The following is a 288358-nucleotide window of genomic DNA, read 5'->3' as shown; positions in this document are numbered from 1 at the left end:
ATCAAAGGGATGTAGAAGGAGATGATGGAGGAGGTGATTCCATATTGTATGTTTGTGTGAAACTGGCAGCAGTCTGTTTTATTAAGACATTTCTCAGCTTCCGATGTATTGGATCTCCACACGTTCATATGAATGGGCGGGTAGGATGTCAAAGCAGCAATCACCCATATAAAGATGACCACAATTCGAGCTCTGCACTTTGTCAATAGTGACTGGTAGCGGAAGGGTGCAGTAATGGCCACGTAACGGTCAATAGCGATGACACAAAGGGTCCCGATGCTTGCAGTCACGCAGAGGACATCTGTGGCAGTCCAGAAGTCGCACCAGAATTTACCAAAGTGCCATTTAACGAAGATGATGTTTAAAGCACCAAAGGGAACCACAATGAGACCCATGACCAGGTCTGCACACGCCAGAGATGTGACGAAGCAGTTGGTGACAGTTTGGAGACGCTGAAAGCGAGCGATTGCTGTTATGACCAGGATGTTTCCAAAGACAATGCACAGCACCAGAAAAGACATTCCGATGCCCATCAGGATCATAGCCGTCTCACTGTGGCCTGTCTCGTTGAGGCCCATCTCGTTGTGGCCCGTCTCGTTGTTGGACAATGACGTAGTGCTCACATTCGAGTAGACTGGAGAGACTGTAACTCCCATCTGAAGAAATCACATGCAGAAAATCATCAGACACAGTAAAAAGAGGGGAAGTGCACAATTCAAACATGTATCTAACTTATGGGAACTAAATAAATGCAGCAATAATAAAGTTTAAAACATGAATGTTTGTATCTGAAACAAAAAAACAAGCAAAGCAACAAAAGATTAAAAAAAACACAGCAGAGGCACCAGCCATAACGACCTTTTTGGCTCCATGCTTTAAAAACAAGTTGAGTCAAGAAAGAGCAAAAATACCAACCTCGACAGGTCGTTGTTTTGCTCCCAGCCTCCCATAAAAATGTCAGAATGTCAGTGTTGAAATACTTCCTGTAAGACTGGCAAGGCTCACATGCCCCTGTACTTTTTGTTCGGGTTGAGCTCCAGTTGTCTCTCTACCAAGTCGTTCCGTTGAGCAGTGTTTCCTCTGATGTGTCTCAGAGTCCTTATAGCATGCAATGGTGACATCACAGTCAGAGCTCAGCCAATCAGCGCACTAGCCTGTGGAGGGTGCTGAGCGCTCACAGGAGTTTGAACACACTGTCCCAACAGCTGCTGCTGCAGGGCTGCATGAGACATACGGCAGCCAACACAGGCAAACATTTACATATTTAAAAAACCTGCAAATTTGTACTGAAATCTACGAGCTGTATTTCAGCTCGAGTCATAAAGTCTACTTCCTGTTATGCTATGTTCCTGTATGAGTTTACAGCTTCATGCTTGTGAATCTGTATCCAATTAAAACTAGTTAAAGCATTTTTTGAGCATTTGTAAGATCAGGCTGGATTCACAAGTGATCCAACTGGCAAGTGTAGCTCAGTGAATTTTGTCAAGATCTATTGAGTGGTTGGATTGGAGCTTTAACACACTTCTTGTCCTGACAAAACCTTTGAGTTTTGTAGGCTGCTCTTTTATATAAAAATCAGGACCTTCGCCAATACAAGAACATATGCTTACATTTTAACATCCAAAGGTCAAACTGTAAAAATGACCTCAGTGTTTTGGTACGTAAAAGGCGCAGTGATCTTCACAGCAAGAGCTAAAAGAAAGCCTTTGAGGATCAAGAACAAATTTGCACTTTTATGACCACATTTATTCCATACATGTGATCTATGCAAACTAAACCTCATTTATTCAAATTTCAACAATGCAATGATAGTTCTGCTTGGTTTGTGAATGCGTAAAAACACTTCACGGAAAGTCTTCAATGCTTATTGAATTCTTTTAAGTTAATATATCTCTTTTTAAAAATGATTCTGTAATAAAATGATCCAATACCCTCAATCCTAACCCTTTAACCTAATCTTTTGTGACACTTTTGTACTTCAGCCTTTTTTTAAAGTATTTTTTCTCGAAGGTGTATTAAATGTGCAAGTATCAATAAACGTGCACATTTTATTTATCCTTTTAGGTTACAGGTCTTAAAAGGTTTACAAACTACAGAAAAAGAAAACAACAAAGATTTTTGCAAATGTTTGAGACTGTTGTAATGTGTTTTTTACCGCTGATTTTTTGCTTAAAGATCACAAAGATTTTTGCTCAATTGCGCAAAATCTTGAATTGCATAATTTTCTTCTACGCACATTAGATAGATTAGAGCGTACGTGGTTTGGAAAAAATCCAAAGACAGTTCCACTCCTGAGATTAAATAGAGGATGCTTGACGTTTTTTGGATTATATACCTGCATTAACACCAACCATAGAAACCAAAACCTGGTGTTTCGTGGTGGATTTTCAAGGCATGACAAGATTAAAGATAAGAGATGCCATATGTCTGAGCCCTCATTTAGAAGAAATCCTTCATGGGAATACACTTTGACATTTATCAAGGTGTTTCATCTTTTTACAGTCACAAGGTGAACAATGAGATGACGTAAATGTGTGACCTAAATTACCATTGGCAAAGTGACCATTCTTATGGCATGGTCATCTTGCCTGTTTGTTAGTATATAGAAGAAATAAAGGAGCACTGTTATTTATTGGGTCAGGCTGAAATTCAGGCCATGTTCAGGATGCAAAACAAATCCACATTTGCACATCTCTTTCAACAAAATAAAAAAAATGTAGATCATTTGGTATTTTCAAAACTGCTTTTCTTTAAAGATTTGGTAAAAAAGGGCAACCTGCAGTTTTTTTGTTGATGTCATCATGAAATGAGTTATAACCATTGACTGTAAAAGAAAACTGCACCGGGCCAGTGTGACGTCATTCCTAGTAAATGGCTTACTTCGGCTCCAACCAAATGAAGTCACCATTTTTTTGCAAAACGAGACAACGTCAATAAGCAGCAATGGGTCCAAGTATGTCTGAATCATTGTTTCTATGGCAACCACTCTCATCAATCAGGACTAAACTTGCTGGAAGTCCAAAAGTAAACTTTGGGAGAATCTGTCAAACATTTTTAAATGTTCAATGTGGGGGCCAGAAGGCACTGCATACATTAATTGAAGCATCTGATTGGACAGTTTTTAACATGTACAACTTGCAATAAAGAAAAGGTTTCATGAAAAAAAAAACGGATTTGCAAAAATGTGTAAAAAAAAAGTTTTCAAAGAAAAATGATTATTTTGTCATATATAATAACTGTATGAAATCTGTTCATTTTGCAATAAAAGTCTGGAATTCTGGCTTCTTGAAACCAGTGGGTAATTCCTGTTTGGAAACTGAGGAGGGAGGAGTCTGATTTGAGCAGAGACCAGCTAGGGCAACATAAAGCAGAGGGATGAGAGCTGACTTGCTGTTCTCCATGTTGGCCACATGTTCAAAGGACTAAATAACTAAGCAGGTTTTCTTCCAATTGGACAATAGTTAGCAGCCTTATTTACATGGACTAAGTAAAGTGAGAGCTACTCTCCATCCACTGGAACAAAGGATAACCATTTAAAACTAATACAGCAATAGTATAGCTGCTCAAAAGTAGACGCTGCCTCAATGTAGTTGCCCTCAGATCTAACAAATATAAAATTCTTGCTAGCTGTGCAAACATTTTTAATTGATTAACTATAGCAACATTAATCTTTTATTGGCAAAGGCACCTTTTTTAATTTCCTAAAATTGCAGTCTTGCTTTAAACTAAGAGTTTAGATCATATGGGGAGGAGGATTATGGAGGAAGTAAGCATCTGAAAAGATCATAGATGACGCATGGTAAGGCCCCCTGGTCTTGCCTGCATGTTTTGAGTGTGTATGTGTCCATGGGCTTGAGTTTTATCTCCTGCAGGGGTCCAGCCAGCTTCTGCACAGCTGCTGACTCCACCCTCCTGCAGAGCTTATTGAGGCTGCCATTCTTCACCAATCGCCTGGCTGGGAGGGAAGCTTTAAAAGCTCCCAATAACCCCCTGCTCCAGTGGCAGCTGAAATCATGAGAGGATTTTTTTCTTCAGCCTGCCCCTGTTGTCTGCTTGGCCTTAGCCAGTGAAAGCCTCTGATTACCCTCTTAGTTTTATTCTGGCTTTGTCCTTTTGTCAAATTTAACCTAGTGGTCTTTGATTGCATTTTGAGTTTTGGAGACTGCATTTCTGTAAACGTTTACTTGCTTTACAGCCTAAAAGTTTAAGTCATTTCATCGCTTATTACGTCTTTGGTGTTTTGTTTGTTAGTTTCTTTGGTTTTTATGATGTGTCACCCGAATAAACGGCTGTGTGGCCAACTTTAACCTTGCACGTTTATTATTTTTTTCTTTATGGTACCTATTTTCTCCCTCCTTCCTGAAGAGGGACGTAACAAGCATGAAAAAAAGACTAACAAGTTTAAAAGTTTAGTCACCAACACTAGGCACCAACTACATTCATTCAAGACTCAAACGTTAACAGACAAACATACCGTTTTTTTTTGGGAGTCTCCTGTTAGGAAACGAGTCTAGCAGCATTTTTTTTTTAAGTAGTGTAATGACTAGTCTAGACTTTTCCACAGTAAGAAGAAAGCTTGATGTAGCTATTTCTCTGAAATCAAAGTAGTAGGTTTAGGGGCTGTCATCTGGACTTAGCCAAGTCCAGATGACAGCCCCTAAACCTACTACTATGATGGAATCAACCTGGATGAATGAGAGTCTTCATAGACAGTTCTCTGACGTGTCATCATAATAGAGCAAAAGCATTTTTTTTATTTCTTTATTTGCAACTGAGCTTGCAGACAAGCTTAGTTTCTGAAGGGAGATCGTTGCTGATCTCAAATGGCAAATAGATGGTGGTTTTCAGAGTGCCTTCAGTGCATGCAGAGACACCAGAAGCCGAGGGCCTCATCCATGTGCTCAACAATAAGCCCTCACAGAGCTCCTTATGACTGATGACGCATGAGAAATTGCTGTCGCTATATTTGAGTGCTCAAATCTCAATGCCGACCATTCACAAGAAAGTTACAAATGTTATTTAATGATTTAATTTGAAATAAAATCGCTCAAATTGCGATACACCGCCTCATGTTATCCTTTCTAATTCTGTTGCTTGCAGCCTTGCAGGTTTCCGCTCCCGACTAAGAAAATTCAGCGTTTGTGCGCATGTTGTTCTGCTGCACACCTCATTAGCAGCACAGGCGCACCATAGAAGAATCTTTTCCATTTAAACCCCACATGAGATGAAAATTCAGATACTGTCCTGACAGAACGCCGAGCATTTTGGTTTTCTAGGCCGATTCTGCTCACTTGAATTTTAGTGACCCACATAGCTTTTATCTACACCACGACACACATGTCAAACCCATCATGTGGAGCTTCACCACAGATAAGACTTGTGTTATCTGTGCTTTTAGACAACTTTCAGAGCTTGGTTTTCCATCCTGCAGTAGTATTGTGAAGATAGTAGAAAAATGCACTTTTTAAACACAGGAAACTGTATTTATAATATTTGTACAGGAGTCAAAAATGTCTGAAGATCTCAGCTTCAGAGAATAAAGCTTTATTGCACTAAATTTGATTATATTTGGTTTATAAATGCAATAAGCAAATGTAATTATCAACGAAAAGTAACATCTGTTCATCGTTTTGCTTTGGAAAGTGTGAATCTGCATGTTTTAAAAATCGCAACTGACTTCCTCAGAATGTGACATCTGTTTTCCTGTATCCTGTCACTCCCAAGCAGGGGCAGTTCACATGTGGTTAACCTTTTAACTGCCCCAGATGCAGGCTGCACACCTCCACATTGCTGAAATAAGTTCATCCCACTTTTCCCCGGGTCCTCTTGTGCCTGAAATGCTGCAATGTTGATCTAGTGAGGTAACACACTCCAACACTTCCTATCATTTCTGTCTTCAGGGTGACGGGCCTCCTGTGGGAAATAGAAAAATTTCAGGATGACACTGAGACAAGAAACGTCATGAAGAAAAAAATTAAACCAAAGGAGGTCATACCAGAATGATTTAGAGACCCACTACAATGAAAATGGTGTTTTTAACATGTTCTTGCGGCATTTTTCTGATGATGGAGGACGTGCATTAAGAAAATTCACTCAAAATTCAGTTTCTGAGTATTTCTTTATTCAAATTAATATGAATCAGCAGCAGATGGAAAAACAAGTTGAAAAAGATCCAATGTAGAAAAAGTGCTGGGCGGGCCACGAGCTCCCTGCTGCGCTACGTTCTAATGCATCCACTTGTAGACGACCAGATTCATGTACGTCTTTGTCTTCCTCATCTGAACAGGCAAAAAAATTTGTGGCTGGATAGCTCCAATATTGCCTGACAATTTTGTTGCACCCGCATGTTAGGCAGGGGTTTTGAGGGGCTGCAAGCTAGTGGGAGAAAGTGTAAACAAAGGGATGATGGGAATTACTCTGTGCCAAAAATCCTGGCAACAGCTCAGAGATGAATTTCTGAATAACTCCTTCTACTCTTCAGTCATTTAATAGAAAAATATATATATATTTTTCATTTTGGATAAAACTCTGAAATCCTGTTAAATAGACCACTGGGAAGGCTTTGAAATTAGATGATTGGAGTGGAACTTTAACGCTTAAAAATCTGACACTGGCGTCATCTGGGCATTAAAATACTTTCCTCTTTCGCATCTGTGCCAAGACATACTCAGAAACCAGGCTTAATAAGTTGTTGCTTTCTTTTTCTTTTTTAAAACGTTTTAAAGGCAGATAAAAATAAAATATATAAGATGTTAGTAATACAATTGTGACTATAAGTCAAAATTTAACAGGAAAAAAGAAAGTTGGTTGAACTTTTAACATTTTAATTTTATTTAAAAACCAAATAAAAATAATACTGTCTTAAATGTGTGATTGATTAGTTTCCAATACCTTTTATCATGCTCCCACGTCAGGAATTATTTACCTTGTAAATCATGCCCTTATCTAATTCAATAGAACAATGAAAATGAATTGATCTAGAGCGCAGACATTTAATTGGTTTCATGGTAGACACCCTTGGGGAAATGTGGGTGAATTCCCAGCAACAACAAACAAGTCTTTGGCCATCATAAAAAAAAAAGAAAGAAAAAAATCAAAGCTGTTTTCGATTGAGCGCAGAAATAGTGGGAAAGTATACCCTTGTTGCTTGTGGAAAGTATCCAGGCTGCTGCTTCGCACAGTTCACAAAAAAAAAAAAAAAAAAAAAAAAAAACTACAGCAGTAGGACAAAATCTGTTTAGCCCATTTTAAATGGAACAGACCATATATAGGTTAAGACGCTGCTGAATTAGTGCGAGGCACTCAGTTTTGTCTAAAGAGTTCAGACAGAGGAAAGGGTTGTAAAAACACTTTACTGCTCCATTCAACAACTTCTGGCCTGTGGCGAGCAGATAGAGCTCCAAAGATAAATAACAACATTCCCAAAGGGGTCAGACCTGTGCGACGCAAACATTATAGAATACTGACATGTTCTGCACATATAAACACATGCCTCTGTGTTACAGCTAGTAAATGTGAGTGCGCCGCACTTTGTTTTCTTCTCATACACGACAGTAGAGTTTCTGTGAATATCATTAAAGTTCTTGCCCAACGGGTGGGTAGAAAACACTGCTCATCCTGTTTTTGTTTTGTTTTGGTTGGCAGAGCAAAGAATCTAAGCAAAGAAGCAGAGCCAGTTAACTGGAAATTGCTCAATATTCCATTGGGATCTCCTTCTTTGCTGAAAGCAGAAGCTAGAGGATAGTTGTTCGTAGTGTAGGTGCAGCAGGTTCTCCTAACTGCTAAGTTATTTAAAACTTCAAATGTCCTTTTTTTTGAGTAGAAATTCAGAACTATCGTCCCTCCTAAAAGGCTTTGTCTCAAGAGACTTCGCAGAGAAGATAACTCTTTATGTCTAAACCTGCGTGTGCAGGCAGGTTCTTTTTGTTATACCACGGACCGTTTCAGAGATCAACGCATGTCAGGTCAGGAAAATTTACCCTCGGTCATGGATGTGGAATTGACTGATACAATCAGGGCAACTCAGGCAGTGCGAGACATGTAGTCAGGAACCATGTCAGACACTTTTTCAGATGAAATTGCTGTGATGATTTCTACCTGCTGAGCCAGGTGAAACTAACATCAAGCTACTGTCAAGGAAGCAGTGTCAAAAGCTGAAGCTGAAGGACTGCCAGTTACTTTTCCAGCCTATATCTAAATATACACTCTGAACTATGAATATAATTGTGTGCTAAAGCTGACAAAAATTTAGAAGGAATTTAAAAAATGGAACAGCTGTGAAAGAAGCTGTTGAAATGTATTCCCAACTGAGGAAAACAGACTCTTGCAGGAGTCAAACTCTTATCTGATTTATTGGTCTGAATGCACAGTGAAAAAGCAAAGCAAGACACTTGTTTGTCAGAGTTAGAAGCTGTATGTCAGGGAAGACCTTGTGACCAATTTATTTAAGCCACTTTCAGCATTTGAAGTCAGTTCTGTTTGCTGGTAGAACCGCAGAGTTAATAGATTGGAGTGGGTAGTTGGAAAATTATGAATGGCTGTCTTAAAAGGTGGAAGCAAAAAGCTGCTGCGCTGTCTTTGTATGGATTTAATTAGTGTGCAGCAGTCAGAAAACATGAGAGAAACAAATTCTAAACCACTCATTTTAGAAAAGAAAAAGGAAATTGAAAACCTAAATCCTCTGTTCTTGCCTAATTCTAAAATTGCTTTTAAATAAACATATGAATAAATGAACAGGCAGCATTTCCTCCCATAAAAGACTGAAAGGCAATGATTGGGGATGAGCTCTTGAGCTGCTCAGACTACCATAGTTGTTATTGCATTTTGGTATTCTTTAAATAAATAATTACTTTATCATCCCTTGCCTTAATTAATTTCTTTCTTCCAGATTTTTTTCGTTAAATATTTGATTCTGAGATACCTCCCATTAAAAATAGTCAATTTACAACTGTCGTGATTTAAGCAGATCCATTGTTTTGCTTAACAAATGTGTCACACAGCGCCTTTTTCTGCAAGAATTCACAGATCTGCATAGCTGAATAACTAGAAATTGTTTGGATCCAGAAAATTCCAGCCCTTTGGTCCCTTCATATCTGCAGATTATTGTTCAAATAAACAGACTGCAGGCAGAAATCTTTTTTTTTCCACTTAAGAAAGCAGCCTCATCCTTCAAACAGCTCCCTGGGTGTTCTGAGCCACATTCAAAGCAGTGTAGGAGTGATGAATTTCTTTTCAAAGTACCATTTGACCTTTTTCCTGTCAGCGGTGAGTGATCAGAACTACTGGTTTGTTTCTTAAAGTCACAATGTGGCAGAAATATGTGAAAAAACATTGGATGAAACATCTGTTTCTGTCCTTCAAAGCCATGCCTTACATGGACACATTGACAGTCTCATGCCAAAATAAGAAAATGACCCAAAAACTAACATTTTTAAATTTTAGCCAACATAGTATTGTTTTACTTTGTTTTTTGTCTGTGAGCATTTATTACAACTAGTTGGAGTATGGAATTATACAAAAATAAAATCAAGGAGCAGAAAAGAACTAAAAAAAATTCTCAAAATCAAACTGAAAAGGTTTTTTTTATTTTTTTATGTTTTTGGTTTAATATTGAGAAGAGATTTTCTGAAAACGAGTTTAATAATAAAAAAGAGAAAATGTCAATAATATAAAAGTTTTTTTCCATCAGCCATTTTCTTAACAGCTAAATTTCATGTTAATTATTTTTTTGATCACCTCACACACATCTCTAAATAAGAATGAGATACAAAAACAAGCCACAAAAAAACAGATTTTTCTTTTCTGACTAGTTATATTTACTCAATTACATCTACCTAAACTAAACTTTTCGAAACATTTATAAAAAAAATGGACTTCTTAAGAGTAACTTCAGAGCACTGAGGATAACTGGTCGCTTCTCTTTCTCAGTTTCAATAGACTGTGGTTAGTTTTTCTTCCATTTATTCTAAAGATGCATCAGTATCAGCAGATCTTTACACACAAGGGTCATTTTTTTTAAAATCATAAATATATATGTTTTTTCAATAAGGTTCAGCTTTCACTGAACTTTGATTAAATGCATCAGAACGCCTGCAACATTTTTTGAAACATCAGAGACTTGTCCTTTGCAGTTTGTGAGAAAGTAATTATGTGGGGTTGGTTAGATTCAAATTAATCTATGCCAAAAAAAGAAATGTTTTAATTATTAAATAAGAAATTTGGTTTATTTGAAACAGGAAAACAAAGTTAGAAATTTCGACAAACTGAATTTCAGCAAAACAAGTCAGCAATTTCAAATAAGATGTTATTCTAAGGCAGGAAAGAGACAGAAATATATACATTTATTATTTTGCTGAATCAAACCCTAACAGCACAGCATCATGATTAAACAATTTATTGCAGCAATAAAAACACAAGTTGTATTTTTTTTCCTCTCTTGACCAATTTCCCTTTTATCAGAGGTTAATCTGTACCAGACTGTTGTCCAAAATCAACCCGTGTACAATTCTCTGCTTTTCTGCATAGCAATGGCTATGATTTTTTTTAATTATTCATCATATAGGTTTTTATTAAAAAAATAATTTTGACAAAGCCTTCAAAATTGCTATTGCTGTGAGGAGTTTAGTAGCTAGCAAAGTAAGTTGTAGGTATTTCTAAAATGTGAAGAGTTGTGAGGAAAAGGCCAACAAACATAAGAAACAGTTCTTATAGCCATAAGAAAGCAATTGTTTTGTAAGGGTTTCACAGTTTGCATTTATCAAAGATTTCTCTACCTTCGGGAGTGCAGATTTATATTTATTTCCAATTTGGATCACAACCGTTAGTTGTATGTCACATTCAGCTCACATAATATCTTCTCTTAAATATCCGTGAATTAAAAAAAGCTAAAGCTTTTCAGCTCAATATGTTTAAAAAATGCAGTATTTTCTGAATTCTGTATATAAGTATGTATACAATGAAAAGTGTTTTGTTAATTTAATATTGTGGGATTATTTGACTGACATACAACATTGTGCTGACAAGCTGCAGTTTTAGCTTGACCACAGATACATGGGCTTTTTTTCTTTTTTAACACTATATGGAATTTGAAACCAGCATATCAGCAAGGCAGCAGTGTGATGCTTATCTTTCTGCAACATTCGTGATGACCTTACCAACAGGCTAAAACCTGCGGTGCTGAAAACACCGGAGTCTTCCTTAAACTGAGACGACCAGAAACTGGAGGCAAAATGTCACATTCTCATATTTATGTCCTGATTGTGTTTGATCTTATGACTTTCGATTGCGTTTGGTGAAATGAACAATGATCTCTCTGTGTTCATCAGAAAAATCAGTGTATTTGTTTTTTTAAATTTGTAGATTTAAAATAAATTTTGACTACAAGAAGTGTCTTTGGTTGCTTTATTCCTAGAACCATACAATGCCTTTTTAAAAATAATTAAAAAATAGTAATGTGTTTTTGTTCATTGATATGGGGCATAAAAATGGGATGCAATGCTATTCAAATATGGCAATAATTTTTTCTGCTTGTACATTTCTTAACACATTTTTTTAGAGGTTAGTACTTATAAATACTAAATTTAAGTTTAACCTCTGAAACTCAAATCCCCAATCTTTAGTCAACAATGAACGTTTAGAGCTGCTGGGTTCTGGATTCCTAAGACACTGAATCATAAAAGTTCACATTCAGACCCCCAGGCAAGGCAATAAACCCAACCTGCATGCCTTTGAACCCTGTGAGGAATCTGGAACTGCCAGAGAAAACTATGGAACTTAGAGCCTCCTGTCCGAACTTAAGCACAGTTTCACTCAAATCAATCGGTTAGAGAAAGTAAATGCTGATCCCATTAAATAAATAACTAAATAATGAAGTACATGTGAGAGCTAAATCCCACCTTCAACAATCTTTAGTGGCCATTTTTGAGCAACTATCGGTCTACAAGTGTGGAGTAAGGCAGATTATTCACAAGTAATTGTTATTTACACTTCAAGACACTTGCCAATTACGAGACCAGCTGTCAAAAGTGTGGCTAAGATTAAAACACCATGCAGGAAAATGATCCTGATCCCAATCATACAAACAAATCAGGACTATTCAATTATGAACAATTCACAATTCATTTTCTGTGTTTTAGATACAATCCAGACTGACATGACTTTCAGTTTTGGTTATTGGGGTCATGACGTTTTGCATAAATTAGTGCACAAAATGTTTTAGACACTAAAAAAAAGCATGGTTATACCAGAACTGACAAGCAATTGATTGCATTTATCAAAGTAAATTCATCTTTTTCATAGCTGAAAGCTCTCCGTTTACACTCTCTCCTGCTAGCTTACTTCCCCTCACTCCCCCAACATAACATTAGCGGTAAAACGATGATGGAGAGCAACATCGGAATCATCCAGCTGTACAGCTTTGAGCCAGATGCCAGCTCAGATGAGGAAAAAATAGACGCTCATGGATATATTGATCTGCAAGTGGATGCATCAGAATGGAGCGGAACAAGAAGCTTGTGGTCCACCTGGTGTATTTTCTACGTCACAAAAACGCTCCTTTTCAAATGCCATTTTTTTCCTCTGCTTTAGATTTCCAAAGATTTTAGTAAAGAAATACCCAGAAATGCAATTTTTAGCTTTTCTTTATGTGCCTCCATCATCAGAAGCAATTACACAAGAATACGTTAAAACCACAAAAACTTTTTGTCTTCCAACCCTTGTGCTATCCTAGGCACTTTAACATTGGGAGTTGGGTCATCTAGACCCACTAGACAGTGCTCTGAACCTTTTTTCTTCAATGATTTCTGATCTTCACTGGTGTCCATGATTACATGAAATCTTTCCACCTTTATCCACCTTTGTCATGGTAGGGAGTACACGTCAATGCAAGGATGGGGTCATACAATAAAAGCACAAGGGTTAAAGCTGTCACAGCTCTTTGGTAGCACTGATATATCCACACACAATTAACTTTTTGGAATGCTTAAATTGACATTTCTTTACTACCCATTATTATATATATTTTTCAAATGGTTTAATTTTTCAAACGTATATTCTTCATGTCAAAGGTTTTAAGAGCCCCAATTTTCTTCAAGTTTCATTAAGAAATATTTTTGTTTTGGTCTAAAAATAAGTTTCAGTCGGTAGAAATGTGCAGTCCTTAACAAATAAAGAAGCTACAAAATAATACAATTTTCAGTTTCATAAAACAGGAGAACGTGAAAGTGTTCCACAGTGGAGAAGCATCCAAAACAAAGAATGTACCACCACACATTTTTGATGCCACACGATACCCACTGGTATGTGCCTCATTAGTCAGGGGGTGCATCTACCAGAAAGATAGTGGCTCCAAACACAAGTTCATGTCTGAAATACCTTCAGAAAAACAAAAACAAGATGGTGTGATATGGTTTAACAAATTGACTGTTTGAAATTTAGTCTGCTCTGTTAGAGCCTTGTAAAAAGGATGTTCTATATTATTATTGTTCTATTATATTTTGTAAATGTTTACTAAAGTTCAGATGAAGGAGAATCATGAAATTGTTCATCTTAAAGTGGTAATAAATGACTGTCTTAGTTTTTTTTGCTTTTGTATTTTGCTTGACTGTCAGTTACACTTTTATCCTTATAGTACATCAGGCCACAGACTGGGAAACCAGCTTGCATGAGCAGGATCCTTGACCCCAGCTCTGCAGGTCAAAAACGTCTCACTACCTTTGAGGATATTATTTAGCCGCCAATAAAAGGCTATCTTTGCTCTGTAATGGGGAAAAATGGACCTCATCTGCTCTACCAATGATGACCCTGTGTGTTATCTTGACCCTGAGAAAGATGGGTCTAGCTTGCAGGATGAGGGTCATTAAAGGTCATTATGACACTAATGACTTTAATGCACAGTGACACAGCCTTGAAAAAAAATCACAGATTAATCTGGACCACACATGTACTGTTATGTCACAAGCACAACCATTTTTAAAAATAAATTTTTAAATAGTGTTCCACAAAAACATATTTATGCCACATTGTGAATAACTGAACACACCTGATGCAGGTAATCAGCTGCAAGCAGAGCAGGGAGTGCTGAAAAACAGGCAGAGTGGTAGATCTTAAGGACAAGGGTTGAGAATCCCAGATTTTGGGGTTTGATGCCATGTTTCAGTCATAGTTTTTCATTTTTTGCACACAGTTTGAGCTTGATTCATGTTGATTTTAAATGTGGCAAAATAAATTATCCAGTCTAAATTATTTTTTTGTATGGGATTAATTATTGATTTTAGTAAAAACCTGTTGACTGCACAGGAAAAAAGACAAAAAAACATAAAACAAATGCAATCACCTGGCCTTATCATATTTGATGGACAAACATTTTATTTTATTTTTAATCCTGTCAGACTAATCCATATGAAATGATCTCAACAAGACTTAAAAAAATCTTGACAGTTAGGTGCTGACGGCCAAACACTGTTAGATTTTATTTGATGTTATTGATGGAAATGATGAAATCTTGATTTTTCTGTTAGGATGCCAATCCATTGACAAGGGCAGTAAATCTTCTGACTCTAGTCAATAACAACAAGTACCTGCAATCAATGTTGTAGGCATGGCCTTTACATGAAGCTGTAGAAAAAGCCATGATCATTTTGTAGCACATGTAAACTCATTGCTTTGGCATGGACGTTCCTTTAAACAAAAAAAAGGTTATAAAACAAATTTGTAATATTTTAAATTATCAGAAATGTACCAAATTAGCAAAGTGACAAAAAAAAAGGAAAAAAAAGGGGGGGGGGCAATCACAAAAATGCATGTTGGCGATTAATTAATTACATTAAACTGCACAACAGTGACTTTGCCTGGAATACGCTGCAGAAAGACTGGAAACTGACTTAACTGGTATCTTTAAATGTTTTTAAGAACAAGCTCAAAGCATCAGTGACTGAAACAATAATGTGCAACTGCTTTTTATGATGTATGTGGTTTTAATAATGTTTGTTTTAATGTATTTTTTATATAGAAATGTGCTGCGTCTTGGCCATAACTCCCTTGGAAAAGAGGTTTTTAATTTCAATGGGACTTTCCTGGTTAAATAAAGGTTAAATAAAAAAAATGCTATTTATAGCACATTGAAACTAACGTGTAGCACTTTTTAGGAGCTTTCTTTGTAGCCTGTTACAGAAGTCTGATTAAAGATTATAACAATTACTGTGTTCAACCCGATTTCCAACACCTTGAGACGAAAGGAATATTCATACCTACTGGTGATTAAATAAGCCAAAGAAGATGAGACAAAGATTCCAGAAATTTGAACTTGAAAGTCACACAAAGACTAACACTTAAGAGTTAACCAAGAAAAATGAATTAAAACATGGTGTTATGTACTCGCTACTATGAATCTCTGATGCCGTTCATAGGATTCTGAGTGGCAAGAATGCAGCAGGATGGCGTGTTGCCCTTAAACTTTACTCCAACTATCTAAACAATCCTCAGAAAAGGGCTGCTTGATGATGAAAAATATTTTTTTGAGCCCATCAAAGAAAATTTCCCAAATAACGGGCAAATTGGAGTTTAAAGATTAAAACAGCCGATTTAAAAAAATTTAAAAAAAAAAATAAATTACTGGCACGACTAAACATCGTAATGATTTGAAACCAGACTTTTTAACATGAAATGTAATAAAAATGTGTATATTTTTTGCAATTTACCTCCAGTTGACATTTAAAGAACTGCAACATTTGGTACTTCCTGGTGTGCTACAAATTCAGGAATGGAAGGTTGGGGCTTGTGTGAAACAAAAAATAGCTGCAGGGACTACCAAAGAAAACTGGGTATGAGCACAGGGAAGGGTTGACACCATTGAATCACAAACTTTAATAAAAACTAACCAAAAAAAAAAACACACACACACACACACACAATCCTCAAACTGAACTAGAAAGGTTTACAATTTATTGTTTGGCATGTGAGGACTTGTATGATTGCTAATTACCGGTAAGTTAGATCACATCAAAGAAAAACTACATACCAGTGCAGGATATTTTTGATTGATTATATTAAAGCAGTATTCTTCAGTATTTGCCTGTACTTACAAGTCCTAAGAACTGGTAGATTAACAATAAAATAATCAATATAACCATTGACAGATGATCTGCGTGGCAAACGTGAAAAAAAGTGACAGTAACTTTGGGCTGCAGAACAACACCAGTAAGGCGTGCTTTTGAACTTTGCATTCACTTCCTCTTCTCTCTCAGTGAACATGTTGTACTATTTTAGACCACAAATGAGTTTTGTGATATCCTGCATGGACTTCTGTTTAGTGAAACCATGTAAATAATGTTGTGCCTGCCTACAGAAAGCTAAAAGCTATTTGGAGGAACAGTAGGAAGACTTCAAGCTGATTTTGTACATTTTTCATTGTTGAGATCAACAGGCATTTGCTGTTAGGAAAAATAAAAGGTTCACTAAGAAGACATTTAAGTGCAAACCTGAGCACTTTAAACATCTCCAAATCGAAATGAGAAAGTGAGTTCACCAAGAAGTTTAAAGGAAAGACAACATTTATTTTAAAAGACATTCAATTCTACGCAAAAAGCGAAGGAAAAAAAATTAGGACACTTTATCCCCAAAAATTTTGACTTGTACTGCCTCCCTCACACCTGTAAATTTAAAAAGTAATGTCTTAAATTAAAAAAATTAAGAAATAAAATAAATAAATAAATGACAATTTTTTTGTCATTGAAAACGTGCATTGAACTACTTCCTGGTCCTGCAAAGCATGCTCATTAACATCGTTCGATACAATGAATTTGCCCATGACGTGCAAACAGTTCCTTAGAATTTTACTAAATGAGTTAGCATTACAGAGATTCCATTTGTCAATTACTATTGACCTTCTTTTAACACTGATTTATACCATGGTTCGGATGAATTCTGGATTCTGAATGGCTGCTGGGTGTGGATTAAAAAGTTATAATCCACACCGATAATGCACGCCTAAAAAAGAAGGATCGGTCACATAGCTTAAATGTTCTGCGCTGCGCTGGCTACTAAAAAACTGAACTGATGCTTTATTAACCTCTCGTGACAATTAGCTTTCCTTAACCACTGTAGTCCAAGACAGTATGATTGACAAACAGTCTAGCAGACTAATTACATACTATCAGTGCTATCAGTTATTCGGCCGAAAAAGGCTACCAAGGTGAGTCATTTAAAGTAAGTGCAGATTTAGAAATGAATTTAAAGTTTATTTATTCTGCACTTTAATGCCAATGGAAAATGTTAAATTAGGCTACACAAGTTGAAAATTCAAAATAGAATTTGGGTTGTGACCTCTTTTAGTTCCTCTTTCATTAATGCACACAGTGTCCTCTGCAATGTAGCTGCAAATGAGTCAGCCTGCTGGAGGTTTCCTGATGTTAATCAACCCATGTTTGGTTGAACCATTTAAATTAATGTCGCCAAGGCAAAAAAAAAAAAAAGTATTTGTAGGAATAACAGGAAGGATGCAAGCATGACTGGTTAGAGTTCTGTTTTTTTGAGAATCGGGAAGTCTGCGTCTGTATCAGAAAAGATAATCATTCTGCCTAAATTGAGGAATTGAAGCATCACCCTGAGCAGCCTCTGTATACGGATCGTTATAGTTGAAAAAAATGATTTGCAAATCACAATACAATATTGTCTCACTCCATTCATATAAATAAATTTTTTTTTTTTAACTTAAATCTGTCAAAAACTGTTAATTCACAAGGGAATGGAGGAATGCATATCAGACAAGGCATCAAAACTGTTGCAATACTTGCTCATTTCTTTTCTGGAGGTAGAGAATGAACACCTCTTGCTTAAACTGTGATTATTAATTTACACTGGCAGCACTTCAACCCTTATTTTACATTCCTGTTGGTTTTCTCTGCTACATACACAAACTAATATCATATTAAAAGGAGCAGGATCTAAACAGTGTGATTACATATAGGTTTACTAAAACAATTTTTAAATACCTTTAGCAATAATTATCGTCTTCTTTGAGACATGATGAAAGTCATTTAGCAAAGTTCAGATATACAGGTCCCTCAAGATGTCACAGTGGCTGATTCATTTTGGATTTATGCAGCAATTATCTGGTTTGAAAATCAAGCCATCAGGTCTACTCGTTTCCAATGGACAATGTGTTGCATTAACCTTGTTCAGTTGACTTATAGTCATTCACCCTTTAAATTGCAGGTGCTGACACAGGCTACGATATGATGTGTGTCTCCCTTATGATTTGAGATAACAAAAATCTATTTTGTGCAAAGAGATACCCTTCTGCAAGTACAGTGGACAAGGCCAAACAAACTGAGCTCCAACTGATTACGCCACAGAATTCTATACACCGTTTTTCAGTACCTCTGACCCTGTTCCTGCATATGTTGAAACCATGGGGGCACAAGGAAGAGAGCAGCTTTTTGGTTTTGTCATGCTGTCAATACATCTGTGTGAGCCACGACTTCCATACAGGCCAAACCATGAATCACATGCCTTGGCCTTTAGTCGGTTACACAACTCATCTCTTCTCATTACCGACTCTACTTCATGAGTTGCACCTGTCAGGGACTAGCTGAAGGATTGATCTTAATCCAGACTGACAACCTTACAAATGAGTTGCTTTTGGTTAATGAGCAGAAGTGATCAAATAGAAAATCCCTACTCTGGACATTAGACAACCCATTAGAACGTGGAGCTTTTTTAAGGCTGTGTGTACACTGGTGCTCTAACGTCTAAAAAGGCTACAGCAATCACTTAAAATGTAACATAAATGCTGGCCATGAACACAGTTTTTATTTTAAAAATAAACGTGAAAAATGAATGAAACAACATTGCTGCTAAAACAGGTAGCAGCACAAGTTCTGATGTCGTTTTACAAAACAGTTCACAAACTTTAACAAAAAAAGCCAAGGTTACTGAAGAGTAAGGATTCACTGACAGAATTTTTTCAGATAAAAAGTTTCAAACCTGAGTCATGTTCTTATGTTTTGTACAACATAATAGAACAGCAGTTATGAACCGGGACAATGCCCTTTTTATCAGGTCATCTAACCCTAAAATAAGAAAAGCACACCCGACTTTGAACAATTGCAAATCTAAAATTAGAATTTTTTGTGTATTTATGAACGTAAATCTAAAACAGTATTCCAAAACAAGTCTGGCGTGCTTTACTACAGTAATGTAATTTTCTCCTTTCTTCTTAAAAAGATAAAAATAGAAATAACTCAAATAGTTTTGAGATGATAGTTTTTTTTTTACTGTATACAACTGTAAAAAAAGACAACTCAATCATGCAACAACAACAAAAAAAGTTTCTATTACATTTTTGAAGTCAGATCTTGAAAATATTGTTGCTGCTGAACTCTGACATTTTGGGCTGCATAGTTCACCTCTATGTCACGCAAGTTTGAATTACCAATCTCTGTAGCAAACAGCTATCAGCCATCAAAAGGTCATCCTTGTGTGGACCCAATGTTTTTATAGACTCGAGTTGTGTTCGCCTCGATATTAACCTGGCCATTCCATCAGATTATTTTTCATGAACCTATTTCCTTGAGGACAGGGGGTCAGTTCTGGATGTTTGTTTTTATATAGCCCACACCATAGTCTAAACAGAAACGTGACATACAAATTCGGTGACCTCAGACAAGTCATGCAAATGGAAGCTAGAGGTTTTCCAACAACAAATGAAGCACTCAGCTGACATTTCAAGAGGGATTATTCCCTTAGATTTCCAATTTAAAAACGAATCTAGTTCATCGGAACCCGTTTCAGGACACTTAAACAAGGTTCTAGTTTAATATGATAAACAATCTGCTATAGGTTGTAAAGGAGTGTCTTCTGAACCATCCAAAACAAAAAAAAGGCATTATGCTATGTTCACACCGGCCATGTGGCACTGGGCAAGAACCCGCTTTTAGAGGGTTCTTGTACATGTGCTTACCCCATGATGTTCACATTTGATGAGCAGGTAGGACATTCCTTTTCTTTTTCTACCATTTACTAGCGCATGTCTGCTACCTACAGTTGGAGGAGGCTTGGTGTGAAATGTCAAAGTGGGGCAAACCTCGCAAATCCTGCTCCAGGCTTTTTCATTCACAGGTCCATTCCGATACATGAAAGACTTGGTGTCATAAATCCGTCTGGTCACAAAACAGTTATTATTATTATTATTTTCCATGATCGTTTTCAAGCGGCTAGCACTTCTGCCAGAAATGCGTCACTACCAAAACCAAATCTCTGATTGTTCAAAGTTCAACATTGTTTAACTTTAACACACCTTCAACAGCCACATGTTTTGTACACAACCTGAAAACTGTTTAAGAAACTTGCGTTTTGATGCATGAACGCAAGATTTTTGAACACCGAAGCCTGAAAGGCGTGTGGACTTTTTATGAAAAGTAGTTGCTTGAACAGACATTGCAGAAGGCGGTGTAAATGTAGCTATACACTTCAAACACTATAGCTGATAGACTCACGATGTGATGAAAATAGCTTTTGCATTTTTTATTTACTTTTTGTCCATTGAGAGAGGATGAACTATCTAGCATGTCAGAACCTTCTGAGTCATGTCATCACAGGATTCTGTTCTTTAGAACGACAGGCCTATTAAAGGATGAACTATGGTTATTTACCTGAGTGGCTTTCTTAGCTCCAATTGCTGAAGGGGAATTCTGGTTATTTATGTGCAGACTCTTTCAGAGGTGTGGCAAAAAGTGGAGTAACAAGATTTCGTGTGAGTAGTTCCAAATGTCGATGAGTTAACTCAGTTGACTAATGTGGAATGGAATCAAGGTAGGGAGGATTGTAGACACTCCTGGAGACAAAGGTTTATTTTGAATATAAAGGAAAGGTGGTTTGAAAGAGAAAAAAGGTTTATTAAAAAAATAATAATAATAATAACATTTCTTGGAAGACACTTCCTGTCTCATACATACGATCCTGTTTTAAAATTTTAGCCCAAGAAACTAAAATGTCCAGCAAGTCCTTCTCATACCCCTACATATTAACAATTTACTGACAAGTGTACCCGTCTTTGATCCACACCAAAATTTCCATCGAGTAACAAGAGACTATTCTGATAATCACTGGATTGTCTACATTTGGACAGACAATTTTAGCATTAATTAAACTTGATCATTTGAAAAGGAGAGCATTTCCTGAAAATCTCTACCCTGCTTAGTTTGTCTGATCTTTGAACTTTATTTATCATTGTCAATTGGTAAAACAACATTTAAAAAGTGCTCATTCATTCATTAATAGCAAGAATTTACCAGGAAATAAAATAATAAAATAATAAATAATTAAATAGTGCATCATTTAGACTTACAAAACAAGAATTTAGAAATAATTAATTTGTTGCTAAATAAAAGTGCACCAGTCGGTAAACATACCAGTATACAATATATGTTAAAATAATAAAAACGAAAACAATAAAAATAAATATACCCGGAAAAAAACAAAAAAAGGTTTAAAAAATAAATAAATACTACTGACCGAAAAGATCTGATTTCAAAATTTAAAAACTTTGATTTTATCACCAAAATCACAGGGTTGGTCTAGAATTTCGTTTGAAACAAAATGGCAATAAATAAATAAATAAACAAACAAACACACATATATATATCTATATATGTCATTTAGCGTTCATACTAAAGACATTATAATATATTTAATATTCTAGAAAAACAAGAATAACAGTGTATGGCTTGGCTCTGATCTGCCTCAATAAACCAGGAATGGGCATTTTTGTCTGTTTTCCAAACCTTTATTTATGCAGTTTCATAACTGAATCTTTTTGTCTCCAGCTTTTGTGAACTTTGGTATTTCCAAGAGCATGCACCAGGGTAATTCAACACTCAGAGGACATTATGAGTACTGGCCTTAACCTAAAGACACCCCAGCTACGACCAAGCAAGCCTCTTTGTTGCTGTTCAGGCCAATTAAGCAGGAGACTTAAAAAGTGTGGATATAAATTGTGTTTTGTTACATCACTGGAGCAGCAATAAAGAACCAGGTTTAGTGATTTATTAAAGCGAAAGATAAATCAGCATCTGGGTTTGCTGTTGTAATAAAAGATGCCCTCTGGGTTATCTGCAGGATGGTGGTGCAGTGGTCATGAGTGGACACATTTATGGAATTCAGACTCTGATTAAAGAGCTGTACCACTGAATTTCACTCTGCAGCAGGTGTGCTCGGAAATAATACGAGAGTGGAAAGTGTTCATTTGTTATGCATCTGCATTTCTGTCCAGCACACCTTAATGAATAAATTGTTTGCCAACAGAAACGTCTGAATCTATAACCAAGACCAAATGGGGATTTTTCTTTAGTTTTTTTTTTAAAGCAGAAAAGAGAAGAAATTGTTAAGGGAAGCATGTAGTTTTAATACAGTCAGCAAAAAAAGGCATTTCTGCTTCCTGATGCATCAGAGACTATAAACACTGAGGTTAACAAACGGAGATTCAGTCTGTTCGTGTTCTCCTCAGGGTGTTCGCATAGAGGGGCATTATGTTCACTTGTGTTTTTTTCATTGAAGTGATTCTTTTGTGTTAGCTCTGAACAATCCGTTTAGTACAGAAACACAGTTTCTGCTGTTTAAGACAAGAGATGTCATGGTTTTTAAGTAATATACTACAAAAACACACACACAGAGACAGAGACACATATATATATATACACATGTATATATATATATATATATATATATATACAAATGTATATATATATATATACACATGCATATATATATATATATATATATATATATATATATATATATATATATATATATATATATATATATATACATACATACACACATGTATATATATATATACACACATGTTTATATATATATATGTGTGTGTGTATATATATATATATATATATATATATATATATATATATATATATATATATATATATATATATATATATATATATATATATACGTGTATATATATGTGCTTCAGCTGTTTATATACATATATATATATACATATATGTATATATATATATATATTTTTTTTACCCACAATATATTTGCATTTTGATCCTTCATTCAAAAATATTTCCATACAAACAATTAATTGTATCAATGCATCTAAATTGTCTTTTTTTTCCGTGAGATTATTCCCAGCATCAAAACATTCACCCTCAACAAAATTCAGAATGCTGACTAATTAAAAAAGAATAGATTTTATAAGGGTAATGACTTTACATCTATAATCTTCAGTTAAAAAAATATAATCCTATCATTTTTGTCTGTTTTGCAGTTGGTCCTAGGAGTATCAAGGTACAAATAGAGCATCCACAATTTAAAGTTAACATGATTTAACCTGGAATCCAAGATGTCGTCCCCTTTCAACAAAAATAAAATGCAAAACAAGAAAAAGAATGTTCAGGCAAACTATTTAAGCAAAACAAAAAAATAAAAAAGTCTGAGAAATCAAAACAATACCAGAACAATCAGGAGGAGACTAGTCTTATCTTGTGGTGTTGCTGTATATCTCCTAATTTGTCATTGCCGCTCAGACAAATATCACGGCATGTGCATCCCACCATCGTGATACCGGCACCATTACGTGGCTTTTGTGTCTGAAAGAATTTGAGACAACTTCAGGTTAGTTATTGACAACCAGACCAGTGTAAACTGGGTTCTGCCGGTCGATTCATCAAACCAGAACTTTAAAACCGAAATTGGAAAATAAAAACGAATAAATAAGCAATAAGCAATGTTGACAACCATAGTCTGTTTTTAGGACTTAAAATAAGTAGTAGGTAGACAGAAAATGTCACATATTGTGCCATTTTTCCCTAAATTTTCACTATGGTGAGGATTCGTTACAGGAGGAATTAGTCTCTGTTGATGTCTCTGTTCCAAGGATTGGGGCTAGACACCTGGTACGAGTTTATCAGAAACTTTCAGTTGTTAAATTAACCCAAAAGAGTCACCTAAACCATAAACAAAACTTAACAAAATAAAAGTACTAAATGGGGGCAAAAAAGTGATTTGACAAATGCTGAATAATACCCAAGGAGGCTCACCAAGTGAGGAATTTTGAAACGCACAGCTGACACAGCTGTGGTAATGATCACTGAGCAGCAGCAGCAAGATCTGCAACCATCTGGGCGGCAGACATCGAACTGAACTAACTGCATGGCACAAACAGCTACCATTTCAATAATTAGCTTTAAACCGACTAAGGGTAATTATAAGTTTAAAATAACTAAACCCTTAAAGTTTCCAATAATTCTACATTTTTCGACAGGCAAAAAGAGGTCAACTCAAAAGTTGAAACAATTTGCTTGGATCTGAATAAGTAAATAAATAAATAAACAATATAAAAAAAGAACTTGTAAAACTGTTGTCTTTTCAACAAAATGTCACAAATGTTGGGTGATTCTGCCAAAGGAGAGGGAGAATCCGCCCCAGTATTGTAAATGTCTAAACTCAAGTAATAATAATACAAAGTATATTTTATTGTAATATAAAACAATCTACACATAAATGATCTACACATAAATGTATTTTTAAGCATTTTCAATGGTCATCTAAAACGCTAATGCAGAGCATCTCTTATGAGTCCCCACAGCCATATGCTACACTTTACCACAATGGATCATGACCGAATCCTTAAAAAATAAAATCTATTTTAAAAAGTGCTGACTCAAAATTCTAATTACATTTGTAAAGAAAGGTTTCACAAAAATGTCAATATGTTTAGGTCAAAAAATATTTAGGTGGTGTCCCCAGGTTTTTACTGTTGTCCAAACAAATGACCCCATCTGAAAAGTTTAGAACAATTTACCAGTAATGTATTTTTCAGAAAATGGCATGACTGTAAAGCGCTTTGGGCCTTCGAGGAAGGTAGAATAGTCATGGAAAGTCCAAAAGTAAGTTCTCTTTTTTTCTCTAAATTTAATAAAATATCAGATGTGTCTGACACGGTGAATCTGAACATTCATTCCTGTTACCTAAATTGTCTTCAAGACAACTTACAGTATGTTGATATCGAAAATAAAATATGCTGTTAAAACTTCAGATTGTGCTCCATATAGTCAAGCCACTAGAATTGATGGCACAATGTTTTCACACAGCTCCAAATTGTATGATAAAAACTCATTGCTGTTACCCAAAAAAAGCGTAACAGCAATGAGCGTAGAAATAGATATGAGTAAACAAGTGCCCTCTAACGCCCTTTCTTATTAGTAAAAGGAAATTATTGAAGGAAGGAATTTAAATAATATGACAAATGGAAAAATATCAGTTAACATGATTACATAGATATAAAGAAAAACAAGTTTTTCTGGTTCTATTGTGTCATGAAACCCCCTAAACCAGTCACATCACCTCATATGGAGATTGACAACAACCCGGGGAAAGCTACAGAAAGTCTTAGAAGAGGTCAATTACTTTTTTTTTCATCTGATTAAAGTCACGGTTGATGTAAAACTGGAGATGATTAGTCTATTTTGCAAAAGGTGTAGAATATTTTCCAAAATATTGAAAACAATAGTCAGTGCACCAGTCCAAGAATGTAACATCTTGACTTTGTTTCCCCATGTCAAAAACCAACACTGTGCATCTGGAACATAAGAGCAAAACTAACCAATAAACCACAACAGTACATTTGCTCATGTTCCTCTTTAACTGTGTCATACACAAATGCACAAAACCACTCTGTTTATCTACACACACACACAGAATTCTCTCATTTAAATCTGATGCCTCAAATAGTTTGCAATAAATAGTTTTTTACTTTTTTTTTAAATCCTGCTGTACTAAATTAAATATTTAATAAAATGTTTATGTATTTTAATAATTTTGTAGGCCATGTCCATGATCTGTTTTTTAATCTCAACAATATTCAACAAGAATATATTTTAAAATGATGTTTTTCATGGTCTTGACAGTGTAAACGAACCACACAACCTCACATAACCCACTCACATACTCATTTTTGTTATCTAATGTTTTTTTGTTTTTGGGTTGTTTCTTCAAATATAAAGGGGAAAAAAGCATTTTTACATCAATATTAATTCAATTGCCTGAAATACTTAATTAACTAGATGACCAATATTTGGATTACATGGTTTTTTTTTATGTTCTATGAAAGATTACGTTTGGTTTGCATTCTTAGAGAAATACAACTTTGGATAATATGTAGTCATTTATTTCCCATGAATATTATTATTTTCATGATGCAACCAGCCATTTCTTCTGCATTCACTCTGTTTCTGAAAGGTAAAACAGTATTTGAAACATGGTTTTAAAATGAGTTTTAGTAACAGCAGAGAAAAAGAAAATGCAAAGATGATAAACTTTTGAAAGCTGCAGTTACAAAAGCTGACCAGTACTCATTTTGAATAAGTGAATGCATTTTGTAGATTTTCTATCTGCAAATATTCATTCTCTTGGTAGAATCACCCAGCTATGTATACGCTGCTGCAACTGGCTTGTTTCACACACTCCGCAGGCCATGTTGCAGCTTACTTTCATGCCCTTCAATGTGGTTAAGTCTGCATTTCCCATCTGTCAAAGCCACAGGTTTTGACAGAGTTTTGCAGCAGTGCAGGGCATAAGCAAACTCTTCTTAAAACCAACCCTTCTTAAAGTGGGAGACTACACACTGACTAAACAGCTCTAAGACGAGCCTCAAACAAGTTTTTGCATAAATGGAGAGTTTTGCATCTTCTATTAGCTGGGAAATTATTCATTTAGGAGGCCAACAGAACAGGTCTCAAACTGAATCAAATTAACTTAAATAAACTTCTCAGTGGGAAAACTTACTGAAGTAATCATTTATAAGAGAAGTTAATGGTTTTGGAATGGAAATTTAATTTAGAAAGAGGGATTTTGGAGCCACTGCAAAGTGATTAATTAGAGCAAATAAAAAGAAATTGCAGTTGAGTGTTAAGTGTGCGTTTTCCTCTAATCAGAGGCTCAGAGCTTCAAGGCAACCAAGATAAGCACAAGTGGAATTTAAATTTCTGTCTGAAATAAATTTGTCATGTTATAGAAGCTAACCAGAGTAAGTACATTTCAAATTCTACTTCTGTGTATTCAACAGGTTCTGAGCCGTTTATGAATAAAAGTTACTGCAACAGAAGCAACTATCAGCAGTTTCCTATTAGGCTAGTGAATTCTAATTCTGAAAATGCCATAATTGACATTGCATGCTTAGTTATGAAAGTTAATTTGTGTTTTGCTTAAATTATAGCCAATTTCCCCTCATTACAGTCAAATAGACTTCATATGCTGCAGTGTATTCAGCAATCCCTTACTTCATCTAGTTCTGTAAATGTTTATCGATGCATTTTTAGCTCTGTCAGTGAAAAATAAACATTACCAAGTATATGCTATGCGCATGAGCTGCAAACGGCTGGAACCTTAACCCCAGTTGGATGGACTGTGCTGCAAATGTGATGTCCATATTCTCTAGTCCATTGTCCAAAGGCAAGAATAAAACCATTTCTTCACAATTCTCATCCCTAGTTTATGTTCTGATATTCCTTTGATGTTTGTTTCTAACTAGTACAGAAGGCCAAAAAAAAAATAAAAAAATAAACTGATTTTACAACATGATTAACTTCAAGTGCAACCATGGGAACATGGAGACACAAAGACTACATCACAGCTCTAAATGCAGTTAATGTATATAGACTGCTTCACGCTTGAAAAGAAGCAAGCACAGACAACTGTGCTCAAAAAAAAATAATAAAATATCAACAAACATAACATACCGTACTCAAGTTTGAGATAAAATGTGTAATCCAGATAAATTACACCCATATGATAAGATTCTGAAGAATCTCCTTTACTCTTTATGTTTTCTTTAAAATACTGCACTCAGTCTGTAGTCCTTGGTCCCTGATTTTCCAGCAGTTTTAGTAGTCAGAATGTTGTGATTGTTTCAGAGGATCAGAGACAACAGATCATGCTCATCTCATTAAACTCAGCACAATTTGTTTTATATATCATTAACCTTTTCCCTACTTTCACAGCAAATGTCATGGCATTGGGGATCACGATGATGGAGGAAACACATTGTCAATATTATGTGAAAAGGAGAAGGGTCTGAACTTTGACAAAAACTACCATAGGTTGAGATGACTTGGGTTTTTTTTCCGCAATAGTTTCAGAGATGACTTACAATTAAACAAACAAACTACTTTGAGGCAGAGCTGTATCTATTATTGCACATGCCCAAATAAACAATGACTACATGAAAGAAAATCTTTAGCTGTTGCAGAACAGTTCTAGTTTTCCACCCACTCTCCTCTGTTAAAGATACAGTAATTATTCTGCCTGTCTGGTTCGGATAATGTTTCTGCTGGAGGGGCTGTTGGTCCTTTAACCCACACATTTCAAATGATTTCCTCCAGGATCCTAATGTATTCCAGATCTGAATCCCAATGAGATTCAGAGCCGACTTAAAAACCCTGAGATACTAGCAGAAGAGGGATAGTCCCCAGATCCCAATGGAAACATCCTGAAACAATGTTAGCTGCTGAAAGAACATTTGGTTTATTTGTGTTTCATTGATAAAGGAGAAAGTGTGTGGTTATTTGAAGGACATGCGCATGTTTTGTAAAAAATGTTCGCGTTTCTGCTTTTTAACAGAGTATCTTTATCTCTGATCAGTGTCTTTTTCTCTCCTGATTCATTCAAAATGGAGTTGGATCAATAGGCGCAGATGAGTAATGAACCCTTGCTGTTGTGGTTATAATTCATTCACACCATGCAGAGTGGGTTATCAAATTTAAGTGACTCCACTGTAATTGTCAAGATAGCCGTTTGTCATGGGCAGGCAGGTTTCAACACCAATCATGTAGAAAAGGGTCCATGTTGGTAAAATGAAGTCAATGTCCTAATTACGTGTTAGAATAACAGCAAAGCTACACATCATCACCATCTTTTTTTTTTCTAATCAATACATCACTATGTCGCTTTGTGTATATATATATATATATATATATATATATATATATATATATACATATATATACACACATACATACACATATATGAAATCATTGAAATGAATCAAATTTGCTGTAGGAGTCTCCACTTATAGGATCTATCTTGAAGAGTGTTCACTTTTTCTTCTCATGCCAGTCAAGAGGAATCCCATCCATAAGGCTTTCAACAGATAGAAATACCCTTTTCAGACACCCCCAGTGAAGATAAAATTATCACAGCAGGCCTTGCTTTTAGTGCAACCCTCTACTGACCTCTGCTAACATTAAAAGTTCTCTTTTCCATCATCAGATGTTCAAAAAACTCCTTACAGAGAAGAAAAGATATACAGCTTCCACTCATATTTGGACACTATGGGCTGCAAATGCCATATTGCATGACAATAAAGTGTGTTCTCTGTGGTCTGTTTTCTCATCTGTAACCCCAACCTAACAGGTTTATTACACTTGGAGGCAAGATGTTAGCATAATAATATATATTTTTTTAAAGTATTAAAAGATGTGGGATGCACTTTTACCCTGAATTTGAAGATTTGAGGACAACCCTGTATAGGATGGCAAACACACACTCACACACAAGAAAAAAAAACACACACACAAACAGATAATATTTTCCATCCTGGTCACAGGGTTTTAACAGGAGTTCTATTAAAGGAATTTTTGGATAGTGAGCTTGGTAAGGGGACAGGAAAACAGAGAAGCTGTTACAGTAATACTGGAAAGGAGTGGTGGGAGGAAAAAAAATGCAGTACGTTTATTTCCTGAGGGCAAAGTGTAAAAGGATGTGTCATCTGAGAGCTGAGAAGGAAGGGGAACTGGTTGTGTTGAGGAACTAGACTCAGTTTTTGTATTTCAAAAGAAAAACAATAACATTTTGTCCTTTGTTTAAGTTTTTTTTTGTTTTTTTTTGTCATTTGGAGCTCAATGTTTTAGTAGTAAAACCAATTTGCTCTAAGGATTTTGGCTAATGCGTTCATAAAAATGCTCAATACAAAGGCTCAAATTCTCAGACATAAATTAAGCAGAGCTAAAAAGTGAGTTTTATTTTTTATTTTATTAGTTTGGGACTTGTCAAAGCCCACTTCTTGGAAACCGCCTGAAAGAAGTCCCTTATTCTTCTGACAGCTTTCTCCCAGAAAGCTTTTATGTAACCACAGCATATGATGCCGTATGATTTGATACTGGATGCTCCCGAGTGCTGAATCAAAAAGGAAAGTGGGTATTTATTGTCACATGGGATTGCGCCTCGTGTGAAATCAGAGACACAGCTGAAGGCAAGCTTGTGAAGCACTGGCAGCAGCATGTGAGAGTTTCACTTGAAAGTTGCTGCCATACAGGTGTGCACTTGTAGATGAGCATGTGTGGGTGTGGTTGCTAATTCTTCAAATGTGCCCTACTCCTGGTTAGACGCTCCTGGTGTTGGTATGTTTCTGCATGCCTACGTTTGAGTGGTGAGCGGCCCCTTATCTTCCTGTTCCTGAGCACACGATAGCAGGAACTTCCAAGCAGACGACATGCATTTCAGTTGAATGAAACCTTGTCCTGCTCAGTGACCCTGTGAGCTGGCAGATAAGTCTGGGACAGCATGGGGCCAAAATTACTGTGAGACTATTTATACCAAAGGCTACTCTTTATCAAATGACACTTAAGAATTTACAATTACCGTACATTGATTTAAATCGTCTGCCGATAAGAAGCTTTCTAATTGGCATTTTTCTCGACAATTTTCTTTTAGCTTGTTTGGTTTGGAAAGGTTTTCTTAATTTAGACAAAGATAAAAGCAGAAACCACAAAACTGAGCTTCTGGTATTACATTGAAATATCAACTCTATGTCATGCAACTAAAAATAAACATTCTCTTTTCAAATGCCTTTCATTTCATAAGATTTTCATCCATTCAGAGTCCTCATTCATCGACTCACAATGATGGCAAATTTGAAAAAGATGGTGCAAATGTATTTCAACAAATATGGGCAAATAGAAAAAAATATATAAAAAATGCAATGGAGATGTCGAAGGCCCAGTTTTTGTTCTCGACCATTTGCGTCACATTCCTGCTCCTCCACCTTCTGAAAGAAGCTACAAACAGGAAAGGAAAAATAAACCTCACCAGCCTTTCATGAGAAATCCAGTTAAGTTCATGACTCCTCAATCTGTTTCACTGACATAAAAAAAGTCAGTTAGTCACTGCCCCCTCTGAAATTTGCAAAAAAGAACACTTTGTTTTCAACCAGCAGGCATAAATAGAAGGTTGTGAACAGGTTGGACTTGTCTGCTAAGTTGCTGCAGTCTGACACTCTTCTGTAAAGGGTTGCAACAAAACATTCAGGTAGCTTACTATGAAAAACCCCGCTGTGAGAAAACAAGTCACATGCACGCTGATGCTGCATGAGAATGTTGAACTTTTGAAAAATGTAGTTCTAAAAATATTTTTTTTTAAAGGAAACATTTGCAACAGGTGCAGCTGTCATTTAAAGCAAAGCTAAGAACTGAAAAGCAGGATTTAATGAAGGCGTCTATGAACATGTGCCTGCACAAAGCACTTAAATAGGAGAGCGCTCTGGTAATTGCATTAGAGAGATGTTCTTTTACCACGTTATCCTACCTCCTGCTGCAGAACTTAAGCAAAATTGCCCACAAGTCAACAACTTTCCTTTACTATTAAACCAGAGTCAAGAAAACAGCAACAGCCGTTCAAACGGTGCAAGACAGTTATCCTTATGGAGGTTTTTAGTCATATTAGTCATAAAGTCACAGTTCTGAAGTTGATGCTTAAGTTTTTGTGCGACGTCTTCTCTCCACTGGACAGACAGCCTTGTTTTGTTCTTTATTTGGGTTTTTTTTAATGGAAAACATTTCTTCTGTTCAAGACCTGTGGTTGTTTTCACAGGAAGACTTCAAGTTATATCTTGAAGTGATTTTGGAAGACAGCAAGATGAGGTACTCTTACTGACTAAAAGAAAACATTCACAAGCTTCTTTGTTTTTTCTTCTTTAAATTGATTTGCACATTTAGCTGAGGATGACTCACCCTTTTTCTTTTTTCACCCACCTTTAAAGCTGCTCTGTCTGGTTGCCATGACCACGTAAATGCACTCTAAGAGCAAAAGGTTTGGAAGAGACGAGCAATGCTCTTTTTTTTCTTAAGGGCAGGCTAAAAAGCCAATGATGGAGAAGCATCAATTAAAGCAGAATTAAAGTCAAGCAGACATTCACTGTCGAGCTAGAAAGAAGGAAATTAATCAAAAAGAAAAAGATATATATTGTTTTGTCAGCATTTTATACCGTTCCATTAAACTGGACAGGAGAAAATTATCCAGCTCTAACTGCCCCTTAACTGTGTTGATGTGTGGAATTGCATTTTAAAAGAGTCACAGTACAAAACATCAAAAACAATTGGGAACACAGTTTGATTTAATTTGCATCCAAACAATAATCAAAGCTGAGGCTGGTTTACGTTTTCAAGTCATATCCCAGGATAGTAGCAGTTAAGTGATGCCCTATTCTGGGAGTGGACAGAACATTGGCTGCTTTGTAAGTACATGTGCTGCTGGCCCTCCACTCACCATAATCAGGAACATGGAAAGCCGTAGGCTCTGAATTTTGCAGGGCTTCAAAATGAGGGTTAAGAATTTTATTTAAACTTTAAAATCTAACAAAGATGTAAATTAGGCATGTTACATCCTTCCTTAAAACAAGCATTTTAGTTGGATAGCCTATTTTTTCTTAGTATTTTTTAGGTTTGACTTATCTCATGTGGTAAGGGCTTGATTCATGGTACAGGGTGGCAAATATGCAAGTGCAAACAAATGAAGGTCTTATCAAGTTATCCATATATATATTTTTTATTTTAGCAAAGTTTAGAATGGTCAAAGTCAGTCTGATAACAAACCATAGCATTACAGTTTAAAAAAATGTATTTCTATATATAAAGATCTATGTTTAGCATAAAGAATTAGATTTGCCCCTGAGATTTACCATATAACAATTAGGATTATCATTTACACATAGTATGCAAATTTTACATTTAGATTACATATTTTAATGTACATTCAGCCCCCATCTGAACTGCCACCTTAACATCCTGATGTTAAAGTTTGAGAGAGGTGATCCAAACCAATCCACAGTTTGGAATAAATTAAAATAGTTTTTTTGGCTAGTGTTTAACAGTCCTCTGCACCCTGCATTTGCAAGTCTGAAACCAAAACATAGCAGTCAATAAATTTCCATCTCCAAACACAAACTACAAACAAGCAAAAAACAAACAAAAAAACTCCTGTATCTTTTTATGCTGTGGAAACCTCTGTCAGAGATAATGGTACAGATAAAGAAGTAGAAGAAAAAGGAAGCTGGAGCAATGATGTCAGACAGGGAGGTACCCAATGCCACCAAAGTGCTTTGAATTTAGGGGGAGGGAAGAGAGCTGAAAGACATCCAGAGTCAGGAATCCATCAAAGTTCAAAAACAATGACTGCTGCAGTCCTTGGGCTGCATGGTGGCACAGTGGGTAGCGCTCTTGCCTCACAGCAAGAAGGCCCCCGGGTCTGGGGGACCTGAAACAGAACATCAACGGGGGACCTTTCTGTGTGGAGTTTGCATGTTCTCCCCGTACATGCATGGGTTCTCTCCGGGGTCTCCGGCTTCCTCCTACCGTCCAGAAACATGCTTCATAGGTTAATTGGTTAAACTAAAAATTGTCCATAGGTGTGAGTGTGAATGGGTTTGTGTTTGTGGCCCTGCGACAGAGCAAGAGATGATCCATAACGGTAAAAGACTGTCATCACCATAAAAATGTAGATTAGCATCAGAGACATTTTCACCCAAGTCATTAATATAAAAAATAAATAAAAGGGGGCCCAGAACTGAGACCTGTGGCACCCCCCTGTGGACAGTAACAAATTTAGAGAAGACCTTCTAGTTTAATGCATTGGGTCTTATTATCAGGGAATTTGAGAATCACGCCACTATATGCTCTGACAATCCAAGAATGAGTAATCTGCTTTGTAACCCTTGTGCTATCCTAGGCACTTTAACATTGGGAGTTGGGTCATCTAGACCCACTAGACAGTGCGCTGAACCTTTTTTCTTCAATGATTTGTGAACCTCACTGGTGTCCATGGATTACATGAAATCTTTCCACCTTTATCCACCTTTGTCATGGTATGAATAACACGTCAATGCAAAGGTGGGGTCATCTAAGATGGCACAAGGGTTAAAACAGCATGGTCAACTGTGTCAAACGCTTTTGACAAATATATGAAAAGGGATGCACAGTACAGTTTTTTTTATCAAGTGCCACAATAATGTCATTTATCACCTTAATAGTAGCGGGTTTGGTAATGTGCTTTTTTCTAAAACCCGATTGAAATATAGAAAAATTATTAGAGTAAAGGAACTCTTTCAACTGGTCACAGACTAAAGATTCCAGAATTTTGGATAAAACACATAAATTTGATTTTGGCCTATAGTTAGTCAGCACGGATGGATCACCTCCTTTTGATGAAGGCAAAACAAAAGCTGATTTTCAAACTGATGGAATTTTTTTAGTTTTCATTGAAAGATTAAAAAGAATTGTAAGTGGTTGTGCAATAAAATCTGCAGCCAGTTTAAAAAACGTAAGGCTCCATTGAGTCTGGCCCAGGAAGTTTTCTGTGATTCAATGCCTTTAAAGCTTTATGCCCTTCATGCACAGTAAAAGGTACAAAGTTAAATGGATCCCCAGAAAACATAGGGGATTCTGTGCAAGAGTTTGTTGTGGACTTTCCTGCAGAATCAAACAAGGAACCTGATAAAAAATGCTCATTGAAGCAATTCAGGATAATGTAACCCACACAGAGAGGGACAGACCGAACTTTAACCAGGGACAGAAAATAAAACAGTGGACCATGCTCTCCACTTCTTTGTAGTTGTAAGTTCTCTGGCAAGTCTGTCCTTGGAGTGGACACCCGAAGTAAGAGATGTTGTAAAGCAGAAGAAAGACTCCTAAGGCATCAGCAGTCCAAGAGAGCTGTGACCTAGGTAGGAGGTCAGAGTGCCAGTCTCGTGCCCTTCTCAAACTTGTCACTCTGAGGCCACAGGTCCCATGCATGTTATTTTTCATAGTAGAAATGTACTAATTAGTTTAACAAAACTTTAAAAAAAGTTATCGTTGCATGATCTTGATCTGCATGAAGAAGTTTGTTTTCTTAAGTTTGTGTTGTAAGCCCACAAGGAACTGATATTAAATATCAGTATTTCATACTGTTATCTTTACAATTAAATTTTTAAATTATATTTTTTATCAATTTTCCATTGACAATGTTATTTAGTGACAGTAGTTAACTTATATTGATTGGACTTTTTTTTTTCCATTTGTTCTACAATTTATATTACTTTTAGACTATAATGAACATCTAGACCTAATATTTGGCTGTTACAGTGGGGCAAAAAAGTTCTTAGTCAGCCTTCAATAGTACAAGTTCTCCTACTTAAAAGAAGAAAGAGGCCCGAAATTTTTATCATAGGTATACCTTAAATATGAAACACATAATGAGAAAAAAAATCCACAAAATCACATTTTCTTATTTTTAAACAATTTATTTGCAAATTATGGTGGAAAATAAGTGTTTGGTAACCTACAAACAAGCAAGATTTCTGGCCGTCTCAGACCTGTAACTCTCCAAACTTCACTATGGCCAAGACCAAAGAGCTGTCAAGGACACCAGAAACAAAACTGTTGACCTGCACCAGGCTGGGAAGACTGAATCTGCTAAAGGTAAGCAGATTGGTGTAAAGAAATTAACTGTGGGAGCAAATATTAGGAATGGAAGACATAAGAACACTGACAATCTCGCTTCATCGGAGGCAAGATCTCACCCCGTGGGGTCAAAATGATCTCAAGAATGGTGAGCAAAAATCTGATAACCACACGGGGGACCTAGTGAATGATTTGCAGAGAGCTAGGACCAAAGTAACAACGGCTACCATCAGTAACATACTACGCTGCCAGGGAGTCAAATCCTGCAGTGCCAGACATACTGTATCCCCCTGCTAAAGCCAGTCCATATGCAGGCCCGTCTAAAGTTTCCTAAAGAGCATTTGGATGATCCAGAAGGGGATTGGGAGAATGTCCTATGGTCAGATGAAACCATAATGGAACTTTTACGCAAGAACTCTACTTGTCATGTTTGGAGGAGAAAGAATGAATGTTGAGTAGCATCCAAAGAACGTCATACCTACTGTAAAACATGGGGGTGGAAACATCATGCTTTGGGGCGGTTTTTCAGCAAGAGAGACCAAGGCCACTTATCCTTCCAAAGGAAATACTTAAGTATCCAGGTATGAATTTTTCTCACTCATGCTAAAATCCAAATGTTCCACCAGTTATCTCAATCTCCTCCCAACACCCTTATTTATTTCCTGTCTCCCATCTCTCCTTCCGCTTATTACCGCCATTTTTCACTCCTCACTATCATCTGGTATTGTCCCAGCTGTTGTACCGATGCAAAAAAATCCTGGCTCGGATCCCAATCTCTTCAGTAATCTCCGCCCCAATTTCAACTCTTCCCTTCATTTTAGAAATCCTAGAGAAAATAGTTGCCTCTCAACTTTTTGATGACCTAAAACAAAATAATCTCAGGGTGATTGCTTCCTTGAAGACTGAAAGAGGATCTCAGTCACCCGGAGGGATCTCAGAGTAGAGTTGCTGCTCCTCCACATTGAGATGTGCCAGTTAAGATGGCTGGGATGTATTCTAGATGCCTCTCACTAAGCGGAAGCCCTGGAAAAGACCCCAGACATGTTGGACCGACCATGTCTCTTGGCTGGCCTTGCAACACCTTTATATTTACCCGGAGGAGCTGGAGGAAAAGCCAGGGGTAATAAAGTATTTATCATTGCTTAGAATGCTGCCACCACGACCCTGGACAGGATCAGTTGAAGAAAATAGATGGATGGATACACAATCAGGCTTAACTTTTACATTAAGCGTACATTTACATTAACTTTGTATTTAACTTATTTTGTACATATCAGGTTTTACAGGTATGTATGGGTATTTTTATTTGACATTTAAAATCAGCATGCTTTTAATGTCTCATAACGCTTATTTTCAAAAAACTTTATTTTAATTTAAGTGTTCTAGAAATGTTGCAAATAAAAGACAATTCAGATAAAACTGAGTTAATTTTAAATGGTTCAACTCTTACATAAAAAAGAATTCTTGTGAAGCTTTTTAAAGCATAAATTACAGAAATAAAAGGAACAAAACAAAACAGAAAACTAATTTACAGAGCTTTAGAAATATCAAGAACCATTTGTTTTCAGTGCACTGCAGCCCAAGCATATATATTTATGTAATCAATTTTTTAAAACATGTCCTCTGATAATGGTCAATTTATAAACTAAAGACTAAAATGCAACACACTTGCATCCAGTCAACATGCAGCTTCAGAAAAGCGACACTGCAAACTGCACAAATTTGCCAACAGAATTTGGAGTTGTGCCATCAACTTGGTCAGACAGGACACAAATCCATCTGGTCTCTGAATTTAAAATAGCCGTTGTTTTATTTATTTATTTTAGTTTTTTCACATTTTCTGTTCTGAAAGGTTATTGTAAACTGCAACCTCAAAGATTGTGGCACATGTGTGGGGTGTGGGGTACCTGCAGAAAACACTCCAGAAGTCCTGTGCTGCTCTGACATTATTTTGGTATTCTCAGGGGATGTAATGTGTTGACAAGTGGGGGGGTGGAAGGCAGGAAAATTTTATGTCACAAGACTCACAGGGTCACAGTGTATCTGCTCAGGTCATGATAAATCATTTTCACTCAGGTCACGAGAATGGCAGCATTCAAAAATACACTCATCTTTTGCATAAAAGTGCAACAAAGGCCAGCTTGTGAGGACGGGGATAACATAGGTGTGTCGCAGAATCAGTCTCCATTTATTTCCCTTGCTCTATCATGGAGGTGAAAAATAAACCCAGAAGAGCCTGACTCATACACATTTTTTTTTCATCAAGTTTTATCTTTGTTGCACAGAACATGATGTTATACATACAACAAGCAAGCAGCCACAAAGATATAAAAATTAATATAGAATCAAAAAAGAATAAAACGTAGCCCTTAGGCTATTGTTTATTTGTTCATAGAGTTATTTAGAACCTGCATGGTCCATGCTCATAAATAACTGAAAGTGCTGTTATTTTTACCTGGTTCTCATGTAAATGGGAAAAAAAGACTGTTGATACTGGCTGTTTTAAAAACAGGAACAGTTAAAAGTTGGAGAGGGCTGGATCCGGCTTGGTTACATTTTGGGTATGCAGCGTGACGAAAAGCAATCGCAATATATTGTATTATTCTCATTGTCAACAGAAAATGACCTATTTGAAAAAAGATTATTAAAAAGACACCTCTGTGACCCCGATAATTGGTCTATCCTCAATTACAATGTTATTGTTCATGTGAAATGTCCTCACTCGGCTATCTTTCCTCTCATGCATTTCTGCTCAGACTTATTAATAGCACTTTTTGGGGTCTTTCGGCAGCGTTTTAAGTATTTTCTATTACAAACTAGTGCAGGCCAATGACCATTTTTTCAAATCTCATTTTGTTGGATTCATTCAAAAAGTAGCAGGTCTCTATTACCCTGTGCAGGAGAATACATTAAAAATAAATATTTTAAGGGATATTATTTTTTATTCAAACTAATATTAGAAACAAATAATCCAAATATGAATTACAAAACTAAAATATTTGAAAATATAAGAAGTCAGAACTGCTCAAGATTTACATGCCTAACTTTAAAGCAAATTAAAATCTAGGATTGCCTCAATAAAAATACTGTACTCTGTTTATTGCAGCTACAAAATACCAAATGCTCCAGTGATGAGGGAGGCAACTTTTTAATATTTTTTGCATTAACAGCAGTGAAAGCAAAAACAATATTGCATCTTAATATTTCACATCAAGCTACAATTCAATAAACTCTTATTTTATCTAGTCTTCCTTGAATCTCAAGACCATTTCCAGAATTTTACTAAAATGTAGCCCCACTCCAGGAAAGACTAAGGGGAGGTATGTATGACAAGAGAAAGAAGTCTTGTTTTATGGCTAATCAAAGTCAAACATTTTGTCAAATTATGTAAAAATAAATAAAATAAAAATCATTGACCATGCAGCATGGCTCGCACATATGCTACATAATGTGCAGATGTGCACAGCTTTAATGACCATGCACTTGCAGGGTAAACCTTTTTCTATCTCCAAGGTTATTTTAAAGCTCAGTTGAGAGCAAACTTAAATGCACCAGAAACAAAAAACAAAAGAACAGTAGTGTTTCTCAAAATGACATTCAAAGCATTCAAGCATGCAGATCTTACTTTAAAGAAAAACAAAACACTAGTTTGTTTTCCTTTAAAACTTCAAATACATATTTGTTTTTGAGACAGAAAAAACCTTTACAGATTGTGAAAGACATTCATCAAGGGTCTTTCACTAAAATAGTGCGATTTACTCGCATTACATTTAAGGAAGGTGACAAGCCACTTAAATCAGGCTGTTGAGTTTAGCCCGTCAGCATTGGTGGTTGTATAAGACCCAAACATAGTAAGTACAGTTGGTAACTCTGACTTAATTTAGCATAAAACTGAGGGAAAAACTGAACTGAACCATGACATGACAAAAGAGGTGAGCCCAAGATGATCTGTCCCCGGCCAAAGGAAAACCATGAACTTAAATAGACTCGGAACTAATTGACATAAACTGAAACAGCTGGCTGATTGGTAACGTGAACCTGGTGTGCTCAGGGCAAATGAGGAAGACCAGAGATGTATGAAAACATAACCTAAATAACTTGAAGGACAAAACCTAAAAAACTACACAAAAGAGACACCTATTCTGATTTGATCAAATGTAAATTATTCTAAAACCTTCACTAAGTAGCTAGTAGCTTGTTTTTAAAATAATTTGAATTTTTCAGCAGCTCCCGCACATTTTTTATGAGTGGAAATAAAAAAAGAAAAGAATAATTAAACATAGTAGCATTGATATCTGTTGATTTTGGATTTTAGATAAGATGTTATCTTAGGGGGCACCATTTATGTCAAGGGGGCTGATTTTTAGGGGGCACCATTTGGAAAGAATACATTTTCATTCTTTACAGATCAACATAACAAGCCCACCCTGAATAATTGAGTTGCTACATTTTCTGGGAGTGAACACAACCTAAAGATGAAAGCTTGAATTTGGAGAGAAAAGACCTGGCTGCAAAAAAAGATGATGCACCAGAGGGATTACTGTTCAAAGGTGCTCCCTAAGGCTCCACAGTAAACGACATCCTGTCTTTTAGGTTGATTTGTCTGTGTGTGGTCTTCATGGCAGAAAACACCAAGAAAAAAAAAAAAGCTGCACCATTTGGGGCTAAGAAGTGTAAGGTTTAAAAACCATGAATTACACTGATAAACTGGCCGTTTGGTGGTAATATTTAACAAATATGCATAACCTTCATGTTGCATTTTTTTTTTAGTTGCATACAAAAATATTATACCCTGAGTATCATTTCAATATGCTCAAGATGTTTTATTTGGTTTAAGTTAAAACTGTATGTAACAAATAAAACTTTAAAATTTTTTTACAACAAGCTATTTTCTTTTTCTATATATTTTCTATATTTCTATATATTTTATTTATGTGCCAACACAAAATGACCAAATTAGTGACTGTATAAAGTTTGCATGTTCTCCACGTGCGTGTTTGGGTTTTCCGGTTTTCTCCCACAATCAAAAACCAGGCTTCGTGGGTTAATTGGTTACCCCTAGGAGTGCATCTGAGTGTAAGTTGTGGCCCAACAACAGACTGGAAACCTGTTCAGGCTGCACCCCAGCTTCGCCCAACAGTAGCTGGGTTGGCTCCAGCAGCCCAGTAACCTCAAATGGGATTCTGGGGGTTCTAAAACGGATGCATGGATAAATTTAAAGCTCTGGTCATGACCAAACTCCCAAGTTACTGTTCACCTTTGAAATGTGCCAAAGCCAAGACTCCAGTCTCTTTTATAATATTGGTCATTTTTACGTGCCTGTAGGCATTGTGTGTGGTGTCAAGGGATGTTTGTGTGAATAGAGGTGGGGGGGGGGGGTATTTTTTTCTCTTTTTTGTGTTTTGTTGTTTTTAATATAAAGCGCTTTCAGCTGTGAGACCTGAAAAGGGCTTTTTTAAATAAATAAAGCTTGATTGATGGACAGACGGACGGACGGATTGATTGATTAGAGTGAAATGATTATTCGACTCAATCAGTGAATCGATTTTTATTCCTTGGATAAAACTGATCTGTTTGATCTGCAAGTAGTTAATCAAATCAAACCGACTTATACCATTACAAAGAAATACAAGGAATCTGGGAAACTGTTCAGTTACCCAGGTATTTATCTCTGAGTCACACCGGTTGAATTTTTGGCTAAAGATGTCTTGGATCCATTTTAGGTCAGTGAATCGGATCAAATCAGGATTGTACAAAATGAAGCAATATCGACTATGAATCACATCGCCAACCACAAATTATGATTGGAATCAAATGGTTAAAATTAATCGTTACAACCCTACAAGATTCTGTCAAATTACACAGACGGAAAGATTTTCTGTTTTGCTCATCTCTTACTTTTACTACTGTACTTTTTAAATCTGCTTTCTAACTGAATAAAGCCACACTCAGTTGTACCCATGCACATCACGCTGTACCCGCCTGTAATTATTGGGAGTTTGGAAAAGCCGCACATTTAATTTGCACCATGCTTGATTTATTGAAATATTGTAGGGTCTGCCTGTGCTTTTGTGCTTTTTAGTCATTTTCCTTCATACTTAATCTTAAAAGGCCCATCTGTGACTGGGGTGCCATAGCAACTGCCTCCAGGAAGAGGTTTGTTTGGAGTGTAATTTGGGCTTTAAACACAACACCGACCTAAACAAAAAATGAATGAAACGAGACCAATAGGAATTTACTATAATCTCTGCAACAACCCCAACCAACATGGATAAGATCTTACATTTGTTATAAAGACATGAAATGATACAGAAAACATCAGTGCTTTCATATTTACAAATGGGTTACTTTATTTAGCTGGTATTTAAACAAAATGTTGGCTCATTACTCATAAGGTTGGGAGAGTCGTCAGCACTATCCAGTTGCTATAAATATTTTTTTATTTATAAGAAAAAAAAATCGAAACAAAGAGACTAGAAAAGAGAAAAGCTTGGTTTTCTCCCTCTTTGTTCTCCTCAGGGCTTTTTGAGGATACAGCTTTATTTCCTTCTTTAGGTAAATATTCCTATTTATATGCAGGTGAGTAAGCAACTGGATGTCAGTCTATTATTCCTTTGATTCTGATTTTGTAAGTAAGACGTCAGAGATGATGGTGGAGATGGAGAGCAATCAGATTTTATAATTAAATCCCCCTCTCTTCCAGAACATGCTTATATCAAAGATTCTGCTAACGCATCTTTCAGTTAAATTCTGAATTAAAAAGCTCTATTATTTATCACTAAATGTCTTGGCTGAAAACCTGGACGGAAAAATTGAAGGCCATCATGCAGTTTTAACAGAATTCATTTGACCATAGTAAAACACGCTTAATGTTCTCTACTGAATTTCAATGGAAGTCCTTTGACCAGAGTACAACACGCTTAATGTTCACTTCTGAATAATCAAAATGTTACATATTGTTTTTTAAGTATATTAAGAACCTTGGGTCTTGTCTGGTGTGGTAGATCTGAGCCTCTATGGCTCTGGTGTTCAGGGCTTGTTCCTGAGCTGCCAGGATGAGTGCTTCAGTGCTGTCCTGTAGGCCAGCCCTTTCTTGCCATTGGTAGGACTTCTTGATATCAGCCACATTAGTTATGGTCTAGTGGTACATCCCATGCAGGGGTTTGTCCTCCCATGAGGATCTGTCCTCCAGCACTGTATCCTCTGCTCTCCATTGCCTGAGACATTCCCTGAGCACATTGTTAGTTGGGGCCTTGAGCTTGATGTAATCATGCATCTTAGATGTTTCATCCTGGATAGTGGCTTCCACGCTCACTAGTCCTCGGCCTTCTTCTTTGCGAAACCTGCGAAAGTGTCCGCTCAGTGGGAGGGTCAAAACAGCCAAGCAGACCCACCAAGGCTAGAAACTGAACAGTACTGGAAAAGTAAATGGGAGAAAGAGACAGCACATAACAGCTATGCCCAGTGGCTGGTATCTCTCAGAAAAGAACATGACAACCTCCCTGAACAGAATCCAGTAACCATCACAGTGGCAGACATCCAAGAAAGAGTCTCAGGGATGAAGAACCAGAACAGTCGCTATAGTCGCTGTACAAGACTGCAGGTCACGACACACCAACCTGTGCACAGCCTGGATTGATTACAAGAAACCCTATAACTCAATGCCACACACATGGATCACTGAATGCTTGGAGCTGTACAACATCAACAGGACTCTAAGAGCCTTCATAGGAAACTCAATGAAGCTGTGGAAAACCACCCTTGAAGCCAATGGGAAGCCACTTGCACAAGTGTCCATCAAATTTGGGACATACCAAGTTGATGCTCTGTCGCACTACTGTTCTGCATAGGCCTGAACCCCCTCAGCCATATAATCAACAAGACTGGCTATGGATACCAAGTCAGAAATAGAGCCAACATTAGTCACCTCCTCTACATGGATGACATTTAGCTATATGCTAACAGCGAGCGTGACATTGACTCCCTGATGCACACCACCAGGATTTACAGTACTGACATTGGGATGTCATTCAGGCTCGAGAAATGCAGCCGGATGGTGACAAAGAGAGGCAAGGTAGTCCACATAGGAGGGGTCTCACTCCCAGAAAGAACAATAGCAGACATTGAGGACAGTTACAAGTACCTTGGAATTCTGCTGCAGGCAAATGGCAACCTGGGGCAGATAACAAGGAAAGCTGCAACAGCTAAATAACTCTAACGAGTAAGGCAAGTCCTGAGAAGCCAAGAAACTAGTAGCTCAAGGGACAGTTTTAATCATTGGGTTAACTATCTAGGTTACTCTTTTTTTGTTCATTATTACATTTGATTTCCAAGCTGGTTCTAAATCTATTTCTTCCTATTGCATAGCTATACAATTGAGATGGTTAGTTCAAAATAGAGGTAAGATCGGGGCTGAAAAATCCAGCCCGACCCGACCCAGGCTGCGGGCATTAAAGCCCAACCCAGCCCGAGTCCAACCAATGAACTTGATTTGCAGGCCCGAGCTCGAAGCAAACCCCAAATTTCAATTTATCCCATAGTATCTTTAGCAGAAAAAAAACGCAAGGTTAAAATAATCTTCATATTTTTATGATCATGATAAATGTATTTGCACAACGAAATAACGCTGGAACACAGAATAAGAGGCCAGACAAAGAGAGTGAAAGAGAGATCTTGATGCGCACTCGCTTAATTATGCGGAGAAATACTGCAGCCCAGCGTCTGCGCTTCCTGTTTAGTAGTAGTTATATAGCAATTACCTAACAGCGCCTTCTCTCTTTTAACCAAATTATTTATTTATAACAAGTATTCCTTTGTTTAGTATCTACACATCGTTTTAGTATACATTTTTATAAACATATATTTATTAAAACAGTCAGCGAGAGAGAAGCCCGACCCGACCCGAACGTAATGATTGTAAGAGGTTTGTTTTTCCAGGAAATTATTTTAATTGCATTGCTTAAAGGGAGGCTACACCAAATGATTAATACTTTACCCAGATTTAGCACCAGTTCATAGATTACAAATGCTATAATATGAAGCACCTCACTTTTATTATTTCAGAGGACAAGCAAACTAAAATCTCTGGACTTCTTGAATTTAACAGGGGTGCTGCCATATTTGATAACTTGTGCCGCCAGCTATGGGATAAAGCAAAACCTATGCAAGAGAGGAATTTTGCACTTAATGCATTTTAAATGTCAAGCATCATCAATACATTACAACGGACTTGGGACTTTTTTGCACATAAACAGATAGCTTTTCCTTTGAAGACCATAGAACATATAATATCTCTATTTTGAAAAATTGTGGCATTGGGCCCCTTTTGAACTAACCGATTCAATTGCATGTTAGAAAAAGAAAATACACGTAACTATGCTGTTCAATATTAGAAAAACATTTGGTGAATGGATGAAAAATAATAGATATACTACAAACTATAAAAAAGACATTGAAGTAAAGCTACAACCTATCTTCTATTTACCAAAAAGGCCATAAACTGACGACCAACCTGTGGAAACAAGACGCCTAACTTAGGAACCGCGATGAACAACAAGACAAGTGACCCAAATGACTGGGTTAGAAAAAAAGGTCAAAATGACAAATAAATAAAATACATATGTGTTGAAATACCTAAATCAGCAAACAGTTACGTAACACAACAAAATAAGTTCAGAGGAATTTCCGTGAGTTATGATCATGGGAAAACATTTTTATTTGCTGTCTTGTGACTTGACCTCTTAATTATGGGAAATACTTTTTTTTTCTGTGATCCTTATTTGAAACACGTTGTTTCTCACACTCAGCAGTATTGCTGGTATAGCGTTTCCAGGAATTTGCATGTGTGGGCATCTGGAAGGGTTGGTTGGCTGTTTATGGTTAAAATGTTCAGACATTTACTAACATATAAATTAGCTAAAGAGAAAGAGTAAATAGACATTGTATGATGTTGTAAAGGAGCAGCTCTGTAGGAACAACTAACTGGATCCTCGACATACCTATGGCACAGGATCACAGGTCCACTTGTCCACATATCAGTTGGTTCAGCTAAGATTATACTTTGACTGGACATAAATAACCCACTACATTAATTGCTGTTGCCCCACACCAGCATTAATTACACTTCTGGAGTCAGAACTACTCAAAAAAGCAGTAGAAAATTGTTTTGCAATATTGGCACAGGGAATATACCTTTTGTTTTGTTTTTGTTTTGGGGTGTGGGTTTCTTTGTCTGGATTTCTGTCATAAATGGCAAACTAGTTTCTCTATAAAAGTTCCTGCATTGCATCACTCAGCAGGTTTGACTTAGTAGAACAAATATCATTTTGCGCAAGATTTTGTCAGCCAATGCCTACTTATGTATTAAAAGTTATGTAATAATTATCTCAGTGTAAGTGAAAGTATCTTATATTCTAAACATTTTAAACGTTTATATAAGTATATGTGTCAGGATTGCACCTTTTTTTCACTTTTTTTTTGTTCTAGCAATGCTCTGTTTACAGGCATGTTTTCCACATGAAACAGTCTCACCTGCTTTCATTTGCTAATCACCCACAGCTGCCCTAATTTAAGTCATCAGCATGAGTGTGTAAATGAGTGTCTGGGGTTTGGCTTGTTCAGGTCAGGTTGTCTGTCTTGTTACATGTTTTAGTTCCTCCTTTGTGTTATGTTTGTTTAATAAAGTGTTTTACTTTGTGCTAAGCTTCTGCAACTGTATTATTCTGTCATCCATCGATTGCTGAAAGAACAGTACAGTTTGAGGATACAATTTTAAGGCTTTTAAATCATTGTGTGCTAAAAAAAATATTTGTTTGGATTTTTTTTAAATATCACACAATTTATCCCATCATGTTGAATTTTAGATGTAAACAAACTTGATCAGTTTTTTTTTGTTTTTTTTTAATCTACAATTATAATTCTTAAAAAGAAAATGGTGATGCAATGTTGTCTAAATCACCAATCGACTTAAATTTTTCACATGGAAATGATCATTTCCATGTAAAACTGTAAATATGCTACAGTTGTGGTGTGCTTTGAATAAGCGGGACTTTTAATCTTGCCTTTTTATTTTTATTTTTTAATCTAAAGTCATTACAGAAGACCATCAGGCACAGTGCCAGGTTCCCCAATGGGAGACTAGATTTGTATTCAGTGAATCTTTGAACACCCATGCATTTATCATAGAACATTAAAGGCTGTTCAGAGCACGAAAGCTGATATTCTTGTAGGTATTGGCGCAATGCCTAACACTCTGAGATAACCACCAGGCCAAAGGTTGAGTTGTTCAAAGCAGATCCAACATGTTCGTTTAGATGGCTGGAGTCCCTGTTGAAATGAAGCGCTGAAAATAACGCTTCTTAGGGAAGTGGTTAGTGAGTCACTTGGCTCATTTGTCCTCATTGGCCTTAAATGTAGGCACTTTATGCACACACACACAAACACCGACAGCAGTCGGTGACCTCATGAGACAGTCTGATAAAGTTGTCAGACAAAAACAACAACACTTTGTTTATGAAGCAGCTTCTTTTTTTCAAACTTCCCCACCACCCACAGATTATAATAAAAAAGGCTGAAGCTCCTTGGGTTCATAGAAACGGAGAGCAGCACAAGAATATTTAAGGGCGCTTACAGTTCAAATAAACAACCCTTCTGAGGGATGCACTGAATCTGACAAAGTTTATTAAAATGTACTCGGGTGACAAAAACAGTAGGGATGTTTGTGTCGATGTTCAGTGTAAACTGTTTTTGACAAACTTTAGGGGTCTCAATATTATTTGATGTTTCACAAATTCAATTTGGATTAAGTATTTAGTGGTATCTATATTTTTATGGTACCTTCCTTTTTATAAATTATTTAAAAAAATAATATGTTGTCATTCTCTGGAAAGACTACACCCATTCACAATGTTCTTGCTATGAATGTGGCTTCTCTGAGAAAAGTTTCTTTTTATAAAAGTCTTAAATGTTGCATATGTGCAAGAGCCTTTTTTAGAGCCAAGCACTTGGGGGTAGTTAAACCCCCTCCCTCCCAATCAGGATTTTCAGACAGAATGGTGCCAAATTTAAACTTTAGCCTCTTGTTTGTAAGCAGTATGTCAAAAGGTGATAAGGTGAAAAAAAATAAAGCCCTCCACCTTTCAGACCACTCCCTCATTAGCCCTATTCTCCTGGGAGAGGATGATAAACCATGTGGCGCCAATCCATATTCTGACTGTAGAAGTATGATAGTGATGCAAGCCCTACAGAGCGTAATTTTCATGAATAAACCACTCGTGTCAAGAGAGAAACTTATAACGAAACTTTTCAAACTGTCTGAACTTTCAAATTAACTGAGAAGTTTCAAACATTTTCAAGTCAGGGATCAGTTTCGAGATCTGGAATCAAGTGCTCTAAATGCAAGTCTGATGCTTGTTCATGTTGCCGCTTTGAGCCAGATAGCACGTCAAAACATACAAGGTCAACTCTGCTGCATGCTATTTTGAAGAGTTTTCAGATCCTGATAAGATTTGCAGTAACAATACCCTGAGCCACCTCTAAAGACTTTTTCAGATGCCACTGATGTGCTACTGCATGATGCAAATGATCCGGGTATTCATCACAGATGACTTGACCTCAATCAAAAAGATTCTTGTCCAACTCGTCACCAACGTTGCCAGATCTGACTGACATGTATGCCAGTCCGAACACATCCCAAATCCAAAACATTTCTATTTCTGAGAACTTGTACAGTCCAGATCTCACAGGTAAAAAAAAAAAAAAAAAGAAAAGTGCTTTTTTCAAAATACTACTACAATTTTGTATTTTGTGCATAATACGCACTAGTCTGTAGTTATGGGTTGAATTTCTAAACCCGGTTGACAGACCAACAACAATTTACTCTTTGTAAAGCTACATTTAGCAATGGCAGTCAAATATGATAATATAAATTAAGCAGTTCCTCTCTTTTTTTTCCCCCAAATGAATCTGCCTAGGTGTAAAAAATATAAGGGAATTGGAAAATTAAAAATATACATGGTTGTACTGCATAAATATTTCATGCAGAATACATGAAAGAAAAACCTGCTCACAGTTTTATCCTTTTGCCGAACCTACGTAAACTTTTTTTTCTTGGTGCAAAATATTTTAAAAGAAGTCCCACTGAGCGGAAACGGCTCTGTCCACACTGCTCCCCCCACCAGCACCTAGTTAAAGTCTTTGTGCGTTGCCTTTTAGAAGAGAGAAAGCTGCTCCATGGCCACATGCTACCTTTTCTAATGTGCACAGCTGAACCAATAAAATAAAAAGGTGACAGGAAGCATCATTCTATAGAGATGATATCAGGTAGGGGCTTATTCATCCATTCATTCAATCTTTGCTTTCTTTGATCTTCAACTTCTCTGTTATGCCCAAACAGATTTTTTTTTTTACGCAAAAACCATACTAGTTGCAAAAAAAACATGGTTATGCAACATACAATGGCTATGTTTACGTGCACACCATAGTCTGAATAAAGATCATACGCAGGATAAAAGGATCTTTTGAATAACATGTTTACATGTGTGGCAGCAACAAGAATATTCCTGTTTATGAGCGTATTCTGGACAATACACCATCAGTGGAGGGTGACGTCATGGAGCAATTCTTTTTTTTTCCAGGAACAAATCCCATCTCGTTTGGGGAAATGACCGCCATCCTGTTCGTGTTGTGTGGCATCACAATTTTAGATAATCTGCATTGCAATTTACTAACAGCCGCTTACGGGGGAAAAAAGGATTTCGGATGAGCCACGAGGCTCATTACCGTGCTGTCCAGATCACCCAAAGAGTTAAAAAAGAAATTAAATGAACGAAAAAGAGAATTTTGGCGTGACTTTCAGTCAGCTAACTGTGCCAGCTGATGAAAAGAACATCAGAAGGTACAATGCAAACTCCTGCATCCCCTCCCGTGGTTGCTGTTATTGTAAATAAGGTGTTTACATCCCGGAAAAATTTGAATATAATCAGTATACCTATATCTTATCCTGAATACGGCTTTCTCCCGGATAAGGTAATTGGGAAAGTGTGTTTACTTGGTAGTGTCTTGGGACGTTGGCTTTCTGGGGCTGAAATCAGGGCCTGCAAATGAATTCAGTCAGTGGTTTGAGTATCAATTGAGAATTTTTTTTTTATAAAAATAAGGAGTCGATAAAGTCTTTTGAAATTCTTATGTGCTACAATGACTACAATCTGAAACTAACCATGATGGCTTTAAAGCTCTCAAGTAAGCTCTCAAATTTGATACTTGACAATCAACACTTACAATCCAAATATAGTGCCGTAAAACTGAGGCTGGATTGTTTAAAGTTTTATTGTTCGGATGCAAAACTTCGAAGCACAAATAAAAAATGAGTGTTTAAGTTTTATTGCTGCACAAAACATGAAACATGAATATTTTTCTTGACATGCATGTGTGATTGTTAGGTCTGTTTTTTTATTTTTATTTGATTCGTTAGTTTATGTCAAGCCTTAAAATAATGAAATATTTCAAAATAGAAATACAAAATACAGATACTTGAAACCCATTTCAGATATCAAGTAATGCATTTATTAGAAAGAAATACTGTAGATAAAAGATACCCTCTTCGCAGTTTAAGAAATTATAGTTATAAATAAACATATACAGTTAGGCAGACAGTGCACGCATGTCACATTAGATTCACTAAATAGAAATATTCATTGAAGTTTGCTTTGTTTCTTAAAGGAGTAGAAAACAAGCAGATATATTTACATAGTTGCCGAAAGTGCAGAATATTTATCAATAGTAATCTGCACTTAATTATTATCAAGTGTAGGTATTATTAAAATTCCTACATTAAATGCATTTTAATGTAGGCAGTTTTACCTTTAAAGTATTTTCATTTTTAAGTTTGCAAATACACAACCAGGTTTTAAGGTGCTACACAAAGAGAGTCCCAGATAACAAATCAAACCAAGGAAAACTAGAACTACTCATAATTGTTTTTTTTTTATTTAAATCACCCAGTTCATTTAAAATAATTTAATAGAATTTATATTACAGATCCAAACGTCAAAAACGATAAACAAAAATAAGTTATGCAGCAGAAAATAAGAAAAACATGAATCATAAACTTTAAAGTTAAAAAGCTTAAGGGCTCAAAAAGACGTCCATACCAGTATCTCAAAATGGGGACTGGCAACGAAGGGTGTTGTGCCTGATTGTTGGTGAGGGTTAGAATGATTTAATTCTCCAAAGCATTAAGACGTTCAAGAAAACCACATAAGATTTCCTAAAAGAGCTTGGATAATGTTGACTTCTACACAAACACCACTGCACTGTGGTCTTTGACAAAATCCTGAGGGCATCATTAAATGCCCCCTGCAGCCTCTGGATGCTAAATTCCATGTAATTGGTCTTTAGGTGTGCAATAATAGAGTTTAGCAGTAAGACTTAAATGCATTTATCTTGATTGTAACTGAACATAAATGAAACCTTCGTCCCAGAGTGTTCGTCATGTAGTATAAGTTGTCTGTATATTATACATACAAAATTGTATTTTGTTACTTGCCTAAAAATGGACCAACTACACTTTTTCAGTGTAGAGTATACGGATAAGCTGACACCTTTTGCAGAACTAGATTCAATAATGGCGGCCATCTGTTGCAGTTAAAACACACTACACACTAAAACATCTGTTCCAAGACAAGACAGGCATGTTAGCTACTGCAACAACATTCAGGGATGGAAAAAGACAACAGACATAGGAAAGATCTAAAGAAAAGATGAAACCCAATTAAAGACATGGCTGGGGTCACCCAAGCCAACCTGACCCATAATCTTATTTGCACATTAAAATTTGAAGTATAACTCAAAGGGTACAGATGGTGTCGCCCTCCTGAACTGAAGTAGAGAGCTGGTATTTAAAGTAGAGAACGCTGATAGCTGAAGGCTCTTCCTTTAGTTTCAGGTTTAGAAATTCTGATAACTACCAGCAATTCTGCAAACTAGTAAGATTGAAATGTTCTGCACTTTCCAAAACACAGGTTTTCGATTACAGAACTGTGCCAAATGACTGTAAATCAGAATTAAAAACAATACATTGAGAGGTATTATGTAAATCTACAAAAGCCTAGATATAGCACTCAAATGTTGTTTGACTCTTAAGTCCCTGATGTTTGTAATTCATCACACAATGACTTCTTCAGCGTATACACTATAAATCCAGTCTGTCTTTATGAGAGACTCTTTATTTAGAGGAGTGTGTAGGAACGACAAGACAGTAAGAGATATTATTTCCACACACTGAATTATCTTTTAATCCCAGGAGGTGCACTGCCATTTATCCTTCCCAGAGAAAATACTATAACAAAACTCTGCTACAAGAAAGCTTACCCAAACAAATTGAATCTGACCTCACTGGAAAGCAGATCTGATATAACGTAAAGGCAGGAAAAAAATAAAATAACAAAAAAACAGCAGCCAATGTTAAAAGCCCCGCCTCTTTTACACTTGTGACACAGCCTTTCTCTGTTCCCCACACTTGCCCCATCTGCCTGTCCTACACATGCACACAAATATGACATCATCACCGTTTTCCCTTTTTCTTTGTTTGCCCCAACTTTCCTCTCTTGAAACTGAGATCATTTTTGGTGACTTCATTCCAGCTGTTACGGTCTTCGGGCATCTGGAAAACATTCCAGTGCACAGTTACGAATCAAAACCCATACAGAGCCTACTGCCTATCCTTGTAATTCTCAACAGCTGCAGAGTTATGACACTTGATCAACAACTGCAGACGCCTTCAATTACACTCCAATCTCGGCTTGTAAAAAGAGTCAAAGGAATTTAAATAGTCCTACGTTTTTGCTGCAAATTTCTACCTGTACAAAATAGTTACCTAAAAAAGAAGAGACAAATGTTGCTGGAATCTGGTGAAAAACCATAACTGCAGAAAATGCATTATGTTCTGGGTCCATCTAGTGTTGGCATATCAGCGCTACATAATGACGATCCGTTTAGCATTTCATTAGGTTATCTACTCATACAAAATTACATGGTAAATGAGGATGGTAGTCTTCCTGTTAAACAAACCTGGTTCCTATCAGTTACATAAATCTTTATTTTGACCCTGATCATCATTAACATTTACATAATTTTTTTGCTATACTGAATGGCAACATTTGTGTAAGATGTCTCCCCCTGCAGGCAGGAGATGTCACTGTTAGTTAGAAACTTCAAGGATCTTTGTCATTTTACCACAGGCCGAAAAGAAATGATAACTCTTGTCCCAGGCCAGCCAACATCGTAAATAAAATATCAATATAGTCAAAATTGAGCTAAATACAATTTCAATTGAACATTGCTAATAAAGAAAACTGGGGTCGTCCTGAGTTGAGCAGTTTTGGAGCTTTTTGGAAAAAGCCTCTCAGTCTGGTGGTCCTGCTCTTTTTATGCTCAGAAGCTTCCTGCCTGAAGGGAGCAGGGAAAACGGATCATGTAAGGGGTGACTGGGGTCCTTCAGGAGGCAGGAGGCCCGCTTCCTGAGGTCATTAGACTAGGTCCTAAAAACCTAAGAGAGGCTTTGTCTGATCAGATAGTCTCCCTGGATGGCATAAGTACAGCCTCCAATTACAAATGGAAACCTAGGGTTTTTATTTGACCAGCATGTATAATTTAAGACTAACATATCACAGGATTGTAAAGCTGCATTTCTTTTTTCACCTACGCACCACCATATAAGAAATATGTTATCCAAAAGTGATGCTGAAAAACTCATGCATTTGTTATGTCTAGGCTTTATTGCTCTAACTCTTTGCTAGCAGCGTGCCCTAAAGGTTCCTCAAAGTCTTCCCATTCATTTGAATGAGAAAGTGTGTCCAAACTTTTGGTTTGTATTGTAGCTGAAGAGAATATAGATTTCGAAATAAAAAAAGAGAGAAAAATGTGCAACACACAATAATTTATACAAGTGTAAAAGGTTAGTAGAAAACATGGATGGTAACTCTATGTAATAATGCATGAGTATTAATAGTTTTAAAGAAAACCTTGGTCTGGATTGATTTGTAAAAAAAACTTACTTCAAGAAAGTTAATTTGTTGAAGGTCTATTGTGTGTTTAACTGATATGGAGGACACACACATGCGCACACACACCCTCACTAACACACACGCACACAGTCATGTCACAAAGAAGGTGGGACCTTGGACCATCTGTCCCCTACCCCATCCCTGGTGGGGCGTGCGGGACCCTTGGCAACGGCGGCCGTGTCCCCTGGGTGCCGGTTTCCTGGGCCTGGCGGTGCTCTCCCCACGCAGGGAGGGGGATCCCTGAGCTTTCTGGCAAGCCCAGAAACCAGGGATCATATCACACCTGAGCCGGGGGTGTCTGTGTCCCTGCGGGGTGGGTTCTGGTCCTTGCCGCCGGGTGCTGGGCCTCGCCAATTTCCATCTGTGGCCGAACTTGGTCGGGCCATGTCTACAACAACCCTTGTGGGGCCCCCTTCTCTCTGGGGTGCCCCCCCTCCTCGGCGGGGGCGGTTGACCCCTGTCTTGCACCTTTCTGGATCATCTGTGGCCCTGGTGGGTGGCTGCCTGGAGCGCGGAGCGGGTCTCCCTTGGGGGGTCCTGGCTCGTACCTGGGGTTGGGGCGGGGGGGTGTCTGGGACACCTGGGTGGTGATGGGGTGCTCGTCTGGGGCTGTGGGCACCCCTCTCGGGTGGGGCCCGGCGTTGGGCCCTCCTGGCGCTGCGGGGGGGCTGCTCTCCTGGTTGGGCTAGGGCGGCGCTCTCTTTCCCCCCATGCCTCCCTGCTCTCTGGCTCTGGGGGCCTCGTGGCGGCCCTGCTAGCCCTGGCCTAGGTGGCGGGCGTGGGCGCCCGGGGGGCAGTTGTTCTCTGCCTGCTGCCGCGTGGCGTTGGGGGCTTCTGGCTGCCGCAGCTGCTGCGGCGGGGGTCTGGGTGTGGGGGTGACTGGTTGCTCCCCCTCCTTCTTCCCACATTCCATCACCCATTTTAGAAGAACATAAACACTCAACGGAGCACAGGTGTTAGCTCACCTTTGCACTAACAAATTGCGTGAATGAATGAAATATCTCGCACTAGTTGGCTAGTAGGCATATGTGTGCGTGTGTGAACACTATCTGTATTGTGTACATGTTGACATGTGGTCATCTTTGCAGCTAACAGGTGTGTTTATAACATTTGAGTGTGTGTGTGGACAGGCCCCGCCCCTTTGAAATTTGCATTCTATCTGTACCTTACCGTAATGATAAACATCCAGTAGCTTGTTGCTTTATGCTGCTTCATGGTTTTACCCCCCTCCCCCCTCCTATGATCCCCCTCTTTCTAACATCCCTTTCTCTTCTACCCTTCTTTCCTTTTCCGTCCGGTCCAACACAAAAGGATTATTTCAAAACTAATTAAAATGAATAAAGTCTGGCCTCGATTACAAAAGGGGTTTATTCAGACATACCTCTGGTTTGTCAGAAGATTCATAACCCCTGTTGTAAAAGTAAAACATGTCCAACACAAGAGGCCTTCAGCTCTCATCTGTCTGCCCAGCTGTTGGACAGGACAAGTTAGAAAAAATAAATAAATAAATAAATAAATAAATAAATAAATAAATAAATAAATAAATAAATAAATAAATAAATAAATAAATAAATAAATAAATAACTGATATGGAGGAATGATTGTTAAGAATATTGATTAAGTCTTCAAATTGGGTGAGAGAATGAAGCCAGATACCGAAAATGCCATCTAAATAATGGAGGAAAAGGGTGGGTTTTAGGGAGCATTTGGCCAGGGTCTCTCGCTCCCACTCACTCATGTACAGATTTGCGTAGGAGGGGGCAAATCTCTGGCCCATGGCTGTCCCATGGATCTGGAGGAAATAATGGTTGTTAAAGAAAAAATCATTATTATTGAGGCAGAGTTCTATGAGTTGTAATAATTCCTTGTCTGGTGTCTTGGGTTAGGGTTCAAACTGGATAGTTTTGAAAAATGTTTTGAAGGGTTTGTAGGCCTGAATGAGTGTTTATGTTGGTAAATAGGCTGTCTACATCTAAAGTAAAGAGGTAAGCGATTTTGGGGACCGCTATAGGCCGGATTATTTCAAGGAAGAGGTAGGTGTCTTTAAGATAGCTGGGATTCTTTGTGGAGGGGGGGCCCTGAAAATATTTTCTATTGTGAGATGTGATAAGGGGTACTGTTCCAATCAGATACTTTTGGTCATCCAGGAGGAACTTCAGAGGGAATGGTCCAGGTCTGTGGTTCTTTGTGAATTTTGGCAAGTAAAAATAAAATATTAATAATAAATTGTATTTATATGGTGCCTTTCTTAACACTCAAGGTCGCCTTACAGTACAAAGATAAATAAAAGCATAAAAACACAACAATAACACAAATAAGTCAACAGTTAAAACAGCAGTTTAAATATCATGTTCTGAATGCATGATGAAAAAGGTAAGTTTTAAGATGTTTGGAGAAGGGAGGAAGTGTCTCCATATTTTGTAAATCAGAGGGGAGGGAGTTCTAGAGCTGATGAATGCTCTGCCTCCATGGAAATGAGACATGACGTGTTATGTCAATTGTAATCTGAAAGTAGTTCGTCCGGAGTGGAAAGACTGTTAGTGGGGGGAGGCTGTTGATAAGTTAGCAAAAATGGTCCAGGTTGATGTCCCTAATTTTACTGAAGGGGATAGTACGGGGAATGTTGGATTGGGAGAGAGAGAGATTGACTTTAAAAAATAACAGCATGTGATTGGAAAAAGGGAAACTATCCAGTTTACAGTCCGTGGTCATTCTGGTCAGGTTTAATGGATAAATACAACTACGTATCTTCCGCATAGCAGTGAAAATTAATGCTGTGTTTCCTGATTATGTTTTCTAAGGGTAGCATGTAAAGCATAAAAGGGATGGGACACTGAGCCCTGTGGGACTCAATGGCTAACTCGAGTGCAATGGGAGGAGTGTCCCTTTACAATAACAAACTGCTATCTAGATAAAAAGATGGCCAGTTTATTGTCATAAACGCAGCTTTTACACTTGCATACCGACAAGATGACATTCCAGTACAACCTATCGAATAAAAACGATTTAAACCACCAGAGGGCAGATCCTTTGATCCCTATGTCATGCTGTAATCTTTGGAGTAAAATACTATGGTAGACGGTGTCAAAGGCTGCACTGATGTTTAACAGGACCAGAATAGAGAGTAGTCCACAAGGAGCAGATAAAGATAAAATTCATTTTTCTGCAGGTCCTTGCCCAGTCTCTCAAAGCCTTTCATACCTATTGGGGTCAGGGCTACCAGACGATAGTCATAACCGGCTGTTTTTTTGGGGGGGGTGTATTGGTGAAGGACCTAACTGCAGAGACAGGAGGAAGTAGGTTCCAAGAACAAGGGATTTATTAAGATAACAGAAGGCGCTGCAGAGCAGGGAAACTAAAGGGTAAACAGCCAGACAGCGAAGCACAATATGGACCAGCACCAGAGGAAGGCACTGACAAGACATATATATATAGATATATATCTATATATATATAGATATATATATTGGAACATGGCTGTTCAAAGTCAAACTAGGACAGGCAAGGAGAGCCTTCACAATAACCGCATTTAGAGTTGATCAGTTTCATTCTTCATTAGATCACTTCTACGGTCTGAATTAAGTTCTTAAGATGGCACAATTCAGTAGAACCCTTAGAAGATAATAACCAAAGATTTTCACCTTTCCTAATGTCTTGTTCCCCAAATCCCGCATGTGTGCGAGAATTCAGAGGACACATCCCAAAACCTGCAACAGCCCATGGATGGCACCTCTAATCTTCTGGGTTCACGCCGCATCACTTTGTCAACGAGACCTAACATGTGGGAAAGAAGAGACCTCAAAAACATTTTTTTTAAATAAATTGTAGAATACATAGCAGAACTTTAACAAACACTGAAAACAAACACAACTGAGTGTAATTTAAAAATGCACATTCATAATCACTGGTTTCAACAGATCGTTTCTTATATAACATTAAAGTCTACTTATATTTGTCATCTTCTTTCTATACTCATTTAAAAATTGGTTCAACTTCAGTGTTAGTTCATTAAATGATCATACATCATTCTTTGTTTTAGTCATGATCATATTAGCTATGATATATTATTTCCCATTCTACCTAAGGGGTCATTGTCCTACCACTGAAAAAAATCCTAAAAAGTTTCCTGAATGTAGTTTCCTCTTTACAAGACGGCAGTTATTGATTCCTTTAACATTTTCATTATGTTGGGCTCAGTGTGCTTTCCATCATATTTTTCCTGGTTAACCTGTGTTGTTTTACTTTTGGTATAGATTCTCAGGAACTACATTAGCATGTAGTTGTTTGTTGCTCATTGAATTGTGTGTGAACTGGTTTGTTTCAGGTTTTTTGGAAAGAATTACTCATGACCACAAACAAGTTGTGTCCATCCCATCTCATACTTCTGTATGGTGGTGTGTAGACGAGTTTGTCTTCATTGATATCACTGAGATCCTGCGCAAAACCAAGAAATACTGAAATAAATGTGATACAATGTGAAATCCAAGTAGAATTTCTATAAGTGACTGTCATTTTGCAAAGATGTATCTTCGGGTAACCAGGGTGATAATATGAATAAACCTTTTTGGTCTTTTTATTTTTTTATTTTTTTACATTTTATGTTTTAATTATTCTATTTTTGGGCTGCACGGTGGCGCAGTGGTTAGCGCTCTTGCCTCACAGCAAGAAGGCCCCTGGTTCAAGTCCTGGCTGGGGGACATGAAAAATACATCAATTGGGGACCTTTCTGTGTGGAGTTTGCATGTTCTCGTGTGCGTGGGTTCTCTCCGGGATCTCCGGCTTCCTCCCACTGTTCAAAAACATGCTTCATAGGTTAATTGGCAACTCTAAATTGTCCATAGGTGTGAGTGTGAGAGTGCATGGGTGTGTGATTGTGGATGTTCTACCCTGCGACAGACTGGCGACCTGTCCAGGGCATCCCCTGCCTACGCCCAAGTAGCCGGGATAGGCTCCGGCAGCCCCGTGACCCCGAAAGGGACAAAGCGGTACAGAAAATGAATGAATGAATGAATTATTCTATTTTGGTCTCATCTGACCACATGGTGTTCTCCCAATCCTCCTTTGGCAGGGGGACCGTTGAAGTCCGATATTTTCATCTACCTCTCTCGTTGACATTTACAGCTTAGGTTACGTCAACCACCTGCAGTAACTTATTTCCCATTTCTTCTTTTTTTGTTTTTCTTACAACTGAAAATTTTCCCCTTTTGGGCTCTGCATCTCTCCAAAAAAGGTTTTTGTTGCCTTTTCAAAAAAGAAATACACAATTACACAATTTGCTTTTACGTTTTTTTTTTAGCTCCTAAATTATTTAAAATGTTTGAAATAGTACTGTACTATTGACAGGATTTACAACAGAACTCATTTTTTTCCAGTGAGCCTTCTGTTCAAAGTTTATGAATATGGATGGGGATGCAACAAGAAAAACTGTGAAACATTTGGCTGCCCAAAACATTTGTTCTTATTTGAAAAAAAAAAAAAAAAAAATGGGGGGGGGGGGGGGCGTTTTCCCACCAAGCCGTTTCCAGGATCACGGTATATCTGGTTATCTTAGTGTCAGAATCTCCCTTTTGGATGTAACAGTTGTCTTTAAAGCAAGTCAAAATAAAATGATAAAGCACACAGAAAGCCCGCAACCTTCCCGAACCCTCACACCCAACAGAAAGAAACATAGAAGCAGTATGGACCAATTCCTTATGAGTAAACAAATTAATTATATATTACATATTGTACGATATAATTTTCTGGATTCTCCTTCACAGTCTGTGTCTTAGTTCCTTATCAATACCAATGATGAATATTACAGTATTTTTTTCTTTCTGTTTTAGAGGGACAACCTTAAAAATAGGTGACTGCATAGACATCTTTTTTTGCCCAAATGTGTGTAGTATGAGTTACAATTCTATCCACGAGTAAAAAGAAATGAGCCCTTCATTTAGATTTGCTACAAACCCTATTGGTGTAGCTTATTGTCATAAACCGCTTTACCTCTTGATCACTCAGTTTCATTATTACTTTGCATAACGAGTGAAATGTGTGTATTTAAACAAGGTACAAGGTCTACGGCAATAAAGTAGTATGGAATTTCTGTTGTCATGACGAAAAAAACCCAGGTATAACTGAGGAAATTCAAAGAGCCACAACACTTTCAGGTGGCTTTGCATGAACAACAAGGCCATCAGGTCGCAACTAACATTCTGAGTCATGTGGTCAGTGTGTTCAGATGAAAGGGAACATAAACTTCAGGATGGTATCCATTGCCTTTCTGAAAGAAAACAATGAAAGCGGAATGAACGTGAACAGCCATCAAACCACAACAAACCCCAGAGATGCTAGCACATGAATGCCATGGTGACAATTTTGAGGGAGATACAAAGGCGTCAGTGACACAAATAAGTGGAAGTGAGTAAGAAAAGAAAAAAAAAAGTTCGAAAGAAAAAAAAGCATGGACGTTAAGTTCCTCTGGACTTTTTTTTCTTGATAAATAGAAGTTTGTCTCTGAAGCTTATAAAGCTCAGCATAAAGCAGGAGTGAGAATAAACCTGGGAGTGTGTAGTTAGGTAAGATGACCTATTCAACATTATTCAGCATTAATTGATTAGAAATTACAAACCAGACTCAAAACTTTTATTTTTCCTATTATTCATTAGAAAACGTTTTTGTTTTTAAGAGGGTTTATAAGACTCTTGAATATTGGAGATCTTTGATCATGTACGTAAATATCTATTGTCTTACATTTTGTTACTTTTTTCAGATTTTTTTTTTTTTTTTTGGATTTTTAAATTATTGTTCCTACCCCCACTGTACATGTTTTTTAGGCACGCAGGATAGCTTGTGGTGCTCTGTGCATTAAACAAGATGAATTCCTTCTGAATTATCTCTTCTTTTGCTTTCTTTTTAAGAGTTTCCACTCCTCTTCAACCATCTCTGTTGTGCTGATGAAGCTGCTCATTTTTTCCCTCCTCTCTGCATTTCTGCTCGTCCGTTGTCAGAACCCAAGGAAGCACTGGACTCTGCTGCCCAACAGTACGTTTAATGTTTCTGAAGCTACTCTGCTCCAAGCTTCCGTAGTTTTCCTGACCCACTTTTAACCCCTGTTATCTGCCAGTTCTGGTTGTGGAGGTGGACGGCACTTTGGGCCAGCAGCCTCTGAGCTGTTTGGAGCTGTCAGAAGAACGTTTGGGGGAACACAATCGAAGTCTTGGAATCTTCTGGAAAAAGAACGGAGCCCTGGAGCCACAAACAGGAAATCTGTACATGGTGCAGTTGGTGGAAAGTTTGGGTGGGGGCAACTACACCTGTCACAGCGAGGATGGTTCACTCCTCAATTATACTGAGCTCCTGATTCATCAGGAGGACCAAGACAGCAGAAGGATTCTTGTAAAAGGGGGAAAAGGTACAATCTTGGAGGAAAAAGAGGCCATTTTAATATTAAAATAACGTAAAATTTATGGTGCTTAAATTTTTTGTGTGTGTGTATTTTCTTGTCAGAGGATTACTTGAATTGCTCTGCTCAGAGTTACAGTGGGGAGTTCCACTGCTCTTGGACGTGGCACAGCAGTCGTGTGGGCAAAGTGGCATTCGTCATTGCTGAGCGGTAAATCCACAGGCTGCTGACGTGCACACTCTCTTTTAATGACCAGTACACAGTGACTTAGCTTCTGCAAAAGGAAACAAGCTGATTAAAGTTTATGATATTCTTCTTTTCATAAAACAAAATATATTTGTTTGTTCAGCTGTAATGGCTTTTTTTGGCCTTTTTCCATCTTCTGAGTAAAATGTCTCCTCCCTGCAGCTTTTCTAGCAGCAATAGCACCCAGTGTTCTCTGGATGCCAATGACCAGCACTGGGTTTGCTTATCAGCTAATGGTAAAGTCAGCTGCTCTGTGGACGACAACGAACGAGGGGTCTCTTGTTTGGACGAGCAGCACTGCCCCTATGCCGAAGAGCACCACCCGATCCACGTCACCATCTTTGTGAGGACCGAGCACTATCTACTGGAGAGCTACTCAAAACTCTTTTTCATGTCAGAAATAGGTGAGACGACCGCCGGGATTACTTCTCACCACCAGCTGACTTCCCCTCCTGTGTCCTCCTCTCACTGTGAGCCTTTCTGTCACCCACTACAGTGAAACCCGACAAGGTGAGAATTGACAGAGTCAACACAACAGTGATTGAGTGGAGTTACCCAAGCTCTTGGAGCAAACCCCATTCCTACTTCCCCCTAACCTTCCAGATTGCACAACTCAAGGGTCGATGCAGAAGGTGTGAGAACTTGTGCACTGCTGTAAAACCATCAAAGGTAAGAACTTTCGAAACATACTGACAAGACAAACACATTTTAAAGCGTTGGATCGCTTTGGTGATGTTGGGTTGTGTTCACCTTTCCAGCTCCTGACAGTCCAGTCTACAGACGGCTGTCAGTTTAAAGTGAAGCACAGGACTAAAGCTGTGTGCGTCCGAGCAAAGGATGCTTTCTGCAACTCTCAGTGGAGCGACTGGAGCCACATAACGTTAGTAAAACACATGTCACATGTTGCATGCCACACACCTCTATAGCAGCTGTGGCTTCCTGCCACTGTTGTGGTTTGCTGATGTGCTACTTTTGCTTTCTGTACCTGCCTGTATCCATCTTGGAAGTTTTCTTTTTTTTAGTTTGTTTGCTTGTTTGTATGTCTTTGCCCAGTTTCTAGTGAAACTCTGTGGCTTGTTTTGGCAGATAACATATAGAAGCAATTAAGAAAAAAATCATGTATGTTTTTGTTTGTCTCAGACTGAAGAAGATCAGGAGGAACAAAGTGAAGCACAACAAAAAAGGATGACAGAAGACTGCAGCGATGGACACACCACTTTACATGTATGCTTCTTCGCTGATATAATCATTTTTATTTAACGTATAGATAAATAAATACATTAAATACACCAAACACTGTTTCTGTTTCTGCCTGGGCAGTCTTCGTCTACTATTTTTAGTGAAGAACGTTTTCAGATATAAGTCAAAATCACTGAAAGTGAAATATTAACTAAATTGCTGAATTAACCATATTTTTCCTACAGTTATATTTTACTTTTGCCACTTTATAAGTCCATTTTATATTGGAAGGAACACAGTAGTCCTTGACGGGTAACAAAGCATATTTTTTTGTTAGTGCTGAAACCCCATCTGTAAATGCTGAACTATATTTCTATTTTCCCTCACGGCATATGTGGAATTTTTAGTGTTCAGTAACAAAAGGCTGTACATTTTCAATGACATTTTTATTTTTACTCATCTGTTTCATTTCTCTGCATTGAATTTCAAAGGGAATTATAGATACAATGACATGTGATAAACATTCACATGGTCAGTTGCGTAACGGAAGAGATTGCACAATCCCCAACACGTATAAAGTGAAAACTAACCTTAGACGTAGTTCCTCAAACACTCCAGTCAGAGGAAGCTCTCGCCCATACAGTCAGACGCTTCAATAAGTCTTTAAATAGGTAGCAATTAATGAGTCCTTGCTGACATCTACATTATATTCTTATCTCACTATAACTGTCGAAAAGAAGTCTGACTTTATCCTGTTTAGTCATGTTTTGCCATGAGCACAACTGGGTCACTGCACTGCATTGGTTAGTGCTTAGTTTAGTTGTTTTTATAAGATTTTAGCTATTTTTGTTCTGCCTGAATTTGTAGCACTTACCTCATTTGATCATATAGATTAAGGTTCACAACAATTTTTTCGTTTTGAAGGAATAACGCAAATCGATTGCTTCATTAGGATCAAATGTCAAACAAAGTCTTATGCGGGATTAGAATGATTATATTCTACTTTATCATTTCTACTTTTAGTAAATAAACATGTTTTTTTTTTTTATTTAAACTTATAAAAACAATAGATTTGCCCTGGTTTTTGTCTTTTGTCTCCCACATACTCGTTTCTTGGAGAGAGTAACCTTATGTATCTTAAAAGATGCGATTTTGAGCATATACATTTTTGTAGTCAGTACATTTTTTTGTGTGTGTTTGTGTTTTGTCACCACATGTCAGACTTTTTCAGTGTTTTTGTTTGTGTCAGAAAATGGAAAAGAAGACGAATAAAAAGTTAGTTTCATAAACATTAGATAAATGTCTACGACACTCTGGTGTGGACAGATCTCAACAGTATATTTTCCTCACTTCAGCATAGAACCAGATTTCTCTCCATCCTGTCTATTTATATGTAATTTTATATTTCCCTATGGTGGGTGTGAGGGGGTCAGGAGGTGGAGGGTATTCTTTAGTGGGTGTATGTGTAATGATTTCCTTTGCTTTTGCTTTTTCAGTGAGATTTTTTAGTATTATTTTGTAAAGCACTTTGTGTTCACACAGGGCATAAAAGTGTTTTTTAAATAAAGTTTGATTTCATTTATTTTCAGACAATGTTTACCTAATACCCATCAAAAGGGGAATAAAAGTGTAGGCTTTTTTTAGTTTTTCGTGTGGCAGCAAGAAAAAATAACTTTATTTGGTCACCAAATATGCCCGACACATTTGTAGGAATTTAACTTTTAAAATGTATACACAAATGTTAAAATCTTGTGTTAAAAAGTACACAGTCACAAATGATGATCATTTTAATGAATAAATAACCTTGTTTTGTGTACTGCCAAATATTGAAAAAAGTGCTTTAAACTGCAATTGTGGAGTTTTTTTTATGGAAGTTAGGAACGCTTTTACCACTGCATCATTTAAGGAGGAAGATCTTATCAACTTGAAATTCCAGCACAACACATGACAGATGTACACACCAACCTTCTTGACCATCTTTTCATGTCACATGGACGAAAAACCCAAACGAGAACGCATCACACCTACACAATGTGGATCAGTCTTCTGAGCACTCATGAGTGGCGAGGTCTGTCAGGAGGCTGTGGTTAAAGGGATCCTCACTTCTCAGTCATGAAAAGCTGAAAAGCAGATGATGTTTGGTGATGTCACCTTTTCCAAGGGCAGCAGACCAATGAGGATAAGTGACACATTTCTCAACTTTAACTTTAACTTTCTTTACCCATAAACATTGCAGGGAAAACTAAAGTTCATCACGGAGAAATACTTTTTGTCTTCCTTTTTTTTTTAGCAACTTTCACTGAGTAGCTTCAGAAGTTTTGGTTTCAGACGTAACCTTTTGATGATATAAATACTTGATTTAAGTGTTACTCAGCGCTGTTCATGGACTCTTCTGACATTTTTTCCTAGATAGTCACAAAAATCTTTATTACAGGAATAAAGGGGTAAACAAAAAAAAAAACACTTAAGGAAATCAAATGCAAACTTGTTTCAATTCAATTCAATTGTATTTATATAGCCCAAATTCACAACACCAGTTGTCTCAATGGGCTTCGTACCAGTAATTGTAAGGTGAAAATACAATCAAAAGGATCATAAATGCATAGAATTCAATAGGACAATACTAAACTTTAACTAAACAGACTAAACTTAAATGACTTTGGTAAAATATCTGTTCTTTTCTGGACAAAGAAGCTTCTGGACAGATTTAGAATAATGTTCACTTTAAAACTCGCTTACTAAATAGAAGCTAACTTCTCAACCTTGTTTACCTCAAATATCCAGGTTCCACTGTTCCAAAAAAATTCACCCCAGATTTGTTTTTTCTTTTGCCAGTTTTTTGTCTGACAGCTGAATGTTCAAAGCATTTGCGGAACTTGTAAAATGGAAAGGCAATTTTTATTGGGGAAAAAAATCAAGTGATTTATCCACAAAAGTGTGCATCTTTTTTGTGTTGTGTGTGTAATGTAGATTTTAGTGTGATGGATAAAAGATTTGTCAAAGGTGTCAACAATGAAACATTCTGATTTGATTTCAGGCTACGATGATTCATGATGCTTTAGCCTCAATCCAAGCTGTTAAATTTCTGCCTGATGATCAGTTAAGAAAAAAGAACAACCTGACTTGTATACAATATCATTGAAGGAATGTCTCCCACTTTTATAAATCTTCTCCCTGCAGTTTTTTTTTTTTTTTTTTAATTGTCCATCTATCCATGTTCTAAGACTGCAGGTTCAGTTCCCGGCCTGCCCATGTGTCACAGTGTCATAAGGCAAGACCCTGAACCCCACATTGCTCCTGGTGGTTATAGGTTAGTGCCATTGTTCGGCAGCAGAACGGCCATTAGTGTGTGAATTGGTAAATGGGACTGTGACTGTAAAACAGTTTGGGCCTTCTAAGAAGGTGGTATAGCGCTAAACACACCATTTACCATTTTCAGGGTTCCTGGAGCCTATCCTAGCCACTTCTAGTTGAAGGCAGGGTTCAACCGGAATGGTTCACTAGCCACAAATTGCTGTTACTAGATTGATATAAGAATCCCTCCCTGTGAAGACCAGAAAAGTGTTAAACACACACAAATATTGTATTTGATGATGTTTAAAATTATTTACTGAGTCAAATTAAATTCATAGTGTTTTAAATCTTTGGTCAAACAGTTTCACCCACCTCACTTCACCCCACTGATCTATTGTACTGATTATGCTGTTGCTAAATATCATCAATATTTTTACTGTTTTAACTGTTTTTTTTAATTTTATTTTAATGTGTCTTTCTGTCCGCTAGATGGCAGCATTGTGCTTTTCAATTGTATGAGAAGCTCCAAAAGGAAAAATAAAAGGATTTGCAATTATGCAGATGGAGATCAAACATAATAACTTTTTTAAATTAAATAACACATAGAACAGTAAATGTTTAATTTAAACAATCTTCTAAATTAATAAATACATCTATTTTTAAAAGGAATGCTTTTAACTCCTCTTTATGTTCAACCCACTAATTCTCTCTTTTGAAATTAAGAAGTCTAATTATTTTATGGAATTTCTGTTTTGTCTGCCATGCAGTTTCATTTGAAAAAGAGGAACATCTGGAACGGAGGCGGTCAGTCACTTTAAAATACATGACACACCTTTAATGGAGGGAATTTGAATAGCGTGGACACTTGCACATGCCTATTATATCCTCATTGAAGCTCACCTTCACATGGTTGAAATGGAATGCGCATTCTGCGTGGGCGTAATGATCAAAGATATTTTACAAACCTTGTATCTGGGTGCCATGGAGTTAATAGATCCCAGTATTAACATGGTTGGGGCTTCAAGCGCCTTCTGACATGTCTGTTTTGGGACACACAGACACGATATTTGGGCTAACCTTGCATGTATGTGAGTGTTCCGGGAGGTATATATATATCACACCCCCAAAGGCCTCTAGTGATCACGCCAGCCAACATGCCGACCGCAGGCAGACAGATCGCGGAGATGGAGCACGGCTGCAATCAAACTAAGGTGCTGAAGGATACCTCTGGACTCATGTGCGCGCCTGCGTCCGGCCGAGAGCGCAAGTCTGGCAGCATAAAAGACGTTTTGCATCTGCACCAACCTTTTCTGATCACTTTTTTTGGTTTGCAAACGATGTAGTTCCCACTTTTATTTCCTCTTTGCACCAATTTTTAACTACGAAAATCTCAAAATAATGTGATTGTTGGAGTTTTAAAATGTGCGCCTTTTTCAAGCCCGGCACACTGACTTCTCTGTGAATATTATTAACATCCACGTTGACGCAAAAAAATGACTTTGCACAATATTTATTAATTACGCAACACATTCTTGTACAAGACTTTAAAATATCTAAGCTGACCTTTTTTCTTCAATTATTAATTTGTTCAACTTGTCAGCATTTTATGATAAACAAATCTTTTGGAAGAAGACAAAACACGATTTTGTTCCTGCTTTTTTTCATGATAATTAACCAAACAGCGCGCAGTGAACATATGAGTTGAGAAGAAAGGAACTTTAACATTCAGATGTCGCTGTAATGACTGAAGGGAGGCCAAGACTGATGGGGACAGAAGAGCTCCTACTCTGCAAGCTGCCTTTACTGCTCATGCATGCGCGCGTCCTGTGCAGTTTCACTTCTCATGAGAGCACTCATGTAAATAGGCCACTACCGTTTTTCTTTCTTTTATTTTCTACTTGATTTTGTTTTCCTTTTTGCTATTTCATTAGATTGTTTTGGATTGTAAATCTCCAAATTCAGATTTTGTGTTGGATTCAGTGTCCAATCCCCCAAGATTTATGTAATGCATCTAATTAAAGCTGATTTTCAAGCAGCGGGCTGTAGCTGACAAACATGCGCAACGGCTGCCAGGCTTCTTGGTGAGCTGAAACTTTCTTAAACTCATAATCTGCCATAGTTGATACTCTGAATGAGCGCTTGCTCCGCACACTTGATTTGGCTCTTCTTAGTAAACACACCAGATTTCTTTTAAAATGTTTGGAAGGATTGCTTTTTTTCCTGAAAAGAAAAAGTTTTCATATTTAAAACAGTTCAATTGTTATTTTTGTAGATTGTAAATTAGTTTGAAACTTCAAACATTATTAAATTTGAAATAAACTGTTTTTCTAAAAGTTTCCTCTATTCTTTTCAGAAACTAAAATCAAACGAAATTAAAACAATTCCTCTTCATTCTTGCATTTTTTAATAGTTCAATTGATGTCTAGTTACGCTCTCAATGTTTCTCTGTTGCAAATCTTTCCGAAAACATGCAGCCTCGCTGGATTCAAACGAATGTCCTCCCTTGAGTTGGTTTTTCTAGTCAATAACTGCGTTAATCGCCTTCTCTAAAGGCCGTTAACGCGCGCAAAGAAGGGCGCACACACTTCCACGTGCGCGCGCAGTCTGTGCGCGTCTTCCAGCAAAGTGGCTGGGGCGGGACAAGGCGGGGACAGCGAGCAGCGCGCTGGTCGGGGTTGGTGGGCAGCTGATTGTCCGCGTCATTAGCCGCGCTTGAGGGCGTTCCTGTTGGCCGTGAAGACCACGCCCCCTGCTCCGGTACTTTTTCTTCTGTTTGGCATCCCAGAGATGGTCCAAAGTGATTCCTCAGGGAAGAAAAGAGTGCAAAGCACACTCGCAGGAGCTGACAAGCCGCTGTTACCCAGGACCGCCTCTTAATTGCGCGTAATCTTCCGTTTCATTCATCCAAGCTGAGAGGAAGACTTTGTAAATAGAAGCAGCAGAGGACGAGAGACGCCTCATCGTGGTTTATCTTCAAGCAGTGGACTGTTTCAAGCAGAAATTGACAGTTTCCTAGTGTTTTTGTCAGCTGCACCTTGATCCGAGGGACTGTCGTCAACTCTGCCTCCCCGCGCTTCCCCTTTTATCGTTGCTCTTCTTCATATCTGCTGCCTCCCCTTCTTATTCTTGTGGAGTCGCTGACATGAGACGCTGCTGTAGCCCCGGATGCTGACAGCTCCCCTTTTTCCCCTTCTGCATGTCACATCTTTTGTTTACTTTGAGAGGCACGCGTGCGTCTAAACACCAAGTGAAATAGACCGCACCACTTTGCTCCGGTGACAGCGCGATCAAACAGTCGCAGGAGAAGGGGAGGCCGGGGGAGGGAGCGAAAGAGAGAAAAGGAGGGAACCCAGGAGAGGAGGATAGAGACACATAGAAGAGAGAGAGAGAGAAAAAAACAGAGAGAGCGCAAAGGTGCGTTTTGATGTTTGGCATCCACGAGAGCATCCAGAGGAGCGGGAGTAGTATGAAAGAAGAGCCCATGGTGGCCGGCATGAACGCGGTTCGGACATGGATGCAGGGCGCCGGAGTGCTGGACGCCAACACAGCCGCCCAAAGGTGAGCCCGAGGCGGTGTTTGCGCTGCGCTCACACTGCGATGATGGGGGGGAAAAGCGCAGGTTCGGTGTGCGGAGCGGCGGATCCATCCACATGGGGCGGCGCGCGTCCCTTGAGGACGCAGTGTTGGGATAACCCCCTGGTCCCACCGGCAGCTCCGGCTTGTGTCTAAGTTAAAAAAGGAGCATGAAAACTTCTCTGGCCAAAAGTGACTTCTCAGCTTCCAGCTGGGGCAAAGTACTCGAGGCTTTTCTGCAGGTTTTAATCATTGAGTTCCTGCGTAAAAAAAAAAAAAGTACCTGCGAGTTTGGAGTTTTTCAGCAACTTGCAGCAGTTTGGGATTAAAACTAAATGTGTCGCTTCACTTTCCAAATTTCTGAAAACCAAAAAGGAGACTTTCTTCCTTGTAATCCATTTGAAGAAGTTTAAAATTAAAACATAGTGAAACTGTCTTTGAGCGTTTGTTGGATAATGACTGCACTTCAGACGGAATAATTTAGAATTTTATGAGCTGCTGTAATGTATTATTTGTATAAATTTAATTAGATGAAATATCAGTGCTTGTGCGCCTCCTTTTTTTATTTGTAGCTAATTTCCAGAGCGGACAGAAACTAAAACCAGGGGAAAATGTGAAATCTATTTGAGCGTTCTGTGATGAATTCCTTTTAATTGCCGTCGCTGTGGCTGCTGCTGTGCTTGCATCCGCAGCGGAGTGGGTCTCGCTCGGGCACACTTTGAGAAGCAGCCGCCCTCCAACCTCCGCAAGTCCAACTTCTTCCACTTCGTCCTGGCTTTATACGACAGACAGGGTCAGCCCGTGGAAATAGAGAGGACCACCTTTGTAGACTTTGTGGAAAAAGAAAAGGTGAGTTCACAACTTTAAGTTGTTGTTGTTTTTATCTTTAATTATTTTTCGAGTACAAGCTAATGGAATAAAGCAATCCTTTTTACCAAAATGTGCGCGTGAGCGGAACATCGACCGGTGCCTGACGCGCAGCAAGGACCTGATCAGTCAAAGTGATAAATTACCCGACGTGTGTGAACAAAGCAGGCAGACGAACAGCAGGGATCAATTTATCCTGAAGGCTGGGATTTTAGGAGGTTGTCTGAAAAATGAGTTATTGTCATAAAACAGTTTTATTTAAGTTAAAACGTGTCATATTGTCTAAAAAAATAAAAACCATTTTAATTCATTTTATTTCTTATATTTTGAAAACTTTTTTTCTTCACACTGACTTTTTTTCTTCTGGCTGTTAACCTCGACGTCCAACTTGAAAGTATGCCACCAAATATTATTTTTTTAGCAAACATAAAATGCTTATAGTTGCGCTATAAGGGAATAAAAAGAAAAATCTGGACAAGCATAAAAAGGTGTGTATTTTATTTGTGTGTGTGTATATTTATATATATATATATATATATATATATATATATATATATATATATATATATATATATATATATATATATATATATATATATATATATATATTTGTTATTGATTTTTTTAAAGATTTGTTGATAAAAATGTTTGTTAAATTTAAAAATGAATAAGGGAAAAGTGCAAGTTGAGTCAAAGTGTATTTCTTGTAGCCAACTTTTGCAAATTTTCAAAATAAAATAAAACAAAAATTTAAACTAATGTTGTTGGTTTTTTTAACTATTTATTGTGTATATGGAGAAAAGTAAATGTGAATGAGATCAAAGCCTGTGAGTCATGTTAGTTCTGCACAGATTTTCTGCAGCAGTGACGGGTCCCACGAGGAGATGCTTTTCTCGTTCTGACTCCGTCCGTTTTGGTTTAATTTTCATAGGAAACGACTGGGGAAAAGACCAACAATGGGATCCATTACAGACTCCAGCTCCTCTACAGTAACGGTGAGTTTGAATTCCACATAATTTATGCAACAGTAACAATAACGTAAAGGAGAGCATTAAATAAAGGAACTACTCTGGAAATGTGCTATTTTTAGACTCTCTTTTTCAATTAAAAGCTTTGTCTTTTTGATAAAATCGTTTATGGAGCTTTGAAAAAAAAAAATTGTTATTATTTTCTTAGTGTTACTATGATTTCTAATAAATTGTATTTCCTTTCTATTTGATCCAAAAGCACTTTAAGAACTCATACATTTGACTAGTATTTGTTATTTTGAACTGTTATTTTATTTTTTTAAATGAAAGTTTTATGGAATCTGTTAAAGTATGTGCCTATTAGGTTAAAAAATAAGTCAAACCATCATTGAAGGACTAATTCTGAAAGTTCTCAATGACAGTCCGGACTGAAAGAGCTCATGAAGTGGCTCATGGGGGAAATCACTGTGAACACTTGATGTGAAAGATACCTGCTTGGGTCACGGTTTCTCCCACATGTAAGGCGAAACTTCATTTTGACAAGTTTCTCTCTCCGCAGGGATCCGGACAGAGCAGGACTTGTATGTTCGGCTCATTGACTCCATGACTAAACAGGTAGATTTCCTGCATCGAACTTGCACAATTCAAGTCCGCTTTGGTTCGGCTGTCCTGTAGATCTTGAATTTTTGACCTCACATCCAACCACCACAACTCTCCCCTTTTCTCCTCCACCCCCCCCCCCTCCATCCATTTTGGCCTCTGCTGCATGCCTGTGTCTGAGACCCTCAACTTCAGCACAGCACAGCACAGCTTGATAAACAACCTGTCTTACCTATGGAATACATTTACAGAGCCCCAGAAAAGTAGAGGACATGTGTCTTTATATGCTCCAAAGCAGGCAGGAAGTGAGGACGAGGCGTGTGTGTTTTCTAAACATGTTGTGTGTAAGTGTGTGAATATTTGGTCGAGGTGCATAAGCAGTTGTGTGTTCCAGAGAGACAGTGATGCATGCCAGCTCACTCTTTGAGGACCTTGACCCTCATTTCCTCAATGTGAAACAGAGGAGTGTGTTATGGCCAATTCAATCACACAAAGAAATACAGAGCAGCACATGTTAGCTGGCGCACACTGAGGGAATTCTTTGTGAGGATGAATTAGACAATGAGGAAAGTAGGCCCCCTCTCGACGCTGTTTTGATATCAGCCCTTTTGTTTTGCCAATTCTGCCTGAAGTGCCATTTGGCTGGAGGAGACTTAGAATGCCTCCGAAGTGGGGGGAAAAAAAAATGTAGAAGGAGGTGATGTTGATCGTGCCGCGGCGTTTGTGCTCGCATGTTTGTCAGCATGCGAGTGCAGGGTGATCAAGCCCTGGAGAGCATGTTGAGAGGGGTTGGAGGGGTAACCAGACTAGAGTTTTGGACGGCGTGCTGTGTGGACCAGATGGTGCACTATACTCCAGTCTGGCAGTCCAACTGCTCACTGTACACTGCATATAAACACGCACACATGCACAAACACATATGTACATGCAGCAGCGCTCACACAAACAGTTTTCCCTCTTACTGTCTCTGTCAGAACAGAGCGTTCCTGTTTAGGAAGACTGGATTCCCACGGCACACACGTTTGCCAGAGAGATAAACATTTCCCCCAGATGAAAAGAACATTCTTTTTTTTTTTCTTCAGCCTCATCTCTTCTTGCCAATTACTATGACATCAAATCCAAACTTTGAATGATTTTAATCTTTGTTTTTGTTATTATTTTTTTTGTCTTCTGTCTTTAGGCAATTGTTTATGAGGGCCAGGATAAAAATCCGGAGATGTGTCGGGTTCTGCTGACCCATGAGATCATGTGCAGGTAAGGCCAATCCATTTGTTGTTTGTTTTTTTTTTTAAATCTTTTCTTACACTTTGGAGATGTCTTTGCTGGTGTGAAGGGGCAAAGAGACGAGGAACGCGACTAAATTCTAAAAGAAATGTTATCATTTTCCTTCAAAGTGGGTTGGGGAGATGGGCCCTGGCCTATTTCTGTTGTGTGCTTTTGTGTATATGAGTGTGTATGGATCCCTCTCATGTTCAGCTAATTAGGACAAGGGAAAAACTCATTACTCAAACCCATCCTCCTCAGACTGTGTAATACATGCAGTTTGCTGTGTCCTGACAGTGAGCTATGTGCACGGGGGTGGCAGACTCAGATTTCACGTCAAATACAGACACACGGTCAGTCAAAAGCAGCAAGCATGAGAAACTCATGCACATTTACAAATCAATAAAAGCATCACACAGCATGCAACAGTCGCTCATGAAGCAGCCAAGTAGAAATGGATGAATGCAGAAAAATGGCTGGTGGCAGAGTGTAGCCACTTCCTGGTTATCACACAAGGCAATTTAGACCACTTGTTTTCATATGCTGCAGGAAACGGCTCAGATCAGAAATCTGATCTGGCTCTCCAAGCCACTCATCCTGAGGGACTGGAGAAAGCAGGGGGAGGGTCGGCCTCTGTTGTCTGTCTCCATCTCATCCTGCACACATACAGCTAGCGCACAGGTAGACTCTCGGAGAACAGAGAAAGTATTTTTTTGCTTTTAACGGGACACACCACATTGTTACGCCGTGCTGCAGTCAAACGATTCAAAGAGGACTCGTCACATCAGTATGCAACCCCCCATCTACCCAGCATGCACCACTCCCCAGGTCCAGTGGGACCACTCAGTGACCCACTTCTGAAAGAGAGAAAGAGCGAAAAGAGGGAGGCAGGATACAGGGAGGGGACGACTGCTGAGGAAAAATTGAGAACATAAGATGTCTGGTTGTGTGATGTCTGACAGAAATGGAGCTAACCTGAACCCCGGAGGCTGATTCAAGTATACATCTAGCCCCGTGTGAGCTCCCCTGCTCTTAAGTTTGCCTAAAATCGCCCCATTGATCCAGCTCAAGAGCCCTGGTCTTACCCCGCCAAGCTAAACAGAAATCCATTTTAGTGCTGCTCCACAAAAGTCTCACGCCCTTTTACTCCAGTTTTCCCTTTCCTGAATGCTCATCTGACTTCCTCTGTCCCTTTGAGTTGTGTCTTATCTTGCTCTGCCTTGTTGTTCACATCTTGGTGATTCCCCCTTTATCTGTGTGATTCTGTCCCCCCCCCACACCCCCTGCAGTCGGTGTTGTGATAAGAAGAGCTGCGGCAACAGGAACGAGACCCCATCAGACCCTGTCATCATCGACAGGTAGGCAAACTTCGCCCTTTGAACTCCGCTGACGTGAAATCGTGCTGTCACTGCAAACACAAACACAGCACTGTACATGTGTCAACACGGATTGCGCAACAAACACTGCCAAATGTTGCTGGAAAATGAAAGAAAAAAAGAGACACAGTTTCATTTAATCCACTCAAGAGCAACTGACAAAAGCAATTCTCAACATGTGATTTGATAAGAGAAAAAAAAGGTGTTTTTTTTTTTTTTTGCAATCATGCTCTGTATAAGCAAAACGTGTGAAATGTTGGTAAATTGTACTCCAGTGCAAAGTGAAGTGTGTGAAGTGGAGGAGCGTTTACAGAGCAGTTGAGCTCCGCTTCAAGTGTGGTCAAACAGCATTGTGGTTGTTCTGATGACTTAACTGATGAGCAGTTTGGGTTGCCGCTCCAGTCTGGAGTGTTTGTGTTTCTGTAAATAAATCCCACTCTTGGACTGGCGCTGAAGCTTGTTAGTTGCTTTCAACACGTACTTCCTCGAGTGTGCGCCTTTCTCCTACTGTCATAAACTACCTCTGAGCAGTGCAGGGACTGGTGTGATTTAAAGTCTGTTGGATGTGGGGGGAGAAGCCCTGTAGATTTACTGTTTGGCTTGGTTTGTATGAACGTGTGTGGCATACATGTGGGAGCACAGAGTAAGGCCCGCCAAGAACTGAAGGAAAGTCCTTACACAGTGGGGTGATTTATTTTTTTTTTTTTCCTAAAAGAGCAGCTCGGCTCTGGATCAGCAGTTAAAACGAAAAGCGTAGACTCTTTTACAGTATGTCTGATTTGAATTTGTCGCAATTGGGTGTATTTGTGTGTGAGTGGTAATGAGGCAGTGACCTGTGCCATCTGATAAGCGCAGCTGTCCTGTTCTCACAACTGCTCCGTCAAAAAGCTGCTTTTTACCTGTGTGTGTGAGTGTGCACGGTTTGTGTGCGCCACCCTGGTTCCGCTCCACTGAAGCAGAAGGCCTCACCTCAGCGCTCCCTGAGACAGCTGCACCCCACCACGTGGACCCAGACAACAAGCCTGCCCATCACTCCCTGCCATATTTCTGATTCGACTTCTGTGCGCATACTTGTTGAGTTTCTTATTTGGCTACTTTGTGCTCCACTCCCCCTGCTTAGGCTGCTCTCTTGGCTCCCAAACTTTCTGTTCGCACTTGGAGCTTCACTGCGGAGTGGAGTGATTCCACTGCGAGCAGCTTTTTCCACACAGAACATGTGATCTGGTCGCTCGCTGGCGGTATTCCCTCGACGCCCAATGGCTCAGGTGTGAGGCCAGCATTAACGAACAACAAATTAGAGCAGGAGGAGGGAAAACAACAGCAGTATCTCTGTTTTTCTCTCCAGCGAGCACTCTTTCTGGACAGGAAAATAGGTCAGGTGAGAGGAGAACTGCTGAGGAGGGGCTGCTAGCAGTTTCTCAAGGAGGAACTGGATGGGTATAAGGAGGAGGAGGGTTAATACGCTTGCTCATTTAGCTTCAATATATTCTTGGCAATTGTAATAATCAGGGATTCATAAACAAACAAACAACTGTGAGGCTGAAACTGACTCAATTACCCCGAGTTCCCCTCCTTCAAATTCATAAAGAAATACCATCAGCAGCCCTTCTCCACCCTTGAAGTTATTTAGTTCGTTAAATAAGGGCTCGTTAGCCCTCTGCTGTTTCGCAGAGATGATTAGATTTTACAGCCCTAATTAGCTGGGCTAGCTCTAACTCTTCTGGAAGAGTAATGGGTCTGATTGCCTAATTAGCTCGCTCTCGTTAACATGGGAAAAACAGGCCACTGCAGCAAAACTGCAGGAATGAGGGAAAATAAAGTCAGCTAATGAGAAACTTATTTGATTGTTAGGAGAACAAATCTGACACTGTGGATCGGCAGTGCTCTGACAAGAAGATTTTCTATGAGCTCCCTCTTCATCATGTTAGAATGATCATTTTGTACTCGGTTTTAGCATTAATGCAAACCCACGTGACAACACCTCTGCTAGGAGGTGAATCCGTTCAGGGTATGCTTGCACTCTGACAAAACTTGCCACAAACCACCTTGTTTTGGGAGTAGCCTCCACTTAAGAGTCCTGTCTTTGAACTTTCTCTAATCTGTAATGGATAAAACCAGCTTTATTTTATAAATCATACATAGCTGGTGATGAGTTCTTAGAAATGTAGGCTTGAGCAACACTTTCAGGAGAGAAAGAACATTTTGACTACCTTTTAAGACGCAGTAATAAATGCAAAACCTCCTGGATCTTTAAGTTTTTCTCTAGTTTTCTGGTTGTCATTGGGTTAATTTATAAGCAACATGTCTAATCATCTGCAATTTATTTAATTTCTGTGTGGGACTATACGATGTCTTTCATTTTGTTAAATTTGTCTTTGGTTTAGGCTACTCTGCATTTTTAATAACCAAAAGAGAAATGAAATCCAGATAAAAAAATAATCATATATTTTTCTAGTTTTATAGAAAAAGAGCCACTAACAAACTTTTTAAAACTTTGCTTTAATATTTTACTAAATTTTACTAAAAAATTATTCAGAAAACAATGTCTGTTGAACATAAAAAAAAAGTGATTTTATGTTCTCATAAAAAAAAGTCTTTCCAGAAATGATCAGACAGCAGCTTTGATTCTTTCAAGCAATCTTCTGTGCTTTACAGGAAGATGTGGATGGTAAGAGATTAGAAAAGCATATATAGAAAGTGGCAGTTCTTAAATAATAAATGTGCAAATGATTTTAAAACTTTTTTTTGTTTAATCTTACATCATATTGTCTGGTTTTTTTCCCAGTCTTCACATCAACACAATGCAACATAAACAAATTAGCTGTTTGAAAAATGTCTGTTCAGTGATTCTGACAATCAAAATCATCAAATTGGAGTAAAACAAACCCATTCTCTTTGGGGGTATGACTGCCCCTCCAGCACCATGTGTCCTCTCTTGCCTCCTACCACCTGTGTCCTGTGGCTCTTTCCTACTCATCCAACTCCCATAAGCTGACTTCAGGGCCTCCCCCAGGCAGGGAGAGCCTCTCTAGAGGAGCAACAGAAGAACTGTTTCTAGAGATAAGCATCCACTGCTAAGGCCTTCATAGCCAATGATCTCTTGTTTCTATCTAGGTGGGGCAGTGCTGTCTGTGCTTGACCTGCACAGACTGTTATTTCACGTTTGTTGCTGTCTTTGAGTGTATGCATTTAGCTGTTTGGATTTGCACACACTCCTGCAGCTCGCTGTTCATGTTCCCCATTTCCTTGCATGCGCGTCTTTGCTTGTGTATCCGCATCAGTGTTGGTTATTTTCCCAGGAGCGAATGTGTGTGTTGATAGAGGCCATTTCCTGACGAGTGTGTGTGTGTGTGTGAGCGTCTTGAGTGAAGAATGTCGGGCAGGAAGTGCTCCTCCCGGGGAGGGTGATGTCATGGCTGATGGCTTCCTGTTCTATTAGCCTGTGGAACAGACAGACTCTCGGCTTCACGGTGGGTAGTTTGCACATTTAGACCAGGTTTTGGTTCACCTCTCAGCTGATAGTTGAGCAGTATTACAACAGAGTATCTACAAGTTTGTCTGTTTGTCACAGTGTATGATGTGGGGGACCCTATTATTGTTCCGTTGTTGTGTTTGGATGCACTTCCCGGGGTCAGAGGTCATGTGTTGCCTTGGCTAGGCTAACGTTCACTTGTGAATAATGTATGCCATTGACTTTGTGTCAGCCATGCCAACCCCCAAGCAGAGCCCACCCATGTTTAATTCATCCAACTCATCTGTGTGAGTGTGTGTGCGCGCCTGTGCCTCCAAATATGTGTGTGTGTCATTTAAAGGGCCCAGTCGGCACCTGTCCAGCCATTAGCCTCTTCCTCATTTGCATTTGATGTTAATGTGGTTTACTGGCAGCACCTTCCGTCCCTGTAGTTTAGTTTCACTTTCGTAACTGTCACATTTGTGGGAAGGTGAACGCTTACAGTGCAGCCATCCTACATTTGCAAGGCTCTTTCTGGTGACACATGGATATTTTTGTCTCTTTCGCTTTTTGCATTTTAGTCACATTTTCCTCTATGTTTTTGACACGCCATTTTTTATTTGTTTTGTTTTTGACCCTCTATCAATGGCCTGACATTTCCCTCCAAGACAAAGAAGTATGACATTAAGTCATGATGCCCTTTGTGTGACATTACTTTTTCTTAGTGTTAGCAGTTGCTTCCACATTTTTGATTGGCGACAATATGGGAACAGTGTAGATTTTAAAACCACTGGTTTTTTTGGATTGAGTGGGGGTTTTTTTATACCTTGTTTCATTTTGGTGAGAGGGGGGCAGATGGATTAGATGTTTTGGGAGGCTTTGAAAAGGTCTGGCCCTGAGCTGTGGTGTTTGTGTGGGGTTCAGGGGCAAATAGGCAGAGTTGCTGGCTCATCGATATGCAGGCAGGACTCCTCTCCCTCAGGTGCTAGCTGCCTCACAAATCTGCCTCACACACATTTTAAAAGCACACACAAACACAGATATAGATGCTGTTCTCATTCCCAGATAAACTCCTACACGGCACGCAAATGCGTAAGCAGACATACGCATGCCAAGTTAAAAGAATCCACAGGTGTGCAAAAAATTGTTTCATATATGCGCATAGAGGCAAGCTGACCTGGAGCTTTCTGCATCTGTTTGGCTGTGTTCTTTTTTTTTTTTCCCTGCGGTGGTTCCCCCCCCCCCAGCGTAGGAGGAAAGCGTGCCCCAGGGGACGGACGGCTGTGTTGATTGACAGCAGGGGAGTTTGGAGGTCAAGGAGCCTCTAAAGCAGCTTTGCTACTTTCTTTAGCCCTCTCACCCCCAGCAACTAGCTCCATTTCATTTAAGGACACCTCCCAAAAAAATAATAGCTCCCTATTATTTCTAGTGTGTTTATACCTTGCTTTAGTTTTTATTTGTCAATAGTACTGAATTAGCGAGATTTTTCTTGTGTGTAAAAAATGCACTGGAAATGTGCGCATATGTTAGTTGTGTAACGGTTCATTTTAACAACAAAACAATTCCTATCATGTTTTGTGGTTGCCGATATTAGTTCATTTTGAATGATCCGATTCTCTGACCTTAAATCCATCCAGTAAAAATCTAGCCAAAAAATTCAACCATTGTGGCTTCGAGAAAAATTCCTGGGTACTGAACAGTGCAGGTGAAGTTTGTACCACACTGAATTTTGCAAAGACATATGACCATACAAAGCCATTGGACTGAAATGATGGCTTGATAATTTTTTTGCTGACCTCACATATGTGTTGTCCGCTGTGACGTACTTGGTCATTTTTATCTTATAGTATCTAAGCCTACCGTGTCTCAATTCAAATGGTGTTTGATTCCCGCTTTGCACATGTGTCGAAGTGTCCTTGGGCAAGACCCTGAACCCCACCTTGCCTCTGGTGAAGGTAGGTGCCAGTGTTCAGCAGTGGAGCCGCCATAGCTTGCCTTAGGTTTTGGTTGGATTGTAAGAATAAAAATCAATTCATCGATTTAGTTGATTAATTGTTATACCCCAATTTTTTTTTTAATTCTTAACTTTTGTTTCCTCCAGTAAACTGAGTAAAGCTGCTTCATTCTTTTGGTTAGGTTGATGCTCTACAGCTGAATACAGGTAACAGTGAGTTTATTAGGTTACAAAATAAAAAAGCACGATTTTACCAAAACAATTACTATGAAAGGATTTAGACTATAGGACATAAGGAGATTCCTCAATCCTTTTTTTTCTTCTTTTGACTGGAGAACCTGTAAATAGCACTGCAATAGCTGTATTTTCTCCCCAAACTGCTTTGTCATTATTGCTTGATTTCCCTGCTTGACCTGGCTGCTGTCCTCCGTTCTCTTCTCCGCCTTTTGTGTTAGTGTTTGTTCTCTCCCAGAATGAGGGGTTTAGGTTGGCCAGGGCTGACCCAAATGAGTAGCGTCCTACTTCTCTAAGAGCTATTTGAGACATTTTTGGTGTTGGAAATTACAGGCTGGGGAGATAGAGATAGAACCGGGGTTAAACAGAATTGAGATATATTTACCGAACGAAAAGCCTCGTGTGTCAGCGTGCGGGGTGCTGTGAGCAAGGGAGGAAAGAGGAACGTTTTCCAGGATTTAGTCCGTGACTTGCCCTGGAAGATGCGCTCAATTTGCTTTTCAAATGAGGCATGAAGAGCACGAGTGTGTGCCTCTTGGTGTGATGCTATACATTCAGACGTGTGTGGCTATGTGTGTGTGGCAAGGCTTTGTTGTCTCACTGCTCTGATGTGTGTGGACAGTCTAGCACACAGCCCACTAAGTGCTCTCTCACAGCCAATGTGTTACATGGCTGCCTGTTGTTGCTGCTCTTAATTGAATAGACACACCAGCCCCTGTCTGTGAAGGATACTCAGGCCTCCTCTCATAGTTGGCTGAGCCCGTGTGTCACCCAGCAGTATAGCCTCAAGCTGCCCTGATCGCTGCCATCACCCGTGATTTATTGTTTACTGATTACTGTAGTTTCCAGAGCATAAGTTGCACCGAAGCATAAGTCAAAGGAGCTAAAGATGAATTAAAAAAAGGAGAAAAAAACATATAAGTCGTACCAGAGCATGAGACACACTTTTGGCAGAAAAGTGCAACTATTCTGAACAAATCCACCAAGCCTGAATGCAAATCCCTTGTCAAATTTGTATCAGCTGGCTCTTTTGACGTGCGTCAAATTCAATGCTCAATGCTTGTCCAAAAATGTGTTCACAAACCAGACTCACCCGGCACATGTGGGAGAAGCTACATCAAGTTTTTAGCCTTTTCGCTACATGGAAGCAATGCATGGAAGACACAGATGGCGTTAAGAGATCAGGTTACAAAAGCATCAACAATCATGTTCATGCCTGGATTCATGAGATCATTCAGTTTTTGTTTTTGCTTTTCTTAATGCTGAACTTTACTTTCAACCTCAGGAGCTGCATCTGAATAAAGGTGCTTTCAGCGGTACTTTCTTGTCTCTGGAACCCAGTTTAATGACTTGCTGTCCTGCATTAGTCTGGGGAAAGAAAGCTTGCAGTTGTTGGTGAGAAACGACGGGTAAAGGGCAACCGGTTGTTAGTGGGAAAATAAGAAATATATGAGCCCATTTATCTTTAAACGATCACAAATAAGTCGCTGCTGAGTATAAGTCGCACCCTTGACCAAACTATGCAAAAAAAAAAATGCGAATTATACTCCAAAAAATACAGCACATCTGTTAAGTGAGAACACAGACAACATGCTTCATGCCAGATTTGTGTCCCCTCCCACCATCCTGGTGTCTCACTTCCTCTCATCCAGTTTTAACTCCAGCCCCCTTTTTTTTCTGTACCTCAGCACTGTAGCCCAGGATGTAGGTCCAGGTGTCCAGGATGAGTGCTCGTGACCTGCTGTGCCAGTGCAAGATGTATGGTCTGTTGATTGTTTTCCATCAATCTGTCCAGGAAGAATGGATCGCTGGCCAGGCGCTGTGAGCGCCGCTCTCGGTTTCACATGTCACAATGGAAGGAAAAGCTGGCCAGTATGGAAGGGAAGGGGGATATGCACTTTGATTATTTACAGAGATTCTGCAACCAAGTTAATGCATTTAAATTATATTCCAGTCATTCTCTACTGTAACGATATTTAATCAAAAACTTGAAATAGAAAATACCTGAAGGCAGTTTTGTAACTATCAGTCTCTCCAAGTCCTGCTGTTTCGCATCTTCTCTTATTTGTGATTTACTGCCATTGAGTTTGACTAATTTGAGATGTGCTGTTAGGGACTAAAGGAAAATCTTCAAGGGAGTTGTGAGCCATAATTAAATGAAATGCGTAGATGTCATCTTGCAGACAAAAATGGTCAACTGTGCTGTGCGATCAAAGGGATGATGTATTCTTACATTGCTAATATATTCCTTTTTATTTATTTTTTTGCATTAATCACCAGCAAATGAGACCCCAGCACATGTCACAGTTCTACATCAAAAAGCACAGCTGAATTTAAAGGCCTTTGTTTGTGTTTATGTAACTTTTGAGGGGAGACAAAGTAAGGCGTGGGCAATCGACTGAGACACTTTGTTGTTTTACACTGCCTCAGCCCCTTCATGTGTGCGCTGCTCGCGTTGTTGCTTTGTTTACCAAGTGGCCTGACCTTACTGAGAGGAATGTTCACTCGTTTCCTTTTCGGTGTCTCCTACTCTTCTTTTCTTCTTCCTCGCTCTGTTTGCCCCTGCATGTGTGCCTCTCTTTAGTCCTCCCACTCAGAACTCCAGATTTAACTCGGAAGGTGTTTCTGGTTAATCACACTTGGAATCTTCCTCTCTGTTTGAGTGCTGCTCCTTGAGCTGCACGCGGCACAGGAGAAAGTCACGCTCATTACCACCGTTATTGGTTTCTCCGGCGCAAAAGCTGTAATTTACACGAGGTGACATTCTGTTCGCATGAATAGACCTCTGCAACCTTTTTCTGGAAAACAATTAATGGCACAGTTTTCTCCTCCTCCCTTTCTGCCGATACCTTTCCCCATTCCTCCCTCCCTGTTCCTCTGGCTATTGTCTTCGCACAAACTTGTGAGATTCACTGACAAAATAATGATGTGTGAATGGGAAAAGTTGTTTTGGAACATGTAGCTGCTTTTAGTCTGAGGAGGCATTCTCATGAACCTAAAAGTGTTTAAAGAGCCATTCCAATCCTCTTTTGGTCTTTTAATAATGATTATGCCATTTTTAGCTTTGTTTTCTAGTTGGTTAGTTAGTTAGTTGTTTTCTATGACATAGTTTCAACAGCGCGTCTCAGTATGTCATTAGAAATTCACCTCTGAGCCTCTAAGTCCACCTCCACTTCCTGTCATCCATCTGTTTGCGCATTATCTCACGAGCTTACCACCCCTCACACTCCAAGCAATATTGGAGTTATCCAGTTTTCAGCCAGATGCCAGCTCGGACAAGGAAAAACAAAGACGTCCATGGACCCATATGTTTGCAGTGGATACATCGGAATAGGGCGGAGCAGGGAGCTTGTGGCCCGCAGATTTAATCACCTACCGGTAATTCACAACTACAAGCTTTTTCCAACAGTATTTTTTTCTGCTCCGGATTCACTACGATTTGAATAAAGAAATGCTCAAAAACACAATTTTAAGCTTAACTTTCTTTATAGAAGTCCTCCATAATCAGAGAAATGTCACAAGAGCGTGGTAAAAACACCTTTTTCATTTAAGTGGGTTTTTAAACGTTAAATTTTAACCAAAAACATCAATATCTTTGTTGCGTTGACCTCAGTAAAGTCCAGCAGCCAACGGAGGCACGGCCAAATACAAAAACAAACTTACAAGCGTGCTGTTAATGAAGCTCACATCTCTTCTGTCATGGCGCCCATGTAAGGATGACAAGATGTTTACACACACAATCACCGCAGTGCCTCTGATGCGGGCCGGGATAAAAGGAAGATGAAAGAAGAGGAAAAAGAGGAGACAGAGACGTGTGAGTGAGCGTTAAGCATGGGCTGCTTTTCTCTGTTTGACAGTTGTAACAGTACCCCACTGAGAGACAAGGAGAGACAGGCAACTCAGAAGATGTACCTGGAGAAATACATCCTGAAAAGGACTTTTTTTTTCTTTTGTAGAGGACTTCTCTGAGCTATTCGAAGGGAAACAATTAGATCCACCCGTTTTCCCTTGTCCCGCAGTGTAGATTGCAAATGAGCAAACCTGGCATTTATCACATTACAACAAACATTTATTAAAGCCGGTTCCCCTCTAAAGCTGCAGTGATAACAGTGGGTAATTGCAGAGACTGGCTCTATTAGTTAAGTATGCCTAATGTCACTGCCTCAGAGCATTAATGGACGCTGTAGTATTATGTTCCTGCGCTCATTACCACCCCACTCCCCTCCAAAACAGATAGGCACACACAAAAACCTCACACACGCCCATCCATGCACCCTCTCTCCCCTCCATTGACCCTGCAGCGGGAGACTGTCCCAGTCTAATGAGAAATGGAAAACACAACTCAGCGAGCTCCAAGAAGCGCACACACACTCACGAGCACACACACTCGCACGGGCACTCTACAGGAAACATTACAAGAGGGGTACAACACCATAATCACACACGCCCAGGGAAACAATTGCGCCGTTATCAGAGTGATCACATTATAAAAGTTTAATAAACACCAAACGGCCTAATGCTGAATTAGCCTGCATCTGCCCTGTGTTGTGCCAGGCTATAATTAGTGATTTAAAAGAGACAAACAAATGCTTTTTAGTCACAATCGACAGCTGCTCTTTTTTTTCTGTTGCTTGGACGTTAATGATCTTGTTTGCACAGAACCAAAGGAAGACGAAGGATTTATTTTTTTAATTAACTGATCTAGACCCAGAGATGGTAGACGTCCCGCACAGAGGCCATCGAACAAATGCGAGAACTCTTCATAGAAGAGTTTGGCTTAAGCTGCAGTCTGTTTTTTTGGAGTGGCACTTGAGATCTGTATGAAGAGAGATGGATGGGTGCTTGAGATTGTTGAGGAGGAAGAGAGATAATATGAAGGAGAGGAAGGGGGTGTGATGGTGGCTGAAAGAAAAAGAAGCAGGAAAAAACGTTGCTGAGTGAGTGATGTGGAGGAGGACAGGAGGGTTGTGTGTCTTCTGAGAGTAAGCGCGTTCGTATGCGCACATTGAAATCAATGACAGTTTTTAATTTGCCATCACAAGAGCCTATCACTTTGTATTGGGCTCCCATCTTCATTTATCAATATTACATCAGGACTCTTCTCAGTGTGAGGTGGCAGGAGGGTGAGAAAAAGGCTGTGGACAGAGAATATGGCTTCGGTCCAGGTTCTGTGTGTGCGTTGGTGGGATAGTCAGCCGAGGGGGAGGAAGGGGGCATCTGCTGCTGAGGTTGGAAAAAAACATTGCTTCCAGCATACACAAATGTGCAAATGCACACCCCAACCTTGCATGTATGTGTGTCTTCATCTGCTAGACTACTTTTGTGTGTCTTTGCAAGTGTGTGTATGTTGCCAGCTGAGTGACAGCTTAGTATTGATCTGTGGGAGGCCCCGGTGTCATTAGACCCAGTATGGACCAGCAGGCACACGTGGAGGTCAGGGCACAGAGTTTGTATGTGTGTGTGTGTGTGTGTGTCATTGAGTGTGGTGTGTGTGTGTGTGTGGGCAGGACGCTGGGACCAAGTGTTCAGCAGTGACAGGCTCAAACCTCTGAAAGAAAATCAATGGTGTCATAAGAGGAAGGTTTCCTCCAAGCCTTCTTCTCCCTCTTTCTTCCCTCCTCCTCTTCCTATTCTTCTCATCTTTACTCCCTCTTTAAAAAAATTCTCCTCATCTGGGAGGTCACTCACAGAATCCCCATTTATACATTTAACACGCGCACACACACACACACACACACACACACACACATGTGTTCACCCATCCAGCTCTTGTGATGTGTGGATCAATTGAGGGGGAGGGGGGGTGTATCCTGGCAAAAACTGAGCCATTAGTGACAGAAGTGATCCTGGATCAGCCCTCATTAACTTAAAGGGCATAAGGGAATGTTTGTCCAGATGAAAGAAGTGACCCCAACCCAGGTCCAATTAACTGACAAGGGCAGAGAGACGGGCTGAAGTGCTGGCTTACATCACTTTGTTTTGAAAAAGTTATTTTCCAACTATATATATATATATATATATATATATATATATATATATATATATATATATATATATATATATATATATGTACATAGTTGTAAATATACGTTGTCCTTCAATTATTTATCATTGAAGCTGAGAACAAACAGGCTATTGCTCACACACGCACACAGAAACACACACACAGGGCAAGCATCCACCTGTTCTTCTCCCTCTTTTGCCTGAGGGGACTGCTATGCTAGATAACAGTTTGAGTGGGCCTGCTGCAAAACACTAATCAGACCTAACACTGCCTAATTAGCACAGAGTCCACTGATTGGCTTACAGCAATAATTAACACAGGTGAGAATAATTAGTTCCCCATAGACCTGTTTGTGTCGGTGTGTGTGTGTGTATGCCAGAGTGTATGTGCATGTGAAGGATGTTATTATGCAGCCTCGGTCCCCAGTGAGACTGAGGAGGCAAAGAGAAGAATCAAACTCATTACTGAAACCAGGCCAACCTGTGTTAGGTGCTCTGCTTTCCCACACCCAGAGAATTAGCCACAGAGAGATCCACCACCATTTTTTTCCATGTAAGTGCATGTGTGCATTTTTTTTTGTACTTCACTTTCACTTCATCTCATTCCCTAAAGCACCCCCCCCCCCACACACACATACACCACCACCAACACCATCATCTTTACCTGAAAACAGAAGGTGCAGTTTGTAGTTTGAGGAACTTCACCGCTAGTTGAACCTGGAAAGATGAGATGAATCACAGACTCTGTCTCTCTCTGGTGGTCCGATCCTCACTTTTATCCTGCATGCAGGCTTTTGAATCTCTGCTAAGAGTTTTATATTTGTGCAAGTTATCCCATTAAAAATATGAGAGAGGCTTGTAATTTACATCATTGGTATACCTCAACCATGAGAGACAAAAAATCCAAAAAAAATCACATTTTCTAATTGTTAAAGGATTTATTTGTAAATTATGGTGGAAAATAAGTATTTGGTCTCCTACAACGTGGCTCTCACAGACCTGTAACTTCTTCTGTAAGAGGAACCTCTGTCCTCCACTCATTACCTGAATAAATGGCGCCTGTTTGAACCCGTTATCTATATAAAAATCACCTGTCCACAACCTCAAACAGTCACAGTCACACTCCAAACTCCACAATGGCCAAGACTGATGATCTAACACCAGAAACAAAATTGTTGACCTGGAGCAGGCTGGGAGGACTGAATCTGCAATAGGCAGGCAGCTTGGTGTAAAGAAATCAACTGTGGGGCAATTATTAGGAAATGAAAGACAAATAAGACTCCCTACAAGATCTCACCCAGTGAAATGATCACAAGAATGGTGAACAAAAATCCCAGAACCACACGAGGGACCCTAGTCAATAACCTGTAGAGGACTGGGATAAAAGTAACAAAGGCTACCATCGGTAACGCATTACACCGCCAGGGACTCAAATCTTGCAGTGCCAGACATAATTTACAAATAAATTCTTTATATTAATTTTTCTGGATTTATTTTCTCATTTCGTCTTGGTTGATGAGAATTACAGGCCTCTCTCATCTTTTTAAGTGGGGGAACTTGCACAATTGGTGGCTGAACAAATGTTCTTTGCCACACTGTATACACACACACACACACCACACACACACACACACACACACACACACACACATATATATATATATATATATATATATAAATATATATAAATATATAAAAAAGGCTGCCAAGTGGCATCTTCCTCTTCATATAAAAATCTTAATCACACACAAGCTTTTCCTGCACCATAAAACCACAGACAGCCTAGCTGTGGAGAGCGTTGTTAACCTTGCTGAAAAAGTTTTTTTTTTAGAGTTACCTATTTTTTCATGATTTTAACAATGCAAGGTTTTGCTGAAAGTCTGCCTGGTCTTCATCTCTCCACAAGCACCATGATGTTTGTCCATCTTCCACTTGCTAGTTGTTTTTATAAAAGTCTTTGATCAGATTAGCATCACACACAAGAAGACAGACACGCAGACATTGAGTGGGGGGGGGGGTTATTATCGGAACACAATTGACGACTTGTCACTTTTAACGGAGGCACAACTGTGGTTAGTTAGGTGCTATAGATGGAGATAGATGGAAGCATTGTGACACACACTCCTCTAAAGCTTTTTATGTGCTAAATAAATAACAAGCAATGATGTAAATTGGTGTTTTCCTGGAGTGTGCGGCTGCTCCTGGGATGTATTTTTCATGTCACGGCATTTTAGAGTGGTTTAGGAGTGCAGGATGTACGAATAATGAATTTAACCCCGCAAACATACAGTTTTGCTGTCACACACATGGAAGGAGATTGTTTACCTGACCAAAGGTGCACTGCAGCATTAATATGAGGCACATTTGAGCTGATTCCCGCCCCCATCTCCCTCTCTGTACAATTGTTCTCCACCCACCAGGATCCAGGGAGGCGCCAGGGGCGAGATCAGCCTATAACCATAAAACAGTAGAGACACGGTGGAAGAGGGAAGCTCATTGTTGGCTGACTGATCTCCAGTCTCTCACTGACAAGCCTCAGTGTTTGCTACTTTTTTTTTTATGTTCTCTTCACTCGTGGTAAACACTTGCCTCTCATAACCGCCAGCTACTACCTCTGTCACACCGCTGCTGTCAACACAACACCGACTCACACTGTAACTCCCCACTGCAGCCGCGCAACTCACAGAAACACACACTGGGGAGATGTATGCATGAGCAAAATGGATGTACTCAAAGGAACTTAAATGCTTATAAGAGTTGTTAAAACTGTGTTTATGGAAAGCATTTGCATAGTTTTCCCATCACTTTCTGGTTCCTACCTCATTTTCCTTTCCTCACACACATAGATTGAATATACCTCACCACCACAAAAACCCTCAATGTGCCTCCTTGACAAAAAAATAAAAGGAGGTTGATTGAAGCAAAACAAGGAAGGCAGCTTTTTTCATATTTTCTGTTTCAATAATTAATATGCATGAGTTTTATGGCCGCTTAAGATGCGATCAATTATTCATTAACAGCATGTTAATTGCATCCACATTCGTGAATATTTAACCAAACACTAAATCAATGAGGTCGAATGAGAAGCAATATGGACATTTTATAAGCTTTGCTTAAAAAAAAAAAGGGCTTTAATGAAAACAGCAGATTGAAATGCAAACATACAGAGAAAGAAATAACTTAATAATAGAGAGTTTTATAAGAAGCGGACAAAGTGAATAAATGCTAAAGTTGTTGACTTGTAATCGTAGTAGGAAAGACTCGGCCTTTTCTTCTGCTTTTGTGTGTGTGTTTTTTCTAGAGTCGTCTCCATTTTTAAATGAAAAGGGTGTAATCTCTCCATCTCTGCCCACTATAGCCAGCCTTTTTCCCTCTCAAAGACTCCAGACGCTTTTGTCCTGGATCTTTGTGTTTCCTCTGTGCATGTGTGTGTCTGTACAATCTTTGTTGTGGTGCACGTCTTTGTGTGTGTGTGTGTGTATGTCACAGCAGCGTCTGGACAGTGACATTTCTCTGCTTGGATAACCATCACGCCCTCTGTCCCTCTGTCCCTCCAGCCATGACGCAGGGTAATGTCACCTGTCAGTCTCAGACTCCTACTTACAACTGCTGTCCCCCTCAATTCCCCCGCCCGATCCCAAATGGAGCGCCACCCTCTCGCTTTGACCCCAGCCGGTCTTCCCCTGGACCTCACCTGGGAGGCAAAGCTTTCAGCGCCATCCCATTCCTTCAGCTTTTGTACTTCTCTCCTTTACCTCATATGATGCTGGGTCCTCTGCTGTTTTCACCGCCTCATATCTAAATGGCAACCACACCCTTTTCCCCTTTTCATATATGCCCCCAGGACTCCAGAATACAGCTTGAGAAGACTTAACGTATAGTGAAAGGGTGGGAAACTGACTTTTTGCCTGGACCCTGTCGTGCTCCATGCCTGTTTTCAATTACTCCCTGTGCACTGGCAGGGTGGAGGTTTTTGCATTATATGGGAATGTAATTGACTATAACTGCCCTCTTAACATTAACCAGGTGTACTAGCTGAGTGTGTGAGATTAAGGCCGGCATCCTCGCTGTTATGATGTGTGTGAACTGTCTCTGCGGTCGTGTTGTTGATGTATTTATACCCTTCTCCTGTGAGGCCCTGCCCATAACCAGTGCATTTTCTAATGTGCTATAGTTTGTGTGCCGAAGCTGCTCTGAGTGTGTGTGCATCAAGAAAGTTTCTCCACGCATTTGTTAGCAAGTCAATGCAAGAAGGACAGAAAAAGGCAGGATGCAGTTACGACCTGCTTCTAGGGGGGCCCAGACTTTACAAGGGCAAAGTCAAAATGGGTTCATTCACAAGGCTGACACTCTGATTTATAAGCACAGGGGTGTGCAGCCTACAGAGCAGTAGCCCACGGGCGATCGCAGACCTGCACAGCGGCGGCGAGAAATGGTGGAAAACCAATGTGGAGAGTTTGTGTAAGAGAAGCATCAACAAGCTGTCAATCAAGCCCTTGTCACAGATTGTCACTCTTCCATAGAAGAAGTCCAAGGGAGAACGTGAGTCCCTGGGACCCTGAGGAAGAGACAGGAGGAGGAGGTGCTGGGGGCAACAGGGACTAGGTGATTGTCTGTCTGTCTCAGTGACTCCAGCTTGATTTGATATTTGATACCAAGCATGTGGCATTTGAATGCAAATCTATTTTGATTGTCTCAGCATCTGATAGGGTTAAGAGGAGTCTATAGGGGATTTGCATGTATGCACATGTATCAGAAAGGCTGGTAGGAGACAGACGCCCAGAAAATAAGAGAGAATTATTCAGATGGATTATATTAGTATCCAATTCACTTGCATTTGAATGTTTTTATACTCATAGTATTATAAAGATGTTTAATGTGGAAATTTATGGATCGGGTGTGAAGGGAGATGCCTCTGGCTCCTTAATGAAAGAAACTTGTGTGCATCAGAAAAAATTGAGATGGGATAATTATTTTACCTGCATGTACATAAATTGCCTTTTTAAAAGGAGCATTAAAGCAGGGAGATGGGATGGATGGATGGATGGATGGATGGATGGATGGATGGATGGATGGATGGATGGATGGATGGATGGATGGATGGATGGATGGATGGATGGATGGATGGATGGATGGATGGATGGATAAAGTCTGAATTACTGCAGTCTGGAAATCCGAGGCTCAGCCCCCCCCCCCCCCCCCCCCCCTCCCCAATTAGAGCGCTGATTTCTGAAATGCCATAATACCCATTAATTAGCAGGCTGCTATTTTCTCAGTGATTTGGTTAATTAGTCTGCGAGGCTCCACACTATCTGTTCCATTATTGTTGGGTCGAAGCCATACAGACACACATGTGTAACACGAGAGATCGCCTGCAAAGCATATTCCCCATAAACACACTTTACAACTAAGGGAAACGCATTCACAGTGTACTCTGCAACAATTTCATAGAGTTGAGTGACCCTAATTTAGTTGACACCGTCATAAGCTCCAGTATCAGCAACATGAAGCTGAGGGGAGAGGGTGTGGATAAAGCGACAGACACAACTGCTCCCTCCTGCAACACACTGAAATACCAACAACCAACTTCAATGCTCCATCCTCCTGTGGGAAACAACGGCTTTTCGGCCCCCATGTAATGACTTGGCATGTGCAGCCCCCCTCTCCGATGCGACAGTCCATCAGTATCTCCAGCCAGACAGACAGGCCACTGACACAGCACCACAAGGCTGGAGACCTCTTCAATCACTGCCTCACTTTTCCTTGTCCATCAGGTAACAGAAAGCAATGATTGATCTGTTGTTTCTCCCCGCGAGTGAAGCAAAGAAGTTGTCTTGAACTAAAATAAGGAGGCTCGGTTGGTGTAACAGGCACTTTCATGAGTTTATTAATCATCGTCATTAATAATGCAGCCCTGTTGTGGGTCTTCTTATATCTTGTGTGTGTTTACACACAAGTGTGAGAGGGGTGTGCTCACGCTCCTCGCAGCTCGACGAACTTCACAAGTGTCCCATCACCACTTTAATCAAATTACTTATGAACCAAAATTGACAGTTTTCATTAATTATAAAGGATTATTCTAATTGCGATTCAAATTTATTCATTTAGAACAGAAGGCATTCAGTAATGTTTCAGGAAATTTGCATATTAAATGGAGAGGGGAGTCCATTAACTATGCTAATGTATGCATGATTCCTTATTTTGTGATTGGTGGGCCATATGTAGCAGGCTGGGGGTTTGCAGGTGAGGAATCTAGAAGGAGCTGTAATATGTTTGATAAGCACAAAAAGGATGCAAGGCCAAAGCACGCCAATGCTCATGTATGTGTGTACGCACACAGACACACATATATGGACCCTAGGAAGCAATGCATCTCTGTTTCAAACCAGTCTCTCTCTGTCCCACTGCCACATTTGTCTCCACTCTCTGCTTCCACATTCCTCCCTTAAGAGCCATTGGAAGGAGTAACTTTTCACCCAAGAACCAGTCCAGCACATTAATTAAGTTTCTGATTTCTGATCCTGCTGCATTTAGAAACATAACCTTGAGCCTGTGTACTGTCACAGTCATAGTCATGATTTAATATGGTGCTTAAATGGAACAAAAAGAAGGAACTTTGCAAGCTGCACATTCATCCCCACAATGTATGATCCTGGTCCCGGGTTGACACAGTGCTCTTTATCAAGCTATAAATAGCCGATGCATTATGCATTAAGTTTAACATGTGCTTAAATCAACACTGTTCAATGTAAATGGATCAGTCTTCAGCAAAGGCAGAAAGGAGAGCAGTTAGGGCAAATGAGTGTGCTGCGGGGTACACTGCCAGACACACCAAAGAGCGCGGTCATACACACCCTCAGGCCTTGTGGCGGTGTCCACCCCGGCTGATGACAGGGCCATTATTCACTGGTCAGTCCCATGAGGACGGGGCTTGGGGCTGGACAGGGTAGCACAGCGTCCCGGCATGGCAGGACAGCGCTGAGGTGAGCAGGACCAGGACCCTTCATTGCTCCTGTGGTCTTGGGGCCTGGAGCCTCTCTGCTTCTCTCTTTGTCTCTCTCTCCATCAGATTAATGGGCCGGGCCTGACAGAGGAAGTGTTTCAATCAGCACCGCCTGCCAAGACTGTCCATCATCCAGACAGCCTCTTATTCATCATGGCTTTGATACAGAGGCACACATACACACGCATGCACAGATGTTTATTTGCTTGCATATATTTGGTTGCATTTGTTGCTGTGGAGAAAAAGTGAGTCCACAGGTTGTTTTATTATCAGACTGCGAGTCGTTGGACCCTTCGCACTGCTTTCTCCATTACTCTTCAGAAATCGCAGTGACTGCTTCACCCGTCTCGCCATGCTTCCAGGATGATTTCTCAGTTGAATTTTGAATGATCCTTTTTGGATGAAATGGATGAAACACAATTGGTTAAGTGTCCCTGGGACTTCTGTCCCCAAGCTGGCACCGGAGTTCTGGCTCAGAGAGAAGCGAGAAGCAATCTCTCCCAAGCGGGGCCTTTCGTCCTGAGCGGCAAAGCCTCAGCATAGACTCCCCCCACCGCCACCCCACCGCCCCAACTAACCATCTCCCTCCTCCAGGGTCCATTTGTTCTGAGAAATATTTAAAGACGGGGCAAATTCAACTGACGCAACCTACACACACAGCAAGGAGGTAAAGAGGAGGATGGAACGATGTGAAGAGTGAGCTGAAAATGAATTTTTTAGCGCAGTGAGATGTTGCATTTGAATAAATCATGACACTTAAGATAGACATGAGAGCAATATGGAAGTGCCCACTACTTTATGGGAGCAACATTCCACAGGAACACCTAACATCTGTGTTCTTTTGTTCCTCTTGTCCAGGTGCATAGCTTTATGTTCAGTTTTTGCTCTCAAATATTGAACTTTTTTCTGTTTTTATAGCATCCTTTGAGTTCTTTTCAATCCACATAGACCACAGAACTGGATTTTTCTTTTCCAGTATATCTAAACTGGGCCACTGCAGCCTGTTACAGCCTGGTGTCTGAGGCTGATGGCCAGACCAAGAGACAGACCTGGTTCTGGATTATTAATGTTCCCCCCTATGGAGCCAGGCCTCCTCCCCCACACAGTGCCCCCCTACACCCCTGGGGTCAGCCTGTATGGCTCCTGGTGCAAGGCCCCCCTCATAAATCTCCCTAAATTAGTGTGTGTGTGTGTGTATATATGTGCATGTGTGAGTGTGTGCTTCCATTGCTTAAACATACTCCAGGCAGAGAGACAGGTCACCACAAAAACAAGGCTCCTGGTTGAAGTGTCAGTGATGCATGGCGGAAAAAGTGCGAGAAGGAGTTGCAGAGAGAAAAAAAGAGAAATGAAACATAAGTGGAGGAAAAGAAAATATATAAAGAGTTGAGGGCGACGTTTGATTTAGCATGAGAAACAGACCTCACTTTACGTTTTCGATCTGTTACTCCTGTGTTGGGGCTGTAACTTTATATATGCTGACAAATCTTTGCACTTATTCTGAACATGTATCTGACTTCATTAGGATCGATTTCCTGAACAGTTCTAAATGCTTAATTGCTAAAGTGCAGGATTTCCATCCTTCTACCTGCCTACCGTGCCTGGATTAGTTCAACATGTCCCCCGGTGTTAACAGCCATGGGGAAGTGCTGTTGTGTCACTTAGTTAACCCTGGAGACAAATGGCTCCCCTCCAGAGCACAGTGAATTACACAGCTCATGAAGCATATTAAGAGGCTGACACAGAGCGTTTCTTGTAGAGATGATCCATGTAGCAGATATGGATGAAAGGGAAAAAAGGCTAAGTTGCAGCATCAATTCCTGGATTGTTCTTTTAGCACGCAATTAGAAAAAAATTAAAAAAAACACAGGGAGAAAGAAAAATAAAGAAATGAGGCACAAAGCATGTAAAGTTTGGATAAACTTCCAAAAAGGCTGAAGATAACGCCTGTTCCAAAGTTATTCCTGTTAAAATTTGACAAGGAAAACAACTCTTTACCTCATTTGCTGCTAATGCAGGAAAATTATTAGAAAATATAACAGAATTGTGCCTTGGAGGCTTTGCTGCTGTTTGCCAATCGCATAGACAATCTTTATCACCACAGTAATAATATTAAGATGCTACAGGGATTACTTAAAAGTTGTGTTATAATTGCTTTCCTTGTTTTGTGTTTTTATAGGTAGGAGGTTATTTTGTGTTTAATTGCTCCAATGTGACAAATAATCCCCGTTATGATATGATGAAAGAGTGAAATCATTGAATTACCTCGGCGACCGGCTGCATGTGTTTATTTGTTCATTTTCACTTTAACAAATTTATGCCACAAGACTTCGAGAGGCCAAGCAGTTATTTACACAAATTCACTTCCACAGCCATTTCTCGGATCCGGGGTAATTACGTGCGAACAAAATGGTTTTATTTCATTTAATCCAGCCGGTGCAGCAATTTGCACGGGTAATATTTGTAGCTGTGGAACTTGCATGGTTTTAACAGCTCAAACACTGCATACACTTCCAAGTTCAAATCTTGAAGAGGAGGTACAGATCCTGGAACAAGTGTCTACAAATTGGCAGAAAAATCATGTCTTTAGCTAAAAAAAAACACATTAGTATTTCATCTGAAGCTATAATTTGCTGTCAAATCCAAAGATGTAACATATTAAAAAATACAGAAAGATCTCTCTTGCTACTGACACATGTTTAAAGGCATTACAGAAAAACATTTTAAGGATAAAAAATAATGTAATAGGTCTTTTCGTGTGACGGTAAAGTGTAAATAGTAAGGTTTAGTACTGCAATCATATCATTATAAAAAGGCGTTGAGAAATAAGATATGTAAATGACAGTATTGTGCAAACTTCAAGACAGCTTTTGATGTGATGTGGGGGTTTAAGAGCGCGACTGAGCGTCCTGTTAGATGTTTCATTGAATTGATCTCTCCAAAAATGTCTCAGTCTTGGTATTCAAAGTAAGTACGGTCGCCCGCAAGTGCAAATCACATCAACAAATTACTATACACAAAGGCATATTCAAGATCACAACGTCAATTAAAAAAGCAAATAATTTGTTTTTAATTGTATTTTAGAAATCAAAACAAAATGTCAGAAGCTTCAGTTTAATGTATTTAGGGGTGTATATTATCAAAAAACAATTTAATCTTTAGAATTTCAAAATTGAGTTTAGTGCTGCGTAAAAATCTCATTCCTCTGCTCCTGTGTCACCCAACGACATTTAAGAGGATAGAAACCTAGATCACTAAACTGATAGTTTTCTTCTTTTTAATTAAAGGAGGAGGACAGCAAACAACATAATAGAGAATTACATGCTATTGTTACTTGGCCATGTTTACTGGTCATCTGTCAGATTATCCAAAAACCTGTGTGGTAATCTCTTAACACGCATGTCTAGCTGTAATACCTGCACTGTTGAGCCAACTTAAGTTCTGGAACATGAAAGAACATAGAAATGTTCTTGCTGTAGTTTTATTATGCTATTTATCCACACCAGACACATTGCATCGTGTAGATAATTGTCCACATATGCAAGAACTCAAGAAAATGTGTTGGCACATTGGCATGTATGGACCTTAGTGAGACATGCAGCATTGTTGTTACTGTCTTTCTTTCCTTCTTTCCTTCTTTCTTTCTACAGTTTGAGACAATTGTGGGTTCCTCCCCTCCAAAATCTAATATTTAACCCATTAGTTTTGTTACCTCTGACTCAGATGACCCAAACTTCTCCTGCTTCTTCACCTTATCCATCATCCATACATTGCAAATGCCTCAGCAAAAGACGAGGACTGCTGAGGTGAAAAGATGAATTAAACAGGAGGTGAAGGGAGGGAAATGGAATGTGTTGGACAAGTGGATGTAGTCCACAGCTGTCTGTGAGTCTGCTCCTTGACCTGGAGGACAGAGGAAGGTTGGGAGACCCTCAGTCTACGGGGTCTAACAGCCGCTGGGAAGAGAAAAAAAAGCCTGCATCTCTTTGCTTCATGAATTATTGAGTTATTGGCCTACAGCTTCTGAAATATACAGGAGCTCTCTTTCAGATTTCATATACCGTCTACCTTGTCCTTCTTTCTATTTTTCTTCGATTTTTTTTTTTTTATTATCAGTTTCTGTTTTCCATCTCTATACCCCCCCCCATTCAGATTTGGCCTTTTGCTCCACAGAAACATTGTAAATCAGAGCCCAAAGAGAGAAACCCAGAGAAAGATGACTTGTTACTGAGATCATAAGAAGCTTTTTCTTCTTTACTTGGAGAAGAGCATCCACCACCAACCAGATGTCACGCATTTAAAAGTTGTCAGAGATAAATCTACGAGTTCTTTTGTTACATCAGATGCTTGTAATTCATACAGCAGTAGGCCGGCCCTTGAAATGAGACAGAACTATGCTCCATTCATTCATCTTCTGCCCCCCACTCCCTGTTTTCCTCGTTTCTTCTTTATTATTTCTTTTCTTTTCTCTTTGTCTGGATAAAGCAGTGTTACAAGGCGTCCGCCGTGTTCCTCTTAACGTGTCTTGTGTGTGTGATGCTCACGCGTGGTTACAGCAAAGACCATTGGCTCCAAACGTGCTGCCCAGTGCAGAATCCCAGCAATAACGAATGAACGGTGGGAAGAAAATAAGACATATGAAAGAAAAGCTGACCAAAGGAGTGAGTCTCTCTCTGGCTGGTGGAGATCTGTATTGTAAGCAGTTTTAGCTGTCAGCACTTCTTTGAGCTACCTCAAAGGGAGGAGGGTGGGGTGTGAAATGTGGTTTAATTCCCCCCCCCCCCTATTTTGGTGGGGTTCCTGTTTATTTGAGTACTGTGCTGTTTATTTTCAGGCTTCATTTGATTTTGTTAGCAGACGGTATGAAGAGATGCACAATACTGCAGTTTCACTTACAGAGGAAGTTGTCAGGCCTCAACCTTTTGGGGTGGGGCAAGCAAATAAATTGTGAGCTGTCCCCCTTCTGTTTTTTTTTTTTTTTTTCTCAATCCCAGCCCCCCACGCATTGCATACAACCCCAACTCTCCCCTTTACTCCTCCTCCCTCCCTCATTAAGTATTGATGCGGGTAGCCATACTTGCCATCTCAGCCTATTAATAATGCATGGCAGGTGCTGTTGATGTGGTCTCTCACACTGAGATTGAGAGCAGCAAGAATGGCAACACTATGCTGCAGAGCAGAGTACAGCACCAGCCTCTGTCACACAGCAGCTTTTTTTTCGGGGCGTCTTACATCTGCAATGGTGAGTTTATGGCAGGCCGTGACAGCAGCTTTGAGATGGATTTACAAGGCAGCCTCTTTTTCACTGTCTTGAAGTTGTTTTTACATAGAAAACAGTATTTGTCACAATCGGATGATGGATGAGGGTTGGGATGGTCCATGCGTCCCGTCTGGTGTTTTGTGTTCTCACCGAAAGACTCGCACTGCACTTTTAATGACTCACAGATGTTCAGTCAACAGCTGTACTGACTCTTCCTCTCGCTGTCTGTCTTTCTTCAAATGTAGGTTCTTCCTCAAGTTCTTCCTGAAGTGCAACCAGAACTGCCTGAAGAATGCAGGGAACCCCCGAGACATGAGGCGTTTTCAGGTGATGAAGCCTGAGTATATAAAGTGGACAGAAGTTACCATTTCAGCAGTGTTACAGCACTTTGTAGGAAAAGTGCTGTATAAATAAAGTTTGCTTTGATTTGATTGCCTGTTTTTTTGTTGTTTTTTTTGCATTACAAACCACAGACTGCCGATATAAAAACGTTTAAACAGACAGAGACAATTGCAAAAAAGAAGAGACTTGGCAGCATATTCGGCAGGAAGGTACATTTGTCTACATTCAAAAATAGTAAAAAAAAACTAAAAAAAAACGATAGCAAAAAAGAGACAACAAATATTAATAGTGTGCCAGATTATATATTTTTTTTAAACTAACAGATGACGTCATTGTTAACTTCGCTCTAACGTCATATTTTTTATAGTTCACTTTGAATATGTTATGACAAATGTTAGCTAAATTTTCAAATGGCTTCATTGTTTGTTTTTTAATTAACTTAAAAAAGAAAAATAAAGTCCACTTATAAGTAGGTCTACCTAAGCCAAGACAGGTCTTCACTTGACCTTAATGAAAAGTGTTTTGGTGTAATTTTTTATTCTACAGCCAGCAGCTTTTTACTACAATAAAGCTCAGGTTGCCAGCAACATTTAGCTGACAATTTGTTGGACTATTCACTGACCCTAACATCCTTCTCATAAATTTGGACCCCATCTAACTGTAATGATTATAGGATGTGATGAACTGTAAAAAGCTTGCAGTTTCCTTATGTAAACAACATGGTTTCAGCCTGTTTTTCCAAATTAGCAAACCACAAAGACTTGCATAATTTGCATCTGAGCATATGGACTGGCAGATCTACAAAAAAAAAAACTAAATGTGTCCTTTTGTTGTCCTTTACTCAGGTGGTAGTGTCAACTACGGTGAGCGTGGAGGGTCATGTCCTGGCTGTCTCTGACAACATGTTTGTGCACAACAATTCAAAACATGGGCGCCGAGCTCGAAGACTGGACCCTTCAGAAGGAACACCGTCTTACCTGGAACATGGTATTTAAAACAACAACCTACTTTGATCTTATTTGTTTCTTCCTTTTTCTATGACTTTTTTTGTTCCATTTGTTCCCGTCTGGCTCCACTCTAAGACCCTCTTTCTGTCTCCATTCTGCCCCCTCAACTTTGATTTTTTTTCCTATCTTTTGTCATGTCTCCTTCCTGAATTTTACTTTTCTCTCTTTTTGGATTCCTAACTTGAGTTGAGTGCTAGCCAGAGGGTTCCTTCTCCATCCCCTGTGGCACGCTCCCCTCAGGTCCTCGCCTCTAGGCCTTCTACTCTGCCTAGCATAAGCATGATGTGTCTTATGAGGTCTGTTCTGCTTAAAGCCAACACCGACTTTATTTCCTCTGAGACTTGCTTTTATCCTCTGGCCCTCTATCATTCCCCACATCCCCTAGGTTTTCAAACACACCCATATATGAACTAAAATGCCCATACGCATGAACACACACACCCCTGCATTCACAGTCAAACCCAAACCTTTAATACTTCATAATGACATGTGCACATGATTTAGGAGCCTGCACTGATTCCCAACTCCCTAATCCAGTTATTTTCTCATTTCGATTTCCCCCACATTGAATAAGAGAAACATTTTTTTTTTTCCCGTTTGAGGAAAGTCAACCTCAGGGATGATAATGACAAAAAAACTAAGAAGGGATTTACATGGCCGACTATAGCAGATTGCATTAAGATTGAATGTTAGGGTTAAGTCTTCATAATGACTATTCTCCAGAGACAAGGTGGACCACTTGTCCCTGCAACTGGTTTCACAGATGATTAGAAAAGTTCTCAAAGACAAGACATATTGGAGACATCAGCTAGACTTGGATCATACACAGAAAGAGGAATACGCACTGTGCAACAACAGCTGTTTCTGTGTCAGAGAGATTTGTTTGGGAATTTCGTCATTTCTGATTCCCTCCTCTCCTGGTGACGGCAGATAAGGAAAGGAGAAAAGTAGCCTAAAATAGGGGGTGGGACAAGAAGAGATGTTGGGGTGACAAAAGGAAGTTGTGATCAATTACCAGTAAATAAAGAAGAAAAAAGTATAAGAGTGCTCCCTTCTCATTTTACCTTTACCTCAACTTATTCTACTCATTATACTGCTTTTGTGTGCCGGATGCATAACTTTGGGACCCGTTTCAAGCAGAGCATAGAGTTGAACAGATGGCACCGAGGAACACCCCAAAGTATAATCCTATCACATGGATTCACGTTCCACCATCTGGTTAATCCACACACACACACATCAAAACACACACATGCACTTATAGCGCACATAATATCAGCGGCTGTGAAAGGGAAGCATCTTAGGGCCATGATTACAGCCACAGATTGCTGCTCGGTGAACACTGATCTCTGCAGGCGTACCGAGGGGCTAAATATCATTCCAGCTTGTTGGGGAGGATCAACAGAACAGGGAGTCAGGCAAAGAGCAAAGGCAAGGCTGCAGGGAAAAAGCCAGCCCAGTCTAAAGTGGATTATGCCGCTTTGCAGAATTGCAGCATGTCTGACAAGCTGCATATCTGTTAAGGAGAGGAGATTTAACTTGTATAAACATGTATTTTCACAGCGATGTTCTTTTTCTTCAATCACATCTAGTAATCTCAAAGCCCATAACATCAACAGATAATGTCTAAGAACACATTGTGGACCACTTATTAAAAAATGCTGTTTGTTGTTGCTGCATTTTCTAATATTCAAAGAATATGCTTCAAGGAAAAACCCAGACGGCAATGAAAACAAGACAGTAATGTATGATCCGAGCCTTCTTGATCCTGTTTGTATATGGCTCCATGGTCAGGATCTGAGGAGAGCTGCCATGCAGATACTGGAAACAGACAAGTGAGCAGTAGCTAAGTGTTTGGTTAATGAAGGCTGCCTATTCAGAGGGCAGAGCTACTGTTGGCTCTGCTCTGTTCCCCGGTCGTGTGCCCTTTGATCAGACACTGAGCACACCTGACATTTACACGCCCGCACGCTTTGCCATGTGTCATAAAACAAGCGCACCGCCGCTGCTCTCGCACACAGGGCAGGGGTTATGTTTAATAACGGGATACGTATAATCACTCTGATTAGTATTCTACGTTCACCCCGACCCCTGGGAGACAGGCAAGAGGTGATCTCTGTGTGTCTGCGTGTGTGCAACAGACACAGTAAAGGATAGAAGAAGGGACACTACATGGTGCCAGTGGCATGGACCTTTCTAGACAGTCATTAGGCTAGTTAGCATCTAATCTGTTATGTGTGATTTTCATTTTGCTTTTTTTTCAGCAACCCCAAGCATCAAAGCCATCAGCCCCAGCGAAGGCTGGACCACAGGGGGCGCAACAGTCATCATCATTGGAGACAACTTCTTTGATGGCCTTCAAGTAATATTTGGAACCATGCTAGTCTGGAGTGAGGTCAGTTAAAAGTTTCTCCATGTTTTAATGTTAATGCAAATGAGCTCATGAATGTAGCCATAACATATTATTGTCACTATTATTGATGTAAATAATTTTATTTGTTTTATTTTAACTTTTTTTCTAATTACTTTTTATCTCACCTTTAGCAAAAGAAATATAATTAATATTTATTACAAATTTATTTTTCATTCAAATTTGAAAAAAAATAACAGTTCAATAATTCCATATGTACTTGTCTAAAACATTTTATTGCCTTTTTCTTTTTTTAAAGTTTTTTTCCTTTTGTTACTACTCTACAATTTTAATTTCCGCAGTAAAAAAGCAAAAGTTGAATAGACACTTTTATTTGCTCTTTATTTTCATAATTATAATAAAATCAAATTAATTAATTCATTACAGAAAGCCATACAAATGAGCAAAATGACATTAAAAACAAGCACAAAATTAAGAGCTGTGATCCGGATGCATTGAGCATTTGTGATACCGTTCCCCTCTAATTTTTAGGAATTCCTTCTATGGAATCTAAAAGACAGAAAACTATTGCACAAATTACCACATCAAGAAAAGAAAAAAATATTTTGTTTTTTTGTTTTTGTTATTGAATGCACTTGGAAGATAAGTTGAGATATTTAATATATTTTACGTTTTTTGATTGATTGATTTTAATTGATTTTTTTTAATGTATTTCAGTTAAAAGTAGCAAGAATAATTAATTGGCACCTTGGATCGCATCAGACTTTCTCATTTCAGTCGGCTGAAGCTCTTATTTCTGTCGCTGTTCAGCACCCCTCCTGTTTTATTAGAGTGTATTAGTATCTGCTTTCTTGAAATTTGTACATCCACATACAGTATGAATCCCTTTGTAAGGAGCATCTGCTGGATGACTTAAATGTAAATGTAGAGTCCGTGTGGTGTGTGTTTGTGTGTGTAAAACTGAAGGTCAATGTGTGGCATTGCTAAACAGCTTTCTCTTTAGTAAAGGAATATTTCTATAAAAAGCTCCTATATTATCTTGCTGGAAGGTGAGTGAGGCCAAACTATGGTGAAATGAAAGCCTGGCTAAGTGAGCAATGAAAGGGACAGTTAGAACAACACACACGTCTACATACACAAAGTGCTGGCTGCAGCATTGATAGCTTTTGAGCCCTGCTAGCTTTAAGCACTAGTTCACTACACCATGCAGAAAAAACAATCGTTTGGAGGAGGTGTTGTCTGTGCTTTGTGATGTTACTGTTTTGCTTCAAAGGGCCATCACTACAGGCACACATGCATTGCTCAGAGCCTCATAAGTTACTCTGAACGAGCCTTGTTTAAAATACACCGGTGCTTTTATGCGGCTAACAGCAGTTAGACAGCCTCGGCTGACAAACACAAAAGACAGGGGCATCCAAGACAAGCTTATTATACACTTGCTTATACTGTTTAATAGATGTATGCAGAGGAAATCTTCTTTTATTCATAAACGCATAACTGTTTTGAAGCCCTCTTACAGAGTCCATGTCAGCTCTGATAACCATCGTAAGCCTCACAGTGACATTGCCTTGGGCTACGATGCCACCTGAGGGCTTTGGCGCCACCACATCATTTTCAGGCTTACCATCCAAAGAAAGCGAAAAGTCAAAGCTGCAAAGAAATGGCTATGAGGAGCTGACATCATTGCCTCTGTGCAACCAGAGAAATATGAAATTTGGTTGCAATAGTTTTCTCTGTTTCTCTCCAGTTGATCACTCCTCACGCCATCCGTGTGCAGACCCCGCCCAGGCACATCCCAGGGGTGGTGGAAGTCACGCTGTCCTACAAATCCAAACAGTTCTGCAAAGGAACACCTGGGCGCTTCATTTACACAGGTAAGCACTGACGCTCAGCAACACCTATATGTAAATCAATCTCACCAAGCAATCTGCAGGCTTTGTTAATGCAGCCTTCTTGCTTATATAGCACGAAAAAAATGGTCACATTAAAACTCTTTCATACCTTAGCCTATTTTCTTTTCATTCTTTCTAATAACAATACCTCTTGAGTGCTGCCAATGTTCTGCATTACTTCTGAAGAAAAATGTGCATTGTAAACTATTTTAAAGTCAATAACATGACTCAATAATTTAGGCGAAGCGCCTGCAGATCAGAGGAGGAAACTCTCCTTTATGAAGCAACTGGAGGTCAGCGGGAGGTTTGACCTTTTGATTAGTGGGATTATTGAGAATTAACCCTGTTGAAGGCGTGATTTGGAAAGCTGATAGCGTGTGGAAACGGCGCCTTTTGACACCCAATGTGTCTGCAAGTATAGCTTGAGTGTTATATCAGAGTTAGAGCCGTGCGCTGAAAGAATAGTGGAGGGAGTACATATGAAGCGGTGATTAACAAATGCAATGTCCCAGGTCCTGTGGGAGATTGGGAATCACATAAATCTGTCTGTAATCTCAACTACTGATAGACTTAGGCAGTAAGCCCCAGCTGGAATTGCCAACATTTGACAAAATCACAATTGAGAGAGAGCGTGCGAGTCAAATCACCAGCATACTTTTTTTGCACTGTGTGTGTGTATCCCAATTACAGTATATGGACGCAATCCATGCCCATAAGTCACAGCACGTTATGTCTTTTTTGTGGATTTATGGAAGAGACTGTAATAGTGTGCTTCTGTTTATTGGGACGAATGTGTAAATGTACTCCAAGTGAACACTTGCATGCTGTCAAGTGTTCAAGGGCAGATGGATGGACAGCTTTTGCCAGGCCAGCGCTGTCCAAAACCCCCAAGTCTGCCAAACTCAGAAAGCTGTGCGCATACAAGTTTGTGCAGGTGTGTGTGCAGCCTTTTTACTGTGCCAGCCATGTGGGAACCATATGAATAAACGCCCCATCACTTCCTAGCCCTCCTCTTTTTCACCTCGTCACATTCACTTATTCAAAACCTGCTTCTTTCAAATGAATTCATCCTCCTGTCGCTTTTAGTCTCTCTGCCTTTTGACTTCTATCGAGGCACAAGGAAGAATATCATCAGGTGAGAGGTAGTGAGAGGTTATCCGCTGGAAGCTGAGCACCTTTTTGCTGCCTGCCAAGTGCTGGCATCTTTACAGTATTGCAGTCAACTGTGGTGAGGTGAGGGTCCCAGCTCTGCGTTTCTCACACTTCAGTTCCGCCACCCTTTGAAGGTATTTGTACCTCTTACACAGCTCCTTTATAGCCCCCTTTATATTCCTGACCTCCCTCCCAGAGAGCAAAAACCGGCGCGCATTTGGTATCTTGAATGAGAGGCGGAGAATGGAGGGGGAAGATGAGTTTGAAGCAAAAAAACAATCAATGTTAGTGAAAAGACAGAGAGGTGGATGCGAAAGATGAGAGAGGGATGGAGGATTACCATGGGCCACGTTGCCCTCCTGGGTCTGTTTGGCACCAGTTTGAGCCCAGTTGCCAGTGGGTACTAATCATAGAGGATTGGCAGCACGGTGTGGCAGCTGGCAGCAAACACACACATCAACACAACCCCACACTTTCAGACTTGCATATACTCATTTATTACATGTGCACGCACGATCACACACATGCACGCTCTGAATTACATTGGGGACAGCTGGCATTGCTAATCAACTTCTGCTGAGGAGAGGAAAGTGAGCAGCTCACAGACCTAATTAAGTCAACACATACCCAATACTGCTGCTGCTGCTGCTTTGCAAACATACCCAACACACATGCACGCACACCCTAATAACCCTTTCTATAGTTTACCACCCCCCACACGCAGACGCACACACCAGTCTCTGTGATTATTACTCCGGACTCAGTTGCCACAGCGTGAGCAAAAATTCAGCTGTAGCTCTGGACGGAGAAGACAAGCATGGGACTTTTGGGCCAGAGAAGATTCACTAAGAAGCTATTACTGTAATGTGTTTTCTGTCGTCTCTGAGGACTGCTCTGCCATTAGACTTCAGAAAGCTCCAATTAGACTCATCAAAGCAATTAAGCTATCCACTGATAAGAATAAAAGAATGTATTTTTTTTCTCTTCCCCAGCTCTTCATCTGTCTTTTTATCCCCTTATCCCGCCTCTGTTCCACTCTCTGCCCTCTGCCTTACCCACTTCTGGGCGGAGAGCTCTCCCTAATCTTCCACTCTTCCTCCATCCTTCTCTCATTATCAGGTCATTGCCTGCCCCCCCTCCTCTGTGCAAATGCATCGCCATGTTTTGTTGTGTATCACCTTTTAGTCGATTGCAGCCTTTGCAACATTTACCAGCAAAAAAACTCCCTTTTGCATGCAATATAATGTCATAATGTACCCTCCAGCGGGGCAAATGTGTATCTCCATGCGTGCATGCGATTGTGTGTTTGACACGGGAAAACTGGCCTTAGATTGGAGGGAGTTGATGAATCACCCAAGTCGTTCGAAAGGCAATCCTTCTCCCTCCTCTGTATGCACCCGTGTCTGCTTAGTGCTTCCGCTACAACTTCTGCTGATATTAAAAGGCTGTGCTGGCTCACATTAAGGCTGCCACTGACACGCAGCCACACACAAACATTAGGAGTAGTTTTTCAGGGAAGAGTGAAGATTAGGTCTGTAGGAAACATCTGTCAGTCGATGCCAGGAGGAGCAGAGACATTGAGGAAAAAGAGAAAAGTCAAGAACAGAATTTAAACCAGCTGATGCTGACATTTCTCCCTGTCTCTGTGTGGCTCTCGCCATGCTCAAAATTAGTTTTAGGGGCAGAGGAAGGCCTGCCATTTAATAAAAAGGAGTAATACACATATGCAGGCATCAGGTTTTGATACATGCAAGCTCTTGTCTAATTCTACATAAGGAAATTGTACAAAAAGAAAATTCTAATGTGATTTCTTGCTTTTTTTATATATTAAGCTTCATGATATTAATACCAACGTAGATATATATAGGCCAGGTTTGTAGAGCCTTGTAATGGACCCACAGCTATGCATGACTACATGTGTGTGTCTCGGATGCACAAAAGCAGCACGGAGTCATCAAGCAATAAAAATGGGTTTCAGCAGCGAGCTGGTCAATTGCTTGTCTTGCTCCTCTTTGTGAATGCTGTCTTTTATTGAGCTTTGGCAGATGCTTGCTGTTGATTAAAATGGCCGGTCTGCAGCTGGAGACGAAGGCAGCTGAGGTAGCTTCATACGTTCACATTTACAGCACCCAGTCTAAACTGCGAGGAATTTCACAACTCTGTTTGGGATTGAGATTAATTTTCTGCACCATGTGGCTCGTCTTCCCTCTTTAGCATGCTCCCGTCTTATTACGGAAACATCTGCTCCGTGATGATGATGTAAATGAATTTTGAATGTAGATTATTTAACTCTGTGCTGAAATGAGCAGCGTTCAGCTGGGGGAATGGTTTCTTCCTTGTATCTTAATTCGAGCGCACACGTTCCATCAAGATTTTTCAAATTTGTATTCTACTTGTGAGGATCCGGGCTGTCAGGTATTGTTAACTGTCGACGTGCGCTTTTTGCAACAGATAATTAGAGCTTACGCTCCACTTGCATCCTCACCTCAATTGATTTGTAGAATCTCCCATCTTTCCCTCCTGCTCCCTTTCTCTCCCTCGGGCCTTAGCTTCTCCCTTCCTTTAGGAGCAAAAAGCTCCACTCATCTGTTTTTCTCCGTATGAATTTCCAGCCGTGCATTAGTCTCCCTGACATGTTCAAGCGATGCTTTATTTAGCTTGTCGGATTCTGCAAATAAACGCAATCTCAGGGTTTATGGAAAAATGGATAAAAATTAGATTGTAAGGTATTGATCTGGATTGTGAGTAGTTGGTTTGGAGGGGGGCTGGGGGGGAGTTGGCGAGGGTGGGGTGGGGCAGCTCTCATCTGTGTGAGAAGAGAGAGAAGCGGGGTGGGGTGGGGGGGCAGAAATGAAGCCGTAATTCAGGGCTATTGAACCCCCTGCCACTGGCGGCATCGATCGCCAGGCAGCGCTTATGAGATCACACCTGAGCACTGGAGACTGCACAGGGGAGGGAAGGACAGGGAGCGAGAGGGGGAGGGAAAGAGGGATGTAGCGAGGGGAAAAAGAGGGAGTAGCAGAAGGCTGTGATATGATCAGCTCCTTACCCGCTGTCTGAGGGCCTGTTAAGGTGTTAACATCAAGCCTCAGAGCCAATTACCTAACCCTGCAACTACTCACCTGACTCCCAGCACCCACAGTGTTGTGACACGGGAGGACAACCGGACGGTGTTTTCCTTTTTCCCTTCCATTTCTTCAAGCCCCCCCTCCTTCCCTTCCTGTTTCCAGCACGACTCCACACTCTGACCTCTCAATTACCCTCCTCCCTCCTTTTCATCGCACCTCATTCATCCACCCTTTTTACTCCACCCCTGAAGCTCATACCTCCGAGGCCCATGCTCACCCTCCACCCTAACCTCCTCTCCTTCCTCTCCCACCACCTCCCAGCTTTACGCACACTCCCCCTGCGGCTCTGTGGGTTATTATAGTGAAATATGAAGCGATGTGGATTCCTGGCTTCATGAAATTTCCATGAGCATTGATCTGATCTGATGTGGGTGATTGCTAGATGAATCCCTCCAGTCCAGGGCTGTTGCTCATCTATTCATTTATTTATGGCAGTTATGTTTTACTGGCTTTGATTTGCTCTTCTGTGGAGCGACAGCTAAGGATTATAAATATACCTGTACAACAAAGTATGCTTTGAATCCTGGAGCATGCTAGGATTTCTGCCATGGAATGAACGATGCTGACCATAGGTTAGCAAGACATAAAAAGTCAAATTAATCCCAAAAGAGAAACAGTAAGGTAGCAAGTGAAGTGTGTTGTCCCTCACATACTCCCCCCTGTGATTCATGGTCCATGGCAAAAAGCAAACAAAATCGTATTTTCTCTTTCAATTTAACCAAACATTCTTTTTAGTTCCATGTCTGAAAGTTTTTACACTATTGTTCCCCACAAAGCATATTTATTGACTTGAACTGATAAAAAAAAAAAAAAATCAGACGAAACAGGGGATGTTACTGGAACAATCCCCTCCTCATTCTGTAAGCCTAATCCAAGGCAAATCCCCCTTAGGCCTCCAAAAGATCAGACGACAGAGGAGCAATGTCAAATATTTGTCCTCAGCAATACTTCACACTTTGTTTGTTGCATGTGATCATTCCATTGTTTGGGTTTACTTAGCCTCTAAATCTCTTCAAGCTGAGCCTGTCCCTGGACCCCCAACTTCTCAGTTTCCCTCCCAGTGCCGTCTTAGCTTTTAGCCATTCGCCTTTTCTTTTCATTCACTCTTACAGAAGAGCGTCCCTGTGGGGCAAGTGTCCAAACACGTTTGTTTCGGCGAAACAGAGCATTACCTGTTCTTGCTTCCTTTTTTTTTCTTTTTTGGTTTGTGTGGGCCCAAGAGGAGCCACTAGAGGTCCAGCAGGACAGCTTGGACTCATAGCCTCTAGGGGCCTCTTTTTCTGGGAGCCGTCTAGTCCGCCTGGCTGCTCAGATGTGAGGCGAGGAGGGCATCAGCCCCCAGGAAACGTCCAAGCTGGGACCCACAGGAGAAACAGACGGGCGGCACGAAACCCACACTTTTTGTTTTCTCATGCCTAATGGGTCCTTTTCATTTAACACACATGCAATTGCAAAAGCACACACTGAAGCCCCGCGTGTGACTGCAAACTGTGCAGCAGCACCACGTTAAAGGCTGGAGCTTGAAAAAGTAGCGAAAGTTCCCCTGGCGGTAGAAAAAAAGGAGGAGGGTAAAAGGCAGTGGGGACGGCGTTAGGCAGACGATACATTAGGACAGAATTATGTGGCGAGAGCACTTATCCAGCCGTCCTCCTCTGAAGTGTTTGCTGAATAAGCCTCAGATCTTCATTGTATTTATTGTAATGTTTAAATATTCATGGTAAATCTTCTCATATTCAATTACCGTAGTACGACCGCAGCATGGAGAGAGGGCTCTCTTGCCGCCGTCTGACTGATACTGTGTGTGTGTAGGTGAATGTGTGTGCACGTGTGTCTGCAAGTGTGCACGTATTTAGCTTGTTCCCCGGAGCGATCAAGCCTTTGTTATATTGGAAGCAAGCTCTATAATTGCTTATATTAGTCACTGATCAACGTAAGACCACGGGACACACATAGTCGCAAATGCACACACACACACACGTGCACATGCGTTTTCACTGCGCCTGATTCCTGACAGTCTTTTTATTAACTACCAAAGCAGGAGACAGAGAGAGATTCATTACATCACAGACAAACAAAGACACACACCAGGGCTTAACAGAGAACACCCACATCCACAGTATCTGGTTTAATGTTGAAATATTCATGTAGAGCTGTGTTTGACTGAGTCTGCTTTGCTGTGAGTCTGCTGCAGTATGCTCCTTGAAAGACTGTTTTCATCATGAAGATATTAAAGATGTTTTCTATTTACCTGTCTGTTCTGTCTTTCTGATTAGCCCTGAACGAGCCAACTATAGACTATGGCTTCCAGAGATTACAGAAGGTCATCCCAAGACACCCTGGAGACCAAGAGAGATTACCCAAGGTTTGTTACCCCTGTGCCTTTTTAATGGCTGTGCTACTTTTTGTGTTGAAAGGAATGTGTTCCTGGAAAATGTTGAGATATAGGGGGGGGGAACTAGAATTTTGGAACACACACACAAACATGGAAGTATGACATCATGCACAGTGGAAGCTGCATGGAGCACGCACAAAACCATTTAATCCTGTATTCATAGTCATTGCATGTTCAAACAAACACTTTACCTGAACTGCAGCTGCACAAGCACCTCCATTCATCCTGGTGCTGAGGATAAGGTCACTTAGACTGCCAAAGTGGGAAAGGAAAGGAGGAGATGGAGGGAGGGAAAGAGGGATGGTAAGAGGAAAGGAGGTTGAGGGGAGAAAAGAGGAGAGTAGCAGAAGCAGGTTAGGTGATCCATCATAGCTGTCCAGTCCTACCTCCTGCTGGGTCAGTGGATCGAAGTCAACCCCGGGTGGACTTTATTACTTCCAGCACACATCTATGGAGCGGCACACACTCACGTGCACACATGCACGTGCTTACACGTACGCACTCAGTGGAGGGAAGTCGCCACGAGGTAGAGATGAAAAGCCCAGGTAGATGTGGAGGGAAGATAGAGAACTCACTTGTCCTCGCTGCGTGTTTGGTGGCTATGAGACTTGTCCCTGTGAGTTCTGGTCTTTAGCCTATCAGCCCCCTGTCTTTCTCTAAATATCTTTATATCCATCCATCTCCCCCCCCCCCCTTTCTTTCTCACTCAGTGGTGTCTCTTTTTCTTCTAAATGAACAGCCGTAGCTGGTAGCCCTGGTTGTTCATTTCAGCTCTATTGATTTGTGCCTTTATTGAGGTAATAACATTTTGTTGACCACACTTCTCCCAACTGTTGGCCTCAATCATTATGGAGGGGCAGGAGACAGGGAACACGTTGGCAACTTCTCGCAATATCCATTTCCAGGTACAACGCCATTAAACTTTTAAACAAGAAACTCTGGTAGAAGCATCTGAAGAATTCCCAACAAATCTACCTATGATACCAAGGACACCCCCCATGCTTGTTCTTTCACTTTATGCATTATTAATGATCTGGTAATGAGCTAAATAACAATCCCCCTATCAGTTGGTCAGTTAGCTTTGTGGCTACCTGACCAATAATTTGAGTGACTGGGTGCCTTGACTGTAGGGTGTTTAGTAAATGCTCTGGTGTGGCAGGGGGGGTCTGTGTCCATCTAATGAGTGGCCGCTCATCCAGACGTGGCTAGGCTCTGCTCTGGATCAGGTTCCCTTTCCTGTTGTTGTCTCTGCGGGCCTGACTTTACGGGAAGAGACCCTGCGCCCAGGAAATGGGCTCCCCTTACAGCGGCAGAACGAGGGAGGCAGCGCGGCGCTAACTGCATTTATCTGTTTATCAGAATGACTCTGGAGCGCTGCCTAATCGCATTTAGTTACTGGACAGAACCCCTTCGCTAACGAGAGGCTGTTAGGTCCATGCAGGGCACAGCAGAGTGATTAATAGAGAACGGGAACGATGGTTGGAGACAGAAAAGGGGGCTGCACAAAAAGAGAAGTGCAGGGACAGCAACTGAGCTTCCACGTGTCATGGTGGAACACTCCAGCTGGAGATGTGTTTGTGTCACGATGCCTCCCACTTTCCTCATTTCCTCTTTTCCCTCTGTCCCTTCATCTCCTCCTTCCCTTTACCCATCTAGCGATCCCTGGGAGGCATGGGGCGTCAGGGAACAGCAGAGAGAAGGGAACAAGGAGCAGCGCATACATACTAAAGAACCACTTACCTTCCTAAGGCCTCTACATCTCTCAATCACCTCAAGCAGGCCTCCTCTCTGGTCTCCCCTCTCCGCTTCTCCTCCCCCACCCTCCCTCTTTGCCTCCCCCAGATAGTGCTAGTAATGGGAGGTTAACACAGAGGCAGCGCTCCCATTATTGAGTGAATTTAGCACCTCGGACAGCGCTCTACAATCTTTATTGCTTTGCTGACCCTCGCGTCATGTCTTTGGTGTGCTCGACAGCCTCCACATGTGCGTGGCTGCATGTGTGGCTGATCGTGTGTGTGTGTGTCTGCGCTATATGAGGTCTGATTGAAAGGCGGTGTGTCACGGAACAGAGAGCACACATGCTCCGGGGCTTGTTCACAGCGAGGGATACACTCAGGAGAGTATAACGCACAGCGTGTGTGCACGCCGGTGTAAGCGAAAGAGGGAGAGAAAGAAACGAGGAGAAGGTTGGAGGGGAGGCAGGAGGGGTGGGGGCTGCAATTTTCTGGTTGTCGCGCCTCCAGCATATATCCTGGCCCCGGCACATTAACTTTTAAAAAGGGTTTCGTAGGGCTGTAGGTGTCTACATCACACGCACACACATATATAACGACTGCCTGGAGTCACACACTCATACACTCGGGCAGGAAAAAGAGTCAAGACAGAGAAAGGGGAGAAAATGAGCGCAGGGAAGCAGTAGCAGTGTGTTAGGATAAATGTTTGATGTGGGAAATTTCACAGGATGGTTTTACCTGAGCAATGATGTTCCACATTTATCACACAAAGTGGATGCAGAGCCATTCACTCGGATCATTACCGGGGTTAATACAGGGCAGGAGACGGGTGTGTTCCAGCTGACGAGGGGAGTTGTATAGCCGTCAACCTGATGATATGTTGTGTTAAATGAGATCGATGCATGATCATGTGCGGTGGATTCATGATCAGTCAATGACAGGAGGAAGGGAGAAGACGCCGGAGATGGTTGACTGATAGAGAGATATAGGTTCATGTTTTATTCACAGATAACAGTATCTTCCCTGTGCTCTCCCAAACTGCCCAGCAAGTAACAAAGTGCGGGGATAGGCCCATTTCTCTTCCTCTCCTTCTCTCTGTCTGCCTATTCCCACTCTTGCACTCTCTGTTCTGCATTCACAGCATAATGTAAGGAGTGATACGTAATAAAACTGACTGAACTCTTTGAGCTGTCACACTCATGATCAATCTCCTTCCTCTGTCTGCTCTTGATTGTAGGAGGTGATTTTGAAGAGAGCAGCAGACCTGGTAGAGGCCTTGTACGGGATGCCTCATAACAACCAGGTAACCACACACACATGCACACAAAAACACTCATATTTTTATATCTGAACTAAGAGAAAATCATATTTGTAGCACAAACTATTGGCAGCTTCAAAGGCGGTGTCTCCACCAGCCCTGCAGCACCCTGCTGAGTGCATCCAAGATCTGGGAGTCACAGGCATCCGCATGGGAATATGTCAGAGCTTTTATCAGCTCATGAGGATGGAAAGAAAAAGAACAATGCAAAATAAGTGGAGAGAGGACTGAGAGAGCTGAGACAGATGGAAAAAAGAAGTCAAATTAAGGCTTGACTGTGAAGGAGGAGAAGATTGAAAGAAAAGAAAAAACAGGGAAAAAGCTAGGGATAGGTTTGATGAGTCCTCAAAATGAGCCTTTCATCCATTTTCTAAAACCAATCCCACTTCTCTCAGTGACCGCTGATAAAAAGCTCTCAGCTCTGCAAGGTTTACACACTCAATATCTTGGATGAAGATCTAGTTTTCTTCTAAGGCTGTAAAGCCTGCGTCAATGTTGTGTTATACATTCCCTAATCCCTGTTCTGTCAGTTGTCACATCTATTTTTTTTTCTACTTCTTCTCTGTCAGGAAATGATTCTAAAACGAGCAGCTGACATCGCAGAAGCCCTCTACACAACAGTGCCACGAGGGCACAACCAGCTCGCGGGTCTTGGCAGCAGCTCCGTCCACGCTGGCATGATGGCCGTAAACTCGTTCACTGGGTCAGAGGTGGCGCAAACAGCCAATCAGGGTGAGCAAATGATGGGGGGGCAGTGATTCATTTATTTTTTTTCCAGGATAGACAGTAAAAATGAATGGTGAGGTACAGATTTTATTTTTCATGTGGGAAATACAGAGGCAGTGATTTAAGAGTAAAGTGCAAATAAGAAAGTCTGGAAGAAAGGAGGGCAGGAGAAGGAAGAGGAGGAGGAGGAGGAGAGGGAAGGTGGTGGCAATAAGAAACAGGGAAAACTTGAAGAAGGACAGAAAGCCTTAGAGAGAGAGTGAAAAATGGAGAAAAAGAAAGCCATGGATGGAGTACGATGGAGAAATATGAGTGGGTCCTGAGGGTGTGTATATCAGACTGGGGTCGGCCCCTGTCTGACAGAGAGAAATGTGGGTACAGTCAGTGGTGATTCATCACCTTGTATCAGGGGAACAACAGAAGAGTGGATGGACCATCCTTTGGATGTATCTCAATAATTCCAATGAGCTTCCACTGCCCTTCATCTTCATTCGGAAACATCTGCAGATGTGAGGAAACAAAAGAGATCAGTTGCTTATCTTGTAAGCTATAGTTTGTTCCCAGTACAGATTGGGAAGCAGGTATGGAGAGAGGAGATGTGAATTATGGAGGGTCGGTGAGAATAATGAATACACCTGTAACAGAAAGCAGGCCTTGCTGCACTTGATGTTCGATTCCAGCTGTCTTTCATCAAGAGTCAGCATGTTTTGTTTTCCCCATTCCGCAGTAAGCTTGAGTTAAGTCCTGTTGGAGAATCCATTATTTCAAACTTTTAAAAAAAAAAAAAAAACAGCTGCTTTTGAGTGTACGTTGCCTCACAGCTGTATGTAAGTCTTGATGGGAGCCAGCAGGGTTAAAGGCTCCTTGTTTCAGTAGCTGTCAAATCATTCTTCTTTCACTTTATGAAGTGCTTTCCCCCTTTCCCATATGTTGTCTACTGTCTTCCTGAAGTTGCTTGGCCTTATAAAGCTGCATCTGTGAGCGTTGTGAAGAAAAACATCAATTGGCAGCTCTGCATGCAGGCTTTCTGGTTGTCTTCTGTTTGCTTTGCCTGCTAACACAAATCTTCATTCTTCCTTTCTTTTTTTTCTCCCTGTCCATAGGTTTTAATAGGAGTACGAGCAGTGTGTCCCCTCATGGTTATGTCCCCAGCTCCACTCCCCAGCAGAGTAGCTACAGCACTGTCTCCACTAGCATGAATGGCTATGCTAACTCTGGCATGGCAACTCTGGGCACTTCGCCCAACTTCCTCAATGGATCTGCAGGCAACTCGCCCTACGCTAGTGAGTAAATGCACCACATCCTTCAGCTGACAAACCAGAGAGTGGGTGAGGAAATCAAAGGACAGAGGGGTGCAGAGCTGGGATCAGATTTGAACATTACAGGGTTTCAGTGAGGGCTTGAAGTGGATTCAAGAATTCACACAAAGGTTGCTGAAGTTCAGCTGGCTCATCTGTTTCTTTAAAGCAGAGTCAAATCTCCACTTTATGGGCCAAGGGAGCCGATCACCTAACACCCCCTTCAAAACACACACCCCACCGCCACCTCTGCGCGCACACATTCACCCTCTACATTAAAGACCCTTGATTAAATCAATAAACTAATTGCTAGAGAAGCAATTCCATTTCAGCTCTTTGATTCCTTGGTGTTAACAAGTATTTTAACAGGCTCATCGGCCCCACACAGACACTTTCAATCAATGCCCCCTCAGCCTTCCTTTGTACGTCCAATTTTCATTAATTGATTAGTTAGGCCCCTTCATAAATGGATTATGACTTTATTGCAAGGATTTGTCAGGAAGAGCCATAAAAGCTAAGTGTTGGATAATAACAACAATAAAAGCAGACGCAGGTATCAGAGGGCATGTGAAATACGACTCAGCTGATTGTAAAACCACTGAGGGGGAAAATGCTCTTAGTGTATTAGAAGAAAAAAGACAAACCAGGGAGAAATGGATGGGTGAGGTGATTTTGGTAATGAAGATGACAAACTGGTTGTTTTTGCTATACAATGTCTCTGGTCATTGCAAGAGCTGTTTTGAATCTGTCTGTGAGCTGCATGTTATAGGCCAGACATGTTATATTTGTATTGTTTCTAAATGCTTCAGTGCAGACCTGCATTTCTGTTTTGACACTATTGCCAAGGCTTTAAGCTCGTACAGCTAAGATGGAAAAAAATCAATTATTCTGCTCTTTAATATTTAGTAAAATCTTAACCAATGAGAACCCATGGTGACATCAGTGTAACTGAAAAATACCAAAAATAGATTCCGTGGTACACTTGCTTTGTGGTAAAATACACATAAATTTATTTTTAAGAAAAGTGGTTCTAGGTTCTTTTTAGAAAAATTAAAATAAGAATGTTTATTGCATTCAATAAAATTGTTAATCAATGCTAAATCCACGAGAAATTCTAATAGATTGATGGGTGTAAGAATGGTTTGTGTGTAATAATGTAATTTGAGTATTTTTATTTTTAGAATACACAGAAAATGGCTTTGTGACCTGTTTGCAAAAGGGTCATCATAACCATCTTTTCCACTTGAAATAATCACAAAAAATAAAATGTGTATTCATGAAAGCCCAGCTAAGTTTTGCACCCCTGCTTTAGCCCAGCATACTCTTGTTTTTCACTTGTTAGTCTTAGAAACTCCACAACTCGAGATATTTACAGATATTGGGGTACAATCAGAAAGTACAATTTCAAGTGAAACTGCTGGCCTGTTTGTAGATTTGCAAAAAATCACGCTTACCGATACCTGAAGTTTTGTTTTGGTGTTTTTAACATTGTCTTGTGGCTTTTTCTGACGTTGAAAGACTTATTCAAAGAAAATTAAACTTAAGTTTCTGTTTTTGAGTATTGATTTCATCAAATCATTGTGAATCAAGAGCAGATGATGAAATGCAGCTGGAATCTTGTAGGTGTGATGTAGAAGCTACTACAGCAAGCCACAACAAACTCTCTGCTGTGCTCCATTATGATGCATTGATTGTAGACGACTAGATCCATGTTTGTTTTAATTTTCCTTGTCTGAGCTGGCATCTGGCTCAAAACTTTACAGCTGGATGGCTCTGATATTGCTCGCCACCTTTGTTGCACCAGTGATGTAACGGTTGGGTGGTGCGGGGGACTGGAAGGCTGCAGGAGAGTGTGTAGATGGATTTGGGGAAGGGGCCGGGTTTATAGTCCTGCCCACAATTTCTAATGAAGTCCTGCCACTCTGCAGAAACTGTGTCCTAGAAAACAAACACAGGTTTTTGATTTTGGTTTTAAAACAATATTGTCATGATTTAAAGAACAATTTTAAAACAGATCCAAAGATGGGACTTTACAAGTAAAATTTTTCACTAAATATCACAAATTTAAACCTTTTTTTTAAACAATAAACATATTGATTTAGTAGTCAAAAACATGAAAAGTTCAATTAAGCTCAGTGTTTGTAGTAAGGGGCATAAATCTATGCAGAATTATCAGTTCATGTTTAATAATGTTTATTATAAGAATGCTTTAGGTGTGGCTGAAACTGAAAAAATGAAATATTGCTGGGTAATTTAGTTTTAATCCATTGAACAGTCCCTTCTCATTGTTGGTTGTAATCATTTTGTGCCAATAATCTGGTGATAACCAAATGCAGCGAAAAAAGCACTACAGCTAGGGAAGGAGATGCTGGTGTACTCCCAGCACCCCTTGAGCACATGCTGAAGAATAAAAACCAATAAAAGATAGAGATGAAACTGTTTAGTGAGGGTTCCTTTGAAGCATTATAGCTTTAGCAGTGGAAAGTCTTATAGCTAGATTCCTGCATATCTGCACAAGAAGCTGCAAAAGCAATTTGAGTCAGTTGATTCGAGACCTAAACATTATCCTTCCTGCCATCATCCATTGACCAGTCCCTTTCTGTTCATCCCGCCTTCCCGTCCTCTGCCCTCGGCCCTCTCTCTAACCCCCTTTCTGTCTTCATCTCTCCTCCCCGCCCCTCCTCCCTGGCATACACCTTACAAACCCCCTTAAACACCCTTTCCTGCCCCCTTTTTCTTCTCTCAGTCGTCCCGTCCAGCCCCACCATGGCATCCTCGACTAGCCTGCCCTCCAACTGCAGCAGCTCCTCCGGCATCTTCTCTTTTTCTCCCGCCAACATGGTTTCTGCTGCCGTCAAGCAGAAGAGCGCCTTCGCCCCCGTTGTTCGACCCCAAAACTCCCCTCCGCCAACCTGCACCAGCACTAATGCTAACAGCCTGCAAGGTAAGCTGTTCTACTTATAGACCTCATTTATTGAAACTATTGGTGAGGTAAACTATAAATCTTTCAGTAGAAAAAAAGGAATTTTACTCAAAGTTGTTCATCCTTAAACTTTAATCCTGCTCTTCTGCATTTATTATAACAAGTTCTCACTTTTACTTTTTTTTTACTTTCTTTCTTTTCTCTTTCTCCTCACCAATTATTTTCCCTATGTTCACTTCCTTCCTCACTGAAGATCAGTCTTTTGTGGACTCTAGCAAGTACTCATCAGCCAGCTCTCTGCAGGGCCTGGCCTTCTCCTGAAGTATGTTACCCTTCAATTTCATTTACTTTGACATGTTTTCTCTGTTCTCTGTGCTGCCCCAGATCATTTTCACCGTCCTGCCCTACCCTTCCTCCTCCTCCTCTGTTTTTTATGTCACTCTTGACTTGTCAGAGAGGCCGCATAACACACCATATGTGTTCCATTTCCTGTTTTCACTTCCTGCTTCCTGCCTGCGCCCCAGCAGTTGTCTCTCTCTATGGGGAGGCAACTAGGGGATTGTCATGGCACATTGGGTCACTCTGCTCTCCCATTTCCACTGAATGCAGCACAAGGTCTGCTCATGTAGGCAGGATGTTGTATGGTGTTGGGTTTTCAACTGGGAAAGAGAGAGAAATGATGGATGGGAATCTCTATCAGTGCCTGAAGCTAAGCACTTCCTCATTTCCTCTGGCAGTGTTGATGAGCGCCGACCACAATGACCCAAAGGGCCAATGGCCACTGTTCACTGATCTCACTCACACGACACACACATCCCTCTTTTAATCCCAGCAAGGTGTGAATACTTAGGAAATAACCAAAGAATTAGTTGATTGAAAGTAGAAGTAAATCAATAAGGAGCCAATATGTTATATTAAAAATTCCTCTCTTTGATGGGGCCTGGTCGAAGGAAAGGGACGATGTAGGATACCGCTTTTGAATGGGTTAAGCCTCAAAGTCCCACTCAGATCATCTTTTGATCTATTTGTGTTCCCATTCATCTTTTACTTATGATTAAAAGTCGTTTTCTAGGACATAGTTTCTGCAGAGCGGCTGGATTTGATTAGAAATTCACCTCTGAGTTGTAGGCAGGACTACTGGCACACAGTAAGCCCACCCCCATTTCCCACCATCTCTTTGTTTACATGCTCTACCGCTCACACCCCAGACCTAACATTACCAGTGCAACAAAAGTGGCGAACAATATTGGAGCTATCCAGCCGTACAGTTTTGAGTCGGATTCCAGCTCAGACGAGGAAAACAAAGACATACGTGGAACTATTTGTTTGCAAATGGATGCATCAGTGAAGCAAAGAGCTTGTGGCCTTTCGATTGTAGCACCTACGTCACATCTATAAGTTTTTTCCAACTGCATTTTCTTGGTCTGCTCCTGATTCACAAAGGTTTGAATAAAGAAATACTCAGAAATAGAATTTTAAGATCCGTTTTCTTTACATATTGTGAGAAAAATGCAACAAGAGCATGTTTAAAAACACCAAAAAAGAGTAAAGGCAGAGTGGCACGTTGTAGAACAAAAAAATGAATACAGCTGACAGACTTTCCATTTTCCACCTTCAAGCATTAAGATTTCATCACCTCCGTTATTCCATGTCACTGTCGTGTTTGTATTACACCGTGTGCACATTTAAACACGCACCACAACTGCTAACGATTATCTGTGGCAGCTAATGTATGAAGCCGCTCAGAAGGCCCGTTAGAAGTTTAAAAACATTGTCGATGGACGCCAAGTTAGTGAAGCGGTGAAGAAGAAAAAAATGTTTTCACTCCGGAACGTCGGAATGAAGAGATAATGAGGGAGAGTCGTCTTTGTTTGCCAGATGCTAGAGCGCATTTCTCTTATGTGACTGTTGTGATGACAGATGAAACCCAGCAATCCCATCACTGACCTCTCTCTTTCTTTTTCTCCTTTTCCTTACCCTTCAATCTCCCTTTCACTCCTCCCCCTCCTTTCCCACAAAACAGCGATCCCTGGAATGATCGTTCCGCCCATGTAGAGGATCTGGGGTAGCTGGAGATTTGGGAATGCTGAGAGGAAAAGACGCAGTAGCAGGATCTGGCGAGTCTCTGTTGTGCTCTGGAGCTGAAATGACTGAAGTCAAGATAAGACTGTTAAACTCAGGCCTTTCTAACTGAATTTCATCGGAAGGGACATGGGAGAAAGAAAAAAAAAAGAGGACAATATGAACTTTTGTGATGTTGTTTCCCTTTTGGTTGATTTAGCGCAGCTTCACTGACACAGCGATGGATGGAGTACATAGACTGATAGTTCGCCCACAGTGTGACATTGACCTCATGAACAAAAAGCATTTATTTATCCTTCTGTCTCCACCTGTAATGTTTGTGTTTGATTGCTGGAGGCCCCTACACCCTTCCAGAACACATTTATGAAGTTTATCCAATGCCTCATTTTGACTCACAAAAACCAACACTGCGTGAACAGAACAACAGCACATGCCACAAAGAAACACTGAGAAGAGCAAAATCCACCCCTAACTTTTGCTGCTAATTATCACATAAATCTAAAACTAAACAGTTGCTCAAAATCACCCAGCATTGTTTCAGCGTTGCAAACTATGCCTTCCTTCTTTGTTCTTCTCATTTGGTTTGTTTGTTTGTTGGAATTTGGAAAAAAACTGTGAGGATTGAGCTGTTTGCAATATGTGTTTCTGCTTGTCACATAAGGAGAAAAGGCAAAAAATGTTGTTTTGCCTTAGTAGACCTTTTGTCTAAAAATTTTAAAGACTTGAAAAAGCCAGAAGATGCGTGTTCAGCCAGCACTGTACTGAAGGAGCCTAGCAATGATCAAATTAGAGTAAATAACGTGATATATGTGATCTATTTTTGTACATAAAAAAAGCCAATTTTTCATTTCCCATCTCTTTTTTTTGCCATAGCTACAGTTTGAAATGTATACAATTAATGTCTTAAGGCAGCTTCTCAGTACAGACGATAGATTTACAGTGTGTGGTCAATATCTCATCCACTGAACACGGAAAACATGGATTTGGATTCAAAAATGGGGATTCCTGTAAATTATCCTATAAATAGTGTATTTATCCCTTGCATTTGTACATTGACTCAACCTTGTTTAGTTGTGTTGTGTATGTTTAAAACAGTAAGTGAACTGTTTTTTTTGTTTTTTATGTACTGTTGTTTCCCACTATTTAAATGCAACTTTTTAAATCTCCCTTTTTATGTTGTTTTCATTTGTTGATTCAAAACATGCCATTGTCTATTTTTGTATTATTTGTAAGTTAATAAAAAAAAAACTTTTTTGTTCTTATAAAAATGATCATTGTATGGCAAAAAGTAGCATCTTATTCAGAGTATTTGGTTGAAGTAGATTTTTGAAGAATATAAACATACATTAATATATACTGTAAATCTATATCTTTTGGTTTAATTTTTTAAGGCTTTCTGAATGATGCTCTTCTAGAACTGATAATATGCATGGGTTCTTCTCTGTGTGTGAAAGCCAGAAGAACTTTAAAAACACTTTGATTTATCTTTTGTGTGTTTTTTCCTTTTTTTTCGCCCTCTGTTCTTTCTTTTGTCGTTTCTGCCTGCTTACTTACTGTATCTATATACTTTTTTTTTCTTTTTTTATGTCACTGTAATCTTTACCAGCAGTCTAGATGCCTTAACAATGCAAATTCATTCTTCATTCAATCACGTGTACAGTTTTCTAGCCTCACCACAATTGTCTATTGCCACAGGAATTCATGAGAACTTGGGGAGAAGCACAAACCCACTCTGTTTGGTGCTGCAGCCAGACTAGAATACAAAGAGCCATAATTCAACAATCACAAATCCCCGCGTACTATAATGCTACAGCAACAGCACCCTTTGAAAGGAAGTCAGCGCAGCCTGACTGTTTTGTTTGCCGCACATCAGTTTTCATAGATACACTTTTATTGACAATGTGTAGCCGTTTTTCTTCATTTCTTGACTCATTAAATAATTTCAACAGCATGACAGTAATGTTTTTCCTTAACCACTGGATCGCAGCTGTTTCAATTGTACCACAGAGTGGCACAAAAGTGAAGCCAAGCACCGTCACAGCACAATTCTAATCTCTCCCGTGGAGTCGCCGCTCCGACTCCAGTGTCCAACAGCCGGTTCCCTGTTCTGGCAGCTAGATAATGCAGCATCATTACAAGCTAAACAGGACAACAACATGCGAGGGTGTTTGAAAAGGAAGCTCCTTGGCCCATTAGCCATTTCTGTGGTCTTTGTGTCTGCAGTGTGTCTTCAAGCTGTTGCTGGACAGAGAATAGGGCTTTTCTCTCTGCTTTTCTTCTCTAGAGCCTGGTTTTGTTAAGTGGGCAGAAAGGATCGTTTTAACGGAGGCGCCTGCTGACAGACAAGTGTTTTTCACTCACTTGTGTGCCTGTGCTGGGGCAGGAGGGGCCGCAACATATCTGTTTCAAATGAACTACAGAGGTCTGTTGTCATACAATGGCATCTTTGTAAGCAAAGTCCCATCCATGATATGAAAATCAGTAATGAGTGACAAAGTTTTGTACTTAAGTAACAAACAACAACAACAACAAAAAAGATTTAAACCAAATAGCTGTTGTCTATTTTTTCCTCTGTCTGTCTTTGACTGCAAATACACTGAACAGCTCTATAATATAAGGGAAGAAAAAAATCTACTGTATAGATTGTTATTGTTTTTGATGAAAACTGAGCTGTAAGATAACTTTTGGATTCTCACAATGTTAATTAAAGTTACCTCTTGTCTGTGACTTTGTCAGGTGTCTTTTCATTTGTGATTTCACCTTAGATAAGGTTAAGTTTCTTCTCTTTTTTCTGAGCGACTTTCTCCAAACATACGACAGGAGAAGCTACGAGTGAATCCACAGGTCAGATCCAGGCCTGCATCCCTTTCCCAATGCAGCTCTCTCTAATGAATCTAATTCATTAAGGCATTACTGATGGCATGGTGAACATGGTTAGCCTGACAAGTTTCCTCCTAAACATATTAGTTAATGATGATTCCAAGGTTATTAATTGCAAAAGCACCAGCCCACCATAATTGAGTCATCATTTGCATACCCGGTCATCAGCAGAAAATTAATTCCTTTTTTTTTTCCTTTTTCTTTTTTTTCAATTTTGCATATCTAATTTATAAGGATGCAATTGAATTAGCTTGTAAACATAGCAGATCCCTAGATTCTGCTGAACTCAAAGTATTCTTGGGTCTACAAGGTAACAGGAGAGTTTTGGAACTCCAGCGAGGAGGTGGAGGGGCGGGGGGGGGGGGGGGGGGGGCAGGTGACCTGGAAGTACTGATGAAATAAGAACTCATAAACACTGAGCGTGCCTGTGTGTGTTTACTTCCTTAATTGCCCAAAGCTTCATAGCTGTGCTGGGGCCTTTTCTTCAATATCCAATAACCAAGTTGATAGTTTGCTGACAAACAGTAAAGTGGGAGGTAGAGAGCACAATGTAGCAGTGAGAGGGGGTATTATTGAATTATGGGGGGGTTACAGAATTATGGAGGTTGCACACTTAGTCCTGAGGAAAATGAGACCTAGAGCTTAATGTTTTTGATTAGCAAGCTGAGCACCGACGCTGGGCTGCACTCCACGGCTCCTGGGACTCGACTTTTCCCAAATGTAGAGCTGCACTAAAGTATACACATTTGAAAAAAAAAAAAAAAACGCTCATAAATCATACATACACATAGACAAAGGGTGGATTCATTTTGCTTTTTACTTCCAGCTGTTTTTTCGGCCTGGATAGACTGGTCAGTGTGGGAGGAAGACAATAGGAGTGGGAGGCCGAGGGCAGAATGCAGCCAGCCGACTTAGGCCCTCCAGAGACCCAGCATTAAGGGAGTTATTCCCAGATTACACTCGGATGCAGTGGGCATGTCACACATCAAGAGGGGTGTTGTTCGGCAGCTTGTGTGCTGCAAGAATCCCTGTAAAATATATTAATGCACACATTTTTCATTCTTCTACTCCACCTTCTTCGTTTTCTCATTCTTCTCCTAGCTTGGACACATGAGGGGAAGAGGAGCGGAGAGCCGTATTTGAAAGAAAAACAGGAGTCCCCATGGGGATTCCAGATAAAGAAATGGAAAGGAGAAGATGGGAGTGGATGTATGGGGATATTCAGAGTGGAAGCAAGCCTAGACAGTGAGCATAACTCAAGAAGTGGAGGAATGAATATTAATAGTTTTGTGCCTTGGAAAATAGTCACAATGGACATCATAGAAAGATGTAGACAGGCTGATTCCACACCTTGCCTTACTGGCTGTGTTGCATGCATGAACACATAGTAAGAGCCTGGCATTAGGAAAGCATATCTGAGTTGACACACTAAAGATGAGTGTGCACTCTCATTTGGATTTGTGCTTTCGCTGGTGTGGTCGTTTCCCACAGTAATTATCCTGGCGACTACGGGCGTCTGTCTATGATCTGTGTGGTACCTGTCAGAGGGAGCCCAGCAGGGCCCATGCTTTATATTCCCTGTAATTGCTGCTGCTAATTTACTGTACGTTGGCCTAATGAGTAAGGAGGTGAGGGGCTGGGGTACGTAATGGATGTTAGAGAGATAGAGATGGGGAGATGCATTTCAGCACTGCCTGCAGAGAGAGGGAAGAGGGGAGGAGGCCGGCGAACTGTGTGTGTTAAGCAAGCATGTAGAACACTTATCTTTATTGTTCTACTAAAATGAAAAAAAAAAAGATAAGCTATTTGCCCCCTCCTCCTCTCCTTCTTTCTCCCTTTGCATCCTCCCCTCGGCTGATGGTACAGTGTCGACTGCTGCGATTGCATTACACCAGCCTTTTGTTATGTTGATTAACGATAAAAGTGGATCCACAAATAATATATAAGTAATCTTTTCAATTTATTCAGATGCTAATTAAAGTTAGATAGCTCCGAGATTGTCTTTTCCCCTCATCTGCACTGACGTTCGCACGGAGGCAGAGACAGTCACATATTAATGTCATTCACACTTTGAAGCTCCAACGACATCTTGTGATGAGGACACGTCCACCCTTCATTTCTCTCTAATGAGGTCGCGATAGAGGCCAGTGGTTTTGCGGCGCACACACACGGCTGTTTTCTTGGGCGCACACGCCCTCTCTGCACCCTCTCGATGAGCGCTAGATTGACAGGGTCGTCTTTGATTGATGCACCGTGGTTCTTCCACATGTTCTACAGCTCAGTCATTTAATTGTGTTTCCTAAGCATCATTAAGTACCATTATATTCTATCATATTCTAATGAGAGAGGTGGCCAGTCACAGGACAAGCTAATTGGTGATTAATGTAGTGTATCAGTAATAGACAACGCAAGATTGGCCATTTAATGACACAACGCTGTATTTAAATGCTGAATATGTAAAAAACAAACACACAGGGCAGATTAGAGACTGTTTGAAATCAGAGTTGATACATTGTCACTCTAAGGTTTAATCTCATTCTCTTTCATGGACACACAGGCTCCTACCTTGCTCCTTTCCACACACATGCGCCCACTCATGTCCTGCATTATTTCCTGGGTTGTTCACCTCTTAGCTACATTACACACACTTATTCAGATAATGCTTGAACCCGTCTCTGCAGGCATAACTCACCTGCTTCTCCAGATTAAATGCTAACTCAGTATTGATGCACAGCTTCGCAGGTACACACACACACTCGCACACAGACACAAGCGTCCTCCTCTGGTATTGACGTGCCGTGCGGCTGTAGGTGTTTCCATTTAAGGTCAGTCAATTGCCTTAAGTATGTAATGTTAGGAGGGGGGTCCGTAAACATGTCAAATTAGTAGTAATGAATGACCAGGCACCGGTAGGAGGAACTGTCAGGGTGCGCGCTCGGGACAATACATTACCCTGAGTTATCCTGGCCTGCCCTCATTGTAACACACACACTGATGGAGCAGACATGGGGTGTAAAGTAGTGGGCCCCATTCAGCAGTCACACACTCTGCTTTAATGGGCTGCTGGGGTGATGGGACAAGAAAGAGCTTCAAAACAAGAGGCAGTCCAGAACTTAAGTGTTTGGAGATGGTTTGATTTTGGACGGGGTGTATGATTTTACAATTTTAAAGACTGCTGATATAAGTGGGGTTACAGAAAAAGAGATGGAAGACTGAAAAAGAGTTGGAGATATGGAGAACTAAGCTCGAGGGAGAGAAAAACAAACTGTGGTATTTATTTTTTCTGCTCAGTGTTGAAACAGGAAAAGAACCTCTAGTTTAATAAACCATGAATCCTTTCACAGAGGGTTTGTATGTTATTCTTCGGAGAAAACGATACGCGGGGAGGGAAAGGGAGATGGAGAGGAGCAGGGAGCAGCAGGGGAAGTGAAAAAAAAGGTGCTCTGCAGCCATATGAATGCTGGCTCCCCCTTTACTGACACACACACACTAATGCGTACACTCCCCACTTCCATGCTCTATGTTAGTTTTGGGTTAGAAGGGTGGGCTGGGAAGTTGGCGGTGCTGGTGGTGGTGGTGGGGGGGTGTATCCTTCCAAGTTGAGCCTGTGAGAGAAATAAGAGATATAGTTTCCATCTGTAAACAGTTAAAATTTCCTCTTTTTCCTGTTAGCATTTGACGGTTTTTTGAAAATGGCCCTCAAACAAATTCCCTCTGCAGAAAATAAAAACATCTGTTCACCACAACAATGCGTTTACATTTTTGTGTGGAATACACAAAACTAAAGTTAAGAAAAAAAAACTGTCCTCTTGAATTTCTATTGCAACCACCACACTGTGGGTATAGCGATGAACAAACATGTAGACAAACTTGAACCTCCTGTATCTGTATGTTGTCTCCTTCCATCCCCTCGTCTCCCCCTTTCAGCCTCTCCTCCTTCCTCCTGTAACAAAGGTTACATTGATAATTTTTCTAAAAGAGTCCCTGTATTTCCACATAGCCCTGCCTCTGATATGTTTTTCTTGGCTCCTCACACTTCTACTTTTGTCATTCACTCGGCACATTTTAACAAATTAGAAACATTAGAAACCGGGATCGCTGTGTGATGTTTTGGTTTGCTTTCGAGACTCTTACAGTCCCCACAATTATATTTCAAAACACGAGAGAATTGTTTGACAGCCGAGCAGAGGAAAACCCTAAAATAACTTGTTCATTGGAAACACATGCTCTCGCAATTAAAAGCCGACTTTTTGTTAATGAGCGTTTATGCTGGTTCATTTGTTGCCGTGTGAGAGGTTACAACAGGAGTGCGCGTGCATGTGCTCTTGTATGTGTTAGGAGTGTGAGTATAGTGTGTTTATGTGTGCGTTTGGGTAAGGGACAAAGGGACACAGTGCTCCACATAACAGCATTACAGATGGCTGTTGTGAGTGGTTGTGACAGTGAAAGCGAGTGAGTTCCCACTCCATTCAGATGTACTCTGAGTGACCTTACAAACACTGTGGAACTTAAACAGGCCCCCTACCTCTCGCTCTCACTCTGGCACACACTGTCAATTCTCACTCAGCCCTTGAGGGGCACTAAAAGTTGTTTCCTGCGCCAGGAATACATCAAGGGCCAAGAATATATAAGCAGGAGAGATGCATAACTACAGTCCAGGAAAACATAACTTGGACTAAGTAAATATTGGACTGAAGGATTAGTGGCTTTTGCCACCTATAAAAGCAAGACAAGGTATGCCAGACGGACTTAACGACCAGAAGCTATGACTTTGCCATGGATTGTTTTTATCTGGGAGCTGCGGCGGACAAAGAGGCACTCTCAACAAGATTGCTTTATGGATCAAGACAGAAAAATTCAACCATTCTTTTGTCCTTTCAACAAACTCGGAGTTTAACCAAAGTGGTTAGAATGAGAAGAGTGGTAATCGCTGTGTATTTAGATCAATTGATGCTGGCTTCTTCCCTCTGACATAATTCTCCTATAACTCATTTTGTTTCTGATTATCATCATTCTTTATTCATTTTAAATGAACACTCCACTGTTTTTAAAAAAAATAAAGTGAGGTAAAAAGAAAAGACTCAATCAGAGTTGGAGTCTACCGGTTTGAAACTTGCAGATGGCCGGTGATAAAAAAAAAAAAAAGCTTACCTGCTGTCCCTATGAGACAGTTTACTGCTACCAACATTATTTATAATGATTAAATTGCTGGAAAAAGCTTGGTAAATTTAAAATATCTATAAGGAGATTTTTATGAATGTTATTATTTTATTTGTTGTAATTTCCTTCACCCCATATCCAACAAAACATGACTAAAACATAATTTAATTAGTCTTTTTTGAAAATTATTAAAGCAGTTTAAATAACTTTTTTGAAGTTTTTATCATACTTCCAAATACCACATTTAAGTACTTCCAAATCAAAACATTTTCCAAAACTTTTAATTTTTTTAACTCAAAAAACCACAGCCGTCCCATTAAATTTTCTTTTTCTTTTTCCATCAGAAAAATCATCCCCTTTTCTGACTTTCATATGAGAATTTCTGCTTATCAACTTTTCTTGCCTCTCTCCTTTTAAAACAGACAAACATCTTGAAGTGTCTGTCTCAAAGCATTTTTCTTCTTGCTGTGAAGTCAAAGCTGAACTTGATAGTTTTCTTTGCTCACTCATTCTTTCGCTTCTTCATCTGAGCCAGCTCCTTTCTGCTGGTGGTTTGGGAAACAACAAGAATGCTTTATATTCTCATGTGGTCTGGACCGCAACATTTGTTTTCAATTAGACAGAATTTGGAAAATAAATTCTAGGGAGACATGATGCTTCCAAAATGAGCTCTTTGCTAAAACCCCTCACTCCCCATTGTTCAAAGGCGCTCTCCCCTTCACTTCCTCCCCGTGCACTCCTCTTTTCCTCTGCTGGTTTTCAGCCAAACAAAGTCACCTCATGTGGTACTGTGGGAGAGATTGTAAAAGTTTTCATTGACCACATGTGGAAGTGATTTGGCTGTAATCTGCAGTAATTGAGACAGCAACACAGAAACAGGCTGGAAAAGATTGGCCTTGTGTTTTTCTTTTGGGTCACAATAGGCTTATCTTAATATTTAGCATCGCGTCACATTTGTTCTTAAGAGCTGACTGATGTCAACAAATGTAACTGGAGACCACGAAACTCTGCTTTAAATAACAGTGAGGGTGGTTTATCCGTTGGGAAAGTTCCCGCATCTGTGTCAAAGTGACCTGCAGAGTTGGACATGCGTGACATTTAAAAGCAACCGTTGTGATGAGAAACAAAATTGCTGCAAAAAAAAGGTATAATAGTGTGACCCATTCTAGATATGAGGCCCCAACCCGAGTAAAACATACATACACATATTTACACACTACTGCTAACGGGCACATGGAAGTCAAAAGCACTCTGCCGAGCTGCTAGTGAGGTGCAAATGGTTTGCTCCAGTGCATGACTGACCCATCACTGCTCTTTCACCTCCTTGCTCTTCCACACACTCCTCCTTGACTCTGTCCATCATTTCTCCACCTCTCTCTTTGCACTTTTGTCTCAATGCCCTCGTCCTCCTTCGGCTCTTTGTCCTCTGCCCATCACACCGGCTGAAAATCCAACTCCCGGCTTGTTTCCTTCTCCTCGCTCAGCTTGACGGCTCTCTCTTGCACACACACAAGTCACTCATCCACATCCATGTTCCATGATTCCTCATTTGATTTTTTTTTTTTTACTTTTTTTTTTTCCATACTAATTTTCATTCCAGAGCCCAAAGCCATACAGATATCATAAAAAAGGGTGTCAGCTGTGAAGCCACAATGCCTACAAGTGATTAAAACCCTTCAACTGTGTGAGTTGCTACGTCACAATCATTAGTCTTTTCTTGTCCTACCTTCTGGCTGTTAAACCCACAGCGCTTCACTTGCCCCGCCCGTTAATAATATTCACTTTGTCTCTAATACATTAGCCGGTGAATGATAGGGCAAAGCTCTGTTCTAATTGCTTTTCTTCTTGTAAAGTCTCAATTCATTTTTGCTGAGGAGACACAGAGATGTGCACCCCTGACATACACACGCACACATGCGTGAAGGGACGCACACAGACAGACATATATGTGCACACATGCTAGAGATATAGTTTCCCAAACTTGCACTTACACACACAACCTTCCCTTTTTTTATGATGGATGGAGCTGAGGATGCTTAGGGGGGAGGAGGGAGGAGGTACTATGTGTCTGCCTATGTGTGTGTGTGTGTGTGTGTGTGTGTGGACAAATGTGTGTGTGTTAGTTAGAAAGAAAGAAAAAAGGGGAGAGAAAGAGAGTCTGAGCTGAGGAGCTCTGATTAACGACACAGAGAAGGGGTCCCAGAGGAGCTGGGGGAAGAGCGAAACTATCTAGGGCCAGCTGAGAACGAAGGGTGTGTGTGTGTGTGTGTGTGTGTGAGCGTGAAACAGAGGGCACAAAAAACAGGTAGAAAATGGAGGCGGGGGGAAAAAAGATGTTTTCCTTTCATGCCTTTCATTACACTCGTCCCCAAAACATGTCGAACTCCGCATATCCATCAACATCTGCAAACAAACTTCATATTGGCCTTGCTCATGCATTCGTTCTCTTCTACTTTGCAGATATAACACACACTTTTAAGATTAAAATCTCATCGCCTCGGATATTAATGATCCCAGAGTCTGGTGCCTCAGGCTTCTGTCTACGATGCTGTCAGAAGAGGAAACAGAGTGTGTGTTGGCAGAATGCAGACTATCACCTCTCCTTGATGGCACATGAGAGTGGAGGTAATGGGAGTGTAATGGCACCTTAAGTACTCTGCTCTCACTGACACTGGCTGTATAGCATTACCCCCGGTGTGGAAAACACTGTGTGTGCAGATGACGAAGTGCGTGCACTCACAAATATGCAAGTTTTTCTCAAGTTGTTTTGACGAGTGTAGGGGTGTGCGCGCGCATGTGTGTGTGCATCTGATAAAAGAGGTTTGATCAAGGTTTAAGTGTGCCGTGTTTTCCCAGCGGGTCGTCTGAGTTGCAGCGATCAAAGTGGGAGATGGAGGTTAACTGACCAGACCCGAGAACCTCCACATCAGGACCTGAGGGACTCCTCTCTGTTAGCCCAGACACCAGTCGTCTAACACGCTCACATAAACACACACAATCAGCCGATCGGTGAGTGTAGATGGGGGCAGTTTGAGTGATCCGGGGGGATTTAAAAGATCTGCAGCGCCCAAACTAACTTTGTCACTTCACTCTCGCTGCTGTACCCTTTCCCACAGTATCCATTACCTGAGATGCGCTCGCTGGAAAACATCAAATAGCTTTATCCAGAATCCTGCCTCAGTTCTTTCACAGAGATATGCCTTCCACTGATATGGAAGTCCTATAAAGTGAGTATAAGTTATATAGCAGGGGTCCCTGGAGAAAATCCCAGTGACTAGTCTTGTAATAAAAAGTTAGACTGTATTTTTGAGTCGCTTAAAGTGTATCGACTTGTGCTGAAGGACTGAGAGCAGTGCACTTCTGCTGGAAGTTAAACTGGAAGTTGTATTCTCATGAAAAGGAAAGTGTGTGAATGTTTACAGCTGTGCGTATGAGGAAGTGCAGGAATAAGCGTGCGCGAGGACGTGTTTGAAAATGAATGAGAGATAACCATCACAAGCAGCTGCCGAACTGAAGACAGACAAGTAACAGCAGCCAAATGCTGCTTCCTAGAGCTTAATGTAATTTAATTGTTGATTCCACAGCTGATTACATTTATGAAGTATTTTACCAGTTTAGAAGTGGGCAATCTTTTGTGCATCACTGCAATATGAAACATCCCTCATGTCTTGCATGTAACAACTTGTAGATAAGATTTAGGAGGAACAGGCAGCAATAAACCCTTACAGTTTCAGAGTTAATATTATATATACAAATTTTGCCACAGTAAGAGTTTAAATATTTAGTCATTTTCTTTTGATTTCTAAAGAGAGAAAAAAATAGATAGGGAAGAATACAGAAGCCTCGTTTTAGCCTGGATGTTCTTTTATTAACACGAACATGACCCTGAGATTTATTTTTGAGCTGATGCCACACAAACACACTCTACATTAGACCATCCAGCTGCTGTAAATTAGAACCCTGCAAAACACAGTCAACCTTTTTTTATGTTTTTTTTTGTATCCTGTTAATAGCATAAAGTGTTTTATGGACATAAATTTGTAAAAGTCTTTAAAATGTATTACAAAATATAACATTTAGACTGCTACAATTACCTACAAATTTTCAAGCACACCAACATTTATTGTGTGACACATGATGGAAGGAAGATTGAGCTGTTTTCGCTTAGAAATTACTTATTGTGGTTATAAATCCAACATGTATTACTAGGAAACATTATAGGAAGAAATAAAAAGCAGTTTTTTAAGCTCTTTAAACAATCATGGTCACCATACAGACACTCAAAAAGGCAAAAATAACATTAAAACAATGATTCAATAAATCTTGCCAACGCCTTTTATTTTCTAGATCTAGATTTTCTACATTTATTTTATAGATCAAATAATAAGACAGACATTGCAAAAACACACACCCAATACCCAACAACTAAGTCCAATCTGACAAAAACAGAGGACGGGGAGCAGGAAGGATCAAGTAAAAGAAAAAAAATTCAAAATAAAACAGTCAAGCATTTCTAAGGGGCAATCTTGACAACCATGGTGATGGAAATACACCACTGTCAATATAGAACTTAGTTACGCCATTTTAGTTCAAGACACAAATCATTCCAGTTACCTTTTTCAAGCTTAGAAATGAAAGTTTTAATAGTTTTTTCTAAAGCACATAGGATGAAAAAGGAAGGTCGAAAAGGCATGCCACAGTATTGAGACTCGTTCTTTAATGTTGCGGCACAATTAGCTTTTTCTCTCACACTATTATCTCTTGTACTGGTCTGGGTTAATGGTCGCATAAAAGATTTTTTTTCAATAAAACCAAAAAGGAGAAGAGTTTGTATTAAAAATCAAAGTTTAGTAATCTGAGTAAAAAACCTTCCCTAATAAAAAATATCAACAGTAAGCAGTAAAAGAAAAAGACTGGATGCATTTCTTATTATACAAATAATACACAAGCTGAAACCAATTTGCATTTTTGAAACAAGAACAGAAGCAAACGTTTTGTATGTCAGTCTTAGGATCGAGATGAAATCTTTTTTTTTTTTATCAGCTTTAGTATAAGTGTCACAGCCACAAGTTTAAACCTCTTAGACTTCAAGGACTTTAAGAGACACTTATCTCTTTTTATGGCTTTTTGTTGACATTAGAAAAGTGTTTTGCAATCCCACTAACATAAATCAAGATATTTTATAGTTTGAGAGGCAAACAGCCAACATATTTGTTTTGAATTCCCGCTTCTCAAAGAAGGGAATGTGTGTTGTTGTTCTGCATGCATGGTTGCACAAACAGGCATAAGATTCTGTACCAAGTGGCTTTTACTGTGGTTTAGAAAGCAGAAAAAAAAGGATTCTCTGTAGGAATGGAAACAGATTGACAACAAAACCAAATGCAACAATTGCTCCCCTCCCTCAACCACATACCTTGTCAATCTGTATGGAATAAGAACAAAAACAGAGCATCTATTTTATTTCCTTCATGCATTGCAGCTGTAATCTGTCAGAAAACACTGCCAAAGAAATGTCGTACAATTTTTGTGAGGAGAAAATAGCTACAAAAGTTAAATTGAACTTAATGATTGCATAAATGCAGATGAGAGATGTGAATAGGACCCGAACCCAGAAAGTCGGGCTGTTTGAGTCGGTGTCATGTGTTGGTTTTTTCACGTTTGTGTGGGACAAGGGGGTGGGGCGGACAACCCCACTGCTGGGTAACATCTCTGTCAGGGCGGCTTTGCTCCATCACCACCCTGCCTTCACGTACACACACACGCACACACTCCATCAACACCCGCTCAGTGCTCATCAGTCGCAGCGGCGCACATGTGGCCTGAGTATTCTAAACAAAGCTTTATAAAGAGCTCAACTCAGACTGCCCAATGTGACTATCAGGGGCACTAATGACGCCTGGAGACCACTAAATACGCCACTGACAGACCAAAAGCCTACATGACTTGCACTCACACACATTACTTTTGGACAAACTCCCACAAACACTGTTGCAAAATGGAACACATACTTGCTGTGGCAAACACACAGAAGCACACAAGCTGATGAGTACACACCAACACACCTTGTGCCCAAGGGCATCTGTCCGCAGCCTAAGAGCTCCCAACTGTTGAGAAGAAACAGCTCAATTAGCTCAGTGGAGGAACTAACGAAACACATCTATCCATGTGCACACATACCACCCACACACACGCGCTCTCTCAGAATCGCATTGATCCTTTCCCAGTCTGCGACTCTAATTGGTGTGTTGATGATGCTGCAAGCGAGTGGGATCCTTCAGGCAACCATAACATGACTTTCAGCTCTTTATTTCTCATTTAACTTAAAAAAAAATACTCCCACGGAGCCTTCAACTTACACACAGTAGACTGCATTCCATCTGATATCCCTTTTGTTGGCTTTTTCTTTAGTCCCAGAATAACAATTTGTTTTATTCTGAAATTTTTGTAATATCATCCCTGAAAAGACTTCAAAATGGCAAGAAGCACACTCAGTGGGCCTACAAACCCATTCCACTACCATAAATATCTAATGGCTTGATGACTAATTTGCTCCCAATAGATTAACAGTTGTAAAAACCCTTAACACATTATGTGCATGTCCATTAAAATTATGCACGCAAATGTTCAACGAGCACCTGCAATTCAACTATACTCGACACACCCCCCCCAAGACACATACACAATTTTGCAGCAGGTTATTGAGAGCAAATGGGGTAGAGTTATTTTCACAAAGCGTCTCAGTGGGTCTGAGGGATCTTCTACTCTTGTCGACTGGGAGCGATTTAGCAAAGCGCTCTCTGGTATATTAGTAACTGAAGACGTCTGGGGACGAATCTGCTCTGAAGAGCCCTATCCTTCCACCATGACCTTTGCAGCGTTCACAACTGGGACTGGGAAGCTCTCGCCATCTCTTTTTGCTGAGTAGCTTGTTCTCCTTTTCTTTGTGAATTTTTGGATCCAAACTTTCTCAAAAATGTTCCTTTCTTTGCTGCAGGGATGATTACCGGATTTATCGACAGATTATTATTTCCCTGTTATTTTGCTCTCTCTTCTGCCAGGATTTTCGCCTATTTTACCACATTTCTCTGTCTTAACATCCATCTGCTGTCTTTTTTCGCTCCCTGTCTTTCTCTCCATCTCTTTCCTTCCCTCGCTCCCTCCATCCTTGGCCCCAGGGACAGACTGCTGATAGACTGTGTACACCAGCTGCCCGGGGGCTATTTTTAAGGAGCATTTGTCCTTCTCCTTTCCTCCGGAGACTGACTCAACCCAACAACATCTCGTCCATGCACACTCACATGAGCGCACAAAAACACACATGGGCATTAACACATGCACTCATTAGCCCATGAGCATGCAAGCCCCACACTTTCTCCCTTTCACGCACACACATACTCTGTCCAAGGGCATTCTGTAAATGTTAGGGCAGCTTGTAGCACCGTAGCTGGCTGCTTAACTAAACAGGAGCCCAGGCGCTCCCCAGCCAGCCTCAGAGGGCTCATAAAGCTACCGTCCTCCCAAGGCCTGGCTAATACTCTCCCTTGTTCGTACCCTGCCTTACAATAGTTTGTAAAACAATACTGTAAAACCCTGTTGCAGAGTATTGCGTCAGCACGCTTTCATCACTAAACTCAAGGCGGCCAATAGGAGACTCATGAACAGCGCGAATAGGGAAGTGAGAAGATGTAAGTTCTCTGGCACCTTGTGTTAAGCTCCCTCTTTTGACCTATAACATTATCATCACATTGCACAAATGAGGAGTAAAAGAAACAAATGTTTAAAACAAGGAGAATTTTGATCAACAGGAACTTGACAACAACAAAACAATCCAAAAACATTTCAAATGTCAGGTGCAACGCTGTTAACAATTGTCAAGGATTTTGTGAACAAGCTATTAAATTATGTTTAAAGTGCCAAATCTAGGCAGTGAACCTTGCTTTTGTGTTGTCTTCAACCACAACAGCTCAAAGCAAAATGCAAAAGATAAAATGAATCCTCAAACAACTGCTGGTAAAACCTCGTTAAAACATTGTTTACTTTTATTGCGAGCCAAGGAAGAGGACCCTAAAAATCTGTCGGCAGCCTGAGTTGCCTGCTCAAGTGTCTGAGTGCAGTTTAATTGCGCTATTTATCAGCCAAAACAAATAAATATATAAAAAAAAGACCTACCCGCTCATAAATAAACACAATGCCAATGTGCAGGAATTATAAAAGTGTCACAATGCAACCCACAAGTAAGGCCAGTGCCAATGCATATTAAGCGATTTAGTCAGTGAAGGAGTGGAGCAAGAATATGATGGTTAATTTAAGAGTCATTAAAATTGCATGAATGTGCATTGCACTTGCTTAGAGTGGGATTTTCTCTGATCAGTTACGAACAGGGAAAGAGCAATGCAGGCTGCCACACATTGTGGTCTATAAACTCACAGATTGATCAGGCACGCAAACCTGAAAGAAGAGCCAGATCAATGTCTCTGAGACCGTGGAGCTACCGGTAAGAGCCGGTGTGTACTTGCACTCCAGTGTCCACAATTTTGTCTGTTTATGTTTACGACTGTATGCATTTTGTGCATATTGAGCTGCATGCTTGTTTGTGTCTGAGGGAGCGAGACTGTGTGCCTCCGTCATTTGAGGAAAGACAATGTTTTACATTCCACAAGGGAACCAAATCATTACTGAAGCAGGAACTCAAGCCTGGAGGCCACGGCTCTGCGTGTAGTGTGAATAGATCGAGCTTGTTTCTCGCTGAGACGTGCTGTGGAACACTCACTCTGCCATTACAAATGCCCTGCAGTTCAAACATCACTCCCACCTTGTTTCAGAGCACTGAAATAAGTTAAGTTGACAAACAAAAACCAGTGACTGGCTTTAGCATTTTAAGTAAAAGCCACCTCATGTGCTATAATCCCATAAATTAATTAAAAAATCAGATTAAAGTTGCTATTGTGTGCGTGTTTTAAATTTATACATAGATTTGACTGATTCTCTGCAGGTCTTAAGCAAAAAGTCTTGGTCCACATTGTTAATAATTTGCAGACTCTGAAGCCCTCTGCTGCCCTCTGTTGGTGACTCAAACTCCTCATCAGGCTCTCCCATCAGTCCAGGTATGGACACATGGCGGCCATGTATCAACACACAGCAGGTGTGGGAACGATTCATCCTCCTCTTCTTCTCCTTTTGTCAATTTTCCGCCTGGAACAGAGCTGTTCAGTTCAACCTGGGTTAATTTCCCCTGTTGCTTATACACAGAAGTCATTAGCATGGCCCACAGGAAACTATTGTTTCATCATAAAGACAGCATTCAGAGGTGAGGTCTGGCAACATTTGCTGTCACCTGATGCTCCATCTGTTAGCTTATCTCATTATCTTTTTGAGTCGCTATAGCTGTTTTGCTTCAAACTAGATGCACATCTGCATGATGATCATGTTTGTTTGTTTTTGTATTTTACATTTCCATATTCCACTTCCACTTTTTTTTTATTTTCAAAGTATGTTTTAATTATTGTCACACAATAGTTAGGACTACATTAGTTACTTTTAAAATTTGCGTTCACACTAACTGACCATTTACAGACATTTACAGTTCTGATCTCAGACAGTCTTTGTGTCTGGCAACATTTATCTTCTCTTTCTGATGCATAAATGTTTTTAAAATAAAACCTTTTTTTGGTCAAACTGTCTTTTGCAAATCCTTCTAGGGCCCACAATGGGTTTCCAGGACCTGCAATCATTAACGTTGTTCCAGACTTCTGTAGTGCTTATTGTACAGCACAGCAGTATTGCTCTTGATTGACATCATGGGTGATGTGTAAAAATATATGAATATTTACAGTATTAGTATTAGTCATGGTAAAAATTCCAGTCACATCACATGCATACGCTTAAACCATCCTTGATCTATAAACAGACTGAGAATGAGGGCCCTTGATTGGCTGTGAGAATGACTGACAGTTGAACGAGTGAAACCTTTGAATGTGAAACTCAAAGGAAAGATGGGAAGCGTGTTTGTGCAGGTCCCATGGGGGGAAATGCCTGGGTTTTACACACTTTCTTACACACACAGGCACACACACACACCCTCATGCACACAACACACACATTGTGATCTTGCTCTACTTTGGGCTGTGCTCCACATGAAAGCATCAATGCTTCTTGCTGTTTTGAGATGAGCTGTGTGTTGCACTGCAAAAGAACATACAAGTCTGTATATTTGTGCAGATGGACAGGTCTGTATTGAGACCGGAGCAAGTTAGACTGGATCTGGAATATCTTGCTTCCTTTTCCTAACCTGCTTCATTGCTCACTCTGTAATCCTCTCTTTGGATCATTCTCTTTCGTCTTTCCCTTTCTTATTTCTTGTTTCCTTCTGTTATTTCTCTGTTTGTCCCAAGAGAGCTAATGCAATGTATTTCATTCACATTTTCAGACATACTCAGGTGACAGTAAAGCTGTGCTATTCCATTTAGACAAAAGTGCTTTACATGCAAATTTAAAACAAAACACATAGAAATTTGCAAAAACCTCAAAGTTTAATTACAATCATACTTCTATGTGTCAGCAGACTACTGACTCATCATTTTCTCAAAAATAACGCCTAATGTAGAATGCAGATGTATAATGGTGTTTCTAAAATGACGCTCTGGAAATGTGCAACCACCGTACCCTTGACTATCCCCCTGCTAAAAGTAAGTCTTAGCCAATTAACAATGTCTTCCACTAGGTCTACATGCTCACACACAAACACACATGTGAATGCACAAACACACACTCAAACCTCGTAGCTCATGGGACTAAACCTCATTAACTGCTCTGAGACAGACACTCTCTCTTTAATCAATCCTTTTCTAAGACTGTGTGCACATGGAGGAACATTGACAATACAACACAAGCGCACACACATAAACACACCGTTATAGGAGAGAGAAAGACTTACTGGTACATACATACACACACTGGTCTCCCAGACAGAAAAACATGGTCATTTGCCAGGGTGATTCAACTCTAAAACACCCTAATTACATCGACAATGCTACTTTGTTTTGGTGCTGGATAAAATGTGAATGATTTAGCATATTATTATTACGCCTCTGAAATATTAACCAACCCCGAGGGACTTGATCTGCTCTTCTAAATATATGCAAATTACTTTATTTTGGTTTGGTTTGTTTCCAATGACTTTTGTGAATTCTGTTTGGATAATTAAATGAGTGCGTGCACGCAGAATCGCAGGCAGTACCTACATGATATGATGATCTGCCAGATTAGCATACAAATTAGGAATGTTGCACATCGACTGCTAATCAACTAACTTTTGTTTTCACTTTAACCTTGACCTATTTGAGAAATTACGCCATTTTTTTTTCACCAGAGCAAGATAGTAAACATTGTTTTCTGCCTTTAAAATTATATGGCTTGTTTGATGTTGTCCTTCATTTATTACTGTTCTTAGTTTGTGTCAGTCTCATAGCTCTACTTTCATTAGAACTATGTCGATTTTTTTCAACACTGGTAACATCGAGGACCAAGTTTTTTGCAGATTCCTTCAAGTTTGAGAAGTGTTTTCCAGTGATGTCAGCAGGCCTGGATGTGCAGAATGCCAACATTTCAGCTCTGTCTTACTTCACTGATTGCCTTGTGAATCCCTGATGTGTTCCGATTTGCACATAATCATTTCCCTAACATGAGATAATTTGATTCTATTACTCTAACAACAGCACAAACAAATTGCCTATGTAATTTATCGTGCCAGTAATAGCTAAAACAGATGTGGTAATGGAAGTGCAGCATTCCAATCTCATATTTATATGGACATAAACGAACTGAGAAACAATAGTTTGAAAAACACTCATGAACACCCACCCTGCATTTTTTCAGAATCCAAACATGCTTATTTGTGAGTTGGCAAAGTCTTTGGCTTTGGATTCCTAGTTCTCACAACAACTCAGAACTAGTCTTTTTCTATCAAACCAACAAGGTCATAACTTCCCTGTAGTTTGTTTCACAGCTTTCCCTTTGCCCGTAGAGGTTATTTTAAGTGAGAAGGGTTAAGACATAAACAACAAATTTCTCCTAAGCTATGAAAATTCTGTATTTGACAATGCAAATTCCTCTAAAAGCTCCACTTTTCTGTTCATCTAGGTCCTTTGTGCCCTCTAAAGCCCTCTGCTCTGTCCCATTTCTCCCATTGCCTGAGGTCCTTTTTGACACCCCTGGCATGTTAATGGGCCAATCAGAGACACTGTCCTTGAGAATCTCACTTTGGCTCATTTTCGTACCCCTCCTCTCTCAGATTTATAACCTCTGCTGCTTACAGCTCCAGATGTTTTGTTCTGGTTTTTACTCTCTGTAATTGCTAATTCAATCTGGCTGTAAAGGAGCAGATGCTCTCATGGACTTTAGCATACCTGAGTGTGTGCATGGGTGTGTGTGTTTCCGTGGGTGTGAATGGGGTTAGCGTATAAAGCAACAGGATTTACTGTAACTCACTAGCTCGTAAATATAACCCATCACTATTTACTCCAAGCTCACTCTTTTGTTAAGGGAAATAAGACAACACACATTGGCATTAAGTTCAATTACACATGCTACTTTTGTTAACATCCTTAAATCAAGGCTGCGGTTTGCTGGGTTTAGCAGTTTTGACAGCTTGCTTTGGAGGTCTGGACTGTGGTGGTAACCTCCTCATCCACCTCCTTTTAAAAAAAAATCTTTACATTTTCTTCCTACAACAGAAAGCAACAATCCACTCTGCTTTAGAGAGAAACACAAACAGACTGGTTATCCGCAGGAATGTGAATGCTACTTTAGTCCCATTAGGAACATCTGTGTGTGTGGCTTGAGATCTTAGCGAGTTGTCTGTGTGACTTTGAACGTGTCGCAAGTGGCCTCGTTTCTTTAGCATATTCAATACTCGCTGTGCCAGATCTGCTCGGGTACACTCTATCAATGTATCGCACACACGCATGGCACAAACACGCACATAAAAGCAACAACCTATCTTGCCGACCCACACACATACACACACACACATGCACTACAGTGGTCCTGTCATGTGTCATGCAGACAGGGGTCAGATACTGTGTGATGTGTGTGGGGGTTATATCGCTTGGGAAAAGGACTAAAGATCTTACTTGGGTTGAAAGAAGGCCAACAATAATAGTCTGAAATATAACAGGAGTGAAAGAACTCTTGCACTGACAGCAGGATAGCTGGGCCCCAGCAAGTGACTTCACAGAAACTCTTTCAACTGAAAATAACAAAGTTGGGTGCTATAGCTAATGCGCAACACAAAGAGAATTGTTTTGTAATGACATTGTAAACTGGCAAAAAGAATTTAAAAACCAATTAGAATTGGAAGCACATGTTTGTAGAAAGAGAACAGTGTCAAGATTTGCTCTGCACAGTTCCAAATCATTTTGTTTCTCTGACCACATTTTTTTCTCACGTAATTTTCAAGCATGTAAACACACAGTCTTGAGTTACAGCAGTTGTGTCAACTCAGACAAGCACACACAGGGGCTACATATACCACTGAGCACCCTCACCCAAGTGTGACACCCAGCCGTCACTGGTACCAGAGAAGTCAGAGTGCCCCCTAGTGCCGCTGGTCTAGCCACACAATGCTTGGCTGACTAATTTCACTTCATTTAACACATTTGTCTACCTTATGGGCTATTAAAAACTATTTCATAAACTTCTGAATTTAAAAAAAGGAGTGTAAAGCATTGCAAGTACTTCATGAGGACTATTTTATTTTGAAATGTGGTTTCTTTTAAAATGGAAACAATTAAACTGTTATCATTTGAGATCAGATTTCTATAATAAAGCTCTTTGCCATTTCTGTTTTCTTTCACATACATGAAAGAAAATGCTCACAACAAAACGCACAGACATAATCCCTAGACACACATGCATCCCATACATCAGAATACAGAATTCTGATCTTTCAGGACACTAGGGTTTTTCAATCAAAACTTTGATTGAATGCTTTGCCATCCTCAGCACTCACACCCTCGCATGAACACACTCGTTGTTGACAGAGAGTGTCTTGAGCAACATCATTTACCACTTAGGCCCCTCCCCAAGGACCGTGCCATTCCTAATGCGCAGTGAATAGGTTGATCGTTCTGGTTTCTGTCGAGAAGTGCATGTCAATCAACAGCTTACTTCAACGTCACCAAGGCAAAGTGTTCCTGAAAGATCTTTTTACTGAGTGCCTTTCTATCCATCCTTTCCCAACACACACATCCACAAACACACACACACAGACCCAAAGACACACACACAACCATTTCCATCTAGGCAATCACTTCTCCGAGAGTTCTTCTTTTTCGGACGTGTAACAGTAATTGAGGTTGCTCCCTTGGGTGCAGTGCATTCTGGTCTGTTAAGTGCTGTTTCTTGTTGTTTTTTCCTCAAATGGGTTGTATTTTGGCTATTGTGTTGTTTCTTCCTGCTTTTCGCTAGAAGTGTAAGCAGTGGGCCATATTTACATGTCTCATTAGAGAATAGAAGCCCTGTCGCATGCAGGGCATCTCAGGCTCCCTCTGGAGTATCAATCAATATAACAAAGAGTCTTAATACTTTTACAAACACAAAACCATAGGACAAAGAAAAAGGTAACTAAATATGACCACTGCCAGACATGTCATTTTTCACTTTCCAACTGTTGGCTTCGAGCACAAATTGATCCCATAAAATTGAACCGACCGTGTGTATATTTAATATGACAGTCAAGGGTGTGGAGTTGCTATGCTGAGCTACCCGCTCATCACATCAGGCCTGGCTTGAGTACACCCCGTGACCTTTCCCTGCGTTGATGACGTTGTCTGTCCAGAAGAGGGAGTGATTGATCTGGATTGACACAAACAGCCAGTGTCCTGCCTGGGCTGTCATACAACATCACTGGGTCACTGTAGCATGCCTGAATGCCAGATGAGGAGGGTACTGACCTGCTGACTATGTTGCAGGCCGTAGTTCTCTTGAAGCCAGAACCAATGTGGAAGAAAAAAAAACAGGATTTACAATAGCCTGAAATGATCGCACAGATCATGGATACAGTAGATACCAATAAGTTGTGGACCACACCCACATTTAAATAGGTTTTGGAAAGATGTAACTTTTTTTTTTTTTAAAACAGGCATAGTCAATATTGAGTCAATAACATTAAAGGCTAGACATTCGAAATTAAGATATTCAGTGCAATAGCAATAATATTAATCTTCTATTTTATTTTGCACCTTTCTTGGAACCCAATGTCGCTGTACATAATAGTGACAGTAAAACAAACGATAAAACAGCAGTAAGATGTACAACAAAATAAACACTTTTAAACATATTGTAGTTTACATAGAGTTTTCTGAGGCAGTCCAAATAGAAGGGAGCTGCAGTAATCCAGACGGGAAGTGACAAGGCTGTGCACCAGAGTGGTAGTGGAATGAGGACTGAGGGAAGAGCGAAGACAACGGATGTTGCGAAGGTGAAAATAGGCAGACCGGGGGATGCTATTGATGTGCGAAGTGAAGGAGAAGGTGCTGTCGAAGATGACACCCAGACTCTTAGCCTGAGGAGAAAGGAAAATGGAGGAGTTTTCAAAGGGTATGGAGAAGTTCTGAATGCTGTTTAGGATGGATCTAGTGCCTATCCGGAGAAGTTCAGTTTTATCATTAGAAAGACGGCAGTCAGTGAGGGAATGGGAGAAAGAGAAGAGTTAAGTTTGGTGGAGATATTGAGCTGGGTGTCATCCGAATAACAATGAAAGTAAATCTTGTGCTTACGGAGGATTCGACCAAGAGGTAGAAGATAGATGATAAAAAGCAGGGGCCCCGGGACAGAGCCTTTTGTATTGACCGGAACTGTGAGGGAAGCAAATGTTTTCCATTGACTAAAAGGGGCCTGAGAGGTATGAGTGGAACCAGCTGAGACACCTATAGTGGATGGTCAATCTAGGAGGATGGTATGAGAGATTGTGTCAACGGCTGAGCTCAGACGGAGTAGGAGGAGGATGGAAAGTAGACCAGTATCTGCAGGAAGGAGGAGATTGTTGGAGAGTTTAAGGAGAGCCGTTTCTGTGCTGTGAGGAGATGAAAGCCAGACAGGAATTGTTCATATTAGTTATTGCGAAAAAGATGCATTTAAAGTTGTGCTGCTCCAAGAATTTTGGAGATGAATGGAAGATTAGAGATGGGGTGGAAATTGTTGAGGTTGGAGGTATCCAGATTTTTTGATTATAGGTGTGACAGCAGCCTTTTTGAGAGGGGAGGGGACACCTCCAGTGGTGAGGGAGGAGTGAATAACGTTGCTGATGAGAGGAGACAGGGAGGAAAGAGTAGCTTTGACCAGAGCTGTAGGAAGTGGATCAAGTTGACTGGTAGAGGTTTTAGAATTTTAATATAGTCTATCTGTACAGTCTATAGGATTGGTGTTTGTTGGTTTGAATCATCAAATAATAATAATTAATAATGTTCAATGTGTTTACTGTTATAGCTGAGGAGCTTAAGAAGTAATAAAATTAGTCAAACTCCACCATCTCCTGAAGAGTCCGTATTCAAATGGAAAATTGTTTTTTTCAATAAGTGAGACATGCAAAAAAAAAAAAAAATGTGGAAAAAAAATAAAGAAAGAAAAAAAGATGTGGAAACTGTTTGAACTGCTCTATAAATTAAAGACAAACCAAAAATAGGCCCACAGAAAACAGAGAGAAAACAATAAACAAATAACAATTAATTAAAATTGAAAATGTTGAAGCGCTCAACAGTTTAATTCAATTCAATTCTATTTGTTTAGCCCAGAATCACAACAACAGTCGTCTCCATGGGCTTCAAGTGAAACATGAACTCAAAAGGACCATTGATACAAAGAGTTCAATAGGAAAATACTAAAATGAACTAACTAACTGACTAAGCTATACTGGCATCCCTGCCCTTAGACTCCCCCCTTTCGCGATAAGGAAAAACTCCTAAAAAAAACGGATTCCGGAAAAAACAAAGAAATCTCAGGGGTGCCCACATGAAGGAGGGATCCTCCCCCAGGACGGACAGGCGATTTACCGGAACTCTTAGAGAAGAATGAACTTATCTAACTCTACAACTACATATTTAAAGTCCAGCAGAAGAGCTTCATCCAGCCGTGGTTGGGGGGGCAGTCAGGGGCACGAGTCGAGCCGGAGACAGGAGCCACAGCCAGGTGTCAGAGCAGGAGCAACAGCTTTATTTAAAAATAATTAACTGAGCAGGCCTGGACAAAAATGGCAGTAAAACTGACGGATTAACTATTGAGACATGTTAAAATAAGGTGTGCCCTCTAAGTTGCAACAGGTGGGTCACCAAACATAAATGTTACTACTAAAAGTATGTACAACATAAGGTTGTAAATATTTACATACTAAGACTTGTGTAAAAAAAAATCTCCATTTAAGTGTACTATTTATTCTATTCCAAAAGTGAGGTAGTAAACTTGAAGTTTAGTTCTTTAAACTGTTTACAAAAAATCCTAAACTACATGTGTACCCAGTCTGTAGTATACTTGCTATACTTACTTAACTTAAGTATACTAAACAAATTAAATGTCATAATGCTTTTTTCTTGTGGTTGGTTTTCCCCACAAGCATTTAGGATTCTCCTGAAATACTTTTTTTTTTTTAAATTAAACCTGGATTGAAATGTATTTTGTTGTTACTAAAACCGAGAAAAGTTATATTAAAACATGTTTCTCCCATTAAGTTAAGTCCCCATTTGATTAATATCATTAAGGTGTCTTGATTTAAGCAGAGAACTACAACGCCAACGCTGCTCTATGCACTTTTGATGACGTCGCAAGGTTGTGTTCCGCTCTGACCTGTGATTATCTACGGAGTGGTGCGTTTGCGCCTCCTGTCTTGAAAGGGAGGTGAGGAGTAGTTTACTATCCAGAGTTCAAGGTTTGGTTTCGGTGTTCGTTTGGAGTAGAGGGTTATACCGAGGCTCAGAAGCCGCTTTTCACAGAGCCAAGATGCTGAACATGTGGAAAGTAAGGGAGTTGGTTGACAAAGCGTAAGTATCCCGGGATTTACCTGCATCTTATTGCGAGGAATTTGTGTTTGTAGTTCACCTGTTTGAAAGAGACACGTACCCAAAAGTTTGACGTCACGTCACTTTGTCAAGTTAGCTAGCTCGTAAGCTACCAGCGAGTTAGCTGACTCTTTGGTTTTTAAGATATTGTCCCTTTCAGATATCACACACATGATTAAACATTTTGTTCAATGTCATTCGGTCTGTTATTTACACATTTGACCAAATATGTCCTCCTTGTGTTTTCTGAAAAAAACTTAAAGCTAACTCCCGTGGCCAGCAGGCTAATTATGTAGCTTTTTGACTTAGTCGCTAGCTTACCAGCCTAGCCAGCTAAGCTAGTTTGACAGCTCCTTGGCTAAATAATTTACCGTGACATTTCTTAGATTTCATGTATAATTTCTTTTAAAGCTGTTTGACCCACAGTATCTCAAACGCGTTTAAATAATCAATTGGTAAAATAGTTATTAACTATTCGACGTGACTGTTTATGACAGCATAAGCTAGGTGAAGCTCAGTGTTTCTATCGAACTTCTGTGATGATTGGTTATTGTTACAAAGTTATTACACATCGTTAACACATCTAAACGCTTGCTGGACATTTTAAAATGAGCAAGTACTGTAAGATTACAGTCTCCTGTAATTGACTCGTGATTAAATACAAACTAAAATAAGTTTTAGTTTTTACCCCACTACTATACAAATGTAATTTGTCATATTTTATCATTGCTTAGGCTTGGTTTTTATTCATCTGTGATCAGCGCTCTGTTGTTTCCTCACATGTCTTTTCTGCACTCTAAATTCTAATAATTTCCCAAGTAAAAAGTTGTTTAACAAGATGCCATTTACACAAAACCTATAAAGGTTTTTCTTCTAGTAAATATTTCGACTACAGACTGCAATTTTGATCTATTCTGTTGACGTCAAGTCATTGGATTGCTTTGTTAGGCAGTTCAAAAAATGTAGTATAGGAACATTATCTCATGGCCATCATTTAGGTTGAGTACTGCCTTGTGGTTAGTTGCTCTTCTATGTTCTGTTGTGCAGTTTGGTTAACATTTAGCTGCTGATTTAGCATGGGCATGGTGTGCCCGTTGCGCAATTTCTCTCCATATTAAGAGGGTTAATTTTTCAAACTGAGACATCAAATGTTTATGTGTCTATTCATGGACTTTTGGGTGGGCTCAGCTTCTAGTAGTCTAACATTTTGTATGATAGTTATTTTTATAAGACAATTTTAGAAAGGAGAGGAAATCAGATGCTAAGTTGTTAATAGGATAAAAAAATAAATGATTTCTTTTTGGTGTGTAAAAAAAAAACTAACAAAAAAAACAACAACAGCAAATAAATAAAAAACCAATCAAAGGTATATGAATAGTTGTAAAAGAACCGTTTTTAGTCACCATTATTGTAGCGGAAAGCTGCATGATAAGTGTGTCACTGATAATATCACTACTTCCGTTTATGCTGCAGTCAAGTAGAAAAGAATCCAGTTCTGTTAACAGAAAATGCTGCTTCACAGTTTAATGTCCTCTTGTGTTTTCATTTATACAGTTAATCTTAAAGTATGGATACCATGTTTCTAGATTACACACTATGGATTATAATTTGTTGTTTTTAAAATTGTCATTCTTTGGGGCCACAAGGCTGAGTTGTCAGAGCCCTATTCACACTGCAGCCTGCTAAAGACAAATTGTTAAGGGTATTTATTATCTCTTTCTAAAGGCTGCAGCAGGACTATGTGACAGTTGTTCACGAAGAAGGTGCCTTGAGCAATACAAATCTAAAAGAACATTGTATTTTGTGCCAAAAACATAGAATCATTCAATTTTGCTTACTTCTCATAAATAAAAAAGTGACTTTCCTGAATTTGATACAAATGTATTTGATACAAATGTATCAAATTCATAAGGCAACTTAAAACGTTGGAAAACTGTCCTAGCCTTTGTCCTTTGTACATATTGCGTGCTCTGGACCAATTGAAATTAGATTCTACTCCACATCATGCAAACTCTGGCAAAACTGGTTAGGGAACTGGTTTATCCGGATGTGTGTTGACTGAAGACCAGTCAATGCTTTGATTCAATCTCTACACGACTGGCATAGTCTAATTGGGATTGAAAATCTAATTGTTTAATATGTTAGCCAAAGCATATATCTTCAAAAGAGTTTATGAACAGATGACCATACAACAAAAGCTTCTTCCTGTTTGATATTTCTGCATCTATTATTCTGTGCAAACATTTTGTTGACCAGCGGTGGTTTTAATGCATAATTTTTTTTTTTCTCTTTCTTGAATTTTCCTTAAAGTTTTGCAACTTCAGAAAACAAATTCTGTGCTCTGCAGAAAACTAATGTGGGACTTTCTCTCCTTTGGTTTCCGTTTTTATTTGTAGTTTTTTTTTTAGTTTAACCACAGTCAGCACAGCAAACTAAGTCATTTACTTAGTAAAATAATGGAACCCTTAATGTGTTAACATTGCAGATGGATTTAAATTGTGTAATTATTTCTGGTTTCAACAAGCACTCCTTGATGTAATTTTTAGCCTGTAACATAACAAACGTAGGGGTGTGGTTATCACCATAAGCAGACCTTTTATCTATTATTGTCTAATATTGTTGGTCCAAGGACTGACGGCATTCTGTACTGACATTACCTTTCAAGGTAGATTATTTTCAATGATAAAGTTTGATTTTGTTCCCTCCATAGAACCAATGTTGTGATGAACTACTCTGAGGTTGAGTCTAAAGTCAGAGAGGCGACTAATGATGATCCCTGGGGACCTTCAGGACAAATGATGACTGAAATTTCAAGGTAAACAGTGTTGAACAGTGTTTTTTGTTTTTCTTTGGAGCAAGTGAGAATCCACAGTTTTGTAGCTAACCTCTGCTTATTTAGTTTCATTTTTTGGCAGTTTTTTCTTTCCATTACTTGAGCCTAGTGTTTGTGTATTTTTGGATCCTACAAAAAAATACCTGTTTGCAAAATATAGTCTTCCTGGATTTAAAAAATCTAACATTTCCCAGTATCTGATGAGATTAATCCTCCTTTTTTGGAGAATAGATAACATAGTGTGGCATTAATAAAAGTTTCAACAATAATTACCTCAAATGGATCCATGCGCTTGTTAAAATACTCCAAGGTATTTTCTTCTGATCAATTTATTCGTAAATATATATTTTCACAATCAAAACATTTATATAAAAGATATTTCAGGTCCATGCTATTTTAAATTCTTTATTCCATAAAAAATGTCAGAAAATGAATAGTTCAACATATTTGGTGTTATAAGTATACAGTAAATATTTGAATGATTATTTTTGTCTTAATTTAACATTTAATATATTTTTAGCATGTCAAATCTGACCATGTTTGCATGTAGTAAAATCTGTGGTATGCAGCATAAAAACAACTGACTGAAGGCCGCTGTAGTGACTGAAATGTTTTAAATTCCTAGAACTCCATAACTAAGTGGAGATTTTGCCCAAACCTTCAAAAATGTTAATATTTTCTTCCTTTTTCTCCTTTGGGATGATTGATGGATGAACAGAGCCACCTTCATGTATGAGCAGTTCCCAGAGGTGATGAACATGCTGTGGGCCCGCATGCTGAGGGACAACAAGAAGAACTGGAGGAGAGTTTACAAGGTCTGCTGTTGCAAAATCCCTCAAAACTCACCTTCTTAAAAGTGACGCAGGGCTCCAAAGTGCTTAGCACAGTTTTGATGAAGGCCAAAAACAAAAGACTGAAGTTCATGCTTGCTAAAACCACAATCAACAGTCAAGCACATTTTGCTGAAGCTTTTGTTCCTTTTTTCCCCTCAGTCTCTGCTTTTATTGGCTCATCTAATCCGGAACGGGTCAGAAAGGGTGGTAACCAGTGCACGAGAACATCTCTATGACTTGAGATCTTTAGAAAGCTACCACTTTGTTGGTAAGTTATGATCACTGTTTTCATCCATGTTGTACTTTTTTAAGGCAGATTAATTCCGTTTAAATTTTGTGTTTGGAAGAATATTTATGACAAACGGTTTTATGATGTCTAATAAATAAAGGAACATTTAAACTGACTTGACCTTTAGATCAACAGAAATACCTAATGTGCCTCGTACCAGAAATCATTTTAAGATTTGTATAAATCTTTGCATCGACTGCGTTCATTTTAGACGAGAACGGGAAAGATCAAGGAATAAATGTGCGTCAGAAAGTGAAGGAGATGGTGGACTTCATTCAGGATGATGACCGGCTCAGGGAGGAGCGGAAAAAGGCTAAGAAGAACAAAGACAAATACATCGGTGTTTCCTCAGACAGTATGGGGTACCGAGGTTATTGTAAGTAAAAACACTGTGATAAATAAACTATTTCTAGCTTTTCCTCGTGAATATTGTTGAACCAGTTTGAACTCTCTTTAGCTGGTGACCGATACGACTCGAGCGACAACAGGGGGAGGTGGGATGACGACTGGGAGAAGAAAGGCCCATTTCCCTTCAGTGAAAAGTTGGGGGAAATCAGTGACAAAATTGGCAGCACCATTAATGATACCATAAACACATTCAGGAAGAAGGATCGAGATGACTCACCAGACCGATTCAGGTAGAAGAAAAATACTGTTTGGTGTAAACGTGTCTGTGAAGATTCTCACTCATTCAGGCTGATTCCTTCAATGTACTAGGTAAAAATTCAGTAAGCCATAGATTCAAGATAAAACAAGTCCAGTTTACTGCTTTCTTTGTCCTCTATTTTGCTGTTTTGTGTTTAAGTTAAAGGTTCTCACAAAATTATTGTTTTGACATCTTAGGAATTCTTGGAAGAAACAATTATTTGAAATGTTCTTGGTGTTGATGCCATAATATGTCATTCAGTTTTACACAGCTAAAAACCTGGTTTGTGGATTTGTATGCTACGATGATGTTCCGTTTTCTTTAAAAACTCCCTAAACATATATTGATACATTTATATTTATTGTATAGTTTTGTGGCCATTTAGCACATTCTTTGGTGTGGTTTAGTCTGCAGTGACATTTAAATGTTTGACCTTTCAGAAATGTTGCTATGTCAACCAGTTCAGTAACAGAAACCCATCAGTCAAACTATCAGGCTAAACAATAGTCTTCATGCAGAGAACAGCCACGCTGAAAAGTTGCTTTTCCCCTGCAGCGATAATGAAGAACAGCAAGACCGTTCCTCTCGAAACGGTCAGTCGGCGAAGGATTTTAAAGATGAAGAGGAGACCGTCACAACAAAGAGCGTGCACATCGTCCAAGCAACAGAGACGACGGCAACACGGAAAAGAGGGGGACCGTCCAAAAAAGTTGACCTTGGGGCTGCAGCTAACTATAAAGGAGACCAGAGCCCAGATACTTCAGCCAAACAGGTAACCAGGTGACAATGTAAAGTGAAATTCAAAGATAACGCATCAGGCTGGTTTATGACAGGACTTAAGTTTGTATTTCGTTTGACTTTCCTTCAGACACAGCCAGCAGCTGCCCCTCAGCCTTCCAGCACAGGCTTTGATGACTTTCTGATGGTGGACACAACACCTACCAAGCCCGCTGCCACAGGTATGATGGCACTACCCTCTAAAGGTTTTGAGAAATGTAAAGTCCTCTCATACATTATCAAATTAATGTCAGTTTACAATGTAAATATAAAAATAAATGCATTTGTCTTTTATATATGAAGGACTTTTATTATCGAGTTTCAAAGTGTCTTTACACTACAAGCCAAATTTACATGGTACAGTCAGTGTTCCCTTGCTATATCACAGTTTACCTTTCTTGGCCTCTCTGTTTCTGGGATTTATTTTTCTTTGCAATTCTATTCTCTTTTTTTTCTTACCTACAGTTCTCACTGTTCTGCGTTCTGATTGACTGTAAAGATTGTCAATCAATTCTGTCTGTGCCATGTCTCCTGCACTTAGCTTCCTTCCATAATACTAAATATTATGGAAGGAAGCTAAATGCAGGAGACATGGCACTATCTATGGTTTGAACTTTGAGAGTTTAGAGAAGACAGAAAAGTGTGAAAATGTTAGTCTGTTTGAGAAACAACGTTTTACAGCCTTAATCATTGTAAAAGAGTAAAGCTGACTACAGATTTCACCTATCGCAGGTCATTTTTAGAACGTAACTACACACCACAACAAACGAGGGAGCAGTGTACCTCATTTTTACATCGCAACAGTAAATGCAAGAGTTGGAACCAGAGAGAGTTGTAGTGTTTGCTGAAAGGAGAGATTTACCTTCAAACTCCTTTGACATCCATTTGTGCAGAAAGAACCTGAATGAGACACATAGCAGGAGCTGCAGACTCTCACTAAGCTATTTTTTTTTTTTTTTTGAAGGGATCATGCCCAGCTGCTGAAACTAGCTTTACATTTTAGTAGTGGGGGTGGAGGGTTGTTGTACAAGAACTGAGTACACAGGAGGTTTTAGTGAAGTCCCTGGTGAATGGAGATGGTGGGAGTGCTGAACAGATGTTTGTCCTCTTCTGCTGCTCACACTCTGCTCCCCCCTCCTGCACTTGTGACACTGAAGGAATGCTAACTACACAAGAATGACATCTGGAGCTTACCTGTTCAAAAATGGCTTACCTCTCTCTATTTCTCAACACAGACCTGATTGGTGGATTTGCTGATTTTGCTACACCTGCAGCCTCTGCTGGACTTTTCTCAGGATCTGGTTTGTTTGTTTGTTTATTTGTAACTTTTTTTTTTGTTTTTTTGTATGTGTGGTTGAGAATTCCGTCCTGATGCAGTTGTACTGTTGGAATATTCAGAGGGTTGTTGGGAGGGAGGCCTGGCCATATGGAGCCTGTTACCTGCTATGCATAATAAGAACAGACACACATCAACTCCTGTTATGGATGACAAGGAGACAGGGACAGATGAAGAAGTTTGGTGGGGGTGGAGGACGCTCTGGGAGAGGGAGAGACAACAAGTCAGACCAGTTCAATGAAAATTTCAAAATGCAGCAGCTGTGGTCACTGAATGTTCTGGACATAGATCAACTTCCCCTTTTGTTTTTCTGTTTTTTTTTTGGTCTTTTTTTTTAATCGTTCTGCTTATTTTAAAAGACTCACCACTATCACTGTCTAAATGGTTTATTTATGCATTTTATTTCTTTTTTGTCCATTCAAGTTGCAGCAGCAACATCACCTACAAGCCCCAATGGAGATTTTGGAGAATGGAACGCCTTCCCTGGTGGTCAAATTCCGCCATCTGCTCAGAGTGCAGACTTTGGTGGAAATGACCTTTTCGGAGCCATGGCGGCAGGTCCTGCCCCCAACCCTGTTTCAGCTCCGCCCGCTGCCCCTGCCTTTTTGGACCAGTTTGACTTGTTGGGAACATCTCAGTCCATCACTTCCTCCCAGAGCCTCAACGTCAGCATGAGCAGCACACAGAGCATGAACACCACAGTTCTGCCTCTGTCAAAGTCACAGGTATGCTTGAATTCACTCCCAAAGACGTATTATTCAACCCCTAAAGACCCACTCCAATTAGCTTTTGTTCTACTCACTTATTCACTGTAAAAGGGCAATTATTTAGCCAAAATAAAAAAAATTATATAAGTGTCATTTTCTAAAAAATAGTTTCTGCAGAGCGGCAGTATTTCATTAGAAATTCGCCTCTGAGTTGTGGGTGAGGAGCAACCTTGTGCCCCCTTTCCCTCCCTGTTGCAGGGAGCTTGTAGCTTCTACGTCACAAATATAAGCTTTTTCAATCTGTTTCGTATTCACGAAAAAATAAAGACATAATCAGAAATGCAATTTTTAGCTAATTTTTCTTTATATATGTCCCCTATCATCAGAAAAATGCCACAAAAATGTGTTAAAATCCTTATCAGAGAAGGTCTTTAATGTACATCTCTTGGCTGGGTTCAGTTTGTCTTTGGGCTAAACACCACGACAGCTTTTAAAAGCTGCTAAAACAACTAAACTGGTCATGAATGTAATGTTAGTTGATCAAAATCCAGAAATCTCTGTATCATTCACTTCAGTCTGCACCTGCTGTAGTCTGCATATTAAAGTTGCCTGATAATTGACTTTTATTTCTATACTTTTAGAGCAATTCAATTTCCAGCTTAGTAATTCATCAAATCATTTTGAATTGCTCACGATTAAAATGATTCTATAAATAAGACAAAAATAGCCAATCGCACAAACTGACCTTGTTTTAGGCTGACTGCTGCCTTTAATCAAGACTGTTTTCATCCGAAACGTCAAAACAAACTAGTTCTTGAATGTCTAAGCAGAAAAGACCCGTCTGCTAAATAAACTCATTTGAGGACCAGCTGGCTTATTAATTATTAACTCAAAAAAATAAAAGTATGTGATGTTTTAAACACTCATTTCATCCTCTCAGTTGTGTGTATAAACATTTTATGAGTTCGACCAATAAGTTACAACTTATTGTTTATGTTCCTTAACTCGGATATATTTTCTTTGTCCACTTTGTTCAAAGAAACTGGTATTTCTAGCCTGTTGAAAAAATAACAAATGGTGATGAACAGCCGAAGAAGGAAATGGATCAATGGGATTATTATTATCTTACTTTTTTGGACACATTTACTCCTTGTTTAGCACATCAGTTAAGAAACCCTAGGTGATAAAACATACCATGTGTGATTGGGGGGGAAAAAAGAATCTAATCTATGATGAAGCATTAGCATGGAGCTTCGCCAGATGCCAATCATCCCAAGAGACCCCCCCCCGCGCAACTTCCCCCTTTCCCTGAAAGTGAATAAATGATTGCGATCTGAGTTTCGGAAGCGTTTCACCAACAACAAAAGTTGCATATGGTCGAATTTTGCTGTTTAAAAGGCGGCTGACGTATTTGCAAAACAAAACATCAAACCCTGCTCAAACGACAAAACGGCAGCGGTTCCCGTTTTTCCAGTTATGTTTTGTGCTAAAAAGTGACAGTTAAGTGGGTCAGGCTAAAGTTTTAAGAGTTTTAACATTTTTCATGTAACATGTCAGTGGCAGACATTTTCTGTTAGCTTCCCAGTTTCTTTTATTACGTTTGGTCTTTTTTTCCCCCCAATAGCCGATCCAGAACATGGGAAGTGTCCTCCAGCCTCTGTCTGTGCAGCAGGGGGTGCCCGCTCAAGGTGCAGCAGCCAAAGCATCTCTCCCATCCACCTGGTCAGACCCCACTGTCAACATCAGTTTGGACTTCCTGAGCCCTGGAATGCAGCCCCCCAAACCAAGCCAGCCCAGCCTCAACACCCTGCAGCACGGTGAGGCTGCCACCATTGCAGTTAGCTTTTTAATACTCTTCTGTTTTCTGACTTTTTTTTTTTCTTTCAACTCTTTAGGCAACCAGGCACCTGCCAATATGCTCGCTCAGGGATTTTCCAGTATGAATCTTGGACCTACACCAGTCAGACCAGCTTTTAATACTATGATGCATCCAGGAATGGGAATGGGAATGGGGATGAGTATGGCTCCTAACCAGGGTATGATGGGCATGAACATGGGAATGCCCCAGGGAGGTATGCCTATGGGAATGCCTCAGGGAGGTATGGCCATGGGAATGCCTGGTACAATGGGAATGGGAATGAGCCCCGCCATGGCCCAACAGCCCAAACACGACGCCTTTGCTGACTTTGGCAACTTCGGAAAGTGACGGAGGCGGAAAGAAGAGAAAACGTCAAGAGTGCTGGCAGTCCGTCTCCCTTCCAGCGCTGAAGGATCCTCCTGAGCTGCAAACAAAGAGTACTTGAAAAATATCACAACACCCTACAATCTTTGTATTTTTAAAACGTTTATCTAGTGACACATGGATCTAAATGAATGTGTGTTGATTGAACCAATGATCAGTGCGGTCTAAAATGGACAGATGATCGTGTCTTGCTGGTTGCAAATTAGTCGGTGGGAAGAAGGTGCCACTGAAGAGAAGAGGGGGGAAAAACTGCAGGATGGACTGCTTTATAACCTCAATCAAGTTTAAATATCCAGAATAGCAATAATATCAAAGTAGCTGCAACTATAACTGAAAGATTCTCAAACCAATATCCCATTTAAATAAGACGATTGCTTATTTTAATTTAACTAAATTTTCTAATGTACATTTAGTGACTTTTTTTCCCATCCTGTCCTCTTCCTGTACATAACTATTTGCAGCCCAGACCGTAACTTATGAAGTTAATATTTGAGAGGCACCGATGGCGTGCGTCACACAGACCAAATCTGACATGAGACCTATAGCAATAACACGTTCATGCGCTCTCCTTGTACATAGTTGTCCACAGTCCAGATGTGGCTAAAAAGTGTTACAGTGAAGATGGAAGAATCGCAGTGAGAGCTTTGAATTTAATTCATTTCCTTTAATACGATTTCCTTTGTGGCCTTTTTTTTTATTGATGTCTATTTTACTCTGGAAGAATATGCCTAAATAGGATAATCAGTAAAAAAGCTCCTCGTGTGGAGGTCATTTTTCATTCTAACGGCGTGCCTGAGAAATGTTCAGCCTTTTCCATTGACCTGTGGGGGTAGCAGGGCTGCACACGGAGCTTTTGTACTGTGCACCTGTGCGGCCTCAAGCCGATGGTGCGCTCTCTGCCCAGAAGTCCAAATTAAACTGTTTTCTGTGTTCGTTGATGCCTTAAACCTTCAGCAGATCTTGCAGCTGATTACCTTCTTTATTTAATCGCGGAGAAGCAAAGCAGTCCAGGTCTGTTTGTTTGAGAGGAACCCGTTTTAAGGGCTGCGATGGACGTTATACCCATCCAGCGCATTGTTCCCTTTTGCGTGAGAACATCCTGTTAGCTCAGTGTGAACTGTGGGAAGCTCCACAGCGTGTATGTTCGATGATGGCTGTACGCAGTGACTTATCAGTGCTTCAAGTGCCTGCCAAGATTCCTCTTGACCCTTGAAATTCAGTGATTTAGAATCACGCCAACCTGATGTTGCTGGTATGTCATGGATGAGGTGATTCAATAGAAAGAGGGAGACCCATTCTGCTGAGCACGCCGACACTGCAGCCTTGGATCAATGTCGTAAGCATTCAAATGACCAAAATCTGCTATTTTTCTAATGAAAATGTTGATGCCTTTTCTACTTTCAATCATTTGAGACCTGTCTAAAGTGAGATTGTTACTGAAACACTAGTATATGCAAGTGTATATATCAAAGAAAAAAAAATCCTTTTGAGACAATTTTGCAAAATTCATCGTTCTGATATGATTTAATCAAGATTCTTGATGGACGACATTAAAAAAACAAAAGGATGATTGAAATTTGTTAATGATGTGTGTTATTTTGGGTGCTACGCCATTAGCCTCATTCAAAAGCGCTTCAAGCGGCATAAATGGGAGCAATGTGGTCCTGATTAAAAATTTGCTTTAATGCAAGATTTTTGTTGTTCTATTTGGAAAATAAATTCAAGGTAAACTTAAGGAACCGATAAGTTCAGGGGTCTGCAACCTTTATCGCTAAAAGAGCCATTTGGAACAGTTTCCTACGGACCGAAACCCAGTGAGAGCCGCAAAGTCCCACCTCACCGTTTAGGAAAACACACTCTAGGTTTCTGTGGCCATTAAGTCATTCATTCATAAATCTTTACAAAAGAATTTGTTATAAAAGTGTTATTTTTTTACATTCAACAATTTTCTTTAAGTTTTGACAGAAGCACATACCTGTGCCTTTCAAAATAAAACACACCGTGTATCAAATAAGATCCTCCTGCAGCAGATATAATTACAAATGAAAGTTAAACATGGCATTTTCTATCATTACTTTGGTGCACCTTTAACCTTTTTCTCCTTCAATAAAAACATGTAAATAAAAATATCTGCATTTAAAAAAAATGCAAAAAAAATACATTTGATAATTTAGCCTCTTAACAAGACACTGTTGTGCAGTAAAACAAAAGAATGGGGTTTAAGTTTATTCCAATAATAAACCACTTTTCCAACATTTTACGCATCCAACACTTTAAGAATCTAAACATAATTGACAAATTTAACTAAAACAAATGAACCAAAACTTATTTAATTTGTTTGCATTTTTCTTTAAACAAAGAGCCACACATGGAAGGATAAAGAGCTGCATGTGGCTCCGGGGCCTCAGGTTGCAGACCCTTGGATTAGCTAGAAGAGAAGCAAAAAATATGAATTTGTTTTACTGGGGGGCAAAAAAGTATTTGTTCAGCCACCAATTGTGCAAGTTGCTTCGCTTAACCCTTGTGCTATCCTAGGCACTTTAACATTGGGAGTTGGGTCATCTAGACCCACTAGACAGTGCTCTGAACCTTTGTTCTTCGATGATTTGTGATCATCACTGGTGTCCATGGATTACATGAAATCCTTTTCACCTTAATCCACCTGCGTCATGGTAGGGAGAACACGTCAATGTAAGGGTGGGGTCATCAAAGATAGCACAAGGGTTAAAAAGATGAGAGAGGCCTGCAAATTCATCATAGGTAAACCTCAGCTATGAGACACAAAATGAGGGGGGGGGGCAGATAATCACAAAGTCTGATTTTGTAATAATTTATTTGTAAAAAAAAAAAAAGTATTTTGTCAATAACAAAATTTCAACTCAATACTTTGTTATATAGCCTTTGTTGGCATTGACAGCAGTCAAACGTTTTCTGTAAGTTTTCACAATGTTTTCACAAACTGTTTCTGGTATTTTGGCCCAATCCTCCATGCAGATCTCCTCTAGAGCAGTGATGTTTTGGGGCTGTCGCTGGGCAAAACAGACTTTCAAATCCCTCCAAAGATTTTCTATGGGTTGAGATTTGGAGACTGGCTAGACCACTCCAGGACCTTGAAAAACTTCAAACGGAGCTATTCCTTCATTACCCAAACAGAACGAATAAATTCTTACCAACAACTAGCAGTTTAGTGTATTACTGATGGTAGCCTTTATGACTTTGGTCCCCGCTCTCTGCAGGTCATTCACTAGGTCCCCCATGTGCTTCTGGGATTTTTGCTCACCGCTCTTGTGATCATTTTGACCCCACTGGGTGAGATCTTGCAAGGAGCCCCAGATGGAGGGAGATTATCAGTGGTCTCGTATGTCTTCCATTGCCTAATAATTGCTCCCACAGTTGATTTCTTCACACCAAGCTGCTTACCTAATGCAGATTCAGTCTTCCCAGCCTGGTGCAGGTCAACAATTTTGTTTCTGGTGTCCTTAGACAGCTCTTTGGTCTTGGCGATAGTGAAGTTTGAAGTGTGACTGTTTGAGGTTGTGGACAGGTGACTTTTATATAGATGAGTTCAAAGAGGCGCCATTTATGCAGGTAATGCGTGCAGTGATGAAAGTCAGGCAAGGAAAAAATCCCTGAACTTTTCTTTGAGCGATATGGCGGGCACAGAGCGAAATTTTGGAAAAATACGTGGTCTTAGATGCATTCTGGTGCATTCTGGCAGCTAGTTATTCACTTCTTTATCAAGAAACTAAGACTAATTGGAGCATCATGATTTGTCATTCAAACCCCTAGTTTGACTCTCCATTAAGGACTTGCTGGTCCTAAAAAAGAATTTGGAAAATTGCTCAAAGTAACACAATCCTACAATCTACGCTTTTCCTTAAAGCTGCAAAACATACAATTGCTAAAATATAGTAACATCAAAGCCCCAAATGGCAAAAAGAACACCAGTAACTATGATATTCTATGAAAATACCTCAGTTATTTATACATTATTTCTGCTTTAGAAATGACTGATGTACAACATCCACTTGCACTGTTTTCTCAAACTATAATTACATCAAAATATGGGATCTGCTTTAAACTATAATTCTATAACATAATACATCAATTCTTTAACACCAATACTAAGTAATCTGGGAAATATCAAAACAAACATACAAACTAAACTAAACATTGTAAACATTATTTTTTAAGGGAGTGCGGGTCCAAACCATCAAATACTTATAATTAATGTTAACTATACTGAACTAAATCATGGTAATTAGGAAATACAAATAAATTAGATAGAGAAATGTATTCAAAATAAAAACTGAAACTCAAAACTAAAATTGAAATTATTTCAAAATGTGGTTTTGAGATTATTTTACACAAAAAAGTATTTGACCTACACTACCTTAAAAATCTTTTTTTTTTTTCCAGCCAAGACCACTTCAATTTGTTTTTTATCGTCTTCTCACAACTGAGGTCGTGACCACGCTCAATAATGACGATGCCTGCCATTATTTTAACACAAATTTGATCGCAAACTCTTCAGATGTGTTTGTGAAAGTTTAGCGTGGGTCCGCCAGTTTTGGTCTCTAGGGAAGCAAGTCACGCTGACCACGTGGTGCAGACAGAGCCAATCAGACCCGTCGACGCATCCGAAAGCAACTAAAACGTCCCGTCATTGGTCAATTAGGCCGGGAAGACGAAAGATGGCCACGACCATAGAGGAAGCGATCTGCGGAGAAATATAGAAAATAAAGCTAAAATTAGCTGATTTCAGACCATTTTCTAATCCGGAAAGCGATTTGTCCGTAGAGATCAGGTCTTTATTTCCCGGAAAGTACGTTCGGTTTGCTCAAAAACCCGGATTTCCGGGAATTCCCGGAAGACTTTCATCACTGTGCGTGGAGGACAGAGGTTCCTCTTACAGAAGAAGTTACAGGTCTGTAAGAGCCAGTTTGTAGGAGACCAAATATTTATTTTTCCACTATAATTTGTAAATAAATTCTTTAAAAGTCAGACATGATTTTTCTGATGTTTTTTTTTTTTTTATAATTGAGGTATACCTATGATGAAAATGACAGGCCTCTCGTCTTTTAGCGGGAGAACTTGCACAATTGGAGGGTGGCTAAATACTTTTTTTGCCTGTCTAAAATATCAATTTTTTTCTGTCTAAAATATCCACCACCAGGTATCAAGTATCCTTAGTTATGAATGAATAAAGCTCTAGTATTTAAAATTTCAGATAAATGATCAGGAACCCACCTCTGTCTGATCAAGCGAACCCATTTTTGTTGAAACGCACTTCGAACACTGTCGATTAAAGAGCTGACCCCATTCTCCCCTCTGTGGAGACCACTAATAAATAGGCTTTAACATTATTCTGATGCAGACTTGAGAAGTAGCTGCATACGTTTTCAGTGAATGCTGATGGGGTTTGTCCCACTTCTGGTAATAAAAAAAAATACAAAGATTAATTTCATCCTAAGTAAGTTCTTTCCAGACCTTGAAGATGCAGAAGCTGCACGCAGTCATCCAGTTCCACTCATCATAGGAAACTAACCACTGTCATTTAGAAAGAAAGGGAAAAAAAACATCTTTACAACTTCCATGAGATGCAGTAAATTGTGCTTTTATGGGTAATGTGCCCATTAAAGAGTAAAAGCAATCTGAGACGTCAAGACAAATGACAGCTTTTGAGTGCCATCTGCAATCTCCAGCTTCACAAACTCAATTATTCATAATGCATTTATGAAGTCCGCTGAGACTGCGCTGTCATTCTTGTTCAAACTACCGGGAAAAGCAACATAAAGGGACAAGCTCTCTGAAATGACAATAGCCTAACAGGAGGCTGGGATGCATTCCTGCTGCCTCCTGCTGGTAAAAAAAAAACACACACTTTTTGTTGGTTTTCCTGTCGACAAACAAGAATAAGTAAAAAGAAAAACACAGCGGTTCGAGCTGAGAAGCGTTTATTACTCTGTACCAGGGTTATTCCTCTGGTGGTCTGGGGAAAAAACTTCATATCAACATGATATAACAGTCAGTATATGATTCATTTGAATCAAATTCTTTCAAAAATTATGTTTCAGGCAGTGTTTCATCCTAAAACCTTTTTGGGGTTTTTTCACTCCAGGGTGAATTTCTGAGAGGTGATGAATAAATCAGAGAGGCTGTGGGTTAACCAGGATAACATTCTCACCACGAATAAAAAGCTGGTTGATGTGGCGTGTGTAGACTTTCCCGTACTTTTGGGATTCCCCCTTCGGATGCATGTGCGGGTCCTTCGCCTTCAGTGAGACTTGGAGTTTACCCTGTTTGCTTTTAATAGCTTCTGGCAGGTCGGACTGGGATGTCGCGCCGTCACCCTCCATCTGAGCAAAGCAGCTTTCCGGGGCAGCTCTGGGATTTGCAGGTGGATGCTGGTCGGCTTTTTCCTGGACGTCAGTCCCGCCTGGGCTTTCCTGAAGATTCAGCTTCTCAAAGAGCTGGACAAAACACAGGCAGCAATATTCCTTTTAATGTTGAGCAAACAAGAATGAATGAGTGTGGCAAATGTGGTAATAAAACCCACCACTGTGACGGACAAAACCAGAAGTATACAGACACAAATATAGTATTTCCTCTTTAAATTAACATATAAACAACCAAAAAAAAAGATACAAATTCAAAGCTAAAAACTAACATGATCTTCCTGCAAATGGTCCTAAAGTGTTAGACATTCATTTCTGAACCATTACTTTTAAAATCTATCAAAAAACTATAAATTCCATAAATAGTTTTTATGGGATGTTTTACATGATTGTGATGAACAGGGCTGAGTAGAAACAACTAAGTTTATTACGGATTTTAAAAATGTCCTTTTAAAATATGTGTTTCTCTATGGAAAACAATTTTTGCAACATAAAACTTTGATTATAAAAAAAGAAATTTGGAAAAGCTTTATTCAAATATTACAGAAAAGGTCATTTTTCCGCCTTTTAATTACTTGAAAGGAAAAAGAAAGTCAACAGATTTGACAAATTTATAATGCATGATGTCAATAGTAATATTTATATCTATCTATATATATATATTTTTTTACTATCTTTCCCTTTTGTACTGCTGCAAAATATGAGTAAAACATGCGATGTGCGATATTGATGATCAATATTGTGATGGCAATATAAATGTGATGGCTATAAATACATGAACAAATTCCAAAAGAAACAGCAAATGCATCATTTCCATTTCATTGCAACAGTTCTATTTAAATAAAAGTCAACATAATTTATATTGTACTCCAAATGACCCAAGTTTACATACGAGGTAACATAATGGCAGTCTGTTTGATTAGTCAACGATGTCATGGGCCACATCCGATTTGTCAAAGGAATAAAGGGATTTGCTTGATTTTTTTAAATACTTTTAAGGTGCCATAAGGTTGTTTTAGTATTTGTGTAAACATTAAAGTTAATCATTTATCACAGTGTATGCTGTCTTTTGCGACACGTCTGTCGCACAGGCCGATATCACAAAACAATAATTTTAAATTTTATGTTGACGAAACTCAAAAATGTAATGTTCCCAAATGTGCATCCAGAGTTTTAGGAGGTTTAAGATCCTTCTATATGCTGCAAATATTTAAAGATGAACTCCAATCATCTTTAGATCTTTTTATGAAAGCGTTCCCAGTGGTCTTTTAATTATATGATTATGTCGTTTTAAGCCAAAATAAAATAAAATTTGTCTTTGAGTTCTGGGTTGGAATGTTGGCACAGAGTAAGTCTGGCCTTACTTCCCATGATCCCCCCCCTTTTTTTTAACACTCTCTCCCGTCAGCCCCTCACAACCCCAACCTAATGTTACCGGTGCAACAAAAATGGGAGCAACATCGCCGCACAGTTTTGAGCCGAATGCCAGCTCGAATGGGGAAATCAAAGACGTACGTCAGAATGGAGCAAGGACCTTGTGGCTTGCCGTAGTGACTTGTACGTCACACGTTCAAGCTTTTTCCAATTGCCTTTTTTCGTCTGCTCCTGTTTCATAGTAATTTGAATAAAGAAATACTCAAAAATGAGTGGATCTTTAAACCTCAACCTCCAAATGTTTTATTACACTTTTTACAGTGAGTAAGTAGTAATTGGTGCCCATAATTATGAAAATATTACTATTGTTTTTCCGTGAGTACAAACCCGTGAAATGGTGAGCGCCTTCTCGTGGTACAACGCCTCCCCGAACAGCGGCTCCCTGTACGTCTCATCCACATCCACCATAGCCTGTCGGGGAGAAATGACAACATAAACACTCCTGTCACAAATCCAAGAAGGTAACAAGAATGGAGAGAATTTCCCAACCATGTTCCAGAACTTGTCAAAGGCCACAAGAAAGCCAGAGCACACGCCCCTCATTCCTTTGAAGGTCCTGATGTGAACTTTGATTCTTATCCGCTCCTGGATGCAGCGATGCAGTTCACCCAAAGGACTCCCCTTGCACACTGAGAATGCAGAAGATGGAGCAATTACATAAAAACCAAACCCTTTTAAATGATGTTTTCCTAAAAAATATATGTTATATGTTTACTCCTCAAACTTTAAAAGTCTACAAAAGCTGTGTGTTGAACTCTCTGATCAGTTATAAACTGGGATATTATTATTAATTACCAACAATACTCAGGTTATTCTTCTTTAAGCTGATTGGTTAACTTATATGTATATGATATAGTGAACTACAGGCGTGTTTCTGAACCTACGGGGCATCCTGGTCAGGACATTTTTCAGAATCTTCTGCTTCCTCCTCGGTTTCGCGGTGCTACCCTCTCCTTCCTGCGAGGAGGAAACCATCAGCTTCCTCAGTCTGTCAATGCGCTCCGGATCCGCGACTCCTTTCAGCGCTTTTCGTCGCCTTTTCTCGACATTCTCCGGTTTTGCTCGACCCCGACCGCCTTTCAGAAAGCTCTCGTACTCGGCCACATTGTTGAAGCACTTGATGTTTGGGAAAGGAAGCGGCGGCGCAGTCGAAGAGTACAGGGCCAGAAGCGGATCAAAGTTGTCTGAGCAGACGTTTATTTTGTCCGCGGGGTCGCTGCTCTCGTTGTCTCGTCCCGTTGCGCCCTCAGCAGACGTTGCTTCAGTCACATTATGGTCTGGTTCAACGGATTTTCTTTCTCTTTCCTCCATATTTGAAACAACCGCAAAAGAGCGGATTTTGCAGAAGCAATGAATGCTGGGAAAACTCAAACTTAAAAAAAAAAACGTGTTCCCTCATTTAAACTTAACTGGCGTTCATCATTTATATTATTGACTGTTTATTTTCACATTTGACTTATTGCTTGATATTGAAATAAATACAATTTAAAAATAGAATCTGAAATAATTTTTCAACTACAAGTCCCACAACCTCCGGTGCTAAAAAAAAAAAAAAAGAAAGTTAAATTACAACAATTGAACACAAGATGTCACTAAAGAACAGGGAATTAAGGCGCATTGCTCTAATCGTAGACATCATGCTGAAATTAACTTAGAAAAAGTGGATTAATCAATTTACCGTTATAAAAATGTATTGTATGTAATCATACTTTTGTCATGTTGTATTTTCTTTTGGAACAATTTACTTTTTTTTTACATTAATGTATTCCTCCCCCTCCGGAACTATGTGTCACAGCTTATGGTTTACAACTACAACATTAATCGACGGACTGCACTCAAAACAACGTGAAGGAGGACCACAGAAATACGTCAAAGGCAGACAAGTATTTAAACATTAACCATTTAAATGGATTTGACGTCGATACAAGACGTTTATTTACTATAAAATATTTATCTCTACTCTTGTAATTTTTTTCTCTCGGGAATGCTTGATGTTGATTGGAAAACTTTGGAGTTTTAGTGGACCACGGTCCTATTTTGTTCCTTTTTTTCGTCACTTTTATAATTCTCCTAATATGGCTAAGAGCAAATTTGAGTATGTCCGCAGCTTTGAAACGGACGACACATGCCTACGGAACTGTTATATTGTTGTTAGGCTGGATGGTCGCAATTTCCACAAGTAAGTTTGTAGTTTATTCTGTACTGGTGTAAATGGCTGGTGATTTGTTGATATTTTCTGAACTTTGAACATTTTATTGTTTTGTTTTTTTCACCTTGTTTTAGGTTTTCAGAGCAACATGGTTTTACAAAACCCAATGATAACAGAGCTTTAGGGCTCATGACCAGGAGTGCACAGTCTGTCATGGAAGAATTGGAGGATATCATCATTGCTTATGGTCAAAGTGACGAGTTTAGCTTTGTTTTCAAGAGGACCTCCAATTGGTTTAAACGAAGAGCCAGGTAGTTTGCTCTCTTATAAAATTTTTCTACTTTATTATGCTCATTTAAGATGAAACTTATCTTCCTTTCTTGTTTTTTTTCTGGCAGCAAACTCATGACCCACGTGGCCTCCCAGTTCTCCTCCTCCTATGTCTTCTACTGGAAGGAGTATTTTGAAGAACAGCCCCTCCTTTACCCCCCAAGCTTCGACGGACGTGTGGTTCTTTACCCCACTAACCGTAACCTTAGAGACTACCTCAGCTGGAGGCAAGCGGACTGTAAGCACTCATGTTCTACCACTACTGCATCCAAAATGACCATATAATAATACAGATCTCTGAAGATCACAGATAGATTTATTCAGTGATATTTCACTGTGATGATAGATTTTCATATGTAAAGCCCTTTATGCTTTTATTAGTTTATCAAAATAGTGCGTACAAGTGCATATCTTTTAGATTATAGTTACTGAAGAATGAAAAAATAGATATAAATATTTTAACTGTTTTTTTTTGTACCGTTTAGGTCATATAAATAACTTGTACAACACAGTGTTTTGGACATTAGTACAGAAGGGAGGACTCACCACAGCACAGGCAGAGGATCGCTTAAAGGTGAGAATTCTGGCAGCATTGTTCCACAAACGTGCAGCACTTGGCAGAGATCATAGGAAGGAGCACGGCTTATTGTCGGTTTGTGTAAAAAGGAAATATTTAAAGAAAAAAAGTGTATTAAATGCATCTCAACAAAGTTACACCCCAACACTGACAGGAAACATGTAAGAAGCAGCTTTAAATGACTAACTGCTGTTTACTTGGTCTGCATAATGTGGCATTGTTAAGATTGTCAATGAGAAACGCATTGATAAAGATAAAGTTGTCCACAATGTATTCATTTTTGCACAACTTTGGCTTTATGAAAATGATTCTTATTGGTGGATTCCTCGCCCCACAGATTGTGCTAAAAAAAGATTCTTGCGTAGATTTTACAAAAGTTTCATTCAGATTTCACAATTTAGTCAAATGTTTAATGACTTTGTTTTTGAGAAAATCTTACATTTTTTAGGAGTAAATTTCAAATTAGGACTTTAAAAAGAAAAGAAGCACAGAAATCTGTTTAGAAAATAACGTATTTTTGTTTAGGAAACCATATGTGGAAATGTTTCCTAACACATATGCCAAAGGGGTTTTTGGACTACAATAGTTTTTAAAGAAAAAATCATTACTGCAGGCTGTCACCTAATGTTAACAGAAAAGTAAAAAGGGAAAATCTTTGAAAGGAAATAAATTATGAATTGAAGCAATCAGATAGTTAAGCTACATGTTCCAACTTATTTAAATGCTAATTCTGTAAACATTGATGGTGTTCCTGTATTCCTCTGATTTCAGGGAACATTAGCTGCAGATAAAAATGAGATTCTGTTTTCGGAGTTTGACATCAACTACAACAATGAATCTGCCCTCCACCGGAAAGGCACCATCCTCCTCTGGAAAAAGGTGAGTCATGATCGGCTAACAAATGCTCTTCTTTTTCACTGTGTGAGCAAGTAAAACTAGGGATGTAATGCTTACTGACATGATTTTTTTATGTTAGTCTTTCTGGGATCTAAAGATTGATTTCATGACACTGTGAGTCTGTTTGACCTAAAAACTAGTAGATTTTCACAAACTCAATTTTCTGACTACAAGCATTGCAGCTCTGTAAAACAACAAGAAACGGTTCAAATGTCTCCATGGTTTAAACATTAAAAAAAAGATAAGTTATGAACACACTGATAAAGACAATAAAACAAAAGAAACGGTAAACCTAAGATAAACAATTACTTTTCACTGATTACATTTCACAAAAAAAATGTTTATTTTCAGTAGTTTTTATCTGTGTGGAATCAAAATTTTTAGCGTTAAGGTTTTTCTGTTTTTGTATGTCTGAGAACTTCTTTCAAGCTGAGGTTCTGATTCAGATTCAGTAAATTCAATACAAATTTCCAGGAATAAATGGCGGTCCGGAGACAAAACAACCCTGTTTTGGAATTGTTTTCTCCGTTTATTCCACTTTTTGGGTATAAGTAGCTGGTACAAGTTAGTTATTTAGTAACTTAGGATCATTGAAGAAAGTTCCGTATGGATACAAATGGTGAGTTTGTGTGTTCATGTGTGTCTTTGTGGTGCAGAGGGTTCAGAACAGAACTTGCCACAAATTTGGGTTTGAAGATTTTTAACAATTTTTATAGACTTTAAAAATAAAAGTTGAAACTTTTTACGATTGTTTTTATTTATTTAAGCAGTTGCAATTATAAAAGCAAATGACAGTTAAAACCAAGAAATAAGATCAATGTTTTAGGTCTTCGTGTAATACTCTATTTCGGCCACTAGGTGGACCTAGGCTATAACCAATGGCTACAACAAGTTTATGATTTCCTATTATGGGTATTGAAGCTGATAAACACAAAGGAAATTAAAGAAACTTTTTTTTTTGTTGGAAAATATATCTCCCAAGTGCCGGTGGTGTTAATGAAGCGTGCAGCAGACACACACAGAGCAGCTAAACCTCAATTATCCTGCTGCTGAAATAGGAGCATCAAGTAGCAGCCTATTGGATGAGGGTCGAACAGATGAGGCAGAACAGCTGCAGCCTCCAACTCTACATTGGCTCTCTAGTATGCAACACACCCTAAAAATGTCATTAATTAGAATAAGGCTAAGACAAATTTGCATGACACTATAAAGACACATGAACATTATTTATTTAAACTGTTAACTTTGTTATTCAAAGCCAAAGAGCCACAATGGAAGAATAAAAGTAACTCATGAGCCTCCGGTTCCAGATCCCTGGTTTAGTGCATGACATCATCTTCGTTTTCCTTATCCTAAACTTTGGTTTTTCAATTCATTGTTTTTTCTTTGTATAATAATAAACTCAAACATTTAAATATACTGATCTATTTTAGTATTTAACTAATTCTCAAGTCTTTCATTTAGCATGAAGAAACGGTCATCAGGCGCATGAAACAACCAAACGCAGAAGAGAAGGAGGTGCCGGTAACGCGCAGCAAGAGGAGGGTGGAGAACCTTTACTGTGACATTATAGGGGAGCAGTTCTGGGAGGAACACCCAGACATCCTGGAGGAGGATAACTGCTAGCATCTCCTCCCCTCTCAGGGCAGAACCGCTGACGTTTTCTGAACAGTGAGGCTGAAGCCAGCAGGACCTCTTGACATGGACTTTATGCAACAACGTGATATCTAAGCTTTTAGCAGACTGACATTTTTGAAGATTACCTTTGTACTTTAACTCTATCATAGCTTTCTTTTTCTTTTAATAAAATATTGTTATGACGTTCTTTCAAAATAAGAGCCTTTTATTTTATTTTTATTCATCACATCTGTCATAATTGTCATGAAACAGACAACTTCATGCATACATTAGAGAACAGACATCTCTTGCATCTTCATCTAGAACTGCAGAGGGCGCCTTTTCTAAAAATACTTGATGAATTTTATTTAGAAAATCAACACTTGATCCCTCAGGAGGTTTTTAATGTTTCCTTGAAGAAGGAACTTCCCACAATGCTCTTTTTGCTCTTGTATTACAAACTATCTGTAGGTTTTTAATTTTCATTAGATCAGCGTCATAGAAGTTGACGGTTAAAAATATTATAAACGGGGTGAGTGGCCTTGTCTTGCAGCCAAAGCGCTATGGAGATGTGAATGGATTCAATAGCCTGCACTGCCATCAGTGCTAAGAATACCTCACACACCCTGCATGCGCTCCACTCCTCTGACATGTGCTCCGCGGCATATTTGTCATCACTCCTATGAATTGCTGGCTAAATCTGAATGGCTGCTGGAGGCTGGAAGAGGCGGAAACTGGATATATTTTGTTACCATAGTAAGCTCAGTTACTGTCAAGTGTTGGTTTGTATTTTTGGTACTGTGACCTTGTTAAAAGCATGCGGCTGCTGTACTGTACTTAATGTAAGGCGTTAGATTCCTATCAGTCATTTTGTGTCTATCAGAATAAGAAAAGCTCATCTGGTTATGTAAAAGTTACACATTCATATTAAGTATAAAGGATTTTCAAACACACAAACTGGTTGTGTTGGTCCGTTATAATGACAGTCTGTGCAGACAATGACTCAACAGATGTCCTTACAGACCAGACCAGTGGAAATCCAAGATAACAGGATGTGTTGGGGCAAGTGGTGCAGTTATTTAAGGATGACATGGATTTATGTGCTGTTCCAATGTACATTTACTGATTCAATAGATGAAAGAAACAACCTAAAAGGCAGTTTTATAGTTTTGTTTCTCAGAAAATATTGTTTACATATAAACATGACACATTTGAATGGAAAATGACTCGTCAACAGACTGTTCAAAATAAAAGCACTGTGAGATATGTTGAAAGAAAAATGTGGGACATTTTCGAAATTATCTGATATGTAATTGCAATTAAAAAAATTGGAATAAATAGAGTTTCTTTAAATAACTATTTCTAAAAATGTTTGAAAAACCTAAAAAAGGATCCATGCAAATTGTCCCTGTTTTTGCTCATTTTCCTAAAAAGAATCTGTTGGATTTGCATATTGTTTAGCCTTCAGGCCAGTATGAAATGAAATATATGTTTATGGGCCATCATATGCTATTGTAAATCAGAATTTGGGGCATGAAATATGAAGAAAAATAATAAATAAACAGCTACTTAAACACTGAATTACTGAATTTATCTTTATATGATTAAAAATACTGAAGATTTGGAGGATGCTTAGGATATTTAGTCAAACAGAAGAATGTTAAGGCACTTAAATGTAAAAAAAATATATATAGTTTGCACCATATTGAGGTGTAATCGTATTTCTCAATAAAATTGTGAAAAAGCTTCAATCAAATTCAGTAGAACAGTTTAGTTTAATTTAACTGTAATGTTCTATGATGTTGCTATTAAATAGAATTTTACTTTTTGAATGACAGATTCACTTTTATCTCAAACAGCTGATATTTCAACAGCTGTAGAGTTTTTAGAATTTCATCCACAAAATTCAACACAAAAACATGAATATTATTATATTTTATAATAATTATTGATATTAGGAGCACAACTAGATGTCATACGTTGTTTTATTTCAGTTTCCAATGAACCAAAAAGTCTTCCAATTTAGCGTATATTAGCCTATTTATTAATTTTTAATCAAATGAATTATTAGTTGTCATTTCAAACTGTTGGGACGTGTATTTTTAGCCTTCCTTTGTGGTGATTTTCAGTTTTAGTTGCTCACTTCGACATCCTTTCATCATTTCCTGGTCTCTTCTTATCTCTGAGAGGAGGGGTTGATGAAAAAAAGGAGAGAGAGAGATGCGCGCGCGCGCCGCCGCCGCTCGCGCCAGCATCTCATTCAGACGGGATCCGGCGGCATGCCTCACTGCTGACGTTTTCTCATGTGAAACCCGAACCCAGGCTGCTGTCAGGAGCCTTTATGTCTCTTTTCGGTCGCGGTTGGGTTGGGAAATGCCTGCAGGAGAGCGTCCTCGTCGTGTGGACGCCGTGCGCTCGATGCTGTGCCTCATCATAGCTGGTCTCCAGTGCGTCTCTGCGTCTGAAGGTTGCGTGCACAGCGGTAAGTCTCTTGATTTTCAAATCTGCTCCAGTATTTATCCTCCCTTTCAAATGCTAACACATAAAACGTGTGCTTTTTTTCAGCATAGTTTTTATGTATTTTTATGTTTTGTTTTGTTGACAGTAGGAAATCAAGAGAGCAGGAGCATCTTTGAGCAAATTGAGAGTTATGAGATCACTTATCCCACTTGGCAGCATCCTTTCAGGCACAGGAGGTCTGCCAGCAAGGAGGTGAGCGCTCCACCCACACTGTCAGCTCTGGTGACCAACAAAACAGACATTTCATTCAAATAGATTCAGAAAAAATCCTTATTATCCAATTGCTGTGTGTTTTTTACGTTTTAATTATTATTTTTCTGACAGCACCCAGCAGAGATCCAGGTTGTGGTCACTGCAGAGAGTCAGAATCTCACCTTACATCTGAAGAAAAATGAGTGAGTCCCTTAAAGATGCATTACAAGTTTTCATTTTCACATTATAAATAATGAGCTAAAAGTTTTCAAGAAATGTTTGAAATAAATTGAAAAGGTTTTTTTTCTTCCCATAATTTCATAAAACACATTGGGAACCAATTTAATTTTAGTTCAACATGATTTTTAGAAATATCTCTTGACATGTCAAATTTCCATTTCAAAACCAAACTATTGGTCAAAACTAACCCTTTAAATAGATTAGAGATGAAACTTTTAGGTTAAAAAAATGATTTCTCATATGAAAAACTAAATTGCTTGTAAAGGAAAACAATCAATTTTGCATATTCAGATTTCTAATTGATGATTAATTAAAACACGATTAATTGATTATTTTTAAACCTAACTCCCATATAAAGAGCTCTGCCCGTTTTTCTGACCAGATGTTAGCCGTCACAGGGTCAGGGCTCATGTGGGGGAAAAGAACAAAAGTGATGCTTTAAGACAACAGAAGGTTGACACCCGATCCATGTGCCCAAGGCTAACAGGAAGTGAGATTGCACCCACACACCTAACATCCGGCTCTTAGGTGGAGCCATTCTCGTCCAGTAACAGAGGAAAGATGGCAGGAAGGGAGCAGAAGATCTGGTCGAGTTTATTGGATGTAAAGACTGTGAGATGGCTCTGGTCACAGCAATTTATCACTCTTGGATTGGAGCCAGCATGCAAGTCGCCTGGAAGCTGCTTGGAGCTTAAAGTCCTTCTTTTTTTTAAAGCAATAAATGTATTCATTCACTGACACACCATGACTCCACTGTGTCAGACTGACTGGCCCCTGAGGGATTTGCCCTCCTGTTCTGTCTGCCCAGCAGGTGGCTTTGCTGTTAGGTTTTCCTCTTGGGGCAATTTGATGTCATCACAAACCGTCCATCAGTGGGATTACAACACAGGGGAGAAGTCACAAGATGTCCATTCATGAAGTTTATGAAATATTTAAACAATCTGGGGAGGAGAATGTGCAAACTGAAACAGGAAATCATTGCAAATTGTTTTAAGAAAAAAGAGACTTTTTGTACTCCTGAGGGTAAAAACATGTTTGGAAACAATTTTGTGTAACTTCTTAGATTACTGGTGCAGAAAAGGTACTGAAATTACTCGTAAGTACCAATCACTTCCACACACATCGTAGTTTATCTTTGCAGCAACTTCAAAAATATGAATATAAAAACAAACAAAAAAGAAGCTTGATAGTAGTTATTTTGTTTTATTTTTTTGTTTTGTGTGTAGAAAAAAACTCACCTAGATTACCAGTTTTATAAACAATTGTAATTTGAATTATTTCAAATAATCATAGCAAAAAAAAACAAGAATAAATTAACATAAATTGGCAAAGATGTGTCAGACCTAGGATAATAAGTCAATAATTAAAAAAAAAAACATAGGCGTACATCTACATACACATGTATTATAATTACTCTTAATCATAAACAGCTCTCATGCATACAGTACATGACACATTGAAACAATGAGATATTCAGATTAAACTTTCAATATCTTAAAGTCTGATCCTTTTCTGATCTAGTTAAAAGCATTCCCAGTGGTCTTTTAATCACAAGCCATTTTTAGCCAAAAAAAAGGTTTTCTAGGACATAGTTTTTGCAGAGCGGCAGGAGTTCATTAGAAATTCACCTCTAAGTTGTGGGCGGGACCCCGGTTCCCCTTTCCCCTCCCAACTTCTGAAAGCTCAGAGCCTCCTGTGGCCCGCCCATTGTATTTTCTACATCACAAATACACCCTCTTTCAAACTGCATTTTTTTGTCTGCTCTGGATTCACAACAATTTGAAGAATGAAATACTCAGAAATGCATTTTGGGGACTTCATTTTCTTTATATATTTATCAGAAAAATGCCACAAGAACATGTTAAAACCACAATTTCCTTTAGAATAGGTCTTTAATTGATGATATAGAGCTGCAGACGACCCTCGTTTACTGCTTAGGTGTCTGAGTTGCAACTTTGTTTTGCAGATTTCCACCTGAATCTGTCTGGGTTTTTTTTTACTAGCAAAAGCTAAAAATGTTTGAAAGTTCATCAAATGTTTGTGAAGACTATGAACATTGTGTTCATAGTCATACAACCACAGAGTTGGACCAATGTTCCTCACTGTTGCTGCAGTTTACTGTAGTTTTACATGCTGAAGGCAGATCAGGGCCTCCCTTTAACTGTCAGCATATTTATCTACCTCACATTTGAGTGAAGCAGCTATAGACATTTCTTTACCTCCAACTTTAAGTTTTCACATACTTATCCAAACAATCTGTATTGTTTTAAAATTAGTTTTGCAGCTTTCAAGAAAAATGTCTTTGTTGCACAATATTTAGTGTGAGGTTTGTCACCCTACCATCTCTTCTTGTCACAGTCTTGTTAGTCTGACTCTTTTTGGAGGAGTCAGACCCCACACTGCCTCTCTGTGAATCACTTGGAGGCAAAGTTTCATGTCCTGTTTCCTGGCTACTCCTGCATGTCCGTCATTGCACCCTGATCTGTGTCATCTGGACGGTGAGCAGAGGAAGGGCAGAGTCGCAATGAAGATTGATCTTTACCTCTTTGTTTCTACCATCTGTTTCACTCTTTTCCATCCCAATTGACGTCACGTAATGGATCATTTTTAAGAAAGTTTGAAAAAGTACAACATAGATTTTGTGGGCATAATTTCTCCTCCTGGCTTGAGTCCAGCTGAAGTCCATTTATGCTCCCTCTAATCATATTTATCACAGTGCATGTGTGCTGTTGGGTTTGTATTTGCATAGATGTGTGTCCTCTTAAGCTTTTATCTTAATGAATGGCTGCAGCACACAGAAGATGATTTAGTTAAGAGCAAAGCCAGAGCCAGAGTGTGACCTGACTGAGAGCAGGAAGAGTGATGGAAAAATGGAGGGGCACGGAGAGGAAACAGTCCAAGAAAAAGAATGATGGGCCGGGGGAGAGAGGTTGAGGTTAGATGCCACATGGAAAGAAGAGTCAGTGGGGGTCATTTTGGGTTTGTGGATATATTCTGGTGCAGATATGACACTTTTTCTTTTTCCTTCTTGATTTGACCTTCTCTGTTCTTCAGTTTAATGCCCTTCCTGCGCATCATCATTCATTTTCTCTACAGAAATGTTTCATAAAGTATCAATTATTATTATTATTGTTACCCTCTTGCCTTCACCTCATATTTCAGGAGTTACCCATCCAATGATTGTCAGTTTTCTCCTTTTCTCACCTCTTCCAATCTTCCCCAGGGCTCTAGTAAAAATATACACCCCCGCAGGCATGCTGTGCTGTCAGAGTTTGATAGCTGGTAGCCACACACCGATAGATGACATACACCAACAGACTTTTGCTCACACGGCACCCCAAAAGAACACAAACAAGGCTTAAAGGACAGACTTGATGGACTGCAGGTCAGGACAGAAAGAACAGGGATGTCTTTTCCCATTCCTGCTCCTGCCACGTATGCTTAGAAATCGTAATCTAGCCCCATGTTTTCACACAGCACAATGCTGGCCTCACTTTGGCAATAAAAGCCACTTCATCATTCGCTGCTGAGTGGTCTTTTTTGACTTCTCCCTCTTACCCCTCAACTGTGCGCGCTGATGTCATCTGATACTATGAGAGAATGCAACCCAGTGACCCTAATGCATTACACCCCCCCGTACTATCTTCCAAGCACATTAGCATCCCCCCCCACCCCCCACCCCTGATGTTAAACTAGGCTTTTGTGTCAGCCTGGCGACCAGACAGCCCAAACTCAAACAGAACTTGCAGTTTTTCAGTCCCAGCTTTTGTCTGATCGCTGGACCAAATCCAAACATTGTTGAGCGGCTCTCTGCCATCGCATAGAGATTTCTACTGTCCCCGTCTGAAAGCTCTGGAAGTCTTTGGCAGAGTGCATTCAGGTAAAAAGGTTATTGGTGTGATTACGGTGATGCTGTAGAGTATAACGTTACTGAAATTAGGTTCATGACACAACAGGGATTGATAGCAGGGAATTATTTCCTCACATAAGAGGAAGATTTGTTAAATTTATATTCATTAGTTTTAATGATTATGATGGGGTTTTTAAAGAAAATTTGTTGATTCCACTCTATCAATTTGTTACTTGACTATTGGAAGAATTTTTCAAGATTTTACATCTGGAAGAACGGGTTACACCCTATGTCATTTCACAACCCAACCAAAAAGAGGTATTTTTTTTTTTGAGTTCACTACAGAAAATCTATAATTGTGGATTTTTTGTGATAGTACCTTTGTTCTTGTCATGTTCTGTTTTCAAGCTTTCTCTGTCAGTAACACCAGAATTAGGATGCCAACCATCCACCGCTGTCTTGATTTGTGTTAATGACCCTCAAGGGCATATCAGTTATTCAATAATGTTAGGGCAGGGTTAGGCTTTGTCAGTTCTACATGGGTTTGGGCATTGTTTTAGTTTATTGATTTTTATTCATGGAATTTTTGCATTTTTGCCACCAGGTATGGACTCCTGCAATTTGGGTCCTTCACTACCACTTCTCAAAGGTTATGTCTGTATTCTCTCCCTAATTCCTAGCTCCTAGAGAAGTCTATATAGTGCAGGACTGTCTAGTGTTCCGGATTTTAATGTATTGGTAATTCAGACACCACGCTCACTACTTTAATTTTTTTTATTTTTAATGGCAACTATGGTGTCACCTATATACTGAAGTAAAACCATAATAAATGTGTGTTTTACAATGACTATTTATGAATCCACTGTATTCTGATGATGAAAGGTTAAATTATTTATATAAAAAACACATTTTTAAATGAAAAATTCTTGTATTCGCCAATCTAGTTAGTATCAATGCAACAATATATTTTTGCTGAGACTTTTGGGAAATTTTCCAGGCCCTTGATTTTGGAGTTCTAGATTCGAAAAGCTCTACAAAAGGGCAAACGCCATAAATAGTGTTGTAATACTGAGTAGTGAGGGAATTCAGACACTACCATCACTAAAAACAGTCCACATCTTTTTGCTGTGACTCCATTGTAGACTTGTAGAGTCAATGATAGTCACATCCTGGGAAGCCTTATTCCTTAATAAAAAAGCAAATGTGAATAAATGTGTCATTTGTTTTAGAAAATATTCATTTCTCACCATCCAATAAAACTGATAGGCTATGCATTGGTATTTAATATTTAAGCTTTTATTGCAAGGTGCCAAACAAGCCCAAACCAAAACCCTTCCATGGCTGTGCTTCACTTTTAGTATGACATGTTAGTCCTCTGAGCTTTCATCCACCACACCCAAGTGAACCACCAACAGTCCCAACTGATAAACATGTTTTCTTGAAGATGGAGACCTATGTTTGCACCGCAACAGGGCATTGACTGTATGAAAACATTTTGTGATTCATGTCTTTAACAGAAGATTTACCGATATGTATTTGAGATTTAGTTAAAAGTGGATGATCTGTAATTTTATGAGATCTAAAATCTCAGAGATGCAAAGAGGAATACAGTCTGATGTGTGTTGATGAAATTTGTTCATGATTTGGACTCAAACAGAGTGACATCTCCTCCCATTTGAGTCATATATGTACTAAGATTTTAATGAAATTAAGATTCAGAATGAAACCGGACGGTTTGGAGCACGCCCAGCGGTGACACATTTTTGACTGTTTTGTTTTTTTCAGCTTTTATCTTAATACAATTACAGTTAACGGTCTTTCATAACAGTTGAGCTTATTGAGATAACACACATTATTTTTATTTTGTTAAATTATGACTATGACTAAGAGTAACTTTAACAACAAATTTTTGAAATCAGAATTTGCAACAATACTGTGCTTTGCAGGCTTTAGCTGTTGGCTCTACATCTCAATAGAGGGTTTGTTATGTCTGCATGTCTCACTCTGGCAGGTTATTTCACCAGGAACTTTACTTAAACTTTTGTCCCCAAGGAACAGGAAATCAGCATAGATTAACCCAGACACAGGATGGCCAAATGGCACATGGGAATGTAGATCAGCTCGGTGTTTGTTCTAACTCCTAGAGGAAGGAGTAGCTCTAGGAAAAAAGGCTGTAAAAATGCAGAAATGTCTGTTTTTTGCCTGTCTTGCCATCAAAGGCCTTTAAAATTTGCTGAGATAAGAAGAAAGCATGATGGGAATCTTGGAGGAATTAGTGAAGCTGAAAATCAAGAAGGCCAGGAGAGGTTGTAAGGTCAACCGGTCACATGAAGGGGGTTACCCTGTTTAGGATGACATCAGCCAGACAAATTACCACCGCAAAATCAGTCTGAAGTCTTCTTCCTCGGGTGACAATTCTTAAAAATATATAGTTTATACTTTTGCTCTTAGATTTGCGCTTTTATAGAAGGAATTAATAGTGATTTATTGCTGCACGTATTTTACTCACCTCAGGGAGCTTCAATGAGGGAGGAAATGATAACTCCTCTCAATCCGTAATCATAGTTTTTTTTTTTTTTTTTTTACTTTTTATAACATATTTAGGTTTTTAATGAAGAGTTTTTTCCCCCATTGTGATCACTGAGCAGATCTCTGTTTTTATTAGCAACATAGAGCTGCTTTTATAGAGGAACAGTTTAAACATACTTAGTGTTTAAACTTACTGTGTGCTAGTTTAGCATGAGGATTTAAAAATTTTGTCCTTCCAAGGTGTATCTTTAAATAGAAATCTCCTTCTATGGGCACCCCAAGAGTTAAATTATAAATGCAAAAAGTTTTTTTTTTTAAATTTGGTGTTTTTAGTAAAAAAAAAAAAAAAAAGCTCAAACAATATTTTGGAAAATGGCTAAATAAAAAGATGAGATGCTAGAGTGGTAGTTTGTCTTTGTTTTACTGTTTTTCATACTAAATGGTTTGCAGTTTTCTAAATCTAAAGAGATCCCATTATCAAAATAATTTGAGCATAATAATCACCCTTAGGTGCTGCCACAGTGAGTTGGAAATTGAATGAAAAGTTGCCGCAGTTAAGGATGTTGTCTGCATACTTCAAATACATGCCCTGAGTTTGTGCACACGGCTGTGTCTGTGCGAAGGATCAGATTTAAAACCTTTTGAGGAGTGATGAGAGGAGATTTAAAGACTAGAGCAAAAGAAAACCAGCTGTGAGACAGACCATGTTTATGAATGAAAACAGGAAGAATAGATTGAGACACAGTTGGATGGAGTGGGACAGGAAAATAAGCATCAGTATTGGTCCGACTCCAAATACACCCCCTCACAGACAGATCAAGAAGTATGCAATAAATCACTTTTATAAAAAAAAAAAAAAACATTTTTTTTTTCACATTTATGGTCGTTTTTGTTTTTCTTCTTAGTAAAATATTTTGAAATTGGTATATTGTGAAAGAAGCAATGGTAAATAAAAGTTCAAGCAGACAAATAGACATTCCTGTGAGATAAACTCTCAGCATGAGGTAGCTATTGTCTACTCTGTCGGTTCTGCAGCCCAGAGAGCATAAGTTATTATTTATGTACATGTGGACTTCATTGTAACCCTTACTTTATCTTTGTGTGTTGACTTATCTCTGACAATCTTTCCCTAAATCTTTAAAGTAGTTTGGGTTTTAGAGTGCTCCTGACAGAAGGAATATTTAAAAAGCTGCAGGCTGCTGAAGGGACCCTGTCCTCCTTTATCGTCTTACTATCTTGCAGCTGTTACAAATGTTCACTTACTTCCTCTTTAGGCCTTCCTATTTGTGCGTTTTCTGTAAACTAGACTTTTCAAAATTCTGTTCCTTTTACATAATAATTTCATACTCTGTGCTAATTTTCACCAGGCAGCTGTTGGCCCCTGGATATCAGGAAATATGGTACAACCCTAATGGAGCTCGACAGTCATCTTTTCTTGCAAACACTGTGAGTCTAAAATAAAATTTTTGTCTCCTTAAAAATACAGTGGGGACAGTAATAATGCTATAAATTCTGCTATAACACTCCAGTTTTTAAAAGTTTTAGTGTCAAATATTAGCCACAGTTCTTTACAGAAATGTTAAATAATATTTTTTCCTGTTTTTTCTTCAATTTTTAGAGCCATTGTTTATACCACGGTGAAGTTTTGGGCATTGAAGAGTCCAATGTTGCCGTTAGCACTTGTTCGGGACTCAGGTGAGAAAAATGTTGATGTTTTAATGAAGATTTCTTCTAAGTTTATCCTAATAATTCTTTTTTAATGAAAATATGAATTTGTGGAGACACTTTTTGAAAACAAAAACTAGAGGATGTACCATTTTAGCACCAGTAGGTGGAGTTTTTTATGCAAATATTATTTGAAAGTTTGTTAACATAGCTCCTGTTTAGCAAGAAAAAAAAAACTTATATTACTTACATTTACATTTTTTTAAATTCCCATGATCGAACACTAGCCAGGTTTTCATTTAAAAAAATATCTCTTAGTTGACATTGCCAAACTTCTGAAAAAGGATAACAATACAGAATACATTATGTTGAGAACCCTTTATCTCATGTGCTTCTCTGGCTTCACGTTTGGCTCCAGAGCCGGTTCATCGAGTACAGCTCAGAAAAAAGAACCCTGTTTCCTCCTGAAGTTGCTCCAGCACAGCTGATCTTCCTGCTGAAGACACCCAGGAGAGGGGAGGTGGATGCGCGCTGCCAGAAACCCTAACTGTATGAGGGCTCATGAGAGCTTATTGCGCTGCATCTGGAGGACGAATGAATGTATGCAACCTGGTACAAATTCCCAGGAGGAATGCAAACAAACCTCATTTTGAAGCCGACATATTGGATCGGGACTTCTCCAGATGTTTCTCCAGCTGTGTGACCTGCTGTGTCTGTGTACAGATGCTTGTGTTGTTACCAAGACTGCTGTTTTAAAAAGAGAGCAAAACACAATGCAGGACTATTTGAAGCATAAGTAACTTCAAATAACTTGAGTGGTATAAGTAGCCATCCAAATAATTATACTCAAATTGAAATAAAGTAACAGGTGATCAAAAGTACTTAAGAATTGTTTGAAAGCAAATAATGCACAAATAAAATGTAGTTAATCCTACTTTCAAACTTAAAAATGTTTAAAAAGACAAATGCAGCGGAGGTTCATGGTGACAGTCACCTATCAAAACCATCAAAAAAGTCAACTTTGAGACTGAAGATGTTAGGGACCGTCAACATGACAAAATATAGCACTTTTTTTTAATAGTCTTCATTAGTGCAAATGTTTAAAATATGTTTGAAAAAACCTCAGTCAGACATCTATATGTCCATTTGTTGAGGAAGAATAATTGACTATTCAAATGTTGATGCAATAAAGGTAGTGTTTTTCCATTGTATGATATTTTTGGTCTATCCAAAACTGCCAGATAGTCTCCAGTGCTATTTTCTGGGTATCAGTGCTCAAATAAAATGAGCTTGCATACAACTCATAGACTACCTATCCATTTATTATTTAGATTGCTGGCGACGATCCAGCCTTGTGGAGTACAACCTGGACAGATCACCAGTCCTAATTTAGAATTTAATAGAAGCACCAAAGATAGAAAAAAAGATAGCACTATAATCCATGTTCATGATTGGCGATTCCCACTGTTTCCTCAGGGGAATGATTTCGATCAACACAAGCCTCAGCTACCTCATAGAACCTCTTCATAACTCCACGAATACTCAGGCGCACGCCATCTTCCAAGCCAAGAGTTTCCGCCTCTCCAGAGGAAGCTGCCTGCACTGTCATCGCACTAACGAACATGGAGACACGCTCAATGACTTCATTTATGGAATGATGTCACCATGGAGGACGAGGAGGAGGGTGCGGACACACAACAGTTGATGTTCTTTCAAGCTTCATACAAAATAGATGACCTGCTCTGTCTTGTTGGCAGGACAAAAGGGAGTTGGGCCAGAACACCAAGTATGTGGAGCTTCTGCTTGTGGCTGACAAAGCTGAGGTTTGGAAAAAGTTTAGATTGGTTTTTCATGTAGCTGCTAACATGTAGTCACCCGTTTGGGCAGAAGGAACCATAAAAGTAAAACTACAGGATGACCGCATTACCCATTATAATGAAAACACTAAAGCAACCTATGCATACAGTATGTTTTTCTATGCATTCATCTTTTTTGTCGAACATATAACCTCAAAAATGCCTCATGACCGTCTTACTGCTGATATAGGATTTGGAAAGTTTTTTTTTTTTCTACTAATGAAGCCGACATAATTTGACATCAGAAAGTTTAAGTTTAAAAAACCTCTATAATAACTGCAGATGGCAAGTAAGCCTGCAAATATTTATAATAATAACGTTATTTGTACAAGTTACTTTTTGATGAATCAGATTGAAAATGCTCAAGACAGCTGTCTTGAAAATATACGACAGCACACGACAGCACATTTATAAATGGGCAAACTTGCTAGAACAACGTACGTTTCATTAAAAATAGTTGCTGGCAGCTTGAAGTTTATAAAGTTTTGATTTTGTGTCCATTAATTTTGATCAGATGAGAGATTTTTCTTCTTCTCATTTTCATAATACAGAGCTAAATTTCTGCTTGTAAACTTAGGACTGTTGAGTTAAAACCTTGAACCCCGATGCCCATTGATGCAAAAATGGATCTGACCTATCCTGCTCCAAACTAACCTTGAAATAGCATCTACTTAAAGCAAAAACATTAGCACATTTTTCTTTTTTTTATTGCTGGAAAAAAATTCAGACGTCTGGGGTAAAGTGGGCAGTTAAAGGAGAGAAAAAATGTTAGTTTGTTGGTGGAAGAAGCAGGTTTACAGAGATTCAGCTGCCATGTTATGGAAAACGTTGCCAGAGGCAGCTAAACATAAACTGATTAAATTCTGTGGCTTGACCTGGAGAAGGTTTTTCATACATTAATGCCTGCAAACCTCAGCTAACTCAAGCAACATAAAAACAACACATGAGACTGACAGCATATAAACAACTTCAATAGTCTGCTTAGTAATCTAAAGTTTTATGTCATGTTTTCCAGATTTTCTGTTTTAAAAGTTGTGTCTTCCTTATTTTTAGGAACAAATTGTTTAGTCAAATGTAAAATACGTAGTTATGTTTCTAAATATATTAGCTATTTTATGCACGTATTTACATCCAGTTTGTCATTTGAAGTGTGAAAAAGAGATGAATCTATTTATTTATTTTTGTTTTTTAATGTGATTTTTCTTTTAACAGTTTCAGAAACACGGTTATAATCTAGAGAAGACCAAATTGAAGTTACTGGAAGCAGCCAACTTGGTTGACAAGGTAACACTCATGAGAAAACCAAAAGCATACGCTGGGGTTGTTTATTTATTTTTGCTTCTCACAGCTTAAGTTCTGCTCCTCCTGTCTGCCAACAGTTTTACAAAGCTCTGAACATCCGGGTGGCATTAATTGGTCTGGAAATATGGACGACCCAGGATAAGATCAATGTGTCTGACAACCCTCACAGCACTTTAGCAGCATTTTTGTCCTGGAGACGAAAGCAGCGTCAAATTCTCCCCAATGACAACGCTCAGCTTATCACGTAAATACCTGAAATATCAAGATTTTTTTTTAAAAGTATAAACCTGGTTAGTGAATGCAGGAAGTGTAACCTTATTTTTTTTTTCCTGAAGTCCTCCATCCTCAGGAAAAAAACAAAAAAAACAAAGACATGTTAAAAATACCAAAAACAAAATTTTCATCAGAGTAGGTTTTCAGAAATAGCAAAGAAGAATTTTTAAAATGATTGGAGTTTTATGTGTTACATGTTAATAAGAATCTGTATATAAGCTGAAACTTCTATATTTGGACTTGTCCCTTGTAGAGGCAAGTCATTCCAGGGTACCACCATCGGCCTTTCACCTCTTAAAGTCATGTGCTCCGACTACGAGTCTGGAGGAGTAAACACGGTGAGAAGCGAGGGCCCACACAAATATCTCGTATTTGATCATAAATATCTGAGCAGAATTACATTTCATTATATAGTAATGACAGTTTAATGTGGGATACCTTTCAAACTATAGAATCTGTCAAAGTCCATCAAGGCATGATTCAAAAAGCTTTTTTTTTCATATTAATTGTCTTGAATTACAGTGGTGACGATCTGAATTGTCCCTTTCTTTCGAACAGGATCATTCAGATTTAGCAGTTGGTGTCGCTGCCACTATGGCTCACGAAATGGGCCACAACTTTGGCATGACTCATGACACGAAGGGCTGCTGCCAGGCCAAAGCTGAGGATGGAGGCTGCATCATGGCTCCCGCCACCGGGTAAAGGAGACAAACTGCAAAGATTAGAAAAAAAAAAAAAATCAATACAATAATTGACTGAAGGCAGAGAAATGACTAGGGTGTCCTTCTCCACAGGCATCCGTTTCCACGCGTTTTCAATGACTGTAACCGGAGAGAGCTGATGAGCTTTCTCAGCTCCGGGGGAGGAAAGTGTCTCTATAACTTGCCAAACACAAAAGCAATGTATGGAGGCCAACGGTGCGGCAATGGCTATCTGGAGGAGGGGGAGGAATGTGACTGCGGGGAGGAAGAAGTCAGAGACGATCCATTTGCATTAAATATCTTCAGTCGATGCGTCATAACTTAACATCCTGAAACATGCTTTGTGCAGGAATGCACCAGTCCCTGCTGTAATGCCAGCAACTGCACTCTGAAAGCAGGAGCCGAGTGCGCCCACGGAGTCTGCTGTCATAACTGTAAGGTAGGGACTTCACAGTCAGGCTAATTTTATGGTCAGTCAGAGATGAAACACAATTTCCCAACTTTACATTCTTCGCTGCTCGATTGACTCAGTGTTTATTTCAATCCACAGGAAAAAGAAACCCATGTATTTATTTATATGCAAGGGTAATGGCTCTGTGGTTTAACTGTGTGAACAACACGTTAACAAACATGTCTCCTTCATTGCTTACTTCTCAGAGGATACAGTATCTTTATTTGATTCAAAGGGAAGCAGAAATAACATGGTTTCTGTTTGTGTCTCAATAGTTGAAGAGTCCTGGCGTTCTGTGTCGACCTTCCTCTGGTCCCTGTGATCTGCCAGAGTACTGTGATGGAAAGACAGAGTCTTGTCCTGCTAACTTTTACCTGATGGACGGTACATCGTGTGCAGATGGGAAGGCATATTGTTACACAGGCATGTGCTTAACGCTCGATCTGCAGTGTCGGTCACTCTGGGGAGGAGGTACGAAAACTGGATTTTTGTTACGGTACTCTGTATATTTGGCCTGTCACATCAGCTTTCTTCTTTACATCATTGTTTTACATTTTCCACTATGTTTGATGTTTGCAACCCAAACCCTGCAAACTGTGGTTTTGAGATGAGGATTTCTGTGAAAACAACGGAGTTTATTAGTCAGTCTTTGCAGTATTTGTCAGAATGATTTAAATTCACATTCTTCTGGTTGGGTTTAAAATTAAGGTGTCATTACACCTTAATTTTATTTCTCACCAAACAACCTTGGACAGACAGCATTATTGAAAAAGATGTTTTGTTGCCAAAAAAAAACTTTTGCCCTACTTTTAATAATATTTTATCAGTTTTTGACAGACAAACTTAAACATTTATATCAAATTCGCTAAATAACTCTAAAAAACTAAATGTAAATTTAAACATATTGTAATGCCCAGCTGGTACACCACTGGTAGCGGGAAATTAGGGAGCCAAGCTGTCATCCAGTTAAGCTGTCAATCAACTGGCTGCGCCGGAGAGCTGTCTGTGTGCTATACGACGCGGGACTCCAAACAGTCTCAGTAAGGAGAAGGCCGAAAGGGAAGTTGAGAGCAAAATCTCCTTTCTGTCATAGCAAGCCCATTTATTTAAAACACACGAGACATTCAGCATTGCACAGAGGTCATCAACCTCTCCCTCTCCCACACTCATGGTGCAACAACAAGAAACAAACATAACAGGAAGAATAAACTAAGGTGGAACAACAAAACTGCCATTTGAAAAGAAACGTGGGCGAAAAGAAACGCTCATGCTGAGCACTATTTTGATCAGGGACCGCATCCCTGCTAGCAGACCCAACATGCACGTGACCGCCACTACAATATATTTTTAAAAGTTACCATATCAGTAAGAAATGCCTTTTCTCTCCTCAAACCTTAGATGGACGTTCAGCTCCAGACAAGTGTTTCACAGAAGTTAACAAAGCTGGGGACATGTATGGGAACTGTGGCAAAGATCTGCTTGGGAAATACAGGAGCTGCACCGACAGGTAACAACAAAATATCCAGCTTTAGATTCAGGAAGATCTCGTTTTGAGTGTTTGTTTCCAAATCTGCCAGGGATGCTAAATGTGGCAAAATCCAGTGCTCCACATCAGCTACCAAGCCCGTTGGGAACAACGCTGTGATCATTGAAACCTCAATCACTGATGGCAAAAAGAAAATTTACTGTAAGGGAACCCACGTGTACAAGCTCCCCCACGGAGACCCGGAACCACAGACTGATGCCCTGGACCCAGGCCTGGTCATGACGGGGACCAAGTGTGGCGATAACTCGGTTAGACCTAATATCCCTAACAAATTACAAAGATCACAATCTTTGATCATTTTTACACGTTTCTGTATCTTAACAGATTTGTTTCCACGGAGAGTGCCGCAATAATTCCTTTCTTAAAGCTGATGAGTGCAACTCAAAGTGCCACGGACACGGGGTGAGATGTGCTAGCATCAACAAAAAAATGTCCTGGTTATGTGTTACCATGACAACATTGAAGAAATGACTTCACTTTCTGCTGCAGTTGCAGAAAAGCATGGAAGCTAATCAAATATTTATCTTAAATTGACTTAAGAATGCTTCAGTTAAAACCTAAAAAGCAACTATGCTCTTGGTTGTATCTAAATGGATTTTTTCTTCCTGTTCCAGCTATGCAACAACAACCGCAACTGCCACTGCGACGCGGGCTGGGCGCCACCTCAATGTGACCAAAAGGGGTCAGGAGGGAGTGTGGACAGTGGACCTGTCATCAGCCAAAGTGAGACACATGGACTACATATGGCATCAGCAGTCAAATATGATTAATTTCTCATAGGTCATTTATGTTTTGTTTAATTGTTTTTTTTTTATTGTGTGTTTGTTTTCTAAGGTAACCTCCTGGCATACCTTCTGCCTCTTTTTCTGGCTCTTATTGTGTTCTTGGCTTCTCTTGGACTTTGGTGCCACAGAACACATAAGCTCTTCCCACTCAAAGTCCCCGCACCAACTCCTCCACTGTCGTACGTCCTTTGCTCAGTCTGTTTTTGTAAATCGTTTTGTTGTTGTTCTGCGTGCGCAGCATTCTGCTCTAATCCTCAGATGTGCAGTCACAGTTGAAGAGAAGCCTGTGCGTGCTGTCAACCCGACTTTCTTACAAAAACAGCAGGATTCGGTAAGAAAGCTAATGCATGTACACTGCAGAAAAGAGGTAGCCTAAGTAGTGGAAAAGAACACTAATCTTAAGGAGAAAATTACTAGAAAGTAGTCAAATTATCAGTCAATACATGAAGTCATTTTTACTAGAGAAATCTAAAACTGAAATATCAACATCTAACCTTTAGACAGAATTACAAAAGATTGAATTATATACATCACAATAATAAGTATTTTTTGCTAGTTCTATGGAAATGGCTGCAATTTTTGAGTTTTTATTTACCTAATTGTAGTTTATTTTGATTAAAGTGTCAAAAAACTAGTGTAATAATTAGAAATGACTCATTTTACAAAAAAATGTGAACAAAATAAGAATATGATTTTGGTACAATTTGGCCCATTTGAATAAATGTTCTTAAAATAAAAGATTTGTACTTATTCTTAGAGCATAAATCTAAATTTTTGTTCCCACAATAATGACAAAGAATTCCAGTCTGGGCTGCACGGTGGCACAGAGGTAAGCGTTTAGGTTAGCGTTTTCTGCAGGGACTCCGGCTTCCTCCCACCGTCCAAAAACATGCTTCATAGGTTGATTGGTTACTCTAAATTGTCCCTAGCTGGGAATAGGAGTGGGATTTGTGGCCCTGCGACAGACTGACGACCTGTCCAGGATGTCCTCTGCCTTCGCCCACGAGTGGCTCCAGCAGCCCCGTGACCCCGAAAGGGATAAAATGGGTTTAGAAGATGAATGGATGAATTCTAGTCTAACTTGTCAACATTTATTGAACTTTAAAATGACATCCTTAAAATTGAGCCAAAAATAACTTTCTTTTTTACTCAAGTCTTTCTATTGTCAAGAGTATGAAGCAAAAGGATTTGACTCATTTTAATAATAATTTCTTTATTTCAGTATCCTAGCTTTTAATGAGAGAAAATGTCTTTACCAAGCTGATATAAAGAAAAGTTGAGAAAGGTACAAAGCAAAGATACATTAAAACAACTTAAAAGCTGTAAAATATATGTAATGTCTATAGATAAAGTTTTAAATCTGTGCAATTATCTAATAGTTTGCAGTGTACCATGTTGATGATGAGTGTTTGTCTTGTTGGCCCTCCTTTAACATCACTTCCTCTCAGCCAAATGCGGCTGGTCCGTCCCGGCACAGAAATGCCATAGTGCGTCCAGCAGTGAAGCCTCCTCCGATACCTCCATATACCGTCAACCAGAAAGGCCAGACCTCACATCCTCACGCTGAGCCAGTTGCTTGCTCTTCTAGTCAAAGCTCTCCTCAGGGTCACACCCCATCTGCTTGTAAACCATTCCCGATAACCCCACTTCTACCAGGACCTACACGTTTACCTCCCCAGACTGCTAAAAACCGATCCCAGCCCTCCTTAGGAACAAAAGAACTCAGGCCGGACCCACCAAGAAGACCTCCACCACCTTGTCCCACAAGGAAAGGGGTATAAAGATTTATACTACTGTAAATTTATAAACATCTTACTTCAAGTTCATTGGATTCAAAGTTGTCTAATCAATCAATTTTGTTTAGGACCAACAGAATGTAAAAGGCCTGGAGGAGACTGGTGGTGCTCCTAATAGAAGAAAAGCCGCTGTGGCTCCATCTGCTGGACAGAAAAAAACTTGCAGGTAAATGACTGAAAATACTGCAGATGAATCATGCTGTGGTTAAAAGGAGCCTCAATAACTTCCATCACTTTTGCTTCCAGAACATAAGGCAAAACCTTCAGGACATACTGGGCTCAGCCTCTTACATCCAGCTATGGACTGCCTCAAGCTGCATATTAAAAAAGGCTGCAGCACTGTGCTATAAAACAAATACTTGATACTGTATTTACACTGATGTGCATTGAGAGGAAATTGATGTAATTATAAGAAGTTGATAATCTCCTTACAATCTGTTGGGTTCAATGGAAGGCTCCTTGTTTGCAAGATGATTTTTTGTTCTGCAGCTGTGAATTGAAACTCATGTTGTATTGGCGCCCCAGCTGTAAATGGAAATGTGACGCTTTCAAATATGTAGTCAAAATTCCTGAAAAAACAAAAATGTTGTTTACAAAGCAGCCTGTGTACGAAGCATGGTGCCTCTTGGAGAAGCGTCAGCTGAAAAAATGTGTCTTATATTAAGAAAATATGGAAATACTATTATTATTGTGCCTATTATGTATGAAAAAGCATAAATAGCGGCTTTGAACTGGACCAATGGAAACCAGTGAATTCCATTCATGCATGCTGCAAATCTAATATGCTTATATAAAAGAGATACATGTCTTATATGATGCATAATGTGAAAGACTTTTATATGATGTTTTTATTATGATTTGAGTTTGTGTTTTTATTAAATGTGCACTGCTTGAAGGGTGTTTTTTTTAACTTTCTTCTTCCAGATGGTACTAACTTTTACTACCTGTAACCTTTCTAGTTAAATAATGAAAGTTCTTAAAGAATGTTTAAAATCTAGATACTTTTTTTAAATTTCAGTTTTAGAGTAGTCTGTCAATAATTTCCTAACAACTTGTTCTGTATTTGCACAAAAATAAAATCTGCTTGATCGAAAATGCTGTAAAAGGTCTCTTGTAGCAGAGAAAATGCTTGAAGCCAGGCTGGTGTCACAGCACTGGGGTCTGTCTGAAAACGTTTTTTCTTATAGTCTGTAATGTGAAAATACAGTCTAAACTGCCATGTTTTAGTTTGTATGACCTATGCAAACTAAAGGGAATGTTCAGCCCTGTGTCTGGAAGCAGGAAATTAATAAAAATGTAAAAATACATTTTTTTAAAGTTGTCTTTTATCATGCATAGCAGGACCTTTAATCTGATTTTAAAATAAAAACATTTATATGGATGATGCTTCTCAATCCAGTTAAGTTTCAGTCACCTCAAAATTGACAAAACCCCTAAAGATAAAAAAGTGTTGCACCCCTTATCAGAAATGTTTCTTAGGTCCTGTTTATCATGTGTTTCCATTCAACAATTGAGATTTTGTGGAGGAACATTTCTAATGTAACCCTTGTGCTATCCTAGGCACTTTAACATTGGGAGTTGGGTCATCTAGACCCACTAGACAGTGCACTGAACCTTATTTCTTCAATGATTTGTGATCTTCACTGGTGTCCATGGATTCCATGGAATCTTTCCACCTTTGTCATGGTAGGGAGAACACGTCAGTGTAAGGGTGGGGTCACCTAAGATCGCACAAGGGTTAAAGGACATGCTTCTCAATTAAAACCTCTTAAATTAATTATAAAATCAAAATCCATGTCTTCTTTTTTTTTTCTTTTCTTTTTTTTTTAACCTGTCCTGTCCAACAGCTAGGCAGACAGATGAGAGCTGAGGGCCTCTTGTGTTGGACATATTTTACTTTAACAAGAGGGGTTATTAATCTTCAGACAAACCAAAGGTATGTCTGAATAAACCCCTTTTGTAATTGAGGCCAAACTTTATTAATTTCAATCCTGTTTGAAAATCTTTGGTGTTGGACCGGACGGAAAAGGAAAGAGGGGAAGAAGAGAGAAGGACGTTAGAGAGAGGGGGGGTAGGAGGGTGATAATAGGAGGGGAAGGGGGGTAAGACCATGAAGCAGCATACAGCAACAAGTTTACTGGTTGTTAATCATTATGGTAAGGTTCAAATGTAGTACAAAAAGGGCGGGGCCTATCCACACACACACTCAAATGTTATAAACACACCTGCTAGCTGCAAAAATGTCCACCTGTCGACATGTACACAAAATAGATAGTGTTCACACGCATACTTATGCCTTAAAACCAACTAGTGTGAAATATTTCAGTCATTCAATCATGCAAACTGTTAGTGCAAAGGTGAGCTAACACCTGTGCTCAGGTGAGTGTTTATGTTCTTCTAAAATGGATGGTGGAACGTGACAAGAAGGAGGGAGAGGGCCCAGCCATCCCCACCCCAAGACCCCCACCGCAGCAGCAGCGGCAGCCGGAATCCCCCCAACGCCACACGGGAACCGGCAGGGAACAACCGCCGCCCGGGCGACCAAGCCCGCCACCCAGACCAGGGCAGCAGGGCCGCCGCAAGGCCCCCAGAGCCAGAGAGCAGGGAGGCACGGAGGGAAAGAGAGCGCCGCCCCAGCCCAACCAGGAGAGCAGCCCCCCCGCCGCGCCGGGAGCGCCCAACGCAGGGCCCCACCGGAGAAGGACGCCCACAGCCCTAGACGAGCACCCCACCACCACCCAGGAGTTCCGGGCATCCCCCCGCCCCCACCCCAGGTACGAGCCAGGACCCCCCAAGGGAGACCCGCTCCGCACTCCAGGCAGCCATCCGCCCGGCCCACGGTTGGTCCAGGGAGGAGCATGGCAGGGGCCCGCCGCCCCCGCCCAGGAGGGGGAACCCCGGGGAAAAAAGAGGGCCCACAAGGGGTGTTGTCAATATGGCCCGACCAGGCTCGGCCACAGTTGGAAATTTGGCGGGGCCCAGCGCTCAGGGACCAGAACCCACCCCCCAGGGACACGAACACCCCCGGCTCAGATGTAATGTGAACCCCCCCACTTCGCGGAGAGAGCACCGCCGGGCCCAGGAAGCCGGCATCCCGGGGACACGGCCGCCGTTGCAAAGGGGCCCGTACCCCCCACCAGGGAAGAGGTAGGGGACAGATGGTCCTAGGTCCCACCTTCCTTGTAAAATGTGTGTGCGTGTATGTGTGTTTGAGAGGGTGTGTGTGTGCATGTGTGTGTGTTTATGTTGGGATGTATATATTGAGGGGGGAGGGGTGTGTGTACTAAGGGCGGTGCAGTTAAAATTGGCGGGTGTCCATGTCTTATTATAAAGCAATTGGCAAAAGGCTTAAAGGCGTTTGTCCTGGCTGCTGGAAAAAGTGCCAACAATGTGTTTCATTTTCCTTTCGCCCACTAGGTGGCAGTGCAACAAACACAATTTTTCAGAGTCTCATGTCTCATTAATTTTAAAACTAAATCATCTTTTGATCATGTGTTTTTTTTTTTTACTTGACTTTTAATAGCATTTAACTTGACAATTACCGCTTTTGTTGTTCTTAAAAAGATGATACATTGTTTATATATTTTTAACAACTTTTCGTTGTAATCCATGAAAATGTAGACACATTTTGCTCTAAAGACTGTGTAACTTTAGCTAAATCACATCATCTGCTGCAGGGATAACCAAAACTTTTTTTTAGAAGAAAAAAAAGTTATACCAGTATTTATGAGAATCTCTGTACAGCTGTTCATTTAAAAGTTTTAATGATGTCGCCCCCCTTTTTCACCAAGTGCTACTGCGGGGCTCAGGAACTTCCTTCTGAGCCAAAAGCTAGTCATTTGTGGAAATGCTGCTATCAGGCAAAAACGTGCAAATCGTGATAATATCTAATAAAAATTCAATTAAACTTTTAAAGGTTTATAGCACGTTTTACGTGAATACTTTTAGTGAGGTGAAAAATAAATGTCAAATGTAGATCAAACAGCAATTAGACAAACCAGAACAGAACATTTTTAGGAAAAATCTACTCAAGTTGAGAGAAAAAGTAATTTGGAGTAAGATTACTGTTAATCGTTTAACAAATTTGATGTAACTGAGTAAATGTAAATTAGACTTGACCTATGCTTGCGAGGCTTGTGAGTGCCATGAGGCTTGTGGTGGATGTGAATAATATTAGGAGATCTTTGTAAACACTAGAGTTGTATCGATTCATTTTAACAAGAATTCCATTCATATCATAATTTGTAGTTTATGATACCATTCATAGTTGATGTTGGTTCATTTTGAACGATCCGATTCACTGACCTAAAACGGATCCAGGACATCTTTAGCCAAAACTTCAACCCAGTACACATCATGACACAGTCAGGGCCAAAAAATGCTTTATTCTTTTTACATGTTGTCTCTTTATGTCTGAAAACATTTTTCACTTATTGTGACATTTTAAAAATACAAAATATTAGCTCGACTCAGAGATAAATACCTGGTACTGAACAGTGCAGGTGAGGTTTTCCACGTTCCTTGTATTTCTTGCAAGGTAAATTAAATATGTCAAAAAACAAACAAGTAAACAAAAGTAATGCCAAATACATTTTTCAGGAGCTTTCGTTATGTATGCCCTACTTCATCATGGCATTCATGCTTTTTTTCAGAGAGCCAGGTCTACCTCTCAATAAAACCATTCTTTATGTCACTGTGTTATTGATGTCAGTCTGGACCTGCCACCCAGTTGAAATGACGGCCTTTCTTAGAAGTGCAGCAAACGCTGAGAAGTGCCTGCCCTTTAAACCTCCACATCCTTTGCTGAGATGAAAGCCCTCTGATTTATTCTAATCAAAAGACGGTTAAATACCAGGTTCAGACCCCCTGAACCACCTGATCTCCAGCGCGCCCCCACTCACTCCTCACTCACAGGCCCTCACTCAACTGATGGAGGCGCCAAAGGATATTGGTTAGTGAATAGAGGGGAACTGTGAGGCATCAACAGGCAAAGGTTTTAGCATGCGGCTTAATTACATCCAGCCTCTCCCGCCGAGCATAATTAGCGTCAGGAGTCATGTCACTTCCTGTGGAGTTTCATTTATTAGAAACGATGATTGGCTGAGGGATGAAACGGAGGGCTGACAACCCCCGTTGCCCAGCACAGTGGGCGGCAGCCCCAGCCAGGAGGGCAGTGAAGGGAGGAGCTCACCTGCTGAAGCTCCCCTGCCTCGTCTAACCACCCAATTAACCCTGAGGGGCTTTTCCGCATGTAATGCTGATTATCTCACAGACCTGGAAATTCAATTTCAGCCATAGACAGTTGAGCTTTTTTGTGTCTTTCCACTGATCCCGGTAACGTGGCAATAAAATGATATGATAACTGGAATTCTTCTGAACAAAATGTATGTGTGCATATGGAGGGCTTCATTTTTATTAATTGAAATATATATGGTCAGATTTTGTTTGAATTACCCATCAAAAAACCAGTAGATCTAAAAAAAAGACATGATTCTGTAATTTTGGGTTTTTTATTCCACTGAGAGAAAGAGACAGTTGTCTTATATTTCACACTCACTCACTTTTTAGTCTTCTGCATTCAGGATGAAATGATAATGTTGTCAAAAATGACATATATATATGTGTAAAAATCAGATAAATCTTAAATGGTCCTGCTTAAATCATCAATTGAAAAATATTATACATTTAGAAATTAAATTATAATTAGATGCTTGGTGTGCACATAATTGTGCTTATTGTAACTGGATTTCTGATTTTAACTTTCCTATATTTTATTTTGGATTAGGTCACAACTGCAAAAAAAAACAAAACGTAATGGGTTTATTCTTTAATAAAAAATGCCCTTAAAAGATAATAATTAATTATTTTTATCTTTGTAGTTCTCAGAGTGATGCCATAGAAACTAATTGACATCAAAACACTGTTAGTCTTCATATAAAGGGTGCCATTGAGCACTTGTGTAATCTGTAATTTGTCTCAGACATGACCAGTTTGGTTTTTCCCAATGTTTGATGGTTAAAGCCTTAAGGCTTTGTGTAAACGGACGTTTCTGAATCTGACTAGAATCCTGCAAATTTACTGCTTCATTTACAATGAGCGCCAGAGGCTGAGGTACCAACAGGAAAAAAGTCGCCTGTCATTTTTATGGATGAGACGTGACTTTTTTTAACACTCTCGTTGTGTTTTGTGTCACTGCTGAGTCATGGTCATATCACAAGATTGATTTTTAGGAAAACGTTGCATTTCCAGTTCATTGAAATCCGCTTTCTTCCTGTTTTCGCCTTTGGTGTTAATGGCCAGGTCAGCACCCCAGGAAATGATGATGGCTTGTATAGTTAAACGATGCTCTATTGAGTAAGTTGCCTCTAGCTATGAAAGGTCAAAATGAATGATTAATGACAGGAAAATGTCATACGGGAGGGGGAAAAAAATAAGTGTTAGGTGGCGATCTGTTGTCTAAAAATGATTATATACTTCTTTTAATTTATTTTATTTGTTTCTGAGGCTTTTCATAATTAAAATTCTCGTTTTAATAAATAAAAAATTTGTTTTGCAGCAGAAAAAGACAAATTTCTCCCTTTTAACTTTTAACTTGTGACTCTTCATGCCTATTTAAATGAATAAATGAAAGTTTTTTGACAAACTCCTACAGAGGCGGGTTCCAGACCTCATTTAACATATGGAGAAACTTTTTCTGGAATAATTACTGACCAATTCACACAAAAATGACTTTAATGACCTAGAATCAGTTGGAATCCAACAAATTGAAGACTGCTGACACTTATAGCATTACAGGAAAACAAGACAGACAAGCTCAGGCTACACTTTGCCTGAATCTTTATTGACAGCAAATGTTAGATCCACATTGATCGGGAATAAATAAGGGACAATAAACAGACTTTCCAGTGTTACTTTAAAACTCCAAATACAATTTTCTTTTACAAAGAATGATAGTAAAATAGTACATATAGTTCTCAATATTATATAGTTTGCTGAAAATGTTTAATTTTGCACATTTTATAATTTTCTTACAAGCTTCACCACCACAAATAATAATCACATGGAAGTTTTCTCTAAGCTATTCTGTTTCAGACTACATAGATGAATGCTTTAAAAATGAAAACAGAAGATGCTGCTCTGATCGTGTTTTAATAAACTCAGATGAAACCACATTTACCTAATGAGAAAATATAACGCTGTTGCACTCTGCAGTCCTCTCAGCCACAGATTGCTGATGATCAGCCAGGAAATGGGGTTGCTATTTTTTCCCTTCTTCTGTCAGGTTCTCCCATGGCACAGGATCGTTTTCCACTGTCTCCAATTCCGTTTCCCGCTCGTGCCAGAACTGCTCCACGTCTGGCAAAACGAAGCCATCTTTGAGGCTCACCTTGTCTGCTTCTCTCCCTTCTTTTCCAGCTGCTTTCTTCAGCTGAGCTTGATCCTCTGGGGCTTCCTGGCTGGAGCCAAACTGAAGGCTGCTCTCCCAGCTTAGCTGCCCAGAGGTCTCCGGCCTGGGACAGGGCGACTGGAGTGAAGTGGGATTGTGAGGTCCAGGCTTTGGCTTAGGTGGAGGCTGCTTGCGTAGAGTGAGGCGTCTCCACAGCCCCCTGTAGCCCTCCCTGAACTCCTCAGAGAGAAAGAGAACAATGAGAGGATTTATCAGCGACAGAGAGAAGATAAGCAGCTGGGCAGAGAGGACCAGAAAAAGGGGGGGAGAAGCCAGCAGAGGCTGAGCCACTCCGATTTCCTTCACTGCCAAACGGCGCTCCCAAAACCACACCACCCATTGAGGAAGCCAGAGGACAGCCATGGCCACAGTGAGGCTGAAAAGAATGAGCGTGAGTCGGCTTGATCTGACCTGGGTGCGCAGATTCTGTGTCTTACTTGAGCGGCGCTGGCATCGGCTGTAAGCTTTCCAGAAGTACATCAAGGCAAAGGTGAGGGGGGCACAGTAGACCCCAAGAGGGTACGCATTGGTGTACACTGACATGAAATTCTGGGCTTCAGGAGAAACCTTCATCAAACACACCAGCCCGCTGACCTCTCTCTGCAGCCTTGCAAAGAGCCACAGGGGGATGGTGACCAAGCAGGCAGACAGCCAGATGAAGAGGAGCACCACCAGGATGGAACCCAGGTGGATGCTCACCTGCTTGGTTGGGTTTGAGACATAGCGGTAGCACGCTTTGGCCATAATGGCCACTGTGAGGCTCTTAGCCACCATGCAGGATTGTAGGAACCAGTCAGCTGTCTTGCACACCACCCAGCCCAGATTCCAGCTGGCTTTGGAGAAGGACGCGGCTCTGAACGGCACCGTAAACATCAACACGAGCCCATCGGCAAACATCAAATTGAAGATGAGGGAGTTGATCAGCGAGAGTTTGCCCCTGTGAGCGTTTGAGAAGAGGATGACCATTGCAGTGAGGTTGCAGGCCACACCCAAAACACAGATGACTCCCAGAATAGCTGGCACCAGGACCCTGAGCTCACCGGAGTCCTGGTGCTGGAAAGTCCCGACTTGGTCAAAAGAGAACTTATCAGTGGAGCTGTTGATGATGGTGGCATTGTTCCAGCTCTGCTTGTCCATCGTTTCCAGGATGATGATTTTCTGACACAGAGAGAAAAACAGTGAAAAGTCAAAAATGACCTTCTAACTGAAAAATTGAAGGAAGGAAAAATCGAAAATTGAAGAAAAAAAAAGAATAATTACCTGCAGTTTAAAAAATATGTCCTGGGATTAAAAACTAAGAAATAATCTCATCAGAGAAGTTATTGATAGGCAGACTATGATCCCAGTGGAGCTTCAGCGTGTCGCTGGCTTTATCCTGAAGTGCAAAGATGCTGCCGCTGAGTCCAGCTATAAAGATGCTGCTTGATTGACAGCTTCTGTCCCCAAGTGGTAAAATGTGCTTAGATTAGACCCACATGACGCCTGTTAGGAAACACTGCAGGTTCACAGATACACTGATCATGTATTTGATTTAAATATTTTAAATAAAAAAACATTATTTGAAGTAACAAAGGTGTATTTTAGAGGACAAACAGCATGAATGAGTGTGTTTACAACAAAATTATGTCAGTTAGAACCAAACAAGATAAAAGAATATATAAATATAATATTTAAGTAAAAACATATTTTATAATTTTTTATATTTTTAATTTTTTTAAATAATAAAAACTCTTCAGAAATTTTGAACAGCCAAACTGACTTCACCTGCTTCCCTTTTTGTCCACACGAGGGCGATGTTACACCACAGGCCACACAGTGAAATAAAGAAATGTAATGTACTGCATCTTACATGCAGGTACATCTCAAAAGTTATCTTAAAAGTTGAATATTTTTTTGTCAGGCAACTAAATTTGTAAAACCTGTATCCTATTTTGGATTTTTATATAAACATTTAAATAGTACAAGTCTATTATGGCCCACAAATAAAGCAGACTTTAGATTCTATTTCTCAGAGAATCAAAACATCGCCACAGACCACTTAAAAAGGATGTTTTCAGTGAAAATGTCAGGTTTCTGAGAATCATTTTCAATTGTATGCACTCAGGGCAATGTTGGGTCTCCTAACATGGAGGCCATCAGCCTGAGGCCCTTCAGAACTGTAAAGAAAGTCCAGTCTAATTTGATTGCTGCTGTAAGGTCATCTACATTGCTGGGTTGGATGTCTGTCAACTTCCTCTTGGAAACAGCCTGTAGATTTTCTATTGGTTTCAGACCAGGTAACTTCATCTATAACTTTATTTAATTTTGGAACATCAAAGCACCGGTTTAGGTATTTTCCTGTCATCCAGACAATTCTGATATGATTTCTGCTTCAGGCATACCACATTTGTAGCCCACCTTTACTACTCTTCTTTGTCTGCTCTGCTCAGACCACTCTTGATGATGCTCCCCTATATTCTCACATAGATTTTTCTCAACAATCTTCTCAAGGCTGTGGTTATTCCTGTTAATGGTGTATCATTTTCTACCAAAATTCTTTTTTTAGTTGACTTATCTCTTAATATGCTTGGATACAGCACTCTGTGGAAAACCAGCTGGTTCAGCAACGTATCTTTGGGGTTTTCCCTCCTGAATGGTGTTGATGACTGTCCTCTAAAGATCTGTCAGGTCAGCACTCTCTCATGTGATTTCAAGGCCTACTTACTCAGACTGGAACCCTTTAACCCTTGTGCTATCCTAGGCACTTTAACATTGGGAGTGGGGTCATCTAGACCCACTAGACAGTGCGCTGAACCTTTTTTCTTCAATGATTTGTGAACCTCACTGGTGTCCATGGATTACATGAAATCTTTCCACCTTTATCCACCTTTGTCATGGTAGGGAGAACTTTTTAAGACTTACCTGTATGTTCGAATGTGACAAATGGTTACGGATGAAGTCCAAGAAGGACAGAAAGTGAGCTTGCACATCTTTATTATTTTTTTTATTCAAAGAAAGTCCAGTAAGCATAAAGACTGCATGGTATTTCATTGCATTTCAATACATTCTGAGCTATAAAAGTTTTTTTTTTCTTCTTCAATGATAGAGTCACAAAGGAGGTTGTTTAGAAGATATTACAGTTAAAGAAATCACACTTACTTATTCCCTGATTTCAGAGAGTTCAGTTAGACCTTTGACTGCCTTGCTTTGGGAGAGTCAGCTCCTGTGACCAATCTGAGACAAGCATCTGTCTCTGAACAGTTTGAGTCGAGTGTTGTGAGACAACCCGCCGCTGCACCGTATAACCCTCTAGCTGCATAGCGCCTCAAATAACCTGTAGATGTTTGTGACCGTATGCAGACTGACAGTTTAATCGGAGCCAGATCAGCCGCATGCAGAAAGGTGCTCTTCTAACACTGTAATTGCAAGTTAGGTTGAACAGTTTGATCGGATCCGTTTTGAAATTGCAGATCGTTTTCCGCACTATACAAACAAGGTAACATGAGGCTAGGATTCTGTATTTGTTTTTAGAACAACTTTGCAATATTTTCATGTCTTTTGCAAACTGGTGACATCAGACAGACTGTATTTTAGCTTTGTACAAATCACCTGAGCTCAAAAGCATTTAATCAGGTGCTATGGTAAATCTTGACTACAGTGCTTCAGGCTGCTTTTTTTGGAGCTTTTCTGTTGACATTTTCCCTTTAAAGAGAGAATAAAGAAGAAAAGAAAAAAGGAGAAAAGTCCAAACTTTTTTTTTAAACATTCACACAGTCCCCTCCTCCCCATGCCCAGTCCTACGACATCGAACCCACACACCAAAAGAAGGCACCACAGCTTCTAAACAGACTCAATGACCGAGAGAAGGACTCAACAAAACTACAGCATTAAATTAAACAATTGACACAACCTTTAAGGGTTTCGTTCACATTACCGACCACATCAGTCTCGACAAGGAGACACAAAACTGGTACAAATGAGGCCTGCACCACTGGAGAAAAAAGCGGGTCAATGATTAAAAGCCAGCAGGTTAGGCTGTCCGACTTCACCTCCATCAGAGGCTGCAGGGTTCATCACATGCGGTGAAGCATGAGCAGACTGACAAAAAACAAGGGGGCACTGTTGCTTCATGACAAAGAGTCATCGTCATGGTAGCTCGGTTTCTGTGTCTTCTGTTCAGGTTTTCCGTTTTCTGAAGGATCTAGAGGGCTGCTTCATGACAGAATTCATGCAGCAATCCTCAGGTTGCATAAATTTCCTGCATTCCGTCCTTTTATGTATCCATCTGGCAAACTGAGCTGGAACTGAAATGATGGAATGAAGGGTTTTCTTCACGTCAGTCCTTCCCATCATCCATGCTGTCGTCTTTAGTCACTGGATAGTCGGCTCAACAGGTGCTGAGCTCAGGCTCAAGGCCTTTTTAGTTCACCTTATCCTGGAAGATGTAGAGGTTGTTGGTGGCGGCTACAGCAATGATGTTCTCGTATGGGTGCCATGTTGTGTGAAGGATCTTTTTGCTAAAGTCCAGGCTGTCCACGCTGATCTCATCCTTACGGCGTTTTCCACCCACACACACCTGGATGTAACAGATGAAGTTAGAGAAGAAAAATGTTGTTTTGTGTTTTTAGAAACTGTTCCATTTTAAATAAATTGCTGAAAATAATAATAAATGACATAAGAACAAACAGCAGTGTATTCAATCAAAATTAAAAAATACATTTTGAGTCTATCTGTACACATTTAAGGGGAAATGATTAGCTTTTATCTACGAACAAAACCACTCCACATGCTGTTGTAATGAGTGCAGAGAAGCAACTAATTAACTCCAAACTGCTCCTAATATAAAAAAAAACAAAACGTAAGGAGCATCTTCAAGTTACATAATCAACATCAAAACTTGGTTTCTACAAATGAAACTTCCTTGTTGTCATTGAAAACATATGAAAACAACTGCCTCCTAACGCCTGTCCTATTAGATTTAATCCTGAACGGATCAACTGTCAGCTAATTAAGAAGTATAAAACCATGTTCTGAAAATAGTTTTGATGACAAATCACCTGGTAGTTATTATGTGGCTACAAATTTCTCATTATTATTCTTCTCATACATTTGGTTTCATGGATCCCAAACGGAGCTTATTCTAAGGAAAGCGTTTAAGTGAAATAAAAAAAAAAATAGCCACTATTATATTAGATAGTGTTGCTTTACCAAACGTGTGAGAATTCTGTGGTTAAGTTTGTTTTTTTTTTGTTTTTTTTGGTCATGTTCTGAGCTGCTCTGTCAGTCACGCCAGTTCCAGGTTCATCATGATCCACAGCTGTCTTCATTTCAGTTAATTGTCCTCTCTGCATATTTAACGGTCTGCTTTTCAGTTCATCTGCTTTGCTTTGCCTCACTTTTGTTTCTCCGTGGGGTTTTTCTTCACCATGCTTGAGTTTATTTAATAAATGTTATAGTTCCTGCCAGCATGCCTGGTCTCTTGCATATTAGGTCCTACACCACTGGTTCCTGATCAAACACTTATAAGAGGACTTCTGATAATTTCTTTTTTACCCTTATCTAAACTAGAAATGTGGTTATTCAAACGTTAAAGTATTATTAAATCTTTGTCTCTGATAATCACCTGTAATGGTTTATGGTTATATGATGCAGTGGTTAATTGTAAACTTTATTTTTAATCATGTTTAAGGGAAATAAGTTCCTAACATTGACTTGTTAATTAAAAAAAAAAAGACATAGCATGTAATTAACCCAAATGTTGTTTCAATAGCTTTTTTTTAAATGAAAATATTGCAATTATATTTTGATAGTTGTGGCAGTTTTCAAGTCAAACTGTCTCCTGGTCAGTTGTAGATGTGTATATATCAAAGAAATTCTGATCCAGTTTAAATCAGGTTAACAGTGAATTCATTGCTGCTACCTTGCGAGGCTTCAGAATAGCTCGGGGTTTGCTGTTCTCTCTGGATGCTTCCAGTGTGACGTCTCGTTTTGTGTTACGGTCAAACATTCTGAAGAAGTTGTTGTACGAGCCAGTCATGATGACACTGGGAAAGCAAAAAGCAAGAGAGTAGAGTTACGGACAGAAGATCAGACGATCAATAGACGGATGGAAATGAGGTCTAACCTGTCTGAGCCGTTCCAGACACATTCGAACTTGTCGAAGATGCAGTCGTTCTCGTAAAGAGAACAAAGTTTGCCTCGTAAATAGTCATGAACCTGAAAAAAACGGTTTTTATAATTAGTTGCCATCAAACCTTCAAGATCCATCCTGCTGTCTTCAGGGAAAACGGTATGTCACAGAGCCATCTGCACTAGGATGTTAGGCAGCAGGTGGTGGTGAAGGCAGCATCCCCTGAGTCCAGCTGGTTGACCTGCCCTAAAATAGCTTTCCTTGATCAGACACAGTGACTCTAACCCTGATGACCACAGTGGGAGATTTCTACCCTGAAGGTTGCTTCTGCTTCCACAATATCCTTCTGATTGAATAAACCCAACTGCTGAAGATGACAAGCTTATAGATTGGCAGTGTGACTATGTTGAGTGATTAGCCTCAAATCAATAAGTTTTGATTCAATCTAAGCCCTGGATGTCATTCATCAACTTCGTTAGCCGACAAATCCCTTTGGATCACTGGCAGCCTTCAACGACAGAACAAGAAAATTGGAGAAGCACAAACCTGGTAGGTCTCAACGGGTTTGTTCTCCATTTGAAGGTCCCACACCTTGACGGTGAGGTAATCTCTTGTCATCAGGTAGCGTCCATTGTGGCTGAACTTAACGTCTGAGATAGATGAGATGATTTCAGAGAAAAAAGAGCGTGTTGCTGGATCTTCCGGTTCTTCAAAGTCTGGAAACAACAGATGACAACAAAACAATTGGAATTTCCCACTTTTGCAACAAAGGAAATCTTTATAGTCTAAGATTTTGGCACTTTCAGTCACAAAGCAAGCTTGCTTTGGGTTTGGATTACTGTGACCCATGTAGGCAGTAACAACAGTGATGGGATACTGCTATTGCAGCTGCATTTCTTCAAGGAATTAGGGAGATAATCGTCGGTCAACATGGTGGGTAAATATTGGGAATGATGCATATTGATTTTGGCAGCTGCTGATCTGTGTGCAGGCCGGTACACAGGGGAGGAGAGCCGGGCATTCCATCGTTAGCTGTCAAGTTATTGTTCCTGCTCCTCCTTCCTCCCCACCCTTCCTCCTCGCTCGCCTCTCCATCTCTCCGAAAATGCCCCCCCATAACCCTCCACCTAATCCCGCTCCTGAGCCGAGGCCTGGAGAATTGCTCTGTGATGTGTCAACGGGGAGTCTAACTAGGGATGCGGAGTGAGAGATGAAAAATGAGGGATAAGGGGGGAGGATAAGAAAAACAAATCAATGTCAAAAGGGCTGGGCCCATATGAGCCCTGCCAGATTTGTGTGTGCGCCAAGGTTTGAGAACGCACGGGATGTGCACATGTATATATGCATGGATGTGGGCCCGTGCCCGCCCGCTGCAGGGGTGTATAATAGGGTCTCCAGGGAGTTAGTAGGGGGGCTCGTTTGGTCCCTCTCACTCTGTCCTGAGGCTCAATGCTTTGGCAATGCTCTCCTAAACCATCCACCCATCCATCACTGCAACCACCAGGATTTAGAGGTGTGGAGGGAGATTTAGAGTGATGGTTGATTTGAGATGTCCATATACATGAGGTCTGTGAACTGGTGTGTGTGTGTCCCCTGAGCCATGCAGGGAGACAGCTGATATGAGCGGATGTGTTCTGAAGCTCACCCTAGAACCTGCCTGCTTTTTCTCTGTGTTGCGTTTGCATATGTGTGTGTTTTTATTACAATCTCAGGACCATTTCTTAAATCATCATCAAACTGATGGTCCCAAAATCCTGACAGTCTCACAGGTTTTTGGGACTATTGCTACCTGATCTTACGTCACTGCATGAAAGAAGAAAACATTTGCACATGCGCAGTACAGATCAGGTAGACTCAGCCGTGCGATCTGATTTTACTCATGCACAGTAAGGATCATGGAGTCCTGATGAGTCACGTTTATTGTCAACAACAACAAAAAAAATAGTCATTACTTTACACATGTTAAGAGGCTATGTTTGCTATTACAATCTCAAGACATACTTTAACCGGTAAGTGTCGTAAAATGCTTTAGTGGAGAAGATGCATTTTCACGCATGCAGGGACTGATTTGGGAACCGTTAGATCAGGTAGCGACAAAGGCATAAGGTCAGTCATGTCTGGAGGTATGCTATTTATACGAGATTTGGGTTAAAATCTATGGTTTGGGCTTCAGTGAGACAAAATAACAATTAAGTAACTGGTTAATTTGAAGTTATACAAACTTGTGTGAGGTTAAGCAAAGTGACAGTAAACAGCTATCCGATAATGGTGGGGCATTGACAAACATTTAGGCGAGATACAAGAATCGCCCCAGGTGACACTTAGATGCTAATGTGAAATTCAACAGGCCGTGTTAACGCACGGTTCACTGGAAGCATCAATATGTCTGAGGAAATGGGTGACATTATTGAACAACTAGGTGTGTTCGTGACAGACTAGTGCAATTGCTCTTAAGACATTGATTTCCCACCAAAAATGTCAATGTATTCATTATTCATCCAACCTAAGCATGTGCATGCGATGTTAAGACCATGAGGAGACTGCCTGCTACTTCTATGTGCTGCAACCTTTACTGATAAGCTATCAATGGTGGCATATTGAGCAGGGGGGGCTCAGAGCTACATGAACTCAGAACAAAAGAAGAACTATTTTTTTTTAAAGATGTTATAGTTTTTTGTGAAAATAGTCATTCTTGGTAGCAAGTTAGTTTTAATGTATCTTAATAGAGGTTTTTACTTGTGAAATGAATAAAAATAGGGAAGGGACACTGTTTATATGATTTATATATTTTTCATTTTTGTCCTTTTCCTTCATGTTTTGGTTGATGCTACTTCAGTTTATGTTATAAAATGTTGTTTATGATGTTGTTTTCGCTTATTAAATATTTCATATGAAACTGAATAGAATAATAACAAGAAGAAGAATGATAAAACAATAATGGTAAAAAGAAAAAGAATAAAGCACATGGAACTACATACCCCTGTGCATATCAAAAAAAGAGTCAGTAGCTTATTATAAATAAATAAAAAAGATTTGTTGTTTCCTTATGAATATTTTAAAGGGTTGGAATGACTTCAATCATTGACTCTACATTAGAATTAGACTGAGTGAGTGTGACATCATTTATAGAAAACGCTTTCCTTCTGGCTCCAACAAAATGATGTTGTCTCAGTGACCATTTCTTCCATCTGGCTATGCCGGACCTAGACGAAGTCAGTAAGTAGTGATTGCTCCAAAATTTAATGATTGGTCCAAAATGGTCTGAGTCATTGTTTCTATGGCAACCACACTCACCAGTCAAGAACAAGCTTGTTGGAAGTCAACACCCCTAACACTTAATAGCAGGCTTGAATGAATCTGTCAATCAAACGTTTGATGTCGGGGCCAGCGAACACCACATACTTTTATTGAGGCATCTGTTTGGTCAGATTATAATTTGAATAACTAGCAATAAAGAACAAAATACCATGAAAGTAAATTAGGATTAACGACAAATTATTTAAATAAAAAGATAGCAGAGCTAGAATGGTTATTCTGACCAAGCTAAGAATACTAATTAAAGGCCAATTCATCTTGAAACCCACATGGCACCAAGAAGGCGTTCAAACTTATTTAGAAAAGAAAAACATTTTAGACTAGATTACATTTCTTCTGAAAATGTTGTCTATAAGAGAAAAAAAGAAACCTAGAAGTTTGAAAGGCATGCAAAAATAGGAAGTTTACAAAGAAACACGTCCTGCAGAATGAACTACTTCAAGTTTCAGTGGCAACACTAATTAATGGCTGTCGTCGTGGATACTCACATTTGCAGTGCTTGTCACAGAGGGCAGCCAGTCTCATGTCACACAGGCGGATTGAGCCCTTGCTGCTACTGTAGGCAAAGGTGTGACACTGCTGGGGATGAAACTCAGCTGAGGTGATTACCTCCGTCAGCTCCTCCATGTTGGCTGGCTTGATGTCCACAATGTCTGATAAATGCACTAAGGAAAGAGTGTTTTTCAAAGGGAATGAATACGCATCCATAGTCTAATAAGACAGTAAAATAAATAAGTAGCTCTGGAAAAGAAAAAGGATTTTTTTAAAGAATTTAGACTAGATTTGTAGTTCAAATACTGGCAGAACGCTTTATTTCTACCTCAAATACGCTTAAGAATGAACAATATTATTTAAGATAATGTAGCTATTCATCGAAATGTTCTCATTGTGTTTCCAGCATTTTAAAGAATCAATTTACAAATAAATCATCTTGACATGAAGAGGATACTGAAGCTCCGGTCAGTGATCTCCAGGTTCCATAGGTTCACCCGGAGGTCATCAGTGGAGATAAAGGTCTGTAGGTCTGAGTTGACCGAGATGGAGTTGATGTGGTACGTGTGGGCGTTGCTGAATATTCGTCTGGCTGTAGCCTCAACCATCAAATCCATCGGCTGCAGCACTGGCACCTGAGGGTTAATGTGAATCATTCAGAGAGAATTGTCTAGAAAAATGAAATGTTTGAAAAAAAAGGCTCATTTTACTTGATTTATTGCAGACATTTGCAGAAATGTATTGGATTATGTTAAAGGGTATTTATTATGATTGCTTGTGTGCATGAATACTAAATCTCTGGGCATCTGTATGTGTGTTTGTGCGAACCACGCAGATGACTCCAGGGATTTCATCTGACATTTATTGCACAATTCTTATTGGAACAGCCAGAAAACAAAGGGCTCCCTGACTGTTTGATGAGCTGGTTCAGAGAGACCCTGTGTCTGTTCTTTACACCACCACTCAGGTGGACAGTCTGTACTGTCTTTCCTCCCGTAACTGCTGAATAAGCCACCCCTGGTTTCCGGTTTGTGTGTGTGTGCCACAGAAAAAAAAGAGGAAAAATAGCTGGCCCGCAGGCATCAAAAGACCCGGGTATGGAACGATGACTGAACTCCACAGAATTAAGACAGGCTCAAACACGCCCACACACAAGCACACAGTTTGTACAGTACAGCGGGGCTTCAAAGATGCTTCGCACCAGCCTGCATGCAGCCCCCCGTTGGCCAGATAAAACCCAGACAAAGAGAGAAGATAGGGGAGGGAGCCAGAAGAGCAAATTCGACTGCGTCTTCCCTTTTTTCTCTCGTTGGTTGCTGGCACTCACAGAGACACGGCAGCCCAGCAGGCTGCTGTATCTCTGTGGGTGTCACTTTTTTTCATGCCCTTCCGTAGTGTCCAGAGAGACATGGACCCTATTAACCCATAGTGGTAATGGTGACACTGCCCCTGCACCTCCTCTGTACTGACTCCAAGCACCTTTGCATCCAAAAGCATCTGAAAGCATATTCTAAATGCCTTTTAGTAGTAAACATTAGATTAAACATTATTGTTCAATGGTTTTTCTTATTAATTTGGTGTACTGTAGTGTTTCTTTGTCCCTCCTTCTCAAGAGCTTCACAGCCTCTAACCGGATTGCCACAGTCCTGGCCTGTCCTCCAGGTTGCTATGATTCCCTGGCCGGCCAGACAAAGAGCGACAGACACGCTGAACACAGCACTAATCTACAATGGCAGAATCGTGCACGCACACATGAATCTACAAGAGCTCCGTCCCATGTGTGCGACCTCCTTTCTGTGAAAATTAAAAAGACAACAAAGTGATAAGAATGAGTGAGAAGCAGAAGATGATCTCGTCATGGTTTTCACTGTCTGTTTTCACTGAACTTGCTCATCATTCACTGGCGCTTTCTGCAGCCAGTTTAACTCATGAAGTGCACAAAGAGACATGCTTGTTAGTGACAAACTGTACAGCATTCCACATTATTAGCAACATTTTTTAGGCAAGCTAATGCATTTTTAAACCAATTTTTTAGCATGAAATAGAAAAATAACTTTAGATTATCAGTTTATAGTAATATTTATTCAAAAACACGCTATATGGGATACGCTATATGGGTAAGCTATTTGGGAGCGTACCCAATTCCCAAAATAAAACCAACACTAACTGAAAGCAAACCAAAGTTTAAAATGTAGTACTATCACGTTTCAATTTGTCATAGAAAACTTAACCCTTCATGTCTTTCTGCCATGAAGAAAAATTAATTCATGTTCTTGCTGTCGTGTAGCTGCTAAATTAAGGTTGGTTTGGAGCACAAGTGGTTTGGTGCAAATTTGCATCAATAGGCGCCATGAGGATAAAGCATAAAATAAAGGTTATGTTAATATTTTAGATTTTATTTAAAATTTCTAAAATATCTTAAGACTTCGAGTATCATAAAACAAAAATATAAACCTTATATGGTATTAAAAAAGGTAAAAATGGAATTCTACTACTTGTAGAATTATGTTAAAGCACTAAAACTTTTAACTTTTGAGTTTATTGTATAATGACAGATTAACGATGGCATGGTTCGAACATCCAGTTTTCAAATAACTATTTAAACAGAATTATGGTGTGATTTCTGAATCTAAAGCTAAAAGCTAACAAAATTCTGTTATCATTTCAAAAAATTTTACAGGAAAGTGGCTTTAAAGGCAAATCAATTCATGGGTTCAATGAATCCATACTGCATTTTCTTAATGTGGAGCAGTTGTTTTTTTTCAATTCATTGATTTTTTGCAAACCCAGCCCTATTAGACACAAACCTGTGACCCTTTTCAGGTTAATGACCAGTTGCAAACAGATGGGTCTCAAAAACACTCATACCTGCATTAATGCTCCAAATCAGCAAATGTGTTTTATGAAAAACACTTGCTGTTAAGGAACAAACTTAACTAGTGAATTAGATAGTATTTTTTAGAGTCAAACAAAGATTTTTTTTTTTTTACATAATGAGATGAGAAAAAGTCAAGTATTTTACAAATTGTGTAATTAGTAAGTATCTGGACCTTTTACCTCCTTGGATGTTTAAGAAACCCAACCACATGCCTTTTGTTTCCTGGAGCTGGTTATTAAAATAATTGTGCATTTTTTGAAATAAACACATAATAGTGTTGTGTGCGAACCACCAAGTTTACAGCCTGCATTTTGTGCATGAAAAAAACATATTGTTGAAGCTGGTGCCAATAGACATCCACAATTTTGTAACAATTGAATGAGTAGCCATTTTCTTTACAAATGGCCACCATTTGGGATTTTTCTCGTGGCTCACGTGTTCTTCTAAAAGAGGTATATAGATCCCAAATTTGGTGCTTGTAGCACAAGACGCACGATTTGTCTGAAATTTCAACCTAACTGCCTCCGCTAATATTAAACACCAGAAACAAAAGCCATTAAAACATGCAGCAGGACAAACGCATTAAGCAAGGAGGGATTTTTATCGTTTCCCCCCCTCTTACCCGTAGTGAGGTGATGGTTGATGGGTCTCGGATTCTTCCATCCTCATCCTTCAGGTTGTAGCCTTCCGGACGCTTGTCCCTTTCGCTGATCTTCCACAGCTTCACAGTCTTGTCTGGGGTTGGGTAGAAAAACAGAAAAACACAAATCAAATGTGATTATCACTCACAACAGTGGGTCTTCCTAAAAGATAGATGTAGGGGGCTGGGCAGCCAATCTGGCATGTAGCTGGGCAGCGGCCAGCAAGGATGATGAATGTTGGTTCATGTGTATTTTATTCTGATGGCGCTGATATTCATGTACAAGTTGACTTCATTTTCCTGCTGCAGTGCACACTCTGTCTGAAAAAGCCATCTGGGTGCTTTCCAATTCGGCTTCACACAAACACCAGTTACATTTCATCTTCTCGGTCTACTGAAGTGGATGGCAGCAGCCGTCAGGTTTGTGCCTTTTTCTTTTCCCTTTTCCCTTTTAATTTCCGCTGCGAATATTGGTGTCAGAGCAACGAGGCCATCGCCACAGGACCCTCCACCATCTGCTCCAGCCACTCCGAGCACTTCTGTGGCAGCCATGCATGAAGCCCGCAATCTGCAAGACGTCTCTCTGCTGATATGCATGTGTCTGTCCGAGCCACTGAGCGAGCGTGTGCGTGGCAGCACATGCTTTGATCGTTTGCTTGGATACATGTCCCTGTGGGGCTGCCATGCGTGAAGCACGTAATGTGAAACTGTTCAGCTGGTGGCATCTCCACGCAGTCAAGCAAAACACTAAAGCACTCACACACTCAATCAAAAACACGTTTGGATGGGATGTTAGCAGCTTCTCATTTTTCTCTAATGAAAAATGATGATTTTTGCTTTGCCGTCTCTGTTGACTGACCGTTCGTGGAGAGCAGGAAGTATGCTGCATTCTGCTGTGGAAGCCATTTAATTTTATTGATCTTCTCTTCAATTTCCAAGCTCTTCAGGTAGTCAAATTCAGGCTCGTGACTCTGGAATGTGCTGTAAACATTGTACTCCCCTCGTCGATGGGGCTGTGTCTTACTCTGCAAAAGAGAAAAAAAGAAAGTCAAATCTTGTTCAATTATGGCCTCTTTTCAGAGCAAAAGACAAAAGAACAATACAGGTAATCTGGCATCTTCATCCCTACAATTTTTCCTTTAGAAAATAAAAAAAGACTAATTTAGTCTTTTTTTACACATTTCTAATACTCAGTGTAGAAGATGACTATGCATATGTTGAACTATCTGGCCTTGGATCAATTTTTATTGCAGCTCTATTACACAAAATCTAAAAATCCATATTTGTAATCCTCTTTTTGTGCATATTAGGTGTAATTTAATACTCTTGTACTTTGAACAGAGAGCAGAAATAGCACTTCTAAATGCTTACATTTCCAAGCTCTTTAAGCTTAGAAATCTGATCAAACATATTTTTAATTTAATGCCAGAAATAATGTAATTTGAGGCCAATTCAAAAGCAGTCAATCCAAAGTAAACGTTTTTGGTCTCAGTTAAAGAAGGAAACTGGTGGTAAACTGTTGGCATTTCATACCTCCTGCTCCCTCTGGAAGACAACCACTCTACCTCCCTTATCCCCGGTGGCCAAGAGCTCCCCTGTTGAGTTAAACTCCACAGTTGAGATAATGTCAGCTGCAACACAGGAAGCAGACAAGAGAAGGAAAAGGGGGTCATTGTGGTCACTGGCAAACCTGTCAAAGTCGCATATGCAGAGACAAAGAGCTTTGAATGAGATCTGGTGAAGACACTTCCAAAAAAAAAAAAAAATCTCAGGCAAAGAGAACAGGAGGAGGGCAATCTCAGGGCCAATCCACAGAGGACTGACTGTTCAGCACAAATACTGATGAAAATGTAGGTTAGGAGAGACCAGCGGATGAGTCACTGTGTGATAATTCATCCATTTTTCTAACTGAAAGACATGATTTGAGTCATTTAATAGCTTTTTGAAAGAGTGCTCCATCTGCAATAATAACATCATTCACCACAGAACAATTGACTGAGATCTAACGTTGCTCTACATCGTAAGAAGCTACATCACGTTTATTACAGATATTTCTATATGGACTCACGCTGTGCAGGAAATAGAGTTAATACAAGTGGAGATTAATAGTTAATTTAAAAAAAAAGAATACTACGTATGTGAATTTTTGGGGGGCATGAAATTCATGATTTTTACCAAAAATGTACTCTTCAAGCAGTTTCTCTTCTCCTCCCTAAACACAAATATCTGCTTGGATTTAGCAGAAGCCTATGGTGTATATATTTATTGCAATGACCTGGGCTCAATAGTGCCTCCAACAATCACAACAGTAGAAACTATCCCTCTGTTTAATAATTACAATAGGGTTGGACTCAAAAAAAGAAATAGAGAGAGCTTGCTGCCCCCCCCCCCCCCCCCACCCCCCAAGCCCTCTGTGGACCTGCTACTGGCAGAGCTCTGAACAGGAGAGGGAAGTGTTGCTATGGAGACTGTTTCCATCTCTAGCGGCACTGTGTGCCAAAGGCTCTTAGACTTAGTTGCTGATGTTAGCTGTAATTCAGCAGACAGAAAGCGCTGCAATAGAGTGAAAACCTGGGACTGCATGCCGGGGGCGGGGGGGTGCAGGTTAGTGCAGCAGACAATAGTCTTTGTAATCAGTTTCATCATTCTTTTAATGCTCATATCCTACAGCAAAAGTGATGAACTCTTGAAGTTATAAAAGAAAAAACAAATTAACTATCATAAACTGAACTTTTTTGCAGAGCAAATCTGTAAAAGTGATACATTTTTACATGTTTAACTCTTAACTGATGTCTTTACATTGTTCTGTGTTCTCAGGAAACATGCCTTACTGTGATGATGTAATCCATATTTTGGAGTTCTGGCCTATGATTTCTGTCCAAGAGAACAAAACAGCTTTGGAGGATTCTAAATTTTGCCCAATACGAGATTAAAATCTCCAAGTACCTTGGTGTTTTTCTAGGAAGAACAAAATTTAATCTCAGGACACAAAGGGTTTACCATATCTAGAAGACAAAAAAATACACAATGAATTTGGATAAAACAGCTGCATGGTCTTATAAAAATCTATTATCTGTGAGACAAATTGAAAAAATGAGGCTTTGTTTTGCTGCACCGCACAAACATTGAATTATGGAGCAACGGGAAAAGGTCATAGGGCTTGATAAGTCCAGATGTGCAGTGTTTCAGATGGATGGGTGCAGCAGAGTGACAGATGAAGCCACACAGCCATCAGGACTAGCACCAGCTATGCAGCCGTGAGGGCATTCTTCAAAAATGTGTTGCTTTATTTGGTCAATTCCCGGTTCAGCAATGTGAATTACCTGAAAACACTGACCAAGTGGGCCCTTCTATTATTTGTTCTATCAAAAATAAACAATGCCAGGACTTGATGTGCTGAAATTGTAAAAGACAGGTTCAGGGAGCGTCAAACCTCATTTCAAACTTTGAATTGGCTATCATACAAGCCAGATGAGGATCGGTGGCTGGAGCAGTTCTTATCGTCAGTGCAAGATCTCTGCTGAAAACGAATGGACCTCTGGCTAGAAACATGTGGAACACTGTATCGGGGAATTGAAAAAAAAATAATAATAATACTAGCATACAGTAAGGGTTCCGCAATAGGAAAGAGAAAGGAATAGAAAAGATATTGCTTTTATTTTATGACACTTATTTATACCTTTTACCTATTGTTTTAACCTCTTAGTGCTGTTTTTAATGTTTCTGAGTTTTAAATGTATGGCGCATTGTTTGACTGTGGTCATTTTAAGGCGCCCAATAAAAAAATAAAAATAATTTTGCCCCCATAACTACATGATAGTTTAAAGATTTTAGGAGTCATGTTAGTAATAATGCAAAATCCTGTTTTTGTTATCACTATTTTAACTTTTTACCAAGTGAATTCAAACATATGCATGATTTAAGTTCATAATTCTTGAAAATACAATCCAATTTTTCTTCAACATTATGCAAACCAAAGTAATTGGTATGGTTAAAAATAGGACTATAACACAAGTTAGAATTCTTGCAGCAAAACCATTTTCCTGCTTCCTGTGCTCCTTTTTTCATCCCTCTTCCTCCCTCATCTTAAATGCATTCAGTCACAGAAAAGAAATAGTAATTGATGGACGCCATTGAACAAGTTTACACTCCGGTACGTCCTGCAATGATCTCGCTGGCATGATCAGCCTTGCTGAAACTCGCAGCAACAGAACGCAATGCTCCCCTAAATTACTTTTTCACATGCAAATGAACTCAAACTAGACAGATTCATTTTTCAGCTGCAGCCTCCAATAGAATTTAAATGGCAACATTTCTACAAATAGGAAATCATTTTTGGGGAACACATTGCTGCAGACAGATTCTTAGATGGGCAAAGACTGCTGGAGTGAAATGTGTTACAAGTCACAAGAAGGCCAATGAGGAAACGTGAAGAAACAGCATGCCAGAGACCCAACTGATCAAATGTGTGCTAGCACGCTCTCTCCATCTCCCTCACACACACATACACAGACAAAGCTTCATCTGCAGACCATAACCAGATGAAGCCCATAAATCCTGTGACCGGCCAGGTCTAAAAAAGACAGGTCAGCGCTTCTTGGTGCATCTGAGGGATTCTCAAGATAACACACATCCATCATCAGTAACAACACAGACACGCCTGTTGGGCTATAATGTGTGCATGTTCAGCTGAATTAAAACAGGCATGGCAGGGATCCTCTTTTGTTTCTGTTTGCCGGTTGGATCTGCAATGACCCTATTCAACGTTCAATATTGGCACTAAAACCAGTTCGATGGAAACACGGATATGTATTGATTCTGGAATGGAACCAATGCACAAGTAGCCCTTGGCATATCGAATATATGCATAGACGCCTGAGAATGACTGGCAATGTAAAACAGAGAGAGTCACCAAGAGATATCTTACAAAAAAAAGTTGGCTGAGCAAAAACAAAAAAAAGAAGTGCTTTGGATGTGCTGCATAGAGAATAATCTTGTCTTGTTTTAAAAAGCAACAACAAGAAATAGCTACAGACCAAACAAGCATACAAGAGTATATCAATCTATTGTTGGTGCTTTATTTTCAGACAACAGGAGAGACGTGGACAACGTGCTGGTGTGCAGAAGCTCTGTTATTGTTAGTGGTGGAGGGGAAAGGATTATCGCACTTGTGCTGAGCTGCCTGCGTCAAAGGATCAAGCCGGTGGATAATTCCAGTATGTTCTTGCACTCTCTTTCACCTGCTAGTCTAGTTCTTCTGCTGACTATCATTAGTTTGCATGTATTTTCCAACATCCAGGTCTCATGAATCTCAGAGATATTCTCATAAAAATGGTGTATATACGGGTGATTACATCATTTTAAACCTGTGGAAGTAGTCTGAATTGAGAAAAAAAACCTGCAACTTGCAGGTCTGGTGCCCAGACATGCTGTATCATTATGGTTTTATTAGACTTCATTAGCTGTATAGAAAGCAAGAGCACAATGAGAAGCTTCATCTAAAAAGCATGACTCTCTTAAAAAGATCTGGAGTGAACAGGCTAATTAACCTGGTTTCTCCAGGATTGCCCCCTTGAGACGTAGACAGAGCGTGCAGATAGCACTATTCGCTTTATATCTGTACCCCTTTTGTTAGTGCATCTTTGTGCACGTACGCGTGATTCTTCTCCATCCCCGCACTCCAGGGGGGCTGACGGGAAAAACGGGCGAGACGTGTTCCTGCTTCACTTCTCGCACTTCATTAACACAGCCAGTGTGGCACACATCTGACTGCAGACAAAACACAGGACAAGCTGAAGCACAGAGAGGAGGCCGGGGGGGGTCGAGGGTGGAACCACGGCTCCGCTCACATATTCTACACCGAGCGCCGAGAGGAGTCATTTGAAATGCTTGTTATTTTAGATTCTGTTAGAAATTGAAAACAGAAATTGGGGGTTGGGGTCTATGAAAATCCTCCCAAAACAACACCCTGTCTGTCTGCTGTGGTGCATTCTCTTTCATCTAGAGCTTTTCAAGGCTGGTGTGAATTCATAATTAGATGTTTGAATATCACTTTGAAGTCCTGCATTTCTTGAGACCCTATTACTGAGACAAAAGATTGTGAGTGGTTCTTTGGCAGAACCCAGGAACGCCCTCGAAAAGCAAACACGTGTATGCCACTGCTGGGATGGGAAAGTTCAAATTCTGCTTAGCCGTCAAGCTGGCTGTGTCTAACTCATTCCCACATGCTTCGTCTGCCTCTGACCAGACTGCAGGCAGCATTGCACTGGAGAACTGGGGCATTTTTGTTGCCATCCTACAGCAGCAACACCACGGGTATTCTTTAATAAATTCTTATTAAAATTTCATGGCGCCACAGACTTATTAAGAAGCTAATCAAGGGATGAAAGCAGCTGCTGAAGAAGGAGTACGACTCGCCCCAACTTCACAGCTTGCCAATAAGCCCTTACCACCACCCCACACACACCCCCACCACCACACACACGTGTAATATCTTTCTTCCACTGTGAGGCTAGGCGGGGCCCTGCGATCGGAGTGTTTCTTGGTGAATAATGGATAGGACCTGAGGGTATGCTGGGCTAAATCTTTTTATGCAGGGGTCCTAAAGTGTGGCCCCAGGCCGTTTGCATTGGCACAGGCGACCGGGCTCGGCTCTCCTCTCATCAGAGGCGGCAATAAAAGCTGCAAGCTCCACGTTGCAGGACTGCATGAGTATTTTCTGGAGATAGAGAGGTCACAACACATGAGACAGATGTACAATGGCAAAAAGAGGAGAACGATGAAGACAAAAATGTTGGGTATAGTGATCCTTATGGTATTGTTCAGTGGCTAAATGATAAAGAACCAAAGTAGACGCTAGATTAGGCCGTGCCTCGCTGAAAATAAGCTATTCGCATTTTTAAACTGAGTGTTGAGTTATCTGACATCACATCCATTATCCAAACATTCAAAGTGGAGATTATGAAAATGAACTGAGTCCAATGTTGGGGAAGTGTAACGGTCCACCGACTCAACATAAATGCGCAGCTACAGTTAGACACAAATTATCCAACCCATCACTGTAAGCAAGGAGCGGGTCATTTGCTGGTAGATGCAGAATGCAAATCAGCATGTAGAGTAATGCTTTTTCCATAATAATGATGCTTATGGATCTTAGCTTTCACGTTAACAGGAGACTGGCCATGAATGACAAGCATACATTAGCGTGAGCACAAAGTTAAGTCATAACCACCAAATAACCTGCTGAAACACAGGATGAAGCAAAGGTCAGCATCTGTGACATCACTAAAGTGTGACATCATTATAGTGTCCTGCTGTTGTGGGACAGAATGTCCTGAGGGAAATCCCTAGCAGGTCACTACCACTCACCAAGGGTCTGTATGTGTGTGTCTGTGTGACGGAGTGTGTGTGTGGTCTTGAGGAAGATGGAGCATGCGCGCTTTGATGAAATTAGAATGATAGACGATGGATCTCAGCACCGGCAGCATCCTGACTTCATATCACTTAGGAGTTGTTTGCATGGACGCTTGTCCAGGATTTACGAAGTGGGGCAATCAGTCATAAATCGCAGCAATAAAGTATAACAAAGAAGAGGAGAGGAGCACAGATGGGCCACCGACTGTAAAGTCCATAAGGAGACACATTTTTACAATCTGTATGGCTGTCATCCACTCTCAGCAGATCTGATGAATGAATGAATCAGAAGCAAAAACTGCGAGAGACGGCGAGAGACAGGCAGAGGAAGATCCCCCCTCCCATTTTTTTTTTCATTTCAGCTCACACATCAAACAAAGATATCCATCACTCCAACCCCCCACTTTGCCGCCTCTCACTCTGAACCTGTGACTGTGTATTTAACGATGACAGGGTATCATCTATGAGCAGGAGCACAGCAAATTATTTTTCTTCCCTTCCTGTGGAAGATGATAGAAAGCAAATGAGCATAAATGCATAAAAATTAGACTTTTTAAGCACTGACTTCAATTTTCCTTTGGCCTTAAAAGCATTGGGGTTAAATGCAGATGGGAGAAGTTCCAGATCTAAATGCACATAACATCCTTGTTGCTGCTTTATAGTGAGATACTAATTTCTTAAAGTATGTTTTCCATTTTTTTTGGGGTACACGGCAGAAATAAGTGTATAAAATGTGTAATATTTAAGATTACTCTGTCCTCAAACCATCTAGAGGAGCAAGATAGCAAACAAAGCTCAACCAGATCTGTAAAAACCCAATCTGAGTGCAGAATAAATCAAAGAAGGTGCACAAAAATATTGATTGTTGGCTTAATCTGCAATGAAAATGCCACATGTGTAGCTTTTGATATGTAAATGTTGATATTTAAAGGGTACGCTGCATTTCAAGATTACACGATGATGTGAAATCAACTCTGAAAATGGGTAGTTTTCAGCCGCTGCACAAAGCTGTTAAATTCTAAACGCTTGCAGTGTTTTTTATGTCATGCACACAGCAGTTCATGCCCATAAACGTGTAATTGCCTAGACCTGATGTGATAATATGATAAATGACTGTTTTACCTCTGAATGGTCTTTTTTATGCAAGGTGTTTGGGGGATCATAAAGGTATTATAGAACAATCAAACAGATGGAAAATGGGTGGTCAGTGAGCTGCAATGAACTGCTAATGCTCATGGCTATTTTAGGCAATCTAAAGTAAAAAGAGAAGAAACAGATGGGAATCCACATTTCCTTGCATTAACTTTCAACAAGTGAATGAAGAAACAGACACTTCCATCACCTCAGAGTAAAATGACAGATTACAGAGGCACTTGCAAATCTGATTTAATCCCTTGTTTCTCATCATTGTGCTGTGATTCCACCGGTCCTCTAAAATAGAGGGTGTGATGGAAATCCGCCTATCCACTTATACTGGCAGTAAAGCAATCTTGCCAAATGTGCCTTTAATATATCCAAATTCCTAATTTTGAGGTGTGACGCCTAAACCACCCACGCTTTTTTATGTAAGTTGTGATTTTTGATTCTCATTTACAGTAGCTGTGATTGATTACATTTTTTTGCGTCTAAATGGAATCACAATGCGCGCAATGATCTGCTCTAAGTACCTTCGGTTGCATAGTTGTGGTCGCGAAGGAAGCTGTTGTTGATTTTCCGAGAGTCACTCTCCTCCTCCATTGATAAATCGGCTGGTTTGGGATCCTGAAAGCGGCAGACCTGCTCCCATCCTGCCCCGGTGCCGTCAGCAGGAGGCCAGTGGAACCAGCGGGGGGCCTGTCATGGCTCCAGACCTCCGGGGCAATGAAAGCGAGCAGGATCGAGTCAGGGAGATGATTATAATGGTGATGATGATGATGATGATGATGGGCGAAGATGTCCCCACAGTATACGCAGTCAAGGAGTCGATCCCAGTAGTGGATCTAATTCGCTTTTAAGTCGTCCAAATGTGTGGTTCTGAAATGGTCACCAAATATCCCACAAATGGTTTAGAAAGTCACTGAAATCTTCTGGAAGGATGGATCCGCAGCGGCAGCTCCGGTAAATCTTCTGAAGGATTTGAGTTTAGGCAGGCTGGTTGGATTTACCCCCCTCCCTGTGCCAGCGGGGCGGGTGCGATTATGCGTCAACAAGCTCGCGCGGATTCTTCAGCGTTTCCTCGTCAGGATCTCCAGAGTTTGACCTTTCTGTACCCGCATCTTTGAGGAGGAGGAGATGATGATGGTGTGGAGGTTCCTCAGAGTTCTTCTGTCATTCATCCCCGGGAGCGCGGCGCGGCATGGCACGTCGCGCTGGCTGAGATGCTCAGCTGACTCACAGTGCCGTTTAGCGCAACGGTCGCTTCGTCCACAGAAGTGCTCCTCTGCTGCTGCGCTTGAGCAAAGTGGAGCCCCTCCCTGCAGCAGCCACTGTGTCGCTTTCCTCATGTTCCACTAAACACGCGGGAAAGACCTCGCATTTATTTCAATCACTCCTGGCGCAGCTGTGAGCGTAACGCCGGCTTTACAACCTGGTGCCGGGTTAAGCCTGCTAGATCCATCATGCTGCAGAGGAATCTGTTCATTTCTGCAGCACACTGACTCAACTTTCCCTCTCTTTTCTACCTTGCATGTCTGCAGAAGTTTGCAACACCAAAACATGGAAACAAAGGTTTGCCTTCTGTATCATTTTATGGAAATACCTTATTTCCATTACAGACAAGCAGCCCTCTGGCTCTTTAATCTGAGCATCCCTGTCCTTATCTACTCACTTTTCTCTAAATCTCTCTGCCTCCACAAAGGGACTGGATATATTCCCCTCATGAACCTCTGCAGACATAGCAGCAGCAATCAAGAGATTGTGGAGCCCCCCTGTCCTAAATGCATTAACTGTCTAATCCATGGCAACCATTTGCACATGCAATCCGCTGTTCTACTAATGGGGATTTGGCTGGGAGGGGGGTGGATGTTAAAAAAAAAAAAAAGCTTTTCTACAAATGCTATTTTACACCCCATCACCCTCAAACCTCCACCAGAATACATTAGGAAGGCATCACCCATGCAGGAAGATAATGAACGCTGGGGAGTGAGCGAAGGCCTGCAATTCACGTGTTTCTCTATTTACACTCCTCTGCTTCTCTAATGAAATTTGCAGAGAAATTCTGTCATCCTTGACCCTCTTAGATCTAACTGAGTGGTCAGCAGTGTCTCCCATCTCTATCATTATTTAAACAGGATTAAAACAGAAAAATGAAAGAGATGCTGGCTAAGTTACAGCCCGGAGGAGAGAATGGAACTGAAAGTGGAACAATGGGTTTATCAGGATGAAGCCACGTGGATGAGAGGCTCAGTTCTGACACACTTTGTTGGGATGTGATGGAGAAAAAGTGGCCCAGATGTAAAACACAACCATGTACAGACTCAGATATTTCTTACTGTATAATAAAGATTCAAGGGGAATATGCTGTTCCTAGCTACAGGTAGGATCAGTGTTATTATATATATCAACCACTGTCTTCCAGTGTTTCATGTCAAGCTGTCCTCTCAAAGTCCATAATAATAAAGAAAACCTGTGTTTCTGCCCTCGTGACTCATTTAATGCTGCCCTTCTCCTCTGACCCTCCACCTACATGCTCTCCACCTTCTTTTTCTCCTTCATTACACCCCATCCTGCACTCCACTGGGTAAGCCACCAGTGACATGGCATCCACAGCCCAGCTGCTGAGCATCAGACTTGCAGGAAATGCTCGGGGGGCCACCGCAATTGGAGAGCGTGTCCTCAATTTCTTTCAATCGTGTGGACAAAGTGGGTTAAATTAGGCTCTAGCAGCACCAAACATAGGGACAGCATCACATGGCAATGATATTTTAGTCAAGCCCAATTGCTTTCCCTGATGTGTGGTAATTGCTTGACCTGAGATGCTGTATTGGGACTACAGGCAGCGAAGACGCGCCATGCATACCAATAAACACATGCAACTTACACATGCAGTTACACCTCTTCAGTTTCACTCACTTCATAACTTAGGGCTTCATTCATCAGTGTATTCACCAGGGAAAAATGTCGAGACTCGAAGGTACGGATATAGATTTTTTTTAATTCAGCTAATCCATCTAATAGAAGGCTACCATGAATGAATTCAATATAGCAGCCAGTGCCTACACTCTTTAACACATTTTGTCTTGTACAAGTATGCAAATATGTTTTAAACAAACAGCTCAAACGAAAACCTTTTAATGGGAAATCTGTAAAGTTATTTGATTTTAAACTGGAAATAGTCAACTGATTTGATTGGATACCAACGAAATCTTACACATCCATCATTTGTTTCTTGACTTCCAACTTGAAATAGTGCCTTACTGCTTCAACTGTCAGATGTGTTGGGGTGTCTAATTTTAGAAAGGTCATCGTTTGGTGACATGGTTACAAAGATAGGAGTGATCACCCACAACCTGGTCTGGAGAACTTTGTCTGGACTCCTCCACATTACCATCTCCTCCATGTCCCTCAATTTTAGTCACATGCACCCGTACAGGGAGGGTTGACCCGTAAGGGTGCTGCAGGATTTTTGGGTTGTCCAGGTTTGTTGGGGGTCGTAGAAAGAAATAGCTACATCTTGGTGTCTTGCAATTCCTTTGAGCATCTTATGGCCACCTTTTTTTTCTTCATTCATTCATCTTCTTCCGTTTCGCGGTCACAAGGCTGGCGGAGCCTATCCCCACTTATGGGGAGAGGCAGGGGACACCCTGGACAGGTCGCCAGTCTGTCGCAGGGTCACACATATCACACACGCATGCACACTCACATTCACACCTATGGACAATTTGGAGTGACCAATTAACCTATGAAGCATGTGTATGGATGGTGGGAGGAAGCCGGAGTCCCCGGAGAGAACCCACGCATGCACGGGGAGAACATGCAAACTCCACACAGAGAGATCCCCCATTGTTGTTCTGTTTCAGGTCCCCCAGCCGGGACCTGAACCAGGGGCCTTCTTGCTGTGAGGTAAGAGCGCTAACCAATGCGCCACCGTGCAGCCCAAATGGGGCCACCTAAAAGGACTTTATGAAAATGCAATGTACGATTGTGCTGCATGTGGTAAGTATACTGTGAAGTATTTGTGAGGATAATGTAAGTTGCATTCACTTGTGACATACTGGTCATGCTGTTGTACGATGCCCTTACACCACACAGCCGTCAGTGAGGTGCCCGTGCTGGTTTCTTACAGACCGTGCGCAAATGATGGCACTGGGTATGCAGGTAAGTGCCTGTAGGATCCTCACACAAACTGTGCTCTGATTGTCTAATTGTCTGAATCCCAACTAGGCTACATGCAAGGAGCGCACACTGATCACTTGAACACTTGAGCAGCACTAAAGGGCCCCTTGCGCAGTTTGCAGGGTTCGCCTGCATCTCAGCACTAGTAAGCATCTCACAATTACTTACCCTATTGTCTAAGTATTTGCTAAGACCTGTCACCTCCAGCATGCCTTTGGAAAAAAAATGTAAATGAACATTCTCGTTCTACGGGCTCACCGAGTGGTCTACGATCTTGATATCAGGTTTTCCCAATTCTCGCCTGCAGACAGCGTAACATAGGAGGTACTAGGAGGAACAGAGATTTCATCTCCTCAGCTCCCAAACTCTGGAGTTCACTTCCACACCACATCATGATCATCTCTGTCTTAATCGTCTGTCTAAATGCACATGTGTTTGAAGCTGACCCCTCACTATCACTGTTTTTTTCCCCCTGCTCTGTTATTTTATCTTTTTACACCTTTTAGTTTTATAGGTGAAACAAATTATCTGACTTCAAACTACCCCGATATACAGTCGATCAGGATCTTACCTTGCTATCTTACCATGCCATCAAATGAAAAGTGCTGCTATAATAAGGCTAAATCTTGACATTAAATCAACATGGACACAAGCAGGACCTCAACGTTATTAGAATCCAGACGCTAATACCACTCCTGCTGTGTCATATTCAAATGTGCGTTTAAAAAAGTCTATAATTATCAATGTTACAGAGAAAGAGCAGCAACTTTCCCAAAATTACAGCAAATTGTTAGCTAATATTCCCAAATTCATCAACATTTGTAAAATATTTCATTGTTAAAATAATTCAAACACAAATGCATCATGGATGCTTCATAACACTATTATACTATTAGGTTATCAAACATTGGATTTATCATGTATCCTATTCTTCCCTTCCTACAAAACTGAGGACTATTTTCTAGGGGAACTGAGAGGTCACACACAGCATTAATCATCAACCATTAGATGTCTTATGCTTCATTAATTAAAGGCCGATTGCATAGTCATTAGGTTGATGTTGTTGGGTTACATGAAAATGTAGTATTTTATATGTCAAATGTAAAAAACAAACACATTCATTGAGTGCAGTAACGTGGCGCAGCTTTTTTAATTGCAAACAGTGAGTTGATTTGATGTGACAACCCTCAGTGTGCCTTACCGCATCATAGCGGACCACGCCGGCCCCAGAGTCGCCGTGATTACAATTTTCACTCGGCACTCACTACTTTCAGGTCATTTCCATGTTATCAAACAAATCAGGATGATGATCACTGAGTAGCAAGGGATTCTCCCTTCCAACCCTCAATGCCTGTTATTAGCAAGGCAACCCACCCCGGCATTAAGACGAGCTAAACACATGGGTGTAATAGGATTGTCCTGGCAGTCCATCTGTCATGGGACTGAGTAGGAGTACGCCCTGAGAAAGCAGCACCCTGGCCTGCCTACACCGTCTCAGTTGACCTTTTTACAGGAGTGAAACACCACCTCAGTGCATAAAAACACAAGTATGGATAAAATGAAAGAGAAAAAGTCCATTCTGTGGGAAATAAATAACCTTCTGGCTCTTAATTTGATAAAAAGCTGCATCAGTTCCAATAATAGTGTACAGATGGAGATACATAGCAGTAGGGGAATGAATGAGGAAAGAGTGGGGGAGGGAAAAAGGGAAACCTTGGATGGGGCAGAAAAGAAAGATAAAACGATGGATGCACAGTTTTGGTAGAGGGCATTAAATCAAGCCTAGAGGCTGAGCCTAAATCAGCAAGCTTTTATCCTGGCGTCATTCCAATTAAATCAGGATGAGACTAATGCTCCGTTGCTCGAAGACTTCGGACCAGCAGGATTGGGTTTTTCTTTCTACCCCCTCTGAGTTTCTTCTCCCCTCCCCCCCCAAAAAGCCCATACTCTCTCTGCCTCCCTTCATAATAAATTAATTGAAAAAAAAATGTGTGTTCAATGATTAGCTCAGGACGGAGCCTTTTGGGTGAACTTTAATCAAGACAATTCTGTTTCCAAGAACACATCTATTCCATTTGCAAATATGCAAACAAAAGAATATCTGCATAAAAAGAAAAATGAATTGATCTAAAGGCTGGGAAACATCCACTATCTGCGAGTACAATTTGTTTTGTGAATACTCTTGCTGAGAGAAAATGATGCCACTTAGCAGAAAAAAATCATTGCATTGTACCTCTCTGGTTGCTAGGAAACTGCAATTGAACTGCTATTGCAATGCAGCACAACAGCTGTCAACAATTAAGATCTTAAAACGCCATTATTTTGCACATATTCATCTCAATGAAGCTTTGGGCATGTCCCAACACATTTTCTGCTGTTTGGGTTAATGGGACAAACATGGAGAGCTCGTGTTCAGTAAAAAGCTGGATTTAATTTGTAAATTGATTAGGGGATGAATTAAAAAGAGGCGCACGGTGAGACAAGCATCATTTGCGGGGCTTGGAAGACGTGCGCCGACACTTTAATGTGTTGTGGGGATGCTATATTTATCCTGGAGTACTTTCCTCTCTGTAGACAGATGAAAGACTGGCCAGTGGAAAGTAGGTTAAGTAGGTTAGTGACTGCAAAGCCACCTCCCCGTGCATAGCCATGGATCGGTGCGCAGCTTATGTTCAGGACCGTGGACAGCTCTTCCTAGAGCAGACGCTGAGGTAAACAAAATTATTTGACAAGGATCTCAGCTGTTGTAATTACTTTATTGCTGAAATTTATTGGTTTATTTTTTAGAAATTAAAGAAATGTCATAAAGCAGCAGCATCAATATGGTTGACATTTATGGAATTCCTCTCTAAGCATTCAACAGTAAAAAATAAATAAATAAATAAAAAAGCTTGTCTTGGAGCTATTACCTCCATAAGAGGGGGCCGAATTCAACAAGAGTCAATTTGTTGAATAACAACACAAGCAGCGTAGGAAACGCTTGACCCATCATCCAAACATGCTTCCTCCCTTTTTATTTACTACCGCTTGCCAGAGAGGTTTTCCTGCTGCCTTTCAGTCGTGTGTCTACCACCCCCATGTGACAGCAGAGCATGTCCTCTGTTCACTTCGGCTCAGAAGTCTCCAAACGCACACACACACACACACACACACACATACAGTTCCTTTTCTTTCTTTCTTTTTTTTTTTTTTTTTTTTTGCTCTGTCAACCACAAAGACAAAACACATGCAAGCGTGTCACACTCAGCAGCTGTAATCTCCAGGAAAATCCCATTTGGCAGAGCAGCTGCCAGCACGGATCACAGATAGACTGAAGTTGTGGTCCTGCCGGGTGGCAAGCTGTCCATCCACACTTTTCTATCAACAGCAGACACACAAACACACGCAGCCAACCTTAAGGTGGGATCAACCCCTCCCTGGCTGTGATGATAAATCGTTGCCACTTGCCACTTTAATAGAAACATGTCAATAATCTCAAAAGCTAGTTTCTGCAGGAGACAGGGCTTAATTTTTATTGCTTAGTTTATTGATCTGGTGTGTGAATGGTGGGGGTCTCTCTATTGCAGAGTAGCCTTAGGGGTTGGCCATTTCTGATATAGCTGAGCATGAGAATACATGCTGGCAATTGGGTTGTCCATCTGTCTATCTGTTTGTCTTCCTGGCTGTTGGCAAAAACACTTTTGCCTTGTAGTGATGCTAAAAAAAGAAAAGAAAAAACTTTCAATCTCTGTATCCCTGTCTGTCAGTGTCTGTCTGTCTGTCTGTATCTGTTTGTCTATGTCTATGTGTCTGTCTCTACGCTTGTGTAATTTTAGATAATAAAAGATAATACATAACTGTGTACAACAACACAATAATTCCCATCACAGTGATTAAAAAATAAATAGACTATATAAGTTTAGCAGCAGAGGAGGTGATCTTAGAGCTCCCCCAAGTGGTAAAAAGAGGGATTACAAAGTAAAACCTAAACATGCACACTTGCACACATACTTGCACATGCAAACACTTAGGGAGCATTTAGACTTAAAGAGGGAGCATTTGCACATATTTAAACGTGTACACCCACACAACTGCAGCCCCATTAAAATTGGATTTAAAGGGGAAAAGCAAAGATAGTTGTAGCCCAACAACTAAGCAAAAGGAATTGCAACAGAGCACCAAAATAATGTTTATTTTATTTCCAAATGTTGAGGGGAAAAATGGAAAAAGTTGTAAAATTTCAGCAAATAACTAAAAAAAATATAGTCTAAATTAGACGTTTAAAAAATGTAAATCATGAATCATTAAATTTAATTATTTCGGGTAAGTAAACCATGTTTACTACAGTATTAGAGGGCATCAGCTAGGGGCCATGTTCTGATTTAGCTTTAAGTTATTTTTTTAAGCATTTTTTACATTTTTCATTGGGAATAAGTTGTACAATGAAGACTAAAGCACAGTGTGAGTGTTTTTATTTAGATATGTTTTGTCTTTAATAAATATTAATACTCATTTCATTCTGTTAAGGGGGTTGCCAGAGGAGCTTGGCTTTTCCTCAACTGGGACCTTCTCCAATTGCTAAAAGGCTGTTTATACCCAACAGGTTCCTAGGCCTCAAATTTTTACACAGTGCATCAGTAAATCACTACTTTTCAACTGTCTAAGAGGCTACATCTTCACTATAAACTATTATAAATAATAAGATTAGATGAAACTACTCTCTTTCCCTTAAACTGAGTCAGTTCTTTGTTCTTTAATTAAAAGAGTGAAAATTTGCTTTTTTCAAATCTGTTGTAAATTCACACAAATGCAGGCAAAAATGCTAAAATTAAGTATTTAAAACAAACAAAAAAACTCGGTCTGAGTTGTGGAAAAAATAACCCCTAAAATAAGTACATTCCTACTGCCATGCAAAGCTATTTTTAAATGTTTCCAAATTAAAGCAGCGTGAGCCTCTGTACTGTGAGCTATGTGTTCGACCAAGAGATGTGCTCTGCCTGCACATAATGTGACAGCATCAATATGGAATCCATAGTTTGTCCAAACCTACTCTAAAAATCCAAGCAGAACTAATTACTGTGGCTTGCAGAGCCTGCGACCTGCCAGACAAAGGCCTGCAGGGGAACTCTGAGCTAAAAAGGCTGCCAGAGGTGGATACAATAAAGGATGCAGGCCGAAAATCTGAGCTTTTCCCACAGATGTATGAGGTCATACACGTGGGTGCACATGCGTGGAAGTAATCCCACTCACATGTGTTTCTAAGAGAATGATGCGTACGTGTGAATCCACTTTTTAATACAGATGAGTCAGAAGCAGCTGTAAGGAATGACGGCTGGGAGGTCTGCTCTGCAGACACGCTCCAGCGATCATACGAGGAGCCGGCAGACAGAGAGGATGTTTCTTAGTGCAGCCGCCATTTCCTCCTTTAAATCCCTCCTGGAATCATTTCATGCTGCTTTGTGTTGACAGGGTTTCTAAAAAGAGAACCACAGATCCTTACAGCCCTGTCACCTGGTTTTTCTTTTCATCAGTGAGACACAAACTTCCAGAATCGCACGGTCATTTATTAGCAAATAACTTAAGTTTGGGGTAAACAGAAAACAGTGCCAGGACAGCCTGGCCTTGCTGCACACCATCAATACTAATGACATCAAGACACAAAGTATCACTATGGAAACCTGGAGGCATTAGTTCTGTCCCACACCCCTCTGTACCACCGGAAGACTAAAGAATAAAACTCAAATGAGACTGAAGGTAGGAAAAGGAAAAGTAGACGGAGAGAAGAAAGGAGCAAATGAATGAAAGCTGAGATGACGGCAGGGCAAAGATGAGCCACAATGCGAGGGAGAAAGAAAACGGTGTGAGGGGGAGAGGCTTTGGTAAGTTTAAGATGGTTAGCTGCCAGAAGCAAGTGCTTGGTATGAAAACAGGCAGAGCAGTGTGTCACAGCCAAGCCTCAGATTCAACTCTACCGGAAAAGGCACACAACCCCCCCCCCAAAATAAGAAAGGAAAAAAATGTGCACTCTCATCTTCTTCTCTCCTCCTGCTCCCAACACCCCCTTCATCGCCCACTGCACTCCGCAGCATGACCGCCTCCTTAAGACTGAGCAACCCTTTCAAACAGCCCAGATGGGCACACTGAAATACGGCTCTGGCTTGAACATCACTGTAAAGCCACTGTGCCCCCCCCCCGATTCAGTTCAAGTACAGCCGTACACAAGTGAAACACCAGTTTTCAGCAAAGGTTCCTCTGAGAAAGCCAGACATGAAGCATAACCAATCGAAGAAGACAAGAAAAAAAAAAAAGAAAAAAAAAACGAGGAGCCAAAAATCCTCTCAGGATGCATCATCAAACTGCTGCGATTTGGCCTTCAGAAATATTTATTGTAACTCACTTCCGAGTATAGAACTGGCAGCTGGTGGGAAACCTAATTTGAGCGGAGTATCCTACTTTAAACACGCAGCAGGCCTACAAACACATTTCTGCTAGATGGGTCACGCAGCTGTTTAGCCAGATCAATATGAACTAACCACTAATAACTGAATTTCCAAACCTCACTAATTTAAAGTCACAGCTGGTTAGCTGTAAAACTGCTCATATTTTAGGAAGCCAAAGTTTTGTAAAAGACAATTTTACCAGCATCCCTTTGTTTGCGTTAAAACATTATCTCTCCCGCTAGCTTACATCCCCTCACAACCCTTAACCTAACATTACCAGTGAAACAAAAGTGGTGAGCAATATTGGAACTATCCAGCTGTACAGTTTTGATCCAGATGTCAGCGCAGACGAGGAAAACAAAGACGTGCATGGGATCATCTACAAGTGGATGCATAAGAATGGAGCGGGGATCTGTAGTCAAGCTTTTTCAAACAGCATGTAGTCTGCTCCTGATTCACGACGGTTTGAATAAAGAAATACTCAGCAGTGCAATTTTATCTTCATTTTCTTTATATGTGTCTCTTAAAATAAAATGTTAAAAATGCCATTTTCATCAGAGTGGATTTTTAAATTGTTATGTATGTTATAATGATGCACAAATGTCTCTATATTGACTCAACATGCAACATTTTTTTGTGACTAAAACACAAACAATAAAATGACATTTGGAATCTTGGTATCAGTCCAATGACATCTCAATATAAGTCAAAGAGGCTGCAACAAGAAGCTAATTGTTAGAAAATGACAATCTGTAATAAAGTTGGGTTTAGCCCTTGTGCTATCTTAGGTGACCCCACCCTTGCATTGACGTGTTCTCCCTACCATGACAAAGGTGGATAAAGGTGGAAAGATTTCATGTAATCCATGGACACCAGTGAAGATCACAAATCATTAAAGAAAAAAGGTTCAGCGCACTGTCTAGTGGGTCTAGATGACCCAACTCCCAATGTTAAAGTGCCTAGGATAGCACAAGGGTTCAAGAAAGATTTTACCAATGAGTTGTGTAGATTTGTTGTACGTAAATAGCAGTCAGTGAACTCTTTGTTAATAGCAAATTCTTGATAGATGGTTGAAAAAATGTATGGATCTAACATAAATAAGTGTCAAATAAGGCTGATCTCAAACTGTATGTCTAAAGGTGAACAAATAATCTGGAAAAACAAAAATAGGCCATGCAGTGACAGATCACCTGTGCCATCCTGTTACATCCCAAAGTGAACAGAAATAGGAGACAGGAGAGCAGAGTGGTACCTCATGTACAGTTAGAGACAGTAGCATTAGGCTACATTATTTATCCAGTGCCATGCCTCATGTGTAGAACAGCATTCAGGCAGAACAGTGACAGTTTTCAGTACAGTAAGTCATGGAGGAAGAAGATGCTGTCTCTGTTTCTCCCTCAATCTCTTACACACTGAAACACCACATCGTTAGAACAGAAGCCTCCTAACCTTCTTTCTTTCTTTACTCTAGATTCTGTTTTTATCCCTCCTTCACACCAACCGCATTACTCGATCACACAAATGGCAGTGTGATGACTCAGCAATAGAGGATAGTATTATCAAAGCTGGAATGAAAAGAAATTCGGCTCACACTAAATTCCAACTTAACTGTAGTCTTGTTAGCCAAAAACAATGGTAAATAGATATGTGCATGATGATGATGATGATGATGCTGATGATGAAGAGAAAAGCAGCACTGTGGAAGGTGAGCTGAGAGAATCAGGGAAAAAAATCGTGAACCTTGTCTTTCAAAAATATTGTAAAAAGTTATTTTAAGCAAATCTAAGCTTTTATCACGAGTTACACAATTTATTTAAAAAGCAAACACATTTTAAACTGTGTGGTAAATTTGGATTGTATCCCCCTTTATCTCTCTTTATGGTATATAAGTATTATTAGGTTGAATTATTACATCATTGTTGTTATTAATTTGTTATCTATCTTCTGTTTTTAATAGAACTGTGGTGACAAAGTATTTTCCCCTTTGTGGAATCCATAAAGTTCTATTCTAATCAAATAGAATTTGAATTGTTTGCAGCAACCTTCCTCCCTTTATCCTCCATGAGCTTTCAGAGAGCCTCGGAGACAGATGGTCGGAGAGGGAGACTGAGAAAAGAGGAAGCCCATCCTGATGTTCTATATATACCCCAGTCCCGATAGTAGCTGCATCTCCGCTGCAGCTTTGTCAGCCAGAGCAAAGGACAGCAGTCAAGCTTGATGAGGAGCCCTTCTGTCTGCTTCAGGAGCTCCCAAATGAAGCAAAGTCTGTATTATTTACTTAGAGTGTCTTCACAACACTGGGTCAATGTTGAGTTATAAAGTCTAAAATGAAAAAGAAATCTTCATTCTAGTTATTGCAAAACAAATATTTACCCCAAGGGGGAGAAAAGTAACTTGTACTGTTTTTGCTGCGATGACACACTTCAGTTATGGTGTGGCTTTTGCTTGTTTTTCATTGAAACCTAGCAGGAAGTGTTTATAGTAAGCTGAGACTGTGGGTGAGTGTCACGTGAGAAAGACACTGATATGTTCTGCTGCTTTCTACCAACTGTGAAAGAGAATATCCTGGTGCTTTAAATCACAATGGGGGCAAATATTTTCGCTTTAGCTCAATAGCATATTTTTGTTCAAACATAAACATTCCTTTTTTTATGTGGCTTTCCTCTCCCCTAACCCTCTTAGTAAACCTGTTCCTATTAAATTTATCCCACCTGAACAGAATCTAAAACTGAAAATGGAGTTTTACTTTTTTTTTACAACAAGCAAACTAAATTCTTTCGAATAAATTTGTAATATAGAGGTTAGGGTTACGGCTACTTTAACTACACCAAACTCTGTATTAAGTGTTATTCTTACAAAACTACCCATCATGGGTTTTTGTGTTCCTTAAATAGTGTTACATCTATAACTGTCCTCCTCTCCCCCCTCAACAAACCCAACAAACTAACTTTTTCTCATTGCCACATTCAAGATTTATCGTTTTTGTACTATTTGTTTATGAACACATGGTCTAATTTACTGCTAAAGTGGTTACATTTGTCTTTTTTTCCCTTTTTAATTCGTTTTGTGAAACAATTGCAAATAAGGTTGTTCAGGAGCAGTTTTCATTCACTAAATAAAAACCAGTGTTCTTTTTCTCTGTTAAAGGAAAATGTGTAATAAGGACAATAGAAAGACTCGTGCAATTTTACACTTGGGTGTGTCCTTTTGTTTTGTTACAACTTACCTTTACTAAGATATAAGAGGACACTCCACACAATCGTTGGTTTTAGTGTAGTAATTATTTATATAAAGGAAAACAATTTATGATGAAAGAAAGAAAAGGATTTAGTTTTTGTTGTTGAGTATCCTACATGTTTCTTTAGGGCATGTGTTATCTTCATTGTTGCAAAACCAATAAAACAATTAAAATATATGCACACCTATGGCACAGCCGTGGGATCACAATTGTAGGCAGAATTTATTATTATTATGCATCATCTAATCGGTTATTAATAGATTTTGTGGTTCTTAAATTTAGAGATCTGTTGTCTTTAACGTGGACCTGTTATTCTTCAGTTATTGTGCTTCAGCTGCCAGTGTGTAGAAAACTGTAGGTGCAATAACGTTTTGCTTAAACCTGCACCTTTCTATTCTTTCCCTCAAGAAAAGTTTCATTTGTTGCATCTTTGTCAACAGGAATTTCATGTTTACTTGTAAATGATTCATTGGCTGAGGTCTGCATTTTGGAGAAAGCCCAATTTTACAAAGTTCCGACATTATTTGTTTCTATTTTCGGTAACAGTGAATATTAGCAGTTTGCAAAAATCACATCTTGTGATGTGTGTTACATACATTATAATCATTTGTATCCCTAATAAAAAAAACATCCCGATGACAGAACATATTTGACCTGTGAACTGGGAGCCTATGGAGCTAACAACACAGCAGGCTGTAAAATACCAGAACACCCGCACACCAGCATATTTGCTGTTTCCTGGCACACTCCTTGTAATGCTTTATCAAAATGATAGCAGAAATTCCCTGTAGGTCCAAAATGTGAAGCTAACTACTCTCAAAAAACAATTCTAGATGCACAAATATGGTGCATAAAGTCACAACATCGATATAAAGCCAATTATGAGAATGTTGGTGCAGGATTGACTCGTTTCATTAATAGCAGTAATAAATATGATGAAGTGTCACTTGCATATGGATTTCTTTTTATGACAGACACAACAAAAACAGAAATAGGTTGTCAATCAAACCCTTCAAACATCTTTGAGACTAAATCCATCATAGCAAACACAGTCGACTTGCAGAAGAAAAGAAAACAACATAAAACAAATGAATGAACAAAATCTTACTAAAAGATGAAAGCTGCTGAGACATTTTATAGAAGGTTGTAAAAGGGTTTATAAAAAAAAAAAATTAAAAAAAAGATGTGCATCCCTCAGGGACTAGACCCAGGTGAAACAAAGCCATACTGGCACACTGTTTTCCACAGAGGCCAAAATAAACAAAGAGAACACACACACAGGGTCCAAAACAGGGCTTATATAATGTTTTTTTTCCACAAACATAGTAACCGCACAGTCACTTTTCCTGAGGTCAGCTTTGCTCAGCTTGGGGCAGCAGACATGAGGAAGGATTATCGTGATGCAAAGACCAGCCTCAAGACTCCCAGCATGTTCTAAACACACTTACAAATTAGCATCGGGTTTTGTCGACACGCAATGCGTTACAAATGTGCAATTATTAGTGCACAAATAGTCAATCTTCTCTGACTATGACACTAACAGATAGTGGGCAGAGAAGAGAGGCTGTGCCTTCTTTACTCATCACATTTCCAGGGTCATCTGCTGTGTCATCATCACACCCCACTGGCCGCCGGCATTGGAATTTCAGCATCCTTCACCCTTGCTCGTTGGCTGACTGTTTTATAAAGTCTCCACACAAAGAGAAGCATGGGATCGGGTTACTTTGCCGATACATTTGCTGTCCCATGTTTTGTGACCCATCACCTCCTTGGTTATCCCACTCACCTGTCAGCCAGAGGGATTGAAAATCAGAAAATGATTTGAGAGGAGGGAATGAGGATGAACAGAAACGTTGGGTTCGTTGTCCTCGACCCTTCACATCCGAGAACTTGAGCTGTTATGCTTTGATTTAGACGTCAACACTTAAGCAGCTGTAAGATGATACTTTGTTTTCGGTACGATTGTAACATCTCAGAGGGACAATTAGTCCCACATAAGACATATTAATTTTTTAATACTGAAATGTGAACATTTTTACTGTAAATGTTCTGTTATTTTATTTAATTGATACATTTTTTACTGGTATTTTCCACGTTTTTAGCTATCCCTAAACAATTTTACAATTTTAATGGAAATCCACACAAAACTTGAAAACATATGAAAGATCATTTTAAGGAGAAATTGGTTAAAAAAAAACAAATTTTTACTAAAAATGCAATAAATTGAGCAAAAGATTAGCCTTCACGTCATCTATAGTTGCACATTTTATGAGGGGAAGTGGCTTTGACCATTGCATTCTTTGCTACAACGTCTTCCTTCCTGCTCTTGAGAGCTGAGGACACAGGAAGGAAGGAGGGCAACCATGCAAAACTAAATAATGCAATGCCTCCCCACATTATGACCTAGTAAATGGCTGGTTTTGCAAATAATCTTAAACTTCTTGAGGTGTGTCTGACAGCACAATCAGAAGGATGAATTGAGCAGCTGCCATACAAAGCAATGGAAGCTTCAGTAAAACTCCTGGGAAATAACTTTGTGTGGACAGGACGTGCTTGCTTGGAAAGGTTTATTATCTGGAGATCTTAGCTTTTGAAATGGGTGATTTAAAAAGAGGGTGTACTCTCTACTGTCTAAACAAAATCACGAATAAGTCAAATAAATAAGAAAACTGGAGGTAAGGTTGAATGCACAAACTGTGTTTCTGCACAGCAATAATTCCTTAAATTTTAAAATAAAAACAAAATGTAAACTTTAACAGTTTCTACAAAGAAGGCGACATTATTGTGTGAGTTAACTGGATGACATGATACTTTTGATAACTTCACATGGAATGAAATGGGTGGTTGACACTACAGGGTTGCAGTAATTAGGCACTTCAACTTCTGCACACATTCCCTGCAGGTTTGTGTGAGCGTTAATTAGGTTTATGCCACGAAGTGAGCAACCAACTCGCAGTCCCGTGACAGCTTCAAACGTCCCACCCTACCTTCGGTGTGGCAAGTGGAGGACAGGATGGTGCTCGGAGGGCGGAAGAGGTACGGCAGATAGCGAGAAAAACATTTCATCTTCTCCGGTGCTGGAAGACGGGTGAAGAGCGATGCGTTTGGGGCTCCACATCCGCACTGCCGTCGCCACAGCCAGTCAGAGATGCTACGGGGAGGTGCGGGAGGGGAAGGAGCCTCTGTGTCCGCGGCGCGGGGGGCTATGATGACAGCATCACTTGCCCCTGACAGGAGGCAGGCAGCGCAGTCCAGGGTTCGTGCAACCCGCCCCGGGGAGCCAACGGAAACGGTCCGTTTCTCTACTTCGCCCTGTCGATGTGAGGGGCCGAGTTGTTTATGCAGGACGGGGACTCTCATCTGTCTCCACAGCTGGGAGGTCAGAGTGCGTGTGGTCCCGACGCGATAACATCCTCTCCTGCGTGTGTGTCAGCTGATTAGAGTAAACAACACAATTACGGCTGTTTACGAAGAGGCCAGATATATACGCAAAAACAGCGATAACTACAAATGTATCCTAAACAAAACTTGTTTCCTAAGCAGGTTTTTCATCAAACAAATATGGCGCCACCGTGTGGCACTTTTAAAACAATTTGTTCAGCACGAACAGCTCATAAAACTAAATTTGAGGAAAATGCGCTTTCTCTTTTGTAGTAAAAAAAAAATCCCTATTTCCAATGTACATTGTTATTGTTTTTTGCCCCCAAAAAATAAATAAATGCATGACATGTACACTTCCTCACAATAACGTCATTTAATTCAAAAATCATGTATACTTGTCAATAAAAAGAACAACAACAGTAAATTTAAGTTGTTTTTGTTTTTGGCACTGTTCTCGTTCATACATCTCGCGAGATTTTGGTGTCGACTAAGCTAAGCGGAAGTTCATACAGGGCCTCTTTTCCGCCGGCCCTTGAGGAGCGAACGGCAGGGTAAGATAGCCTGGCTAATGCTTCAAAAGGTTATCCTTGTCCATCCTCTCACTGCTGTCATAATGTAATCAAGTACAACCGTCAAATCATCTAATAAGTCGATATATATTTAAGATTTGGTCATTTTGTCCCCATATTGTAGATGCGTTGTTAAAAACCCTATCATGATACATGCTAGGACCGGCGGTGACTGCATGTGTTGCAAGCCAGATATTGAAATGATGCCCTTAGAAGTCACAATTATATCAACCTCAGACACATTTTGAAGGCTGTGTTTTTTTAAACAGTTTGTTTCTAGATTTTAAAAGTTGTGACAAAAACTGCGTCCCGGTTAATTTTTGGCTAATGCTATCCGCATAGCTTAGCTTGCCATTAACATGTAGCTACGTAACTTGTGTGCAATTTGAGTGCTATATTTTGTAACGAAATTCTTTCTTCTTGCTTATTGAGATTACGTGTCCCACGTTCCAATTACTTAAATAAACAATTGCGATAATGCAATTCCATGCCCCCAAGTTTCCACTAATGACAGTGATATGAATGTCACGTTTCCAGTCAAAGTTATTTGGAAGGGTTTAATATTTATGTTTGTCTTTGTTCACAGCATAATGAAGCTGAATCCATTTGTAACGTCCTCCCGCCGTAAGAACCGCAAAAGGCATTTCAATGCTCCATCCCACATCAGGAGAAAGATCATGTCTTCTCCTCTGTCCAAGGAGCTCCGGCAGAAGTACAATGTGAGGTCCATGCCCATCCGTAAGGATGACGAAGTCCAGGTACTGGGGTTAAGATGACTTTATATACCTTGGTGGATACTCTGCATGCACAACTTGACCAGTGCTGTTGTTGACTACAGGTTGTTCGTGGACACTACAAAGGGCAGCAGATTGGCAAAGTGGTACAGGTCTACAGGAAGAAATACGTCATTTACATTGAGCGTGTGCAGAGAGAGAAGGCCAACGGAACCACAGTCCATGTCGGCATTCACCCCAGCAAGGTAAAATAACACGTTTTTGTGTACTACTTAGCCATATGGGCAGATTTATGTGTGTCCTATTTTCTTTTCTGTGATCATTAGAAAAACTAGTGGCACAAGAACGCTAATGCTGCCTGAGGCTGTCACACAATCTGTGATAAAGACTACACCTGGATTGATGGATTGATGTTGCGGTTGAACCTGAAGTACCATTTATTGTTGTTTAATCTGTTGAGAGTACTTGTTCACAACATATGTTTGTCCTAGGCCTTATCAGAAAGGTCTCAACTTTTAAAAAAGACATTTAAATTTTAAAGTTTGCAAAGAATTGAAAGAGATAAGCATTTTAGTAGAAAATAAACATGAAGTTTACGTGAGGCCAAAAATTCACATTGCTGCATCACCCGCACATATTTTAAGGGGGTCCGAGGCTAAATGTTGTTGGTCACTCTTATCAACCAAACCCTTTCTCCCATTCCGTTGAGCAAAGAAGTCCTTAGACACCGGCCGCACATATATAGAAAATGACATATTAAATGTCACTTTCTTTTCTCCTTTGTTGGGCTTTTCTTGTTTTTGCTGAGTTCATGCTGTTAGTCCAGTATTTAAAATGTGATTGCAGCGTCTTGCTTTATTTTAAATTGGTGCATGGTTTGAGCTGAACTGTGAGCATGTAATACGTGATACGTGGCAAGGAAACGTGTGTAACATCATAACATGATTTTGTTTAACAATTTTTTTTATTGAATGTAAAAGTTTTTAAACATTTGAAGTGTTTGAAAAGCGCAACCTCTAAACCAAAACGTAGAGAAGTTGTTTTTTAAAAGCTGTTTCCTTTCATGATGTAGGTTTTGTTTTTGTGTTACTTCTTTAAAGAAACTCTTAAAGGTATTATGCTAACCACATTTACACTAAGTTTGTAGTTGGTATTTAAGATCTGTTTAGATCTTAAAGCATAAATGTATAATTTGGAGCAAATCTGTCAACATTCTACGGCTAAGTTTAATATATATAAATAATTGACTGTGCCTACTCTTCGGTTTTATTTTCTTTAGGAGCTTATTCTAAAAACTACAGATGGATGAAGAATTAAAGACTAAAGGATGGCTTCAGATCGATTTTGCCATAGAGTTCACTCGATGATCCATTAGAGGCATGGTCTATTTATTTGAAAGACATGCACGTCAATATGAAACACTGAGCCCAATTGACATGCCCAGAAGAATTGAATGACTAGGGGGTAATGAACGCATTGCCCGGATAAATCTTTTTTTTTTTTTTTTGCAACACTGGCAGCTCCCTGTGGAGATCGCCACGGTGTATCATCCACCCACATTTAACCTTATTTTCAGTATATTACTCACGCCAACCACTTTCATGTCCTCCTTAATTGGGATATGAATAGGATTCAAGTTCATGTCTGTGTTAGTTTAAGAACAAACAAAAGTCTGTTGCTTTTAAAGCGTTGGCTGATTTTTAACTGAGGACCCACAGTCACTGCATTAATGGATACTGTTGTTATCCTAATGGGCACTGGATTATGCTTTACTTAGTCATTGTAAAAGTACCATATCAGTTTGTGCTGGATATCAATACAACATTCCTTGTCAATATCTTGAGGTCTGCACCAGAAAACAATTACAAAGGTCACTATTTTGAAATGCAACTAATTCCTTCCAGACACAGGACCTAAAAGACTTCTTAAACGTGTATGTTGCTCACACTTAACTCTTAAACACAGATAGTTTTTTTTCCTTGTGTCGTTGTATTTCCTTATGTAATGAATTTTTGGTAAAAGGAGGCTGTTGTTCAAGCCACCAAGAAAGAGGCTAGAGGAAGACCAAATAAGATGTGCATGAATTTAGTGTAGAACAGTTGGCGTAAATTAGAAAACTTCAGAGGATGGGGTTAGATGGAAGCAGATGATGTTCTGTGGCAACATCCAAATAGGGCAGTTAAAAGGCAAAGATGAAATTTGACCCAAAGGGTTGTTGCATCAGTTTTAAATATTTAGCTAAGACACAAAAGACTATTTATACCCTTATACACATGCTTTTGGTTTACCGTTTTGCTGTCAGAATGTTGACTAGTCCTGCGTTTTTGTTTCTTCTCCTGCAGGTGGTTATCACCAGGCTAAAACTGGACAAAGATCGTAAGAAGATCCTGGAGCGCAAGGCCAAGTCTCGCGCTGATGGAAAGGAGAAAGGCAAATACAAGGAGGAGACCATTGAGAAGATGCAGGAGTAAAATGATCTTTGTTATCAATAAACTTTATAAATGGACATCATTTGGTATTTGTGTCATTGGGTGGGGACACAATCATCACTCATGATTTGAAAAATACCAGAGGATGTAAAAATGGGATACTAAATCAGTCATGTCTAGTGCTTAATATGGAAAAACAAAAACTTAAGGAAAAAAGGTTAATATGAGCGCTGACAGATGTGATAGTTATGAGGAATAATGGGCACCGAGGGAGATTTAGAAAGCTGGAATAATGGATAAAAGTTTGTTACCTGCTATAAAAGTCAAATACAACAAAAACTCTGAAGAGCTAAATATTGTGAAAATTTTGATAGGGTAAAGGTTTTGTTGGTGCAAGTGCTGCAAAAACCATAAATACTGAAATTCATGAATGAAATGAATTAGGTATATAACTTCTTTGTTTGTTTTTTAACTATAAGTGCAAAAAAAAGGGTACAGAACAGACGAGATCTAAATGGACCCTGGTGCAAATCCCAGCTGGCAACCTTCTGTGTGGGGTTACCATGTTCTCCCTGTGCATGCGGGGGCATTTTCAAGACCCATTCATAGACCAAAAACATGCTTCATAGGTTGATAGGTAAAGTTTCCTAGCGAGGAGGAATGTGGGAGTGATTGCGTACCCTGGAACTGGCTGGCAACCTGTGCAGGGTGTACCCTGCCATCGCCCAACAAGCCAGGAAAGGCTCTGGTGACCCTGAAAGGACTATAGCAGGTTAGGAAAATGGATGGATGGAGGTCACCATGTCAACACTATAAACAGAAACATGTCATACAGCAGAACTAAAATACAAGTAAAACACAAATAATACACTTAAAAAAATACTTTAGAAATAGTTAATTAAAATACTTCTAGATGGCAAAGTTGATAAGAGTATTGATGTTGTGCCTAAAATGAGGAGGATTTAAGAATATTGAATATAAAAACCAATTATCTGCTAACTGAGTGACCTTTCCAGCTGAGATGTTACTTAAAACCTAACTTCTAAGAGGTACTTTATTTAAAGACTCTGTAAAAACAAGGGCATGTTTGGGGAAAAAACTAAGTACACCTTGAAGAGCCTTTGTAGAACAGCGCACAAACGAGAACAAAATGTTTTGTTTTCAATTTCTGGTGACTTGACAAATTAAGTTTTACACTTCAAATTATTTAAAATCCATTTTTCACAGGGATTGACAGTTTGTTAAAATAAAAAAGTAAATGATTCCAGAGACAACGTCCTGTTTCTACTTCCTCCCTCTGTCAGAAGGAGTCATGTGATCCGTGCTGCCTTCCCTCTGACGCCGTCGGCGAGATCGTCGTTCTGTTGAACTTTTCGGAAGTTTAAAGTTCGTCCATTTGTTGTAGTTCTGCGTAAACCGCTCACCATGGCGGATCAGAGGTTTGCCATCGCCATGTCAGTCATGACCCTGTTTTGGGCCATCGTTGGAGGAGTTGTTCCGTGGTTTATTCCCAAAGGACCGAACAGAGGGTAAGCCAAGCGCGATAGCTCCAGCTGTGGAAGGCTAAAATTAGCTAGCGCTTTATATTTTGCTATCATGTGACTTATTTTTGCTTACATATCGCACAAAATACATTTTTATTGCGACTTCAGACTTGCTGTATAACTTACTTTTTGCCATTAAAAAAAGTTTACAATCCTTCTCGAACAATTCAGTAAGGTTTGGGTTAGCTAACTGCAGCGAATAAAGACGGCCCATTTTTCAGTGTGTGGATTGGTTCAAAAAGAAAAAAACTTTATTGAAATGTTAATCTTTACAACAAAAAGTTTTTCAAAGTAAATCAACAGTTTACTTCTAACTCCATAGCTTCCTCTTTTTTGCCTCCTTGACAGTCTTGTCACATGACTTACTAAAACTGTCTAAAATTCGTATTTGTTACATTACAAATATAAATGTAAAGTTAAATATAAAGTGGACTCAAATCAGCGTAGCATTACTTTAAAAATACTATTACTCAAGTAGAATATTGAAGTAGTTATCAAAAATAAAAAAAATAGAAACTAATATAAGAATAAAAGTTGAATTAAATACTTTGAACTCAAGTGAAAAGTTTGGTATTTTAGGATTATATGTTTTCAAGTTACTTGAGTAAATGTAAACCCTCACCTGTCTATAAATGTTTAGTTTGTTTTTTTCTTTTCACAGAGTGATTGTCACTATGCTGGTATTGACTGCAGTCTGCTGTTACCTTTTGTAAGTATTGTCATTCTAAATAAATTCCAGCTATATTTTAGTGAACTAAGAGGTCTGCATATTACTGTATATTAACTTAAATTGAGAAACTAAAAGCAAAGTTTGTGATAAAATAGTACTTGAGCTTTAGATATATTAGTGCAAAAATGTAATTTCTTTATGACAATTTATAAAAGCTTCTACAGCTTCTACAAGATATCTACAGACAAGTAAAGACAAAAACACATTAAAAGTCTTGCAAAAATTTGATTTTTAAAAAGTGTTTCCATATGTTAGTATTTTTTTCTATAAGACTGTTGCAGGCCTATTGTTTCACATCTGTGGACATCAGAGGGCAGTAGAGGCTCAGTTACTTTACACTGAAGAGTCAGAGTAATGGAAGTGTTGCTCCAAGTCTTTCTTAGGTTAGAATGCTCTCCTATGGTCACATGTCTAATCCACATCAAGGTGTTGTTAACATTTGTGATCTTTATTATTTATTTCCGTCAGCTGGCTGATAGCTATTCTGGCTCAGTTGAACCCATTATTTGGACCATCCCTTTCTACTGATGTCATCTGGTACCTAAACTATCATTGGCCCTGATTTATCCTACCAGGAATGTGCACTCTATAGGTACATGTTTAATCTAAACTGTTATTTCTTATTATTGTGAAAAATATTGATTGATGTGGTTAATTGATTTATCTTTTGCTTCTTCAAAATGAGCTTATTGGAGATTCTCTGGACAACGGAGGACCCTGTGCTGTGGCCTTTCTACCAGAACATTCCCTTTGAATTGCCTTACACCTTGGATCCATGTGTGATTTGTTTGAGTGATGTCCAAACTGGTGCCTTGTTAAAATCTGTTCCAAAGGACTGGAAAATCTCCCAGAGTGTGCTTTACTTTAAATTAAAGTTGTTGGTTTGTTGTACTGTGTGTATTGTGCTTGATGTGATGGAACTTTTGGCAGCGTCTAATGTATTGCTTTTGATGACAAATAAATTCAGAAACTCGTGTGTATATTTTTTGTCTTTTTTCCCCCCCCAAGAACACAGCACAACTGCAGTCTAAAAAATAGCATTTATGCCAACTCATGTAAATATATTTTCTCACAACTGATCAGTAAACAGTTGACAAATTAATTTATATAATTTTAAACTTCCCATATCTACCCTTTCTTTATATAGTTTGGCATTCTATTAAATGTATAGATTATACGAGATTTTGATCGGCTCTTATGAAGGGGGGAAAAAAAAGCGAATCGCTTTACTGGCCTTCCTACTTTCCGTAGTTTATACGTTGGCAACATGGCGTCTTCAGACGTACACGTCCGATTATGTGAACAAGAAATACTTAAATATGATTTAGAAATTAAGGCTCTCATTCAGGTAAGGACATATATTTGTAGAGACAGTGACGCGCTTGATTAGAACCCGGTGTCGGTCGAACATGTCAACTTCAACAGCAAATAAACACGACAGCCGCTTTCTCTCTATGGAGTTTCCACAACAGAGATAGCCGGTGGAGCTTCCAGCGGTTTATTTGACCATTATAAAGGAACTCCTCGGTCAATATCTGGGTATAAGAGGAATAAAGTAAATATAGATGAAACGCTTTCTTAAATTTGTTTTTACTCCGTCAGACATTGGTTCGCCTGAATGCTTTTCAAAATAAAGTGTACAAATTTTAAAAATATGCCACATTTACGTAAATATTAACGGTATAGTGTGTCAGTGAACTTTTTTCAGTCACAGATCTAGATGGTTTGTCCAATTGGGGTTCTTGTAAGCGATTTTACTACAGAGACGCTGTGTAAATGACAATAGTCTTTTGAATAATGTTCTCAAAAGAACCACAAAACTTGTCAAATTTAAACTGATCATTGTAATTTAAATTAAAAAAATGTGCAAGTTATTTTTTTAAAGTACTTTATTTTTACAAAGGTTGACAGATTAACACCGTCAAATCAAAAACATTTGAGGTGAATTATGATTTTCCGTGCTTTTATTGTGAAGAAATGCCCTCTATCACTCTCGTAGCATTTTTGTTGATATGAGTAGTAATATTACAGACCAGTTGGATTTTATGAATACATTCTGATCCTATAGCTATAAATTATTACTAAAGAGTCATTATAACCAGAAATATAAATGAGGTAATAGAATTTAAAAAAAAATAATACAATGTTTCCAAAAGGATATTTTATGACAAGAGAGTTAAACGTTATTTGCTAATGTTTTCTCTTTCTAATTTTAAATATTTGTTTTGATAACTTCTACTAAAAATACCAATCATTTGGGTAAACTATCTCTTAGTATTGGTTCATCCTTAAAAAAAATTATGTTTAGAAATAAAACATTAACTTTTGCAGACATTTCTCTGTTTCTATTTTTGTATTTTTAGTTTTTTTTTTGCCAATATCGAGTATATTTTTCTTCTTAATTGAATTTCCTATATTTTAGGTAATGTTTAGTTAACTATGAAAATGTTGAAGTAATGTAATTGATTCCTCAACAGGACATTAGTGAGTGCAGCGGCCCTCCAAGCAAGCTCACAGAGTTAAACGGCGATATAAAAAAATGTTTCCATAACCTCAGATCAAGGATTGAGGTGAGCCATATCCATTTCACACACGGACAGACATATACACACGCACAGTTTTAATTCTTTGTTTTTAGGACTTGAAGCAGACGGCATTGGAACAGGACAAACTATCAGATAAGCAAACATTTATGCTTCAAGTGGAGGGCCACCAAAAGCAGATGCTGAGGTGATGTTCGAGATAATCAAACACTGTAAATTGTGTCGTGTTTTTAATTTTTTTTTAGTTATCCTAGTAATGCTGCTTTCACATTGGTACACCTAAAGCCATAAGATGCATTAGTTGCTATTTTATGAACAAATAATGATTGTTTTTCTTATTGTTTAGTAATCAGACAGCATGGAGGAAGGCCAACTTAGCCAGCAAATTCTCCATCGACAACACGGAGAAACAGTCCCTTCTTATAAATGGAACCGATAACACCGCCAGACAAAGGTGATGGACAGTAAACGGCTTTTTATTTTAGTTACCTTTGAATGTTACACAACTTTCCAAAAAATCTTTAGTTAAACTACATATTTGTAAATGTATTATAGTATTTTTGAATTAGAATATTTCACTACTTTTCTCTGCCATGTCAACGTTACATTTTACTGGCTTTTTGGAACAGGAAGTTGACCAAAGAGGGGCTAGCGCAGACCACCAGTGACATTACAGAAAACCTAATGAGCATCAGCCGGATGATGGCTCAGCAAGTCCAGCAGAGTGAGGAGAGCATCACCTCTCTAGGTAAGGAAACATGTGGGACCTTCTCTTCATTCGAACCGCACACTTCCTCCAATATAATTTTAATATTTTAATGCAGAAATTTAAAGTTTGATGAAGACAATATAGATTCAATTAAAAGTTTTTATAGCCTCAACTCAATTCTACCCTTCTTCAAAGAAAAATAACGTGTAACAAAAATATTTCTCTTCTATTTATTTTTTTAAAGCAACATCTTCCAAAACAGTCCAAGAGACCAATGAAGAATTTAAAGCTATGACGGGGACCATTCACTTTGGAAGAAAACTCATTACCAAGTACAACCGTAGGGAACTAACGGATAAGCTGCTCATCTTTCTGGCATTAGCTCTCTTCTTTGCCACAGTTCTTTACATCCTCAAGAAGAGACTCTTCCCTTTTCTGTAGACCGCGTTCCTCTTAGGTGGACTCACCTTTTCACTCTGTGTTGAATGAAAAAGCTCCCGGCTATACGGCCCCTCAAGGGGACCAAAAAATATCCACAAGCTAACAAAGAATCCTCTAATTGGGTTTGAATTTGTAACGTTAAGGGGGGACAACTCCTCAGACACAAAAGAAAAGGTGCAGAAAAGGATGGAAATGGATTTTTATGTCCGTGTCAACATGATGGAAAGTTTCTATTTTTAGTATTTAAATAATTTGTTCAAAAATTCAATGATTTTCATAAGAAAACTAAAACAATTTCTTATTCAGCTGAACACGCTAAGGCTGTAATTCTTTTGAATTTTTTTTTATTTTTACATTTTGAAATGGTTTATTTCAAGCAATCAAGGAATAATGCAAAAAAACAATACAATAATTCATAATACATTCATTCAAAGATGTATCAAACTTAGGAAAATTAGATTTTAAATCAAAGATTGCTTGGATGGGAGTTGACATGTGTTCACAGTGACAGTTAATTAATATAACATAATATATATAACATAATTGAATTACCGTAGAAGATGACAAAAAGCTAAAAATATTCAATTTACGAAGGAGTGCTGTACCTTTTCTCTTTAGATTCCTGAAAGTTAAAACAGTAACCTCAAAAAATATCTTTGGAAATAATGTTCAATATTGTGTAAATATTAGCAAAAATAGACGCTACTGTAATGACTGTAATAATACCATAGTAATTTATGACTGCTTATCTTACACTTGTTTTATTATTTTGTTTATTTTTGTGAGAATGTAATTTAGTTCTTAAAATAAAACTACTTTTTGTTTTTTAACCTAAGTGGTGTTTATTTCAGTGAAAATGGTTCGTGCTGCATATGAAGCATTTCTTTTTTTATTTTGCCTCATGCATATTTCAAAACTTGCTCATCAGAAACTCCAGCATCCCTGCAGGTGTGAGCTTGACTCTTGGACAGCAGTGAATCAAAATCTCCAAAAAGGAGTAGCAGTCTTCACCCTGGCTCAGATAGAGCCACACGCACCCCTGCCTGTCTTTAGATAAGACCCGGAAAAGCTGAATATTCCGACCTGTTTCCCCCTCGTCCCGTTCCATTGTGGGTAAAGGGTGACTGGGGTATTTTTAGGTTTGTGCAGCACCGTTATCTGACGTTTGTCTTTTCAACACCACGGAGGAGAGGGTGGCCAGAGAAGCTACGTGACCTTGCTACCCTCTCTGCAACTGCCATTTTGTATGGCGGATGCAAGATGATATTTATTGATCATTTATGAAAAAGATGCATTCATGAGTTGATATTACACAGTTGATGTTGTTGGTTATGTTTCCCAACGTAACCCCAATAAGATGACAGCCCAAAGGGCATGTGCAGAGAGACCTGAGTGATGCATAAGCATCCCTCACTCTTGTAAAGTGGTGGCGGTCGAGCAGAGCCAGCCTGTTTGTAGAACTGAACACTTAAACAAGACCTCTGGCTCTCTGTCCAGCAAATTGGACTGTTATTGCATTTAACCTCAGCTTATTGTCGATCAAGTGCTTTGGTTTGGATCTGAACAAGTGGGCCGCAGTCTCTGGAAAGCCGTTGTGCCACTGAAAAGGGACACAAGTAGGAAAGCTTCGACTTTTCCATTGTTTTTATACTGAACAGCAAATCATTTTATTATTATTATTTTATTTTTTTTACCAAGTGGGGTTTAAATAAATTTCCCTCTCATTTTAACGAATTATTAGAAAACAATGTGCGGTATAGCTGCTGATAAAACTTACAGCTAACTAAAAAAGGGCTTTATATATTTGGCTTAATTTTAAGAGCAGAAATGATGAGGTTGCATGAGATAAGACTGATTTATTAAAAAGCTTTTTTGTTGCTTTTCGTCTTATTTATAGATAAAAAAAAAAAGAATCTTTCAGTTAAATTTGATTTGTTTCTCCTATTGTTTAAACAGGTCAAGGTTTAATGGCTGAAAGCATTCATGAGCCCCAGCAGTCTCTAAACATTCAACAGACAGGTTGTAAAAAATCCTCTAAACTTTTTGAAATGTAAAGAAAACATTTCACCTTGTTTAAGCAAATTGAGGGAAGTTTCCTAATAGCCCCTTAAGCATTTTAAGCGGACATACACCATGTTAGAATTACACAGAAGTTACCTTCCTTTATAAGGTTATAGAGCAACTGTTCATCACTCATAACATCCATTTGATTTAAGTTTTTACTGCTCATAAAATGTATTTGCATTTTATCGATAAACTGTTTAATTAAAACCTTAAAAATGATCATTATAATGTTTGCTTTCCTTCAAAAAAGTCATTTTGAATTTAAGTTGAACTTAAGTGGTTAAGTAAATAAAATTATAGAGTTTTAGTAAACGTTTTTTTGTCATTTTATTGTCATGTCGGAAAACACATATTCACAAAACTAGATTAAGTATTTGGTTATTAAGACAAAACAAATGAAAAAAAAATCGAAATCCTACTTGAATACAGAGAAACTAGGAGAAGACACGCGTTTTTTCTAGAGTTTTTGTTTGTTTCAATCTGCATGCAGTCCTTCTGAAGTGAGTTTAGACTTATAGGCCTCTGCTGTTTTCCCCCCATCTTCACCACGTCCTAATGCCGTGAAGAGAGCCGTTACTGGAGGGAAACGGGTTCTGGACGGTGTTCAAGTCCCCAAAGTTCATGTAGTTCCCGCTGCTGCTGGAGGGCTGCATCGTCTGCGCAGCGGCTGCGGCTGCGGGGTAACTGCACGCATAGTTCGTGTTGCAGGTTGGGCTGCTGTAGTTGCTGAAAGCGGGGTAGTTGTTGTAGGTGAAGTGGCTGATGGGAGCCATGCCATAGGAGGGGTTGTAGGCGGTCGAGTCCGCGGCCAGGCAGGGCTTTCCATCCCGCACCAGCACCGGCACCGACACCCTCCTCGGCGGCGGCAGAGACACCATCTCCAGGCTCTGGTCCTGCCTCTGCCGCTTGCACTTGTAGCGCCGGTTCTGGAACCAGATCTTCACCTGGGTCGGGGTGAGTTTCAGCACGCTGGCCAGGTGGTCCCTCTCCGGCGCGGAAAGGTACCGCTGCTGCTTGAAGCGGCGCTCCAGCTCATACACCTGCGCCTGGGAGAAGAGGACCCGCGGCTTCCTGCGCCTCCGGGGCTTGGGTCTGTCCGGATCCTCAGGCTTGGAGTCCTCCAAAAGTTCGACACGGACACCGAAATCATCTGGTTAAACCAAATACAGAGAAAAAGAATTGTTTTTTACGCATCAATAATTTAGGCCTTGAATTGATCCTTATAAGATATATATTGAGATATTTGAAGCTAAAAAATATATATTTTTTTTTATTATTTTAATCTCTTAAGTCAACTTTTAGAGTCGTTTTGCGTAAAAACAATTTGAAAGCACTTTTCCGCGGAATTTCCTCAAATCTTCCTCAAGTTTTAGCGCAGTCTGCAGGCCTCAAAGCTATTTTTATTCCCCTTCTTCTCACCATCTCACCTTTTCCTCGTTCATCCTCAAACTCGTTTGATTTCTTGTCCATCTCCATATCCATGACGACTTTCCCGTAAAACGCAGAGGTAAAGCTGAGCGCATGGGCTCTGCTGGCTTTGGAGTCGTGGATTTCCTCCCCAAACATAGATGTGACGGTGGAGGAGGACATTTCCCGGAGAGGCTCCTGCTTCAGACGGGCCAGCATGCAGGAGGAGGAGGAGGAGGAGGATGTCGGCACCGCGCAGCAGTCCATGCGAGAAGAAACCTCGTGAGAAGACACCATAACGTCTTGGTTCTGCTCCAGGTTTAATATATCCTTGACAGAGAAAGGAGTGGACGTGCTGGGGCTGGGAAACATGGCAAAGAAGTAAAAAAAAAAAAGGCTGTGAATCCGTCAAGGGGAAATAAAAAAAAATCAACAAACGGAGTTTCCTTTTTAATAGTGTTTACAAAGTCAAGTAGTTTGGTGTCCAACGATGATCTTGAGTGAAGTGTGCATTTTGAATGTCAACTCTGTCTCCAAAGTTTTTCTTTTTTCTTCATGGCCTCTTTCTCATTATGTGACGCAGAGAGGAAGAGGAGGAGAGAAATTGCAAGGAGGAGAAGCAGTCCATGTAACAGCCTTCATTTATATCGTGCGTGAATAAATTAATGCGCATAAAAGCTCTGCCATTACTTCTAATCACAACCAACACTATCGATTTAAAACGAATTTAAACTCTGGAAACATTTTATTCCAATACCCCATCATTGTTGGCAAAGTTATTAAGCAAGTTCAATTTTACGCACTTTTTTTTACGAACATTAATATATAACAATGTTCATTAGGGAAGTCTGTTCGTGTTTCAAACGGGGGGAAACTTCGCAAACACCAAGAAAAAAAGGAGGATTAGCAGGTTTGGTTCCTGAACACAGAACTTGAAACCTGAGTGACACACTCTCTGCTGTCTGCCTCCCAGAGATTCTGGAGCCGCTGTCTGGCTTATCAGCGCGTGATAACAGATGACAACAAATCCACGCACACACCCACCCACGCTGCAGGCCAGGTTATCCAAAATAAGTCTGACACCTTAAATTTGGACCATAAAATATACCAAGTTTACAGCGTTTATAGGCTAGATTTTCCCTATTTTACTTAAATATTTAATTTATTTTATTTTACTGACTATTTTTACGTAAAACCAATCACATCAGTGTAAGATTACCAACTATTTTATTTAAATTTAACAAAAAAGTTTAAGGGGATAGTCCGTGCGTAATGGCGCATGACCTCCACGCGTTTCTCGTTGCACCGCTGCCACCAAAGCTGTGGTTAATGCGTGTGGAGACGGCTAGAGGAGACAGACAGCATTATCGTTTGTTTTATCTTCAGCGTTTAGCGCAGCCACGGGGTAAATGGTCCCCTGTCTCCAACCCAGCAATTGTGTTTATAGTTCTGAAGTGGATTTTGTGCGCCTCGCGAACCTGATGAATGGCCGTAAAATCTTTTAAAGCCGCAGTGAGACTCATAGGCCGCAATAATTTGGGGAGTTCACAACATTATCCCAACTCCTGTGCATGGTTTCCCCAAGAAAAGAAAAAGGTTCTGAAGAACTGCTCGCTGAAATGACAACAGGCCGCAAATCTCCTGGATACTAACATATTGTGTCACCTGTAAATTGAACATGACAGGTCTGGCATGTGTTATGCATCTCTAATGCCTCTTCCTGCAGCAGCCCCGCGCTCCCCTTTGACCTGTCTTTCTGCAGCACATCTCCAGCTCAGATAAAGCATCAGATAAGGCTGCTTAAAAACTTCCGCTGCGCAAACGGGTGGGTATTTTTAAGGGTTACGCGTTGAAGGGATAAGCCTCAGCGCAGGAGCCCCCATTTCGTTGTGTTTCTGTCCTTACAGCCGTCTTTGGTTATTAGTGAGAGCATTTCTTCGGGTGGTGGATCTACTCTAAATAACTCTCCATTTTTCTTAAACCAAAATTGTCTTTCAAATTAAGAGACCTGTCAATTTTAGCCGTATAACTGTAATACTTGTAGCTTTAGAACATTTTTGGCTCATCCTTTTTTTTAATTTATATTTTCACATTTGTTTAACTCAATTCCCAGCATGAATGAAAAAACCGATGGAAAATAATTTAAAAGCAAAACATCTAAACCTTTTAATCCAATGCTTATAATAAAAGCCAAATATTTAAAGCACTATCTGCAAATATTTACTCAAGAATTCACAGTTGCAAGCCCATTTGAAAACTTTTGCAGGGCAAACATTCATTAGAAACACAAATGTGCACATAGTTTATTGTTTTGGTATTTGAATGATTTTGCGCACTAGCATCTGTGTTTATGCATGTTCCTGGGCTCACTTTTAGTCTATGTATAGTTTGTCACATGGCAGCTTAGTTTAAACGTGGCAAAGAATCAACAACAACAATGATTTATGTATGTGCTACTGACTGTGTCAGGGGTATTTATGCTACATCTAGTCTGATTATTTCACAAACTACTAATGTTGGGGTGTTTATGGTTTGAGCAGAAGAAGAAAAAAAAATAATAGACCATGTCTTGTTGATGCTCAAAGAGCAAACCATTTTTTTTTTTTACACAGACTGATCCTCACCTGATCTCCTCTTAAATGGTCCACCTTGAAAAGTCTCAGTGCTTTCTTTATTTGAGCAGTTTCTAAATTATTTATTTTTCAGATGCTCATTTGGCCCATAAGTTGCTGCCATGTTACCTAAAAATTGATCATCTGTGCTTAGTAAAGTGTCAATGCTCCTTTTCCTGAAAAATACAAAAATCAAACCCTGTAAATGTGTAGTTTACCATCTGGGAGGCTTTTAGCTGATCCTCTATCCAAATGACAAGCAGAAAGCCAGAATTTATTGTAACTCCCCCATAAGGTCTATATTAAGTTTTAACATTTTAATCACAGCTAAAGTCAAATGCTGGTGGATAGGGAGAAACATTAGAGATTTCGATGATGTCATAATGATTTTACCTACCACAAAGCTTAAAAAAAAGAAATAAAAGGAAACAAATGTGGTCACGTTTTAAAAAGTCAGATATCTTTATATTTTTCTCTGATTTACCAATAATGTAAAATAATTAAACATTTCTTAACAAATTGTTCTCAATTCATTAAGACAGAGTTTTTTTTTTTTAAAAAGGAAAAAGCACTCCACAAAAAATACTTAAACTTTGACAAAATTAGATTTGTTTTTATTTGATTTGATTGATTTATTTTCAGCAATACAAAAAATTGAATGCAATAAAAAATACATAACATCAAACCCATGTTAGATATAAAGTACATTGATTAGAAAATAAAGACAAAATTGCAAAGGTGTTAGAAGATGATGCCATCTTGTTCTTAATTACTCATAACATAAATAGGCATTTTTTGCTGTAATGCATACATTACACATATATGTTACATTAGATTCACTACATATAATGATCATTACGATCATTAATTCAGTTGATTTGTTGCTTGAAAGGGAGCACGGCAAGCAAATGTATATAATCCCACCCCTAATACGTTATTTCTCCATAGTTTCCATAATCTGGTCTTTATCAGATCAAGTGCAGATTAATTATTGAGTAACAAAATATCCTCAGAAAACATTCTTACATCATCTCAGTAAACATTACATTTCAGATAGAGGGGAAAATACTTGACGACAAAGAGCGGAAACCATGTATCCATCTTGTCCCATGTGGGGTCTCTTGAGTTGCTGGAGCCTATCCCAGCTGTGCCAGGGTTAAAGACGGGGTTTACCCTAAACAGCTTGCCAGTCCTTTTCAGGGCACAATAGGAACAGCTGTGGTGAACGATATAACCAGCAACTGGTGTGAATGGAGCAGAAAGTTCCACATGCTGAACAAAAGAAAAGACAATTCAGTTTGGGGACACAAACTCAATATAATCAAACGCATCACCTTGTTTTTATTTGTGTAATTATAAATAAAACATGGACAGATGTGGTAAATATGAAAAATGCCCAAAAAATGTTATTCTGACAACGCAATTCACACAATTGATTCACAAATTAAATGCTATTTGGAACAGAATTCGATCTAAATTGAATTACCGTGGAGGTAAAGCGTATATCTCACGCTCATCACAAGTCAAATGGCCTGTTTTTAACCTCTCATTTCAACAGTTCATATCATATTATATTTTCCAGCGTACTTCCTTTTCCCCATGCAGCACTTAAGGGCTTATACCATCCTGTTTGTTTCAGTTCAAGGCCAGATCATGGCAATTACAGCGCCACACTGCACCCTGGATGTTTCTGACAGCATCACCGACTCCCTTTCAGATCTCTTCTTTCCTTTTAGGAGCTACAACGCTCCCAGGTGGCTGATGGAAGAAGAGAGAATTTTGGTTTTGGCTCATCTGCTCATAACGCTACTGATAATAGAGAACTCAATTACCAGGAAAATCTATAAATTTAGCATTTTAGGGGAAACTCAGGGGTCAGCAACGTGTCATTTATCAAGTGACGTGACTGTAACCATAAGCATCCCAAGTTCCAAAGTCAAGCTGCTGCAACTGGAAACCAGCTCAATCTGATGTCGAGTGCCGTCTGTCCGAGCATCATTTGTCTTGTCAGTGATGGACGGAGCAGCATCTCCTTCATGCCCCATCAATGCGTTGCCTCGCCCAGCCCACGTCCCCCATCCCTCACACACTCTCCCCAGGTCATGTTCATAGGCTTGGCAAGCCTTCACACAGCTTGCTGCTGAGTTCAAGGTGATGTGAAAGCCCACAGGGGACAAGAGGACGGATCCTAATCTGTGCCTAATTTAGTTTAGTCTACGACTCCTCGCAGCTGATATTTCGGCTCAACACAAGCTGGGCTGCAAGCTTGCAATATGATGAAGGAGCGTTAAGGTCATCCTCTGTTCACAGTAGGAAACAATAGAATGTTCATATATAAATATGTAAATATTCAAGATTTAGAGAAGTTCTATGACAGAACTTTTTCTAATGACACCCCTAAAATCTATCAAGTCATGCAAAATAAAATAAAACTTCTTTTCCTGTTTCTTCTAACATCTGATGAGCATTTCTTTCATGTATTACTTTTGATGTTTCTCCTTTTTTCGATTATGTTATGTGCCATCCATTTAATATGTGTCTTCTCTGTTTGCAAATGCTTCTTTTATCCTTATAAATAAAGTTCTAAAAATCAGTTTGATTAGTTTGATTTACAAAGCTAGAAATTCTGAGCACATGTTCCAGGTCCATTAATGAGATTTCATTTTCTAAAGCAAATTTTTTAGTGATTTTGTAACTTCAAGATATCCAGCAGTTATCAGAAAAATCTTTCACCTGTTGCAAACAGAACAGCTGGTGACCCAATCGCCATTCTTAAAAGTTGGCCACCAGAGGGCAGCATCGTGCCTTTTTTCCCTTCTCTCTGCACATTTATTTAACACCATGTCAATCATTAATTAATGTTTAAATTAAACCTCTTCAGGACTGTTTTCATATCCTAAAAGTTACAGATTTTTTTAGGACTGAATAAAACCATTCTTCCAAAATTTAATACCTTTTTAAATGTTTTTTTTTAATGTAAGAGCAACACCTTTTTGAAAACAAAAACTTGATGTATTTTTTATTGTTGCCAGCCTATTAGCACGTATGAGATGGATCTCATACATCATACTCATACATATAGATGGATCTTTGTAACTGAGGACGTTACATCTGAGTCCCTCACTGACCCATTATTTACCTGTCCTGAGGTTTGCAGCATCTCACAGGGTGGATGCTGATGCTTTGGCTGCTCCTTGATTCACCCAGCTTTCCTTGACTCCATTTAACATGCTGACTTCTGCGCTTTCCATGCAACATGAGTTGACAAAGAAAGAAGGTAAGGGGTATTATCAGTAGGCCAAATGACCAACGCTGTAATAAAGCTTTCTAGAGCAGCTTCATTTGACTTACCTTAATAAATAATTCATGTGGGGACAAAGCAGGGTGGAAAGAGCACTGGTCTCACAGTCTCTTTGGTCAAGCTGTTAATGAGGTCACTTCATCGCTGCACTGGCATGGTTATGACTGCTTCCCGTTTGTGTACATTGAATCACCTTCTCTAACTGTGTGGCAGGTCCTGCGGCGTTCAGACTGTCAATTATAGTGTGGGCATTTCCCTGCAAAAGGATTATTTCAGGGCAAGTCTCAGATCAAGGTGACACACTGTGAATTTCTGTTTGGAAAGTGAAACAAAACCAAAAACGACGATTAGAAAACAGCTCAAAAACATTCGAGAGGGGTTAAGACACAGCAGGTCACTTTAACCAATACACTGATGAGTACGGCTACCGTACAGCCAAAATGTAAGAGTGTGTGTGATAAAAAAAAATAGGAAAAAGGACAGGAAAAGACAGTTGCAAGTCCTCTTCCTGTCTGTCCTCACAGCATGTGTCTCCCTCTCTGGTGGGGACAAAGAGGGAGCTTGTGCTCCATCTGGACCTTTCTAATTGCCCCTTCTACAGAGGTCTGACACAGCAGGACCCTGTGTTCCCAGCAGGTCAGGCGTGTGTGTGCGAGTGGGTGCGTGAGCAAGGAAAGTGGTAGTGAGGGAGGCTCGGGCAGACAGAGTCATCACTCAGGTGGTGCTCTCATGGGTTCACCACACATATTCAGCCCCCACATAGAGAACACTGTTCATTATAAATATCAGAGCCAAACGAGGGGAAAAGGAGAGCACAGGACAGAAACATGGCAGGAGGCAACGGCTGGTGGCACTGTCCATCATAAACTAAAAACACACGGTTAAGAGGACGAGAAATTATAGGAACATTTTCTTCTTGAACACATTGACCTCATGGTGTTCACAATGGACAAGCAAGGAGGGGTTTCTTCTTTTTTTCTTCTGTTTACTAGTGCATGTCCCCCACCTACAGTTGGAAGATGCTTTGATTTAAAATGTCAAAGTGATGCAAATCTTGCAAATCTTCCTCCAGCCTTTTTCTTTCACAGCTCCATTTCAGCATTTGAAAGAATTGGTGTGATATAATTCCAGCTGGGCACAAACCGCAACTATTCCTTTCGCCTTCAAGCGTTTGGTACTACCGTCAATAAAAATGGGAGGCGATCCTTACATCACTACTCAGTATGCGTCCCTGATTGATCAAAGTTGAATTTTCCTTAACTTTCAGAGTGTGTTTAATGGCCATTTTTTTTGCACACAGAGCCCAAAAACGGTCATAGAAACTAGCTACGCGTGTACGTGAGAGTGTTGAACCTGGAGGCCCCAAACGTTCGTTTACAAAGAGTCTTCATTTGCAAGCGGCCATTTGGACGTGTGTTGCTGAGGGCGGTGTGCTTGTAGCTTCATAGTCAGTCAATGAAATTGTGATGGAGAAGGCGACTCTGGAGGAAAAATATCTCACAAACAAGTAAGAATTGTAAGAAAGACAAACTTAAAAAAAAAATCAAAAATTCAAAGTTGCAGGAAAGAAACCCTATAATGAGATCTTACATTTCTAAATTCTTTTTGATTTTAGGAAAAAGTAATCAATTTAACAAAGACACTCAGATTCTCACATTAAAGTTTACACTTTTTTCACAGGAAAAAAGTCAGGTCATTATTTGCTGTTGTTCACCCTCTTACATAAATAGAAAATATTGCATGAAATCGTATTTGGCAGACAATAAAACAATTTTATTATACTCTTTTTTCCACTTATGTATTTATCCCTGCTTTTATTGATAATTTAAAGAAACCTAAAACCTCTGAGAGCCATCCTAAAGTAATAAAATCAAACTTTCAGAAAAATGTTTTACCTTGCATGGTGTCATTATCTTTAGTAACCACAAATAATTTCATTTTTTCCAAGTAATATCAGTAATGTAATTGTAGTTTCAGAGCAAAACCTGTTGCTTTAAATTGAATCAACTGTCCTTTCATTCTCTTGAAGAAACTTCACCCTATTTGAACTCAAAGTAGCACAGCTTCCATTGTATAGGTTGGCCAGATTTAAAAGTTCTCAAATTAAGTGAAAAAGCATCTGATTTGATTCTGTTGAGGATCTTAAATGATGCAGCTCCATATTGTCCTGGTGCATAATCTTATGGTAGCTCCTCTCAGCTTCTGCCAGGCCAGGTTATGAAATCCGCCCATGGCCAGGTTACAAAAATCCTCTGTGGCATCTACCAGGGAAGGCAGCTCCGTGTTGACAGATGGGCACAGCATTCCTAGGCCTCAGTCTTGCCAGCACACTGCCAGGAGCAGGACAGACGAAGCTATGGAGAGACTGACTGGCATTTCTTTGCACCTATGTGCTTCATTTCTGTGGCAACCTCAAGGCACGTACGACATGAGTTATACTCTGTGAATGCTGCTCCTTCAAACTGACACATGGGGACAGTGATGGGTGATAATGAATGAGCAGTGGTGGGTGTGGATTCAGGCATGTGCCTGTTTTTATTAGTTTTTGAGACATGTTGTATAAATGGAAGCACATTTTTTCCACTGTTTCCTTTGTGTTTATTATTTTAAGTAGACAATTTGCACGGAGTGCCAAGAGCATGAACTAATCAGAGACTTTAAGGATTTGATTTTTTGACAGGTTGCCTTCTGAGGTGGCTTGCTCAGGACCCATGTTGGCCAGTTACGTGATCCATCTCCAGGCTCAGGAGAAAAGTTCAGCCCCTTCCCCCAAGCCTCACACCGCTTTTACACGGATAGTGTTTTACATGCTCAAGGTGAGTGGAATACCAGCCCATATCTGTTAGTCCAGTCCTTTAATGTCCATACTTTGCACTGCTAGACCACCTGCTCCAATGTTGCTCCCAAACCAATAAAACCCGTGTGCAGCCACTCAGACTGTTCATTAAAATACAGTACTGCTCGGATTCCTACGCACTCTAAATGTCCTAATCTTTCCAAAGCAAGCCCACTTTTGAGTCATTATCTGATGTACAGCAATTAGCCAGAGCATTTTGAACACAAATTTAGCTTTGGCACCCATAGCACATTCAGTGAAATCAGGACTCTTTAACATGAAGCACTGCATGGACGCAATGTTCCAAGATGCAGTGCACAGACGGTGCTCAGCCAACTCCTGAGAGACTGCAGTGATTATGCCTGAAACAAGCCCTGTACAGGCTGCTGCTAGCCAAAGGGATGAGTTTGGTGTGTGTGACGGAGACTAAAGAGAGGTGGGGGCACATGAGGAACATTGGCAAGTTTCATCGTTGAGAACAAAAAAGACCAGCAAACGTGAGTGAGTCGCTGACCTTGAAATGGCTGTTTCAACACAGTGTCCTCATTTGGTAATTATACTCCTCCAGAGATGAGGTCAGGCTGAAAATCAGCTAAAAACAAAGTTGGATGGTAATGGCAGTGGTGATGACGGAAACGAGAATGAAAAGAAGAGGAAAGGAGGATGAGACTGAGTGAAAACGACAGAGGGAAAGATATAAAAAAAAAGGAGACAGGGAGGCAGAACTCTGTGCATGGTGTGAGCTAGCATGGGAAATGCGTGGGACTTATGGCCCATCACTGGCTCTGACAGAACACACATTCACTCACTCACACACAAATTAAATGTCATCAAGCAGCTGAAGTTTTTCCCTCAATATCCTGCTGTGGAAAAATCTACCTAATGTATGGGGGGAAGCATGCAATGTTTGCTAGTTAAACTCACTGTGCATGCATGCACAACAGTTGCTGTTCACTAGTCAAAATTCAGAAATAAAACCAGCACTGCTTCAACTATACCACCAGAGGGCAAAATCTGGTCAAAAAATAAAATGTATTGGAAAGACTGCAAATATTCCTGGGTATGTGTGCAGATACACAATTTCTCCAAAAGCAGTAAATGCTGGTTTAGCTCACTTCAGTCCTCTCATTTGAACATGAAGCACATTCACTTTATAACTAATTATTGTTTTTTTTTTTAGATGCTGATTCTTTATGAAGCAAATGTTAAAATATTTTTTGAATATTTATAGATTGAAACCATCTAACAGCCTTTTGCTAATAATAAACCTTTGTTTGTGTATTTCTTTAATTAATTTGTACTTAATTTTATGTATGTGTAGTTTTTTTATCCTCCTTTGCTTTATTATCTCACTTTTCTCATTGTTTGTTTAAAATTTCTCAGATTCTGTGCTTTTTTTCTCTGATTTACTCAACTCTTGTAATTTTTTTCAGCTTTATTACTCTCTTTGAGATTTATTATGTTAAATTTAGTAATTAACAAATCAAACCAAATGATATTGAATTAAATCTAATTCAAACTAACCACAATCCATTATATCCAATTGTTTCAAATCAAATCAAACTTTTTAGACATACGTTCTGACACCAAGTGTCTTACCTAATAAAAACAAGCTTCATTGTAAAAAACAAAAACCGTCACACGCACACAAAAAAGAAAAGAAACGTTTAACATAATGCTAACAACCCTATTCGACCACCACACATAAAAGAAATTGAAACATGAAATAATATGGGAATAATTCCTTTTGCGTTCTGTGTTGTTCAGAATCTTGAAGTTTTTGGATTCCATGCCTGAGCACAGTTCAAGAGACACATTGCATGACATCACTTTGATGCTTTCTTTTCAAATATGGGTTGGTGTTTAACTGGTGCGCTGATCGACACTTTTCAAATCACGGTAAAACACAGCTGATTGACCGTTGAAGCAGAACTACATAGAGCAACTCTGTGAAGCAATGTCCTGTCTTGTCGATGCAAGCCCGCGCAACCTAAACCACACCAAGTTTCAACGTATGTGTGCTCCGAGAGGTTCGCCATAGGTGGTTCAGGTCAGCTGTTGTCAAAACCATGCTGGGAGAAACTGAGCCGCTGAGGGCCATGACGTGTGCTGTTACTGCATACGTGTGCACTTTTATACAGCTTTAATTACAGCCTGTGAACACAGACAGACTTGTTTATTCTGCGGCGTAGTATATGCTGAGGCCTGGTTGGCACCGAAAACACACATGCCACACACACTCGCTTGCTGCTTTTTAGTTGTAAAAGTATCTATACTGGACAGCACAAATTGTACCAGCCAGCTGAGTGAGTCACATCCATTTCATGTCATTAATTCAGCAATTTATGGGTATCTGAGCATAGAGCATCATCACAAACAGACAGGGGCTGTCTGCTTGTTTGCGATGATGCTCTGAAAACGCTCTTGCACTCATATTTTTCCAAAAGGAAAAGCACCAATTTTTGAGTTGGCAGAAGCACTTTTCCAGAATTGTAGTAGTTTTATTCAAATTCTCACAGCTTAAATAAATAGGCTATTTAAAGGGCATCATCCTAACATAGGCTGCTTTATTTTGAGCAGACGAAGGAGGTATAAATAGCCTCTGAGGAGTGCAATAAGCAAATCCTTCATGTTAAATGCTTTTCATTACATCATTGCCTGTGAGACTGAAGTTCTGGAGAGGCACCGAGCTCTTTGGGCCAGCCATTATGGTTTGTACTAATGTTCTGGTTTCACAATCCAAACACTCTAAGAGCTTTTATTTGCTCAAGTTTTTCCCCCTTTTTACTCTGTAATTCAACTTCTTTTTTTCAGCTGACCAAAGCTGTCAGCGGAGGAGAAGCAGCTTTGAGAGGGAGACAGAAAAATGGAAGAGGCAAGAAGCAAAGCAAGGCAGAAGCAGCACAAACTGTTGCAGGAGAAATTTCATCAACCGTGGTGTTAACACTGATGTTTCACATACGTATTTTCACATAAATGTGCCATGAGTACACAACAATTGTTCTGATGCGTCTGTATAGAAGAACATTTATTAAACCAAAAACAATTTTACAGCAAGGTGTATCCCTGCACAGACAGTCTGACGTCTGTGGAAGCAGCCTCCACCGTGTGGTTTGTGCAGCAATTTATCATTACACTTGGCTGCAGCAGGCACCACTGAAATGACTTGTATGACTGAACCACGGCTGCAGTGAGAACTATCTTTGCTGCACGACAAATCACCATGCAACTCGCAAATCGATCCTCTATCAGGGACACATGTCATGTCAAGCACGATCCACAATAAGATACATTTTTCCAACATTTTTACGGAGAAGAAAAATGGAACCGAAAGTTAGTGTTGCTGAAAAGCTTGTTCTGTTTTTGACTCATGTTTTGTGGGTTGAATGTTTAAAGTCTGAAGAACTGTAGTACTTAATTTAACAAACAGGCGTCCGATAAAACCAAATACAACCATACCACGTGGCACGTAGCTCCTCATTGTGGTCGCTAATCAAACACTGCTATGGGACAGCATTTCTTACCTAAAACAGTATTTGTCAGAAGACATCCAAGATGGTTGTGTTGGTCAATCAAACAAACAACATGCTTAAGATGATCCATCAAGTGTTTAATGGGGTCAGGTCAGGTCATTCCATTCTCTCCATTCCTAAATTCTGGAGATCATTCTCTGAAAAGTTCTCCTCTGTGGGGCCAATGATGTCATCTCAGAGGACAGGTTCAGTCCTACACTGTTTCTGTTAGGTAAGTTTCCAATGTCTATTGCTGAGTGTAAGGTAAACCTGTAAGTGTCAAATGCTGCAGTTCCTAAGATTATTATATTACTGTATAATTTTCCTTTTTTTATACACACTGGATCTGTGGCAGAGAAGATTTAACTGATTTTTATAGAAAAATGGTAAAATGGTGCATATTTATGAAACGCTTTTCTACCTTCATTAAAGATCCAGTCCTACGAAAATAGTTATTTTGGGGTATTTTTAACATGTTTTTTTTTTTTTTTACATTTATCTAATAATGGAGGAAATACATGAAAACATTTAACCCTTGTGTTGTGTTCATATTGTTGTTACTCAGCCAGTGTTCGTGGGTCTGGTGGACCCGTTGCATGTGGTTTTTAATGCCTCACAATCAAACACTTTGATGTTAAAATACTCGACAGATGTTTACCTCATCCATTTACAATCAGTATATTTGGTTAATATTTGCCGTTTACCTTTGTTAGATCACATTCATAACTCATTATTTAAAACGTGATAAAGAAAATCAATTAAAATCAAGATATGAGTGGAAACAAATTTTCAAGTGAAGCAAAGGTTTTCAAAACTACTGACTTTTATTTATTTGAACACAGAAACTGAACCCATTCAGCTGCACAACACAAGCTGAACACATAGAGTAAACCTATTAGTCTAGACAACACATCAGCCCCATTGAACACATGGCCTTCTAGCCACTAGCCTGTACAACACATGGTCCTGGCTGCTGACGGCCTGGTCCTGTGGCTGGGTGCTGATGGCTTCGTTTTGGAACTGGCTGATGCTCAATCTAAATGGTAAATGGTAAATGGCGTATACTTATATAGCGCCTTTCTTCCAACAAGGACAAAGGGCTTTACAGTCACAGACCCATTCACCCAGTCACACACACATTCACTTACACATTCACACACTGGTGGCGGCTCCGCTGCCAAACACAGGCGCCCGCCTACCACCAGAGGCAAGGTGGGGTTCAGTGTCTTGCTCAAGGACTCTTTGACTCATGGGCGTGCAAGGCGGGAATTGAACCTGCAATCATACGATCATGGACCAACCACCCGACCGCTGCTCCACGGCCGCCCCTATCTAATCATCTTCTTCAGAGTCACTGTCAGACTCTGAATTTTTAGAAATGTGATCCTCTAAAATCAATTCCAGGGTCCTCTGCGCAGAAAGCCTTTTGGTCATTTTGATCAGTTGTGATAAGGAACCACACTGGCAAAGCTATATTTATAGTGTCCCGCCTCCAATTTGTAGCAGATAAAGAGCGAGATATTAAAGATTCCCGCAAGAAAGTCAAATGGTCAAATGTGCGGGAGAACGATAGCAAACAGAGTTGATTCTTGAATTATTCTAACAATGTTGCAACCTTGCGCGGGAACCGCAGGTGCAGAAACAGAACTCACATTTACAGTGAAACTTTCTCTCTCTGCCACTCTCTCTCTCTCTTTCTCACTGGTCACACACACACACAAAGTCACACACACAGTCACACACACACAGTCACACACACAGTCACACACACAGTCACACACACATTCACACACACAGTCACAGTCACACACACATTCACAAACACACACACACACACATTCACACACACACACACACACACATTCACACACACATTCACACACACACCCACACACACCCACCTACACACACCCACACACACACACAGCAGGCCCAGACAGGTGGAGGACAGAGTGTAGGTACATAAAACATCAATTTCCACACTTCTATTAGCCCCGGGTCCAGTGGACCCGAACATCTTATATGTAATATAAATGTGTTGGGGGGGTATACGGTGTGTGGTCATTAAAAATGTATTCTGATATATGTTCTTCACAGAAAATGAGCCAAGGCCAGTGAGTCTGAGTTTGAAAAATTAATTAATTGTATCATTTTTCTTTTGATAAAAAATGAAAACGGGTCCCACAGACCCGAACACCACATAAGGGTTAAACTCAAATTTCTCAGTATTTCTTGTTGTGAATCTGGACAAGACGGAAAATTGCTGTTTGAAAAAGACGTATTTGTGATGTAGAAAATATGCTCCCTGCTCCGCTCCATTCTGATATATCCACTTGTAAACAAATAGATCTGTGTACTTCTTTGTTTTCCTCATCCGAGTTGGTATCTGGCTCAAAATTGTACAGTTGATAACTCCAATAGTGTTCGCTCATTTTGTTGCACCCGTAATGTTAGGTTATTAGAGATTGTGAGGAGCTGCAAGCTACCAAGAGAGAGTGTAAACAGAGAGCTCTCAGCAACAGAGAGGTCTCGCACACAACTCAAAGGCAAATTTCTAATAAACTACTGCCACTCTACATAAACTGAAACCACACAGGTGTTTGAGTTTTGCCAAAAACGTTGTAATCTTAATTAAAAAAACCACTAGGAGCGCTTTCAAAATAGATCAGAAGATGGTAAGAGTGGATCTTTCAGGCCTAAAGTCTGTCATAAGTTCATCCATGTACCCAAATACCACCACAAACAGATTCACGCACTGATGGTGGCAGAGCTGTGATGTAAGACCCCCAGGACCAACATCAGGTTCAATGTCTTACCTGAGGTACAAACCTGTAAAGTTCTGATTAGAGGTTGGCGGCTCTACCTCTGCACCATATAATAAAGCGCATATTAACTGCTAAGATCATCACTAAACTACATGTTCCTTATAAATCTGGCTCAATTGACAAGGATAAAAAGCAGGTTTGTTACGCTCAAAAAAATGCAGGGTTTTAAAAACTTTCTACATTTCCTATTTTTTTAATATTGTTACTGAAATGTGTCAATAAATAAATGTTTTGTGTTTTATTTGATTGAAGGAAGTTAGAATAAATAAAGAAGTAAATGAACAAGGACCTCTGTGTGAGTACATTTCACACTTCTACTTGATTTCTGGAGCTGTCATGAGTTTATTTGATTAAATACTAATACTAATAATGTAACTAGGCAAACAAAATCTTTCTAATTGTTCACAATTCAACACTCGTCATGAAGTATTTGTTTAAGGCTGCCTTCAGTTAAATCCTGTTCTGAGCACGGAGCTCACAGAAAGTACACACCGTCTTCACAGGACAAATACAGACATGATAGTTTGACAAATGTAGTCTGAGCTGAAAGAAAGTCACTGAAATCCTATTGGAACATCCATTGTTTTATCTTCATGCAACTGTCAGGCCCCAAAGAAAAATGCTGCTGTGTTATAATGATAAATGCTGGAAAAATAAAGCCAGTGCTACAGCTGTGTTCTTTCATAGCTGGCGAGCAGTTTACCACTGCTCTCTCAGCAGGTGTTGGCTTGCTAAAAGGATATTTGTCAATGGTTGGCCATTATATCATGGAGTCCAGTCATTTTTCTTAATCTTTAATTAATCTAGTTAATTGCAACACAGCTGTAAAATCACAAGTTTCTTCCTGAACATGGCTACGTTTTGGGACCTTTAAAAATGTGCTTAATTTCTGTGTCCAGAGCATGACTTTCTCTTTGTCTTTTAAAGTTTTGGTCGTGCAAAAAGTTCTTAAGGTATTGCTAGAAAAAAAGGGAACCTTTTATTTTGAAATGTCATATTTTTTTAACGTTTGCACCCTAAAGTATTCACAAAATAGAAGCTGAAAGAACAAACTAAAAGCAATTTAGAAGTTTGATCCCCAAAAAGGAAATATTTTAGAAAGACAGAAGATTAAAACTGAGTTTTGGAGTATTTCTTTATTCAAATCATGGTGAATCAGGAGCAGACGCAAAAATGCTGTTGGAAAAAGCTCGTAGTTTTTACGTACAAACTACAACCGGCAGGCCACAAGCTCCCTGCTCCACTCCATTCTGATGCATCCACTTATAGATGACTAGATCCATGTAAGTCTTTGTTTTTTCTCGGAGCTGGCATCTGGCTCAAAAAACCGTACGGTTGGATAGCTCCAACATTTTGTTGCACCGGTTATGTCAGGTTGAAGTTGTGAGGGGCTAGCGGGATAGGAATTCTTACTCCGTGCCAACAGTTCCACCCACAACTAAGAGGTTATTTTCTAATGAACTCCTGCTGCTCTGCAGAAATTATGTCCTAGAAAATGATACAGGTTTTTTTTTTTAATTTTGCCTAAAAACAGCATAATCATAGTTACAAGACCAGTGGGAACACTTTAACAACAGATTTATTGGAGTGGGGCTGTAACCTTCCACTGTCAGTTGTAGGTCCTGCCTGGATGGTTCACCTTGTTATTCTTATCCATAAAGTTATTCCAAGATTGCGTTGTTGGTGTCTGAGTTGCAAAGAGTGCAAAGAGGAGATAAGCAGATTTTGTTGTTCATTCATGGGACTTACTTCTCCTTTCTAAATTGGCAAAACTGCGTCATCCATCTGGAATCCAGTTTCAAATGCTTTGAAACTTAAAGAAAATGATTTTACTTGCATGAATTTAATTGCGATGTTATCAAACTGAAAGGTCAAACAAAACAGGCTGGTTTTGTTTGACTTGACGCTCTGTCTGGTGGTTTGTGTGACTGCACTCTGAGGACTGCAGTGCTGCTGTCTTGGCCAAAGCTTTTGTGCAAAACTCATCTTTGATCTCAGTGAAGCTTTCTCAGAAAAAAACTATTTGCCTTTTCCATGTGTTTGATCACCAGCCCAGGAAAAATCTCTTTTTCCATATTAATACCTTTCCCCTTTATTCAAATCTAAAGAAGCGGAGCACGAATGTAAACAAAATATATAAAAAACACTTTGTTTTTTCATGCACAAGTCAAAATAATCCTGATAGTTCTTGCTTAGACTAAAGAAGATATTAAATTAAATGGGAAGAACTGGGAGCTTATATTTTGTCCGAGAAGTGAAACACATCCAGCGAGCTGCACTGGAGCTCAGAGGGAGTGCTTGGCATGGTTGGCATGGGTCCACAGCCTGTGCTGTCGGGTGCATGCCACTCATTTCTGTGTATAGCTGAAGCTGTCGCCACATAGACAGCTGGTTGTAAGCTGCAGAACACAAACCACCAAATCTTTTCACACCAAGCACTAAGTCATAAATGCACATTGCCCACAGATCTGCATCAGTTTACCCTCCACTTTACTATCAAAGAAATTCGTTTGAATACCATGAAACTGACCTTAGACCAACGAGTGGAAACAAAATGACACCCTCCGGCACTTAACAGCAGTGCAACATAACCCTGTCCTGAGTTAGATGAGCCTGCTTTCAATCAGCACACATCACGCTGTATATCAGGTTTAATTAGTGCATGTGGGCCTGCAGAGCAGAGCTTAGTTTGAGACATGAGCTTTCGTGCACTGCAAGCTCTCACCCACACGGCACAGGCAGACTTTATGCCTATACGGCATGGATTGCGTGGGATGTGACGCACAACTTTTTTGGCTCTTTAATTCTCATCTTAACAGCACATGTGTCACAGTCTGCATAAGATTCCACAACAAATGGATCAAAAACCGAACAGCACTGATATCCATTTTCCTCACAGAAACCCGGAGCTGCTCATCAGAGCAGTTTAATCCAATTAAATCAACACACTTTGACCTAAAAGGCTGGAATGCAAAGAAAAAGGCCTTTAAGTTAACATTATAATACACATTACAAACCACAACTTGTCTATCATGTGAAGAAAAACAGTATTTCATTTTCAAATAAACATTTATAGTGGATTTCAGGTGTTCTTACACAGCTTTACATTATTTTAGTAAATTAACATTGGGTTACATACTCATAGAATGTGAAGATATCATTTTTGGGTGAACATAAACCAGTGCTTGGCCTTACTGTTTCCTGCTGTTTGGTATTAGCCTGATTGTTAATACCTAACTTAGTGTTATCTTGTTTAATAATAAGTTTAATATTCACATTTATACACAGATTGGTATGGGGGCTTGCGACTAGTGATGATGTCACGGTTAGAGAAACTATTGAAGCTATGTCCAAATTCCCTCCCTATTGCCTAATTACTAAAATACTATAGTGTGGGACTATCAAATGCCCTGGTTTCTAAAAGCAATTTGGACACCACACTCACTACCATGCAATCAACTGAACTCCTTTTGACAGTCTTAATAGTTAATAGTGTCATTGTGTTATGAACTACATGCAAATGTGGAAACATGTTCAATTATGTTCAAGAGTAATAATCAACTATTTACTTGTGCAATTGAATGTGTGTGTAATTTGCAATAAATCATTTCATGACTAATTATACTATGTTTGATGTATCTTTGTATAGATTCAAATTTCTGTTGTTTGTCCTTTTTTGTCCATTTACAATCCAATCCAATCCAATTTACCCCTTTGTCCTAGCCATCTATTCTTGTCATTTACCCAAACAATCTCTGGACACATCTCTGATCTCTCTGATCCTCTAGAGTTTACCTGGGGTCTGATGTCAAAGTAAACTGATGAGAAAGTAAAATGGAAAGCTCAAAGAGCTCCCACATTGGCACCAATTGCAAGATATGAGACAGCCTTATTGGATTTTTATTCATCCTTTTAAGACGTCAAATGAAAAAACAAACTGACATTTTTTTACTTAAATGCTCGTGAATAAATTTAATGAATGTATTCAATCAGTCTCTGAATATGTCAAAGCACACAGGACAAGGTCAGAGACCCTTGATGAATACGTCTGACCATCTAGCCTTCAAGCAGCTCCCCATAACAAGCCGTCATGCAGCAGTGATTAATAGAAACACATGGACTTGGAAGTGCCTTGAAAAAAAATTACAGAATCGAAGCAGTACAGGTTTCTATCTGTAGTAGGAGTTTGCTCTCATGCTGAATTTTGGTAAATGCATTTAGAGCCAGCATGCCAAGAATAACAACTTTTACATTTGTAGATGGAATGGAAGTGCATTGATGTCCAATCATAAGCTAATGAGTTTCAGTGATGAGAAGTTGTACAAAGGTCCTATTATGTCCTTTATCCTATACGCTCCATAATTAGAGTGACACCTTACTATCCCAAGCTCACAACATTATTCCCAGATTCTTTTGGCAGTCTGTCAGTTTCCTTTTGTTTTTTCTCAGTTTTCCATTTTTTCTGTGCAAGTTGGCTGGGGCTCCTGGAGGGTTCTGCCCCTTCACCTGTCTCACCTGGGAGTGGCACACAGCTGCCTACACTTGAGTTAATTTGGTGTGTTCTATTTAAAATCCTCTGTTTCTGTGCTCTGTTTTGCAGTGTGCTTTCTGTTTGGATTCTGTTGGCCTCCTCTTCTCTGCATTGATGCCTTTGTCAGTTTTTATGCTTCTGGAGTTTTGTTCCCACTTGGAGTGGCGTTTTATGTTAAATTAAATTATTCTCCTTACTCCACTTCCTCTCATTCTTTCCTGCATCTGGGTCGTCCTGATACCTTGTAACAATTTTATGTGGGGGCTGCAAGTCAGTGAGGGGATTAGCCCTGTCGCTTCGCAAGATCCTCTTCTATGTGGAGTTTACATATTCTACCTGTGCATGCATCGGTTTACTATTTACAAATACCCTTTTTGATCAATCTGTTTGGAGTGAATGTGAGTGTGTGGGTTAGGCTCCAGCAATCTCTGCACAGGATTGAGCTGGAATAGAAAGTGGAAGGTTGACAGTTTCCTAAACCTAAGCCTTCCTTGACAATTGACACAGACTCTAAAATTGTACCTTTACTTCAAGTCAAAGCAGCCTTTTGCTATTTTTATTCAATGATTTTTTTTTCTTGTATCTGCTTGCTAACCCCATGTGTGGAATGTATTTTCAACCAAACTAATTTTTTAACAGCTGCTCATGCAGTCCACAAATAACAGGAATGAGGCGTCTCAATGTCAGTCGGAACTTTTGATAATACACAGAACCAGGAGGGAAATATTTGCCTTTTCCATGTGTTTAATCACCGGCCCAGGAAAAATCCCTTTTTCCATGTTAATACCTTTCCCCTTTATTCAAATCTAAAGAAGTGGAGCACAAATATAGTAATTGGGGAAAAAAAAGAAATTTTGTTCACCTGCCAAACATTTGTTCTAGGTATGTTTCAGGTTTTACCAATAAATCTCCCAAATTGTCCATAAATTAACAATTCTCAAGGTCATAGAATTTGTGAAATTTCTGTAACTTTTTTGACTTTTGTAATCAAACTTTATTTTATTTTTTTCATTTTTATGTCTCTTCAACAGAATAAAGGGACTTAAAACTGATTTCAAAAACTTGTCTTTTGCAGCACAGCTCAACTCCTAAGAAAAAGAGGTTTGAAAATACATCTCATGCCCACAGGTGAAGTATTAAAAAGTTATGCTGTTGTTAGTTTGAGAGGAATTCTGTTTCTAAAAAATGAGAGAAAATGTTCACCTAAATGGCCCAACAGGCTTCACAGAGAATAAGTATTTCTTGCGCCTCTGTTTAATTTGTTGGAACCTTTTCTGCCCCGGGAACTGTTTGTTTACTGACTTTAGCAAACTTTATTTCTAAGATCATGTTAAGTGGTTCAGCACACTGTTGATGGTGTGATGAAACTGAGGGGAGGCATTGAGGCAGGATGCCATACAGTCAGTCTAAACATGACCTCCTTGAAATTTTCTTTAAAAAATGTATTTTTCTCAGTCAACATGTTCATTTGGCCATCAAAAAACATATTTGGGCATATAAAAAACCTGATTTATAAAATGTTTTAAAATGAAAGAAAATATCACTTAAAGCATCCTTATAAAAAAACACACTAGTACATATTGAACAAATGTGAAAGAACTATGTTTTCGTTGTTGTCATACGTAAAATGACTCTGGGATTTAAAAACATCACAAAAGTTTTATTTTTGTTTGTTTGTTAACTATCACCCACATAGTTTATGTGCATTTTTGTTCAATATTGACAGCGGTCATCATTTTACTGTTATACCTACTTGACAGCTGTCCCCTTTAAAAATATATGAAATACAGTTAGGGTTTTTTTTAAACCCCTTTTGCATTCCAAAGTACAGACATTTTGTAATTTAAAAAAATGTGGATATATTTTTTTATTATTATTTATTTTTTTAAATAAAACATTTCTGTGTTACTTGTGCAGTAGTCTGGATAAACAGTTGTGTTGTCATTCCAAAAAAGTCACACAACACCCAGATAGTCCTCAAACATCTCTCTTTCAGTTTGGTTATGACACAAAACTCAGGTATTTTAGGTTAGCCAAAATTGTTTTATTGTTTCAACACAGTAATTGCAAGGCAAATTGTCTTAATTGTAACCTCAGCCTCTGAAATACACAACATCGAAAAATGAAAGGGGTGATTATGGTTTCTTTGGGCCTGATGTGGGATTTGGGAAGCTGCTGCCAACTGTGTCTTCATGAAACTGTTTTTTGAGTTCTTGCTGAAAACAGACACTCTGAATCACTCATAAGTACACATGCCTTAATGCCCATCCCAGGATAGATGCTGAATCTATCTTCTTCTTCATTCCTCCCTCAGTCGAATGTTCTGCATACTGAACCCTCCACAATTACTCCCACGCCTGTGATGAATGGTGGAAAATCCAGGTTTGACAAATGATATCTATCAATGATTTCCCTTTTTTTTTTCTCAAAAAAGTCCGTTAAACGGTTGAAGCACAGTCAGGAGACGTGCACACAGCTATCATAAAAAACAAAAGGGGTTTGGGAAATCTTTTAGAGAACATCACTGACTTCTAACTTTAGCATCTTTTAATGTATGCATTAGCCATGGTAGCCATACCATTGATTCTTGTGTCTCTTCTTTTAAAGTCCCTCCATGAAAGATCATGTTATGTAATCTGTTCTTACAACATTTTTTCTGATGATGGAGGACACATGTGAAGAAATTTAAGCTTAAAATTGCTTGTCTGAGTATTTCTTCATTCAAATCGTTGAATGAAGGAGAAAAATGCCATTTGAAAAAGATCATATTTGTGACACTGTGAGGGCCCCACTACAAGCTAGACAGCTGGATGCATGAGCGTCTTTGTTTTTCCCGTCTGAGCTGGCATCTGGCTCAAAACTGGACGGCTGGATAGCTCCAATATTGCTCACCATTTCTGTTGGGATGAGGAGGGGAAGAGGGGGCAGGGTTGCTCTGCACCAATGGTCCAGTCCACAACTTGGAAGAAAATTTTACTGCTCCTCTGCAGAAATGTCCCAGAAAATTACACTTTTTTTTTTAAATTTGGCTAAAAATGGCAAGAACATAATTTTAAAAAAAAACACTGGGAACCCTTTTAAAATACCTCAATGGATGATTGTGGATATCAATAGAACTAGTTCTTGCCATAAAGCATCCTTGGTTTGTGTGCAAAGAACTTCAATTGCTTTTGGACAACACTTCTTGTTGTTTTGAAAGCAGGGACTTGGTTTTTGCAGCTTCTGCTTGGTGCGCCAGTGTGTTTTGCCATGGCCATTTTTTGCTGTGCCAATGTTATGTTTGGACAGACCCAGTAAAAGTTGAGGAATTGGCAGCACACTGCACTGCATCTGCAACCACACACTCACTTGCAGGCCTATCTCAAACAGGTGCAAGGATTTAACTCCCTAATTAGGAATTCATTTACTTTGTTTTTGTTTTAGGTTGTTAATGGATGATTTGCTGACAAAGATACACTAACATGCCGGTGCACACTAAAGTACACAAAAAGAAGTTCTCATGATGACACACACTAAAAGCGCTAACGTCATGGAAAGTTAATAAGATTTCACAGGCAGTATAAAGCTTTGATAATCTCTAAAAACACAGCCAAAAGAAACATTTGTTCCACATCTAGAATAATGTCCTGGTTCACTTTCCTTTATACAATAATTCTCTCTGTCATGTTTAGACTTTGTCTGCCCTGTGCTCTGCTAAAAAAAATCCTTCTAATTTGGCTTCTGCGGAATAGTGAGTTATGTTAATAAAGAATAAAATAGGAGTTTTTTTTTGTTTATGAATCACAAGATAGCATTAAGATGTCACAGGTCTGTCTACTAAAGAGGAAATGGCTAGTTCAATTCAATTTAGCTTGCCATAATCCAATCCGTTCCAAAGATTCAAGATCATATAAAATAAATTAAGTCCAGATCAAAGCTGGATTTCCTTGTTTATGATTGCAATTTTATTGACCAAAAATGACATCAAATTGGAATTTCCATAGAGAGCTTGCAATGGATGACAGTGGAGAAGAAAACACTCTTTTAAAAGAACAGTGAGAAAGCCTCAAAAAAGCCAGTTTCAGTTAGAGTGACCATCTGCCATGGCCCGTTGTGGTCTGAGAGGACAGGAAGAGACAGACAAACACTGTAAATACTGGAAAAGTTGCTGAAAGACAAACAATGAAGGTTAGTCCAGAAACGTCTGTTAGATAACACAATAAATACTTTTGTCATTGCAGCCGCAGCAGACCAGGAAGTTAATAAGCACAGATTAACTGAACACCCACGAGAAGACATAAAGATTGTTTAACTGCATCAATAAGAAAATAGGATGAAGATAGACAGGTCAGAACACAATTGTTATTGGACAGAAAATACAGGTTAGTCAAAGAAGTGAGAGAGCAGACATGCGTATACATAATAAATCCCTTCATTTATGCCCTCCACCATGCATCTTCCCCAACCAAGTTTTATTTGTTGGGTTAATTTAGTTCAACTTTGATAATTTTCTGGACCTCCCAGTGGATTTTGTGTTACTGATAAGTCCTCTTTTTTCTTCCTTTAAGCATTTACACATCTGTGATAGACAAAGGTAGGCAACTGCCAAGCTAAACACTAAAACAATTTCCAAGCCCATTATTATTAATTTTTCTTAATTATTTTTGAAGCCACTCCAAAGAGAACTGTTGTGTTCCATCATTCAAGTATTTTTTTCTTTCTTTTCATTTTTCTTTTGACAAATGAAAGAAAAGACAGAAGAGTTAATATTAATATTTCCTTTTTTTTTAAATCCATCAAATAAGTTCTTCACTGGTCTTCTTTGAGACAGTATCAATGTCAAGAATCCAAATGTTTTGAGAGAAAAACTTAAATCATACCTACAGAAATGCATTTTAAATACCTTTCTTTTACTTGGTGGAAAAACCCCCAGAATTTATTGAATAATCAATTTCTTACCCACTCAATTTCTCAAATGATGGAGAACCCAGAAAAAGCCAGTCATTTATAAACAATGTGAGATTCTTTTTTTTTTTTTTTTTTTTTTTTTTTTTTTTTTAAAAAACAATGTGAGATTCTTTTCACCATTGGGGGAGCTAGAACATATTAAATAAGGGGGGGGGGGTGAAAGACTTTGGAAGGATGGTAAATGAGAACAGCAGAGTGGAAGGCCATTGCAAATGAAAGAATAATTTCTTTTTCAAACTGTTATTATTGTTATAAATACTAAAATAGAAGTTGTTTTAGCTAAAGTGCTCTTATTAATGCTTAAAAAACTAGAATTGATCATTTTTTTTAAAAATTGTCAAGAAGATGGATGGTAGGATTCAAAAATGACAAAAATTATGAAACAGCAGTCTGGGATCTCTCTTCCCCAAACGGTCTGTTGAACTTGGCAGCACACATCGATCAACGAAGGCTCAACAGAGGACGTATCCAATAAGACTGTTATTACTCCCCACTTTACAGATCATTATTCAAGTGAGGGTTATTCATTGATTCAGACTGTTCATGAACAACAAATGTGTAAAAGTTTGTTTTTATCCATTAAAGGTCAGGGCCGTGGAGTATTGTGTGATTTTTGATAGCATCACAGTCACAAAACCTGCTTTTATGCAGATCAACAGTCACTTTGACATTTTTGATCTTTTGGATAATTAGAACCTCCAAATGGATTGGTGTCCTGACCATGCATTGGCTGTGTAAGCATAACCTCAGGTTAATTGGTGAACAGGAGACAGTATTGGAACACTTCATGCTTGAAGAATTGTCTCAGGTCTAGGAGTACCAATATCTTGCTCTCTTTAAGGTGTCATGTCCATACCTAGAATTCAGAGAGTTTTTTTTATATGTTTAAAGACACCTTTTTTACCTCCTATGACTGAGAGACACTTTTAGCGAAGTGTTATGTTTGGTAAGGCACTATAAGTGAGATCTTATAGTTAGTCATACAATGTAAGGCCAGGTTAGCAGGAGGATTTTGAACTTAATTCTACATCCAACTGGGAGGCAGTGAAGTGAAACTAACACAATTGTGATGTGTTCACTTCTGGTAGTTCCTGCTAACAATCTTGCCGCTGCATTTTTAACAAGCTAAAGATTTTTTAAGGAACTTTTAGGGCACATTGCTAACTAGCAAATAGTTACAGTAAGCCAGCCTAGATCTAACAAATGCAAGGATTACTTTTTCAGCATTACTTTTAGATAATACATTTTTGATATCAGTTATATTGCGCAGGTAGCCCGGCTGCGTTGAGAGGGTTGCATCAGGAAAGGCATCCGGCGTAAAACATTGCCAAGATAACCATGCGACTCATCCGCACGTGAAAGGATGATTCGCTGTGGCGACCCCTGATGGGAATGACCAAAAGAGAAAGAGTTATATTGCGCAGGTGAAAAAAATGCAATTTTACAAACCTGTGATATGTGAGCCTTAAATGATAATCCTGGTAGAAAGAAAAACCCCAGATGAAGGATTCTCAATCTCAAAACTGTTTACCTCTGCTCCTGTTTTCAAGGCAAAGTGAGGTAAACACAGATGCAAACATTTTGTCCTGGTTGTAGTTGTCATGACAAATCATATCTTTTACGATTCAATACCAGGAAAGCATAAGCTAGGAAAGTGATTGATCCAAAATTTGCACGACATTCTGTGCATCAAATATTAGGTAATTTGTTATTATATTGATAGGTAAAGTCAGTTTAAACAACACAGGAAGTCTCTTTGTAGTTCATCATATTAAATGACTTCACGTTACCTGTCTTGAATTATCATCTCATTAAATGATACAGCTGTTTGATCATGTGACACATGGTAGAAAGTCACAATTTACTTCATAAATCATTCAAATACAGATGTCCAAAACAACAGAATTAACACTGGTGCAATAAGATCATGTTAGAAGCACAATTCAGTCCAATGTTTTAAATTTGGACTGTGAAATAATCATATTCATAGACATCTGGTTGTTTATCCGATTCTTTGTCCCTTTCCTACGATCATTGTGATCATCTGCCATAAAGTTAAACTGAATTTATACAGTGTCATTTAAAATAAATTACATTGTTAGAATTCTCTGACTTTCTACAGACTTTTTTCATTATTTATTGTACCTCAGTTCCAATTCAGACACCCATATGTTTATCTATATTGTTGACCTGTGTGTTTCAATCAGATGATCAGTCATTTCATGTTTAGGTGTCCAGGGTATAACACAGAATGATCTCAATCAAATACAAGCAAAAGGGAGGGAAAGGCACAGCAACAACCAGATTGGTCAAGGGACTCTCAGGAATCTGGTGGTGTTCCCTCACTTACTATTAAGCTGCCAAGTGAGGAGGAAAGTTTGTGCAGAACAGAGTGGAACCTGCTAATTTGGAAAGTTTGCATGTGCCATTGGATGAGAGTAATTTCAGCAGTGCAACTATAACTCCCAAAACCGTGGTTTTGATAAAGATTAGTATGCCAGGGATTGTATGTCACCTAAATAAATGGTAAATACATCTGCAGTAGCAAGTACAGTAGTAGTTGTTCAACATTAATTTGTAAAACTAATTCTGTACTCGCTACTGTGGATATTTTTACCAAAATATACTTTGAAAGATAAACTTGATGACTTTTCGAGGTAATAACTCTTTTCTTTTTATAAGAGACTGAGTTGTTACTCAGAAGTTGATAAAGAAAACATTATTAAAGTGATTAAGGTGCAAAAGCTCTTGTGTTTATGTTATGTTATCATCTTTCTTGCTATTTTTCCAAAAGTATTGTTTGAAGGAACTTTAATTCAAAAGAGCATCCAGGGAAAACTTATATTAGTACCCCCCTCATATTATCTCATCCAGTGGCTTTAATCATATAAGTTTCTCTTATTTACATTTTTTAACCTACAAACTTTGGGTTTTATATTTTTCAGGTGAGACTCTTTCTATACCACTGGGAATATGATGATCTAAAGACAGTTCACAAAGTTAAATGGGAAGCTTTTTTGAATTCTATGAAATGATGAATGAATAAGTTATCTTGTGGTGCAAGTTCTATTCTAGAGTATAGCTTGTTAATGCACTGATGGGACAAAAAAAAAACAAAACAAAAAAGATTGACTGATGGAGACGTGCAGTTCTTAAAAATGCTTTTTCAAATCCCCCCCCAGCTGGTCCAAAATTCTGCAGCAAGTCTTGTAGCTCAGCGGCCTTGTGGTCATGTGTCCGCCCTGAAACTGGAAGGTCCAGTTCAAATCCATGGCCCAGTCATGCTCCTTAAACTTAGCATTAAGGGGTTGGATTGGGGGTTAAAGCACCAAATGGTTACTGAGCGCTGCTGTGTCTGCAGCTCACCGCTCCACTAGGGGATGGGTCAACAAATTTCACACATCTAGGTTTGTGACACTTGATGGGGCAAAAAAGTAAAAAAAATAAGTTAACTTACTTACACAATGTAAGTACCGGTACTTATATTAGTACCCCCCCTCACTACTTACTTACGCAATGTAAGTAAGTAGTGTAAGTAAGTTAACTTACTTACCCTTCGGTTGGTGGTTCGATCCCCGCTCTCCCCAGCCAGCTGTTGTCTCCCGAGCTCTCCTGCAGCTCACCGCTCCCCCAGGGGATGGGTCAAAGGCGGAGAACAAATTTCACACACATATGTGTGTGACAGATAGTGGGACTTTACAATGGTACAGAAAATATGTCCTTTTTTCTGTCACCTTTAGTCTGAATGTTGTTTGTTGGCTTGCATTGAAATAAAGGGAAATTACAGAATGTTTTGAGGCATAAGATTGGTCAAAAACCTCAGTCAAAGCTAAATAAACACCCTAGGACATGGACAATTGATTCTAAATTGCAAAGTTCTGCTTCAGAATTTGGGACAAAATGCTGACTCACCAGTCAGAAGAAGTCTAATTGAAATATAATGAGCTTGAAGCAGAAGGAACGTTGTGTTCCAAATCATTTTACTTCTGGCCAACTGACATCACATCATTTGTGCAGTCTGCTGTTATTTATTTTATCAGTATGAAGAAACCAAATTGCAAAAGAAACATGTACTGGGGTTTTATTATTTTTTTTAAGGTTAACAAAGTAGTTTGCACACCATTTTGGCTGCTTTTCCTTTTTTTTTTTTAATTCGATGTCTTACGTGTGAAATCTTACCCACATCATAATTGATGGGGGAAAATTTTAATGTTAAGTAACAGAAAGAAAACTTGCCATTTTAATCATACTAGCTTCCCTTCCTTCATTCAGCTGTGCTCTTGATGTCTTTGTATGCTTTGCAGGTAAATTTCCCACTGACAACCACTTGTTTAGAAAAAGAATACCCTACTTATACTTGCCAATAACATTTTAAGAGAACTTTAGCAAGGCTGTGTATTGGTTAGTATTTTTGCCTCACATCAAGAAGGTCCTGGTTAAAGCCCAGGGTCCTTTCTATGTGGCTTTGTGTATTCCCATGCATGCAGTAACTTCAAATGTATTCATTCTTTTAATCATTATTAACTGTATTCTTCTGTCATCTACTCATTTGGACCTCAACCAACAGCTCTTATCTATTTATCATTTGCCCTTTTCCCATGTTCTCTTCTAAAATATCCATCTCCTCCCCATCAGTATTTCCTCAGCATTGCTTCAAACTGTGCCCAAACACTCTATTCATCCATGCACTCATCCTTTGTTTTCTACCTTTTCACTCATTTCCATTCATACCTTCTTTTCTCTTACCCAGAAAGACCCATTTTAATTTATCTACTTCTTAGCTATACTCCCACTTCATTGCCCAACCGATTCCTTGCTCCTGTTCATTCACTCTCCTCTTTCATTCATTCATTCATTCTCTCCAACCGCCCCCTTCTATCTATTCCCATAATCAGACTTTTACTGATGTCTGATTTATTCTTTATGGTAGCAAATATTCTGCATTAGGTCTCCAGATTTTTAGCAGTTTTTGTGGTCCATCCATTCATTCATTTCCTGAACCTGCTAAATAAATCCCTTTCGGGGATGGCTTGTCCTGTTGGGCAAAGACAGGGTACACCCTGGACATGTCTCCTGTCTGTCACAGGGCCAGTTTTAGTAGTATGCACTATTAATATAAGGAGAAATTTGTTGACCAAACCAAAAGATAAGGAAGATGACACTACCAAGATGAGAGGTGATAGTAGTCTTGAGATACATCTAAAAAGATGAAGCCATATTGTGCCAATGTAATATTCAAACTAGAGTTTTAGTGTTTGTATTTTAAAAGCTGTGACACATTGGTTAACAGAGACTCAGAGGGTATTTATATACTGTATAAATACAGAATTCAGTTTGAAAAGAGGCAGATTAATCCCAAAACCCACTTCATGTTAAAATGTCATTGGGGAAGATATTTCTTCTCTGTGCCCTTTTCCAGGTGGTTCTTAGAGTGATGCATACTGCATTTAAATGATGATATAAATTTTGATTTGCACCTCGACTGCTGGATGACCAGAAATTGTGCCTTCATAAAAGCTTGTGGGCTGGCCCAGAGCGTCCATCTGACACTCCCAAAACTCTTAAAGTACTGTTGAGGGAAGTTCACTTCCTCTGCATCCCTGGCATCGCCCTTTGGGACCGCCACTGGGGTGCGGCTCACCTTTGCAATGCAGTTAGTGTGTTCTTCACATTAATTTCTAACATCTTAAGTTCTTTTATAACAATGGCACTGAATGTAACATCTGGAACGGGACAATATACCCTGTTATGAAAAGGCTGCCTTCAGGAGATGGTTTGACTGGACTGATCAAAAGAAGATACCTCTTCTTGGTACATTCCCAGCGTTGGCCCGCAGCTAATCGAAACTGACCTGTGTGCAGCCATTATCTTCATGAGCTTTCAAGAGCCCTTTGGAAACAAAAGTCAGTAAAGTTGAAAAATAATGAATATAAAATGAAATAATTTAATCAATGTCAGTCTTACTTTCTTTATTGATTAATGATACTGCTTCGTCAAATGCAAAGTTAAAATTTAATACATATAAATGTATTTTTGTTTTAATGACTGGAAACAGTGTTAGTCTACAATCGTTGCTCACTTGGGCTGACAATGGCTAAAAAAATGAAATAATACACGCACAAATGTGTTACTGTTGCTTTCTGATGAGAACTGGGAGTTCAGGTTCAGGTACAAAGAGATGAATGGAGTGAGGTAATGCTGGACCTCAGTGAGTAACAAACAGAACTGGAGGGAGAGCAAAAACTGTCCCCGGTCTGAACTTTTTTAATCAATTAACTGCATTATGTTAATCTGGGATGCACTCCATGTTCCCTGTAGCTCTCAGTTTACTCAGAAACCTAAAGATGAGCCAAGACACTGAAAACTAAGAGACAAGTTCATTTCCTGCTGTCCAGTAAATGAGGTAATCAATTGTGGATCCTGCAGGCCATCTGTCCGTCTGTGAGTTGTCTTAAGGTTCTGCTTCCAGCATGTGAATGCTGTGTTATCTTCATCAGTTTGTCTTGTCATTCACCAAAGTTTTAATGGCACCCTGATTTTTTATGAGCATTAATACCGTTTCAACTTGATGCAGGGAGTTTCTAAATCACTACATGTAAATGTGCACCCGAACTCAATTAAATAGAAAAAACAAAAAACAAAAAAACAGATACATTCTTGGTTCCACCACATGTAGGTGAGTGGTAACATCTGCAGCTTTTAAGAGCAACATGAAGCCGTTTTTGTTTTGCACAGAAAAGGTTGCAATTGCTTTGAAGCACGCATCCCAAATGCAATTCTTGACAGTAAAGGAGCCAGAGTTCACTGCTTTCAGGCATCACACCACATCAAGGCCGTTTAAATGACCCAGAGAAGTAGCCATGACTAAAAATAAAGAGGCACAAAGACCAAGAATAGCCTTGGCATGAGAGGAGGGAGCGAATTACTGCTGCGATAAGCCATGGTCCCTACTCAAGCAGTTGGATCAAAATGTGGCGGGGGAACGCAAATTGGTACCAGCTGTGTGGCCTTGGAGTATGCCGCTGCAGACAGGAGACAGGGTCCAACTATGTGGATTAATCATTTACTCATATAACACAGCCGTGTTGGAAACCTCAGGCACTCAGTGCATTTATCTCCATTCATGTGTGGTGGCACTCAGGCTTGGCGAGGGGATGTGTGCATGCATGCACACATGTGACTCCGAAAACAATGCTGGCCTCCGTGCCCACCATCCATAGCGGCTGAAGTTGAAGGGAAGAATGCTAAGTCAGTGGCTTGGTCTTCTCAGTGTTAGAAACCATTAGCACCATGATTGTTTTAAGACATCCTTCCCTATCTCATTTCCCACCACAATGTCCTCAGAAAAAAAAAAAAAAATCCCCCAAAAATCTTGGTGTCAGTGTAGTTGACTTGTACATAAACCATTCGGCCTACATTTTGGTTTCTGCAGCAATTCAGAGATCGAGTCCCAGGTTTTCTAGGAACAGCATATTCTGGGAAAATGCGGCAGTAAAATTTTTCAGGGAACTATATTTCAGTGGAAGCTTTTGATTTAGGAAAGTGTGATGTTGGCTGTCAAGCCAGTGGGACACGCAGACAGCAAATGAGGTTTATAACCATGAGAAATGCAGACTTTCAAGGAAAATTTGAAGCAGTCGCTGACGCAGAGCCTCACAGAGTGAATGCTTTGAAAATGCAACACATACGACCATGTCACATAAACTGCTGAGTTCATATGGGCTGAATCACACACCTTATTTTACAGATGAAGGTTAAACACCCAGCGTCATAATGAGAATTTTAATGGCCGCACACACGTACAGAAAATTCATTGCCTTGATGAGTTGTTGGTATGCAGGACAGAACTCCCAAGTATTACTAATAAAGTCTCTGTTTATGGTGCTGTTTTTACAGGTCTATAAAATATTAGTCTGAGCCACTCTTCTCTTGTGTGTGAGTGAAAAAAGCCACATATGTAGCCTGCTGGGTTGTCATGAGTGGCTGTGGGGAATGGGAGCTAATGCCGTGGCTTGGGACCCTTCCTATAACAACACAGCCTTCTTCGAGGGTCCCACTGCAACAGCCAAGACCACTGCTTCTTGTGTACAACATCAAACACACAACAGTGGACCTCTGCCTTGTTTACCGACCAACCTGGCTGGTGATCTGCCAAGAGCAGCTTGCAGACAGAAGTTTTTCCCTTGACATCATGGCACATTGCATGGAGGATGAAGCTGTGTGAAACTATAAAAGGAAAGTGACAGATTTATGCTTGAAGACCTTGCATCTCTGTTTAGAGAGAGGAAGTTTGATAGAAGATGCTGAAAGCCATCCTGCTGTCACTGTCTTTTTAAGGCAACTTTTTACCAACGCTTCCACCAATTCAGGAAAAAAGAATCAACACTTGCCACCATCAATTGTCAAAATCAACTTTGCAGCTCTGACAACATTTTTCATTAGTATGCTAGGAGATTTATCTTCTGTTGGTCAAACTGTTTAGAGTTTGTCGGAACTCCAACTTATTTATAGCTCATGTTTGGGATTTCAAGCATTCCTATCAGCTACTGAATGTGTGTTTTGGATTGTTGTCCTCCCAAAAGATTTAAAACTGTCATTTCAAAATTTTACACTTTTAAAAAACAATATCAATCAATCGTAAAAGCTGCTATGATGATCAGCGGGTTATCTGTTGATACTTTCAGTCAAGATTAGTCTTTAGAAAGCCTATATGTTACTGTTCAGTAAGATGCAACAATTTTTCTAATCAAATAAAGTCCTTCATGAATAATCAATTCATTTATCCATCCGTCTATTCATCCATTCATTCACCATCTTCACCTGCTCAAAGGAGCACCTTTCTTATTAAGGAGATCTCAACCTCCCTTTATCAGGGATCTTTAACAGGTTTTTCGGAGGATACCTAGTTGTTTCAGGGCCAGCTGAGAGAGCTGAGATTTTTCCATCCTGTCTTTGGTCTGCAGCTAGGCCTCTTCTCGGCAAGCCTGAAACGCCTCACTAGGAAGGCATCCTGTTGCCATTTTTGCCAGATGCTCAAACCACCTAAACCGGTTCTTCTTGATGTGGAAAAGTTAAGGCTGTGTATAAACAGCCGAGCTTGGCACCCGATCTCTAACAGAGATCCTAGACTCCCTGCAAAGAAACTTGTTACTGCTGCATGCATCTGATATCTTAAAGACCCACTCTGATGAATGTTGTGTATGTGGTCTTTTTAACATGTTCTTGTAGCATTTCTCTGATGATGGAAGACACATATTAGGAAAATTAAGCTAAAAAAAGTATTTCTTTTTTCAAATAGTTGTGAATCTGAATCAGAACTGTACAACTGGATAACTCCAACACTTCTTGCAATTTTTGTTGCACTGGTAATATTGGGTGTGAGGAGCTGTAGCGGGAGAGAGTGTAAACAGAGAGCTCTCAGCAAGCGAGAAGGGAAGGAGAGGCCGCTCTCCTTCCCTCTCTGCAAAAAATGTGTCCTAGAAAACGACACAGTTTTTTTGATTTTGGCTAAAAACAGCAAAATCATAATTACTTATAAAACAGAGAAAAAGACAATCTGGGTGGGACTTTAGTTGTCAATTTACAACCCACGACTCATAGCTCATAGCTATTGGTGAGGGAAGGAGCATAAATTGATAGGTAAATGTAGAGGTTTCTCTTTTGATTTACCTCTCTCTTAACCACAACAGACCACTACAAATGCTCTGAGTAAGGCTCATGCCACTCCAATTCTATAGCCTTTCAAACGTTCAATTCTTCTATCACTTGTAAACACAGATATGTAAACGTCTTCACCCAAAACACTGGTTTATTCCTAACCTGGAGTTGTCATTGTCATTCAACCTTTTCCCTCTTGGGTAAATACGTTTTTCTTTTTCCAGTGTTTACAATGAAAAACAACTCAGCAAAGCAAGTGACTGTGTTTATTAAATGTCACTTTTGTTTTATTTGCTTTTTTCTAGCTTAAAGCAATTCTCAATTGAAAGGCACAAGAAACATCTACTTCTTTGCACAAGGTTACAGAGGGAATGGCAGGAATCTAACATATACTCAACGTATAAACAGATTGAGTTATATTTGTATATTCAGTGAATAACTGTGTCTCTAAAAAATGTAAATAACTCCAAAAGACAAATTGAATCTGTAAATGGGATGTAAACCATGGGTGAAAAAAAAGCAGAAACAGAGTGAGACAAGGAGGAATTGGACAGTAAATTGCAACAACGGAAGATGCCCCCAGGCTGTGAATCTGGTTTGCGCCCCATATGCGTCGCATTGTGTAATGAAGGCATACATTCAGCACAAACACACACATGCACTCACAAAAACACCCACAAATATTCAGTACAAACTGAAAACTATCCACTAACTCAGCAGGACGAATGCTGGAACAGTAAATATCTGCAAGGATGGAGTTGAAAGATTGCAGTCCTGAACGCAATAATTTCCACATACTTCCCACCAGCGTTCATGTCAGTGTACATGTCTGCTGCATCCTCCGCTCCTCAGGCGGCTCACTGTAATCCAAACCCATTAAACCAGCCTTCGCTGTAGCTTCTTCCAGGTCCAATCATAAATACGAGCAGGACTTTGGCTTAGCAACTATCGCAAGCCACAGCACATATAGTCTCTTAAGCTATCAACCAAAGGCATTAGCCCAAAGACATATAGGTTTAAAATAACTCTAATCATGTGGTATTGCTCTTAGGACAAGTAATGACCGCTTAAGGCTGTAACCGCAGAAGCACCAGAAAAGCCATTGTCTGCCTCGCTTACCAAACCTACCATGACAGGCTCCACTAAGACCACTCTCAAACCCAGGGCTACTTCTCACACCATAAATGCTGAATTCGCAAGCTGTCTGCATCTCCCAACCAACCCACAGGTATGATCCAATAGGCCGGAATGGCCAAGACAGCATAATCATTTGATTGGGGGGTTGGAATCCACAACCATGAAGATGAGTGGCGCCCACCACTGCAACATCAGAAAATTAAACAACACCTCAGCAAAACTCCCTGGACCTCATTCTGCTATGTCTTCTCCCCCCAAATAGTCATTTCAGGGCCAATAGGGAGGTCCACGCTGGAGGAAAACATCAACATTACAACAATCATTTATGTTTCCAGTCTATTTTCAACTTTTTGCAAAAGAACATATTGTTTACATTACAGTTCTCAGTCTCTGGGTTAAAAGACTGTGGTTTTGGAAAATGCAAACAAGGTCAGTGTGGATTTGTCAAAAATAATCTGTGTAATCAATAAATCTACATAGACAGCAGGTACTTTAGAGCACAATGTGCTGCTTTGCTGTTGATAAAAACACCACTGAAACACTGTGAGATTGACAGCTGTCAGAAAGTTATTGAAATTACACTAGCCAAGTCTACTGGTTTCTGGCTTTGACAGCTAACCAGCCATTGTCATAAACAGATGCTGGCTGGCAATGGAAAAAGTAAGAGGTCAGTGGATAAATAATGAATTTCAATCTAAAATTCAGCTTGTGCACAACTAACTGAAAGCAGCAGGTTCTCCATCCCTCTCACTGCGATCTTTCAGCACAAGGTAATGATAACAGATGAGCAAACCTTCCAGGGTTCATTGAGTTGGTCTACAAGTACTGATCCCCCTCTGTGCACTCAGCTCTGATGCTTTCTCATGCCAGGAATGTTCACACATATGGATACAAACACTCAAGCATGAAATGCAAACTAGTTGCTGATTATCCAACATTCTTGACCTATATGACATTGGCTAAAGTTAGAGATTCAGCCTCATCAGGAAAAAATAAACACTATGCACACACTGTCCTAAATGGTCTGTAAATGTAATTTTATCACAGAATGCAATCTGTCAGAAGAAAGCATGTTAAAGTAGATCCAAAATAAAAGCTCTCAGGGGTCTCACTAGATGTTTCAGGGAAAGTAGAGGCCGCTGTTTGCTTCTCATAAACAGAGAAGGTTGAATTTCATATAGATTTCCATGTTCGTTTTTCCTTTTTACATTGACCCATAACCTTTTTGTTAATGTAATTAAGACAGTGAGACCCCTTAGCTAACCTGCAATGTAAGTTAGCAACTATTTTATGTCCCGAGAAAACATATCACTCTTTGGCTACTTCTCTCTGTTGTCAGCATGGAGCAGAAATTTGCAACGTTTTTCACGGGCAAATTGAAAAGTTTCATCAGGTCTTTCATTGGTTAATCACAAGATATTATTAAATGAGTGTGCATAAATGAAACGTTGGCATTACTCATATTTTTATTAAAACTTTTAAGTAGTTCACATGTTTTTATTTGATTTTATTTATTGATTGTTTTTGTGAGATATGTATATGTGTCAAGTTTTTTTTTTGGTTTTTGTTTATATTATGATTGCTATTTTTAATTTTTTTAAGTATTTTTTACTATTATTTATGTTATATTATAAATCACTTTGAGGTGCTCTTTAGCAGGAACATGCTTTGAATTTAAAGCACATTAAATAAATAATATTGGTAAAGGTCAGGATTGTATTTTTTGTTTGTTAAATTCCTTTGTTTATGTGGGCTTAAAACACCATTTGCAGTTCAACAACCCAAATAAAAAACTTGCAGACGTGGGATCCTTTAATTAATCAAATGTTCAAACACTTTTCCCCCTTTTTTAATTTGAGAAAATATCAGTCAGAATATATACATTTTTAGTTTAACTGATCTAAATGTGTGTATGGATTAAGACACTACCCTCCAACGGCAACCCAATAGGTGCAGCATTCTGTTGGGAAATCCTGTAAGGACCATCATTTTACTTAATCTTTTCTTTTTTTAGCTCTGCACATGTGTTTTCAGTCTCTAACAGTTTGCATGTTTATTGGCAAAACGAATGTAATGTAAAAGTTGTGTCTCTTTGCTGTCACTCAAGGTTGCACCCACTTTATAAACCATTTTCCATCATGGGTAGACAACATTGGATGTCCACATTTGTTTTCCAGGAAAGAAGCGGTCATAAAATTAAAAAAAAAATTCTTCTTCTATTTCACATTAGGATTTGTGAATGGTTCCAAAGTGATGTCACAAATAGTTCAGCAGTCCCATGTAATGTATAAATAAAATACATATCTATATGGTCACATGTAGGAATCACTGCACATTTTAAATTCCTACCTTTCCTGATCTATAGATTTTTATGTGTAAAGTCAGTTTAACCACAAACTTTGTAGACTTTTAGTAAGGCACACAAAAAGTTACCATTCCACCTAATCATACAGGACTTATAAGTGCATCGTTTCAGCTTTGTTTTGTGGTGCAAATAATCAAGTTACTCAGCACTTCTGATGTAGGTCAACATAGCAATGGCTCACAATAAACTGAATAATATATGATAAGCTTTTCTCAGCCCAAAGACTTTCTAGAGAACTTTTTATTTGAAGTTCATGGAGTTTGTCCAAGTCCTTTTGTTTGATTTTGTTCCAGCATCACTACATTTTTCTCCTCCCTACTCTTTCTTTTTTGTTGTCCTCTGTTTTTCCTATTTCTTCTCTCTAGCTCTCTTTGTTTCTTTCTTTTTTTGAAAAGCAGTGGAAAGAGGTAAAAAATAATAATAATAATAATAATAAAACTTGCTGCCCATGAGGCTGGAGTTTCTAAGCCATGCAGCAGTGGTAGAACCACAAGCACAGGTAAGTGCACTGACAAATGCTTATGACATGTTATAAAATGCCAGTATAGGTTTTATAAAGGACCCCTGTGTGCAATCTTTAATAAAGAGGCTTTTTATTCCCCCATTGACTCACAGGTTGCTTTTGCCAGGGCCAAGAAATGAAAACATTAATATATGTATTTCAGAAGTGGTACAATTTCCAAGAATATTGCTGACTCAGTGATACTCAATCTAATGTTCAGATGTTAATTTAAGAGAAAAAAAAAAGAAACTTGCAGTTTGATGAATTGAAAACTAAAATAACCAGGCCTGACACAGGAATATGTTGGTCAGTAATGCTGTTTACAGAACAGCCAAGTGCATAAATTCATCCTCTTTCCCAGTGAGTTGACACATTGTCAAAATAGTAGCTCTTAATCAGTGAGATTTCCCCAAAGAACAACATGTACAGAGCAAACAGAAACACCCAAGTTCAGTTCTGACCTCCCACAACGTACACCAAAGAGTCTGTGTGCTAAAACATTTCTGGCACATGACATGAAGAGGCTGCACGTGGACCAAGGCTTGCAAAACAGCAAAGCAGCCGTTCACCAACTCAAGCAAATTGGAAATGTGCGTTTTTCAAATATGCACTATTTCACAATCATAATGCAAACATCCGCTTTCCTA

General features: G+C 39.6%; 13 protein-coding genes and 1 long non-coding RNA gene across 22 annotated transcripts in view; 8 read left to right on the top strand and 6 right to left on the bottom strand.

Moving 5' to 3' along the window:
* Positions 1-1087, bottom strand: part of adrb2a (adrenoceptor beta 2, surface a) — a 4857-nt gene extending 3770 nt beyond the window's left edge. The window contains exons 1-2 of the mRNA XM_004073527.5: positions 916-1087; positions 1-656 (exon numbers count right to left, since the gene is read on the bottom strand). The exon at positions 1-656 is cut by the window's left edge and continues 3770 nt beyond it. Of these exons, the coding sequence (XP_004073575.1) occupies positions 1-656 (656 nt within the window). The 5' untranslated portion in view covers positions 916-1087. The remainder of the gene's footprint in view (positions 657-915) is intronic.
* Positions 1088-60599: 59512 nt separating this feature from the next.
* Positions 60600-62737, top strand: il12ba (interleukin 12Ba). Its single transcript, XM_004073526.5, has 7 exons — positions 60600-60817; positions 60900-61187; positions 61283-61388; positions 61587-61828; positions 61921-62093; positions 62183-62304; positions 62565-62737. The coding sequence occupies exons 1-7, from the start codon at positions 60730-60732 to the stop codon at positions 62611-62613; spliced, it is 1068 nt and encodes a 355-aa protein (XP_004073574.1). The 5' UTR covers positions 60600-60729; the 3' UTR covers positions 62614-62737.
* Positions 62738-68683: 5946 nt separating this feature from the next.
* ebf1a (EBF transcription factor 1a) lies at positions 68684-123540 on the top strand. 4 transcript variants are annotated; one of them, XR_013658379.1, is made up of 17 exons: positions 68684-69455; positions 70163-70319; positions 71269-71332; positions 71865-71920; positions 73086-73159; positions 74458-74526; positions 98695-98776; positions 99637-99778; positions 102063-102193; positions 103917-104043; positions 110615-110703; positions 113704-113769; positions 114354-114516; positions 115614-115793; positions 118401-118752; positions 118985-119053; positions 120755-123540. XR_013658379.1 is itself a non-coding variant. In XM_011480366.4 (17 exons), the coding sequence occupies exons 1-16, from the start codon at positions 69322-69324 to the stop codon at positions 119050-119052; spliced, it is 1800 nt and encodes a 599-aa protein (XP_011478668.1). In that variant the 5' UTR covers positions 68684-69321; the 3' UTR covers position 119053; positions 120755-123540. The 4 variants fall into 4 exon arrangements, 2 of the variants coding, with proteins under 2 accessions (XP_011478668.1, XP_004073460.1); XM_011480366.4 differs by having other exon boundaries at positions 118555-118752; XR_013658380.1 differs by lacking the exon at positions 118985-119053.
* Positions 123541-146622: 23082 nt separating this feature from the next.
* Positions 146623-158139, top strand: clint1a (clathrin interactor 1a). 2 transcript variants are annotated; one of them, XM_078953627.1, is made up of 12 exons: positions 146623-146739; positions 149611-149715; positions 150452-150548; positions 150726-150834; positions 151067-151231; positions 151313-151493; positions 152057-152273; positions 152370-152460; positions 153514-153579; positions 154038-154339; positions 155946-156138; positions 156217-158139. In XM_078953627.1, exons 2-12 carry the CDS (start codon positions 149624-149626, stop codon positions 156525-156527), a joined length of 1824 nt encoding a protein of 607 aa, XP_078809753.1. In that variant the 5' UTR covers positions 146623-146739; positions 149611-149623; the 3' UTR covers positions 156528-158139. The 2 variants fall into 2 exon arrangements, with proteins under 2 accessions (XP_078809753.1, XP_023815088.1); XM_023959320.2 differs by having other exon boundaries at positions 146636-146882.
* A 4364-nt stretch (positions 158140-162503) lies between these two features.
* lsm11 (LSM11, U7 small nuclear RNA associated) lies at positions 162504-165955 on the bottom strand. The gene is made up of 4 exons (XM_004073411.5): positions 165280-165955; positions 164885-165024; positions 164723-164806; positions 162504-163036 (listed from the first exon to the last, which is right to left on the bottom strand). The coding sequence occupies exons 1-4, from the start codon at positions 165704-165706 to the stop codon at positions 162713-162715; spliced, it is 975 nt and encodes a 324-aa protein (XP_004073459.3). The 5' UTR covers positions 165707-165955; the 3' UTR covers positions 162504-162712.
* A 222-nt stretch (positions 165956-166177) lies between these two features.
* thg1l (tRNA-histidine guanylyltransferase 1-like) lies at positions 166178-170922 on the top strand. 2 transcript variants are annotated; one of them, XM_078953628.1, is made up of 7 exons: positions 166203-166278; positions 166503-166574; positions 166679-166855; positions 166943-167112; positions 167360-167448; positions 168223-168330; positions 169813-170922. In XM_078953628.1, exons 3-7 carry the CDS (start codon positions 166734-166736, stop codon positions 169972-169974), a joined length of 651 nt encoding a protein of 216 aa, XP_078809754.1. In that variant the 5' UTR covers positions 166203-166278; positions 166503-166574; positions 166679-166733; the 3' UTR covers positions 169975-170922. The 2 variants fall into 2 exon arrangements, with proteins under 2 accessions (XP_004073458.1, XP_078809754.1); XM_004073410.5 differs by having other exon boundaries at positions 166178-166574.
* Positions 170923-172165: 1243 nt separating this feature from the next.
* Positions 172166-190978, top strand: adam19b (ADAM metallopeptidase domain 19b). 2 transcript variants are annotated; one of them, XM_011480364.4, is made up of 23 exons: positions 172166-172447; positions 172574-172677; positions 172810-172880; positions 180664-180742; positions 180915-180991; positions 182438-182645; positions 182719-182784; positions 184030-184101; positions 184197-184363; positions 184646-184730; positions 184951-185090; positions 185187-185364; positions 185443-185532; positions 185820-186015; positions 186943-187051; positions 187122-187338; positions 187415-187492; positions 187705-187813; positions 187925-188054; positions 188134-188206; positions 189324-189650; positions 189740-189837; positions 189918-190978. In XM_011480364.4, exons 1-23 carry the CDS (start codon positions 172186-172188, stop codon positions 189922-189924), a joined length of 2943 nt encoding a protein of 980 aa, XP_011478666.3. In that variant the 5' UTR covers positions 172166-172185; the 3' UTR covers positions 189925-190978. The 2 variants fall into 2 exon arrangements, with proteins under 2 accessions (XP_011478666.3, XP_004073572.4); XM_004073524.5 differs by having other exon boundaries at positions 172167-172447; positions 172571-172677.
* A 5513-nt stretch (positions 190979-196491) lies between these two features.
* Positions 196492-198518, bottom strand: gpr151 (G protein-coupled receptor 151). Its single transcript, XM_004073523.5, has 2 exons — positions 198379-198518; positions 196492-198276 (listed from the first exon to the last, which is right to left on the bottom strand). Exon 2 carries the CDS (start codon positions 198253-198255, stop codon positions 196930-196932), a length of 1326 nt encoding a protein of 441 aa, XP_004073571.1. The 5' UTR covers positions 198256-198276; positions 198379-198518; the 3' UTR covers positions 196492-196929.
* Positions 198519-200074: 1556 nt separating this feature from the next.
* Positions 200075-236357, bottom strand: ppp2r2ba (protein phosphatase 2, regulatory subunit B, beta a). 2 transcript variants are annotated; one of them, XM_020706702.3, is made up of 10 exons: positions 235923-236357; positions 212086-212183; positions 211412-211577; positions 210535-210647; positions 207492-207669; positions 207031-207195; positions 203774-203943; positions 203222-203313; positions 203018-203141; positions 200075-201673 (listed from the first exon to the last, which is right to left on the bottom strand). In XM_020706702.3, exons 1-10 carry the CDS (start codon positions 236293-236295, stop codon positions 201518-201520), a joined length of 1635 nt encoding a protein of 544 aa, XP_020562361.1. In that variant the 5' UTR covers positions 236296-236357; the 3' UTR covers positions 200075-201517. The 2 variants fall into 2 exon arrangements, with proteins under 2 accessions (XP_020562361.1, XP_020562362.1); XM_020706703.3 differs by lacking the exon at positions 235923-236357 and adding an exon at positions 219633-220654.
* rpl26 (ribosomal protein L26) lies at positions 235887-240125 on the top strand. 2 transcript variants are annotated; one of them, XM_078953624.1, is made up of 4 exons: positions 235887-235971; positions 237472-237643; positions 237724-237864; positions 239962-240125. In XM_078953624.1, exons 1-4 carry the CDS (start codon positions 235949-235951, stop codon positions 240088-240090), a joined length of 465 nt encoding a protein of 154 aa, XP_078809750.1. In that variant the 5' UTR covers positions 235887-235948; the 3' UTR covers positions 240091-240125. The 2 variants fall into 2 exon arrangements, with proteins under 2 accessions (XP_078809750.1, XP_004073454.3); XM_004073406.5 differs by lacking the exon at positions 235887-235971 and adding an exon at positions 236728-236867.
* A 1217-nt stretch (positions 240126-241342) lies between these two features.
* Positions 241343-243302, top strand: atp6v0e1 (ATPase H+ transporting V0 subunit e1). The gene is made up of 4 exons (XM_078953626.1): positions 241343-241577; positions 242254-242301; positions 242791-242914; positions 243008-243302. Exons 1-3 carry the CDS (start codon positions 241474-241476, stop codon positions 242882-242884), a joined length of 246 nt encoding a protein of 81 aa, XP_078809752.1. The 5' UTR covers positions 241343-241473; the 3' UTR covers positions 242885-242914; positions 243008-243302.
* On the bottom strand, positions 241397-241828 carry LOC110015770 (uncharacterized). Its single transcript, XR_002291028.3, has 2 exons — positions 241719-241828; positions 241397-241601 (listed from the first exon to the last, which is right to left on the bottom strand). It is a non-coding gene; the product is annotated as an uncharacterized LOC110015770 (long non-coding RNA).
* Positions 243303-243518: 216 nt separating the features above from the next.
* Positions 243519-246845, top strand: LOC101160821 (vesicle transport protein SEC20). Its single transcript, XM_004073403.4, has 6 exons — positions 243519-243670; positions 244800-244892; positions 244961-245052; positions 245212-245319; positions 245495-245613; positions 245819-246845. The coding sequence occupies exons 1-6, from the start codon at positions 243590-243592 to the stop codon at positions 246013-246015; spliced, it is 690 nt and encodes a 229-aa protein (XP_004073451.1). The 5' UTR covers positions 243519-243589; the 3' UTR covers positions 246016-246845.
* A 1776-nt stretch (positions 246846-248621) lies between these two features.
* On the bottom strand, positions 248622-249858 carry nkx2.5 (NK2 homeobox 5). The gene is given in 2 exon segments (NM_001104912.1): positions 248622-249229; positions 249507-249858. Coding segments are annotated over 2 exon segments (960 nt in total).
* Positions 249859-288358: the final 38500 nt, after the last annotated feature.

Source organism: Oryzias latipes, chromosome 10 (assembly GCF_053564925.1).
Source record: "Oryzias latipes strain Hd-rR chromosome 10, Olatipes_Hd-rR_3.1".
Taxonomy (NCBI): domain Eukaryota; kingdom Metazoa; phylum Chordata; class Actinopteri; order Beloniformes; family Adrianichthyidae; genus Oryzias; species Oryzias latipes.
The sequence above is the reverse complement of the archived record's forward strand: the minus strand, read 5'-3'. Positions and strand labels throughout refer to the sequence as shown.

Bases quoted from the DNA above. Each gene is read 5' to 3' on its own strand.
- clint1a (XM_023959320.2), top strand. From the start codon at position 146,842: ATGCTGAACATGTGGAAAGTAAGGGAGTTGGTTGACAAAGC. The intron at 149,716-150,451 runs GTAAACAGTGTT...ATGGATGAACAG, and splicing joins ATGATGACTGAAATTTCAAG to AGCCACCTTCATGTATGAGC. The intron at 153,580-154,037 runs GTTTGTTTGTTT...TGTCCATTCAAG, and splicing joins TGGACTTTTCTCAGGATCTG to TTGCAGCAGCAACATCACCT.
- rpl26 (XM_078953624.1), top strand. From the start codon at position 235,949: ATGGTGCTCGGAGGGCGGAAGAG. The intron at 237,644-237,723 runs GTACTGGGGTTA...TGTTGACTACAG, and splicing joins GTAAGGATGACGAAGTCCAG to GTTGTTCGTGGACACTACAA. The intron at 237,865-239,961 runs GTAAAATAACAC...CTTCTCCTGCAG, and splicing joins TCGGCATTCACCCCAGCAAG to GTGGTTATCACCAGGCTAAA.
- atp6v0e1 (XM_078953626.1), top strand. From the start codon at position 241,474: ATGGCGGATCAGAGGTTTGCCATCGCCATGTCAGTCATGACCCTGTTT. The intron at 241,578-242,253 runs GTAAGCCAAGCG...TTCTTTTCACAG, and splicing joins CCCAAAGGACCGAACAGAGG to AGTGATTGTCACTATGCTGG. The intron at 242,302-242,790 runs GTAAGTATTGTC...TATTTCCGTCAG, and splicing joins GCAGTCTGCTGTTACCTTTT to CTGGCTGATAGCTATTCTGG.
- ppp2r2ba (XM_020706702.3), bottom strand. From the start codon at position 236,295: ATGAGAGTCCCCGTCCTGCATAAACAACTCGGCCCCTCACATCGACAG. The intron at 207,670-210,534 runs GTAAGAGGGGGG...ATTAACCCTCAG, and splicing joins CAACCATCACCTCACTACGG to GTGCCAGTGCTGCAGCCGAT. The intron at 203,944-207,030 runs GTGAGTATCCAC...TGTTGTTTCCAG, and splicing joins CTGTGACAAGCACTGCAAAT to ACTTTGAAGAACCGGAAGAT.
- ebf1a (XM_011480366.4), top strand. From the start codon at position 69,322: ATGTTTGGCATCCACGAGAGCATCCAGAGGAGCGGGAGTAGTATGAAA. The intron at 104,044-110,614 runs GTAAGCACTGAC...CTTTCTGATTAG, and splicing joins TGGGCGCTTCATTTACACAG to CCCTGAACGAGCCAACTATA. The intron at 110,704-113,703 runs GTTTGTTACCCC...TCTTGATTGTAG, and splicing joins ACCAAGAGAGATTACCCAAG to GAGGTGATTTTGAAGAGAGC.
- adam19b (XM_004073524.5), top strand. From the start codon at position 172,186: ATGCGCGCGCGCGCCGCCGCCGCTCGCGCCAGCATCTCATTCAGACGG. The intron at 172,678-172,809 runs GTGAGCGCTCCA...TTTTTCTGACAG, and splicing joins GGAGGTCTGCCAGCAAGGAG to CACCCAGCAGAGATCCAGGT. The intron at 180,992-182,437 runs GTGAGAAAAATG...CTGTTTCCTCAG, and splicing joins AGCACTTGTTCGGGACTCAG to GGGAATGATTTCGATCAACA.
- gpr151 (XM_004073523.5), bottom strand. From the start codon at position 198,255: ATGGACAAGCAGAGCTGGAACAATGCCACCATCATCAACAGCTCCACT.
- lsm11 (XM_004073411.5), bottom strand. From the start codon at position 165,706: ATGGAGGAAAGAGAAAGAAAATCCGTTGAACCAGACCATAATGTGACT. The intron at 164,807-164,884 runs GTTGGGAAATTC...TCTCCCCGACAG, and splicing joins TTGACAAGTTCTGGAACATG to GCTATGGTGGATGTGGATGA. The intron at 163,037-164,722 runs GTTTGTACTCAC...TGTTTTGTCCAG, and splicing joins AGGCGCTCACCATTTCACGG to CTCTTTGAGAAGCTGAATCT.
- il12ba (XM_004073526.5), top strand. From the start codon at position 60,730: ATGAAGCTGCTCATTTTTTCCCTCCTCTCTGCATTTCTGCTCGTCCGT. The intron at 61,389-61,586 runs GTAAATCCACAG...TCCTCCCTGCAG, and splicing joins GCATTCGTCATTGCTGAGCG to CTTTTCTAGCAGCAATAGCA. The intron at 62,305-62,564 runs GTTAGTAAAACA...TGTTTGTCTCAG, and splicing joins AGCGACTGGAGCCACATAAC to ACTGAAGAAGATCAGGAGGA.
- LOC101160821 (XM_004073403.4), top strand. From the start codon at position 243,590: ATGGCGTCTTCAGACGTACACGTCCGATTATGTGAACAAGAAATACTT. The intron at 243,671-244,799 runs GTAAGGACATAT...ATTCCTCAACAG, and splicing joins AAATTAAGGCTCTCATTCAG to GACATTAGTGAGTGCAGCGG. The intron at 245,614-245,818 runs GTAAGGAAACAT...ATTTTTTTAAAG, and splicing joins GGAGAGCATCACCTCTCTAG to CAACATCTTCCAAAACAGTC.
- thg1l (XM_004073410.5), top strand. From the start codon at position 166,387: ATGTTGATTGGAAAACTTTGGAGTTTTAGTGGACCACGGTCCTATTTT. The intron at 167,113-167,359 runs GTAAGCACTCAT...TGTACCGTTTAG, and splicing joins CAGCTGGAGGCAAGCGGACT to GTCATATAAATAACTTGTAC. The intron at 167,449-168,222 runs GTGAGAATTCTG...CTCTGATTTCAG, and splicing joins AGGCAGAGGATCGCTTAAAG to GGAACATTAGCTGCAGATAA.